The following is a 288,358-nucleotide window of genomic DNA, read 5'->3' as shown; positions in this document are numbered from 1 at the left end:
CAGCGCTCCACTGCTGGGAAAGGATATGAGACTAAGACAACGGCGACATAAAACTATTACGGTATTATTTTCTTGCAAAGTTGTGAAGTTTTTCACATAATTTAAAATATAACAAATCTGTCTACAAGTCTGCCATGACAGCAGTGATCTGGAGAACCGCGCGGCCGAAGCAAATCTCCCCCACAATACGAGGCTGAAGTTGGTTTCTCGTTCTTCAGTTTCTTATTCGGCTATTTTTTCTTTTCTGTTTCTTACAGGTTTAACAACAAAAAATAATAAACACACAATGCAGCGAGGAGCCCCGATGTGAATACACTTAAAAACAGCTACAAAAATTATAAGGCTATGTGCACACGTTGCAGATTTCCCGCAGAACTGCAGCGGATTTTTCTGCGCAGAAAAGGTGCAGTTCCGCACTGTGATTTACAGTACAATGTAAATCAATGGTAAAAAAAAAAAGCTGTGCAGATGGTGCAGAAAAATCAGTTCGGAATTGCTGCAGATTTAAAAGAACTTAGTGCATGTCACTTCTTTTGTTTCTGCACCCCTCCATGACAAAAATTCGCAAAAGTAAAATCTGCACAAAAACCGCAACAAAAACGCACAAAAACTGCACCTGCGGATTCAGCCAGGAGATGCAGATTTAGTGCAGAAAATTCTGCACCACATTTCCTACGTGTGCACATAGCCTAAAACGGGCACAAAAATGGGCATCAATGTGGGCACCGGACCTAGGTTTGATGTGGGGCGCCCTGTTCTATATGTCTGCAGTGTGAGATCAGTGGCCCAAAGTCATTTAACCCTTTCATTGACGCCCTTCGGTGCCCACTTTGATGCCCATTCCTGTGCAAGTTTTATCATTTTTGTAGCCGTTTTTAAGTGTATTCACATCGGGGCTCCTCGCTGCAGCGCATGTTATTATTGTGATGATTATTTTTTGTTGTTAAACCTGTAAGAAACAGAAAAAAAATAGCCGAATAGGAAATTGACCAATAAGAAACCAACTTCAGCCTCGTCCGAACAATGAAAGCCGTAAAAGCTGAATCCAATTAAAAGCAATCCCCCCCCCCCCCAAAAAAAAAAAAAAAAACTAAAAAAAAGCCCAAAACCTCAGACTTAGGGAAATAAATAAGAGTTATGGCTTTTTTAGTGAAGGCAAAAAAAAAGAAAAACCACCTTCATGAAGGGGTTAACGGCCCCGGTAATGGGGGGGGGGGGGCGACAAACAGTTTCCAGTTCTGATAATGCCGGTGTCCGGCTGCGGTCAGGGCATGCTGGGAGTTGTAGTTACACTGTATCGGTAAGCTGCGGCCCCCGTGTGTACAGTGCGGGCAGGGGGCAGCGTCACGTCGCACAACGCCCCGAGCCTTAGCTCTCCGTCCACTCTGTCGCCTGCCGGATGCACGCTGTGACGTCATGACGCGGGGGCTCGGGGCGGCGTGACGCGCGGCTTCAGCGTCAGAGGAGTCGGGGCCGCGGTGCTGCGCTGTTCAGGGTACGTGCCCGGTTTTCCGCTCTGTAGTGTCACTATGGCGGCGGGAGCGGCTGTGTACGGAGCACATGTACGTGTGCTCGGTGCTGCCCTGTGAGGGCTGCTCCCCGGGGGTCTCCATACAGTTGGGTGACCGCCCCCTAGTGGCAGCCTCCAGCTAATGGCAGCAGGTGAATAGCATTTTATAGCGGTTTTCCACTTTGCACCATCTGTGCCCACAGGTGCATCTCCCCCCGTGACCTTAGTGGGGTCTCCTGGGGGTCTCCGCTTCTGTTGCTGCTTTAAGGCTGTGTTCACACTACGTTTTACCCTACGTTCAGTGTCTCCATTATGGGGTGTATGTGTCGCCGGAGCCATAGACTACAGTGCTGCAGACGGAGTCACTGCGCGCTTCATTTTCAGCCTTATACAATGAAAATGTAGCTGACTGCATCAATTAGGCATATACAGCTGATAATGACGCACGAGCGGACACACCGACAACGTCTGCGTCGTTGGCCGACTGACCCCAGCCATATCACGTCACCGGAGCTGTGCTACTTAACTTTGTAGCTGAGCAGTTCCAGCCGACACCGGTCAGACATTGACGCCCTGTCCTAAGGATTGGCCATCAATATTAAAGTCCCGGACAACCCCTTTAATAAATGTATTCAAAGCTTTGTACCACTCAAATAGGCAATATATAAATCAAAAAAATGTTTCAATGTTTTTTTCATACCCCCCCTGGAGCTCATGCCTCCTGGTCTTGCTCCTTGAAACTTGACAAGTGAAAAGAAAAGTTGCCATTTTTCTTTTGCACACGGTTGTATCACGTCACACAGCGATTACGGCGGTGACTGTGTTATTATCTATTTGCTTTTACACCGGGTGCTCAGATCATTAGTAAAATTGCAAATATGACACCGTGAAATGTCACAAAAAACTGTGTGTGAGCATAGCCTAAGGCTACGTTCACACGATCCGGATTTTGATCCGGATCCGTAGCGGATTTTCAGCTGCGGATCCGGATCAGTTTTCCATGTTGGTTACAGTACAATGTAACCCAATGGAAAACCAAAACCGCTGTGCTAACGATCCGTTTTTCCGCTGGAAAATCCGCGCGGATTTTCCAGCGGAAAAAAGAAGTAGCATGTCAATTCTTTCAGCGGATTCCGCACTGGTTTTCCAGCAGCTCCAATAGGAAACTGCTATTGGAAACCCGCAGTGGAAAACGCTGAAGAAAAAGGATCAGAAAACGCAGCTCAAATTCACTGCGGAATTTAGCTGCCGTTTTCCAAAAACGGGCAGGAAAAAAAAAGGATGTAAATCCTGATCGTGTGAACGTAGCCTAAGTCAGCGGGTCCGCCTGTGCCTCCAGATAGCGGAGCAGAGCTGGACCTGCCGCAGTTGACATGCGCCAGCTTGGTGCGGGAGGTGGATTAGACGGATGCACGCTGCAATTCTTGTTCAGATGAGCCATTGGTCCTTATAAGAAAAAATCGCCCATGTTCACAGGCGCATACTGGTTGTTATTGGATCATGTGCACACACACAACACACTGACCAATTGGTATTCATCTAAATCAGCTCTTGGGTAGGACCTGGATCTGAACCTTGGCACATCTGCACATTAGTGATGAGTGAGCGCGCACAGGTACGGTATTATTATTAGCATGTGCGAATGCTAATGTAGCATCTTCGGCGTGGCTGTTCGACAACCACAACACATGCAGGGATTACCGTATTTTGCAGATTATAAAACGCACCCAAAATTTTGAGGAGAACAATAGGAAAAATAAATCTTTTTTTTTTAATAAAATGGTTTAGCTTGCAAAAAAGCCTGAGAGGAGACTTAATATCTGTCTACAAATATCTCAAGGGCTGTCACATTGTAGAAGGATCATCTTTATTCTCATTTGCACAAGGAAAGCCTAGAAGCAATGGGAAGAAACTGAATGGGAGGAGACACAGATTAGATATTAGAAAAAACTTTTTGACAGTGAGGGTGATCAATGAGTGGAACAGGCTGCCACGAGAGGTGGTGCGTTCTCTTTCAATGGAAGTCTTCAAACAGAGGCTGGACAGACATCTGTCTGAGATGGTTTAGAGAATCCTGCATTGGGCAGGGGGTCGGACGAGATGACCCAGGAAGTCCCTTCCAACTCTACCATGCTATAATTCTATTTTGGTGCTTCTTATAATCCCTGCACCTTATTGCTTACATGGGGTGGTGGCTGCGGTGAAGCAGGGTTGCTCCTGGAACAGCGCTGAGATCTCATCTCCCGAGATCTTGGTGCCGAGATCTCCTTCTGCGCATGCACTGCCCCCAGCAGCCATTTTCCCGGAGTCCACCACATAGGAAACCATGCAACTGCGGGGGCTCTGGGCTTTCACAAAATGTTGGCAGAGCCTCCGAACACCCGCAGCTGCACGCCGCGCATCTGAACACCCCCTCATCCCAGCCTGTGGCCGGCAGGAATGCTCCGCTCTTGCCTCCTCCAGCAGCGACTCTGGGACCCTGCTCCACCGCCGCCAGTAAGATATAGCCGTATTGTAAGACACCAATTTTCCCCAAAAATTTTTGGGAAAAAAGTGCATCTTATATACAGTACCTGTTGGACAATCCTTGCATGTGTTGCGGCTGTCGCATAGCCACATGACATGCAGCTGCGAGGACTCGGACATAGTATCCGAGCACACCGAGCATGCTCGCTCATCATTAACGCACACATCTCTAAGGCAAGGATTCTTGACCCCCATCCCTTTGGGGTTTTTTTTAGAACTTCAATTGAAATGAGTGGAGGAATTTGCGGAGTGAGTGATAGAAGTGAATATAGACACACACGCGCGCTCAGCCACCTCCAGCGATGCCCACAGTGGGAGAAGTGTACAAAGTGAGTGGAGCCGCACATTTCCTCCTTCTTTTGCTGCTGTTGATTTGCCCGGACATACTGTAACTCTGATCTTCCTCTTCTTGTCCTGGAGTTGCACTTTGCAGGGTCTTTCGCAATCTGCTTATGAACTGCCAGTCTGACAGAGAAGTGTGAAATCATAGCTGTGACCCCCACTCTTCCTGAGAACTTCTCCTGGTGACTAATGTCATTTGTTGATGAGAATAGTTTTTTTTCACACATACAGTAAAATACATTGTTTTTCGCTCTCACGTTATTACATGTGGATCGTCGTCTTCTGGCTGGAACTGCATTACTAGTGTAAATTGGGCCTTTGTGTGCCAGGGTTCGCTCCGGGAATATGACCATGAGCACAGGACACGGACAGAACATTGCATGTGTGCCAGCTGTGGGGTGACTGGTGCCAAATTTGTCATGCGATGGCGAGCATTGTGCTAAATTTGCTAATTTTGGTTACAATGATGCCCCCCCCCCAAAAAAATGACACAGGGTCCTCTTATATTTAATAACCAGCAGAGGCTGATGTGACTGTTTTCAAAGATAGCAGGCTCTGTTGTCACTGCAGCTCAGCGCACACTGCAGGAGTGATTACACGCTACTTTCGGTGTGTCAACAGCTGCGGGGTAGAGCAGTCACGTCAGCTGATGTGACTGCTGTAGAAGTCATCTGAACTTTCGCAGGATATTGTGGATTACGGTGGATAGATGTGGGATATGGTGGTTTATTTTTCTCTTTTCCAGGTGAAATGGGCATCGGGGATTAGGCGTTAAGATGTGTATATGATTTTTTTTTTTTTTGATATTTTTTAATAGGAGACAAAGGGCTTCAGAGGTTAGGAGTAAAGTGAGTATACTGTGTTTTTTATTTTTATGTCAATATTTATGTCTGCTTTTTTTTTTTTTTTTCTTACTTTTAGCACAGACACTGGCTGATGACTACGCCCATCAGCCTCCGCCTCATCCCACTGTAATCAGTGACAGCAGGCGTCGGCTGATGGGAGTAGTAGTCTTTCATCAGCTAACGCCTGCTGACCCAGTAAGCTTGATAAAGGATATCTAGTGATGGAGTAATAAAATTATTACATGTATATTTAAAAAGGTGTTACAAGTATTGATTTTTTTTTTTATTTGGTATTGAACATATATAATTAGGATGAGACTGTATTTAGAAAATCACGCAAAGAAATATGATCCTTCGAAGATCCCAACTTGAATCCCTGAACAAATGTAACCAAGAATATAAGTAACACATATACATTTTTTTTAAAAAAATTAATCGCCCATCAAAATTTAGAATCTTACTCCTCAAAAACAAAATATCAACAAACATGTACTTGTGACATATCAAATTAAGGCCTGTGCAATTCTGACCGTCTCTTTATTTTAATTCTAACCGGAGATATGATAAAAAATGTAAGGTCATACAAGCCCAAAATTCAGTCTTTTTCAAAACTTTAGAAATCTGTAAGAAATTACCTAACAAAGATACAAATTTTAAACTTATTATTTTTAATTCACTAAAGTATCACTTCAAAAAAACTCCACAGAAAATAAATATCCTAAGATGTCAGGTAAAATATAATATATATTCAGATTTGTATCACTTGAAATGGAATGACATGGAATAGAAACAGTGTGGGAAATGCCCCCTATTGTAATTTAAACGTCCATCAAGCTGTGTTCTCGCTATCTCCTGTATATAATCCCTCCCAAGTTATCGTTGAGTAAAATGTTTATTTTTGACTGGTGGTCTCCCTAATTGAACCAGGACCTGGCCATCGAAGACCATTGCGGTCTGAAAGGGCGTAGCGCCCCCACAGCACAAGTCCACACACCCAGCAAGGACCCCCACCTTCATGTAACGTGCCGGGGCGCAAGAGACGAGGATCTTGCCCTCGGCTATCGCTCTGCGCCACGTTACACATACGAGAACCAATAATGAGACGAGAGACTCAGTGTGACCTTCTGGTTGTTATCGATGTCCGGCTAATACCTGGTAGGGTAGGCTTACATTTGCCCTGGGGGTGCCCACTGTTCTCCGCACTAGATCTAGCCATGCTGGATACCCTTATAGGCTTTTCAATGTTAATAGGAAATAATTTTTTGTTTTTTTCCATGGTGTTTACCTCTAATGATGTTGACAGCCGCGTCTCCTACCCGTACATCCGGCTGTGTCACTGTGTGTTGGGTGAAAGATTTTTACGAAATGTCTATGGCCAGAAATGTTGTGTAGCTGCTTATAGTGTATTTAAAGTACAATTACCTAACTCTTTCGTGCCTCAGTTCCTATTGTAAGCTAAACTGTTAGTATGAAGCAATGGTCGTATTATTGTTGGAAACTCTGGCCAAGACTTGGGAAACATCATGTCTGCGGGATTCAGTAGGAGGGTGTTTGCTTTGTGGTATGACATGAAGAAGACCTGTTCTCTCCGGACATGTATTAGTACACAAGGCCGCGGACTCGAAAAGTTAAGGGTCAAGTTCAGACTCATCTAATATATGAAGCTGAATGTGTGTATGTGTGTATGTATGTATGTATGTGTGTGTGTATGTCCGGGATTGGCATCTGAACCGTCGCACCTACAGCCACAAAATTTTGCACAGTCACACGTCTGGACCCCGAGAGCGTCATAGGCTATGTTGTGAGGTGAAATTTTAACCCCGCGCTTTCCAATTCACCAAACAATTTTGCCCCTATCTACATAATGGGGAAAAAATGAAAGGAAAAGTGTTGGAGGCAAATTAACAGCTGCCAGATGTGAACAAGGGGGACTTAAAGAATGAGAGCGATGGCGCCAAAGAGTATATACTGTACAGTTGCTAAGGTGGGGCCCCGACATGGGAGAATCACCACACCACCACGGGGATATGAACACACACACAAAATGCGCCACACACTACCACATTCTCGAACACATATACCACCCTCAGCGCACATTTCACCACACATACACCAACCTCGCCACATAAAAGTCGAAACACAAAAGTCGCCGCTCAAAACTCGCAACGCGCAAAACTCTCCACATGCAAAACTCGCCACACGTGCAAAACTCACCTCATGGAAAACTCGCCACACGCAAAACTGGCACACGCAGAAAAATTGCCACATGCACAAAAGTTGCAACACATGCAAAAGTTGCCTCACACAAAACTTGCATATACTCAAAAGGCACCACACATAAAACTCGCCACGCGCAAAACTCGCCATGCGCAAAACTTGCTGCACACAACTTGCTACACTAACCTGTCACATGCAACTCGACACAAAAAGTTGCTACACGCATGTCGCCACACAAAACTCATCTCACAAAAGTCGCTACATGCATGTCGCCACACGCAACTCAACACACACAACTTGACACACGAAACTCGCCCTAAAACACACACAAGTCTGGTATTATCCTTCAAAAATAAAAATCTGATTAATAAGCTGACAAACTACAAGAGCAACAAATGTACCATATAGGAATCCGGCAGCTGTCAGTCACATGACCTGTCTATTATGTGTATGTGTGAGCTAATATATACTGCCAGGGGGTGGGCTTACTGTTGGCTGGGGATTTATCAGGCTGCCAATTTAGCTTACAAATACTGAGGTAAAAATACTGACCAAATAACGTGTGAACGAGGTCTAATACAGGAGGAGATGACATACAGATATATACTATATACAGGAGGAGATGACACACAGGTATATACTATTTACAGGGGAGATGACACACAGGTATATACTATATACAGGAGGAGATGACACACAGATATATACTATATACAGGAGAGATGACACACAGGTATATACTATATAGAGGAGGAGATGACATACAGGTACATACTACATACAGGAGGAGATGACATACAGGAATATACTATATACAGGAGGAGATGACACACAGGTATATACTATATACAGGAGCAGATTACCTACAGGTATATAGTATATACAGGAGGAGATGACATACAGGTATATGCTATGTATAGGAGGAGATGACATACAGGTATATACTATATACAGGAGGAGATGACACACAGATATATACTATATATAGGTGAGATGACACACAGGTATATACTATATACAGGAGATTACATACAGGTATATCTAATATATAAAGCTGAATGTGTGTGTGTGTGTATGTATGTATGTATGTATGTATGTCCGGGATTGGCATCTGAACCGTAGCAGCTACAGCCACAAAATTTTGCACAGTCACACGTCTGGACCCCGAGAGCGTCATAGGCTATGTTGTGAGGTGAAATTTTAACCCCGCGCTTTCCAATTCACCAAACAATTTTGCCCCTATCTACATAATGGGGAAAAAGTGAAAGGAAAAGTGTTGGAGGCGTCGCAGCTACAGGCACAAAATTTTGCACAGTCACACGTCTGGACCCTGAGAGCGTCAAAGCTATATTGTGAGGTGAAATTTTAACCCCGCGCTTTCCAAGTCACCAAACAATTTTGCCCCTATCTACATAATGGGGAAAAAATGAAAGGAAAAGTGTTGGAGGCAAATTAACAGCTGCCAGATGTGAACAAGGGGGACTTAAAGAATGACAGCGATGGCACCAAAGAGTATATACTGTACAGTTGCTAAGGTGGGGCCCCAACATGGGATAATCACACCACCACGGGGATATGAACACACACACAAAATGCGCCACACACTACCACGTGCTCGAACACATATACCACCCTCAGTGCACATTTCACCACACATACACCAACCTCGCCACATAAAAGTAGAAACACAAAAGTCGCCGCTCAAAACTCGCCACGCGCAAAACTCTCCACATGCAAAACTCGCCACACGTGCAAAACTCGCCACACGCAAAACTTGCACACGCAGAAAAATTGCCACACGCAGAAAAATTGCCACATGCACAAAAGTTGCAACACATGCAAAAGTTGCCTCACACAAAACTTGCACATACTCAAAAGGCACCACACATAAAACTCGCCACGCGCAAAACTCGCCATGCGCAAAACTTGCTGCACACAACTTGCTACACTAACCTGTCACATGCAACTCGACACACAAAAAGTTGCTACACGCATGTCGCCACACAAAACTCATCTCACAAAAGTCCCTACATGCATGTCGCCACACGCAACTCAACACACACAACTTGACACACGAAACTCGCCCTAAAACACACACAAGTCTGGTATCCTTCAAAAATAAAAATCTGATTAATAAGCAGACAAACTACAAGAGCAACAAATGTACCATATAGGAATCCGGCAGCTGTCAGTCACATGACCAGTCTATTATGTATATGTGTGAGCTAATATATACTGCCAGGGGGTGGGCTTACTGTTGGCTGGGGATTTATCAGGCTGCCATTTTAGCTTACAAATACTGAGGTAAAAATACTGACCAAATAACGTGTGAACGAGGGCTAATACAGGAGGAGATGGCATACAGCTATATACTATATACAGGAGATGACACACAGGTATATACTATTTACAGGGGAGATGACACACAGGTATATACTATATACAGGAGGAGATGACACACAGATATATACTATATACAGGAGAGATGACACACAGGTATATACTATATAGAGGAGGAGATGACATACAGGTACATACTACATACAGGAGGAGATGACATACAGGTATATACTATATACAGGAGGAGATGACACACAGGTATATACTATATACAGGAGCAGATTACCTACAGGTATATAGTATATACAGGAGGAGATGACACAGGTATATGCTATGTATAGGAGGAGATGACATACAGGTATATACTATATACAGGAGATGACACACAGATATATACTATATATAGGTGAGATGACACACAGGTATATACTATATACAGGAGATTACATACAGGTATATCTAATATATAAAGCTGAATGTGTGTATGTATGTATGTGTGTATGTCCGGGATTGGCATCTGTACCGTCGCAGCTACAGCCACAAAATTTTGCACAGTCACACGTCTGGACCCCGAGAGCGTCATAGGCTATGTTGTGAGGTGAAATTTTAACCCCGCGCGTTCCAATTCACCAAACAATTTTGCTCCTATCTACATAATGGGGAAAAAGTGAAGGGAAAAGTGTTGGAGGAAAATTGACAGCTGCCAGATGTGAACAATGAGGACTTAAAGAATGAGAGCGATGGCGACAAAGAGTATATACCGTACAGTTGCTAAGGTGGGGCCCCGACATGGGATACTCACCACACACGGGGATATGAACACAAACACAAAATGCGCCACACACTACCACGTGCTTGAACACATATACCACCCTCAGCACACATTTCACCACACACACACACCAACCTCGCCACATAAAAGTCGAAACACAAAAGTCACCACTCAAAACTCGCTACATGCAAAACTCGCCATATGCAAAACTAGGCTCACGCAAAACTCGCCACACGTGCAAAACTCACCTCATGGAAAACTCACCTCATGCAAAACTTGCACACACAGAAAAATTGCCACATGTACAAAAGTTGCACCACATGCAAAAGTTGCCTCACACAAAACTTGCACATACTCAAAATGCACCACACATAAAACTCGCCACGCGCAAAACTCGCCATGCACAAATCTTGCTGCACACAACTTGCTACACTAACCTGTCACATGCAACTCAACACACAAAATGTTGCTACACGCATGTCGCCACACAAAACTCATCTCACAAAAGTCGCTACATGCATGTCGCCACACGCAACTCAACACACACAACTTGACACATAAAACTCGCCCTAAAACACACACAAGTCTGGTATTGTCCTTCAAAAATAAAAATCTGATTAATAAGCAAACTACAAGAGCAACAAATGTACCATATAGGAAATACGGCAGCTGTCAGTCACATGACCTGTCTATTATGTGTATGTGTGAGCTAATATATACTGCCAGGGGGGAGGGCTTCCTGTTGGCTGGGGATTTATCAGGCTGCCAATAGCAACCAATCACAGCTCAGCTTCTATTTTGCTACAGTTAATTAACCTGAGCTCTGATTGGTTAATATAGGCAACAAAGACATTCTCAGTATAACAAAGCTAATATATGTTGTGAAATGCTTCTATTTGCTTAGTTTTTGCCTTTTAATAATTACATTTCTATCTATTTGTTTTGTGGTTTTTGTGTGCAGAATAAATTTTTGTTAACACATTCTATTTTGCTAACAGCAGTCATTAACCCGGGCGAAGCCGGGTAGTACAGCTAGTCTAATATATAAAGCTGAATGTGTGTATGTATGTATGTGTGTATGTCCGGGATTGGCATCTGCACCGTCGTAGCTACAGCCACAAAATTTTGCACAGTCACACGTCTGGACCCCGAGAGCGTCATAGGCTATGTTGTGAGGTGAAATTTTAACCCCGCGCGTTCCAATTCACCAAACAATTTTGCCCCTATCTACATAATGGGGAAAAAGTGAAGGGAAAAGTGTTGGAGGAAAATTGACAGCTGCCAGATGTGAACAATGGGGACTTAAAGAATGAGAGCGATGGCGCCAAAGAGTATATACCGTACAGTTGCTAAGGTGGGGCCCCGACATGGGATACTCACCACACACGGGGATATGAACACAAACACAAAATGCGCCACACACTACCACGTGCTTGAACACATATACGACCCTCAGCACACATTTCACCACACACACACCAACCTCGCCACATAAAAGTCGAAACACAAAAGTCACCACTCAAAACTCGCCACGCGCAAAACCCGCTACATGCAAAACTCGCCATATGCAAAACTAGGCTCACGCAAAACTCGCCACACGTGCAAAACTCACCTCATGGAAAACTCACCTCATGCAAAACTTGCACACACAGAAAAATTGCCACATGTACAAAAGTTGCAACACATGCTAAAGTTGCCTCACACAAAACTTGCACATACTCAAAACGCACCACACATAAAACTCGCCACGCGCAAAACTCGCCATGCACAAATCTTGCTGCACACAACTTGCTACACTAACCTGTCACATGCAACTCGACACACAAAATGTTGCTACACGCATGTCACCACACAAAACTCATCTCACAAAAGTCGCTACATGCATGTCGCCACACGCAACTCAACACACACAACTTGACACATGAAACTCGCCCTAAAACACACACAAGTCTGGTATTATCCTTCAAAAATAAAAATCTGATTAATAAGCAGACAAACTACAAGAGCAACAAATGTACCATATAGGAATCCGGCAGCTGTCAGTCACATGACCAGTCTATTATGTGTATGTGTGAGCTAATATATACTGCCAGGGGGTGGGCTTCCTGTTGGCTGGGGATTTATCAGGCTGCCAATAGCAACCAATCACAGCTCAGCTTCTATTTTGCTACAGTTAATTAATCTGAGCTCTGATTGGTTAATATAGGCAACAAAGACATTCTCAGTATAACAAAGCTAATATATGTTGTGAAATGCTTCTATTAGCTTAGTTTTTGCCTTTTAATAATTACATTTCTATCTATTTGTTTTGTGGTTTTTGCGTGCAGAATAAATTTTTGTTAACACATTCTATTTTGCTAACAGCAGTCATTAACCCGGGCGAAGCCGGGTAGTACAGCTAGTACTAAATAAATATCAGAGTAATAAAGTATACAATACTTCTGACAGATGATATTTCTTTTCAGAGGGAATCTGACAGCAGATACATGCTGCCTGTATCAGACGCTGGCCATATACGTTTAGCTCTGAAACGCTGGGTCTTCTCCCTCCCTTCCAGTATAGGGAACTATGTTTAAATCTAAAAATTTGCGATTTTTTCAGAGTTAAACACATATAACGGACATTATGTAGTCAGTGTCTGATACATGCGACCCATGGATCAGGCAGCATGTCTCCGCTGTCAGGTTCCCTGTCAAGCGTACCTCCACTTTCACAAGAAAATTATTATATTGCAGGCGTCGGGAGTATAATCATTTTTCTAAATTGCTCTATTAGCGATTTTTGTGAAACCCACATTTTTTACCGCTGGAAGTTTGTGCTGCTGGTTGCACTAAAATATAGAGAGAGGTCTGTTCACCATCGTAGCCAATTTCTCCTCGGAGCTCGGAGCAACGTCACTGCCAGGGATGGAAGCAGCCATAGTATTCTAAGAGAAAATCTAGAAAAATCTAGCTCAACAGTTACAAAATCTTCAACTTTATTGGTGAAGTTATAAAAATCTCTTTACATCCAAATACTGTTCATCTTTACTCATGGCAAAAATGCCGTGTGCACCGGAAAAACGTTTTCGCTGATGGACAGTGATTCATGATTAGCCGGGCTGGTGAGACGACAGCTGTATGCCGCACAGATCATGTAATGCCAAGCCGGCGAACCAGATACCATGCTGAGGAACTAAGAAGTACAGGAAATTTGTGCCGCTCCTGTACATGGCCAAAGAGCACTGACCTGGAGTAGGATTGTTCAAAGCGATCCACTCATCCGTAGTTGGTAAGCAATCCTGAGGGGGTCTTTATTTTTTCTTTTAAGCTCCCCATTGTTTTGTTACTCTGTTAGGGTATGTGTCCACGTTCAGGATTGCATCAGGATTTGGTCAGGATTTTTCATCAGTATTTGTAAGCCAAAACCAGGAGTGGAACAATTAGAGGAAAAGTATAATAGAAACATATGCTCCACTCCTGCATTTATCACCCACTCCTGGTTTTGGCTTACAAATACTGATGAAAAATCCTGACCAAATCCTGATGCAATCCTGAACGTGGACACATACCCTTAAGGGGAATCTATCACCACATTTGGCCTCATATCAGATACCTTATTGTTGATAAATCATCATTTATCACTTTATATAAATGACTTCATCCAGACTCTGGGGAGGAAGTGCCTGGAAGATAACTCTGCCTCCAGAGCTTATTTTACACGAAGGGGAGTTACCAGTGTGCTGTGTAATGGCCGCTCTCTGCTCTCACTGCAGAGCTGTGTGTGATTATACCTGACACATCTGCAGGTTCCTCTCAGCTTCCATCTCACAGGCAGACAGGGTTGTAATATTGTTGCATTACAGTAGAGCTCAGAGAGAAGAAAAAAATGTGTTTGCAAGAAGTCAAAATTAATTTCTCCTATTCTGTGTTAGTTACTTTACTTACAGCGGTAACTCCCCCTTCATGTAGAAGAAGCTCTGGAGGCAGAGTTATATTCTCCATGCAGCATCCGCCCCATAGCCTTGAAGAGGTCATTTATATAAGAAAAGTGTGGATTTCTCTGGAATAAGACATCTGGTCACAGATATCAAGATTTCACTTTGTTCAGCTTCCTATATAACCTACATGTCCATATAGACTTCTTAGGGTGCAAACATTTTTAACATTGGAATGAGTAGGAGAAGCTTTGTATTGATATTGCAATATATTTTTTTATATGAGAAACTGTCCCCTGGAACACTGACAGTAAAAACTGAAAGACTGAGCAAACGCTGAAAATCAGAACGTTTTCTTTACGGTCACTAACGTCTGAATGAGGCCTTGGTTTACACTGTTTATAAAACTAGACTGACCTATTGTGCGAGTGAGATTTTACGAAGCAGATTTATTTTGCTGCTACTGTAAAACTTTGCCATTTTTTTAGTATAAAAAAGGGATAAAATGCAGAAAAAACGTCTCTTAGGAATAAGCCCTTAAGCATCCTGAAAATGTGGGAATAAGTTGATGTCTGGAAGTTAAAGAAGTTGCCAACTACTTGGACCCCTCGCTTGGCTCCGATAAATAATAGAGCGTATACTCCCCTCCCGTACCGGCGCTGTTCCCACCGTGTCGGCAGTTTCTCTCCCCTGGTCTCTCGTGCTGGTGTTGTGACACGTGACCCCAGCACCCAATCAGCGCTGGCATCACTGTCTCCACCGTCGGACAAATGAAACATGAAGAGGAAGTCAGAGATCAGCTGCAGCCCGGACTTCCTCTTCATGATCAATTTGTCCGAAGGCGGAGACAGTGACGCCAGCGCTGATTGGGCGCCGGGGTCACGTGTCACAACACCGCACGAGAACCCCCGCGAGAGCGACTGCTGATACTGTGGGAACGGCTCTGGCACGGGAGGAGAGTCTACGCTTTATTATTTTTTTTTTATCGGCTCCAAACATTTTGATCAAGAAGTGGTTGTCCTAGTAGTGGACAACCCCTTTAAAGCGACTTTCGTGGTTTTTATGGTGACAATAAAATTGATTTATCTATCTAGAAACTGTCCCTGAGTTCATCTCTATCCAGTTATTGCATTTTCAATTTTTTATTCGTTTTTTCCCAGTTTTCCAAAAACCGCTAACATACCAATCAGTCGACCCAATGTGAATCATCAAAGCATGTCTATCTAATGCCACGCTTAAGTTATATAGTGCTGTAGTATTCCACAGGGCTGTACAAAGAAGCGAAGCCATAAACCACGTTCTAACATCCTCACTGTTCTCGTCAGCGTAGACCGTTGTGCTCCTGCACAGAAGCTATGATGGTGTCAGGACAAGTCTGGCAGAGGAGAGTAGGGAATAGACCCCCTGCCGGACAAGTCATGGCTGATTAACATATCTTAAGCATCGAAATAAAGGTATTTTTTCCAGAGTTTTCTTGGGCCAGACACTTGATTAAGACACCTGCAGGTCCGCACGCCCATTAACAATAAGTAATCAATTCGCACTTCATTCCATATAATTTTATTTGACAGCTCTCTGTTAGGATGCTGCCTAGTGATGAGCGGGTGTACTCGGATAAGGTGTTACACGCTCCTGTGCTAACCGAATGTCTTTGGCGTGCTCGAAAACTATGTTTGAGTCCCCGCGGCTGCAGGTCTCGCGGCTGTTCGCATCCACAACACATGTAGGGAAGGCCATGTGTGACCCTACCCTCTCACCTGCTGAACTGTGCAGCAATTATCGTTTATTATTAATGGATGCTGGCCAATTTGGGAAAGGCATTCAGTATTTGGCAATTATTTTTGTTTTGTTTGTTTATTTTTAGTGATGAGCGAATATACTCGGTACTCGAGATTTCTCGAGCACGCTCGGGGGTCCTCCGAGTATTTTTTATTGCTCGGAGATTTAGTTTTTCTTGCTGCAGCTGAATGATTTACATCTGTTAGCCAGCATAAGTACATGTGGGGGTTGCCTGGTAGCCAGGGAATCCCCACATGTAATCAAGCTTGCCTAGTAGCTGTAAATCATTCAGCTAAGCGAAGAAAACTAAATCTCCGAGCACTAAAAAATACTCGGAGTACCCATGAGCGTGCTCGAGAAATCTCGAGTATCGAGTATATTCGCTCATCACTATTTATTAAAAAAAAAAAATGTTTTTTTATTGGCATTATATAGCGCATGTAAAACAGTCTCAAAGAATGAGAGTCCAATGATAAATCCCAGATATGGAACCTACATGAATAATGAGATGAAAGTAACCTTTAGCTGTTGGTAGCCTATAGTGTATTCATCAGTCATCGTCATTATTGGGGTCTTACCAGTTACTGCAGGGAACAGGGGACGTGCTGGGGTGAGACAAAGCATGTGGCCCTACAGATGATTGATTACGGGGTTCGGATCTGTTTGCCCTCACAGAAAGGTTTTCGATCCCAATCGTCTTGAGTTGAGCGGATTTGCATTTATAACATCTTGAAAACCTGGGTGACAATTGTAAATGGGGGCTGTAATCTGAGCATATTTGCTTTGACCCAGCTTTCCCAAACACTTAGGGTATGTGCACACATTAAGTATTCGGTGCTGAAATTTCTGCATATATCAGCAGGAAAAATGCAGCATAAAATACGCATTTTTTTGTGTGCATTTTTTAGACCTTTTTTTACATGCCTTTCTGCTGCACTCTGCAGCAAAAACGGTGCAAGAATTGACTTACGGCAGATTTAAATCCGCTCCAAATCTGCAAAGATAAAATAAGCACCGTGCGCATGAGGATTCAGGATTCTCATTAACTTTGGAAATCCTTCAGGTTGTGTGACAAAACTGCACAGGAAAAATGCGAAAAAATAAGACAACATGTGCACAGACCCTTAATGTAGGAATTGGCCGAGTAAGGTTTTGAATGAGTTGAAGTCTTTGCTTTTTATATAATATTTCCTTATAAATATCTATGCACCATGCCAGGCGTACGACACGTATAGATCTAGAACACAACAGATTGAAGAAATGTAGTGCAGTGTGCCTGAAAGTGCCCATTTCTGCAGCATCTCTGCCAGATCCCATCAAACCCATGCAGCGCCTACTGCAATGCAGCCCTCGGCCATCGCTCCCCGCTGCCCACATTGCACCCAATATTTCTGCAAACTTTCCTGTTGTGAAATGAAGCGGCCGCTCCTAGCTCTGGCATTTCTGTAGAGGTATTCCTTTTTGCCTGGTAATTCCTGGGTCATCATCACATCCCCCCTGCAGTCCTGCTGTTTGGAGACACATCCTACTTACACTGTGGAGATAATGGAAGCCACCCATTGAGGAGGCAGCCTGGCAGTGACACATCCTATGCGCCTTGTGCCAGTGTCTCCTCACTAGTTTCCCTGTCTGGCGGATCCCCCTCCAGCTCCATGCCTCCTCTCTTTCTGCATAGTAACTCCCACCATCATCACTCCCCTCCTCACGTGTGTCACAGGGCTGTAGCTGGGATTTTGCCAGAGCTATGCATGCAGATAAGCGTCTGTTTCAGAACAACCTCTCCATTGTGATGGCGAAATAAAAGCACTGCACGTCCCAGATTTCATTCACACACCGTCCTGGTGCTGCCGGAGGAGCCATGCCTCTCGGAAGACAAGTCATGAATATTTTATTGATTTGCTTGTGACTGTACCTGGTTGGGAGCATGCTGGGGGTGGTTGTCATTCCGCAGCGATCCCTTCTTGCTGGGTTTTAATGTTTTATTTTATTTTTATTTTTTTTCCCCTACAGATGCAGTTCATGTTACTCTTCAGCCGTCAGGGGAAGCTGCGGCTCCAGAAGTGGTACGTGCCCCTATCTGACAAGGAGAAGAAGAAGATCACCAGGGAGTTGGTCCAGACTGTATTAGCCAGAAAACCGAAAATGTGCAGCTTCCTGGAATGGAGAGACCTGAAGATAGTCTACAAAAGGTGGATCCCACTCCCCTCCTCCTCCCTCCTCATCCCTGACATGAGCCCCATGGATGCAGACATCTGCGTTAGGCCCGTAGGACATGTTAATTAACTAGCAGCCCCCGTCTTACAGGCCACGGTGTCTCGTTATCCGTGGGATTTGGTGCAAACGCCTTTGAGCTCATTCATCCACGTACGTGTTTTCCGCCTGTGTTGTATTTAATCTGTAGCTTGCTGGGAAATGTCACTCAGCTGGAGTCCCCTGAGGCTCCCCATGAATACGAGATATTGATTGGTGAACTTTTTGATATTTATATATTGTTTGCCTTTAATTCAGTCTTAGGTTTATTTTTATTAATTCAGTGGAATAATTTGCTTTTGAAAAACCTTTTGTAGATATGGCAAGAATTTAGGCTAACACATCGCTAGTAGGAAAGTCCTCAGATGTCACCAGTGGAAATATGTCCTACTGGCCTGTGTGACATCTGGGGTGAGAAGCTGAGGACCACAGATGGTTTTACTGCATCAGCAGAGCTTTGTGATACTTAGTAATAATGTTTTTCACTTCACATTTTTTTTTTTTACTATGAAAGTATATATATCTAAAAAAAGATCCCTAAATTCGAATCTTGTGCTCCTATTAGTATGTGTGGTGGTATCGTAATTGCTCTCAGTTATACAACACTACCGGTTTAGATATTTCCTTCAATGTTTTATGGAAGCAGGTGTTTCAGTATCTCATGTTGACTATTACTGAGAGGCTGTGCGTGTTTGCCCCCCAGTTCTCCCCGGAGAATAGGGACCTCTTGTTCTTGGGCTTCAGATCCCTTCTATGTATACATTTAGTCAAAACCCCAAATGATCCCATTAATTATCCTCGTAGGTTGTAAGTGATTTGAAGGCAACTGTTCTAATACCTGATTATAGCTAAATCTGTCAATATTAGAAAAATATACCGCAAAATATTAATAATCAAATAACCACTTTGCTGTTCTGTTAGATCCCCCAGCGGAGAGGCTGCGATGCTCCTCACTGGGTTTTGATGATGACATGCGCGACTGCCCAGGTGAGCGCTGCTGCAGTCAGTGGCGATGGCGGTTTCCTGGGTACTCGGACATGTCAGTATGGCAGTGGAGTAAACAAAGACCGGCGGGGCACACCCACACTGACCTCCTTTTTCCTTCTCCTTGCTTCAGTTTTTTTTTATTTTTTTAATGTAAAATAATTTTTTAAAGGGGTTGGTTTGGCTGAATTTAGTCTAGTGTGAGTCCCCATATATTGCTATAATGCACATTATACAATGTCTTCTTTATGGAGCGGTTTTATCTTTACCTATGTTTGAGTCGGAAGTGTTGTGACGGCAGCACAATGGATATGAATCGGTGCCATAAAGATGTGGAGAGACTTGTGGCTTTGGTTTAAGTTTTACAGAATATGAATTACCCATGTAGGAATTACAGACATTTTTACACAGTCCCTCTATTTTCAGAGGCTCAAAATTAATTGGACAAACAAATATTAACACTTTTAGAGATGGTGTGAATTGATTCACATGATATGGGCCAATGACGGGACGGGAGCCCTGGGAATCGTTTCCTCCTTGCCAGCATCCCATGGCCCTTCTCTTACGTAGCCGGCCAAGCGTGACTTTACATGTGTGTCACGTCACTACACTGACATAACACCGGGCCGGCTAATAAAAAAATACGCCAGTGATGTGGTGCGGTAAGAGACTGTTTGCATAGGTCCCATCCGACGGCTATAGACTACTGACGTGGCCACAGGACCAGATCCTGCCAATCGATTGGCATCATCTCTACTTGGATACAAATACTTTGATTTTGATGTTTATCGATTCTATAAAACCCAGAATTTCCATCCTTGAGACACTCTGCTGGGCTTTCGCTGTTGGCTTCACCAGAGGCTTCTTGTTTGTGGGTTTATCTGCCTTCAGCTTGAGCTTTTCACTTGGTGAAGACTAATCAGTTTGATCACAGACTCACCCATTAAAGAATAGAAGCTGTTGGGTTGCTTTTGCAGTATGCTTTTGGTTATTTCTACTGTGAAGCGGTGCTGCATTTAGTTAAATGAATAGCTCTATAGATTCCAGCTATACATGCCCATGCCACTACACCGCCTCCACCATGTGCCTAATGCATCAGTTGTGCTCCTCAATGTTACCTGTGGTCGCATCTTGATATTCATAAAAGCAGTTCTTGATTGTAGACTTTGACATTGGTACGTCCACCTCTAGGTTAGTATTCTTGACTGTGCTAGATGTTGTAAAGAGGTTTTTCTTTTTAGACCATGCATGTAAAGAAACGGTTACTCTGTCCCAATTATGGGGAAAACGCATTCCTAAGAATGTTTGTTTCCTGATTATTGGCCTGTCTAAACAGCCTGCCAATCACCCGATGAACAAGCAGAGGACACTTTTTTGTCGGGTGAAAGGAATTTTAAGCTTGCTTAAAAATAATTGTGTTCTGCAGCACATTGTGCAGTGCAAGCAGGAGATGTGCTGCCGAGAACATGATGTTCTACCCACAGAGCAATTGTGTCAAAGAACCACACCAGCGTTTTTTTTCTATTTAAGGCCGGTGTCCCACTTGCAACTTCAATGCGAGAAACTCGCGCCTCAATACCCGGCACTGCCGCCCGTGGTTCAGCTGCATAGAAATACATGCAGCCGCTGACTCCGGTCCCGAGTGTCGGGTACTGAGGCGAGAGACTCGCATTGCAGTTGCAGTGGGACACCGGAATAAATGTAATTCCCTTGCCCCCTGTCTCATACTCACCTGCTGCCGCCTTCATCCTTTTCCAGCATTGCTCTCATCGGTCTCTGACGAAAAGTGACCTTCCGGCAGCCCCAGTTTTTCATGGAGTGTGCCGGATGTCTCTTTTCAATGCATCTCTATGAGAGTTTTGTTATGGCACCCTTAGAGTTGCATTGAGCGTTTGATGTAACTCCTGACTTTTGGCCAGTCAGGCGATGTCGGCACAAGATGGTGCCGCGGGACTGGAGCACCGTTGGTAAAAGATGAAGCCGCTCGAAGGTGAGTAAAAGAACGGGGCTTACATATAAAGCACCACTCCACCACTGGAAAAAAACAATCGCTGGAGTGGTGCTTTAACGATCGACTGAAAGTGAAGTCAGCCTTTCTTAAGAAGCTAATAACTTACTTCTGATCGGCTTCTATGCAATCAATCGGCCGTTGTTTAATGGCCGCAGGTCGGCCAGGGTGATTGTAATTTTGTTGCCTCCTATGATTTTTCAGGTCTTTGCTGAAGTCATCGTTGCTTTCATTCGTTTTAACATTCCCCAAATAGTTGATGTGGTCACTCCTAAAATTTTTCTGCTATCTTGCTGATAGCTCAGACATATACAATATATAATTTGCTAAATACTGGTCTGAATTCAAAACTCGTTAAAATGGCATGACTTACCTCTTAGGATACGTTCACATGAAGAATATTTAGTGAATGAGGTAGCAGATTTTGTGCAGCATTTCTGCACCTATTTTCTAAATAACACTCTTTTGTTGCATTTTTTCGTGCATTTTTTACAAGCAATTTTATCGCTTTTTGTCTCCTTTTGGTCTGTCATATTATAAATATAGCTGGTTTGTGTTTGATGCTTCCTGGTATTTGGCTGTGACAAAACTTTATTGATGCAGTCATTACATGACATGTGTTTTTAGTGTGCTTCTGTAACATACAGTATGTGCATTTTTTTCATGATGATTTTCTTGTATCCGCACATAAAACTCAGCATACTCGCAAGAGAAATTCACTTGGGGATTTCAAAATCTCACCCGTTTTGTGGGAATTTAAAGGGGCTTTCCCATGAACAAAGTTACATTTTAATTACCGGTAACATATTAATCAAGAGATCTTGGAATAAGGGCTCATACTCATCTGTTTTTAAATTGTCCGATAAAACATCTGATTGAGACCTCTATGGTTACTGATCCCAGCTAGCTGTGAGCGCCACCCTGTGGTCGGCGCTCATAGCAAGCCTGTTATTAATCTGATGATCGCTGCTATGTAGCAGTGCCAATCCAGTTGTGCCAGCTTCTAGCCTCCCATGGCTATTGAAGCATGCCAAAAGCAAAAAAAAAAGTTAAAAATAATGTGAAAAAAATATAAAAGTTTAAATCATCCCCCTTTCGCCCCATTCAAAATAAATCAATAAAAAAAAAAATCAAACCTGCACATATTTGGTATCGCCGCGTTCAGAATCGCCCGATCTATCAATAAGAAAAAAGGATTAACCTGATCGCTAAACGGCATAGCGAGAAAAAAAAGTAGAAACGCCAGAATTAAGTTTTTTTGGTCGCTGCGACATTGCATTAAAATGCAATAACAGGCGATCAAAAGAACGTATCTGACCAAAATGGTATCATTAAAAACATCAGCTTGGCACGCAAAAAATAAGCCCTCACCCGACCCCAGATCATGAAAAATGGAGACGCTACGGGTATTGGAAAATAGCGCAATTTTTTTTTTATTTTTTATTTATTTATTTTTTTAAAGCAAAGTTTGGAATTTTTTTTCACCACTTAGATAAAAGAGAAAAAATGTGCCTGCAGGATCCGTTTTTTTCCCATAGAGTTGCATTAGCAACGGATCGCGACGGATGGCCACACGTCGCATCCGTCGTGCGATGGATTCGTCGTGTTTTGGCGGACCGTCGTCTGGAAAAAACGTTCAATGTAACGTTTTTTGTCTGCGTTGGGAAAACATGTCGTGACACGTCGTATGACGGAATCCAGCGCTGGAATTTGTTTTTTTACACTGAGCATGCTCAGAATCAGGAATTTGTAGCCAATTGGCCAGACAGGCCCCAAATCTATATAAACCTGGCCTGGGGCGTCACCCCCAAATGTGCCAGCAAGACTCCTGCCAGCCTGAAGACAGCCAGCCAGTCAATATATTGGTTTCCCTATTTTCCAGTAGCCAATCACATTTGGGAGACTCCCATTTTTAGGCATGGAAAACGGATCCGTCAAAAAAACGGATGAAACGGATGGTAAAAATGGACAACGGATCCGTCGAAATACTGAATGCGTTGCATCCGTTTTCCACTATTTTTGACGCATCCGTCGATATGTCGCGCCGACGCATTGTGACGGATTAAAAAAAAACGGAAGCGTGAAATTAGCCTAAGTCAACTTGTACGTGGTGTAAACTTGGGCTAAACAATCAAAAAATACTCTAGATTTTTTAAAAATGCATGAACCACTGTATTTTAAGCATGCTTACTTTAAGGTCCTGATTTATCAAGACCCGACCGTTCCTGAATCTTCAAGAATCTGGAGCACCTGATAAGTGGCGCAAGCCTCCGTGCGCTAGTAACCCTGAAATTTTACTCTTACTCCATTCCCAGTCACGCCCCCGTCGTGCCGCTGTCCCGCCCCAGCTTCACCCATTTTGGTGGAGCTTTTAGAAACTGGAGTGAAAACACCAAAAATCGCAAACTTTTTGGAGAAACTCGTAGTTGGTTATCCTGAAATTTTGCAACTTTTAAGGAAAAAGTTTTCAAACCAGAAGTTTGGTAAAATTGCTTTGATGAATTGTGGTCTACGTTTTCACTAAAAATTAGACGGTATTGATAAATGTGCCCCAATACTGTTCTGATAGATTTTCACCATGGCCACAAATTAGAAGAAACCACAGGAGTCCAAAGCGTTATGTCGTAAGGCTGACATTACTTCAATGTGTATGCATTCCAACTAAAGCAGGTGACGTTTTGGTCTTTAAGACCCTCATCAGACAAAGCGGATTACACCTCATCCATGTCAGAAAATGGGAGAGGAGCAACTGAGCAGCACTGCACTTTAGAGCAGGCGACGTCCGTCCCTGAGGAGTGTTCGCAACGGGCCAAACATCACATGTTTTAGTTGGCCTCAGACACATTAAAGTAATCTCATCCTTACAACACAATTATTTTGAGTGCCGTGGTTTCTTCTAATTTGTGGTCTAAGGAGTGGTATCGTACCCGTGTACTCTTACACACCTATGTGGAGAGTTGTGTATCTGTGCAGGTGACCACAATGATCGCATTCGTAATGATCGCCTCCTTCACCTGAATTGACACCGCTTTGTATTACTTAAGAGTTCCCATGAATGGCTTCCAAATACAAGTGCAAAACATGGATCAATTTATCCAGCCTTTCATTCATATGGATATAACTGTACGCCCTGCGCTGAGGTAATCATTTGTTGAGGGGGCTCAGGAGCTGACTCCCTCCCATCGCTGCTGATGCTGGCTATATCAAATAATATCAGTACATAACAGCCTCGGCCAGAACAGCTCTCGGGTAACCATTTAGTTGCTGCTGCGATGGTGGAGTTACTGTGATAGCCGGAGTCCTGCTGAAGGCCTTCATTGCTTGGTCCTTCTCTGAAGCTCAGTGATTTGCTCGACTTCAAGGAGATTGCAATTTGTACTGACATATTGCAGTATATAGTATAAGCGATCAGATGATGATCACAGGTACAAGTCCCTTAAAAAATAAAGTAAAACAAAAAAAAGTTTTTAAAAATACTAGAAAGATTTGAATCGTCTCATACAGCCATGTCGACAGGGAAATACTAAAGTTATGGCTTTAGTACGACAAGGAGAATAAAAAAGACCACAGAAACAAAAAAATTACTTGGACATGACTGGGTTAATACCTTGAAGTATTCTTAATGGCTGCCCTTCAATCACTGGTTTGTTTCACATCCATTCTGCTGATGTACCGAGGCTGGTAATTGTAGCATGAGGAGGTGTATGTTGGGACAGGAGAGAATGGACCGCACAAATGGCATTATGGCCTGTTTCACACGTCCTGATATTTCCGGTACCGGGGATATCCGTGCCCTTGTGTCCATGTGTGTAATACGTGTGGCACATGTGTGGTAACCGTGTACCTCCCATGAGCCGCATCAGTACCACACGCTGGTTATCAAGAATAGAGGGGTCCCCAAGCTGTTTTTTTTTCTGAGCTGTGGATGGAGACTGGCTGCCATGATGTTTCCATTGCACAGTACACACAGACATGAAGGATTCCTGCTTTCCTATCTCTATGTAGCACATGTTCAGTAGACGCAGCAGCAGCACTAAACAATGTAGATTTAAACAGGGCTATGGAGTCTGTGTCCATTTTGGTGGAGTATAAAATGGACCGACCCCTAAAATATCTGATAAATTGGGTACATTAGTACAATGCAGGATATCCTGAATATTTTTCATGTCTGTTCTGTTCCTGATCTAAGGATCTCGGCTTTTCGTTGAGATGAATCTGTGCTGCATTTTATGTACAGTACAGACCAAAAGTTTGGACACACCTCAATTAAAGATTTTTCTGTATTTTCCTGACTCTGAAAATTGTACATTCACACTGAAGGCATCAAAACTATGAATTAACACATGTGGAATTATATACTTAACAAAAAAGTGTGAAACAACTGAAATTATTACTTATATTCTAGGTTCTTCAAAGTAGCCACCTTTTGCTTTGATGACTGCTTTGTTCACTCTTGGCATTCTCTTGATGAGCTTCAAGAGGTAGTCACCGGGAATGGTTTTCACTTCACAGGTGTGCCCTGTCAGGTTTAATAAGTGGGATTTCTTGCCTTATAAATGGGGTTGGGCCATCAGTTGTGTTGTGCAGAAGTCTGGTGGATACACAGCTGATAGTCCTACTAAACAGACTGTTAGAATTTTTATTATGGCAGCTAAGTAAAGAAAAACGAGTGGCCATCATTACTTTAAGAAATGAAGGTCAGTCAGTCCGAAAAATTGGGAAAACTTTGAAAGTGTCCCCAAGTGCAGTGGCAAAAACCATCAAGCGCTACAAAGAAACTGGCTCACATGAGGACCGCCCCAGGAAAGGAAGACCAAGAGTTACCTCTGCTTCTGAGGATAAGTTTATCCGAGTCACCAGCCTCAGAAATCGCAGGTTAACAGCAGCTCAGATTAGAGACCAGGTCAATGCCACACAGAGTTCTAGCAGCAGACACATCTCTACAACAACTGTTAAGAGGAGACTTTGTGCAGCAGGCCTTCATGGTAAAATAGCTGCTAGGAAACCACTGCTAAGGACAGGCAACAAGCAGAAGAGACTTGTTTGGGCTAAAGAACACAAGAAATGGACATTAGACCAGTAGAAATCTGTGCTTTGGTCTGATGAGTCCAAATTTGAGATCTTTGGTTCCAACCACCGTGTCTTTGTGCGACGCAGAAAAGATGAACGGATGGACTCTACATGCCTGGTTCCCACCGTGAATCATGGAAGAGGAGGTGTGATGGTGTGGGGGGTGCTTTGCTGGTGAAACTGTTGGGGATTAATTCAAAATTGAAATCATACTGAACCAGCATGGCTACCACAGCATCTTGCAGCGGCATGCTATTCCATCCGGTTTGCGTTTAGTTGGACCATCATTTATTTTTCAACAGGATAATGACCCCAAACACACCTCCAGGCTGTGTAAGGGCTATTTGACCAAGAAGGAGAGTGATGGGGTGCTACGCCACATGACCTGGCCTCCACATTCACCAGACCTGAACCCAATAGAGATGGTTTTGGGTGAGCTGGACCAAAGAGTGAAGGCAAAAGGGCCAACAAGTGCTAAGCATCTCTGGGAACTCCTTCAAGATTGTTGGAAGACCATTCCCGGTGACTACCTCTTGAAGCTCATCAAAAGAATGCCAAGAGTGTGCAAAGCAGTCATCAAAGCAAAAGGTGGCTACTTTGAAGAACCTAGAATATAAGACATATTTTCAGTTGTTTCACACTTTTTTGTTAAGTATATAATTCCACATGTGTTAATTCATAGTTTTGATGCCTTCAGTGTGAATGTACAATTTTCATAGTCATGAAAATACAGAAAAATCTTTAAATGAGAAGGTGTGTCCAAACTTTTGGTCTGTACTGTACATGCTCAGTAGTGAGGTATGTATGAGGGAGTCGGAGTTATAGGTTTGGCTTACCGACTCCACAGCCCTGGATGTAAATCTGGGACTAGGATGAGATACAACACTTACTAGAAAGCATTTGCACCATCTGTGTGTCTCTGCGCATCTCTCCTCTCACCATAATTGTTGATCATTAGCCTTAATCTGATCCCTCGGTTTGTTTTCAGTTTGTGTTCTTTTGAGCAAGATGGATTTTGGTGGCTTGCTTACCTCAGTGTGTGAGACTGGGAATGCGGAGACCTTCAAGTCAAAGCAATACATGAAGCATGTATACTGCCAGAACTGCTGACCTCCGCCATCGCAGTTCATGGGAAAAGTCTATAAACAATATGGGCTCGATTTCTGTAGAAAGATAAGGCCTTTTTTTAATCGTACTTTCCCCATCAGTAGGCAGGTGCTTTTTATACAGGTTCATCTACCCAATGCATAGTTCCTGGGTAAGGTGAGCCGTAGACTGGGCATTCACTCCCTTTTCATGGGCAGCGATGGCGCACTATGTGTGTTATGTTTGGCGGCAACAGCACTGACTTTATATCTTTCTCTCCAATCTACAGCTCTGGCAAAAATTGAGACTACTGCAAAATGTTCAGTTTGTCTGATTTTTTTTTTTTTTTCTTTATAGGTATATTTTTGAGTAAAATGTAAATTGTTCTTTTATTCTATAAACTACTTGTCTCCGAAGTTCCAAGCAATAAATTTTGTATTTATTTTCTGAAAATGAGAAATGGTCAAAATAACCAAAAAAATGCATTGCTTGCAGACCTCAAATAATGCAAAAAAAAAACAAACAAGTTTATAACCATTTAGAAACAACAATACTAATGTTTTAACTTAGGAAGAGTAAATAGATCAACTGACTGAACAATATATATATATATGTATATAAATAATTTGTAACCAAAAAAATTCAAATACAAAAATAGATCAATGGTTACATTAGTCTGTGCTAAAAACTAAGGAAAATGTGAAATATGTGAAATAGGAAATAGCATACTGGCTTATGAACTTTATGAACAAACACATGAGATTTTTAGCACAAGATTTGCAAATATTGTGAGCCCATTCACCAAAACGTCAAGGTAATCTCAGATCGAATGGGTAACTACACTGACTGGTGTGAACACTTACTTGTGGTATCTGAGCTGACTGCCTAATGTGAACACTTACCTATGGCTAATAACAGGATAAAGCCTACTTATATAGGAGGCTCAGAACCAACTGTGTTGAGATGTAATTAAAACCTGGAGAAGGGCATATTTTTGAGTAAAATGTAAATTGTTCTTTTATTCTATAAACTACTTGTCTCCGAAGTTCCAAGCGATAAATTTTGTATTTATTTTCTGAAAATGAGAAATGGTCAAAATAACCAAAAAAATGCATTGCTTGCAGACCTCAAATAATGCAAAAAAAAAACAAACAAGTTTATAACCATTTAGAAACAACAATACTAATGTTTTAACTTAGGAAGAGTTCAGAAATCAATATTTTGTGGAATAACCATGATTTTTAATCACAGCTTTCATGCGTCTTGGCATGCTTTCCACACTTGGAAGTGGAAAGCATGGCAGTCTTTCACACTGCTTCTGGCACAAGCATTTAAGCAGTTCTTCTTTGTTTGATGGCTTGTGACTATCCATCTTCCTCTTGATTACATTCCAGAGGTTTATAATGGGGTCCAGGTCTGGAGATTGGGCTGGCCATGACAGGGATTTGATGTGGTGGTCCTTCATCCACACCTTGAATGGCCTAGCTGTGTGGCATGGCTCATTGTCCTGCTAAAAAAACCAGTCCTCAGAGTTGGGGAACATTGCCAGAGCAGAAGGAATCAGCTGTTTTTCCAGGATAACCTTGTATGCGGCTTGATTCATACGTCCTTCGCAAAGAACAACCTGCCCAATTCCAGCCTTGCTGAAGCATCCCCAGATCATCACCGATCCTCCAGCCAAATCTCACAGTGGGTGCCAGACACTGTGGCTTGTATGTTTTTCCAGGTCTCCGACCAACCATTAGACGACCAGATGTTGATCTGGGGATGCTTCACCAAGCTGGAATTGGGCAGGGTAATCTTTGCAAAGGATGTACGAATCAAGCCGCATACAAGGTTATCCTGGAAAAACAGTTGATTCCTTCTGCTCAGGAAATGTTTTCCCAACTCTGAGGACTGGTTTTTCCAGCAGGACAATGCGCCATGCCACACAGCTAGGTCAATCAAGGTGTGGATTAAGGACCACCACATCAAATCCCTGCCATGGGCAGCCCAATCTCCAGACCTGAACCCCATTGAAAACCTCTGGAACGTAATCAAGAGGAAGATGGATAGTCACAAGCCATCAAACAAAGAAGAACTGCTTACATTTTTGTACCAGGAGTGGCAGAAGGCGTCACCCAAAAGCAGTGTGAAAGACTGGTGGAAAGCATGCCAAGACGCATGAAAGCTGTGATTAATAATCATGGTTATTAAACAAAATATTGATTTCTGAACTCTTCCTGAGTTAGAGTTAAAAATTAGTATTGTTGTATCTAAATGATTATGAACTTGATTGCTTTGCATTATTTGAGGTCTGAAAGCACTGGGTTTTTTTTAAAATTTTATCTCAAGTATGGTGGCGCCAAGTATCACCCAGCTATTAAGCCCCGCAGCGACACCAACAAACTCCCACACACTGTTTGTAAAAATATATAAAGTATTAAACTGGTATATATCTAAGTATATACCGGTACGCGCTGGGCAATAGCAGAAAATGAACAGTGGTGGAAAAATCCACTTCGGAAATATAAGGTAATAAGACTGAAAAAAGGGGGGATCATGAATCTAATGTCCTCGTGTTTCTGATGTCCACCGTAGGTAAGTGTCCCCTGCAATATGTACGGAAACCATAAATAGAGGAATAGACCAGTGTTCCTACCTTCAATAGGAGTCGTCCCGATTCTAAGAGCGGTGACGATAAAGCTGTTGTGCTGAATATATCCGGATGATCGAACGTTATCCAGACAGGTGGCTGCCCCGGCCGGTGGCAGCCCCCCCAAAAAAAACTGACCTCCGATAGAGAGCGGGATCCTATGAGACCGGTGCCGCGTGTAGTGTCAGCGGTGATTCCGGATGGTGCGCAGGACCTTCGTGACGTAAAGATCACGTGACCGCTGACGGAGGTATGTACGGTATGCAGTGAGGATCAAGAAAATCCAACGCGTTTCGGAGACGCTTGTCTCCTTCCTCAGGGATCCCTCTCTATCGGAGGTCAGTTTTTTTGGGGGGGCTGCCACCAGCCGGGGCAGCCACCTGTCTGGATAACGTTCTATCATCCGGATATATTCAGCACAACAGCTTTATCGTCACCGCTCTTAGAATCGGGACGACTCCTATTGAAGGTAGGAACACTGGTCTATTCCTCTATTTATGGTTTCCGTACATATTGCAGGGGACACTTACCTACGGTGGACATCAGAAACACGAGGACATTAGATTCATGATCCCCCCTTTTTTCAGTCTTATTACCTTATATTTCCGAAGTGGATTTTTCCACCACTGTTCATTTTCTGCTATTGCCCAGCGCGTACCGGTGTATATACTTAGATATATACCAGTTTAATACTTTTTTTATTTTGACAATTTTTCTTTGTCAGAAAATACATACAAAATTTATTGCTTGGAAATTCGGAGACATGTTGTCAGAAGTTTATAGAATAAATGAACAATTTACATTTTACTCAAAAATATACCTAAAAAGAGAAAAATCAAACAAACTGAACATTTTGCAGTGGTCTGTTAATTTTTGACAGAGCTGTAAGAGCAGATTCACTTTTTTAATCCCCCTCATTTGAGTTGTAAACCATCAGCCATCTGGGATTGTTTTCTTATTTTTAGATTTTTTTTTTTTAAATCAGTCTCGTCCATATTTTAAGTTTTTAATGCTCATCTCATTCCTGTCTCGGTGGCAGATGGGCTGTGACGTACCCGCGTCTTCTGCTGTCAGAAGCAATGAATATACCGTATTGATGTTGCTGCAGTAGGAGATGGATCTTGACAGATTGGCACATGTTGTTAGAGCAGAGAGGTCACATTTATGTGACTTGCATTTTTAACTATAGCGTATGCCGTTCTGCTCCAGTGCTCGGTGTGTCCTTGTCACCGAATCCAGCCAATATATTCTTGCAGGTCTCCAATATACATATTAGGTTTGTTATGTAATTGTGCTCGTCTGACCTTTAGAAACCCTTCAATTGGAGATTGGGAATACTTCTTGGGCCCAGTGGATAAGTTGCCATGAAGCTCACTCTGTGGTTTCTGTGTTTTCCATACACTTTGATGGAGATCTATGACACACAGTACCTCCCAGATCTGGGGGGCTACAACTGTGGGACACACAATGATTAAACATTTATGGCCTATCTAGTTGTAAATGCTTGTATCCCCTATTAAATTACAATTCTACAGCATCTCTTCATGATGCTTTCTGTGGTGCTTTCCATGTCTTTTTTTTTTCTTTGAAATCTATTTGAGTTGAGGGGGTGTCAGCCGACACTGACATTGTCCAATCATTGCCGAGTGTAGGGACACACCCCATTGACAAGTGAAATTACAACACCATATTGTCTATTTATTCATACATTCCTTGGAGGAATAAGTAAACCGCCATGAAACCTTACTGACGAGGTGTGCGTGTGCATGGATGAGGAGGCAATGGGGCAAAGCGACCACCTGTGGGATTATGACTGACGCCTCTAAGTCAGAATCCTCCCTAAAGGTGACGAAACAGCATGGCCAAGGAGCCCATACCGGTCAGGGATAGCCGGGGGGACCCAAAACCCTGGCGAGTAACACCGCACGCCCCTTGTCCGGAGAGTGGCCGGATGCCCCGCCGCCCCTCTCCCGGAGCGCACCACAAGTTTGCTGAGAACCCAGGGCTAAATAATTTGTAGAGGACCTGCTTCTGTCTTGGGGTTCTGTATGTAGCAGAGCAGCTGCCTTCGTTGTGCTCTATTGAAAGTCATCCCTCCAGACAAGCTTTTGTAAATTAAAAAAAAAAAAAAACAATAAAAGTTAACAAAAGCAAACAAAGACACCCTGCATCCACTCGCAGCGCCCTGAGTTTCCCGCTTGCTTTTTCTGATTCTCAAACATTGGAGGAATAAGAGGAATATCACAGTGTGCAAGGAGTGATGATCCAGAATCGCTATTGTACGGAGAATACAAGTAATACTGAAACACATATCTCCTTGGAAATGTAAAGCCTTGCTGTCCCTAGGATGAGCTTTCCCATTTACTCACACGGTTCTGTTGTAGATGTCCGGTAGATCAGTATGGTAAACTGATAGGCTTAATGATAGGATCTGATCACTACAGTTATTACAATACTTTACATGGAGCGGGAATTGCTACCATCATCATCTGTCACTAATGAAAGCGCCAATCCCGGCCTTGAAGGGGTTGTGCACTTTGCTTTATTTTAGTAAATGTTTTGGGGACTTGATTTGGTGGCACTTACAGCGGGTGAAATAAATATTGAACACGTCACCAATTTTTGCACCTTTCTTTCTTCCTGTGTTCAACACTTTTTCCCTGTGTCATTTCTCATTAAGTTATGTGTAATAATTTATGGACATCTATGGTCTGACTTCTTTCCCTGTGTGGATTGGCTGGGTTGTTACCGACATCTGATGAGAATTTCATGTGAATATCACCTTTAGAAATATGTTTTCTTAGACAATTGATGACATGTTCAGTACTTATTTCACCCATTGTATATAAGTATCACAGGTTCTCCTCCTGCACTTGTTATAGGAGCTTCTGACCGGACCTGCCCGCCAAGCCGCCTCCATTTAGAAAACATTACACATAGGAAAGCTGTTGTTTTTTTTTTCAGTTGGATGAGGCTGATGGACAGGTTTGGTCACGTGCTGCTTTACTTGAAGCCATTTTTTGGACAGGAGAGCTGTGTGAAGAAGGCAGCACTAACAAGTACCGGAGAAGACGCCACAACATCATGTCCCTAACATATTTGGGAAAATCAAGAAAAAGTGGGCAACCCATTGTGTCATGTTGTATTCAGCAGCGCACCACTCATCAGCTTCCTGCTTGCTGGGGGCGGGGCACTCCTGATTGATTGACAGTTCACCCCTGCAGCGTTGTTGTGCTGCTGGCCCTACTCTGTACAAGGCAGCGTTACCTCTGCAGTGTCAGTGGTGCACCGTGGCCCTGGAGCTGATTATTGGATATGTCTTATTTCTGCCTGTATCTTAATATGATTTATCAAGGTCTCATCTCAAGGACAAGTCAGCCATTTGTGCGATATCCTAAATTACAAGCGAGCCTTAATTGCACTAATGTGATCTAATAACACTTCTGCGGAACGAGGGCCGATCTGCCCTTTGTAGAGGAGACGATAGATGGCTTTTTGGATTAATGTTGGAGCACTCGACAAATGTTCCTAATTAGCATCTCCTCCAATCTGAACCTCTTCCCCGCAGGCCTGGCCGCGGCCACGTGTCTGACTGCTCGGTGACAGCGGCTCAGGAATTAATGTACTGCCAGGGTGAGTTTAATAGTGCCATGGTTAGCGAGCGGGGAGAGTCTGCTGAGCTGCTGCCGCATCGGTGCATGGATCGGCTCCAAGCATCTTCAATCAGGCTCAGCTCTTAGCAGATTTCTCCATAAGTGTCAGTAATTATATAGCAACCCTGAGGCTGACAGATTTGGAAGGTTACAGTGTAATGGGTGAGTGACGGCGTCTTTTAACCTGTTGTCTGCAGCTCCTACATCTTATTGTACCTGTTTACCAGAAACGGACACAAGTGTTTTGGGGGCTGCTTGTATTCTCAATGTATAATTGGGTTTAGTGAGAATGTTGAGGCACAGGGAACAAATCCCTCCGTAGTCTCATGGAATTTGTGATGTGATTTACCTACATGACTTCCTCTCCGCATCTGCGGCTGTGCAGGGCCTGAAAGCGATCTGCACCGTCACTGACTGCTTTCAGCACCCGCACAGTAGACGAGGCCGCCAGGGCTGGAAACGTACATGATAACTTACATGACAAGCAGAAGACTTAGATTAGGGACTGCAGGATGTTTAGCCCAAAAAAAAGCTTTTTGGGGGGAATTCTTGAAATTGTGGATTTGGGTATTTAATCTGTTTGTCTGGGGTAGTGAATTCTAGAGATGTGGTGCAGGGCGAGAAAAGATGGAAGTGTGAGGATCGTATCTTGGAAGATGTTAGTCTTGGATTACCCGAATAATGGAGAGCCCAGTGAAGGTGGTAGACAGATGACTGAGGAGATGTGGAGAGTGTTGTGAATGAGTATGTTAGGGCAATGTTCACATGTCGTGTTTTGCTGTTTTTTTTCTTAGTTTTTGCTGCGTTTTATTGCTGCATTTTTGTCTACATTTGTCTCTTGTGCATGCTAATAAAGTTTAGTGTATAGAAAATAATTTGACTCCACTTCATAAGGTTTTGGCACCTTACCCACCAGTTGCTTTCAGTGGGTGAAAAATGCAGAAAAAATGCTGAAAGAAGCGAGATGCTGTATCTTGCAAAAACCAAGCTCTTTGACAAAACAGTCAGGAAAAAAAAACAAGTAGTATGCATGAGATTTCTGAAATCGCATAGACTTCGCTGGTACTCTGAAACGCCGCAGAAAATTTGATTAAAATAAGCTGCAAAAATGCAACGTGTGAACCCAGCCTCAAGCAGTTTCCGGTTTTGGAAAACCCTTATCCCAAGGCTGAAGTTTGTTTTTTTTAAAAAACAAACAAACCCTGCCTTACTCTCCATCCCCTGGTCCAGTGCTAAGTCTTCACCGCCGCTCCCGGTGTCTGTTATCGCCCGCAGCACTGACGTCATGGTGACAACTGCGGGTCAAGAACTGAGACCAGTGGCTCGTGCCATCAATTCGGAGAACATGGATTGCACTACTTCACCTTTTAGTGGTATTCCCACAATTAGCCAAGCAATGCAGAGCCCTTCCAGCATGCTTGAGCCCTAATAGACACAAAGTCCCTTTTCTGTTTCTCTATAAGGCTATGTTCACTTGTTCCAAACAATTTTGTCCCAAATCAAAAAGACACTTCAAGTCAAGATACAACAACAAAACCCCCCACACATATGGTACATGTGGGGGATCAGAAGAGATCCCAAGCAGGTATAATTAAATACATTTTTATTCAATATATAATTCTAAAAACCAGAACATAAAAAAAGCAAAATGCCATAAAGGGACACCAAGCGTAAGTGAGGAAAGTCAAAACACACAAAATAGCACAGGGGGTAAACACATGTGTGATAACTCTCTCTATGAAGTAGGAAGATACATATGCTCTGAAGTGTACTGCTCAATAACAGTAGTACCTCACTAACATTGCACCACCTGAGACCAGGTAAGTGATCTGTCAATCAATGAAGTACAACCCCGTACAATTTACAAATGGTAGCTAGATCAATAGTATATTTGCTATAATAGCTGTGACAAAGCTATCCAATAAATACAAGACAAGGAGAAATAATTAAGGTATATTACCAGTTAAGAGGTGGCCACGAGAGTATGCTCAGCGTCCCCTCACCCCGACGCGCGTTTCACCACCAGCTTCTTCCTTGAATTAAAATTGATTGTAAGAATACCTACTTGGGATCTCTTCCTAATCCCCCGCATGTACTATATGTGTTTCTGCTGTGGTTTTTGTCAGGTAAAACCTACTTTCTTGGCAGTAAAAAAGCTGCTTATAAAAATCAGGTTGTGCTGTGTTTTGTGCTGCGTTTTTATCAGGTACTTTTGTCTCTTGTTCACGCTGATAAAGTTTAGTGCATAAAAAAAAAGCATGATGCAACTTCCTGAGGTTTTTGCATGAAAAAAAACACCGGTGATAGTTTTTGCTGCGTTTTTGCACTTACTCATCACTTTCTATGGGTAGAAAAATGCTGCAAAAACGCTGAAAGAAGTGACATGCTGCAGTTAAAAAAAAAAAAAAAAAAAACGCAAAAAAAAATGGGTGTGCATGAGATTTCTGAAATTTTGGTCTATGGTGCGTTCTGTACTAACTTTGAAGCCGATCACGTGAGGTCTCACGTGTTTGTGACGTCACGCGAGGTCCTGCAGCTTCACTGCACCTCGCCTTCAAGTTGCTATTGTAAGCGTGTGTCACTGTGAAGTGAGCGAGTGAATTATCCATAAGAGAACAGGGGTGTCTGTCACCGGCCGGGACAGGATAACACCCCATTCCCCATGTTCTGGAAGTTCTGTGGATCGGTTTAAGAGTTACAGTTTGGACATTTTAATACAGTCACTTGAAAGCTACAAGGACCTTCGACAACGCTCTATGAAAACTGCAATTACCACACTAAGAAAGGTAAAGGTGTGTGTGACGAATATTATACGGTACCTTTTGGTACAAATCTTTGTGCTATCCTGAATTATTGTTATTATTTGGAACTTTAGGGGGGATTTGTATGATACCCGCAGCGCAAATATACATATAGACTATATACTTCGGCTTTTTTGCCTGTTACTGGACTATTTGGTAGTTGGGTCCTGATATTTGCTGCAGCAGGTTTAGTCAGTATATTGGTTATGCAGCGCCCTTAATTTTTGTTTACTTCTTAGATTTCTGAAATCTCACAGCTTTTGCTGGTACTGTAAAACGTAGTTTAAAATTTGCTTAAAAAAGCAGCAAAAAATGCTACAAAAACGCAACATGTGCACATAGCCTAATGGTCCAGTATTTCTTCAGGCTTTGCTAATTTTACCCTGAAAAATATGACTTTCCCCCTGGCATAAGTAAAATGGTAATGAAAACACAATGTACAATTTTTTCCCTCTGGTTTGGAGTCCAGTAATCCATAGCGGGGGGATGAGCGTCCCCGCGTATTCCACGTAGGCCTGTTTTACCCCAGTATGGCGCCTTTGTCCTGTTGGATCTCTGCCATCAGCTTTGTGTCTGTGTCGCTCCTGCTGAAGACTATTATTCTTTCCAGGTACGCCAGCCTGTACTTCTGCTGCGCCATTGAGGACCAAGACAATGAACTTATCACCCTGGAAATAATTCACCGTTACGTGGAGCTTTTGGACAAGTATTTTGGCAGTGTAAGTTTAATTTCAGCATTTTAGATTATATACTAAATATGAGGCATAGCTTTCCCATTAAATCTTCAGGACAATGTACGGTAATTATGTTATGTAGATCTGGCTCCTTCCTGTTCCTGTGTTACTTATAGGGAACCTGTCACCCCGTTTTTTTAGTATGAGATAAAAATACCATTAAATAGGGCCTGAGCTGTGCTGGACAATAGTGTATTTTGTGTCCCCTGATTCCCCACCTATGCTGCCGAAATACCTTACCAAAGTCGCTGTTTTCGCCTGTCAATCAAGGTGGTCTGGTCAAATGGGCGTGGTGAAATCGCTTCTTCTCCCCCAGATCTTGCTTATCTTTCCGTTGGTGGCGTAGTGGTTTGCGCATGCCCAACAGCGGAATGCACTGCGCAGCTGAAGAAAAAGCGCGATCTGCGCTATTCACCGCTTTATCGCTGGCGGCGGCCATCTTCCTGAGGCCGCGCGTGCGCAGATGGAGCGCTCTGCTGCCCTGGGCTTCAGGAAAATGGCCGCGGGATGCCGCGCATGCGCAGATGGAGATCGCGGCGGCCATTTTCCTGAAGCCGAGATGCGAACACGCCCATTTGACGAGACCACCTTGATTGACAGGCGAAAACGGCGACTTTGGTAAGGTATTTCGACAGCATAGGTGGGGAATCAGGGTACACAAAATACACTATTGTCCAGCACAGCTCAGGCCCTATTTAATGGTATTTTTATCTCATACTGAAAAAACGGGGTGACAGGTTCCCTTTATAGGTAATTTCCTGCTACAGCGAGGAATGAGCTAAATATGATCACTTTCACCTTCTTTTATCCCCAGAGTCCTCAAGGTACCGTTACACTAAACGACTTACCAATGATCACGACCAGCGATACGACCTGGCCGTGATCGTTGGTAAGTCGTTGTGTGGTCGCTGGGGAGCTGTCACACAGACCGCTCTCCAGTGACCAACGATCAGGGGAACGACTTCGGCATCGTTGAAACTGTCTTCAACGATGCCGAAGTCCCCCTGCAGCACCCGGGTAACCAGGGTAAACATCGGGTTACTAAGTGCAGGGCCGCGCTTAGTAACCCGATATTTACCCTGGTTACCATTGTAAAAGTTAAAAAAAAAAAAAAAAAACAGTACATACTCACATTCTGATGTCTGTCACGTCCCCCGCCAGCGTCCACAGGGTTAAAACTGCTTTCGGCAGGAGCGCTGCTAATATGCACGCGCTCCGGCCGAGAGCTTCCCTGCACTGAATGTGTCAGCGCCGGCAGTAACAGCGGTGACGTCACCGCTGTGCTCTGCTTTACGGCCGGCGCTGACACAGTCAGTGCAGGGAAGCTCTCGGCCGGAGCGCGTGCATATTAGCAGCTCTCTTGCCGAAAGCAGTTTTAACCCTGTGGACGCCGGCGGGGGACGTGACAGACATCAGAATGTGAGTATGTACTGTTTTTTTTTTAACTTTTACAATGGTAACCAGGGTAAATATCGGGTTACTAAGCGCGGCCCTGCACTTAGTAACCAGATATTTACCCTGGTTACAAGTGAACACATCGCTGGATCGGCGTCACACACACCGATCGAGCGATGACAGCGGGTGATCAGCGACCAAAAAAAGGTCCTGATCATTCCCCAACGATCTCCAAGCAGGGGCCTGATCGTTGGTCGCTGTCACACATAACGAGATCTTTAGCGGGATCGTTGCTACGTCACCAAAAGCGTGACGTTGCAACGATATCGTTAACGATATCGTTATGTGTGACTCAGCCTTCAGACATAGGAGATCCTTATCATTACAGGACATGTTCTCTATGTTCTGCCCTGACATAGTGGGGTGACAGATCTGCTTTATTACACGTGATTAGGCTGGTTTAACCCGATGCTCTGAGTTTGTAGCTCCGGGTCAGCGAGGGTTTCCAGTAGGGAGGTAACAATACCCATTTTGGTTGTTAACTTATGACTTTATTCTCTCTTGATTTGCTTTTAGGTTTGTGAACTTGATATCATCTTTAATTTTGAGAAAGCATATTTTATTTTGGATGAATTTCTCTTGGGAGGAGAAGTCCAAGAGACGTCCAAGAAAAACGTTCTAAAAGCCATTGAGCAGGCTGACCTGCTGCAGGAGGTAAGGAAAATGGAGTTCTCGGCTGCATGCATATTTATAGGCTTCTTGTACGTGTCCTGCTACTAATCTCTGAATGATGGGGCATCCAAACCCCTGGCCGGTTTCCACACATCTCCTAAACATCTGTATTCTGTATGGTAAGCTTAGCAATGGCATTCTCAAATTGTGGAGAAAATCCGCAATATATTGGTGTAATAAAAAGGATGATTCCAGTAAAGCATTACATTTTTTATTTACCTGTATAGGAAAAACAAAATACTACAACATTTCCTATATCGGCGACCACTGCAAAAATAAGTATACTTTGTGGTATTCATTCTTCTTGCAATTGGTCCCTGTGTGAATGGATGCCAAGGGTTCTGCCCTGACTGTGACCACTGTCGTGGCTGTACCCCATGAAGGGAATCTGACCGCAAACTTAAAGGGAATCTGACATCAGGTTTTTGCTATGTAATCTGAGAGAGCAGGATGATGTAGTGACTGAGACCCTGATTCCAGCTATGTATCACTTGCTGGTCCCAATGCTGTCATTTTAATAAAATCCCTGTATTCTCTGCTACAGATGTAGCAGACCTCAGAATGCTGAGCCCTCTATGATCCCACCCCCACCACTTAGTGACCGCTTCCTGTGTACAATGTACATTAGGTGAAAGCTGCTAATCAGTGTTGGAGGGGGGTTAATTAGGAAGAACAAGACACCTAGTCCTGTAGTAATAATCTCCTGCTGATAAAATGATTGTACTGACTCAGCAACAGAGCCTAATAAGTGACACATCGCTGGAATCACTCTCTCAGCCCCTATAATATGTTACTCTCAGATTACATAGCAAGAACCTGCTGTCGGATTTCCTTTAAAGTAGCTTAAAGCACAGTGTGCGCTTAGCCTTAGACATCCGTCCTGTTGCTGGTACATACACGTTCTGCAGGCCTTGGTTTGGATTCCCTCATTAGTGCTGTGCATGTGTTGCATGCAACTCCATCTTCAGTGTCTGTCTCTGTATTGTGACTATGTAATCAAATCCGACTAAGGCTCTCGTTTCCCTCTTGTCTTGGAGACTCGGCAGGTTCCTTGTTTCCGCTTTGTCTTGTAGTTTGTTGTTATTGCGATGTGTTGTGTCTGGTGTCCACATCTGATACACGTGTGTGCTTCTCTACTCTCTCATTGCTGAATTCCAGAAGCTAGACTCTCTTCTTTGACACTTTTTCAGGTATAGTTTATCAACCCTAACACCTTCTAAAACTACCGATGCAACTTACCTACTAAACCTTACTAACACATAACCCCTCTGATCAAGGATTCATATATCACAAGAACCCTCTCTTTTCTAATGAGCTGAAATGTCCAGACGTATTTTAAGCTGAAATTGCAATATAAAAAATTGACATTTCAGTTTTATGTACTACCGGGAGGTAAAGTAACTACTCTACTTCTTTTAATGGGGTCTGCAGACATAATATAGTGCTGTTGGATTAGTTTGGATTATCTCTGCAGTACTAGCTCTGCCATATGTGTCCATTAGTCATGAGTGTACCTGCTCGGATAATGTCTTATCAGAGCACCTGGGAGTGCTTGTGTATTATGTTCGAGTCCCTGCGGCTGCATGATTTGGGGATTCCCTAACAGCTGCAAATCATGCAGCCGCAGGGACTGGAACATAATACACGAGCACTCTCAGATGCTCGGATAACCCCCGGAGCGTGCTCGGATAAGACGTAATCCGAGCACGTTCGCTCATCACTAGTGTCCATGCTTCTGTCTACTACTGCAGCTTAACAGTATATAGGCCATAGAGGTAAAATCCCAAAAAAACTGCTCAAGAGTTTTTGCAAACTAAAAATGGGTTATCTAGTTTCCAGTATCCATATCAAGAAACCAATTCTCATTTTTAGACTTGTTCGTCCGACAGCTATTTCTCCTGACTCCTCTATACACATGCATGCTCGGTTTGGCGGAGTGTGTATGTGTTCAGTGGACAGGGGAGAAAGCTGCTGCCAAATGCCAATCATTTTTCTCCCATTATCTATCGTGGAAGGACTAGAGGACCCCATACACAAAAATGTTATTGACAGCGTTTCTCTTACGTGGGCACCATTTAATAGTTAGCCATACTGTGAGATACTAGTTTCTGCAATTTTGTTTGTTATATTGACAATAATAGTTATAGCACTATGTACAGTGGTTTCCGTACACATGCTAAATAGACATGGGCTTTGCGCACTCCTTCTTGTTAGAAGGCTCACAGGGTGTCCCGCTGTTGGGATCACCAGTAATCATTCATAATATGCAGGGGAGCCTTGCAGCAAGTGTTCCTTTTCCCTGCAGCACCCCCACAGGAGAACTTCAGCATTGCATTGTGCCCACTGAAATCATTGCTCTGACCATGTGATACACAAATGGTCTGGGTCCTCCAGAGAGAAGAATTTCTTTGTAGTCTTTGGAGTCATCTTTTTATGGAGAAAACAAATGAAGGATTCCCCCTCTTATATCCCAGAAAAGCAGATGGCCCAATAAAATAAGCTAAGTGTCTACTGCACAAATAGTGTGATTATGTATACAGATGGGGCCCAATATACAGACCTTTATGTGAACCTGTCATTAGATTCATGCTGCTCATGGTTCAAAGCCTGACTGTGGGATAACAGCTAGGTATGTTGTACCCTGAAATGCGCCTGGTGTTTCAGAATAAATATACTTTGATAAGTAATTGGGGGACTGTACCGATGTGATCCCCAGTCTGCCTCATCCCACCTACTTTGTAGATGGGGAGAGACCTTACTAGTCTGATGTAATCCCCAGCTGGCCTCTCCCCAACCACTGTGTAAATAGGGAGAGACCTTACTAGTCCAATGCAGTCCCCGGCCAGCCTCTCCCCAACTACAATGTAGATGGGGAGAGACCTTATTAGACTGATGTGATCCCCAGCTGGCCTTTTCCCAGCCACAGTGTAAATAGGGAGAGACCTTATTAGTCCAATGCAATTCCCGGGCGTGCTCACCCCACTCACTTTGTACATATGGAGAGACCTTGCTAGTCCAATGCAATCCCGGGCTGACCTCTTCCCAACCACTGTGTAGATAGGAAGAGACCTTACTAGTCTGATGTGATCCCTGGCCAGCCTCTCCCCAAGCACAGTGTAGATAGTTACTAGTCCGTTGTGATTCCAGGCTGGCCTCTTCCCAACCACTTTTTAGATAAGGAGAGACCTTACTAGTCCAATGTTATCCCTGGCCAGCCTCTTCCCACCCACTTTCTACATGGGGGAGACCTTTCTAGTCCAATGCGATTCCTGGCCAATCTTTCCCCAACCACTGTGTAGATAGGAAAGATTTTTCTAGTCCGTGTGATCCCTGGCCGACTTCTCCCAGCTCACTATGCACATATAGAGAGACCTTACTAGTCCAATGAGATCCCAGGCCGGCTTCTTCCTGCCCACTGTGTACATAGGGAGAGACCTTACTAGTCCGATGCAATCCCGGGCCGGCCTCTTCCTGCCCACTATGTACATAGAGAGAGACCTTACTAGTCCGATGCAATCCCGGGCCGGCCTCTTCCTGCCCACTGTGTACATAGGGAGAGACCTTACTAGTCCGATGCAATCCCGGGCCGGCCTCTTCCTGCCCACTATGTACATAGAGAGAGACCTTAGTAGTCCGATGCAATCCCGGGCCGGCCTCTTCCTGCCCACTGTGTACATAGGGAGAGACCTTACTAGTCCGATGCAATCCCGGGCCGGCCTCTTCCTGCCCACTGTGTACATAGGGAGAGACCTTACTAGTCCGATGCAATCCCGGGCCGGCCTCTTCCTGCCCACTGTGTACATAAGGGGAGACCTTACTAGTCCGATGCAATCCCGGGCCGGCCTCTTCCTGCCCACTATATACATAGAGACAGACCTTACTAGTCCGATGCAATCCCGGGCCGGCCTCTTCCTGCCCACTATGTACATAGAGAGAGACCTTACTAGTCCGATGCAATCCCGGGCGGGCCTCTTCCTGCCCACTATATACATAGAGACAGACCTTAGTAGTCCGATGCAATCCCGGGCCGGCCTCTTCCTGCCCACTATGTACATAGAGAGAGACCTTAGTAGTCCGATGCAATCCCGGGCCGGCCTCTTCCTGCCCACTATATACATAGGGAGAGACCTTACTAGTCCGATGCAATCCCGGGCGGGCCTCTTCCTGCCCACTATGTACATAGGGAGAGACCTTACTAGTCCGATGCAATCCCGGGCCGGCCTCTTCCTGCCCACTATATACATAGGGAGAGACCTTACTAGTCCGATGCAATCCCTGGTCGGCCTCTTCCTGCCCACTATGTACATAGGGAGAGACCTTACTAGTGCGATGCAATCCCGGGCCGGCCTCTTCCTGCCCACTATATACATAGGGAGAGACCTTACTAGTCCGATGCAATTCCGGCCCGGCCTCTTCTTGCCCACTGTGTACATAGAGAGAGACCTTACTAGTCCGATGCAATCCTGGGCTGGCCTCTTCCTGCCCACTGTGTACATAGGGAGAGACCTTACTAGTCCGATGCAATCCTGGGCCGGCCTCTTCCTGCCCACTGTGTACATAGGGAGAGACCTTACTAGTCCAATGCAATCCTGGGCCGGCCTCTTCCTGCCCACTGTGTACATAGAGAGAGACCTTACTAGTCCGATGCAATACCGGGCCGGCCTCTTCTTGCCCACTGTGTACATAGAGAGAGACCTTACTAGTCCGATGCAATCCCGGGCTGGCCTCTTCCTGCCCTCTATGTGCATAGAGAGAGACCTTACTAGTCCGATGCAATCCTGGGCCGGCCTCTTCCTGCCCACTGTATACATAGAGAGAGACCTTACTAGTCCGATGCAATCCCGGGCCGGCCTCTTCCTGCCCACTGTGTACATAGGGAGATACCTTACTAGTCCAATGCAATCCCGGGCCGGCCTCTTCCTGCCCACCGTGTACATAGGGAGATACTTTACTAGTCCGATGCAATCCCGGGCCGGCCTCTTCCTGCACACTGTGTACATAGGGAGATACCTTACTAGTCCGATGCAATCCCGGGCCGGCCTCTTCCTGCCCACTGTGTACATAGGGGGAGACCTTACTAGTCCGATGCAATCCCAGGCCGGCCTCTTCCTGCACACTGTGTACATAGGGAGAGACCTTACTAGTCCGATGCAATCCCGGGCCGGCCTCTTCCTGCCCACTGTGTACATAGGGGGAGACCTTACTAGTCCGATGCAATCCCGGGCCGGCCTCTTCCTGCCCACTATGTACATAGAGAGAGACCTTACTAGTCCGATGCAATCCCGGGCCGGCCTCTTCCTGCACACTGTGTACATAGGGAGAGACCTTACTAGTCCGATGCAATCCCAGGCCGGCCTCTTCCTGCACACTGTGTACATAGGGAGAGACCTTACTAGTCCGATGCAATCCCGGGCCGGCCTCTTCCTGCCCACTGTGTACATAGGGAGAGACCTTACTAGTCCGATGCAATCCCGGGCCGGCCTCTTCCTGCCCACTGTGTACATAGGGAGAGACCTTACTAGTCCGATGCAATCCCGGGCCGGCCTCTTCCTGCCCACTGTGTACATAGGGAGAGACCTTACTAGTCCGATGCAATCCCGGGCCGGCCTCTTCCTGCCCACTGTGTACATAAGGGGAGACCTTACTAGTCCGATGCAATCCCGGGCTGGCCTCTTCCTGCCCTCTATGTGCATAGGGAGAGACCTTACTAGTCCGATGCAATCCCGGGCCGGCCTCTTCCTGCCCACTGTGTACATAGGGAGAGACCTTACTAGTCCGATGCAATCCCGGGCCGGCCTCTTCCTGCCCACTGTGTACATAGGGGGAGACCTTACTAGTCCGATGCAATCCCGGGCCGGCCTCTTCCTGCCCACTATGTACATAGAGAGAGACCTTACTAGTCCGATGCAATCCCGGGTCGGCCTCTTCCTGCCCACTATGTACATAGGGAGAGACCTTACTAGTGCGATGCAATCCCGGGCCGGCCTCTTCCTGCCCACTATGTACATAGGGAGAGACCTTACTAGTCCGATGCAATCCCGGGCCGGCCTCTTCCTGCCCACTATATACAGAGTCCTGTCAATACACTGGAACAAGAAGGCGGCTGCCGGGGACAGCATCAGACTAGTGAGGTCCCTCCTTATTGACCCTGGCCAACTTTTGAAAGTATGTTCACTCTGAAAAGCCGCAGCATAAAAAAATATACATTGCACAGCCAGGAACAAAACTACGGGGGCCATGAACGTAATGACTGTTTCCTTATAATTCCCCAAAGTGCAGATGGGAGATGCACTGATGATGTAGATGATGATGATTTCTTGCATTGGCCATTCACCCGAGAGTTTTCCTTGTATTATGTGACAACATTTGGGTGGATTCCATTCTCGTATTTGTCGTGTAGTTCCTAGCGGTGTTTGCCTTTACTCTGCAGCACTTTTGCTGGCGTCCCTTGGAGACATGCACAGTACACTGCTTTGCTGGCCAGACATCTGAGCGTTGCTTTTAGGTAGGAGCATGTCTCCTCTCTATATCTACAGACTAGTTATGTGTGCGGTGCTGAGGTTTGTGAAGATTTGGATAGATTTCTGTAGCGGGAGGTAAAGCTCCTGCTGAAATAATCGATAAAATGAGAGGAGAGACCTTAGTATTATGTGACCACATCCGGCATTGTGTCTGTTGCAGTGTACCAGTCTTTAACCATCCCGTGCTTTGTATTACATGTGGTATAACGATCCTTTGCTGTGATTTTTTTGCTTTTGCTGAATATTAGTCCACATTGCCGTATGCTTTGTTCTGCCGCGTTACATATTTATAGATACTTAGTTTGACAAGTTTGAGGTATTGCAGTTGGGTGGTAATTTATGTTTAATGCCCCAAAGGAAAATGGAGAAGAGAGGGACCTGAGACCCCCGCAGTCACATGTTCCTGGCTGGGTGGAAATTAGTTACCTCTCTGTCTTTCTTTTCATCATCCAGCAAATACCAGCAGCGTTTTCCAATGTAGTTAGTAAATTCTGAACATTGTATTTGCCAACTGTATTGGACGGGATTTAGCTTTTAATTTAGTTTTGTTACCCCATAGGCTTGCTCTATGTGACAATAAGAAAGTGAACCCTCTGCCGCTCCCGCGCCAACTCTCGTCTTTGCTGACTTGACTGCCGCGGTGGTATCATGACTATAACATGTGACCACTGCAGCTAGTCACATAGCAGAAAAGCATGCTCCGTGATTGGCTGCGATGGTCACGTACTGCAGGCGAAGACCTGGGGTGGCAGGGGTTAATAGGGTTCATTTTTTTTTTACATAGGGCAAGCCTTTGGTGTTAAAATAACCTTACCCTGGTTCTATGAAGGGGTATTTCTTTTAAAGGCGTTTGATGCCTGTCTTAGGGTATGTTTCCACGGTACGTAAACGCTGCTTGTTTGACGCTGCAGCGTCAAACAAGCAGCGTCCAGATGTTCCAGCATAGTGGAGGGGATTTTATGAAATCCCGTCTCCACTATGCGTGGAAACCCGCACGCGGCGGCCCTGCGACTCCGGACATGCTGCGCGTCTTTTCAGAACGCAGCATGTCCGTACACCTTGCGGGGACGCAGCGTCCCCGCAAGGCATATCACAGGGCCCTATGGCGAGGGGTGCGATGATCCCGGATGTGTACTGTACACATCCGGCATCATCGCGTCCCAGAAAGGGGGCGGGGCTTAGCGCCGAGCGGCTTCGCCGCTGCGGCGAACCCGCCGGCAAGCCGTACCGTGGAGCCATACCCTTAGGGTATGTTTCCACGGTACGTAAACGCTGCTTGTTTGACGCTGCAGCGTCAAACAAGCAGCGTCCAGATGTTCCAGCATAGTGGAGGGGATTTTATGAAATCCCGTCTCCACTATGCGTGGAAACCCGCACGCGGCGGCCCTGCGACTCCGGACATGCTGCGCGTCTTTTCAGATCGCAGCATGTCCGTACACCTTGCGGGGACGCAGCGTCCCCGCAAGGCATATCACAGGGCCCTATGGCGAGGGGTGCGATGATCCCGGATGTGTACTGTACACATCCGGCACCATCGCGTCCCATTAAGGGGGCGGGGCTTAGCGCCGAGCGGCTTCGCCGCTGCGGCGATCCCGCCGGCGAAACGGACCGTGGAGACGTACCCTAATGGTCCCATTTTGGTTAATCACCCTTCAAGGGATTATTTGATGCCTCTCACTTCCACACCCAGTAGTGATAGGTTCTGCTAGTGTTACTCCAGCGACCACTTGACGGATCAAGCGCAAGATCCTCAGATATCCTGCATTCATCCTATTCCAATTGGACAGGTGCACGATACCTTGCAGGCAGCCATTCACACAACCCAACAGCACCGCTTACTTCCTGATGCGAAATTTAGGGGCATCAGGTAACCCCTTTAAGTTGCTCTTTTTACATTTAACACATCAAAGGCAAGGTTCACATCTGCGTTTGGAGCCTCTGCTGCAGATTCCATCATTTGTGCTGAAAAAAATAGGGCAGAACGCAGTCACTACACTGTGTAACAAAATACATAGGTTCCTGCCCACCGTTGATATTGACCCCAATCTGTTCGGGGCTCCGACACTGACTCTGCCTGGATAACCAAGTAATAAGGAAGGAGATCCATCTCTACAGATTCTTCTTTATTCAAGCAAAATCCATACAAAGGACATTGGACGATATAAAGGCAAATAGATTTGCACTGAAAGTTGATGCTGACTATTTCAGAAGAATCTGTTGGTAGAGCTGGATCTCCTTCCTTACTACTTGACTACACTGTGCACAATTATTGGGCAGTTTGTATTTTTGATTAATTCTTTTACTTAACGACTACAGTGGTCAGTCAATACAAAAGGTCAATAAACCCGCAAATTTAAAAAAAAAAAATCCAATATATTTTGGCCTAGTGTTGACGTTTCCACTTCTGTGTTGCTCAGTGGTGGTCGGGTCTCGGCCTCCCTCACCTCGGCCATGACTCTGAGCACTGAACACCTTCTCTCCAGGGATGTTGTAGTTCTGGAATATGACAGCACTGGAGGATAAAGGCCTCCTGGTCGCTTCATGTAGATTCTTCTCATATCTTTGGCAGTTTGCATCTTTTTGTCTCAACACACTTTTTGCAACCCTGCTGACTATTTGCAAATATACTTTATGGTTCTGTGATCACGCCCCAATATCTTAGCAATTTCAAGAGTGCTGCATCCCTCTGTAAGACTTGTTAAAGGGAATCTGTCACCCCATTTTTCGCCTATAAGCTGCGGCCTCCGGCATCAGGGGCTTATCTACAGCATTCTGTAATGCTGTAGATAAGCCCCCCGATGTAACCTGAAAGATAAGAAAAACAAGTTAGATTATACTCACCTGGGGGGGCGGTCCGATCCGATGGGCGTCGCGGTCCGGGTCCAGTGCTTCCTATCTTCATATGATGGATGTCCTCTTCTTTGCTTACTGTCCGGCGCAGGCGTACTTTATCTGTCCTGTTGAGGGCAGAGCAATGTAGGCACTAGGCCTCTCTGACCTTTCCCGCCACCTGCGCACTGCAGTACTTTGCTCTGCCCTCAACAGGGCAGACAAAGTACGCCTGCACAGGAGCCGCAACAGGAAACAAGGAAGAGGACGTCATCATATGAAGATGGGAGGCGCCGGACCCGCACCGCAACGCCCATTGGACCAGACCGCCCCTGGGTGAGTGTAATATAACTTGTTTTTCTTATCTTTCAGGATACATCAGGGGCTTATCTACATCATTACAGAATGCTGTAGATAAGCCCCTGATGGCGGTGGCCGCAGCTTATAGGCGAAAAATGGGGTGACAGATTCCCTTTAACATTGTTTAATTTTATTAGTCAGTTAAATGTGAAATGGCCAAAATCCTGACTTATGTAATAATTGTGCACATAGCAGTTTTGTGCTGCCCTAACCATGGGCAGCATGAATCAGAGTCGGGAAGTGAGATTTCCTGATATGCTATGCATGTACACACATGGGAGAGACCTGTCAATCACCATGAGTGGGATGGGGAGGAGCCAGGTTGGGGGGCCGCATTGGACTAGTCAGTTCGATTCCAGTAGTCCCCTGCTGGCTTTTCAAACTATATTTTTAATAAAACGTCATTGCAAGATGTGTAGTCAGGCTCCGATTCATGCTGCCCTGTAATTGACATTCAGATTGCACTTGTAAGTTTCCGTATTCACTGTCGATCTCCGTAGATAAGTGTATATACATAGGTGATCATCTCCCCATTGTCATGAGTGCAGATATTTCTCCTTCTGGATCTCGGTGAGGGTCCCAGCCCCCATGACATTTCAGTGTTCAGCTCTCTTTGTACAAATGAAGACTAAAATTGATTATAAACCTATGATTTATCATTTGTGTGGAAGAACACTAGTATTCATCCCTACCAATAAGCTCTTAGTGTCTGCTCAATAACGTGTGGTGGGTGCATTATTCTCGATGAATCAGACTAGCAATGTGTGGTATTTTAATTGGTTGCCAAGATTAGCCACGCTCTGTTGTTTCACCCCCCTCAAATGTAATATTTTTGCTTTCGCAAAGCCCAAAGTAATTAACTTAGTCTCAGCTTAAGAAGAATTGTGAGCAAGTCAGAAAGCCAATATTAGACTCTGTGATATTGTGCAAATCCAACTGTTTGGTTATTGCAAACACCTCACTGGTGGAGGAAAAATACTTTGTGGCTTAAAGGAGATGAGGGTAGAAAACCAAGGCAGCTTTCTTCCAAAAAGGCCACTCTTGTCTCCTATTGTAGTCATTATTGAAGTGAATTAGTTGCAATATCAGACCCAACCAAAGAATGGGAGAGGCACTGTTTTTGAAAGAAAATGGAAGAAAATTACCTGTAGAGTCATAATATTTGGGGTATTAAGACTGATAATACAGTTGTGTGAAATAGTGTTTGCCCCCTTTCTGATTTCCTATTCTTTTGCATGTTTGTCACTCTTAAATGTTTCAGATCACCAAACAAATTTAAATATTAGACAAAGATAACACAAGTAAACACAAAATGCAGTTTTTAAATGAAGGTCTTTATAATTAAGGGAAAAAGAAATTCAAACCTACAGGGTTCTGTGTAAAAAAGTGATTGCCCCCTAAACCTAATAACTGGTTGTGCCACCCTTAGACGCAACAACTGCAATCAAGCATTTGCGATAACTGGCAATGAGTATTTTACAACGCTCTGGAGGAATCATCTCAGAATTGTTGTAACTCAGTCACATTGTAGGGTTTCCGTGCATGAGCCGCCTTTTTAAGGTCATGCCACAGCATCTCAATCGGATTAAAGTCAGGATTTTGTCAAGGCCACTCCAAAGTATTAATTTTGTTTTTCTAAAGCCATTCAGAGGTGTACTTGCTGGTGTGTTTTGGATCATTGTCCTTCTGCATAACTCAAGTGCTCTTCAGCTTGAGGTCACAAACAGATGGCCGACATTCTCCTTCAGGATTTTTTGGTAGCAGAATTCATGGTTCCATTTACCACAGCAAGTTTTCCAAGTCCTGAAGCAGCAAAACAGCCCCAGACCATCACACTACCACCACTATATTTTACTGTTGGTATGATGTTTTGTTCTGATCTGCTATGTTATTTGTATGTCAGATTGTATGGAACACACAACCTCCAAAAAGTTCAACTTTTGTCTTGTCAGTCCAAAGAGTATTTTCCCAAAAGTGTTGGGGATCATCAAGATGTTTTCTGGCAATACTGAGGCTAACCTTTATGTCCTTGTTGCTCAGCAGTGGTTTTTGTCTAGGAACTCTGCCATGAAGGCCATTTTTGCCAAGTCTACTTCTTATGGTGGAGTTATGAACACTGACCATAACTGAGGCAAATGAGGCTTACAGTTCTTTGTATGTTGTGGGTTTTTTGTGGTCTCTTGAATGAGTTGACACTGCGCTCTTGGGGTAATTTTGTTTGGCCAGCCACTCCGGGGAAGGTTCACCACTGCTCCATGTTTTCGCCATTTATGGATAATGGCTTTCACTGTGGTTCGCTGGAGTCCCAAAGCTTTAAAGGGAACCTGTCACCCCTAAAATCAAAGATGAGCTAAGCCTACCATCATTAGGGGCTTATCTATAGCATTCTGTAATGCTGTAGATAAGCCCCCGATGTATCCTGAAAGATGAGAATGAGAGGTTAGATTATACTCACCTGGGGGGCGGTCCGGTCCGGTCCGATGTGCGTCACGGTCCGGTCCTGGGCCTCCTATCTTCATAGGATGACGTCCTCTTCTTGTCTTCAAGCTCCGGCGCAGGCGTACTTTGTCATTTGGGGGTGACAGGTTCCCTTTAAAAATGTATAACTTTTTCCTGGCTGACAGATTTCAATTAATTTGTTTCTCATTTGTTCCAGAATTTATTTGTGGCATGATGTCTAGCTTTTGAGGTCCTTTGGTCTACTTCACTTTGTCAGGCAGGTCCTAATTAAGTGATTTCTTGATTGAGAACAGGTGTGGCCGTAATCAGGCTTGGGTTTGGATAGGTGTTGTGAAATTGGATTTTGGGCTCCCCCGGTGGCCACTGGTGGAATTGAACTGGTGTGCATCATCCCCTCTGTTCACCTGTTTCCATCAGGATGTGGGAGTCGCTATTTAACCTTGCTCCTCTGTCACTTCCATGCCGGTCAACATTGTAATCAGAAGCCTTTCTGTGCATGTTCCTGCTGCTAGACAACTCCCAGCTAAGTTGGACTTTAGTCCTCGTTTGTTTTTGCATTTTGTTCCAGTTCACAGCTGTAGTTTCGTTTCTGTGTCTGGAAAGCTCTTGTGATCTGAAATTGCCACTCTGATGTTATGAGTTAATACTAGAGTCTTAAAGTAATTTCAGGATGGTATTTTGATAGGGTTTTCAGCTGACCATGAAAGTGCCCTTTCTGTCTTCCTGCTATCTAGTAAGCGGACCTCAATTTTGCTAAACCTATTTTCATACTACGTTTGTCATTTCATCTAAAATCACCGCCAATATATGTGGGGGCCTCTGTCTGCCTATCGGGGAAATTTCTCTAGAGGTGAGCCAGGACTATATTTTCCTCTGCCAGGATTAGTTAGTCCTCCGGCCGGCGCTGGGCGTCTAGGGATAAAAAACGTAGGCAACGCTACCCGGCTACTGTTAGTTGTGCGGCAGGTTTAGTTCATGGTCAGTTTAGTTTCCATCCTTCCAAGAGCTAGTACTTATGTTTGCTGGGCTATGTTCTCTTGCCATTGAGAACCATAACAGTAGCCGGGTAGCGTTGCCTACGTTTTTTATCCCTAGACGCCCAGCGCCGGCCGGAGGACTAACTAATCCTGGCAGAGGAAAATATAGTCCTGGCTCACCTCTAGAGAAATTTCCCCGATAGGCAGACAGAGGCCCCCACATATATTGGCGGTGATTTTAGATGAAATGACAAACGTAGTATGAAAATAGGTTTAGCAAAATTGAGGTCCACTTACTAGATAGCAGGAAGACAGAAAGGGCACTTTCATGGTCAGCTGAAAACCCTATCAAAATACCATCCTGAAATTACTTTAAGACTCTAGTATTAACTCATAACATCAGAGTGGCAATTTCAGATCACAAGAGCTTTCCAGACACAGAAACGAAACTACAGCTGTGAACTGGAACAAAATGCAAAAACAAACGAGGACTAAAGTCCAACTTAGCTGGGAGTTGTCTAGCAGCAGGAACATGCACAGAAAGGCTTCTGATTACAATGTTGACCGGCATGGAAGTGACAGAGGAGCAAGGTTAAATAGCGACTCCCACATCCTGATGGAAACAGGTGAACAGAGGGGATGATGCACACCAGTTCAATTCCACCAGTGGCCACCGGGGGAGCCCAAAATCCAATTTCACAACAGATAGGGTTTTTTTACTCAGCTTCCCAAAGATGTGATAAACCACAGTTAATTTATGTTTTAAGGGTGGCAATCACTTTTTCACACAGGGCCCTGTAGGTTTGGATTTATGTTTCCATTAATAATAAAGACCTTCATTGAAAAAACTGCATTTTGTGGTTACTTGTGTTATCTTTGTCTAATATTTAAATTTGTTTGTTGATCTGAAACATTTAAGTGTGACAAACATTCAAAAGGCTACTAAATCAGGAAGGGGGCAAACACTTTTTCACACAACTGTATATGTAATATTTGGATGATGACTGTTTCATCTGAAAGCCTGTGTACTTTAAAATAAGTATAGGGTGTATTCAGATGTCCATACAAATCGGCCCCAAATCGGGCTGCAATGCATGGACTAGCCGTGAGTTTCCCAACCCGAGCCTGGCAGCTTTATGGAAATATATGAAGCGTCCACTCTCGGGTCAGGAGAACTCCGGCCAGTCTGTTCATTGCGGTCTGATCTCAGGCCGATTTGCCCGGACGTCTGAATGCCCCATACTTGCACTGAGGTCTGATTATTGTTTTATTTTTCTCACTATCATCTGCTGCTGGATTGTGAATATGATTTGCGTTACTGGGGTTATCATGGTGGCATCAATAAATTTACTCCGCACAGACTTCCGGTCACATTAAAGGAGTAAGCGCTGCACCAGATAAATAGTGACCCGATGGCTGGAAAGATATGTTAAGAAATTAATCCGCACTGAATAGTTAGATTATTGTAAAGCAATATGCTGTTAATTGGGGGGAGGAGGTGCCGTCTCTACAGGCCCGGCACGGCCAACAGATACATGTGGACGGATGCTGCCGACTTGGAAATATTGGTAATGCAGCGTTCATGGAATGATTTAATTGTTTTTGCTCTCAAACGTTATTTTTTAATGTGCGGTTTTGTATTTATAGAGCCAGAATGAAGACTGGGGAGGTTACTCAGATGATATGTTGTGACACTGCCTGTAGGTGTCTGGTAACTACACACTGTGCACGTGTAACCCTGGGTGTGTGCAGGGCCTGATGATGCATGACGGCTTACCTACCTCATGTGTGCTCAGGGCATTACTGACCAGCATGGCGCTGTGTATGGAGTGGGATCTGATAACATCAGTGATTCCTGTCCACACATTGATCTGTACCCAGGGATAGGCACATTATATAAAAAAAATAATAATACAAAATAAATAAAAAAAAAAAAAAAATATATATATATATATATATATATATATATATATATATATATATATATATATATATATATATATATATATATATACGGTATACATATTTTTATGTATTAATTTTACTGACTTCTATAACTCCACTCTATTAATTCCACAGCGCTTTATAGACATCAACATCACTGTCCCCATTGGGGCTCACAATCTAATTTCCCTATCAGTATGTTTTTGGCATGTGGGAGGAAACCGGAGAACCCGGAGGAAACCCACAGAAACACGGGGAGAACATACAAACTCCTTGCAGATATTGTCCATATATATATATGTAATGTAATTATGTAAAAATGTTTCCCCCGTTCCCAACTTCCACTGTACATCATGTATGACGCATGTCTAGTGCGGGTGTATGGCACAGAGTAAGGAGCTGATCCCGCACCATACACGGCAGATGCTAGCTGCATTACACAGTCGGCAACTTTATGAAATAGCAGCGATTGGAGCACCGATCGCTGCTGTTAAACCCTTAAATGCCAATGGGAATGTCTGATAGTAGCATTTAAAGGGAACCTGTCACCTCCCCCCAGGCGTTTGAAATTAAAAGAGCCACCTTGTGCAGCAGTAATGCTGCATTCTGACAAGGTGGCTCTTTTAGTTCTGGGTGCTGTAACTGCAGAAATAATCCGTTTTGTAATTTGTCCTAAATACCTTTCTTCAGTCCTGGAGGCAGGCCTTTCCCCCCCTGCTGCAGACGCCACACAGCCGTCACTTAAATCCTCTTGGCGCCGGGCGCCGCCTCCTCAGCGCTGTTTTGAAATGAGCCGGCGCCTGCGCTCTTTTCTCCTGCCTCCTGCGCGGCCGTCCTGCATGTGAATCCCAGCCCCGCAGTGTCTTCTGATTTATTCACACTGCGGGGCTGGGATTCACAGGCAGGGCGGCCGCACAGGCGCAGTCAGCTAGACTGCATATGAGGACAGACGGGCAGCGCTCACTGCGCCTGCCCAAGGCAGGAGAGAAGAGCGCAGGCGCCGGCTCATTTCAAAACAGCGCTGAGGAGGCGGCGCCCGGTGCCAAGAAAACTTGAGTGACGGCTGTGTGGCGTCTGCAGCAGGGGGGAAACGCCGGCCTCCAGGACTGAAGACAAGGTATTTCTGACAAATTACAAAACGGATTATTTCAGCAGTTACAGCACCCAGAACTAAAAGAGCCACCTTGTCAGAATGCAGCATTACTGCTGCACAAGGTGGCTCTTTTAGTTTCAAACGCCTGGGGGGGGGGGGTGACTGGTTCCCTTTAAGGCATGTGGTCCAGGGGCTTGACATTTCAGGGTCACCCATTAGCCTCCCTGCGATGCAAGGCAGCCGAGGACCTGCTGAAGGCCCCATGATGGTCTTCCTGTGAAGTCCAGCCATAGGAGGCCATTGTTTTAGCTTTATACTGTAATCCATCTGCAATGCAGTAAGTAGCACAAGCTGTACAGCAAAAAAAAATATCGAAATACCTATAGTGCAATTCTACTGTTTTTTGGTAGCGACACCTGTGCAAAAAATCAATAAAGTGCTCAAAGCGTTGTTAATTCATCAAAATGTGATCAATAAAAACATAAATTCACAATGTAGAAAAACAAACGCTCACTCAACTCAATCGACAGAAAAATATGGAAAAACATTAGTTCTAAGAAACCAATTCATTTTTTTATTTATTTTTTCACTGCTAAAATAAAAACAAAACTATGTTTGTATCGTTCCAATCATACTGACCTAGAGATTCAGGTCATTTTTACTACACATTGAACACCGTAAAAACAAAACCCAAAGACCAATTGCGAAATTTTTAAAGTTTTTTGCAATTTCACCCCACTTGGAATTTCCCCCCCCCCCCCCGTTTTACTGGACATTGTATTATAGATAAATATTGACATTTAATCTACAACTCTTCCTGCAAAAAAAACAAGCCCTGATGCTGCTGTGTTGATGGGAAAAATAAAAAAGTTCTGACTTTTGGAAGAAGTGGGGCAAAAAATTAAAGCAGAAAGCTTTATGTATAATGATAAAATCCAAAATTTAGCATCACATACATTTATAAATTTAGATAAATCGTAAATTTAGATTTACACAAGGAGCGCTTTACGTATGACAAGGTCCTGAGCTTTGATCAATGAGGGTTGCACCGATGTTTTGGTAGATACCGGTTAGGAGATCATATCCCATATCAATGTGTGTGCTGGATCATCTTTTCTCCTTTAATATGTGTTCTGGTATTGCAGAAAATCCTATAATTTTACATTTAGTATCTCTAGTATTTGCTTTGCTGAAAAATGCTGGTAAAATCAAAATTCTGTGCCTATTTGCTTTTACTTTACCTTCAAGTGATTGGAATTCATTGAAGTGATGCTCCTTTTTAAATGGGTTGTCCAGGGCTATTTTATTTTTTTACTACGGGCCTAAAACTAACAGGCAGGTAGTTGCTTTTTCTAACAGAGGCAGCTAACTGCCTGTTTCACCTGGCGCCAGATCAGAGCGGGCTCTGATTTCTCCTACTGGCTATTCATAAGCTCCATATCAACAGAGAAGCTCTTGCACTTCTGGGCTGCTCTGTTGACAGGGAGAGACTGCTGACGTCCTGCTGATTGACAGCCGGCTCACTGCTGTTAAGTTGTCAATCAGCATAACAGTGGCAGCCACGCTCCATCAACAAAGCAGACGAGAAGCCACTGCTCTGTCTACATGATGTCAGTAGAAGCCACTAAATTGCTGGCAGGAGCAGTCTGTGACCGCTTTGTCCTGGAAGAGTCAGTGCCAGGCAACACAGACAGGTACTTGGCAACTCCCTGCCTGTTATAAAGCTTGTCGGAAACACATTAAATAGTCCTGAATAACCCCTTTAAAATCAGTTAAAAGGGTATTCAAGCCTAGACAAGTTATCACGCATCCACTGGTGACCCCCACCGACTTGTGTCTTCTTCATGCCGTTTCTCCATTGAGTAGGTGATATCTTCTTTAGGCTTTAGTGCATTTTTACTGCCTGGAAAGGGCACCAAATGATCAGGAATGTTATAATTGTCCTTGTAAGAGCTTCCTATATTATTTCTATAGGACAAATCAATTGTACGCTGTCTCCATAAACATTAGAATATTGTTGCATGAGAGCTCTAACACATGTAACAGAAAAAAACAGAACATCTAATGATTATCTCTGATTATGCCATAAGCCAGCAACATATTGATCATTATCTCAAATAGGATTGCGGCAGCTCGTTTGTACAGCAGTTGCCATTTGGTCAGATCATACTGATAAGGCAAGATACAGAAGCCGCTGTTCTGCATATGTAGTTGGCAACCAAGGACAGAAAGTAAAAATGGACTTGTTTCTGTCCACCGTGGAAAAAAAGGGTTTTATTTTTTTTTTCTTCATTCTGCTCTGTAGAAGGATTTGTTATGTTTCAAATTGGTTTAGTAAAATCACTTTTTTACTAAATAAAATCCTCAGTCCTCCTAACTTGACTACTTATTCACCAGGAAATAAGAATGTCCTTAGACATCAATAGCTTACAACCCAAAACAGTTGAGTGACAGCAACAACTATTTTAGATGTAACTCCTTCTAACTGGCTCCTGTGATTGTCAGCTTGGCCTGCTGTATTAGGTAGAGGGTAGAGAAGAAACAACAAGGCTCTTGAGCAGGGCTGTGGAGTCGGTAAGCCAAACCTCCAACTCCTCAATTTCCATGAATCCGGCTCCACCAAAATGGGCTCCGACTCCACGACTTCGACTCCACAGCCCTGCTCTTGAAGGCTATGGACTCCTTTAGCTTGTTTTTTGTGCATTTGGTTTTGATTACACATTTTTAACCATTTTTCTTCTGCAGCTTGTAAGGACATACACTGCAGCCTCCTGGTTACCGCTTAATCTCAGTTCCAATAGTTGGGCTCCCTATCCACCCTGTTTCCAGTCACCCTTTACTCCGATAAAGCCTAAAGCCACATTCATACATTTGTGTGTCACGGACTGGCCACAGGTCACCTCACCCGAGCTTAACGGTGTCAAATATGCCTTTGGGTTAAGAGAACCATGTCAAAAGGTAACACGCGGGTGTGTGACTGCTGAGTAAATCTGACAAATTGACATCTGAATTGATGAAGACTTCTACAGTTCGAAACGTTGTATCCATGGTGGAATAAAGCATCTTTAATTTCATCACCTGGACTGGGCGCTGTTTTTAATTTTCTTGATTGCTGTTGCGTTTCCAAGTGAGTTCCGTGGATCGAAAGCGTGCGTCCATACTTAGTGAGTGCTGTCAGCTTTTCTTCATATGTTTTTGCTGAGTAAATCTGATCAATCAAGACATGAACTTAGATGAGTGTTCACAAGAACAGAGGCTTCTCTATAAGAATGTCTGTCAGTATTGAGATTGAACCGAATTGAGCAGCTTGTAATGTCCTATTTTACATGTAATCTGAAGAACCAAAATTACTAAAGGAGCCCTGTCAACAAAGTTGTGGGTATTATTGGACACAATATAATAGTGGCTGCAGAGCTTATTTTTTTTGTTCTAGTTTTCATCTCTCCATTTCAGAGATATTAGCAATCAAATTATTTGGTACCTAAAGAGAGCTTTTTTTCCCTAGTCCAACTGGATGCTATACCAATTTTCACTTGGGGTGTGTATGTCTTCTCCCTCTAAGATGCTGCCCACTCAAAAGCAGGCAGCAACAGGCAGATGAAAGAAGAACATGCCCCTGCCTTAGCGTAGAGTAGGTTTCTCAGTATGTGAGATGTATAACGACAGGCAGCCCTGATCTCCTCTTTTAACCTCCTGCTTGATTAGAAGGCACAGATGACTAACACCTTTCGGATAAGGTCTCTGTGGAGGGAGGTGCAGCACAGCTGAGCTCGGCCGAGTCACAAAATTGCAAACCCTTCTATCTGTTCTCTGCCGTTCATAGCATGGTTAGCACTGCTGTGCTGCCAACCCCAATCCCCCCCCACACACACACACACACACACACTGTGTGTCAGGAAATGTGTAAGTAATCACTCTTGTGCCTGTTGGGCTAAACTTTTACTCCCTCTGCAGTGAGAGCGGAGCAGGGTTTCATTACAGCACACACAGGCGTCGTTAGGAATAGACATACATAAGTGTGACTACTGAAACACCAAGAATAATGGGGAGCTGATAGGAGGGTTTGTAATGTGTCACAGCTATACTTAGCTGCACTGCGCCTTCCCTCACACTGACTCCTGCAGGAGGTTAGACCAGGAGATCAGGGTTGTATCATCACATCTCGTACACTGAGAAATTTGCTCCAAGCTATGGTGGGTGTTTTTTCTTTTCTGTTGGGTGCTGCTTGCTTATAATTGGTCAGCATCATTTAGGTTACTTTCACACTTGCGTCATTTGCTGTCCATCGCAATGCGTCGTTTTGGGAAAAAAACGCGTCCTGCAAATGTGCCCGCGTTTTTTCCCATAGACTTGTATTGCCGACGGATCGCCATACGTCGCGTCCGTCGTGCACTGGATGCGTCGTGTTTTGGTGGACTGTCGGCACGAAAAAACGTTCAAGGGAACGTTTTTTCATACGTCGGGTCCGCCATTTCCTACCACGCATGCGCAGCCGGAACTCCGCCCCCTCTTCCCCGGGACTTTACAATGAGCAGCGGATGCTTGGAAAAACTGCATCTGCTGCCCACGTCGTACCAAATTTTCACAACGTGCGTCGGTATGTCGCGCCGACGCTTAGCAACGGACCCGTACCGACGCAAGTGTGAAAGTAGCCTAAGGGAGAACTAGTACACACTCGTAGTGAAAACTATATTATAACAACCACTTGGAAATAAAAAACAGTAACTCATAAGATGCCTAAATACTTTACCATAACAGAAAAGCAAAATAAAAAATGATTTCATTTGGGAAGCCAATACATCCTGTGTCTAGTTCAACATGAAACGTTTGGTGAAAGGTCTTCTTCAAATCCCCACCAGGATCCTACAGGGCTCTTAAATATTTTTGTTCAGTCACCCTGTTCAAATGTAATTGTAATTATTTTGCGATATAACAAAGGTAAGAGCTTCTTATAGAGCATTGTGTGGCAAATCCCAAGTATATTACAAAGTAACCTTGGAAAAACCTCTGAAGATGGATTGGTGTTGCTCCTTGGCAGACTCCATAGCGAGAGCATTGTCTGTGAGCCTGCGCCTTTCTATTTAAATTAATGATGCCTCTTGTGTTACATTAGGCGGCGGGTACGCTGGCTATTATCACAGACTCGGATCATTTTCCAGAAGCTGCAGCTTTAGAAAAAACTATCATTATTATGGAAATGGACGGAGCAGCACTATCTTGAATCCACGAGTGGGAAGCAGATGTACACAATATCTTCTACACACAAATGATGGGATCTTTGTGATTTATTCTGTTTTGCTCTACGTTGCCGGCTGCTCGAGTTATTTTTCGGGATAGATTGCCAGTGCTGGGGAATTCAGAGTAAATATTATATATCAAGACGTTTTGAGAATCCTAATGAAGGGATACGATTATGCGCCCCTTCCCTTAATATTCTGCTCATAATCTCCCCAGAGAAAAGTGTAATTGCTATTGAATACTATGAGTGCATGCCTCTAAGAAGCACACTTGGGTAGTTGAATGTCACATTTTTTTTTTTGTAGTATTAGGCAAGTATGTCATTGTTCTTTTTATGTCTCTGAATACTGTATTTGATATCATGATTCTTTATAAAAGGACCTGGCTGTCCACACATGGGGCCCTCCTGACATGTAGAACAATTTAACATGGACTTTGTGCGTTGGGGAATGGGCAGAATTTTGGGGTGTAGTCGATGTGTTTGTTTTCCATGTGTTGTGTATTACATCATATCCATATATCCGAGCCGTTTCACGCCAGCCGTTGGTGGGGAAGGTAGTATTTATTAGTCCGCTGAGTCCTCAGGGGACAACCTCTTGTCTTCACATTGAACCAGCCGAGATACAGGTAAGTGGGAAGCGATGATTTAAAAAAAAAAAAAAACACCAATTACCAAACCAAGTAAAGGCGCTCGTTGCACCCTTGGTGCGGCCAGTTTCTCTGATCATGTCCCCAGTCTTTGTGTATGATCCTGCAGCATGTGACTGCTGCAGCCAATCCGTGGCCTCAGAGGCCACTTACTGTACTACTGGCAGCGAGGCTTTGTAAGCTGTGATGCCAGGAGTTTCACAGGGGAATTGGGGACTTTTTGTTTTGCTGTTTCATAACATTTGCTGCCGTTGTGACTTTCTTTCCCACGGTTAGGTGACATTCCTAATCGAGCTGAGTTCTTTTAACCCAAGCAAAAGTGTTAAATAAGAAATTCGGCTTTGGTATTTCCAAACAATATGCAGTTGTAATAGTAGAGCAGCCGCCATGCTTGTAGTGTTTCATTTATCATAGCATGGGTATAGCATTTTGCTATTAGGCATAAAGTATATACCATTCAATATATTGGATCCTTAGGCCGGGGATATACGTAACATACAGCTATAACTTGTTTGGGAAAGGGAGTGTTTCTGAAATCCTAGGGGTGCGGCCATACATTGCGGCCCCCATTATCTGTGGGCGGAGTGTCCGCCATGTGCCGCACCCCGATACTTCTTATTACACAAACGTATTAACATCAATCAAGGAAATTAGTTTAACCCTTTCTCCTCAATCATCGAGCGCTGCTGGCTCATTCAGTAGCCAATAGTGATTAATAGCATCCCATTGATTCTCTTCCTGCTCCGTCTTTAGTGTTTCTCACCCAATGGTTGATGTTGCATTTGAACCTGCCTTTCTTTTGTAGCCCCGGCATGAGTACTTTAATGTGCCAGTGTATTAATTGGCCGCGCACTTCATGCATGCAGAGCATCAGACGGCTTTCATTGGGATTCAACTTGCCCTTGAAGTAGTGAAAACATCCATCTTGCGGAGAATATTTTTTTATATATCGTTTCATCTGTTATTGACTGAATCTCTGTATTTCTTGTTATGTGACCTTGTGTGACCAGTTACTTGACGTTATAAACTTTATGACTCGTGTTGATTAAAAAAGGAAAAAAATATGTTAATTTATATATTCGTTTAGAGCACTCAGTTATTGTTGTCTTTACTTTTGTCTTGCAATATTTTTGTTTGAAAGCCCATGGTTGTCCTAAATAAAAACAAAACACAAACTTACCTACCCGACATCACTGCAGCTTCTTATAGGGAATCTGTCACCAGGTCTTGGCTACCCCATGAGTGCAGCATAAAGTAGAGTCAGAGACCCCGATTTCAGAGATGTGTCACTTACTGGGCTGCTTGCTGCAGTTTTGGTAAAATCATTGTTGTATCTGCTGATCTAGCAGTTCTCTGAATGCTGCGCTTTGTATGACCCAACCCACACCACTGATTGGCAGCTTTCTGTGTACACTGTGCATAGGCAGAAAGCTGCCAATCAGTGGTGGCGGTGGGGTTATACAGAGCTCATGAGTATGGAGGAATGCATGGCAGCAGGATTACTAGTCCTATAGTGATAATCTCCTGCTGTTAAAACAGGGATTTTCTAAAAACGACACCAAGCAGCCCAGTAAGTGACACATCACTGGAATCAGGGTCTGTGCCTTGATATTATGCTGCTCTCAGATTAGTTAGCAAAATCCTGCTTGCAGATTCCAGTTAATGCTAATAGTGCCCCTCTCACCAGTTTCTTGTTTTCATCTCCTGCTGTAGGGAAAGTCAGGTGACTGCTACAGCCAATCAGAAACCGCTTTAAGAAGCAGTAGCTTGGTCTTTTTTAATACAGCTAATTCACAGAAAAGAGTAAAGCTTATACACCAACCAGGGCTGTGGAGTCTGTTAGCCAATCCCCGACTCCTCAATTTCCCTGACTCTGACTCCCTCATACATGGCTCATGTAAAATGGTAACATCGGGCTTTTCATCACCATTATGATACAGTAAGTACTTGCTTCAATCCTGTTTTCCTCTTCACACCAGCAGTTTTGAGATGAGTGCAGGGCCGCAGACATTCCTTCCCAGTGCCTTTTTCCTCTGACCTGTGGAGGAGAAGCCTCACTACTGAGCATGTGCATAAAGTGCAGCACAGATTCATCTTATCTATGACTCCACAGCACTGGTCACTACTGAGCATGTGCCTAAGGGTACCGTTACACTAAACGATTTACCAACGATCACGACCAGCGATACGACCTGGCCGTGATCGTTGGTAAGTCGTTGTGTGGTCGCTGGGGAGCTGTCACACAGACAGCTCTCCAGCGACCAACGATGCCGAAGTCCCCGGGTAACCAGGGTAAACATTGGGTTACTAAGCGCATGGCCGCGCTTAGTAACCCGATGTTTACCCTGGTTACCATCGTAAATGTAAAAAAAACCAAACAGTACATACTCACATTCCGGTGTCACGTCCCCCGGCGTCAGCTTCCCGCACTGACTGTGAGCACCGGCCGTAAGGCACAGCACAGCGGTGACGTCACTGCTGTGCTCTGCTTTCACTTTACGGCCGGCGCTCACAGTCAGTGCGGGAAGCTGACGCCGGGGGACGTGACACCGGAATGTGAGTATGTAGTGTTTGGTTTTTTTTACGTTTACGATGGTAACCAGGGTAAACATCGGGTTACTAAGCGCGGCCCTGCGCTTAGTAACCCGATGTTTACCCTGGTTACAAGCGAACACATCGCTGGATCGGTGTCACACACACCGATCCAGCGATGAAAGCGGGAGATCCAGCGACGAAATAAAGTTCCAAACGATCTGCTACGACGTACGATTCTCAGCAGGGTCCCTGATCGCTGCTGCGTGTCAGACACTGCTATATCGTATGGATATCGCTGGAACGTCACGGATCGTGCCGTCATAGCGACCAAAGTGCCACTGTGAGACGGTACCCTAAAGTGCAGCACAGATTAATCTAATCTAAAAGCCCAGATCCTTAGATCAAGAACAGAACAGACATTTATAGGACATTTCAGAACTTTCCCAAATTCTTATGAAAAAACTTACAGCCCATCCTGCATTGTACTACTGTACCCAGTGTATTATATTTTTTCTGAGTTGCTCCATTTTATACCGACTTCACCAAAGTGGACACTGACTCCACAGCACTGACACAAGCGAGCAAGTGTAGAGCTACTAAGATACCTGTTTTATAAGGAAGTGACATTTTTCTGACCTGTATCAATAGAATGACATCATGAGTACATCTGATATAATGGATATTTCAGCTTCATTCATTTAATAATAGAGTATTCACATACTGTATGCCTGTTCAGTTTCATGAGCCATTTCTCCTATGTCCACATTAAACCCTGTGATCTCATTCTTGGTCATGATTATATACGTAGGGGTAAGACCCCTGGGGTGACTGGCCACACACAGGTGAAACTCTGCCCCCTCTGTGTCCAAAGTTCACATGACTTTTGTTTCCAAATCATACTGCCGATGACCACCCCTGTGGGGTCTCACCCTAACGATCAGATGATACCAATTATTCGGGTTCATTAAAGCGACGCACTGACATTGCTGTTGTGGGGTCATTATTGACCAAATTGGTTTTCTCAATAAATAATAGATGATTTATACAGTGTGTCCACTACCGCCTTCAGAAAAGGGGGTCTCTTGATCTTTGTAGGATAGCAGAAATATCTTAAGGCACAAATGAGTTTATCCAGCCGCACCAGCGCAGCATTGTAAGCAGAAGCCACAACGTTGGTGTGATCAGAGCCCTTGGGCACTTTCTCATGGCAGTGTATTGATCATTATTTTGAGTCAAGGTACCTTCACATGAAGCGACGCTGCAGCGATAGCGACAACGATGCTGATCGCTGCAGCGTCGCTGTTTGATCGCTGGAGAGCTGTCACACAGACCGCTCTCCAGCGACCAACGATGCCGAGGTCCCCGGGTAACCAGGGTAAACATCGGGTTGCTAAGCGCAGGGCCGCGCTAAGTAACCCGATGTTTACCCTGGTTACCAGCGTAAAATGTAAAAAAAACAAACAGTACATACTTACATGCGTCCCCCGGCGTCCGCTTCCTGCACTGATTGAGCGCCGGCAGTAGCAGGGCACAGTGGTGACGTCACCGCTGTGCTGTGCTTTCACTTTCACTTTGCGGCGCTCAGTCAGTGTGGGAAGCGGACGCCGGGGGACGCATGTAAGTATGTACTGTTTGTTTTTTTTACATTTTACGCTGGTAACCAGGGTAAACATCGGGTTACTAAGCGCGGCCCTGCGCTTAGTAACCCGATGTTTACCCTGGTTACCAGTGTAAAATATCGCTGGTATCGTTGCTTTTGCTGTCAAACACAACGATACACGGCGATCGGACGACCAAATAAAGGTACCGTCACACTAGGCGATATCGCCAGCGATCCGTGACGTTGCAGCGTCCTGCATAGCGATATCGCTATGTTTGGCACGCAGCAGCGATCTGGATCCTGCTGGGATATCGCTGGTTGCAGGGAGAGTGGACGAACTTTCTTTCGTCGCAACTCTCCCGCTGACACCGCTGGATCGCCGTGTGTGACGCCGATCCAGCGATGTCTTCACTGGTATCCATGGTAAACATCGGGTTACTAAGCGCAGGGCCGCGCTTAGTAACCCGATATTTACCATGGATACCATGGTAAAAGTAAAAAAAAAAACACTACATACTCACCGTCTGTTGTCCGTCATGTCCCCTGGAGCTTGCCGTACTGACTGTCTCAGCGCCGTCCGGCCGTAAAGCAGAGCCCAGCGGTGAACCTGCAGTAACAGCGGTTCACCGCTGGGCACCGCTGTTACGGCCGGCCGGCGCTGAGACACAGTCAGTGCGGCAAGCGCCGAGGGACATGAAGGACGACAGAAGGTGCGTATGTAGTGTTTTTTTTTTTTTTTTACATGGGGACTTCGGCATCGCTGAAGACAGTTTCAGCGATGCCGAAGTCGCTTGGTCGCTGGAGAGAGCTGTCTGTGTGACAGCTCCCCAGCGACCACACAGCAACTTACCAGCGATCACGTCGCTGGTCGCGATCGCTGGTAAGTTGCTTAGTGTAACGGCACCTTAAAGTTCTGAACTTTATTCAGCGACCAGCGACATCACAGCAGGATCCTGATCGCTGCTGCGTCAAACTAAACGATATCGCTAGCCAGGACGCTGCAACGTCACGGATCGCTAGCGATAACGTTACAAAGTCGTTTCGTGTGAAGGTACCTTCAGTAAATTTGTAAGCCACTAGGAGTGGACAATAAACACACACAGCATGAACAGTATTCCATTATGGTAGCCAAACACTGCAGTAGCCCTGAGCCTTTGCGGTCTTTTAAGGCTACGTTCACATTTGCGTTGTGCGCCGCAGCGTCGGCGCCGCAGCGCACAACGCAAACAAAAACGCATGCACAACGCTGCGTTTTGCGCCGCATGCGTCCTTTTTTTCATTGATTTTGGACGCAGCAAAAATGCAACTTGCTGCGTCCTCTGCGCCCGGACGCGGGCGCCGCAGGGACACATGCGGCGCAAAACGCAAGTGCGACGCATGTCCATGCGCCCCCATGTTAAATATAGGGGCGCATGACGCATGCGGCGACGCTGCGGCGCCGACCGCAAATGTGAACGTAGACTAACTGTTCTTTCACAGAATCAATTAAAGGGGTTGTCCGGTTAAAGAAGTTATCCCCAGCATGAGTAGTGTAATGTGCTAGCGCTGATCATAGGGGGCCGATGTTTGAGACTTTCCCCGATGGGCAGAATGTAGCACTTTTATCCCCGATAGAATAGACCCACAGTGCGATCCATTCATTCCTGTGGGGCTGATGAGCGATGCACTCGTCTTTTTCCGGAAACTCAATAGGGAATGAATGGAGCAACTTATGAGCGTCCGACCTGCTGCATCATCTTGTAACGGAGATAAAAGTTTGCCGCTCTGTTTGGTGCTGGTACCAGCAGTGGGACAGCCACCAATCACCTATCCTGCAGACAACCCCTTTTATTTGCAGTGAAAAAAAAATGTGGCTATTACTACTGTACATGTGAAAGCAGCTTTACGTTTCAATCTCGGATTGACTTACAAATACTAATGCGATATACTGCCTTGTAAAGGTGGCGCAAGTGGGTAACACATCCCCGGCGTTTTTCTTTAGCATGTACATAGATTTTTACAAAGACCATGCCAAGGTTTGGAATTAATTCCTGCAGGTATTTTTGCATGTGAATGTGCCTCTTCATTAGTGAGTTAAAGGTTTCACGGCAAATCCTCCAAGAAGAAGTGCAAGTCCTTCCTCTTATAATTTCCATTCTATTGAACGCATTATGGATGCTGCATTCTCGATTTTGGTTCTTCTAGGTAACTGAGATGTGAATTAATTACAATTGATTTATTGTTCCGAATGTTGTGTAATAATTCTTCATGCCGCTTCTGCTGCACCCGTGTAAAGGCTGATAAATCTCCAAATTTAATTACCGTCCATACCTGCGAGCATGTGGTCGTGTAAGAACTGTAAATGGAGCACAGCCGTTCAGTCTTTTTCGCTCGCGTTGGGTAACAGACCGTGATATTACTTTTCCCTTTACAATGTGAAGCTTGTGTACTCCTAATTTGAAACACCCAGGGGTCTTACATTTTACTGAAAAAGAAGTATCGCCCTGCGACATTAACACAATGTGACACACATTAACACAATGCATCATATTACAGTATGCAGATTATGTAAAGGAGCTACAGCTCACCCTTTTAGGATCTTGTCCTTTGTACATCAGGGTAAAATCGCTATTTTAGTCAGGTTGGCGACCATAGATTTAGGCATAAAATGTCTTATGGCCTCTTTACTGCAGGTTAATAATCAGGATACTAGCATTCCTCCAGTCATTCAGTTCGGATGATTAAATCCATTTCTGCAGGCCATTAAATCATTGTTATCAGCAGCACATCACTGTGTAAACAGGTTTTGTCTGCCCATATGACTAGGCCAATAACAAGTGTCGATCAACTTGTGATTTGGCAGAAAATGGACCATGTAATGGCCCAATTAGTTGTGCTAACACAAGATCCACATCTGGACACAACTTTAGCTAAGGGAAAGAAGTTATGTTACATGTATATTGTTCCAGGACGTTTCACAAGTGATTGTCCCTAAGTGGCCACTGCCTTTTATAAAGTAATTTCCTAAAATCACAAGAAACTAGACTGTAGTAAATGGGGTAAAATAACAAAAGAGCCATTATTTATCTGAAGAGTCCCGTAACTCCGGTGCTGCTGTTCTCCTGCTCCCAGCCGATCTCTGTCTACTCTCCTGCAATGATCACAGGCCATCAGTTCACATGAATCCACGGCCAGTCACTGGTCTCCATTTCATGCTGTCCACCTCACCCTCACTGCAGTATATATCTGGAGTATACGTCACTCTGTATCAAGATGTGGTGCCGGGATGGGATACTACTCCATGAATCGCATAAGAAAAGAATCCGGCACTGTGGTTATAATGAGAATCGCAATAAAAAGACAAAATGACAACAAGACATTCCTCGGACTTGGATCAATAAGATGAACAAAAAAATAGGGGAAGGAAAGGAAAATGACCAAATTTTATATGCATGTTTCAGTATAAGATCGGGAGAACAATTTCTGACTAAATATGATTTAAGAATTGACAATCGGGTGAAGGATCGTAAAACTTACACCAAATGATGTCACAACTAAACAGCAGGGAAGTATACTCACCACTTTCATGTCATCCGACTTTCATTATCAGAGATAAAATTAAAAAGATTCTGGATCCCTCCCCGGCGTCCAAAATAATTAATCTAAAACATACGAATTTCTCATTGAATCCGAACATCATAGTGTGCTGTGTTCTTCCAAAGGTCCACAAAAGATTGGATAGCCCCCAGGAAGACCCATTGTAATGTCCACAGACTCCATTCTTTCACACCTATCCTTTGTCGGAGAAGGTTCTCACCCCCTTGACAAAAAGTTCTACTTCATTTATTTTGGATGTGTATTTGTAAAGAAAAATTTCGTTCATCATATTGATCTAAATCTGGAGAAGGTCTTGTCGACCGAAATGTCATTTTGTTTTCTTTTTGGATTGCGATTCTCATTAAAACCACATTTCTTTTTTTTTTTGCAATTTCAAGAGTGCTGAATTCTTTTCTTAGTACATTCACTGCAGAGAGCAGAGATTAGCTGCAGTGGTCACACGAGCTCTGTAGCCAAGTAAAGATCTACAATCACTGTTTTGTTTGTTTTTGTCACCAATTGTAAACCAATTTGTCTCTTTTTCTTTGGGCGGGAACATGACATAGCAACCCATGGGGTCTGTTTCAGAAAGAAATGCTACTCTTAGTCACTATCTAATTACTGCTCCTCGGTATGGAATTGCAGTGCGCTATAGTGATGAGCGCAAGTGCTCATTACTCAGTTTGCATTGTTGCTCGGGTATGCGCCGAGTATCGCATTCGCCGGTGCTTGAGTGACATGTTCGAGTCCCCAGGGCTGTAAGCCACAAAACATACAAGCATTGCTGATAAACACGGACAATGCCGACATTTTTTGTGTCTTAACAGCCGTGAAACAGGCAGACGTGGGGGACTCGAACATGTCACTCGAGCACCCGCGATACTTGGTGCGTACCCGCGCACCCTCGACAAACTTGAGTAACACACACTTTGCGCTCATCACTAGTGCGCTAAAAGATTAATATTCATTGATGTACCACCTAACTTGGTCAATGCACCCTCAAAGGTATGATCACACCCTGCACTGCACATTGAAGGCACAGCGTAAAGGACAGTGCGAGTACCCCTAGGCTTCACATACCACAAGTGAGACCTGGCTTCCCAATGGCTGATCACTTCATGTGTAACTGTAGAGAAATTACCTGGGCCAGGTACACTGTCCACATGAAAGTAATGCAGCTTTCACCATCTGTGCAGGGCCGTATTTAGAGTGCTGCCTCCCCCTTTGGGGAGTATGACACTATCGGCAGTGACTTTGGCAAGAATCGCTGATGTGAAAGTCGCCTTTTGCAGCAGATCGGGCAGTTTTTCTGTATCTGCCGCGTAATGGATCACTTAACAGCAACACTGCATTCGGCCTCATTCATTCCCTTTGGGATTTGCGGCACTTGCCGTGATCTGGCAAATGTGGTACCATACCCCCCAACTTTTGAAGAAGGGAAGGAGGTATAAAGTTTGCACTACGCGCGCCGCAGCAAATTTTAGGCCCCGCCTCTGACCACACCCATTTCACAACTAGTCACACCCATATCCACATCCCAAGCACACCCATTTAGCACTGCTGATCACGCTGTTTCATATACAATAATTATAAACAAAAAAAATTTGGCCACACAGTGCTCCATACTGTATAATGGCCACACATGATGCTCAATACTGTATAATGGCCACCACACATGATGCTCTATACTGTATAATGGCCACACACAGTTCTCCATACTGTATAATGGCCACACAGTGCTCCATACTGTATAATGGCCACACATGATGCTCAATACTGCATAATGGCCACACATGATGCTCAATACTGTATAATGGCCACAAATGATGCTCCATACTGTATAATGGCCACACAGTCCTCCATACTGTATAATGGCCACACAGTGCTCCATACTGTATAATGGCCACACAATGCTCCATACTGTAGAACAACCACACATGATGCTCCATAATGTGTAATGGCCACACAACGTTCTCCATACTGTATAATGATCCCACATGATGCTCCATACTGTATAACGGCCACACATGATGCTCCATACTGTATAACGGCCACACATGATGCTCCATACTGTATAACGGCCACACATGACGCTCCATACTATATAACGGCCACACATGGTGCTCCATACTGTATAACGGCCACACACAGTTCTCCATACTGTATAATGATCCCACATGATGCTCAATACTGTATAATGGCCACACATGATGCTCCATACTGTATAATGACCCCCCCCCCTCCTGTATGCATGGCTCATCTTCCTCCCATCCCATATGCATGGCTCATATCCCCCATCCTGTATGCATGGCTCATATTCCCCCCCCCCCCGTATGCATGGCTCATATCCCCCCCCTGTATGCATGGCTCTTATTCCCTCCCTGTATGCATGGCTCATCTCTCAAACCCCCCCCCCCGCTCCCGCTCCCATCTTGCATGGCGCCGCTTACCGTCCTCCTTCATCCCCCCGTCCCTCATACTCACCTCTTCCACACCGCGCGGCCGCGTCGACATCCCTCTTGCTGTGTCCCGACTCCCGGCGGCGGCGCAGCACCTTCTTCCTGCTTGAGCGGTCATGTGATACCGCTCATTAAGGTCATAAATCTGCGCATATTCATGACCTTAATGAGCGGTACCACGTGACCGCTCACTCAGGACGAGCTGCAGACCCTGAGACCAGGCATCGCTGGAGCAGGGTGAGTATCGTCTTCAAGGAGGGTGGGAAGCGGGCGGGCGGCTGGGGGGCGGTCGGTCGGGAGGTGACCCACGACTTAAAAAAAAAAAAACAACCTTGCTCAGGTGTTGCCCCCCCCACATTGTCCCGCCCTAGGCACGTGCCCTCAAGTGCCTAGTGGCAAATACGGCCCTGCATCTGTGCCTGTTGAACTGTATGGCGGCTTAACTTAGGAATTTTTTTTTGCATGGAGTGTGACTATGAAGTGGCAAAAGATCTTTGGATTTAGTTTTTTAAGATGCATTTACAGCAGAAAACCAATGTAAATAGTTCCTAGGTCTCCCACATCATGATTCAGTTAGACAAGCGACAATAGCAGAGGACATTTTTTATGTTACACAATTATTAGTAAAAAGTAGAAAATCTAACAAAAGTAAAAAATAAAAACAGAACCAAGACAAGGATGTTATGTTAGGTGTTGTACTCCATAAGGAAATTCAGCCACAGGCTGCACACTCCCAAATAATAATAGCCAAGAGCAGAGAATTCTTTGTGTTTAGCTGCATCGCTCGGTTTTATTTTTCCTTGCTGTCATATCCCATGCTTAGTTTTTGTTGGCATGTGTTAAATAAAACTGTTTCTTTGCCTGTGTTTCTTTGCTTTTTCCTCTGAAGTGTGTAGTGAGGTGATAAAATGTTTGGCTCAGCTATTCACAATGTTCTGAATGCTGTTTTGATGTCGGAGCCTTATCACATCATGTATCCTTAAGTAGTGATGAGCGATCGTCCTCCGATAAGGTGTTATCTGAGCATGCTTACGTGCTTACCAAGTGTCCTTGACGTTTAAGAAAAATATGTTTGAGTCCCTACGCCTGCATGTCTCATGGCTGTTAGACAGCTGCAACATGTGGAGGGATTACCTGGTAATTAGACAATCCCTGCATGTATTGCGGCTGTCAAACAGCCATGAAATATGCAGGCGCGGGGACTCAAACATATTATTTGAGAATGCCGAGGACAGTTGGTTAGCACCTAAGCATGCTCGGTTAACACCTTTTCTGAGCACCGTCGCTCATCGCTACTACTTAGCAGTACGTATTCCTCAGATGTATGGCTGCCCCACAGTAGATGCTGGTGTCAGGCGCTATTTGGGATATCTCCTCCTTGGCTCGCTGCTCCTGCTTAGTAATGAACAGTGCCTTCTTCCTCCTGAAGCTGCCACTTCTGCATCGCCCAACCCAGGGGGCTACCTCTGCCGACATCTGGTTATTTATACCCAGACTCGTGTAAGACCTGCTGGATGCTCCCAGGTTCTCCAGGAAGCTTACGTGAGTGACGTAACGGAAAGTCACATCATTGGAGCTTTTGGGCAGAAATAAGCAGCTCGACTTCTAGTAATCCTATGACTCTGTCCAAGAACTCTTCAGTGATCACGAAGAAATCTGCCGCAGTGTTTGGCATTATCGGCCGTGGAAGGGGCCATTTATAAGCCTGACAGCTGGAACTTCCTTCCTTGCCTGCCTGGTGAGAAGTCCTAGGCAGCTGCAATTGGCAGATCATCTTACTTGTCCTTACTGTCTTCCTTCCCTACCATCACTACATGAGGTTCCCCATGTTTGCCAGACAGAAGCCAAAACTAAAAAATCTTCAACAAAGAACAAAAAGTACAAGTCTAAAAACTTTAGTGGCCGAAGTGAAAATTACAAGATTAGTATTTTATTTTGTAATATAGGTCATGATTTGAAGAAAATAAAAAAAACTATTTTTTTTTAATTCATGTAAAGCAAAAACCTGATTTAAAAAATAGGTAACTTTTTTTTAAAATGCAATCTAGCTCTACATAGAAATGGATCCTAATGGGATCTGCAGTTTTCTAATGTACATTGTATTTCAATTCTACGACATTTTCAAGAATTAGCTGACCAAAAAAAATCTAATTTAAGTAGTTCATTATGACTCCCAACTTTCATCATTATGGGACTAAAGTAGTTTACATTTCTGTAGGAAACCTAAGGGGACATCATAAATGGCGCTGCTGCTGAGATTAGTCAGACCATAACAGTAGAGGTCACTTGTCACTGGCAGCCATAGCTGTCACATCTCTAAAGTCAACGTAATATTTGTGTAGCTGTCATAGAAAAGGAATCACTGTCTCTTAATTTCCCACCAGTCATCTCATTTATTTATTTAATTTCTTATAAATCACTGATTCTTGAAAAAGGGGCCCTCTAGCCCTCTACTTTCAGATGATATTAGCATGTTCTCCTCGAAGTTCGTCTAGGTACTTACAGGTGTGAAATAATAGTGATGGGTGACGCATATTAGTTAAGAGATTACAACATTTTTTTTCTTCTGTGTTAGGTTTTCTAAAGCTTAATTAACCCATGTCCCTGCCTTTGATGTGGGCTCACACTCTGAGCCCGCATCTTTCCCTGCACTTGATGGATTTAATCAGCCATCAAGTGCCTCTAACAGCCGCGGGTGGATCCAAGATAAATGCTGCTTTCAATCACTGACCGCAGCATTTAACATGCGCAGACAGGAAGCGCGGCATTGATCCGAACCATTGACGCTTCCGTCACGTCACTGCTGAAGACCCCCACCCCTGTCACCACGGTCCTCCTGTGAATGCCAGCCATGGTATTAATTGCAATAATTTCTGGAAGCAGATGTCCGGCCATAGTCCTGAACAGCTCACTTACATATGAGAAAAATGATGGTTTCTCCGGAATAAGACATTGGATCGCAGATATCAAGGTATCATGTTATTCAGCTTCCTATGACCTACATGCCCATGTAGACGGCTTAGGAGGGATGATCCTACTGACAAATGCCCTTTAAATAAAGTAAACTGCTTGAGCTAATTGTATGAGAATAAAACTGACTTTATGGCTCCCAAATCTAGATCCAAAATGGCTTTCTAAAGGGGTAAACTACAGGTTAATGCTGCTCAGCTTCACAAAGCCTCTAAAACACCACCTTTCAGCCAATTTCACATATATTTGAAGCTGAGGCAAAGAAAAATAAAAAGCTTTTTGTTAGCGTAGTTGGCCGGATAAACATTTTTTGAAGGATCAAAGATTTTACCCTGTATGAGGTTCATCTAAGCCTTTTGTCTACTAATGCATTGTTCTATATTTAGGTTAGTAATGCGAATTCTTGGCGTGCGACACGGGAACATAGTTACACAAAGAACATGCACAGTTAGCTCTAAAATGCATATGCCCATTTAAGAAGAAAGGATTTTACTTCTGGATCATTATGCTGTAGATTTCGTGGATAGTGGTCATTGCAGACTGCAGACATGTAGGGTTGCGAAGGTGTTTGAGGTTTTCAAAAATGTGTTTATAGTTAAAAATAAGTAATATATAGATGTCCGAATAGCTGTACAGTTTAATACCTTATAAACTAAGAAGTTGCAGTTTTAGGTAACAGCCCAGTTTTTCTACTTATACTTTAGGTCATCCACAGTGATAAATATTAGGTTGCTTAGACTAATCTTTGGTCTGATGTAGAAAGAAGCTCCTTGTTATTGCTCAGGTTGAGGAGTTTGTCCTTAGTGTTTGTCTAGTATGTGTCTAGTATGTACCCTGCTGCTCTATACAACTGACATGAAAGGGATACTGCGGGAAAATAAAAAAAAACACCTTCTGCTGTCCCTGCCCTCTTACACTATAAAGATGAGATGGTCAGTGCGGTTTTATGATCTTTATAACCCTTGAAGTTCCATGTGACTAGAGCTGCTCCTCACTGCTCCCCCCTCCTGTCTAGGTCATTACATGATACACAAGTGCTCAACAGCTATCCTGAGAAGAGGGGGTGAGATCTGCTCTTGGCTGTTAGTAGCAGCAGCCAGCCACCTGATTATGTCTCCCTGTCTGCAGGGCTACTAGCAGGGAGCAGGCCATGCACCCTCACCTCGGACTGCAGAAAGGGAGCCATTGTCAGGGGGCTGGTGTGACAGGAGCTACTTTTCCATGCACTGCTCCCCCTCAGTCTGGGACATTACAACAGTGTGTAGCTCCCTGCTATCAGCAAGTTTCCTGATAATAGCTGTATCTCTACGCCCTTTCTTCTCAGGCTGGCTTTCCTTACAGGGGGAAGCAACACTTGGTATGTGATGTATTGACACATATGGGAGGAGGGAACAGTGAGGAGCAGCTCCTGTCTCATGGAATTACAAGGGTTATAAAAGATCATAAAACTCCACTGACCATCTCATCTTTATAGTGTATGAGGACAGGCGCAGTAGTATTTTATTTTAATCTCCCCGGCATACCCCTTTAATTTACAGAAACTGCGAAGTGACATGGCTTTTTTGGTAACTACCATATAGTTGAATGGAGTAACAGTCCACAAGCGGTCCTGACGCATCCTCCTGCCCACAGTGGTAGTATCAGCCACCCATGTGTATAATGTTAAGCAAAGTTGTATCCTAGTCGTTATGTCCATATCCATGAACCGGTAAGATTGAGGTGAACAGACCTAAAGGTTCTTCCAGATAGAGAACTATTGTGTTGAATTGTGGGAAGATACAGAAAAGAGAATCTTAATGGATAGAGTTTATCTGTATCCACAATGTGTGCCGTTCTTCTGGATTAGATTCTTTTGGTTAAATACTTTCAAAAATATCTTCAGAACATGACAATGGCTCAACTTTCGTTTTATGATGTGTGGAGGCTCTGAACCAAATGTGATGTCATTTGCCACAGTTATGACTTAAGTGAAGAGTTTTGTTCATGAGAGGTAGACATAGATTTTGGAATAATATAATACAAAGAAAACGATTTCAAGTGTCTTTGGATAAAAAAAAAAGTGTTTTGTCTTTTCATGGTGCCACACAAACATTGGATAGGGCTTTTTGGCTTTACCTACTCAAATGGTGACTCTATATCGGGATAACTTTTTGTGCCCAGTACAGTGACCTTGCTAGTTGATAGTAAAGGACAGTGGTCATGTCACAGGCACATTTACCACCAATAATAGTCCTTACAACTTTAATATGGTCATCATAATTTTGTTGATGAACTTTCTGAAATATGAGGTCAGCTTCCTGATAACATTGGAAACATAGCAATGGAAGTGGGCTGGATGTGAGAACAAGCTGGTTGGATTTATGCTACCAAGTGGTGAAAGGGCTACTAACCACCAGCTTTACCAACCAAGGTGGTAGTATGCATGTATCATATCCAATGTATGCTCAATCTTTTCTAGAAGCACGTCCTTCAATGCATTTACACCTGGTATTAAGAGTATGGTATTAAGAGGTTGTTTAAAGCCGTTTTACCCCACTTCAAAAGTGATCTATCAACCCAAATTGATGTAATAAAAAAAAATTCCTATATTCATTTCCTGGACATGTGCGGCTCTTCCGTTCAGGTTTCGAGTCCCTCACTGTTCTTGGGGCATCGACATCTTGAGGTGACGTCAACATCATCGTTGCAATGGAAGAAGGCCTCTGAGATGGAAAGGTGAAGGCTGCAGATGATTAGCGCCCCTCTGGATGTTAGTGCCCGGAGATCAGCAGGGGGGAAACAATAATGTATGGGAGGTAGTGGCACTAGTCCATGATGTGCATATTGAATTTATTGCATTTTTAATTATCCCACCCTAAACATATTGAGAATAGCTTTTAGAATGGGAGAAAATCCCTTTAAGGTTATAAAAATTGGATCTTTTTTATTTGGTTTAAGATCACATTGTTTAATTTTTATGTAAAATGTTATGAGGACACAATTTAAAATTGACTGCTTAAAATGATTTCCTATTTTAATATAATCTTTTCTCCCTTTCATTGCTGTATGCCCTTCCTTGTTTTAGGATGCTAAAGTAAGTCTTCTTTTTGATGTTAATTTGAAAATTCTAAATATATCTTTATTTTTTTACATGTTTTAATTATCGTAATAATCGTCTCATTACATATTACTTTCTGTAGTAGCTATTTATTTGGGATAATAAGTTATAACCGAGAAACCTTGTGTTTATTGTATTGTCTTATGCGGGGTGGTCCATGAAAAACAGGACCCTGTTTCCCTAGTTTGGTTTGTAGGTGTTAATTCTTAAGGGGGTTATTCGTCAAAGGTGTCTTACAGTAAAACCGTCTTTTTTGCTGTAAGCTACAAATTGGGGTTCCGCTTTCATTTTACCATCATTGTAAGAAATGAACGAAGCCATCACATCCTTCCATGACATTCTGGTGAAAGCTCATCCATAGAAGCAAAGGATTTCCAATGCAAGCATAATCAGTATACATGGGGACACACCAATTAAAGGGGCTTTCTGGGACAATTTTTTTTTTTTTACTGTGCCTAAAAACTAACAAGCAAGTTGTTGCTAACTACCTGCCTGTTGTGCCCAGCACCAATCTCTGCCAGTACAGCGCAGTCACAGACGGCTCTTGCCGGCAATTCTGCGGATTTCACCAACATCACATCAACAGAGCAGCAGCTTTTCTGCCGCTCTGACTGCCACAATCATGCTGATTGACAGCCAGGTCCCCACTGCCTAAATACGGAGAGCTGGCTGTCAATCAGCATGACGTGATCAGTCATGCTCTCTAGTTAGAGCAGCCCGGAAGAACTTCTCTGTTGACTAGGAGTGCGTGAATCACAGGCAGGAGCCGTCTGTTACCGCTCTGAGATGGCGCTGGGTAGAGCATGCAGGTGGTTAGCAACTACCTGCCTTTTTAGTTTTTAGACCCATATTAAAAAAAAAAAAAAAAAAGTAGTGAGCAACCTCTTTAAACATTGAATTCGGGTTTTCTATTCTACTACACATTCAATGTGTACAAAATGCAGCTGAATAGTCTGACTTTACAAACATTTCTGAAAGAATGGCTCATTCTAAAATCTCACTGAAATACAAAGTGATCGTATTTAACAACTACAGCGACTCGCAAAGTGGCAGACCATATAAAGTTACAGAGCGGGATCGCTGAGTGCTCAGGCTCATAGTGAATAAAATTTGCCAACACTCTGCTGACTCCATAATTGCAGAACTTCAAAATTCCTTTTTCATTAACATTGGCATAAAAAATGGGCAAATAGATCATTTTGGCAGGGGTTTCCATGGTCACGCATCTGCACCAAGCCTTAACTCTTCAAGCACAGCACCAAGCATCGGACAGAGTAGTGTAAAGTCGGCATCACTGGACTCTGGAGCACTGGAAACATGTTCTGTGGAGTCATAAGTCATACTTCTCTATCTTGCAGTCTGATGGACAAGTCTGGGTTTGGCGACTGCCAGAAAAACCTTTATTTGCCTTGATTGCATTATGCCAAGCATAGGTATGGGTGGGTAAGTTTGTTGAAAAACTTGACTACCCATACATACATACATACAGACATACACATCTCTGACCTCAACCCTATTGAACACCTTTGGGATGAAATAGAATGGATATTGTGAGCCTGGCCTTCTCATCCAATATCACTGTCTGACCTCACAAATGGTCCTCTAGATGAAAGGGCAAAGATTCCCAATGACACCTCCAATATCTTATAGAAAGCCTTCCCTGGAGAGTTGAAGCTGTTCTTGATGCAAAAATCCATATTTGGAGTGGGATGTCAGAAAAGCTCCCAACAATTTTCTACATAAACTGTATGTCATACTTCATGCCAAAAGGTTAACCATACCACCTTTTCTAGTCCTTTATACATTTTGGTGTAGGTATATTAGATGGCATGACCCATTGACAAATTTGGCTTAGAATTTACAACTTAAAGATGTCACAATTTGTGCAGAAATTTGGGCAAATGCAAAGGTTGTATTAAAAGGTTTGTATGGTCAGAATTTAATTTTTACCAGTTGAATGATATAATAAAAAACTAACAAATGAAGCTAGGCTCACCTACGAGCACAAGGCAGGCTGCTCCATGGTCAAGAAGGAAGTCACAACCATTTAATGCGGCAACAGGACCATTGGGACATGGAATTGGTTGCTATCAGCAGGTAACATCAGAACTGCATCATCAGAACTTCTGTATCAGATCTTAATCACTTGTTAAAAAGGAAAAAAGCATATCTAAAGAAAAATATATTGCTGTTTGCAGGGAATGCAGGGCAAGTGTTAGAAGAGCTAAAGCCAGTAATGAAGTGAGGCATGCGTGGGAAACCAAATATTGAGAAAGTCAAACTTTTGCATCCCAATTTTGCATCTGTGTTCTCTAAGAAAGTAATTGTAACATCAACTGATCTTCACAGTGCTATCAAAGGAATAAAAGAATCCACACTATCTATAAACAGAGATATGGTGAGAGAACACTTAGCTAATGTAAATTAATTTAAATCTCCTGGTCCAGATTAATTACATCCTAGGGTACTGAAAGAGTTAGCAGAGGCAATTGCAGAACCACTAGCCAGAATCTTTGAAAAATCCTGGAAAGAAAGAATATGGATCAAGGAAATTACACATCAATGAGCCTTACCTATACACCAGGAAAGATATTTGAACAAAGCATGTATGTAAGTACTTGGATAAGAATACAGTAATTAACCAGAGCCAGCATGGTTTTGTAGCAAACAAGTCTTACCAGACTAATCTAATTTCCTTCTATGATGGAATCACTCACTGAGTGGATCAAGGAAATGCCGTATATATAGTACATCTCTACTCCAGCAAAGCATGAAGGTATCTCATACTACCCTTATTGACAAAATAGCCAAGTATGGGATTGATAAGGCTACGGTTAGGTGGATTCATAACTGTCTCAGTGATCATACTCAAAGAGTGGTAATAAATGGTCGTACATCCAGGTTTTTCAAGTTGGATACCACAAGGCTCTCCCCAGCGTTGTTTCTACATTTTTAGAAATGATTTGGACAAGGGAAATGAAGGTAAACTAATCAAATTTGCAGACGCTGCAATGCTAATAGATACAGTAGATAACACTAGAGAAGATAAAGAAATGATTCAGAAAGATCTAGATAAGCTTGAACAATGGGCAGCGACTAATAGAATGGTATTTAACAGGGAGTAATGCAAGACTCCACATCTGGGCAAGAAAAATGAAAAATACTTCTACAGACTGGGAACAATAGAACTTCGCAACATCTCATGTGAAAAAGACTTTGGTATACTAATAGATCACATGACATGAGTCAACAGTGTGATGCAGCAGCAAAAAAGGCAAACACAGTTCTAGGATGTATTAAGAGAAGCATAGAGTCTAGATCACAAGCCTCATCTGGAATACTGTGTCCTTTTCTTGGCACCACATTTTAAGGCTGCTTTCACACTAGCGTCGGCACGGGGCCGTTGCTATGCGTCGGCCCGACGTGCCGACGCGCGTTGTGAAAATGCGTTGTGAAAATAATGCCCAACGTGAGCAGCGGAAGCAGTCTTACGACACTTCCGCTGCCCCATTGTAAGGTTCGGGGAGGAGGGGGCGGAGTTTCGGCCGCGCATGCGCTGTTGAAAATGGTGGACACAACGCGCAAAAAAAAGTTACATGTAACTTTTTTTGTGCCGACTGTCCACCAAAACACGACGCAACCATCGTGCGACGTGTGGCGATACGTCGCAATGCGTCGGTAATGTAAGTCTATGGGGAAAAAAACGCATCCTGCAGACAACTTTGCAGGATGCGTTTTTTCTCCTAAACAACGCATTGCGACGTATTGCAAACGACGCTAGTGTGAAAGTAGCCTAAAAAAGACATTGAAAAACTGAAACAAGTTCAGAGAAAAGCTATCAGAATGATGAGCGAACTGCAAACTATGTCCTACGAGAAACTAGTAAAGGATCTGGATATGTTTAGCTTGTTAAAAAGAAGGATAAGAGGAGACTTAGTAGCTGTCTACAAATATCTGAAGGCATGTCACAGTATAGAGGGATCATCCTTATTCTCATTTGCACATGGAAAAATGAGAAGCAATGGAATTAAACTGAAAGGGAGAAGATACAGATAGATATTAGAAAGTGAGGGTGATCAGTGAGTGGAATATGCTGCCACGAGAGGTGATGAGTAGTGATGAGCGAGTATACTCGTTGCTCGGGTTTTCCCGAGCACGCTCGGGTGGTCTCCTAGTATTTATGACTACTCTGAGATTTAGTTTTCATCCCGGCAGCTGAATGATTTACAGCTATTAGCCAGCTACTAACCCCCACATGTACTTAGGCTGGCTAGTAGCTGTAAATCATTCATCTGCTGCGATGAAAACTAAATATCTGAACACTAACAAATACTCGGAGATCACCCGAGCAACGAATAACACTCGCTCATCACTAGTGATGAGTTCTCCCTCAATGGAGGTCTTCAAACAGAGGCTAAACAGACGTGTCTGAGTGGGTAGAGTGAATCCTGGGGTTGGACACGATGACCCTTGAGGTCCCTTCCAACACGAACATTCTATCATCTTTGATGTCGGTGTTGTTTTGCTGCTGAAGACACCTGACCACAACGGCTAAGCATGGCTCTCATTGGTCCTGCTACCGTGATTGTAAAGATTGTAAATTTTTTTTATTTTGCTCGGTCGACTCCTTTGAAGAGGTAGGGAAAAAAGAAGCATAGGTACATAGGATGAGAAAAAGACACAGGTCCATTAAGTTCAACTTTTCTTGATCAATTATAATTTTTTTTAATCTTGCGATCATTTATATACCTCAGTGCCATTTGATGTAGATAAGCATCAATGTTGTAGATAAGCATCAATACCTTTTTTTTTTTTTTTTTAACTTTTTTTTGATATCGAGAATTACCAACACAAAAGAACTACAGAACCAAAAGGCTACGTTCCCACGATCAGGAAGTAGCAGTGCTTTGGATGCAGCATATCCTCGCTGCAGCCAAAGCGCGCTCTAATCACACAGGTAAATCCCAATGTGTTCACTGACCAATGCGGATTAACGCAATCAATACATAGGTATTGTAGAAATTTCTGTTTCAGAGACTATTGTCTCCGCAACAGAATTTGACATGCTGCGGCTCATAAACCTGCGCATCGGGTGAGTTTATGTAGCGTCAAATAGAAGCACAGTGGGCATGGGATTTCTATAAATCTCATCAACTGCTCTTGTATCATAGAATGCAGCGTTTTGAACGCAGTGTGAGTGCACTCCGTCCAAAATGATGCTATTTCTGACCGTGGGCATGTACCTCCACATGTCACAAGTATGCTTAAAGATTTTAAGATCACTTTATAAAAAAAAAGTACTGACACCCCAGCCAATATCAAGGCAGTAGTGCAGAAGTACAGGGATAGCTGAAGACTGGCATAAGGTTAAAGGGAACCTGTCACCCCTAAAATCGAAGATGAGCTAAGCCTACCAGTATCGGGCTTATCTACAGCAATCTGGAATGCTGTAGATAAGCCCCCGATGTTACCTGAAAGATGAGAAAAAGAGGTTATATTATACTCACCCAGGGGCGGTCCCGCTGCGGTCCGATGGGCATCGCGGTCTGGTCCGGGGCCTCCCATCTTCTTACGATGATGTCCTCTTGTATTCACGCTGCGGCTCCGGCGCATACAAAGTACGCCTGCGCCGGAGCCCCAGCGTGAAGACAAGAAGAGGACGTCATCCTATGAAGATAGGAGGCCCCGGACCGCGACCCCCATCGAATCAGACCGCCACCCAGGGGAGTATAAGCTAACCTCTTTTTCTCATCTTTCAGGATACATCGGGGCCTTAGCTACAGCATTACAGAATGCTGTAGATAAGCCCCTGATGTTGGTGGGCTTAGCTCATCTTCGATTTTTGGGGTGACAGGTTCCCTTTAAAGGGGTTGTTCCCTTTCAATTAAATCTCCCCTGGCTTCAATTTGCTACCAAGTAAAACAATCCATTCTGTACTCATCCCCGGGTCCATCGCGAGTCTCTAGTGCATTTCCCGATGCCTGGCATTGGCTGATATTGGCAGTGATGCTGACATCATATTGACATTGCATCAGACAATCAGTGAGTTCAGAGTCTATGAATGGAGGATTGGTCTACACAAGTACACCCCATAAGAGCTACTGAGCTCGCTGATCAGCTGCCACACTGTCAAGGTGGCATCGTCTCCGCAGTCAATGCAGACATCAGGAACAGCGACAGGGAGTTGTTGGTGGAACCTGTGAAGAGGAGTACATCAGTTTGTTTTTTTATGGCAACCTTCAACCAGAGGCCAAACCTACAGTAATTGAAAGGGAACAACACCTTTAAGCCTAAAGGTACCGTCACACTGAGCAACTTTCCAACAAGAACGACAGCGATCCGTGACGTTGCAGCGTCCTGGATAGCGATCTCGTTGTGTTTGACACGCAGCAGCGATCAGGATCCTGCTGTGACATCGCTGGTCGGAGCTAGAAGTCCAGAACTTTATTTTGTCGCTGGATCACCCGCTGTCATCGCTGGATCGGTGTGTGTGACACCGATCCAGCGATGTGTTCACTTGTAACCAGGGTAAACATCGGGTTACTAAGCGCAGGGCCGCGCTTAGTAACCCGATGTTTACCCTGATTACCATTGTAAATGTAAAAAAAAAACAGTACATACTCACATTCCGGTGTCTGTCACGTCCCTCGCCGTCAGCTTCCCGCACTGACTGTGAGTGCTGGCCGTAAAGTAAAAGCAGAGCACAGCGGTGACGTCACCGCTGTGCTGTGCTTTACGGCCGGCACTGACACAGTCAGTGCGGGAAGCTGACGGTGGGGGACGTGACAGACACCGGAATGTAAGTATGTACTGGTTTTTTTTTTACATTTACAATGGTAACCAGGGTAAACATCGGGTTACTAAGCATGGCCCTGCGCTTAGTAACCCGATGTTTACCCTGGTTACCCGGGGACTTCGGCATCGTTGGTCGCTGGAGAGCTGTCTGTGTGACAGCTCTCCAGCGACCACACAACGACTTACCAACGATCACGGCCAGGTCGTATCGCTGGTCGTGATCGTTGGTAAATCGCTTAGTGTAACGGTACCTTAAGGGTTTATCCACAATTAACCCTGTTTACACAAGAACAGCACTCAACTGAGTGCTTCTACCTCAAGAGTGGGGTCTTTGCACTCTTCCAGTCTTTTGACTGACATGTCAAAAGATTCTTGAAAGTCCATTAAGATGAAGTGGTCTCCCACCCCAAGATACAGCACCAGTCTTGTCTATTGGTTGTGTCTTGTATTGCAGTCCTGCCCCAATCACAAATAATTGCAGTCATTACATAATTATGCAGAAATTTAAGTCTTTACATGTTTCTCTTTGCCTGCTTCTGCAGTTTTGCATCAAGCCAAACTACCAAAAACTGTAATTAGGGACTGTTTCGGTTTTAAAATAGGGCCGTGATTGCACCAAATCTGACGTTAGCTCATGGGGTTATATTACTGCAGCTCTCGGCCATAACACCATGTGCCCAAATAAATTGAAGCCTGAGCCCTTAAAGTGAAACTCATTTCAGGAGAACTTGCAGCAGAATGTGTGTGTCTGCCCCTAGCTCCTCCTTCCTGCGCCTCCCCTCTCTATAGAATTTTACAAGCACAACTGTCATCTCCCATCTTAGTATTGGGAAAGTCTGTATTCACTGAAGACAGATTATACCTCTGAACTGGGAGTGGAAGATCCGTCCAGGAGGAGAACGAAACACATTTATCCGACAAGATATATAAAGTTTTTTCTTTTCATGTCTACGATTGATTTATGAAAAAAAAATAATGAAAATAACTCTTTAAATTCAGTATTTTTAGCTATTTTTTCACCACAATAGTCATCTTTTAGCAGGCATGTGCCCATTCTCACATCGAACATATTAAGTTATCATTTATACGTTGAATACAAATATCTGGCTACTATATGTTATGTGATTGTTATTATATAAAAAGTATGTGAACGCCTAAGTTAAATTTTCAACATTTAGTATCACAAAAGTGCTTGAATAAGGGTTTGGTCCTCTGCTCCTTTATTTCTGAAAGACTTGATACCTGGGACATGGCTTTGATTCAGTAATAAGGATGTGAATGATTTCTGCCACAGATATAGAGGGATTAGTGTTCACATTTTTGACAGAAGTGTTAAATGGCAGTAATGTCGGAGAATAGTAGCCGATGTTCTCCATTCAGTGCTTCTGTCCAGCCACCCCTGGAGCTGGAAACAGCTGATTGATTGGGGTGACAAAAGTCAGACTCCCTCAGATTTGATACTGAAGATCTATCCTAAGGATAGTACATCGGTACTGTATGCTTGGACAACGCCTTCAATGTAAGTCCATGCGGTGTGGGGTGTGGGTATTTCATGGCTGTATGCATGAGTTCTTTCATGTTTGTTAGCCATTGTAGTGGTACAATTCATAAAACCCTACTAATAAGAAAGGTGTTCATATACTGTTGATCCTTTAGAGTGTATTTTCCTCTTGCTAATTCTCTCGAGGTGATGTTGTGGCCTGATGTTATATCAATCAATCCTACTTGGTCTTTTGTTACGTCTGTTACCCGCTTTAGGGTTTTGAAACCCTCAAACGACTAAAAGGAGTCACTTGTCCATGGTGGAAGCCACCCACTCGCTATACTTAAAAGTATAGGGCAAAGATGCTGGCAGTGGAGCTGTTGCAAAAACAACACCAAAGCCACCAACCCTATCTCCCAGGAGCAGTTTTTAAACAAATGAAAAAAACTTGTTCATTACTCATCCTTCCCGGGTCCAGCGTTGAATCTCCGCTACTGCCCCGATGTCTATTCTTGTCTGTTGGCATCACATCGACGGCACTGTAGCCAATAAATGAGCTCAGCCGCATTGGGCAGCTCGTGCCCTCAAATTGGGCAGCAGCCAGTTATTAGTTGCAGCTCTGTCGACGTTACATCGGTGATGCATGAAATAACGGACATTGGGAGCAACAATGGAGACTCGGCACTGGACTCGACTCGGATGTGGACGCGGGGAGAGTGAGTGAATAATATGTTTGAGTTTTTTTGTGGTGGTGGTGAGGGGGGTAAACATACTGCAGCTGAAAGACAAGGTGTTTTGTTTGTTTTTTTCTAGATCAGTTGCCCAGAAGAAGAGAAATTTAGCATTGTGTAGTATAATGTTAATCCCCTTACGAAATGATTTATGTATGCGGTTTTGAGCAGTTTCTTGAAGATCATAAAAATCCTCTTGCCACTTTTTTCAAAAATGTCATAACTCAGTTGTTCAAAGAAAGCCTGTGTGAAATAAAGGCTGTCTATGTTCCAGAGCACATGACTCCGATCCTGGGTTAATAGAGACTCCATAATCCACCACAGAAGTTCACAGACGCTTTTATTCCTCAGTTAGGATTAGAAAGATAAGGGCCTGTCTCACCCTAAACTCACCCCGAGAAGCCGGATTTAAGGAGTTTGTCAAGTTAACACTTTGATTTCAGCTACACCTAAGCTCTGTCAGTTCTATGAGAAATTGGGTTATGCCTGCTGAATCGAATGTTTAGCTTTTTCTCGAGGCACATTCTCTAGATATCACGAGGCCCTACACAGTACCCTATCTTAATTACTCCCAACTTTTTCCCGTTTTGGCGCTATGTCAGGCGGTCTGCGAGAAATCAAATGTGACTTTAGATAATAATCATTCTGAACAGTGGGTGCCTTGTGAGAAATTATATTTAGAGCACTTATCAGGCAGTTATTAAACACTTTTAGGTCAAATTCAGACATCCGTGAAACACTGTGTACGGTCTCCAACCAGAACTCATGCCTATATGACTGAAGTTCGGGTCAGAAGACCTGCGGTTAGTCTGTTCTCTGACCATGTTTCATGGTATTCAGAATGGGAGAGGTGTGACAACTTGGACCCCCACTAATCCTAAGAATAGGGTTATGAGATGTCCACCTGAATCTAGCGGGAGTTGAACATGTGCATCCTTTCATTCTCTATGGGATTGCTGAAGATAGATGAACACACCTCTCCCATTCTCATGATTCCCACAGAAAATGAGCGGAGTGGTGGTGTGTATATCAGGCCGCTGGTACATGCTTGGAATTCTTACTCCGTTCTTAATGAAAACCCATCAGCACATTTTTGTAACATAAAGTAAAAACATGGCTGTAAACGGGTTACATTGATCCCTTTGGTGAAGAAATCTACGGTATTTTTCTGCAACCAGTATTTGAAGTTTTCTACTAATTAGGTCTTGTCTTCCTTGTGTGTGATTCCCCGGCCCCTCTGCTGTCTCCAGTCTGTCAATGACTGGTCACTACTGAGATTTCTAACAAAGAAGGCCGGTCATAGAAAGAGGCCAGGCCGGGGAAGTCACAGAGAGGAAGCAGAAGACCCAGGGCACAGTCCGGCCCTGTGCACCAAAATCTAATGGAAAACTTCAAAGGGTGATTAACCTTTACACGACTGGGTGATTTTCTTGCTCTTTTTTTAAATTAATTATTATTATTGCATCCAACAAGCCGAACCATATGAGCCCTTTTTTTGCATGGTGAGTTGTACTTTTGAATCATTCATTTTATCATGTGATGTACTGGAAAGCGGGGGGAAAATTCTAAGTACGTTAAAAAATGCAACAAAAAAATATAATTCCACAATTGTTTTTTTTTAAATTTGCCATGATCACTAGATGGTAAAACTGACCTGGCAATATGATTCTCCGGGTCAGTGCGAGTATGCAGACACCTAGCACATGTACAGGGTGGCACATGTTAAGGAGCTGAAACTCCTAAACCCTTCATCCAATTTTAATTTGGATACCCTCAAATGAAAGCTGAAAGTCTGAACTTCAACTGCATCTGAATTGTTTTGTTTAAAATTTATTGTGATAATGTCTATAACCAAAATTAGAAAAATGTTGTCTCTGTCCAAATATATATGGACCTAACTGTATTTTTTTTTTAATTTAAAGGAAACCTGTCACCAGAAAAAAAACTCTATTATCCTGCAGATATGGGGTTATTCTGCAGGTTAATAGCGTTATTTTGCTGGATGGCGCTTGCTCTTAGACTAACGCTTCGGGGAAAAATTAAATTTATTATCCACAGCAGCATTTGGGTTTCAATCACGGGGGTGGATCTGGCGCAGGTTTAGTCACCATACAGAGCGATGGCTGCAACCGCGCCCCCAGCACTGACAGCTACCCTAATGCAGAGCCAGCGTCAGTCAGGACCAGGGGTGCGGTTTCAATCACAAGGGTGGTGCCTGTGTGGGATCAGTCACCGCTCTTAGAATACAGAGCTGCGGCTGTAACTGCACTCCTAGCCATGACTGACACTGGCTCTGAATTGGGGCCGGCTGTCAGTCAAGGCCAGGGAAGCAGTTACAGCAGCCACTCTATATTTTCAGAGCGGTGACTGAATCAGGGCCGGCGCCGCCCCCCCTGGCGTTAGACTAAGTGCAGGAGCCGGCCAACATAATAACGCTATTATTAACCTACTCAGCTCAGTGGAGCATGCCCCTAGGCCATAACATATAACCAAAAGGGAAAATCTCTATCAAAGGGACTGTAAATAATGTGATCTAAAGTATATAAACCATATATTAAAAATAGAGATAATCAAACGAGGGGTAAGCTTTCAAAAAATATATTTTATGATATTAAACATTGAACATATAAATATCACCCAATAAGAGTAATGTGGGATGAAAGAAGAGATGCAGCTAAGAGATTGATGTGTTAGATGGAATAGAATGCCACATCAAAAGAAAAACAAAAATGTCTCACAAATTTTGCTCTCCTTGCACTGATAATGATGAACGATTAATCCTTAACGTCCAATGACGGATATATCCGACATTGGACGCCTCCCCGTTTGGTGCAGCCTCCGGCGATGAGCCCGCACCTTTTTCAGAACACGACATCTGATCTGATCAGCTGTCATGTGCCCCTAACAGCCACGGATGGAATCGTGATCCACCCTCAGCTGTTAACATGTTAAATGCTGCGGTCAAACTCTTGACAGCGGCATTTAACATGCTTGCGCAGAAAGCGTGTCATTAACACCGCCCATTGGCGCCCGTGTCACATGACCGCGGGTCACCGATGGGTAGGCATGACAGCCCTGGGTCTGCCAGAGACCCCTGTGGCTGTCCTAGCTGGATAGCTATGTGAGCATGTCTGCTATATAGAGCCGGGCTGCTGTCATTTCTGTTTTTTTCAGTCAAGATGGGGTGCCAAGTGTACATTAATGAGAAAAAAAATGAACTTTTTTGAATTTACCAAATGGTTTCAATGAAACAGTGAAAAATTTAAAGGGGTCTGAATACTTTCCGTACCCACTGTCTATAAATTTTTTGCCTAAAATACAAAGGAAGTGTGTTTTGTTTAACTTTAGGCCTTTTAGAGATCATTTAATCTTTAACTTGCTTAACCGTTCACAATAACAGTAATTTTGACCAGGGCTGCCCAAACTGTATATATGGATAACATGGGGTCTGTCATTCACAGTCGTTGATGGTCACAGCTCACCTTCCCCACTCCCTGCAGTCACCTCTGCACAGATCACAGAGGATGCCCACAACACTCTACTATAGAAATCAGTGGCCATCCCCAGTTTCCTGTGTACCTGGAACTGCAGTAAAGCTTTCCTATAAATGATGTCAGTGGCAGGATAGCAGCCCCATAATCTTGAACTAAAAGTAGGATAATAATTAAAAAATGGTTAAAATCAAAAAGAACATGTGTCAGCTTCTGGTTAAAATAAGACGCGTGTTCATTTTAATTGTTTTACTCAATAACTTTGTGATTAAATATCTGAATATACATGCACATGTGAAGTCACGGCAGAAAAGTAATAGACAGTATTTACAGTACAATAGCTACAATATATATAGTCACATGGTGCTTTGTTATAATGTAAAGTGCTATCAGGGGGCAGAGCAGCAGGGCATAAACCAGGGCTCTCTTTCCATTGTCATCGTCACATTTCGATATCTGTCCTCACTTTTCTGTGAATCAAGAAGTAATGTAACTTTAGGCAGCATGAAGAAGTAGTATGGAACTGACTCTTCCACATCTTGTGTTTCCTCAACAGGAGGCAGAGACACCACGAAGCGTCCTGGAAGAAATCGGTCTGACATAAACCTCGGCTGCTGTCACCTGCGTCCCTTTGTTGTCCCATCAATGTTCACTGCCTTCACCTCAGTGTTAGACCAATAGTGTGAGATGCCGTCTGTCAGTATTACTGTACTGCTAAGCTGCTTTAGTTATAAGTCTTCAACGGAAACTTCTCCATAGAAAATCTACCAACATAAAAGGGACTCGCACCTTGTAAATTGTAGCACATGTGACCCGTCGTAACAAAACACTTTTTTTCTGTTATTTAGAGCACATTGTTAGCTTTTCGTGCTTCTCAGAGGGAACATTTACACACATGACGTATCTGGCTCTGATCCTGCCTTTACACCAGAACCATGTGTGTGAATCAGAGCAGCACGATGGAGCCCAGTTTCTAGTTTTTGACAACCAAAGACACTGCCCTTACTCACGATAGGCCATTTTTTAACACATAAAGGGATTACGGAAACTGTTTACCGCTAGAATTTATTTTTTTGTAAACCAAAGAATTTGTATGAGTGTTAATGAGACCTGTCCCTCCGTTCTGATGATGTCCGATGTTCAGGAGTAGCTTCAAGCAGCCCGTCCTCATGGTGTGTGAACATTAAAGTTCCAGATAAGACGTGACTCACTCTATTGCTTTATTTCTGTCCTCTGGGAGATGTCTGATCAAACCCATGTTCATTCCACACATCGGCCTCCATGTCATGGTGCAAGCAGAAAAGAATCCCTAAAATGATAAAAACCTTCAGAGTGTTCTTATAGATGTGGTAAGAGCTGATGTATCGGCTGTATAATGTACAGATACCCCACACAGCTGTCTAGGTCCCGCTCTGTACCCCACACAGCTGTCTAGGTCCCGCTCTGTACCCCACACAGCTGTCTAGGTCCAACACTGTAACCCACACAGCCGTCTAGGTCCAACACTAACCCACACAGCCGTCTAGGTCCAACACTATACCCCACACAGCCGTCTAGGTCCCACACTGTAACCCACACTGCAGTCTATGTTCTGCTCTGTAACCCACACAGCCGTCTAGGTCCAACACTGTAACCCACACAGCCGTCTAGGTCCCACACTGTACTGGATAACAGCCGTCTAGGTCCCACACTTCCCCACACTGCTGTCTAGGTCCAACACTGTAACCCACCCAGCCGTCTAGGTCCCACACTGCTGTCTAGGTTCTGCTCTGTACCCCACACAGCCGTCTAGGTCCCACACTGTACCCCACACAGCCGTCTAGGTCCCTCTCTACCGCACATAGCAGTCTAGGTCCCGCCCTGTACCCTACACAGCCGTCTAGGTCCCACACTGCTGTCTAGGTCCCACACTGTACCCCACACAGCCGTCTAGGTCCCATACTGTACCCCACACAGCCGTCTAGGTCCCACACTGCTGTCTAGGTCCCATACTGTACCCCACACAGCCGTCTAGGTCCCGCTCTGTACTCCACACTACCATCTAGGTCCTGCACTGTACCCCACACAGCCATCTTTGTCCCTCACTGTGCCCAACACAGACGTCTAGGTCCCGCTCTGCACTCCACACTACCGTCTATGTCCCGCTCTGTACCCCGACAGCCGTCTAGGTCCCACACAAGTATCCCACACTTGTCCCCAGTTTCATACAGGAACATACAGAGTGTTTTCTCTTATGGATGATAAAAATTGGTATATGCCATTGAATGTTCTGTAGTAAATGTATTTCCCACTTGGTCATGTAGTAGAGCGCCATCCATCCTGACGGCAGGGTCAGTGTATGGCAGAGGTGTCAAACTGCATTCCTCGAGGGCCGCCAACAGGTCATGTTTTCAGGATTTCCTTAGCATTCCACAAGGTGCTGGAATCATTCTGTGCAGGTGATTAAATTATCACCTGTGCAATACAAGGAAATCCTGAAAACATGACCTGTTGGCGGCCCTCGAGGAATGCAGTTTGACACCTCTGGTGTATGGACCTATGGAGACTTTGCGTGACATTGTGCATACATGCAGCTTTGCCATGTGAATGAGTGCAGTATCACAATTGCTTGTCTGTAGCTACTGGAATCGGAACAGAAAGAATATACGGTAATTCTATTTCCTATAAGCAGAATCTTTGGTTTCTCAGAATTTTCTCCAAACTAAAAAGGGGTTAAAACATTAATTTGTATGTAAATGAGCTGTTCGCTGCACAAGTATCTGTACTTTTAGTAGAAATATGAGGTGGCATGCATATGATTTTGCAAGAGGCCCAATGTGTATAAATTAAATGTATCTATGGTACTTGGAAGAAATCAGCAATTGAGCTTGTATTATTAATGAGGCCATTTTTGGTGCTTTATCACTGTTCACCTAAGTGCAGTCCATTAAATAATGTATGGGGGAAGTAAGGGGGCCCATACACCTAGCTGTAGTGTGCTGTATAAATGGTCTCAGACAGGTTTACTGTGAATTTCAGTGGCTTTGCGTGCAGTTATTGCCGGTATTCACTTCCTCCTCAATCTTATTTAAGCTATTGATATGCACAGAATCACCAACTATTGGAAAGCTCCTCTTTTGCGGTGATGGTACCATGTTGTCATTTTTACAAAATTTGCATCAAAAACGTTACATGACCATCCTGATGTCTCACAGCAGACTGTCACTTAAAGAGTAGCTATACTTTTTATTTCTTTAATAAATAGTAGAAAATAAATTAAACTTTTGTAATATTTTATTATAGAATGATGCCTCTTTCCCTACTTATTAGTCACTTCTGTCCTTGAAATAATCTTTGCTCAAATTTGTCTACAAGTTTGTTTTCAGTGAGGGATCAAATTACACCTTCCACCTGTAATTCTATGAAGTGTGGAGAGGAGAGAGGCTGGAGAGAGACACAATGAGGAACTGGTATGGCAGTTTAAGTGTTACTAAGACTTGGGGAGGTGGGAACGGACCTGATTTTTTCATTAAAATTATTTTAATGTTTGCTGGCAGGATACTCTTGCCACATTATTATTTTAATTAATTTTGCAAATAAAGTATAAATTAAAAAAAAAAAAATCAGAGTGGAAGAGAAGAACTAGTGACAAATTAAGGATACGAAGTGACCAGAAATAGTGTTATTAATAATAATAATAATAATAATAATAATCTTTATTTATATAGCGCCAACATATTCCGCAGCGCTTTACAGTTTAACAGTTTCAACAGTTTTTAACAGTTATTCCACATGTAGACACACATGACCAGTCGCCTGAAAGCTACCATAAGAATTTCTATGCCCAGACTCGTCATAGCACGTGGCCTATGGTATAATTACCAATAAATGAAATAACAATTCATCTAGACACAACAGCAAGCACAACCCCAAACCAGAGATCTAGGGGAATGTTTACATGATGGGATTGAGCTACATTTTTTGCCCTCAATTTTCTGTAATAGCTGTAAAATAGACACGTTTTGCCTCTTTCTTTTGCAAATCGCTGCAGAAACTATGCATTTTTTGTAACTACGATTTCAGAAAATTGCGCACAAAAGCAGCACGGTCGCCTAGTTTGAACATAGCCTTATTCTACTATTTGACCCAGACCAGATTATCTCTGAGATTTATATATATATTTTTTAAGTAAGTGTTTTCCCCACACCCCTGTCAATGGGTCTTGTCTGATATTGCAGTATTTAAGTGATTTTGTGCTGCATTGCAGCATCAGACACAGGCAATGATCAATAGTGGTGCAGCTTATGTGAAAAAAAGCAGATTTTCTTTTCTGATACCTCCGGGAATCCCATTTAAAGATGTTGGAAATAGTTCTAGACTTAACTTTTGCATTAGGCCAGACTTAAAATCTCAAAATTTAACATTGTATAAGCTCTATTTTATGAGAGTTTTTTGACATTTCTGTATTATGTTGAAGAATGGGTGACTGACGGCCTCTTAATTAAATTCATCCTATTAGAATTTCAAAGTTTTTACCTTTTGCGTAAATGACGGGACAGCATCATAATCTGCTAATTTCCTTTGTATACTTTCTGCACACTAGACTATTATATACAGTGAGGGAAATAAGTATTTGATCCCTTGCTGATTTTGTAAGTTTGCTCACTGACAAAGACATGAACAGTCTATACTTTTAAGGGTAGGTTAATTTTAATATTGAGAGATAGAATATCAAAAATAAAATTCACAAAATCACATTGTATAAATTTATTTGCATTTTGCAGTGAGAAATAAGTATTTGATCCCTGTGGCAAACAAGACTTAATACTTGGATGCAAAACCTTTGTTGGCAAGCACAGCAGACGTTTTTTGTAGTTGATGATGAGGTTTGCGCACGTCAGGAGGAATTTTGGTCCACTCCTCTTTGCAGATAATTTCTGAATCATTAAGATTTTGAGGCTGTCGCTTCGCAACTTGGAGCTTCAACTCCTTCCATAAGTTTTCTACGGGATTAAGGTCTGGAGACTGGCTAGGCTACTCCATGACCCTAATGTGCTTCTTTTTGAGCCACTGCTTTGTTGCCTTGGCTGTATGTTTTGGGTCATTGTCTTGCCGGCAGACCCAGCCACGACCCATTTTTAATGTCCTGGCGGAGGGAAGGAGGTTGTCACTCAGGATTTTATGGTACATGGCTCCATCCATTCTCCCATTGATGCGGTGAAGTAGTCCTGTTCCCTTAGCAGAGAAACACCCCCAAAACATAATGTTTCCACCTCCATGCTTGACAAGTGTGGATGGTGTTCTTTGGGTCATAGGCAGCTTTTCTCTTCCTTCAAACACGGCGAGTTGAATTAATGCCAAAGATCTCAATTTTTGTCTCATCTGACCACAACACCTTCTCCCAATCACTCACAGAATTATCCAGGTGTTCATTTGCAAACTTCAGACGGGCCTGCACATGAGCCTTTTTGAGCAGGGGGACCTCGCGGGCACTGCAGGATTTTAAACCTTTACGGCGTAATCAATGGTTTTCTTGGTGACTGTGGTCCCAGCTGCCTTGAGATCATTACCAAGTTCCCCCCGTGTAGTTTTAGGCTGATCTCTCTCCTTCCTCATGATTAGGTATACCCCACGAGATGAGATTTTGCATCGTACCCCAGATTGATGCATTTTGTATTTCTTCCATTTTCTTACTATTGCACCAACAGTTGTCTCCTTCTCACCCAGTGTCTTACTTATGGTTTTGTAGCCCATTCCAGCTTTGTGCAGATCTATGATCTTGTCCCTGACATCCTTATAAAGCTTTTAGGTCTCGCCCATGTTGTAGAGGCAAGAGTCTGATTAATTGAGTCTGTGGACAGGAGTCTTTCATAAAGGTGACTATGTAAGACAGCTGTCTTTAATGACAGGTAACGAGTTGATTAGGAGCGTCTAACTGGCCTGTAGGAGCCAGAACTCTTAATGGTTGGTAGGGGATCAAATACTTATTTCTCACTGCAAAATGCAAATAAATTTATATAATTTATACAATGTGATTTTATGGATTTTATTTTTAATATTCTGTCTCTCAATGTTAAAATTAAGTTACCCTTAAAATTATAGACTGTTCATGTCTTTGTCAGTGGCCATACAAAATCAGCAAGGGATCAAATACTTATTTCCCCCACTGTAGCTCTGGTCCTATACTTTTACTAAAACTTCCGGCTTACGCTGCGATCATTCACTGGACTGTTCCTTGTTACTCTAAGAAGAGTTCTATGAAAAGCTGCTGCAGGGTGATTTATCAGGATTTCAGCCAACCAGTGATTATTTAAGGTGACGTAGTGCCCTCCCAAATTAGTATTGGCCTAAGTAGCCCTTCTATTTTCTACCATGACGATGGGAAAGTTGTTATAATCTGATTTTTTTTAAAAAGGGAAAAATATTATCCTACTTTTAATACTACTGATTTACTTTATGTATTAGGGTGTGGTCTGTAAAAAGGCACAAAAAAGCTGAATATTACAGGGTGTTTTTTTTTCCATTTTATGTCCTTTAAGCTAGAAAAGCAGAAGCTTCTCATCTGTTTGTGTAGTGTGTAGCCTGCGGCTTCTGCTCGTTCATTGTTACATACTAGACATTTTGTTTAATGGTGTGTTCTTAGTGTTAGCTGCATAATCATCTCTAAATGATGCCACACAGCAACGCCAAGGAAACACCAGTGGTGGCATCGCGAAAAGCCATAAGCTGTCAGCACACAAGGCAGCGACCTCCATGTGTATATTTGTATAGCGGACGCAGGTGGCAGTCGCCAGAACCCCATTGTTACTGGTACCAGTAATTTTCGTACAGTAGACATTAATAATCAGTGCATTACTGGTTTTCATTTTTTGCCTTTGAGACCGTGCATTGACACTTTTGGGGACAAACCCCTTTAAATGGACTTGTCACAATGTCAGGTGTGACCAGATTTTATCTTATTCTTGCTGCTTCCCTGACTATTCCTTTTTTAATTTTTGAAAAATCTAAAAGTCCGTCTGAGATATGGAACTTTTATTTAGAGTGCTTAATATGCCAATTGTTATAGTCTTTTCCAGGAGGCTGTGACTCACAGGATCCTCTGGATCCATATGGCAAATTTTTAAAAAGCAAAAACTGAATGCTTGGGGGCGCAGCTGGAAGAAAATAAGAGTACAAGTTGCCCACTTCTGACTTGGTGACAGGTCTTTGACATCCTTCATTACCACATTTATTACATATCCTTTCTAACTTGATGTAGTGGTCTAAGATTTGACATTAAGCATTTATAGCGTTTGACAGTAATGAAAGACACTATCCTGTCTATGATAACCATCTTAAAAGTCTAAAAAAAATAAAAATGTAATGTAGCGTTGGGTATAATGTTAGGACTATATTTGAAGGGAGTTTGTTGTTTCCCTTGCATACTAGGTGCAATGTGGTTTTATTGGCACCTGGTGCTTGAAATGCCCATCAGATATGGCTTTATGTTAGCTGTTTTTTTCCTTTGTTTTACCTTCTGTCACCTTTTGTGCTTTGCCGGATTGAGCCTTGTTGTAATCGTGACTAATAACCTGTGTCCCTGTTGTCTGTGTTACGTGTCATTTCGTTAGTAATAAACTAAAACATTTTTATTCCATGTTTTGTCTTTATTTACAGTTTACAATTAATAATTACAATTATTGTATAAGACTACGTACTGGGATAATTTCAGATGCATCTTAATGATATGTTCACAGATTGATGAAATATATACAGTGGGGAAAATAAGTATTTGATACACTGCCAGTTTTGCTAATTTTCCTACCTACAAAGAATGGAGAGGTCTGTAATTTTTATAATAGGTACACTTCAGCTGTGAGAGACAGAATCTTAAAAACAAAATCCAGAAAATCCCATTGTATGATTTTTACATAATGAATTTGCATTTTACTGCATGAAATAAGTATTTGATACAATAGAAAAACAGAACTTAATATTTGGTAGAGAAACCTTTATTTGCAGTTATAGAGATCAGACATTTCCTGTAGTTCTTGACCAACCTTGCACACACTGCAGCAGGGATTTTCGCCCCCTCCTCTATACAGATCTTCTCCAGATCTTTCATGTTTCCGGGCTGTCCCTTGCCAACATTGAGTTTCAGCTCCCGCCAAAGATTTTCTATTGGGTTTAGGTCTGGACACTGGCTAGGCCACTCCAGGACCTTGAAATGCTTCTTATGGAGCCACTCCTTAGTTGCACTGACTGTGTGTTTGGGGTCATTGTCATGCTGGAAGACCCAGCCACAATCAATCTTTAATGCTTTTACTGAGAGAAGGAGGTTATTGGCCAAAATCTCGCTATACATGATCCAATCCATCCGCCTTTCAATATGGTGCAGTCGTCCTGTCCCCTTGCAGAAAAACACCCCGAAAGTATGAAGTTTCCCCCACCATGCTTCACAGTTGGGATGGTGTTTTTTGTGTTGTACTCCTCCTTTCTCCAAACACGGCAAGTGGAGTTGATACCAAAACGTTTTGTTTTGGTCTCATCTGATCACATGACCATCTCACATGCCTCCTATAGATCATCCAGATGGTCATTTGCAAACTTTAAATGGTCCTGGACATGTGCTGGCGTGAGCAGGGGGACCTTGCGTGCCCTCCTGGATTTTAAATCATGAATGCGTAGTATGTTACTAACAGTAATGTTTGAGCCTGTGGTCCCAGCTCTCTTAAATTAATTGAGCAGGTGCTCCCGTATAGTTCTGAGCTGATTCCTGACCTTTCTAAGAATCATCCTTAACCCATGAGGCGAGATCTTGCATTGAGCCCCTGACCAAGGAAGATTGACAGTCATCTTGTGTTTCTTCCATTTTCTAATAATTGTTAATCCTAATAACAGTTTTTTTCTTCTCACCTAGCTGCTTGCCTATTGTCCTGTAGCCCACCCCAGAATTGTGCAGGTCTACAATTTTGTCCCTGGTGTCCTTAGACAGCTCTTTGGTCTTGGCTATGGTGGATAGATTGGAGTGTGATTGAGTGTGTGGAGCGGTGTCTTTTATACAGATAACGAGTTCAAACAGATGCAGTTAATGCAGGTAATGAGTGCAGATTAGGAGGGCTTCTTAAAGAAAAACTAACAGGTCTGTGAGAGCCAGAATCCTTGCTGGTTTCTAGGTGGTCAAATACTTATTTCATGCAATAAAATGCAATTTAATTATTTAAAAAATCATACAATGTGATTTTCTGGTTTTTAATTTTAGATTCTGCCTCTCACAGTTGAAGTGTACCTACGACAAAAATTACAGACCTCTCTATTCTTTGTAGGTGCCAAAACTTGAAAAATCAGCAGTATATCAAATACTTATTTTTCCTATTGCCACGACAGCACCCACTGAGAGAGGGGATCCACCCACCATCAGGACAGGAACCCACAGGTTAAAAAAGGGGGGCAGTCCCCCTCGTCTCCTTAGTTGGGTTCCTGTCCTGATGGGAATCTGTGGAAAGCAAGCTTACCTGGGTCCAATCAGCCTCTGTGCAGTATCTGCAAGAACGGCAGAGCCTGGGATGCCAAAAGCAGCGTCAGGGGTGTTCAGACCCCTCCCCGACTGATGCGGATGTCGCGATCCCAGGGTCCGGGTAGTGCCGCCGTGGGCGCAGTGCAGGTGGAGGTGAGGCTCCCTACGTTCATCCGGAGGACGGCATCGGCCGGCACCGCTTGTGGGCCAGTTCCAGTCGGTGGCACATGGAGGCAGTAAAGCGGCCGTAACACGGAAGTGCCTGTGCTGGACTTCCAGAGGGTCCGGGAAGGTACGTCAGAGGAAGGGGTGTGGCCGGACCTTCTTAAGCCAGCACCTGACAGCAGCGGTTTGCTGCGAAGATGTCTTCTGTGGGAGATACTGAGCACCTACCACCTGTTGGGGTGTTGCCCGAACAGCACAAAAGAGGCAAAGGCAGCGGTCGCTTCAGAGGGAGCGATACCACTGAGGTCAGAGGTGAACGTCGGCAGCAAGCATCTATGACCCCTACATCGCGTGCTGGATCCCCACCTCCTGAACCGGTACCCTGCTAAGACAGAGCTTCAGATGGTGAGTGCATGTATGATCGCCTGGTAAGCTGATTTCCCCCTTTGTATTCTCTATGTTCCCAGGTAAAAATGTCTGTTAAAACTAAGCACATGCAGTGTGCTCTGTGCACAGTACCCCTTCCTGATGCCTATGTTAAAAGGCTGTGTCAGTCTTGCACATGCCAGACCCTGGAGGAGGAAGCTCCTATGCGTACATCTGAGCTGAGGTCATTCATCAGGGAAGATATTAAAAGCTCCCTTAAAGTGCGGAAAACCCATAGGAGGAGGACTAGCTTGTAGGATCTGACTCAGAATCTAGTCCGTCTGTGGGGGCAGCAGTATGAGTCCCCCTCATCTTCAGACGAGGAGGGGAGGCCTTGTTTCCCCATTGAATATATGGACACATTGGTGAGGTCGGTACGGGCCACCATAGGAATCATGGACAATAGGGAACCCAGGTCTGCTCGGGACATGATGTTTGCAGGCTTATGTCAGAAGAATCGTAAGGCCTTCCCAGTAAATTGCACTATGAAAAACCTCATAAAAAGGGAGTGGGATAAGCAGGATAGCCAGGGGTTCCTGCCATCTTCCTTAAAACGTAAATACCCATTCAATGATGATCTGCTTACAGAATGGGTTAAAGTGCCCAAGGTTGATGTGGCAGTGGCCTCCTTGTCAAAACAGGCAGCACTACCCCTAGAGGATGGAGGTCTTCTAAAGGATCCTTCTGATAGAAAAGCAGAGATGTGTTATGATCTGGTGGCCTAGGAGCAGCATGGACGAGCTCTGTTGTGAGTTCCGTTCTCGAACTCCCTCCTGTGGTCATGAATGGTACTTCGGCGAGTTCTGTCTGTGAACTCCCTCTGGTGGCTGTGAGTGGAGCTACTAGCCATTGAGGTGCTTTCCTCACCTGCTCCTCATTTGTTGCTAGACTGGCTTCTCTATTTAACTCCACTCAGATCGTTAGTGTATGCCAGCTGTCGATGTCTTAGCATTGGTTCAGATCTCTTTGGGACCTTTCTGAGGACCTGTCTATTCCAGCAGAAGCTAAGTTCCTGCTTGTTTATTTTTTGCTCATTGATCTCTTGCTAAAATTCTAGTCCAGCTTGCAACCATGATATTTGTAACAACTCTGCTGGCATCACGGCATGGCCTCGCATTTCTCACACTATCTTACCCACTGCTCCAGGCCATGATGTGGTTTCTGTTTCTTGCCAGCTCCATGTTCTGTGTCTCTGCTCTCTGCATGCTTCATAGTTCTGTGTATAGAGGGGCGGCGCCTGAACTCTCTGGTTCTTATAGGAATCAGGTGCATCTGTCCAATCTGTTCCTGACCAATTGCCAGGAGACCTCCAGTATTTAGTTCAGCTCCACCCAGTGGTCTGGGCCTGTGCAATGTGTTAGCTCAGTTAGTGTCTTGCTTCTGAGTTTGCCTGGCCTTGCTCTGAGTTACTCCCTCTCCGGAGGATTCTCTGTGTTCTTTCCTTGGTCTTGTTGTCCGCCCACCAGGAGGCAGTATATCCTGGTCCCAGTGTCTTTGTCCTTGTGTCTTGTTCCATTGCCTTGTCTGTACTTAGTCTTATCTCTGTCTCCTAGTCTTTGGCTTCCTTCCCTGTTGTCTTTCCTTGTATTCTCAGTCTGCTTTCACTCCGCACTCTTGCAGCCCTGCCTGCTCTGAACCTTTGTTACTTTACCTCTGCTCCTCACTTCTGCGTTCCTGCTCCTTTCTACTCAGCTTATCTTCTGCTGTTGCAGTTATCCCTTGCTGCAGCTTCTCTCCACATTCTTTGTGGCTCTGCTCAGCTTTGCTGCAGAGACCCCTCCCGCAGCACCTCTCCGCTCCTTGCGGTTCTACCTGGCTCCGCTCCTTGTGGTTCTACCTGGCTCCGCTCCTTGCGGTTCTACCTGGCTCTGCTCCTTGCGGTTCTACCTGGCTCCGCTCCTTGCGGTTCTACCTGGCTCCGCTCCTTGCGGTTCTACCTGGCTCCGCTCCTTGCGGTTCTACCTGGCTCCGCTCCTTGCGGTTCTACCTCTCCTGCACTTGGCTCCGCCGCCAGCTCTTGGCTCCGCCTCCTGCCTGTCTGCACTTGGCTCTAGCTCCTGTGCTTTCGCTCTGCATCCGCTCTTGCGGTCTTTATCTACTTATTCCTAGGTCCTCGTGTCTGAACAGGTTCTTACCCGTTCTACATACCTGCCTGCAGACCGGTCTCTACCGGTTCTTCCAGTGTACCAGTCTTGTCCACCAGTCCTGCCAGAGAGCCAGCCGTGCCCGCCTGCCTACCAGAGAGCCAGCCGTGCCCGCCTGCCTGACAGTGTTCCTGTTGTACCCGTCTGCCTGCCTATGTGCCAGCCGTGCCCGCTTGCTTGTCTATGTTCCGTTCCCCGGTGGGATCAGCAGCCACAACCAGACTCCACCCTGGAGTGGTACCTGGTAGCTTCCTATTGCACAAGTCTGACCTCACCATCAGAGGCTCCAGCGAACACCTAGGAAGCTACTTAGTTACGCCCCTTCCAGGGAGGTTTGGTCTGTGGTCCAGTGGGGCCACTCCCCCGCACGCCCGCGCCAACCAGTCTGGGCGCAAGCATGACAATATTTCCTTGCTAGTTGGAAGCTCTGGGGGTGCAGAGTGGCACCACCGCACCGTGAGTCGGTGCGGGGGTCTTTTTGCACACTCTGTGTGGTTATTTGTAGTTTTTTGTGTTGACCGCAAAGATCTCTTTCCTATCCTCAATCTGTTTAGTTAGACTGGCCTCCTTTGCTGAAACCTATTTCATTCCTGTGTTTGTATTTTCCTCTTAACTCACAGTTAATACTTGTGGGGGGCTGCCTTTACCTTTGGGGAATTTCTCTGAGGCAAGTTGAGGCTTTGTTTCCTATCTTTAGGGGTAGTTAGCTCTTAGGCTGTGAAGAGGCGTCTAGGCAGAGTCAGGCACGCTCCACGGCTATATCTAGTGGTGTGATAGGAGTGGGGTTTGCGGTCAGCAGAGTTCCCACTTCCCCAGAGCTAGTCCCGATTCCATGTATACTATCAGGTCATTCCGGGTGCACCTAACCACCAGGTCCATAACAGTACAGCTGGCCTTCAAAGTGTTAATGCATCTCAATAGAGGGATAAGAAGTTCTGAGACCATTTTTTTTTTCCTCTGCAGTGTGTTTTGTTTCTCTTTTCCCCTTAACCTCTGGGTGGTTCAGAACTCAGGTGCAGATATGGACATTCAGGGTCTGTCCTCTAGTGTGGATCAACTCACTGCAAGGGTACAAAGCATTCAAAATTATGTGGTTCAGAATCCGATGTTAGAGCCTAAAATACCAATTCCTGATTTGTTTGCTGGGGATAGATCTAAGTTTCTGAGTTTCAAAAATAATTGTAAACTGTTTCTTGCTCTGAAACCCCGCTCTTCTGGTGACCCCATTCAGCAAGTAAAAATCATTATTTCTTTGTTACGTGGCGACCCTCAAGACTGGGCATTCTCCCTGACGCCAGGAGATCCTGCATTGTGTAATGTAGATGCGTTTTTCCTGGCGTTGGGATTACTTTATGATGAACCGAATTCTGTGGACCAGGCAAAGAAAATTTTGCTGGCTTTGTGTCAGGGTCAGGATGAAGCGGAGGTTTATTGCCAGAAGTTCAGAAAGTGGTCTGTGCTTACTCAATGGAATGAGTGTGCCCTGGCAGCAATTTTCAGAAAGGGTCTTTCTGAAACCCTTAGGCTATGTGCACACTTTGCGGTGTGCTCTGCGGGTTCTCCCGCAGCGGAATTGATAAATCTGCAGGGCAAACCCGCTGCGGTTATCCCTGCAGATTTATCGCGGCTTGTTCCGCGGTTTCCGCTGCGGGTTTCCGCCTATACTATTGATGCTGCATATGCAGCAATATGCAGCATCAATAGTATAATGTTAAAATAATAAAAATTGGTTATACTCACCCTCTCTGACGTCCCGATCTCCTCGGCGCTGCACTCGGCGGTCCGCTTCCAAAGATGATGTGCGAGAAGGACCCTTCGTGACGTCACGGTCATGTGACCGCGGCGTCATCACGGTCATGTGACCGCGACGTCACCGCAGGTCCTGTTCACACATCAACCCAGACCGGACGCCGCTGAGAGGTGAGTATAACATGATTTTTTATTTTAATTCTTTTTTTTACACCCAAATATGCTTCCCAGGGCCTGGAGGAGAGTCTCCTCTCCTCCAGCCCGGGTACCACCCGCACATTAACCACTTACTTCCCGCAACGTGGGCACAGCCCATGCGGGAAGTAAGCGGTTCAATGCATTCCTATGGGTGCAGAATCGCAGCGATTCTGCACAAAGAAGTGACATGCTGCGGGTTGTAAACCGCTGCGTTTCTGCGCGGTTTTTCCCGCAGCATGTGCACTGCGGTTTGCGGTTTCCATAGGGTTTACATGTTAATGTAAACGCTATGGAAACTGCTGCGGACCCGCAGCATCAAAATCGCGGCGGTTCCGCGGTAAAAACCGCAAAGTGTGAACATGGCCTTAAGGATGTTATGGTGGGGTTCCCCACGCCTGCTTGTCTGAATGAATCAATGTCCTTGGCCATACAGATCGATCGGCGTTTACGCGAGCGCAAAACTGTGCACCATTTGGCGGTATCCTCTGAGCAGAGGCCTGAGCCTATGCAATGTGATAGGACTTTGACCAGAGCTGAACGGCAAGAACACAGACGTCAGAATGGGCTGTGTTTTTTTTGTGGTGAGTCTACTCATGCTATCTCTGATTGTCCTAAGCGCACTAAGCGGTTCGCTAGGTCGGTCACCATTGGTACTGTACAGCCTAAATTTCTTTTGTCCGTTACTCTGATTTGCTCTTTGTCGTCCTATTCTGTTATGGCATTTGTGGATTCAGGCGCTGCCCTGAATTTGATGGACTTGGAGTTTGCCAGGCGCTGTGGTTTTTTCTTGGAGCCATTGCAGCATCCTATTCCTTTGAGGGGAATTGATGCTACGCCTTTGGCCTCAGTACTGGACCCAGTTGACCATGTGCATGGCTCCTGCACATCAGGAGGATATTCGCTTTTTGGTCTTGCATAATCTGCATGATGTGGTCGTGTTGGGTTTGCCATGGCTACAGGTCCATAATCCAGTATTGGATTGGAAATCAATGTCTGTGTCCAGTTGGGGTTGTCAAGGGGTACATGGGGATGTTCCATCGTTGTCAATTTCTTCCTCTACTCCTTCTGAAGTCCCTGAGTTTTTGTCGGATTACCGGGATGTATTTGATGAGCCCAAATCCAGTGCCCTTCCTCCTCATAGAGATTGTGATTGTGCTATTAATTTGATTCCTGGTAGCAAATTCCCCTAAGGGACGACTTTTTAATTTGTCTGTGCCAGAACACGCCGCTATGCGGAGTTATATAAAGGAGTCCTTGGAGAAAGGGCATATTCGCCCGTCGTCGTCACCATTGGGAGCAGGGTTCTTTTTTGTGGCCAAGAAGGATGGTTCTCTGAGACCTTGTATAGATTACCGCCTTCTCAATAAGATCACGGTCAAATTTCAGTACCCTTTGCCTCTACTGTCTGATTTGTTTGCTCAGATTAAGGGGGCTAGTTGGTTCACCAAGATAGATCTTCGAGGGGCGTATAATCTGGTGCGTATTAAACAGGGCGATGATTAGAAAACAGCATTTAATACGCCTGAGGGCCATTTTGAGTACTTGGTAATGCCATTTGGGCTTTCTAATGCCCCCTCTGTGTTTCAGTCCTTTATGCATGACATCTTCCGAAAGTATCTGGATAGATTCATGATTGTATATTTGGATGATATTTTGTTTTTTTCGGATGATTGGGAGTCTCATGTGAAGCAGGTCAGAATGGTGTTCCAGGTCCTTCATGCTAATGCCTTGTTCGTGAAGGGATCTAAATGTCTCTTTGGAGTTCAGAAGGTTTCCTTTTTGGGCTTCATTTTTTCCCCTTCTACTATCGAGATGGATCTTGTTAAAGTTCAGGCCATTTATGATTGGACTCAGCCTACATCTGTGAAGAGTCTTCAGAAATTCCTGGGATTTGCTAATTTCTACCGTCGCCTCATCGCTAATTTTTCTAGTGTTGTTAAGCCGTTGACTGATTTGACCAAGAAGGGTGCTGATGTGCTGAATTGGTCCTCGTCGGCCGTTGAAGCTTTTCAGGAGTTGAAACGTTGTTTCTCTTCGGCTCCTGTGTTGTGTCAGCCAGATGTTTTGCTCCCTTTTCAGGTCGAGGTTGATGCTTCTGAGATTGGAGCAGGGGCTGTTCTGTCTCAGAGAAGTTCTGATGGCTCTGTAATGAAGCCATGTGCTTTCTTTTCTAGAAAGTTTTCGCCTGCTGAGCGTAATTATGATGTTGGCAATCGGTAGTTGTTGGCTATGAAGTGGGCATTCGAGGAGTTGCAACATTGGCTGGAAGGAGCCAAGCATCACGTGGTGGTCTTGACAGATCACAAGAATCTGACTTATCTCGAGTCTGCCAAGCGGTTGAATCCTAGACAGGCTCGTTGGTCGCTGTTTTTCTCCCGTTTCGATTTTGTGGTTTCATACCTTCCGGGTTCTAAGAATGTGAAGGCTGATGCCCTTTCAAGGAGTTTTGTGCCTGATTCTCCTGGAGTTCCTGAGCCGGCTGGTATTCTTAGACAAGGGGTAGTTCTGTCTGCCATCTCCCCTGATTTGCGGCGTGTGCTGCAGGAGTTCCAGGCTGATAGACCTGACCGTTGTCCAGCGGAGAAACTGTTTGTCCCTGATAGATGGACTAGTAGAGTTATCTCTGAGGTTCATTGTTCGGTGTTGGCTGGTCATCCTGGGATTTTTGGTACCAGAGATTTGGTGGCTAGGTCCTTTTGGTGGCCTTCCTTGTCGCGGGATGTGCGTTCTTTTGTGCAGTCTTGTGGGACTTGTGCTCGGGCTAAGCCCTGCTGTTCTCGTGCCAGTGGGTTGCTTTTGCCCTTGCCGGTCCCGAAAAGGCCCTGGACGCATGTTTCCATGGATTTTATTTCAGATCTCCCTGTTTCTCAAAGGATGTCGGTCATTTGGGTGGTTTGTGATCGTTTCTCTAAAATGGTCCATTTGGTGCCCTTGCCTAAGTTGCCTTCCTCCTCTGATTTGGTTCCATTGTTTTTCCAGCATGTGGTTCGTTAGCATGGCATTCCGGAGAACATCATGTCTGACAGAGGTTCCCAGTTTGTTTCAAGGTTTTGGCGGTCCTTTTGTTCTAAGATGGGCATTGATTTGTCTTTTTCTTCGGCCTTCCATCCTCAGACAAATGGCCAAACCGAACGAACCAATCAGACTTTGGAAACATATCTGAGATGCTTTGTTTCTGCGGATCAGGATGATTGGGTGATCTTCTTGCCATTGGCTGAGTTCGCCCTTAATAATCGGGCCAGTTCGGCCACTTTGGTTTCACCTTTTTTTTTGTAATTCTGGTTTTCATCCTCGTTTTTCTTCAGGACAGGTTTAGCCTTCGGACTGTCCTGGTGTTGATTCTGTGGTGGACAGGTTGCAACAGATTTGGACTCATGTGGTGGACAATTTGACTTTGTCCCAGGAGAAGGCTCAACGTTTCGCTAACCGCCGTCGCCGTGTTGGTCCCCGACTTCGTGTTGGGGACTTGGTTTGGTTGTCGTCTCGTCATGTTCCTATGAAGGTTTCTTCTCCTAAGTTTAAGCCTCGTTTCATTGATCCTTATAAGATTTCTGAAATTCTCAATCCTGTGTCATTTCGTTTGGCCCTTCCTGCTTCTTTTGCCATCCATAATGTGTTCCATAGGTCGTTGCTGCGGAGATATATGGCGCCTATGGTTCCCTCCGTTGATCCTCCTGCTCCGGTGCTGGTCGAGGGAGAGTTGGAGTATGTGGTGGAAAAGATTTTGGATTCTCGTATGTCGAGACGGAAACTTCAGTACTTGGTCAAATGGAAAGGCTATGGCCAGGAAGATAATTCCTGGGTTGTTGCCTCTGATGTCCATGCTGCCGATTTAGTTCGTGCCTTTCATTTGGCACGTCCTGATCAGCCTGGGGGCTCTGGTGAGGGTTCGGTGACCCCTCCTCAAGGGGGGGGGGGGGGTACTGTTGTGAGTTCCGTTCTCGAACTCCCTCCTGTGGTCATGAATGGTACTTCGGCGAGTTCTGTCTGTGAACTCCCTCTGGTGGCTGTGAGTGGAGCTACTAGCCATTGAGGTGCTTTCCTCACCTGCTCCTCATTTGTTGCTAGACTGGCTTCTCTATTTAACTCCACTCAGATCGTTAGTGTATGCCAGCTGTCGATGTCTTAGCATTGGTTCAGATCTCTTTGGGACCTTTCTGAGGACCTGTCTATTCCAGCAGAAGCTAAGTTCCTGCTTGTTTATTTTTTGCTCATTGATCTCTTGCTAAAATTCTAGTCCAGCTTGCAACCATGATATTTCCTTGCTAGTTGGAAGCTCTGGGGGTGCAGAGTGGCACCACCGCACCGTGAGTCGGTGCAGGGGTCTTTTTGCACACTCTGTGTGGTTATTTGTAGTTTTTTTGTTGACCGCAAAGATCTCTTTCCTATCCTCAATCTGTTTAGTTAGACTGGCCTCCTTTGCTGAAACCTATTTAATTCCTGTGTTTGTATATTCCTCTTAACTCACAGTTAATACTTGTGGGGGGCTGCCTTTACCTTTGGGGAATTTCTCTGAGGCAAGGTGAGGCTTTGTTTCCTATCTTTAGGGGTAGTTAGCTCTTAGGCTGTGAAGAGGTGTCTAGGCAGAGTCAGGCACGCTCCACGGCTATATCTAGTTGTGTGATAGGAGTAGGGTTTGCGGTCAGCAGAGTTCCCACTTCCCCAGAGCTAGTCCCGATTCCGTGTATACTATCAGGTTATTCCGGGTGCACCTAACCACCAGGTCCATAACAGCTCTGGAGTAGGTGGCCTCTATACAGACCGCAGACCCTGAACTTAACACCGCAACTAGAAGTAGCCGTGGGATGTTCCTGTCACTCCCTAGACACCTCGTCACAGCCGGAGGACTAATTACCCCTAAAGAAAGAAACAGGAAAACTATCTTGCCTCTGAGAAAATTTCCAAAGGAAAGACAGCCCCCACAAATATTGACTGTGAGAGGAGAGGGAAATTACAAACGCAGACTGAAAACAGAATTTAGCAAAGGAGGCCATGCTACCTAGAAAGAAAAGACAGGGCAGAGTACTGTGCGGTCAGTATTAAAATACTACAAAAATCCACACAGAGAATACAAAAATCTCCACGCCTAACTAAAGGCATGGAGGGTAACTCTGCAACTCCAGAGCTTCCAGTTTGGCTGAATAAATCCTTACACAGACAAAGCTGGACAAGAAAAAACCTAGCAATTCACTGAACTATAAAGTCCACCGCATGTGGACTGCAAAAACAAAGCCAGGACTTATCTTTGATAATTTGGACAATCCAGCAGGAGAAACCAAGCAGAGATGTGAATTCTCCAGAATACAATGGGCAACTGGCACTCACCAAAGGGTGAGGCCAGACTAAATAGCTCCGTCCAAAGTGGTCGCACCTGATGACTGCTGTGAAGGACAAACAGCAGCACTACCACTTATAACCACAGGAGGGAGCCCAAGAGCAGAACCCACAACAGAATTCACAACAGAGATGTTCCTGAAGTGGATGTGGGAATCATTGGCCGGGGCATTCAAACCAGCTATTGCGAGTACCTGTACTGCCAGATCCAGATGGATACGATCTGAGATTCCTAGAGACAAGCTGCTGGATTCCTTCTGCATAGTGGGGGGGTCGGCCATTCAGTGTAGCACCCGGCTGAACCATATATCGTCCCTACAGGGTCTAGGTTGGTTGGTCAATCTGAAGAAATCAAGGCTAGTTCCCTTGAACTGTCAAAGATTCATGTGCATCCTCCTGGAGTCAGTAGTTCAACATTGTTTTCTTCCAGAGGACAAAAAATTAGGCATCATCTGCAAAGTCGGAAAAATAATGGACAATCCAGATCTGTCTGTGAAAGATGCAATGTCCATGCTGGGTTCTCTGACGTCTTTTATACCAGCTGTACAGTGGGCTGTTTCACACCAGGACACTACAGAACGAGGTGCTCGAGGCAGAAAGGAGGCTGCAAGGCCACCTAAGAAAGAGATTGCAGTTGTCAGTTGAGGCAGCAGTCTATCCTAGTGGCTAGACCCGCTACATCTGTCCAAAGGGATGCCATGGGGGATAAAACCGGACCATATAGTAACGACAGATGCCAGTCCCTGTGGGTGGTGAGCTCACATAGGAGACAAACTAGCCCAGGGGAAATGGATGACCAGGGAGGCACAGGGTTCCTCAAACCCAAAAGAGTTAAAGGCGGTGAAGTATGCGCTTCTCGAGTTTCTACCGACTATGCGGGACTCCCATGTACGGATACACACTGAAAACATTATATTGGTAGCCTGTTTGAATCGTCAACAGGGGACAAAGTCACAATCACTGATGTCCATCGCAGACGACATACTCACCTTGGCCGAAAATCACCTCCTCTCCCTGTCGGCCCTTCACATCAGAGGGGAGCAGAATGTTCAGGCAGACTCTCAGTCGACACTCCTTGCGCCAGGGGGAATGGTTCCTAGACCGACAGGTTTTCAGGCGGATCGTACACTTATGGGGCCTTCCGGTCATAGACCTTGACGCCACAAGAAGCAACAGGCAGGTCAGGAGGTTTGCGTCACTGCAGGCATCAGACCAGCCAGAGGTGGTGGACTCCCTTCAGGTCCAGTGGGATTATACTCTGGCCTACGCGTTTCCTCCGATGTATCAGATTCCACTTGTCCTCAGGAAGAAAGAAGCGAGAGTGATTCTAATTGCCCCCTTCTGGCCCGAGGCCTTGGTTTCCTGGCTAAGGGCGATGTCCGTGACCGACTCTTGGGTGCTACTAAGCCGGGGCTTCTCTCTCAAGGCCCATTCCGTCATCCACAGACTGAGGGTCTCCGCTTGACAGCGTGGAATTTGAGAGGGAGCTGCTGAGGCATAGATGATTTTCAGAAGCTCTAGTCTCCACCTTATTGAAGAGTAGGAAAGAAGTTCCCACAAAGATTTATCATAAGACCTGGAGGAAATTTTTGTCATTTCACTCAGTTCCTGTCAGACCAGGTTCCAATTCCAGCGATTCTGGAATTCTTGCAGAAGGGCAGAGAGTGTTGGGTTATCTGTCAATACACTTAAAGTACAGGTGTCGGCTCTGGGGCCACTGTATATAGGTTCATAAAAGCCTGTGAACGCAGTAACCCAGTACGTGTTACTAGATTGCCTCCATGGGTTTTAAACCTTGTGCTAGACGCATTGACAAGTCCCCCTTTTGAGCCCTTAGAGCCAGCCTCGGTTAAGGTTCTGATCCTTAAAAAAGTTTTGTTAGTAGCCTTAACTTCTGCAAGACGAGTCAGGGACATTCAGGAACTATCAATAGACGCTCCATTCTTGATGGTTTATCAGGATAAGTTAGTTTTGAAACCACACCCAGCCTATTTACCAAATGTCGCTTCTAAGTTTCATAGGAGCCAAGAGATCTATTTACCATCCTTTTATGATAGCTACAGTGGAGGAACAAAAGTTCCATACTCTAGATGTTAAAAGAGCTGTACTAGAGTACTTAGAAAGGAATCAAGCTTGGAGGCAGAGTAGGGAGCTGTTTGTCTCCTTTCAGGGTCAAATGTCACAAAGAACACTATCGTCCGGTGGATAAGAGATGCAATCTGCTTAGCTTATTCGGCCAAACGGGAATCTCCACCAGAGGAAGTGAGAGCTCACTCAGTGCGGGCCATGGCATTTGATTTGTAAGGCGGCAACGCGGTCTTCACCTTCCACCTTTTATAGACACTACCGTCTTGATCTGTCATCTACCTCCGGGCTAGACTTTGGGCGATCAGCACTTAGTGCTGTAGTTCGTCCCGGGTGACAGTCTCTGAAAGTTTCTCAGTGGGTGCTGTCGTGGACATAGGAAAACCGGATATTGCATACCGGTAATAGGATTTTACGGAGTCCACAACAGCCCCCACACATTCACCCCCACCCCATATTCACTTGGTTTCCTACACTCTAAGGGGAAGTGTGTTATTAAATTTTCACTCTATAGAGGTGATAGTATTTTGTAGTGTAAATAAGATAATTATTGTGTACTAATGCGATGGGCGGTTCCCCTCATACTCTGAAACACAACGGAGAAGACGAGGAGGACCGCCACCCTTTTTAACCTGTAGGTTCCTGTCCTGATGTTGGACGGATCCCCTCTCTCAGTGGGTGCTGTCGTGGACTCCGTAAATCCTATTACCGGTACGTAAGATCCTGTTTCCCCACTGTATGTAATTTTTTTAAATATAATTCTTAAATCCACAGCATGCTTTAGGTTACTCAGGTTTGCAAAGTAGATTTTGGGTTAGATTCGCTGCCCCCAGATCCAAAGTAAATGAGATTCTTTACTGTAATTGTATGTTTCCACGTGGTGTATTTAGAGCGCTTTGAACCCAGCGGACTCCCACACCGTCCAAAGCGCTGCTGGATTTTGTACGCGCGGTGATTCCGCATGTGTTCATTTAACACGTGCAGAGTCACTGCATCCTATACATTTTCATTGAACACGTGCGGAATCACCACATCCTTTTTTTTAGAATAGTGCTATTTATCTTGCGTAGACATGCTGCATGCTGAAAAAAATTACCTATTGAGGTGTGAAGTGACACATTAGTGAATGACAGTAAAAAAGATCTTTATTGACAAATAGTTTTAAAATTACAATTTTTAAAAAGACAGGATGATGTAAACAATTGGACCTCCAAAAAGTAAACAGGTGGTGACCCGCGATTCCCAGTGGCAAGGTTTTTTATATAAATATACATATAAGGTGTTACTATTTAGTAACTATTTATAGTAACACCTTATATGTATATCTATATAAAAAACCTTGCCACTGGGAATCGCGGGTCACCACCTGTTTACTTTTTGGAGGTCCAATTGTTTACATCATCCTGTCTTTTTAAAAATTGTAATTTTAAAACTATTTGTCAATAAAGATCTTTTTTACTGTCATTCACTAATGTGTCACTTCATACCTCAATAGGTAATTTTTTTCAGCATCTATTATCACACTCACCCGGCTCCCTCGTTGGCTGTCGCTGCTTCCTGTCCTGGCCGCACCTTCTACTGTATGCGGTCACGTGGGGCCGCCGATTACAGTCATGAATGTGGCTCCACCTCCCATAGGGGTGGAGCCGCCTATTCATGACTGTAAATGAGCGGCCCCACGTGACCGCATACAGGAGAAGGTGCGGCCAGGACAGGACACTACGAGGGAGGCGGGTATTTTCAGAACAGCGGGGGGGGGGGGGGGGGGCGCACAGGGGGTGGGAGGACGGGGGACAGATAGATCTTTCTTTTGAACACTATTATTCATATCTTCTATGCAGCAAACGCTGCTGCAGGGAAGATATGAATCGCGGATTCAGCACCAGATGCTTGTACGTGTGGTACCCAGCACGGTGCGTGTGGTACCCAGTGGGCACACAGGCGGCACACGTGTGCCACACTGATGTACACCAGAAACGTAGGGGCACACGGACACGGATAATTCCGGTACCGATTGTTTCCGGTACCGGAATTATCTGGACGTGTGAGACTGCCCTAAGGATGTCTGGCAGCATAAAACGATTTGTTAAAAAGCAGGCACTAGGCGCACTCATGATGTGGCCAAAATGTTCTGTGCACCTTCCCACCTACGTGTTTTCCATCTATCTCTAATTTTCTTTGGCTCCTGTAAAGCCTAAGCTGGAAAAGGAAGGCAGAGATAGATATAAAGTAAGTGAGTGGGAAGGGTGACCTGAAGTATTTGGCCATGCCAGGGGCGACCAGAGCACCTGTGCTTGGTTTGAACACTTTGTGCTGACAGACACTCAGCAATCACTTAGGGCCCAATTAGTCAAAGTTGTCATGCCAGAATTCTGGTGTAAAAGCTTTTAAAAGTTGCAAAAATTAGGCGCAACTGAGATATCCTATTTTTTAGCAAAAATGTTGGCAAAACTGCAACTTTTGGCATCCTCACCCCAGCTTCTTCCAGCTCTGCTGAAATGTGCTAAGTTGGGGTGTGACGCCACAGCCCATTCTCATTCATAACGAGCTGTGATGTGCCCTGCGTCACTCCAGTACCTGACGGAGGAGTATGCCACTCGTCAGAGGCGTGGCCCTATTCATGAATCAGGAGCATGTCCCCTCAAGACAGGTGTGAATCACGCTGGTCTTGATTGGTGTAAATAGTATATCTATGTAAAACTCAACTTTTCCGTAAGATGCAATTGGCTCGAATTTCAGTATTTTTCTTTTATTTAGCACATGTTGACAATCCCTTTAGGTTTATGCTCCACATTGTTATAGCTCTCTCTTATGACTATGGTTACATGACCTCGGATCTATGTCTTTTACTCCAGTGTTCATAATCAGGGATGTGGTTTTGACTCTAGACTCTAAATTATGACAATTTTGGTACCACTAAGGTGTAATGGTACTTGAAATAAAATCTCAAATGTGATGAGTTTTCATAGACGAGATCTTCCCACATGTCCTTAAATATAGTCAAGTGTCCATAGGAACAAGTATTTATTACCAAGAACTGTATTGAGAGTACAGGACAACTGTGCAACCGGCCAAGCTCATGAACAAGAAAAAGTGAGCAAGTTTGTCAATAACACATGAGCTTAGGGATGTAGCGGACTCATGGAAGTTTGGGTTCTTGTACCAGACAAACTTTATTCCAAAATTCCAGTCCAAGTTACCGGACCTATACCCAAACTTCAACCAGAACCCGGATCCCATTGAAAACAATAGGTGATCCGGACTTTTGAGCTGGAAAAATGTATCTCTTCTGTCTCTCTCTTGTCCTGGATCTCCAAATGTTGCAACAGACTTCTGGGAGAAGACAGTGTTCGGCGTTTGTGATAAAAGTTGCTGGGATTCCAGGCATAACCGCAAATATGGCACATGCAATACAAGTGAATTGACTGAGGCTGTGCACGTTTAGTCAGATTGTGGCCAGAATTATACAGCTCACATATCTGAGGTCGCGTGACCACCTGCTATTGATGCCAATACCAGAGAATCCTGGCAGTATGCGGTGCGCACACTATAAGGAGATCAGAAGATCAGACAACCCCTTTAAATGTTTCAAGTCCAGTGCACGGTTCATGACGTCCTAAACTGGAGTAGTTCTCTGTATAATTATTGCTTGATAATATTCTTTCCCACAACAATGACAATACATTTCTTCAACAAATTTTAAATTTTTATTAAAAAATATTTATACTTTCACATTAGAAAACAAAGAATGGCTTTTCCATGCACAGTGGGGAAACAAGTATTTAGTCAGTCACCAATTGTGCAAGTTCTCCCACTTAAGATGAGAGAGGCCTGTAATTGACATCATAGGTAGATCACAACTATGAGAGTCAAAATGAGAAAACAAATCCAGAAAATCACATTGTCTGATTTTGCAAGATTTATTTTGCAAATTATGGTGGAAAATAAGTATTTGGTCACCTAAAAACTTGCAAGATTTCTGGCTCTCACAGACCAGCAACTTCTTCTTTACGAGGCTCCTCTGTCCTCCACTCATTACCTGTAGTAACTGCACCTGTTTGAACTTGTTATCAGTATAAAAGACACCTGTCCACAACCTCAAACAGTCTGACTCCAAATTCCACTATGGTGAAGACCAAAGAGCTATTGAAGGACACCAGAAACAAAACGGTAGCCCTGTACCAGGCTGGGAAGACTGAATCTGCAATAGGCAAGCAGCTTGGTGTGATGAAATCAACTGTGGGAGCAATAATAAGAAAATGGAAGACATACAAGACCACTGATAATTAATCTCCCTCGATTTGGGGTTCCACGCAAGATCTCACCGTGAGGGGTCAAAATGATTAGAAGAATGGTGAGCAAAAATCCCAGAACCACACGAGGGGACCTAGTTAATGACCTGCATAGAGCTGGGACCACCGTAACAAAGGCTACCATCAATAACACACTACGCTGCCAGGGACTCAGATCCTGCAGTGCCAGACGTGTCACCCTGCTTAAGCCAATACATGTCCAGGCCTGTCTGAAGTTTGCTAGAGAGCATTTGGATTATCCAGATGAGTATTGGGAGAATGTCATATGGTCTGATGAAACCAAAGTATAACTGATTGGTAGAAACAAAACTCGTCATGTTTGGAGGAGACAGAATGCTGCGTTGCATCCGAAGAACACCATACCTACTGTCAAGCATGGAGGTGGCAACATCATGCTTTGTGGCTGGGATCAGGACAACAGATCCATGTACATGAAAGAAAGAATGGGGCCATGTATCATGAGATTTTGAGTGCAAACCTCCTTCCATCAACAAGGGCATTGAAGATGAAACGTAGATGGGTCTTTCAGCATGATTCCCAAGCACACCGCCAGGGCAACGAAGGAGTGGCTTTGTAAGAAGCATATGAAGGTCCTGGAGTGGCCTAGCCAGTCTCCAGATCTCCACCCCATAGAAAACCTTTGTAGTGAGTCGAAAGTCCCTGTTGCCCAGCGACAGGCCCAAATCATCACTGCTCTAGAGATCTGCATGGAGGAATGGAGCAACATACCACCAACCGTGTGTGCTAACCTTGTGAAGACTTACTGAAAACGTTTGACCACTGTCATTGCCAACAAAGGATATATAATAAAATATTGAGATGAACTTTTGCTAATGACCAAATACCTATTTCCACCATAATTTGCTAAATAAATCTTGCCAGATCAGACAAGGTGATTTTCTCGATTTGTTTTCTCCTTTTGACTCCCATCGTTGTGGTCTACCTATGATGTCAATTACAGGCCTCTCTCATCTTTTTAAGTGGGAGAACTTGCACAATTGTTAGCTGACTACATACTCTCTCCCCCCCCCCCCCCCCCCCACTGTATTTCTCACAAACGCACAGTTTATAAATAATAGTCTCCTTTACACTGCATTGGAAGAACTGAAGCGAAGCCCTGAAGATGCTGCCAGTCTGTCATCACGGCCGAGTAGTGTCACAATCGTTCTAATGCGGATACACTGTATCCATAGATTGATGCCAGAACAGAATCTGCCAGCTTTAAATGTGATCACATCGAACCTGTAAAACACACATGAAATAGTCAGATCATTAAAGGCAACAAACACACAAAGTCTCAACTCTAAGAATTGAGAAAAAAGTTATGTGGAAATACAGCATTGCCAGGATTTCATGCAGTGATGACCACGGCTCGAGACAATGGTCACTATCCTTCCCCCACACAGGGCTATTAGCCTATATGTAAGAATGTGGCACCACCTTTATATTAATAGTTGTAGCTACATTGTAAAAGGTGGAAAATATGGAAGAAGAAAAACAAAATGGGGTATAAACAAACATCTATAGCTGGGCTGAAGCAGTCATCATCCAGAATCAGTATAAGTACAGACACCAAGTGCTACTGAGTGCATGGAGGATGTGGAAACATGAATAAGAAGGTCCAGATTCTGAGGAAAATTTACAAAGGGAGAAGAGTGGAGAGCAAGATTAGTGAAGTGAGGCGATAGGCCTGTCTAAAGAGAAAAGAGGTTTTTACAGCACACTTACAAATGTGGGGGAAAGGTATTAATCAGATTGTCTGGGGTAGTGCATTCCAGAAAACTGGCGCAGCACGAGATAAGTCTTGGAAATGGAAGTATTATTTATAGAAAAAAAAATAAAGAACAAGGTTTGTTCTTTTCCCATTGCTTGCTTGTTCGGAGCCTCAAAAATACAGTGTCAAAATGTGGAAGCAAAGGATATGTCATATTGTGAGCTGGATTAATTTTATGTATTTATACTAATGGGTTCTAAACTATGGCTCTCCAGCTATAACAATGAGCATTGCCCGTGGGTGTCAATGTGTTCTGGGAGGTGTAATTCTGCAACATCTCGAAGATCACTAATCTATGGAAATTTCAGAGACAAAGTAAAAAGTAGATAAACGTGTTTTTTTTATTATTACCAGGTTCATCATCGACTTTTTAACACAAAAGCATACACCCCTACCCACTCGCCCGCTACTGTTCCAAAGCTTTGCCGGGGTCCCCTGTGGGCTCCTTGCTTCCTCTACCAGTGAGTACAAAGCAGAGAGGAAGTAACGAAACCCGCCAGGCCAGGAGGAGCCTGGTTTAACTGTTCAAAAAAAATAAATAAATAAATGGAGCTGGACAAGCCGTTATTACTCCATCCTTCTTCCATTTCAGAAGAACTGAAGACCTTAGTACATAAAATACAAAATCCATGAGACCAAAACAATTTATTTAGGGTACTTTCATACATTTTTTTTTTCCTTTAAATATTTACTATTGTGTTTTTCTTCAATAAATACTTCTCTACAAACTGGATCCATTTTTTTTGCTTTAACTTAAAAGAAACTGAAGATTTTTTGTCTTTTTTTTTAACTCTGTGAAACATGCCTTTTCCAGTTTCTATAGTTGAGCAGCCGCAGAGCCTTCAATAATGGATCTTACTTGTGTCTTAGTTCAAAGAGAAGTTCATGTGCTGTGAGAGTTCTGCCATTATTAGCTGCAGCGCTGAAATCCACCAACTCTTATAAAGACGGATGTACGTATGTATCTATTATTTCTTTGTACTGGAAAAGGCAGAAAACAAAGAGGACGAGGATTTTAATGAGTGACTATAATGGCGAAGGCTGGAGACTGTGTGCGTGATGTGGAGCCGCAGTCCTGTGTAATCCTTTATAACTAATCTCTTCCAACACCAAAAGAAGAGCCGATGATTTGGCGTTGGTCAGGATTTCCTCCCAGGGGTTTGATGCGCAGTATTAAAGCCAGGACGCGGCTTATAAGCCATGAAATGACCAGTCAAACACAACATTTCTTTTTCCTTATCTATAGTGAGCGGATTGTGACCTCTGTTGCTTCCCCACTGCCGTCCTACGTATGTAGCCAAGATGAGCGCCAGACAGGGTTTACAGATATAAAGCTGAAGAGAAATATTTCCTTTAACAGGAACTATAAGAAAAATTTCTTAGCCGAAACACTTAACCCCTTCCCTCCAGCTAGTGATGAGCGAACGTGCTAGGATAAGGTGTTATCTGAGCATGCTTGAGTGTTAAATGAGCATTTCGGCATGTTTGTATACTATGCTCAAGTCGCTGAAGCTGCATGTCTCATGGCTGTGCGATATGCAGGGATTGCCTAACGAACAGGAAAGCCCTGCATGTGTTGCGGCTGTCTAACAGCCACGAGACATGCAGACGCGACGACTAGACCAAATTTGTCGAGCACGCCGAAACTACTCGAAGACACGAGCATGCTCAGATAACACCTTATAAGGTAATATCAACTTATCCGAGCACGCTCGCTCATCACTACCTCCAGCCAGTGACCATGCCCAATTTTTTTCAATCTGACATGTCACTTTCTGTTGCAATAATTTGGGAACACTTCTAACTATCCAGTGATTCTTAAGATTGTTTTACGAAGAAAAAAAAACAAAAACATTGTACTTTAGCCTAGAAATAAACATAGGGCAATACGTTTTGCCTATTCATGAAAACATCTCAAATTTGCTGGGAATTCTGGAAAATCAGCAATTTTCAAACTTTGAAATTTTATGCCCTCAACTCAGATTCCGCACAAAAATAGTGAATAAATAACATTTCCCACATATCTACTTTGTCACCATCATTTTATTAACATTTTTATAGTTTAGTTTTGTTTTTTTTCCAGGATATTTAAATAGAAAAGCAATTGTTCATAGTTTCATTGAAATTCCCATTTATTTTTCTTTTAAAGAAACATATTGACTTTTGTAGGGACTTTGGGGGACTCCCCATAGCACCCCTGAAAGTAATAAATATATATATATATAACGAAAAATAGATCCCATGATTTTGTTGCACAATTTCTCGTAACGTGGTAATATCCCATATGTGGTCAGAAGCTACTCTTTGGACATACAGGAGGGCTTGGAAGGGAAGGAGTAATTTTTGAAGAGTGAATTTGGCTAAATAAGATTGTGGATGCTATGCTATGCTGCATTTGCAGAGTCCCTGAACAACCAACTACAAGTGGCCCCATTTTTGAAACAAGGGGTTCTTCTAGGGGCGTGATGAGCATTTTGTCCCCTCAAGCATTTAAAAGAATTTTATCACGTTGGTTCTTGAAAAAAAATAAATAAATTATATTTTCTCCACCAAAACGTTACATAGGTTGATAAAAGACCTAGGTCCATCAAGTTCAACCTTTCTCCACCAATTGTACATTTTGTCACTAATTTAACTATGACCCACAATGTTATGCGTGTCAAGGAAATCCTCCAGCCCTTTTTAAAAGTTGTTACAGTGTCCGCCATTACTACCTCCTGTGGTCGGCATCCCACATTCTCACTGCTCTAACTGTAAAGAATCCTTCCCTGTTTAGCTGCCGGAATCTCCTTTCTTCCACACGTAATAAGTGCCCCCTAGTCCTCAGTATGGCCTTTGGAAGGATTAATTCATATGCCAGTGCTTTGTACTGGCCACACATATTTATGTAATGATGCCCTCTGAGGCACCTTTTTTTTCTAAGCTAAACAAGCCCAACTTTTCCAACCTCTCCTTAGAGGCCTTAAATCCCTTGTAATAATCTAGTTCCCAGTCTTTGTAACTTCTGAATATCCTTTTTAATATATGGATCCAAAAACTGGACCCATATTCTAGATGTGGCCTCACCAGTGATTTATAAAGGGGTAATAATACATTGGGATCGCGGGATATTAACGCTCTTTTTATACATCCTAAGATCTTGTTTGCTTTTGCGGCTGCTGCTTGACACTGAGTACTGCTGCTCAGCTTACTTGTAACCAGAATACACAAGTCCTTCTTCTATTCTGTAGTCCCGCGTATACTCGCGTTTAATGTATATGAAGCAATAGGATTACTTCGTCCTAGGTGAATTTATCTACATTAAATCTCATTTGCTAAGTGTTTGCCCATGTTGTTCTGGCCCCATTAGTTTCCATTTTCAAAAGGGAGCAAAAGGAGAAAATGGATCCCACAATTTGTAAAACAATTTAACCAAAACGTGGCAATATATGAGGGCCAAAACTACAGTTTGGACACACCTCAGGACTTGGAATTGAAGAAGTGTTATTTGGCTTATAAAGCAGATTTAGCAGAAATAGTTTGTGGGCGCCATGTCAACGGAACTTTGCACATGCCCAACGTTTACACTTTCAGAGCACAGTGATACGTTCATTTTTTTCAGCCACGCAACAGCATGGGATCAGAGCGGTAACCCTGTGAGGTAATGTGAGAGCATGGGATCAGAGCGGTAACCCTGTGAGGTAATGTGAGAGCATGGGATCAGAGCGGTAACCCTGTGAGGTAATGTGAGCGCATGGGATCAGAGCGGTAACCCTGTGAGGTAATGTGAGAGCATGGGATCAGAGCGGTAACCCTGTGAGGTAATGTGAGAGCATGGGATCAGAGCGGTAACCCTGTGAGGTAATGTGACAGCATGGGATCAGAGCGGTAACCCTGTGAGGTAATGTGACAGCATGGGATCAGAGCGGCAATCCTGTGAGGTAATGTGAGAGCATGGGATCAGAGCGGTAACCCTGTGAGGTAATGTGACAGCATGGGATCAGAGCGGTAACCCTGTGAGGTAATGTGAGAGCATGGGATCAGAGCGGTAACCCTGTGAGGTAATGTGAGAGCATGGGATCAGAGCGGCAATCCTGTGAGGTAATGTGACAGCATGGGATCAGAGCGGTAACCCTGTGAGGTAATGTGACAGCATGGGATCAGAGCGGCAATCCTGTGAGGTAATGTGAGAGCATGGGATCAGAGCGGTAACCCTGTGAGGTAATGTGACAGCATGGGATCAGAGCGGTAACCCTGTGAGGTAATGTGACAGCATGGGATCAGAGCGGTAACCCTGTGAGGTAATGTGACAGCATGGGATCAGAGCGGTAACCCTGTGAGGTAATGTGACAGCATGGGATCAGAGCGGTAACCCTGTGAGGTAATGTGAGAGCATGGGATCAGAGCGGTAACCCTGTGAGGTAATGTGACAGCATGGGATCAGAGCGGTAACCCTGTGAGGTAATGTGAGAGCATGGGATCAGAGCGGTAACCCTGTGAGGTAATGTGAGAGCATGGGATCAGAGCGGTAACCCTGTGAGGTAATGTGACAGCATGGGATCAGAGCGGTAACCCTGTGAGGTAATGTGACAGCATGGGATCAGAGCAGTAACCCTGTGAGGTAATGTGAGAGCATGAGATCAGAGCGGTAACCCTGTGAGGTACTGTGACAGCATAGGATCAGAGCGGTAACCCTGTGAGGTAATGTGAGAGCATGGGATCAGAGCAGCGATCCGATGAGGCAATGTGAGAGCAATGGGATCAGAGCGGCAATCCTGTGAAGTAATGTGAGAGCATGGGATCAGAGCAGCAATCCTATGAGGCAATGTGAGAGCATGGGATCAGAGCAGTAACCCTGTGAGGTAATGTGAGAGCATGGGATCAGAGCAGTAACCCTGTGAGGTAATGTGAGAGCATGGGATCAGAGCAGTAACCCTGTGAGGTAATGTGACAGCATGGGATCAGAGCGGTAACCCTGTGAGGTAATGTGAGAGCATGGGATCAGAGCAGCGATCCGATGAGGCAATGTGAGAGCAATGGGATCAGAGCGGCAATCCTGTGAGGTAATGTGACAGCATGGGATCAGAGCAGCAATCCTGTGAGGTAATGTGACAGCATGGGATCAGAGCAGCGATCCGATGAGGCAATGTGAGAGCATGGGATCAGAGCGGCAATCCTGTGAGGTAATGTGAGAGCATGGGATCAGAGCGGTAACCCTGTGAGGTAATGTGACAGCATGAGATCAGAGCGGTAACCCTGTGAGGTAATGTGACAGCATAGGATCAGCGTGACAATGCAGTGAGGTAATGTGACAGCATGGGATCAGAGCGACAATCCATACTATATACATGAGATGACATAAAGGTATATACTATATACAGGAGCAGATGACACAGAGGAGATGACTTACAGGTATTATTTATTGTTATAGCGCCATTTATTCCATGGCGCTTTACATGTGAGGAGGGGTATACATAATAAAAACAAGTACAATAATCTTAAACAATACAAGTCATAACTGGTACAGGAGGAGAGAGGACCCTGCCCGCGAAGGCTCACAATCTACAAGGGATGGGTGAGAATACAGTAGGTGAGGATAGAGCTGGTCATGCAGCAGTTTGGTTTGGTACAGGTATATACTAAATACAGGAGGAGATGACATACAGGTATATACTATATACAGGAGGAGATGACAAAGATATATACTATATACAGGAGGAGAGGACTTACAGGTATATACTATATACAGGAGCAGATGACATAGGTATATACTATATACAGGGGGAGATGACAAAGATATATACTATATACAGGAGGAGAGGACTTACAGGTATATACTATATACAGGAGGAGATGACTTACAGGTATATACTATATAAAAGAGGAGATGACACAGGTATATAGAGGAGGAGATGACATACAGCAGGTATATACTATATACAGGGGAGATGACATACAGGTATATACTATATAAAAGAGGAGATGACACATAGGTATATAGAGGAGATGACATACAGCAGGTAAACTCACCATGCACAAAACTTGCTGCACACAACTTGCTACACTAACCTGTCACATGCAACTCGACACACAAAAAGTTGCTACACGCATGTCGCCACACAAAACTCATCTCACAAAAGTCGCTACATGCATGTCGCCACACGCAACTCAACACAACTTGACACATGAAACTCGCCCTAAAACACACACAAGTCTGGTATTATCCTTCAAAAATAAAAATCTGATTAATAAGCAGACAAACTACAAGAGCAACAAATGTACCATATAGGAATCCGGCAGCTGTCAGTCACATGACCAGTATATTATGTGTATGTGTGAGCTAATATATACTGCCAGGGGGTGGGCTTCCTGTAGGCTGGGGATTTATCAGGCTGCCAATTTAGCTTACAAATACTGAGGTAAAAATACTGACCAAATAACGTGTGAACGAGGTCTAATACAGGAGGAGATGACATACAGATATATACTATATACAGGAGGAGATGACACACAGGTATATACTATTTACAGGGGAGATGACACAGGTATATACTATATACAGGAGGAGATGACACACAGGTACGGTGGGGCAAAAAAGTATTTAGTCAGTCAGCAATAGTGCAAGTTCCACCACTTAAAAAGATGAGAGGCGTCTGTAATTTACATCATAGGTAGACCTCAACTATGGGAGACAAACTGAGAAAAAAAAATCCAGAAAATCACATTGTCTGTTTTTTTTATCATTTTATTTGCATATTATGGTGGAAAATAAGTATTTGGTCAGAAACAAAATTTCATCTCAACACTTTGTAATCTATCCTTTGTTGGCAATGACAGAGGTCAAACGTTTTCTGTAAGTCTTCACAAGGTTGCCACACACTGTTGTTGGTATGTTGGCCCATTCCTCCATGCAGATCTCCTCTAGAGCAGTGATGTTTTTGGCTTTTCGCTTGGCAACACGGACTTTCAACTCCCTCCAAAGGTTTTCTATAGGGTTGAGATCTGGAGACTGGCTAGGCCACTCCAGGACCTTGAAATGCTTCTTACGAAGCCACTCCTTCGTTGCCCTGGCAGTGTGCTTTGGATCATTGTCATGTTGAAAGACCCAGCCACGTTTCATCTTCAATGCCCTTGCTGATGGAAGGAGGTTTGCACTCAAAATCTCACGATACATGGCCCCATTCATTCTTTCATGTACAGATCAGTCGTCCTGGCCCCTTTGCAGAGAAACAGCCCCAAAGCATGATGTTTCCACCACCATGCTTTACAGTAGGTATGGTGTTTGATGGATGCAACTGAGTATTCTTTTTCCTCCAAACACGACAAGTTGTGTTTCTACCAAACAGTTCCAGTTTGGTTTCATCAGACCATAGGACATTCTCCCAAAACTCCTCTGGATCATCCAAATGCTCTCTAGCAAACTTCAGACGGGCCCGGACATGTACTGGCTTAAGCAGTGGGACACGTCTGGCACTGCAGGATCTGAGTCCATGGTGGCGTAGTGTGTTACTTATGGTAGGCCTTGTTACATTGGTCCCAGCTCTCTGCAGTTCATTCACTAGGTCCCCCCGCGTGGTTCTGGGATTTTTGCTCACCATTCTTGTGATCATTCTGACCCCACGGGGTGGGATTTTGCGTGGAGCCCCAGATCGAGGGAGATTATCAGTGGTCTTGAATGTCTTCCATTTTCTAATTATTGCTCCCACTGTTGATTTCTTCACTCCAAGCTGGTTGGCTATTGCAGATTCAGTCTTCCCAGCCTGGTGCAGGGCTACAATTTTGTTTCTGGTGTCCTTTGACAGCTCTTTGGTCTTCACCATAGTGGAGTTTGGAGTCAGACTGTTTGAGGGTGTGCACAGGTGTCTTTTTATACTGATAAGTTTAAACAGGTGCCATTACTACAGGTAATGAGTGGAGGAAAGAGGAGACTCTTAAAGAAGAAGTTACAGGTCTGTGAGAGCCAGAAATCTTGATTGTTTGTTTCTGACCAAATACTTATTTTCCACCATAAAATGCAAATAAAATGATAAAAAAACAGACAATGTGATTTTCTGGATTTTTTTTTCTCAGTTTGTCTCCCATAGTTGAGGTCCAACTATGATGTAAATTACAGACGCCTCTCATCTTTTTAAGTGATGGAACTTGCACTATTGCTGACTGACTAAATACTTTTTTGCCCCACTGTATATACTATATACAGGAGGAGATGACACAGGTATATACTATATACAGGAGGAGATGACATACAGGTATATGCTATATACAGGAGCAGATGACACAGGTGTATATACTATATATAGGAGGAGATGACATATAATATATACAGGAGCAGATGACAGGTATATACTATATACAGGGGGAGATGACCTACAGGTATATACTATATACAGGAGGAGATGACCTACAGGTATATACTATATAAAAGAGGAGATGACACGTATATAGAGGCGATGACATACAGCAGGTATATACTATATACAGGAGATGACATACAGGTATATACTATATATATATATATATATATATATATATATATATATATATATATATATATATATATATATATATATATATGAGATGACATACAGGTATATACTATATAAAAGAGATGACACATATATACTATATACAGGAGGAGATGACATACAGGTATCTGCTATATAATTGTCTAAGGGTCACTTCCGTCTGTCTGTCCTTCTGTCTGTCACGGATATTCATTGGTCGCGGCCTGTCTGTCATGGAATCCAAGTCGCTTTTTGCCACGACCAATCAGCGACGGGCACAGTCCGGCAGCAAAATGGCCGCTCTTTCCTCCCCGCAGTTAGTGCCCGGCGCCCGCTCTATACTCCCCTCCAGTCAGCCCTCACACAGGGTTAATGCCAGGGTTACCGGAGCGCGGTGTAATGCACTCCTGTTACACAGCTATTAACCCTGCGTGACCAAATTTTTACTATTGATGCTGCGTATGCAGCATCAATAGTAAAAAGATCTAATGTTACAAATAAGAATAATAATAAAAAAAAAAGGTTATTCTCACCTTCCGTCGCGGCTGTACTCGGCAGTGCAAGCAGCAGGTTCCGATGCCAAGGATGCTATGCAAGAAGGACCTTTCATGACGACACGGTCATGTGACCGCGACGTCATCACAGGTTCTGCGCTCACACCAACCCTGGGACCGGAAGCTGCCGTGTGCACCGCACACAGGCGCCAGGACTTCAAGGGGCCTTCGGAAGGTGAGTATATGTTTACTAGATGGTAGCCCGATTCTAACGCATCGGGTATTCGAGAATATGTATGACGATTTTAGAATAATACATTGAATACACAGGATTCGGACTTCGCCTGTCGCTGATTGTTCGCGGCCGGCCATGTAGTATATAACACAGCCCACGCACGCAGTACATGGCACAGCCCACGCACGCAGTACATGGCACAGCCCACGCACGCAGTACATGGCACAGCCCACGCACGCAGTACATGGCACAGCCCACGCACGCAGTACATGGCACAGCCCACGCACGCAGTACATGGCACAGCCCACGCACGCAGTACATGGCACAGCCCACGCACGCAGTACATGGCACAGCCCACGCACGCAGTACATGGCACAGCCCACGCACGCAGTACATGGCACAGCCCACGCACGCAGTACATGGCACAGCCCACGCACGCAGTACATGGCACAGCCCACGCACGCAGTACATGGCACAGCCCACGCACGCAGTACATGGCACAGCCCACGCACGCAGTACATGGCACAGCCCACGCACGCAGTACATGGCACAGCCCACGCACGCAGTACATGGCACAGCCCACGCACGCAGTACATGGCACAGCCCACGCACGCAGTACATGGCACAGCCCACGCACGCAGTACATGGCACAGCCCACGCACGCAGTACATGGCACAGCCCACGCACGCAGTACATGGCACAGCCCACGCACGCAGTACATGGCACAGCCCACGCACGCACGCAGTACATGGCACAGCCCACGCACGCACGCAGTACATTGCACAGCCCACGCACGCAGTACATTGCACAGCCCACGCACGCAGTACATTGCACAGCCCACGCACGCAGTACATTGCACAGCCCACGCAGTACATTGCACAGCCCACGCAGTACATAGCAATGTGGGCATCATATCCCTGTTATAAAAAAAAGAATTAAAATAAAAAATAGTTATATACTCACCTTCCGTTGGCCCCGTATCCAGGCGAAGCGTTTACCGACGCTCCTGGCGCGCTCCGGTCCCAAGAGTGCATTGTGGTCTCGCGAGAGGATGACGTAGCGGTCTCGCGAGACCGCTACGTCATCATCTCACGAGACCGCAATGCATGGAGTGGTCACCGGAGCGTCGTGAGGAGCAGGAAAGGCTGGTTCTGGATCCGAGGGGCCGACGGACGGTGAGTATATAACTATTTTTTATTTTTTTTATATTTTTAACATTAGATCTTTTAACTATTGATGCCGCATAGGCAGCATCAATAGTCAAAAGTTGGTCACACAGGGTTAATAGCAGCGGTAACGGAGTGCGTTACACCGCGGCCCATTACCGCTGCCATTAACCCTGTGTGAGCGCTGCCTGGAGGGGATTATGGAGCGGGAACTGACTGCGGGGAGGAAGGACTGTGCCAGTCGGATTGGTCGTGGCCATATCCGTGACAGACAGACAGACGGAAGTGACCCTTAGACAATTATATAGTAGATTTTTTATTTTAAGTCTTTTTTAACCACGCATATAGTGCCCACATTGCTATATACTACGTGGGCTGTGTTACATGCTGCGTGGGCTCTGTTATATACATCTCTGTGCTATATACTAAGGTGGCTATGTTATATACTGCGTGGGCTGTGTTATATATTACGTGGCCAGTGTTACATACTGTGGGGGGCTGTGCTATATACTGCGTGGCTGCTATGTACTGCGTAGGCTGTGCTATATACTGCGTGGCTGCTATGTACTGCGTGGGCAGTGCGTGGGCTGTGTTATATATTACGTGGCCAGTGTTATATACTGCGGGGGCTGCGCTATATACTGCGTGGCTGCTATATATTACGTGGCCAGTGTTATATACTGTGGGGGCTGTATTAACGCAGTGGGTATTATACAATATTTATGTATGTATGTATATAGCAGCCACATAGTATATAGCACAGGCCACGTAGTATATAGGAGCCATGTAGTATATAGCTATATACTACATGGCTCCTATATACTACGTGGCCTGTGCTATATACTATGTGGCTGCTATATACATACATACATACTCTAGAATACCCGATGCGTTAGAATCGGGCCACCATCTAGTATACTATATAAAAGAGGAGATGACACATAGGTATATAGAGGAGGAGATGACATACAGCAGGTATATACTATATACAGGAGATGACATACAGGTATATACAGGAAAATGAGAGGTGTGAGGTGAAAATGAAAAGGTGTGAGTGCAAAATGAGAGGAGTGAGGGAAAATAGTGGAGTGATCGGAAAATGACAAATATGAGGTCGAAATGACAAGTCTTAGGGGGGGAATGAGAGGAGTGAGGGGGAAAATGAGAGGCGTGATGGGAAAATAAAAGAAGTGAGGTGTTATAACTAGCCACAGATATTTACCTTGCCCAGGCAACGCCGGGCTCTTCAGCTAGTTGTAAATAAAGATTAAACAACAACCACAAGACAGATTTCATCACCAGGTATCATTGTAATCAGTATAACGGCGCCGACCTTACACAGGCTTCTCTCAGAGCTTGTACAAGGCCATACCTGTACTGTGCAAGAGTTTTAGAGGATGAGCTTTGACAATGGATATTCTGGTTCATACATTTTTTCGGTGAAATGCGTATATGTCACATACCTGGTTAGGACTTCACTTCTGCATACTGGGGCTTTGTGGGCTCCGCTCTCTGCTCTTTGACCGTCTCCTGCCACGGCTTCTGGATCTAGACCGGTTTCTGGACCTGTTTCTAGACCTAGATCTGGATTGGTTTCTGGACCTGGACCGATTTCTGGACCTGTTTCTAGACCTGGACCGGTTTCTGGACCTAGATCTGGATTGGTTTCTGGACCTGGACCGGTTTCTGGACCTAGTTCTGGATCGGTTTCTGGATCTGGATCGGCTTCTGGACGTAGAACGGCTTCTTGACCTAGAATGGCTTTTTGACCTAGATCGGCTTCGGCTCTTTCTGCTACGACTTTTTGACCTGGATGAACTTTTGCTTCTGGTTCTGGACCTAGAAGAACTACGACTGCGACTCTTACGCTTGCGTTTCTTTTTACTCTTGCTGTGTGATCTTTTACGGTTTCTCGACCGGTGAGAGTGATTTTTCTTCTTGCTTTTGTGCTGGCTCTTTTTTTTCCTCCTAGAATCTCCGTTCCTCCTGGAGTCGGGGCTGCGGTACCTCTTAGACACCCCGTAGTCTTCATACCGACTGGACCGATCCCTCCTCTCACTTGGGTTTCTCCAATCTGGTGACACGTTTATGTCCCTTGTGGCCTGCCAGAATTCATTATTTGGATTCTGGAAGACATGCAGGAAATTGCAATGTTTGCCACGGGGACATTTTTGCCTTTCAAATAATCCTATGAAAAAAAAAAAAATTATTAATAACTCCTTGGTATGACATGTCTGAAAATGGATCAAAATATATTATCTGGTCTGGCATCCAGCAGCAAAGCACTTGCTTGGGGATGTTCCCAAGTAGCCCATGTGCAGCATGTGTTACAGAAACAGTGCTGTAATATATTAAAAAAAAAAAAAAAAAAAAAAAAAAATCAATGTACATAACTAGCCAAGTATCTGAATACTGCATGTCACTCCGGCTCCGTCACCCCCCACACTGCCGGGTCACTGCCCTGTGTAGCCATTCCTGTGGACCATTATGCAGATACCTGTTTGCAGAGAGGAGGGGGGAATGAGCCTGTGTGCTGATACATTGCCATACACTGAACACCAGGTGGCGCCATACTAAAATAAATGGTTTAACCCCTTAGTGACCACCAATAAATCTTTTTACAGACCTGCGATATAAGAGACCAGCATCTCCTGACAGCTGACAATCCAGCAGCTGTTGGCTGTACTCTATAGCTGACAACTTGCCTCAGCAGCCATTATCAGTGTTGGCAGCGACTATTGTTATTCAACCCCTTAAATGCTCCTGTCAATAGTGACTACAGCATCTAGATGGTCAGAGTGTGGGGGCTCCCTCTTTAATCCCATTGGCACCCTGAGGATAAGATTCTGGAGATGGCAATACCCCTTTAAACCTTCAATCCTATTTTAGTATTGCAGACTTCATAAGAGCACCGAGATGGTGGCGAGTGGGTGTGGGGGTGGTTTTCTTGTGTAGGTCCGAAGCTGTTACGGTAATCCTTCTGCATTGCAGGAGGGGAATGAAGGGACGTTAATTGATTCCATTCTCCAAGTCAGAAATGCTGCTTACCACATATAGCCAATTTCCATTTGGTGACTGGTGAAAATTCACACTGGAGCTGACGACCTGCGTACCAGCGACCATTAAACTGCGAAAACGCCTGCAGGCACTCTTCTTCCCTTGAAAAGACAAAGATGAATAGTAATATACAGAGATCCGTACAAACACATCAGCAACAGAGCATTTCTATCAATTCTGCTCAGTGACATAGCACAAGGGCCTGATCCCCAGCAGAAGAGCGATTGGACTAGTGAAAGGTTTGTCATTTCTGCACAGTTTTCCATTAATGGCAGCGCTACTCTACAGGTCTATGTCTGCCGGCTGCTTCTACATTCTTCATATGAAATCCGAGCGACCGAAAGCGATAAAATTGTAAAATGCACAAAATGAAATACGTACGTTCGATACTGGACGTAGACATTTCCTCTTAAGTGTGGTTCAAAATTACAGCTAACCTGATGAAAGAGGAAAGGAAAAAAAGTGTGAAAATGAACATCACAATACACAGGGGCCACAGAATCAGGAAAATGAAATTTCCCACAATTGCCGCTATGGAAAACCTCATCTTGGTACCGTGTGTAAGACTGCGCTCCTTAGAATTGTACTGTTCAAAACTATTACTTTTTTTATATAGTGCATGTAACCTTTCATATAAGCCTTTTAATAAGGCATTATAAAAAGGTCTTTAATAAACCCTTTAATAAAGAGTTAAAACTCCCGTTGGTGCACAAACCAGTCTTCGATGTCTGGGAATTGTCCAGATTCTCATTTTCTGCAACTCGCCATACACATTTAATGAGTGGGTTGGTTTCTCTTCACAAGCATTCTGACAGAACTATAGGTGCTGCAACACCCTTTCGATCACTTCCCTATATCCATTGCCCCTGCCATTCTGCCCTGAACTGAAAGCCCTCCTCTTGGTTTTATTAGGGCAACAACTGTCCAGTCTAGAGTCAATGTGTCCAACCCTTGTTTTCCATATGGGATCTCCATGCACGGGCACATGTGGCACAAGGACACGTCTGCAGTTCTTCATATGCCGCAGTGCCGCACTGTGTCAGTGCATCCAAGCTGTCAGTGTGAGAGGCCTGCATCACCTAATGCGCGGCACGGACCCACGTCTCTGTAGGATTTGGCAGTGTTTAGTGCAGTGGCAAAAAAAAATGGCATCTGGTACAAGGCAACAGAAACCTTTCAGTAGGCAATTTCTTCACTTCTGTGTGTAAGAGGTAAGAGTGCTGTCACACTGCGTTCTGCTTCACTTTCAGGGGTCCAGTCATCGGGCTTATGTCTGAACCCCCTTCAAAATGGGTGTCTGGCGTATGCACCAATGGGGCCATTGATTATAATGGTGCAGACGCCATCACCCTGTGCTCTGTCGTGCATCATCTTAGGGCGGATACACCTACGGGGGGCACACACCCAGAAGCAGTCCACCACATTTTCCGGGGAAGGTGGGGGATTGTTCGGACGCATGCCCAGACGGGATTACTGAACGCGGCGAAGAAAGCAGTGGGAAAGGGGCCAAAAACAGCAAGTGACCCAACAACCAGGTGACGCCTCATCAACACTGACTGGTTTCCGAGCAGACGCGATGTACTTGGCTAATGCTGGGTTACAGAATATATTAATCTAAAAGACGTACCTATATTTGCCATCTGTCTTATTGGGGGCCATGCACACTGCCATACTGAGACACTCTGATATACAGAATCCGCACCAAAAATAAACTTGACGCAAACTCCACGAGATGCTGTATGTTGCTATGTGATCAGGTGGATCACCTACGTAAGAAGGCCTCTTGGAGATTGTTTCTCTGCTCCCAACATGAGTGTGTGTGTGAATACACCCTAAACCTTCTCAGAAGACAATGATTACATATGTTTTACCTTGAATTGGATGACTTTGCCCACATTCTTAAACTCGGGTACGACATCAGCATAAAACTCTAAAAACTGCTGGTAGATTTCCTCTTCTCCATATTCTAGACTGGCGTCTGTGTCGTAATCGTCACGTCTGCACTGCTCCATCCCAAACGTGACGAACATCCCACGAACAAGCAGAGTCTGGCTGGAAGAAGGGAAGCAGTGCTTGCGGGAACACCTGAGACAGAGGAGAAGGATTGGATATGACTTGTGTGGCACAATACTTATCTACAGTTATCACTAACGGGAGGTGCCAACAGATAACTATCATCCTCAACAGCAACAAACCCCAACATGACTCCCTTACCGTTCGCCAAACCTACACGCTCCAGTTTTTAGATAGAACGAGCAGTTAGCACGATCCTTTTCTGTGCCATAGCCTTCGGGCGCCTCCGGATTGTGCCAAACACTACCATTTTCTAGCTGTAATAAAGCAGAAGACCACCAGTGTCAAAACCAGACATATTTATTACAATAGGTCTGCAACGTCTACACACATTGAATGCTTGAGGTTTTGGGAATGGCAGAAGTGGAAGCCTGTCTGTCAAACAAATGTGCTGGCCAGTGGTCTCTGCTCCCACCCGCCTCCACCTCATCAGGAACAGATACAGGCCACAGACGATGATGCTTATTAGTGAGCGCCATCTGATCAGAAGCTAGGAATATATTGGTTGGCTAGCTATACTGAAGCTGAAACCGACTGAGGCCAAAAGGTCGGACCCTTCTGTCCAGTAATCAATGCTGGTGATGGGGGGGGACAATGTATTGAGTCTCAACAATGAGAAGAAGACAGACGTCAACTGATGTGTGCAGTAGAGATGGTGCCCCCCCCCCAGATCCGGACATGTCAGGCTCCTTTTTTGATTAGCCGGCATGGTGTGACTTCATTGTTGTGGCATGAGACGTGATGCCGCACCAGGTCGACAGGGCTCTTGTCCGGGGATCAGAGTTTGCTGACGTGGCCGCAGCCTCAGGTCCTCCAACTAGATCCACATTGTCTTTAGTAAGCAGAACATTCAGTCTCTGTGTTTTTTTTGTTTTTTTTTAAGTTTACATAAGTGCAACCAGTGTTATATCACCAAGTCCAAACCTCACATGTAATACTTGTCAGGTCTTACCTGACTCTCCGCTTCATCCAGCAATTTCTGCACGGCTTCCTAGAAATGGTGCAAACACAGCACTAGTAAAAACCTCCATGAAGCACAGCATCTGAATTTAGGGTTAAGAACCTCGAACATTAAAATTGACATGATTATAAGTCTGAAACAAACTACAGTCTATTGTGTGTAACCATACGTGACCACACGGTCAGTATTTCATCAGTAGTTTTCACATCAGTATTTGTAAGCAAAAAACAGGAGTGACGTGTTTCTATTATACTTATATACCTCTGATTGTTCCTCTCCTGCCTTTGTCATAAATACTGATGTGAAATACTGAAGGGGTGTTAAGCCATATGTAATAAATCAGACATGTGCACGCTTCTTTGCCCAGCATACATTCATAGTAATGAAGACAAAACTGCTGCTATTGTGGTCAGTGAAACAACTCTGCTCTCTCCATTCATTTCTATGGGAGTTTACGGCAGCTGAGCACACTTCTATCGAATGTATTGGATATCACATCAAAGATTTACACGTGCAGTGAGGTTATAGAGAAATCTATTTCTAAAGATGAATTAATAAATACTAATATAAAGGGTGATTCACTCTCTACTTTACTCTGAAAAATTGCTGTAACTTCTAAAAGAGATGATCTATCGGACTGAAATTTGGACTGTACATACTTTAGTTCATGAGAAGTAAGAGTGCAAGAAACCTCAACAACGAGAAACATTCTCAGACCGAATAGTTTTGCCGACTTGTCGCCCCACTGGCCGTGTCCACTATGAGATCGGTTTGCTGCACGCCTTTCTGTGCGTTGGTAGTTTACGGTTGGTGCCTGCATTTCACTCCTGCTTAATTCCTTATTCATTTCTTCACCATTTCCAGATACGGTTTGGAGGAGCGTGTTTTCATTCCGAAAACTTATTGTAAAACTGAGACTTTAAAGAGGTGTCAAAGTGAGTTTCTAAAGAAGTTTGAAGGTTGAATTCCACTGTCCAAATCGTGTATTCTGTCATTGGAGAATAAGCTGGAACGTACAGGAACATTACTGGATAGGCATAATGGAGGACATGAGAAAACGTCTGAGGAAACAATTTAAGACGTGAAACAGGGATTTCTGGCATCTCCACATAAGTCATTGCACAGGCTTTACCAGGAGACAAGCATGTCATTCCACGGGTCAACAAGCTGTGAAGAAACGTCGGGTTCGACCATACAGAGTCACTGACCGGAATGAAAAACCCTGATCAAGGGAAAATAATTCGTTATTGCCAATTTTTTTTCCTTTGGGACCATATGAAGGGTCGGGTGTACAGTAACAAGCCACAAACTCTACAGGTGCTCTGGGAGAACATAGTGAGAAATTCAGGCTTTGACCCCAGACGTCCTGCGGAATACATTCAATATGTAGAGGCGCGTGGTGGCTGGCGTACTTGGGTTTCGAAGAGTGGACATTTTCAACACCTGCATTAAAACATCAGTTTCTCATGATCCAAGGTATGGAGTCCAAATTTCAGTATGATAGATCTTTTAGAAGTTGAGCAATTTTTCGGGGTAAAGTAGCAAGTGAACGCTCTGTATTATAAAAATCTGATATTGTTTATTCCAGCTATGGCTGCATTTGCTGAAATAACCCTTCATAGGTTTATTTATATCACAGATATCTGACAGATGCTGTTCCCCCTCTTGCACATGAGGATCTCCTGATCCCTGTATCACAGCTGCCGTAAATGAAGATATGTGAATATACCAGAAAGAACGCCATCAGTTTTCAGTAAGATCGAGAGTTACACATGTATGGTCTGTCTGGTCCATTTACAGCGATTATAAGGCAGGGGTTGGGGGAGTAAATGTAAATCCAAGAGGTGGGGTCTGCACATATCAGAAATTACCGGCATATCCCGAATATACCTTAGGTGGGAACACCCCATACCGATCAGAGCATGAAGTGGGATTCTAATGAACGGAGACTGGATGCCAAGTCTACGTGGCAGGTGGTGGCTCAGCGAGCAAAAACTGTGCACGATAATGTAATGATTAAAACCTGCTGCATTGGTAACATTGTTCTCTAGAAGGAACAGTTAAATATTAATGCAAGTATAAAATGCTAGTGGTAACCAAAAAGATACATCTCGATGTAGGGAGCCTGGAAGGGCTTAGCTGGCAGCTTTCAATGTGGAAACAGAAGTTAAGGAGATAAGTGGTCACAAAACCAACAGCCTCATCACCCTGACTGAATGGCAGGTTAGGTTCAATAAGGTACTCCCATTAATCGGGGTCCATCCTCTGGGGTCATTGCTGATCGTGAGAATGAAGCTGATTTAGTACTGCCACAGTGGGCACCCGGCCGAGCAGGAGCCGCAGGAGGCCCCATTCACTGTAATAGGGTTGTGATGCAGCTAGTTCACCGGGCTACCACTGTGTACAGAGACGCACCGCTAAATCAACACTGCGTGGTCCACCATTCTCAGGATCAGGTTAGACAATATTAATACGCTTAACCAATAGATAAACCTTAAATATTGTACTCTGCGCTATTGGGCAAATTCAGTATAGTGAAAAGCAAAATAAAATCAGAAGTGCTCATAAGTTTACTTACACAGTGAGAATATTTATTTTTCAGATGTTTACAACTTTTTTTTTTTATTATTATTATTATTGATTGACAGCTGACACTGCAGCATATCAGTGCAGAGTTAGCTGTCAATCAATGTGCCGTTGCGCGTGCCGGCTGTCGCTTTCAGTGCTGTGAGCGATGGCTGTAGCTGCTCCGGACACCTCTGTGCCTGAAAGCCATCAGCTGCTGGGAGGTGTACACTTTATTTTGCCCCGGGAGCCGCACTTTCAGTAAGACGACTGGGCAGCATTGTAATGCAGAGCAAACTCCATATCTGCAGATTAATGGCAAAACAAAACACATTTTCCATTCTTAACCAGACTATTTCCTGCACGCCCACACTCCCCAATTTCTTACAAGGCACATACAAGTACCTTAGGTGGAGAGAGTGGAGGGATTTCTACATTTAATTTTTTTATATATTTTATTAACCTTGTAACTGCAGCTGGCAAATTAACTCGTTAGAGGGCAAATTGAGCCTGTTGACTATACAGCCGACCTGATCTGGGTCTGTTAGGACCCAGCAGCTCCTGCTCTCTCCTGGCAATTACATGGTTGCTGGGTCCAGAGGTGAAAGCACTGTCAGCGCTTACTAATCTGTGTACACAGCATGCCTTCAGCTTTGAGTATATAATGATCAGGAAGGCAAGGTCGTAATAAACCATCTCTGCCTTTTCTGAGGGGAGTCTGGCTGTATCTGACATCCAGCTCCTCAACCCCACAGCGGTAAGAAAGTGAAGGCGTGAAGGAGCCATCACAGTCCTCCTGACCTCCACAGCGCTGTGCAGCGTTGGAAAAAAGTTAAAACATGAAGGTCATGCTAAACACTTAAAGAATTTACAGGATCTGGAAAATTTACCAAATCAGAAAATAAAGGGTCTCATTTATGACGATCACAAAAAGCTGCAATTAATGTAAATAGGGGCAATACATGATTGTAAGACCAAAGGGTATGAAAAACTATGGATTACTAAATGGTTATGCTACTCAGTGATGTAAATAACGTTTAATGCTAATATTCTGTCCCATTATTAATATTTTCTGTAAAACAATGATCCACATCTTATGTAGTGCGCTTGGGATATGTAAACTTCTGAGCACAGCTGACTGTATAGCAGATCTCCTATATACGGATACAACCTGCATTGTCCCATACAGAACCTGTCACCTCTCCTGACATGGCCGTTAGAATATACACAGATCTACACCCCATCAAGTAACAATTCTGGCTTCTGTACAGGAACACCCTGCCAATCAGTAGCAAAAAATGGTCAATACAGTCGTAAATTCACAAAAGGAACGGCATAATGCACAAAATGATCATTTTATAGAGAATGTAATTATGTACTAAACCAGACATGTCAGGAGAGCTTGAAATCATTGCACCTCCAAGAAACACAGAACATTGACCAGGTTTTTCTCATCAAGTTGGCCCATTGCGACAACCCGCTGTCAGAAGATTGCCCATCTACTTGAACCCCCCTGGCAATCACCCATTATTGTCCGAGGGTGGGTGTTACCTCCACATGGATTACTGCATGGTGCCTACTGAAAAGAAAGTGACTACATAATGCAGTCCCATGGTGGGGGATCCCTGGCTGATGATGGCTATATATTTCTAAGTAGGATATAACTAAAATGACTACAGCAGATTCAGGATATGAGCGGTCCTATCCTCCCAGAGCCGGAATCACCTCTCTTTCTCTCTTCTTCACTTGCTCGGGCTCTTCCGCCTTCTCCCTTATTTCCTGTTGTCTCCATTCCTCTATCAGCTTTCTCTGTGTGAAACATAGGAAATACAAAAGTCACTCACACAGTACATGAAGGTTGAAACATACCAAGATCTTTAGTAAATATGGACATCGCATTTTATTCAGCGAGAAACATGACAATATCACCATAAAGGGAATGTAACTCATCATTTTTCATCAATACCTCCTCCTCTTCACGTCTTCGAGCCGCTTCCTGTTTTTCAAGTTTCAGCTGAAATTCTTCCTGAGCTTTCTGTTCTCGAGCAAGCCATTCTTCATGTAGTCTCTGTCTGTAGATACCATGAAAAAAAGTATTACTCAATTCAACAAATGGAACACCAAAGACACCCAGCATAAGACTCACAAATGCCCTTTAGTGGACTTTACAGAGTGAAACCTTCAAGATCACTTCTTGTCACAGGTCCAGAGCCTAGAAGGTGCCAGATTCATATCAAATTCAACTATTCCCCTGTATAAAAATTGGAGGCACACAAGGGTAGAGTAAAAATAAGATAATATGTTACACAGTGGTGCTTGTGAACCATATAGAATTTTCCATGTTTCTGCATAAATTTGACCTACGACGACATCAGATTTTCACACAAGTCCTAAATGTAGATAGATAATTAAGTCAAACAAAATTTGTCAAAAATATTAGACTGACAATTTTTTTTATGAGGAAAATCATATAATATACTATGTCTTAGTGGCAAAGTATGTGAACCTTTAGAATTAGCAGATAATTTGAAGGCAAAATTACCACCTGTTTTATTTAAAGGGGACCTTCCACCCCCAAAATCGAAGGCGAGCTAAGCCCACCAGCATCAGGGGCTTATCTACAGCATTCTGTAGATTATACTTACCCAGGGGCGGTCCCGGTCCGGTCCAATGGGTGTCGGGGGCTGGTCCGGGGCCTCCCATCTTCTTATGACGACGTCCTCTTCTGGTCTTCACGCTGCGGCTCCGGCGCAGGCATACTTTGTCTGTCCTGTTGAGGGCAGAGCAAAGTACTGCAGTGTGCAGACGCCGGGCCTCTATGACCTTTCCCGGCACCTGCGCACTGCAGTACTTTGCTCTGCACTCAACAGGGAAGAAAAAGTACGCCTGCGCCGGAGCCGCAGTGTGAAGACAAGAAGAGGACGTCATCGTAAGAAGATGGGAGGCCCCGGACCAGACCGGACCGCGATGCTCATCGGACCGGACCGCAGCGGGACCGCCCCTGGGTGAGTATAATCTAACCTCTTTTCTCATCTTTCAGGATACATCGGGGGCTTATCTACAGCATTACAGAATGCTGTAGATAAGCCCCCTGATGCTGGTGGGCTTAGCTCACCTTCGATTTTGGGGATGACAGGTTCCCTTTAAAGAACATGGATCTATCAAAGTTGATCTTCACAAAATGTTTGTTGATGTGTATCATGGCATGTACAAAAGAGATTTCTGAAGATCTTCGAAAGAGTGTTGTAGAGGCCCACGAGACTGGGAAAAGATTACAAATCCATCCATAAAGAGTTTTGAAGCCATCAATCCACAGTCTCAAATTTAAATATGTGGTGTCATATCTTATTATATTCTTATCTATATAAATCATGTGTTATTATTTGTGTGGGCACCTCTTGTGCTTGTAGTGCTATGCACCGCTACTAAATAAAGGTATTTTAACCGTAATATCTTTTATTGTCCCATTTTCTTCGACTCTTTTGTTCTGGTTTCTCTCTTTGGGTTTGCACTAATCTCCGATTGGTCTGCCATTCTTTCCTACACAGCAGATGATTGTCACTTAGGCTACGCTCACATTTGCGTTGCGTCGGGCGCAGCCACGGCGACGCATGCGTCATGCGCCCCTATATTTAACATGGGAGGCGCATGGACATGCGTTGTGTTGCGTTTTGTGACGCATGCGTTTTTTTGGCGCAAGAGTCAGGGCGCAGAGGAAACAGCATGTTGCATTTTTTTTGTGCTAAAAAAAATGAACGCATGCGTCACAAAACGCTGCGTTTTGCTGCGTTTGGCATGCGTTTTGCGTTGCGTCGCCGACGCAGCACACAACAACGCAAATGTGAACGTAGCCTTAATATATAATAATTTGCCACATGCTTTTTTATCACTAGTGGTAAACATCCATTGCTGAGTTCAGTATGTATTTTAAAATCAATCCACAATCAGACAGATTTTGTACAAATGAAGGAAATTCATGACCATTATCACCCTCCCCAGGAGTAGTCATGTAACAGAGATCACTAATTCCAGCCATATTTGTTCTGAAAGCAGGGATAGGCAATAACTTAGGATATTGAGAATAACCCTTTTAGGGTTACTCAGGCAATAAAGAAAAAAAAAAAAAACTAAAAATGTTCAATTTGTTATTTAATGGTCACTTATGGTTAAGCTATACATTTTATATGCTTTATCTGGAGAGGTTTCGTGCAACATAGAAATACACAAACACATCTGTACCGATACCTGAAGACTATTTGGTTTGATACCTTTCAATCTCATGCTGTAAATCATCTTCTTCTTCATCCTCAGCACTGACACGTTCCTGATTTCCTTCTGCCAAATCATCAGATAAATAGATTAATTTCTCTTGTATTCAAATGATAGAAATGTGCAGATCTGTCGTTTTTGCCATTCTTTACACTCCTATGTTCCTTTCAGACATTATATTTGAACACAATGATGAGAGGATATTTCTTGTCTCCATTTGACAATATATAGATAGATCTGAAGCCCCCTGTGCACAGTAACACTGCCTGCTCCTCGGACCGAACAGGATGTCACCTACAGCACGTGTGCTGACGATTACTTTGCACTGCTCCCTTTCAACTACACGAGTGCACAAGATTCGATTTAGAATTTGTGGATGACATAAGAGAGGTCGCCGTCATGGAAGGAAGAGGGCGACGTGAGCAGGCACAGAGCAAGGCACCCATCAGAACACTTGGGGCTCATTATTATACAGTGTGGGGCCATTTTAAAATGTTTTTTTTAAAGAGAAAAAGGCATCAAAGTGGCTCTATCGAGAGGCTCCAGAGAAGTGAATAAAAAAATGTGATAAGGTGGTGGGGACGGATTACACAGGGAAACCGGATGAGGGGTATATGGACTTCATCCACTCACCTGTGTCTCGAAGTTTTGCTATCTCTTGTCGCTTCTTTTTCCGTCGTTCCTTCTTTAACAAAGATCTGGCTTTCTTGTGACTGTAACAGTTGCAATGACAGGGTAGTTAAGAGGTTAAGTTTAAAGGCTGAGTTCATAGGTTGCAATTTTTTGCTACAATTTACTATTAAAAAAAAAAAAAAAAAATACAGCAGTTTTCTCATGATATTTCAATGTATCAATTGACAGCAAAACCAAAGGTATGAGCAGGACTATAAGCTGGACTATGTGCAAAGTGTAAGAGCACGTTCACATTGTGGCCACTGCAGATAGAACCCAAGGGGGAAAAAAAAAAGTGTATACCCTGTAGTAAGTAAGCAAACTGTAACTGAACATGTAAATAACATAGGAAAATGGAGCCCACCTCACAACCCTATCGGGAGTCATGGAGTTGGTGTCAATTTTTGTGGAGTCGGTATAAAAATGGACCGACTCCTAAAATATTCAATAAATTGGGTGGCCTTAATGCAAAAGTTCTGCAAGATTATGAACTCAAAAAAGAACAGGTTCTTGCTATTTGAACTGGCAATAATGAAGGTGGAGAGCAGATAAAAGAAAACTTTAGATTCAGTAAGTTTGAGAAGGAATAAGATAGTCGTGTAACAGAGGAACAAACAGATGTTACTACTAGTGATGAGCGAGCACTAAAATGCTTGGATGCCCGTTTCTCAAATCAAGTAATTCCTAATACTCACATGCTCAAGCATTTTTCTGGCAGTTCCTACAAGTAGGTATGGGGGGTGGGGGGGCAGCGAAAATGTTGAAATGGATGGAAAAAGTGCTGTATGGAAGGAGAACACAACAACAATATCCTCTCGCTGCAGCAAGTCATTCTCCCCTGCTCTTCAGCATGAGCGGTTGTCTCAAGACACCGCTCATACTGATGAGCAAATGTCGCACAGATGGATTACGTGGGACACTTGGATTCTTTCAACTTCAGACAGGTGAGGGATATTGTGTTTTTTTTGTTTTGTTTTTTTTTTTAATCAGGGGACAATGGCTTCAGAGGATTAGGTGGTAAGGTGAATATGGGTTTTTTTAATTTTATTCTTCATTTTACACTCAGTGTAGATAGTGGGGGCTGTATACAACTCTCAACATTGTCCTCTGTTCTCGATCGCAGGGAGAGCAGGTGACAATGATGTGAGCTGTCTTCAGCATCTAGCGCCTGAGAACAGTGTGAACTGTGTGGGCATTTCTCAGGTGACACTGATGAGGCACACGGATGCCACACATATGAAACACACGGACATCTCCGGTACAGGTTTTTCCAGTACCAGAAATATCAGAACGTGTGAAGGAGACCTGAGACATAAAGGAGGGCCTCATACGCATTCTGTTCAAATGGTCATATGGTGGTACTCCTAGACTCCTACGGGCTATGAACTGAGTGCTAAGTCTGCCAAAAATTACAACCAGGGTCATCCATACACCCTTGAAGGCACCAACTGTAGTGTCTCATTCAAATATTCTGAACAAAAGTGTAGTTGTGACACTTCTACACTCAAAGGCTTTGCAGCAAGTGCAAAGCCAGGAAAAAAATATAAGCAGGGTAATCCATAGACCCTTGAAGGCAACAACTGGAGGGCCTCATTCAAATATTGAAGATGAAAAACACTATGTGCTGCGGTCATCTGGTGATGTGGAAAAGTTGAAACTAATCCATGCTTTGTTCACTTTTATCAGAGTAAGAGTGTCAGCTCTTTCTGTTGACAAGTCCACAGACGTGTCAGCCCATCCCGGGCTTTCACAAATACATCACTGCTGATGGGCTGCCACGTCCGGCCCGCTGGAGGGGAGTAACCACTGGTTCTGTGTAATATGGGGTCCTGCATGGATTGAGGTGGGATTGTCCAGTAGGGCATTCCAGGAGGAATAGCAGAGGAACAGCAATAAGGAAGAACAATGAGATTAGATGGTGACTGACAGCAGCTCTCAGGCCATAGAGACGACTGGAGGCTACAGAGGACGTGCAGCAGCGCCACTAGAGCAAGTCACGTGCCCCTATTACCAGCTATTCCCCGGCAGAAGCGCCACAATGTCTATGGAGAAGGAGCTACGAGCTGAGAATAATCGGGAACTGTAACCACGTGTACAAGCGACACACCCGCAGCACTTATAGAAATCCTTACTTTATTCGCTCTGCAGCGGAACCTTCTTCCACGGAGGCCGCCATCTTTGTTTCGGTTTCCAGCCTACAGCTCTAGAACGGAAGCCGAAATAGGATGATCCATTCCTGGTTGCTCCTGCGCACGCGCAGAGGCCGGTAGGAGAGCCCTCGTCATGAGTGAGGAACTGACGCGGGTCAAAAGTCAGATCGCCGATAGAGTCGATGAGTGACGGGTTATCGGCGTTACGTCCTGGCTTCTTCTGCAGTGACAGGCTGGTGTGTCACGTGATTTGGATGGACGGAACTAGTGAAGTGCGCAGGCTCCATCCTAGTTTACTTCTATAGATGGAGCAAAGATTATTATGAATCACAAAGCGCCATGTTGGCAATTTGTCACAGAGCATTGTCCCTTAACCCCTTCATGACCAGAGGTGTTTTCGTGTTTCTTCTTCCTAGAGCCATTATTTTTACAAAAATTTCCGGTCACTATGGCCATGTGGGGGCTTGTTTTTTTGCTCAGCAAGTTGTACTTTTGAATGACTCCATTGGTTTTAATATAACGTGTACTGGAAAACAGGAAAAAAATTGCAAGTGCAGTGAAAGTGCAAAAAAAGTGCAATCCTACAGTTACATAGTTACATAGTAACATAGTTATTAAGGTTGAAGGAAGACTTTAAGTCCATCTAGTTCAATCCATAGCCTAACCTAACATGCCCTAACATGTTGATCCAGAGGAAGGCAAAAAAAAACCCCATGTGGTAAGAGTAAGCTCCATCATGGGGAAAAAAATTCCTTCCCGACTCCACATACGGCAATCAGACTAGTTCCCTGGATCAACGCCTTATCAAGGAATCTAGTGTATATACCCTGTAATATTATACTTTTCCAGAAAGGCATCCAGTCCCCTCTTAAATTGAAGCAATGAATCACTCATTACAGCATCATACGGCAGAGAGTTCCATAGTCTCACTGCTCTTACAGTAAAGAATCCGCGTCTGTTATTATGCTTAAACCTTCTTTCCTCCAGACGTAGAGGATGCCCCCTTGTCCCTGTCTCAGGTCTATGATTAAAAAGATCAGCAGAAAGGTCTTTGTACCGTCCCCTCATATATTTATAGATTAAAGGGCCACTGTCACCCCCTCCAGCCGTTATAAACTAAAAGAGCCACCTTGTGCAGCAGTAATGCTGCAGTCTAACAAGGTGGCTCTTTTAGTTTTTGATTAAGTTATTACCTCAATAAAGCGTTTTAAAAATTGGCCACAAAGACCAGATATTGTATCGGGAGGCGGTCCGAATCGTCCTCTATCAATCTTCCAACTGCCGTCACTCTTCTCTTCAGGGGCGATGGTCGCCGCCCCCTTCGCGTTGTTGCTTCTTAAATCCGGCGCCTGCGCTGTGCGTGCCTGCCTGGGGCAGGCGCAAATAACAATGCCGGAAGGCGGGGGAGCAGGGGGAGCGTCAGAGATGGGAGAGCGTCCGAGATGGGGGAGCGCCTGAACAGCGCAGTGCGCATGCCCAGGAATGCCAGCCCCGCACTGTGCATAATGAATAACACAGTGCGGGGCGGGGATTCAGTAACAGGGCGGCCGCACTGCCCGCACAGGCGCAGTCAGGCACCCTGCGTCTGAGCTGTGACTGACAATGAAGACTGCGCCTGCCCCAGGCAGGCACGTACAGCGCAGGTGCCGGATTTAAGAAGCAACAACGCGAAGGGGGCGGCGACCATCGCCCCTGAAGAGAAGAGTGACGGCAGTTGGGAGATTGATAGAGGACGCTTCGGACCGCCTCCCGGTACAATATCTGGTCTTTGTGGCAAATTTTTAAAACGCTTTATTGAGGTAATAACTTAATCAAAAACTAAAAGAGCCACCTTGTTAGACTGCAGCATTACTGCTGCACAAGGTGGCTCTTTTAGTTTATAACGGCTGGAGGGGGTGACAGTGGCCCTTTAACATAAGATCACCCCTTAGTCTTCGTTTTTCCAAACTAAACAGCCCCAAGTGTAATAACCTGTCTTGGTATTGCAGACCCCCCAGTCCTCTAATAACCTTGGTCGCTCTTCTCTACACCCGCTCCAGTTCAGCTATGTCTTTCTTATACACCGGAGACCAGAACTGTGCACAGTATTCTAAGTGTGGTCGCACTAGTGACTTGTATAGAGGTAAAATTATGTTCTCCTCATGAGCATCTATGCCTCTTTTAATGCATCCCATTATTTTATTTGCCTTTGTAGCAGCTGCCTGACACTGGCCACTGAATATGAGTTTGTCATCCACCCATACACCCAGGTCTTTTTCATTGACGGTTTTGCCCAGAGTTTTAGAATTAAGCACATAGTTATACATCTTATTACTTCTACCCAAGTGCATGACCTTACATTTATCCCCATTAAAGCTCATTTGCCATTTATCAGCCCAAGCTTCTAGTTTACATAAATCATCCTGTAATATAAAATTGTCCTCCCCTGTATTGATTACCCTGCAGAGTTTAGTGTCATCTGCAAATATTGAAATTCTACTCTGAATGCCCCCTACAAGGTCATTAATAAATATGTTAAAAAGAAGAGGGCCCAATACTGACCCCTGTGGTACCCCACTACTAACCGTGACCCAGTCCGAGAGTGCTCCATTAATAACCACCCTTTGTTTCCTATCCTTGAGCCAACTCTCAACCCACTTGCACATATTTTCCCCTATCCCCATTATTCTCATTTTATGTATCAACCTTTTGTGTGGCACCGTATCAAAAGCTTTTGAAAAGTCCATATACACTACATCTACTGGGTTCCCTTGGTCCAGACCGGAACTTACCTCTTCATAGAAGCTGATCAAATTAGTCTGACATGAGCGGTCCCTAGTAAACCCGTGCTGATACTGGGTCATGAGGTTATTCCCCTTCAGATACTCCAGTATAGTATCCCTTAGAATGCCCTCCAGGATTTTACCCACAGTAGAGGTTAAGCTTACTGGCCTATAATTTCCGAGTTCAGTTTTTGTCCCCGTTTTGAATATTGGCACCACATTTGCTATACGCCAGTCCTGTGGTACAGACCCTGTTATTATGGACTCTTTAAAGATTAAAAATAATGGTCTATCAATGACTGTACTTAATTCCTGCAGTACTCGGGGGTGTATCCCATCCGGGCCCGGAGATTTGTCAATTTCAGTGATTTTTAGACGCCGCCGTACTTCCTGCTGGGTTAAGCAGGTGACATTTAATGGGGAATTTTTATCACTAGTCATATTGGCTGCCATGGGATTTTCTTTTGTAAATACTGATGAAAAAAAGTCATTTAGCGTATTGGCTTTTTCCTCATCCTCATCCACCATTTCACCCAGACTATTTTTAAGGGGGCCAACACTGTCATTTTTTAGTTTCTTACTATTTATGTAGTTAAAGAATATTTTGGGGTTATTTTTGCTCTCTCTAGCAATGAGTCTCTCTGTCTCAATCTTTGCTGCCTTGATTTGCTTTTTACATAATTTATTTAATTTTTTGTATTTATTACGAGTTCATAGACACCAAACAGGTCTAGGTTCTTTTTTACCTAAGTGGTAAAAAAATATTCCAAACTTTGGAAAAAAAAAGAATGATCGCAATGTGACCTGGTACCGGTTTGAGATTGGTAATTTAAAAAGTTTGTCCAATGAAAACAAGTTCTCTTCTATCTGCAGGCTATGAGGGCTCATTCACGTGTTCCTGCCATCCATATTTTTCATGTATAGCACTCGTACCTAGTAATAGTGAATGGGTCATTCACATGTCCGTGAATTTTTGCGGAATGACCACGTCTGATATCGATCTAGTTGTTGGATCAAAATCAACAATGCAAATCTTTGATTAGGGGAAAAAAATCAGACAGCAGTCAGAAACCATCCAAGTGCAGTCCAATTTTTGACGAACTGACAGAAGAAGATTGAGAAATGTTTTTTTTTCACGTATAGTTTGAGAAACACTGATTAAAAATAGGTCCAAACTCTGATAAAACTGACACTCTGATGAAAAATTACCTACAAAACACTGTCTGTTTTTCTCGTAATTGAAAAAACGAACGTTTGAATGACCCAGACCGGTGTACAGGCTCAATAGAAAGCCTTATGAGTCTGTTCACACTTGCTTTATTCTGTTTGGAGGTGTTGGTCTTTTTTTTCCTTTCTGTAGTATCCTATTGGAGGTGGAGACTGATAGTGGGGGTTCAGGTCCTGAAACCCCCAACTGATTTCAGCTCTGAAGTGCATTGCTCAAGAGGCTGAAGCTCTCAGTTCCTGCGTGCAGTGTGTAGGCTCAATAAAAAGTTTATGGGTCGGTACGCTACTGTGCGTGGGCTCGTGAGGCTTTCTATTGAGCTTGAACATCTCTGTGTGTGTTTTACTCCTCATTCACATGTCAGTTTTTTACACGTACGAGAAAAACAGACCAAGTTTCATCAGTGATTTTCACTGGAGTGTCAGCCAAGTTTCTGCAAGGCCCGCTTTTATCCTGTTGACCAGAGTATGGTGCTCGTGTGCAATCTGTGAAGTGGAGTTGATCTGTGTTTTGGCGTGCTCTGCTCTTCACTGTTTTGCATGTCATTATTTGCAAGTGCATAAGGCTGTGTCTGTATGTTGTAATTATATTTTGGTTATAGCAACATGTTGGCGCAATTTTCAAAAATCACTCTGGTAGCAAAATAATGCACATCAGCTGCAACGTATTAATTAGAGACGTCTAACTGTAGACTTTTCTAAAAATCTCCTAAGTCTGAAGCCACAAGCATGATCTTCGGAGGAGTGCGACAGAATCTTCATCAGTTGAGTGTGGCAGGGCTCAGAACTGAAGCCATGACATCTACTTGCAATGTGAAGAGGTGCAAAACCTGCACTCATGAAGAGTCCAAAGACAAGATGCAGATTCCCAACACACAGCAAGACTAAGATTCTCGGGACATTGGGGGTCTCTGTGGGAGAAACACAACAGAAATTGAGTGCAAGGATGAGGTCTAGTGATGAGCGAATATACTCGTTGCTCGAGATTTCCCGAGCACGCTCAGGTGTCCTCCAAGTATTTTTTAGTGCTCGGAGATTTAGTTTTCATTGCCGCAGCTGAATGATTTACATCTGTTAGCCAGCTTGATTACATGTGGTGATTCCCTAGCAACCAGGCAACACCCACATGTACTTATGCTGGCTAACAGATGTAAATCATTCAGCTGCGGCAATGAAAACTAAATCTCCGAGCACTAAAAAATACTCGGAGGACCCCCGAGCGTGCTCAGGAAATCTCGAGTAACGAGTATATTCGCTCATCACTAATGAGGTCTCATCGTCACATGATTAGAGATAAAAAAAATAAAAAACATTTACCAGTGGACGAACATTTCTTTGGACCAGGACACAACATAAATAATATGAAGGGGATTAAAAGGCAACTTTAAATCACAAAAACAATGAAAGGTTTGGGATACAAATTTATTACAGTCTTTGATTCCCCCCACACAGGACTAAATCTGTTTGGAGGATTTATGACTCCCTACAAAATCTGAGGAATCTGGTCCAGAGACAGTGAGGGTACCGGACCTCTGATCTGACATGGATATTGGGACTATAAAACTTTCACGTCACAAATCTAATCTATTTAAGAATTCACTCTCTAAGGCCTCTTTCACACGTTAGTGTCTCCGGTACGTGTAGTGATTGTTTTCTCACGTACCGGAGACACTGACACACGTAGACCCATTTAAATGAATGGGTCTATGCACATGTGCGTGTTTTCACACAGACCGTATGTCCGTGCTGAAAACACGTCGACATGTCCGTTTTCTACCGGCAGCACGGACCACAATACGGACAGCACACGTGCACACGGAGAACAGTGTGCACTCTCCTCCGTGTGCACGTACCGCCCGCAGGAGAGACAGCGCTACAGTAAGCGCTGTCCCCCCTGTGTGGTGCTGAAGGCGGAATTCATCTCTTCTCCCCCGCCGGAGAGAAGAGATGAAAGATCAAGTTTTTTGGGTTTTTTTGTGAACAATAAAGTTTTCATGTGCGTCCGCCTCCCCCCCCCCAGTGCGCCGCCTGCCCCCTTGCCGCAGAAATACTCACCTAGCTCCCGCGATGTCTCCTCTGTCCTCTCCGTGCTGGCCCCTTCTCCTGTGTGAGCGGTCACGTGGGACCGCTCATTACAGTCAGGGAATATTCACTGACTGTAATAAGCGGCACCACGTGACCGCTCACACAGGAGAAGCTGCCAGCGCGGAGAGGACAGAGGAGACGTCACGGGAGCTAGGTGAGTATTTCTGCGGCAAGGGGGCAGGCGGCGCACTGGGGGGGGACGCGGACGCACATGCAAACTTTATTTTTCACCCCCCCCCAAAAAAAAAAAAAAGATCTTTCATTTCTTCTCTCCAACGAACGCTGGGGGAGAAGAGATGAATTCTGCCTTCAGCACCACATGCGGGGGGGACAGCGCTTAGTGTAGCGCTGTCTCTCCTGCACGGTCCGTGTGGTCCTCAGGCGGCACACGGGCGGCAAACGGATGCCGCACGTATGTGCCACTTGAGCACACGGACATACGGACACGGATATCTCCGGTACCGGTTTTTCCGGTACCGGAAATATCAGGACTTGTGAAAGAGCCCTAAGCTCAGTTTGTTTGTTTGTTTATTTATTTAAATGTCCATTTATTATGAAATGCCTCTGCTCTATTTATCTATATATATTTGTGTTTCTTCAGATACTTTGTTGTACCATGTCTGAGGAAGAGATCTAAATAGTCTGGAAAGCTTGCTTTGTAACATAATTTATTTTACTTTTATTATGTATTTAAAGGTATCCTAACTACAAGATTACTATCTTGTTTTTCCCACTGAGAGTAATCTTTTTTTCAACTGATTAACACAATACCAAACCCTTTTTTTCTAATGACATCTACTGACATGTCCAAAAATATGTAACGTGAACCTTCCCTTTATGAAAATGTAGAAGTGCTACTCCACATTATAACTTCGAACTGTACTAGTAACAAGTTTAGTTCTGCACAGTTGTTATCCATTGGTGGATTCTGCAGGCTTTTTTTTGTCCACTCTTCTTTCCAGTCCTCCATTCTTGAATACTTATATATTAAAAATGTAGAACAACCAAAAAGTAGCATGTAGAAGCTTGTGAAAGCCCCAGCAGTGTTCTGTGAATACCACGTCATAAACACTTATCCTATTATTTTAATGCTGCACTTTGCATTTGGTTAATTTGTACAGTATTCACAGGGTGTTATGTAACCACAGGTCTCGCTGCTGTTAATTTATCACCTATGAATAATAATATACTCAGCATATTGCTTGGCTGCTAATTAACTGATGTGTGAATAGAAATTTGAAAGGGGTCTGACACTCTCACAGTTATACATGCATGGCCAGTTTGTTCGTATATGTGTGTGTATATATTTTATACATATGTATATATTTCCACTAAGTACGACAGCATTTACATTTCGTGTTTACAAGAAATCGTTATGTTTTATCAAGGGAATAATGTCATGGAGGACTACATGGACATCTGTATGTCTCACCCTATACTTCTGTACATTAGAACTCCTTTTACGATGTCCATGTGAGACAGCCTGTCACAACTTTGTTTTCGGGAAACCCAGGGCCAGGGACTCCTTCCCTGTCCCTAACGCTAGGGGTGCCCTAGCTATCCTTGCTCACCAGATTACTTCTGATGTTGAAGATGTGGCCCACGTATCTTGCTGAACTCCTGAATCAGTCCCATACCTGTCCCATCCACGGAAGTGGGGAGTAATAGTATATGTACTGTGATGCAGTGACCCCTGTTACAGCTAGGGGGCGCTGTGTGTGCTCTTCAGGATGCGCATGGAGGCGTATCTGTGGTTGTAATGGTGATAATGAGATAGTGACCGTCAGGATTGTAAATGGCCGGTATGTGTCGCAGAGGGAGTCTGCGTTGTAAGCCTGAAGTAATGTTATTGTTCTGGGACCGGTAGTACTACAAGTGTTTGTATAGTTGTGAAGGGAGGCTTACTGGGCTAGTTTGAGAGCTGGGTAGGTCGAACTAGCCACACACACCTCCCATCTACGGGAGTGGTTACAACTACATAATGTGACCATGGTGTGGTCACATGGACGGTAGTGGTCTGTGTTGTGAATTCTGCTTTTGGGTTCCCTCCGGTGGTAGTAGGTGGTAATGCAGGTGTCCCTGGGTTGCAGTCTTGGTCAGGTGTGTCTGCTGATTGCAGTTCTGACTGGGGTATTTAGGTGTGCAGGATTCATTAGTCTTTGCCAGTTGGCAATTGTTGTTGGGAGGTGTTGGACCTCTGCCTGGTTCCTCCTGCCTTTCTGCCAAATCAGCAAAGATAAGTGTCTGGTTTTTTTTTCCTGTGGCACACATGCTGTGTGCTTCACAATTCAGTGCTCTCCTTTTTGTTTTCTTGTCCAGCTTAGATTGTGTCAGTATTTTCTCAGTCTTGTTGGATTCTCTGGAGTGGCAGATATACATTCCATGTCTTTAGTTAGATTGTGGAACTTTTTGTATTATCTGCTGTGGATATTTTTGGAAGGGTTTTAATACTGACCGCCTAGTAATCTGTCCTATCCTTTCCTATTTAGCTAGAGTGGCCTCTTTTGCTAAATCCTGTTTTCTACCTGCGTGTTTCTATTCCTCTCCTACTCACAGTCATTATTCGTGGGGGGCTGCCTATCCTTTGGGGGTCTGCTCTGAGGCAAGATAGCATTCCTATTTCCATCTATAGGGGTATTTAGTCCTCTGGCTGTGTCGAGGTGTCTAGGGTTGGATAGGCACACCCCACGGCTACTTCTAGTTGCGGTGTTAGTTCAGGGTTTGCGGTCAGTACAGGTTCCACCGATTCCAGAGAAAGTTTTCATGCGGCTCCAAGGTCACCAGATCATAACAGTACAACTGGCCATTAATGAGTTAAATGCATCTCAGAAGAAGGGAAGAAAGGTGTTGAGCCATTTTTTTTCTGCAGTCTGTATTGTCTTTTCCCTCTTTATTTATGGGTGGCTGAGGAGTCTTGTGCCAGCATGGATGTTCAGGAATTAGCTTCTCGTGTAGACCAGCTTGCTGCTAGGGTACAGGGTATTTCTGATTATATTTTTCAGACTCCTGCTTTAGAGCCGAAGATTCCTACTCCTGATTTGTTTTTTGGTGATAGGTCCAAATTTTGGGGTTTTAAAAACAATTGTAAACTGTTTTTTGCTCTGAGACCGCGATCCTCCGGTGATTCCATTCAGCAGGTTAAAATTGTCATCTCCCTGCTGCGTGGCGATCCACAGGATTGGGCATTTTCCCTGGAATCTGGGAATCCGGCCTTGCTTAATGTAGATTCCTTTTTTCAGGCTTTAGGATTATTATATGATGAACCGAATTCTGTGGATCAAGCGGAGAAAACCTTGTTGGCCCTGTCTCAGGGTCAAGAGGCGGCAGAATTGTATTGTCAGAAATTCAGAAAATGGTCTGTGTTGACTAAATAGAATGATGATGCTTTGGGGGCAATTTTCAGAAAGGGTCTTTCTGAATCCGTTAAAGATGTTATGGTGGGGTTTCCCACGCCTTCCAGTCTGAGTGATTCTATGTCTCTGGCCATTCAGATTGATCGGCGCTTGCGGGAGCGTCAAACTGTGCGCGCTGTGGCGACGTCCTTAGAGCAAAGTTCTGAGCCAATGCAGTGTGATAGGATTTTGTCTAGAACAGAACGACAAGGATTCAGACGTCAGAATAGGTTGTGTTACTATTGTGGCGACGCTTCTCATGTCATTTCAGTCTGCCCTAAGCGGACAAAAAGGATCGCTAGTTCATTTACTATCAGTACTGTACAACCTAAATTTCTGTTATCGGTGTCCTTGATCTGCTCATTGTCATCATTTCCTGTCATGGCGTTTGTGGATTCAGGCGCCACCTTGAACTTAATGGATTTTGAGTTTGCCAGGCGTTGTGGTTTTCCCTTGCAGCCTTTGCAGAACCCTATTCCTTTAAGGGGGATTGATGCTACACCTTTGGCTAAAAATAAGCCCCAGTTTTGGACACAGGTGACCATGCACATGGCGCCAGCCCATCAGGAAGATTGTCGATTTCTGGTGTTGCATAATTTGCATGATGTTATCGTGCTGGGTTTTCCGTGGTTGCAGGTACGTAATCCTGTGTTGGATTGGAAATGTATGTCTGTGACTAGTTGGGGTTGTCAGGGGGTTCATAATGATGTTCCTTTGATGTCAATCTCCTCTTCTTCCTCTTCTGAAATTCCAGCGTTTTTGTCTGATTTTCAGGATGTATTCGATGAGCCCAAGTCCAGTTCTCTTCCACCGCACAGGGACTGTGATTGTGCAATTGATTTGATTCCAGGCTGTAAGTTTCCTAAGGGCCGACTTTTCAACCTGTCTGTGCCTGAACATACCGCCATGCGGAGTTATGTTAAGGAGTCTTTGGAGAAAGGGCATATTCGGCCATCTTCTTCACCATTGGGAGCAGGTTTTTTTTTTGTTGCTAAGAAGGATGGCTCCTTGAGACCTTGTATTGATTATCGCCTCTTGAATAAGATCACGGTCAAGTTTCAATACCCTTTACCTTTGCTTTCCGATTTGTTTGCTAGGATTAAGGGGGCTAGTTGGTTTACGAAGATTGACCTTCGGGGGCATATAATTTGGTTCGTATTAAGCAGGGTGATGAATGGAAAACTGCGTTTAATACGCCCGAAGGCCATTTTGAATACCTTCTGATGCCATTCGGGCTCACTAACGCTCCATCTGTTTTTCAATCCTTCACGCATGATGTCTTCCGGACTTATATTAATAAATTCTTGATTGTATATTTGGACGATATTTAGATTTTTTCCGATGATTGGAAGTCTCATGTGGAACAGGTCAGGATGGTATTTCAGATCCTTCGTGACAATGCTTTGTTTGTGAAGGGGTCTAAGTGTCTCTTTGGGGTGCAGAAGGTTTCTTTTTTGGGCTTTATTTTTTCTCCCTCATCTATAGAGATGGATCCGGTTAAGGTTCAGGCCATTCATGATTGGATTCAACCCACATCCGTGAAGAGCCTTCAGAAATTTGGGGGTTTTGCAAATCTTTATCGCCGGTTCATTGCTAACTTCTCCAGCGTGGTTAAACCCTTGACTGATTTGACGAAAAAAGGCGCTGATGTGGCGAATTGGTCCTCTGCGGCTGTCTCTGCCTTTCAGGAGCTTAAATGCCGATTTACTTCTGCTCCGGTGTTGCGCCAACCAGATGTTTCTCTTCCGTTTCAGGTTGAGATTGATGCTTCTGAGATTGGGGCAGGGGCCGTTTTGTCTCAGAGGGATTCTGTTGGTTCTTTGATGAAACCGCGTGCCTTCTTCTCCCGCAAGTTTTCGCCTGCTGAACGCAATTATGATGTCGGCAATCGGGAGTTGTTGGCTATGAAGTGGGCGTTTGAGGAGTGGCGACATTGGCTTGAGGGAGCTAAGCACCGTATTGTGGTCCTGACCGATCATAAGAATTTGATTTACCTCGAGTCTGCCATACGGCTGAGTCCTAGACAGGCTCGATGGTCCTTGTTTTTTTCCCGTTTTGATTTCGTGGTTTCGTATCTTCCGGGTTCTAAGAATATTAAGGCTGATGCCCTTTCTAGGAGTTTTTTGCCTGATTCTCCTGAGGTCCTTGAACCGGTCGGCATTCTGAAAGAAGGGGTGGTACTTTCTGCCATTTCCCCTGATTTACGGCGGGTTCTTCAGGAATTTCAGGCTGATAGACCTGACCGCTGTCCTGTGGGGAAATTGTTTGTTCCTGACAGATGGACTAGTAGAGTGATTTCTGAGGTTCACTGTTCAGTGTTGGCTGGTCATCTTGGTATTTTTGGTACCAGAAATTTGGTTGGTAGGTCCTTTTGATGGCCTTCGTTGTCACGTGATGTGCGTTCTTTTGTGCAGTCCTGTGGGACTTGTGCGCGGGCCAAGCCTTGTTGCTCCCGTGCTAGTGGGTTACTTTTGCCATTGCCGGTCCCTGAGAGGCCCTGGACGCATATTTCTATGGATTTTATTTCTGATCTTCCAGTTTCCCAGAGGATGTCGGTTATCTGGGTTGTTTGTGACCGGTTTTCTAAGATGGTTCATTTGGTGCCTTTGCCTAAATTGCCTTCTTCTTCTGATTTGGTTCCGTTGTTTTTTCAGCATGTGGTTCGTTTGCATGGTATTCCGGAGAATATTGTGTCCGACAGAGGTTCCCAGTTCGTTTCCAGGTTTTGACGGGCCTTTTGTGCTAGGCTGGGCATTGATTTGTCTTTTTCTTCTGCATTTCATCCTCAGACAAATGGCCAGACCGAGCGAACTAATCAGACTTTGGAGACTTATTTTTGATGCTTTGTGTCTGCCGATCAGGATGATTGGGTGGCCTTTTTGCCATTGGCCGAGTTTGCCCTTAATAATCGGGCTAGTTCGGCTACTTTGGTTTCGCCTTTTTTTGTAATTTTGGTTTTCATCCTCGTTTTTCTTCTGGGCAGGTTGAGCCTTCTGACTGTCCTGGTGTGGATTCTGTGGTTGACAGGTTGCAGCAGATTTGGGCTCATGTGGTGGACAATTTGGTGTTGTCTCAGGAGGAGGCTCAACGTTTTGCTAACCGTCGTCGGTGTGTTGGTTCCCGGCTTCGGGTTGGGGATTTGGTTTGGTTGTCTTCCCGTCATGTTCCTATGAAGGTCTCTTCCCCTAAGTTTAAGCCTCGGTTTATTGGTTCTTATAGGATTTCTGAGATTATTAATCCGGTGTCTTTTCGATTGGCGCTTCCGGCCTCTTTTGCTATCCATAATGTCTTCCATAGATCTTTATTGCGGAAATATGTGGTGCCCGTTGTTCCCTCTGTTGATCCTCCGGCCCCTGTTTTGGTTGACGGGGAGTTGGAGTATGTGGTTGAGAAGATTTTGGATTCTCGTTTTTCGAGGCGGAGGCTTCAGTACCTTGTCAAATGGAAGGGTTATGGCCAGGAGGATAATTCTTGGGTTTTTGCTTCTGATGTCCATGCTGCTGATCTGGTCCATACCTTTCATCTGGCTCGTCCTGATAGGCCTGGGGGCGCTGGTGAGGGTTCGGTGACCCCTCCTCAAGGGGAGGGTACTGTTGTGAATTCTGCTTTTGGGTTCCCTCCCGTGGTAGTAGGTGGTAATGCAGTTGTCCCTGGGTTGCAGTCTTGGTCAGGTGTGTCTGCTGATTGCAGTTCTGACTGGGGTATTTAGGTGTGCAGGATTCATTAGTCCTTGCCAGTTGGCAATTGTTGTTGGGAGGTGTTGGACCTCTGCCTGGTTCCTCCTGCCTTTCTGCCAAATCAGCAAAGATAAGTGTCTGGTTTTTTTTCCTGTGGCACACATGCTGTGTGCTTCACAATTCAGTGCTCTCCTTTGTGTTTTCTTGTCCAGCTTAGACTGTGTCAGTATTTTCTCAGTCTTGTTGGATTCTCTGGAGTGGCAGATATACATTCCATGTCTTTAGTTAGATTGTGGAACTTTTTGTATTATCTGCTGTGGATATTTTTGGAAGGGTTTTAATACTGACCACCTAGTAATCTGTCCTATCCTTTCCTATTTAGCTAGAGTGGCCTCTTTTGCTAAATCCTGTTTTCTACCTGTGTGTGTCTATTCCTCTCCTACTAACAGTCATTATTCGTGGGGGGCTGCCTATCCTTTGGGGGTCTGCTCTGAGGCAAAATAGCATTCCTATTTCCATCTATAGGGGTATTTAGTCCTCCGGCTGTGTCGAGGTGTCTAGGGTTGGTTAGGCACACCCCACGACTACTTCTAGTTGTGGTGTTAGTTCAGGGTTTGCGGTCAGTACAGGTTCCACCGATTCCAGAGAAAGTTTTCATGCGGCTCCAAGGTCACCAGATCATAACAGGTCTGCAATAGTCTCTGTAATGGAGATTGTGTAGATCCTGGACCGCTTGTGTGTTGGGTGGTCCTGAGTGTGGACTGGATCCCCGAACAGCGCACTGAGAGGCCGTGGATCTGGAAGACTGGTGTGTTGGGAGATCCTGGGAGTAGGATCGGATCCCTGAACAGCGAACTGAGAGACTTATGTGTTGGACGATCCTAGGTGGGGATGGACGTCCTGAACAGCACACGCAGTGGCCTGTGTTGGAAGTCCTGGAAGTAGGACTTCCTGAATAGCACAACCTGTGTTGGAAGCCCTGGGAGTAGGACTTCCTGAAGAGCACATGGAGAGGCGTGGATGCAGAGTCTGCAACGGTACTGCACTGGTGGAGCTACAGCTGTCTGAGGATCTGGACTGTCAGGTGGCATAGTGAGCAAGGCATTGTCCGGGATGGTAATCCCAGGTTGGCAGCTTCCCTGAGAGAGAGAGAGGGCTGACAGGAGTCAGCGTGTGGAGCAGGAGCTCCCAGAAGGTAACCCAGAGTATGGGGAACTGTGTGCACTGACGGGGTCAGTAATGAACTGTGTGGTCTCCCACGATAATTGGACGAAATGAGGTCCAGCGTGTTTAGAGACTGCGAACCAATGTCGTGTGCGCTATATGAGTAGAGAGATTGATACGGCGTACGGAGACCCCGGGAACCAGTCAAGGAGGGCTGGTGGGTGTAGTGTCTGAACTGTGAGTTAAAGACATATATGAAGTATCTAAGATAAAGCTGCAACTTAATGTCATCTGTTGGTACCTATTGTGTTCCATGAAGTGTAATGGACTGTGCGTGACCCAGTTTATGATGCCATAATAAACCGTATGGACTGTTTTTGTGAGAAAAGTGTGCCTGTGTGACTGAATCCCGTTGATAAGCGAGTGTCCTCCAACACATGCACAAAAATACCAAACGTACCGTGGGTACAGAAAATATTCAGACCCTTTTACATTTTTCAGTCTTTGTTTCAATGCAGCCATTTGGTAAATTCAAAAAAGTTCATTTTTTTCATTAATGTACACTCTGCACCACATCTTGACTGGAAAAAAAACAGAAATGTAGAATCTTTTGCAAATTTAATAAAAAAAGAAAAACTGAAATATCACATGGTCAGAAGTATTCAGTCCCTTTGCTCAGTATTGAGTAGAAGCACCCTTTTGAGCTAGTACAGCCATGAGTCTTATTGGGAATGATACAAGTTTTCACACCTGGACATGGGGATCCTCTGCCATTCTTCCTTGCACATCCTCTCCAGTTCGATCAGGTTGGATGGTGAATGTTGGTGGACAGCCAATTTCAGGTCTCTCCAGAGATGCGGGGTTTAAGTCAGGGCTCTGGCTGGGCCAGTCAAGAATGGCCACAGAGTTGTTCTGAAGCCACTCCTTTGTTATTCTAGCTGTGTGCAATGAAACGAAGAGTGAAAATTTAAAGGGGTATGAATACTTTCTGTGCCCACTGTAGAAATAACTTAAAGGGGTATGAATACTTTGTACCCACTGTACAAATGTGCACTCGCAGACAACAGAAAAGAACACTGTGGGAAAAAGTAGGAAAACAAAATAGGAGTGGATGAGGATTTTGCACATAACCGAAAACACCAAGCAACAGTCACAGTTCAACACTCTAAACACATTTACTAACAACAGATACCTCCACCCCAGTCATTATAAGACTAACACTGGCAATCCAGATTGCCAGATGCAAGTATATATAGGAGAGTGGAGTGGCCAATACTGAACAGCTGAGATCATCCAAGAAAGGAAAACTTCAGAGACTCTATAATAATAATAATTTTTATTTATATAGCGCCAACATATTCCGCAGCGCTTTACAAATTATAGAGGGGACTTGTACAGACAATAGACATTACAGCATAGACAATAGACTCTTAGACTATGCACGCGGAGCATTTTTTTATGCCTTTTTGCAGTGTTTTTACCACGTGGAAATGGGCCAAAAACCCTATGGAATTCTTATACAAGATAATTCACTGACAATCCTGAAGTGTTGTGCACATGATCAGGAAATTTCCTTTGAGTATTTGCAGTGCGTTTTTTTTTTTTTTTTTTCTGCAGAATGTTAATTCTTTGTGCGGATTTTTAGCGTTTTCCACACATTGACTTCAATTGAGTCAGTCAAATCTGCAGCAAAAACAAAGGTATAAATATGCTTGCAGATTTGCTGAGTTTTTGTTTGCATTGTTACCAGCTTCCTAAGGTGTTTCCCACACTGTCATCTGTGTGACAGTGTGGGAAACACCGGTTCGCCGGTACTGATCGGCGATAATGTTCCCAACGGTAAGATTATCACTGCCGCCAGAGCGCTGTGGGGTCATGCTGTCAGATGTCAGCGTGACTGCAGCTGTAACTGCGGTAAAAAGCTTACCGCATGTCAGTAGACGTAGGCTGATGAGACTACTCCCATCAGCCTATGTCTGCTGTCACTGATAACAGTGATGGCAGCAGTCGCTGATGGGAGTAGTCTCTCTTCATCCAGTGCCTGTGCTCACACTTAAAAAACAAACAAACATGTAACATAATTACATACATATTCAAATAACAAACACTCACCTAACACTAAATCCCTGATGTCCTGATAACAACATATACTCACCTTAATATCCAATCCCCGATGCCCATGGCTCCAATAAAAAATCAAAATCCATGGGAGACTAGAAGCTACCACAACCCGATCGGCTTTGCTACATAGAGGCGATGATCAGATCCTCTATATAGAATTACTTGATATGAACGCCGACCACCAGGCGGTGGTCACAGCAAGCCATAGAGGTCTCCAGGTGACCTCTGGTTGTCATGCTAACCAACCGGTGACCCGTGATCACATGACAGGGGTCACCGGTGGGTGGATTTCCAGCCTGATGGCCGGAAGCGTGAGATAAATGATGCTGTCATCATTTGACAGTGGCATTTAACGGGTTAATACTGCGGGTGGATTGCGATTCCACCCCCGGCTGTTCCAGGCACATGTCAGCTGTTCAAAACATTGTCTATGCGTAGGTAGGCCAAAAAGAGGGGAATGTTTTGTACAGGTCTAATGTTAGGGTAAGGACCAGTCTTGTCGGATACGTAATTTAATCTATCTGAATGAGATTACCTTGTTGGGTCGGTCGGTTAGCACAATTTGATAAGGCATAGGGTCAGAATTTATCCACTTTGAACAACTTTTTGTAAGTTTTGGCCATAGTTCTGTAGCTCAGCCATACAGTGTTTTATATGAACAGATAAACCAAGATGAAATGGACTGGCTTGGCTAAATCAAAAAAGGTATTGTCTCTTACACACCCCAGAAACAAGAGAATGCAGTGTACAATAATTGTACACTGTGTTCCAAATTATTATGCACAAAGAGTTTAGGAGTGATAAGGTTAGAATTTTTTGTTTGTCATTTAAACTCATTGATGGTGATGTGTGTCAGGGCTCTTTATATCACTGAAAACACTTGCAGATACCTGTGCAAATAAGTTTGGCAGGTTTGTCCAAATAAAGGCAAGACTACTTAAGAAGGCTGTTCCACATTATTAAGCAGCCTACATTTTTTGCCAAAATGGGAAAGAAAAAGGATGTGTCGGCTGCTGAGAAGCAACAAATTGTGGAGTATTTAGGTCAAGGCATGACTACAATCAACATTGCCAAGACACTTCATCGTGATCATCGCACAATCAAGAAGTATGTAGCGGATTCCCAGCACACACGTGTGCGTGCTGATAAGGAAAAATTGAGGACTCTTTCCAACAGGCAATTGCGTAAGGTTAAAAGAGCAGCTGCAAAAGTGCCTTGTCATAGCAGCAGACAAGTTTTTGAAGCTGCTGGTGCCTCCAACATCCCCAGAACAACAAGATGCAGGGTCCTTCAGAGGCTTGCAGCTGTGCGTAAGCCATCCTGTCGACCACCTCTATCCACTGCACACAAGTAGAAACGGCTCCAGTAGGCCAAACGATACATGAAGACTGACTTCCAAACTGTTTTGTTCACCGATGAGTGCCGTGCAACGCTCGATGGTCCAGATGGATGGAGTGGAGGATGGCTGGTTGATGGATACCCCATGAAAACATGGCTAAGGCGCCAACAAGGGGGAGGTGGAGTAATGTTTTGGGCTGGAATCATGGGGAGAGAGATTGTCGGCCCCTTTATGTTCCCTGAAGGGGTAAAGATGAACTCCATAATCTATGTGGAGTTTCTAAAACAACACTTCCTGCCATGGTTCAAGAGGAAGAACCGTGCTTTCCGCAGCAAGATCATTTTCATGCATGATAATACACCGTCTCATGCTGCAAAAAACACATCTGCATCTCTGGCTGCTATGGACGTAAAAGAGGACAAACTTATGGTGTGGCCACCATCTTCCCCTGACCTCAACCCCAATGAGAACCTCTGGAGCATCATCAAAAGTAGTGTCTATGATGGCGGGAGGCAGTTCACATCAAAGCAACAGGTCTGGGAGGGTATTCTGTCCACATGCAAAACAATTGAAGCAGAAACCATCCAAAAACTGACAAATTCAATGGACGAGAGAGTTCAGAAGCTTCTTTCGAACAAGGGGTCCTATGTGCAAATGTAACATCACCTAGAATAAAGTTTTCACTTGAAAACTGTTTGATTTCATTTTGTAATAAGCTGATGATGCTTATAACTTCACAATTGACCATTTTTTTGTTCAAAATAAAAAAAAAAGGTTGAAAACTCTGCCGTGCATAATAATTTGGAACATGCATTTTGAGTGTTTATTTTTTTTTTAAAAGATACTGTTTTCATAGGCAGTTTGTTCCAAAACATTGCAATTATACTAGAATCGTAGATGACTGGAAAATAACAATGACTGCAATTCAGATAGTTAATTGAGAGAAAATATGAGGAAATATTATTTGCATAATAATTTAGAACACAGTGTAAGAGCGATCGTACATATAATACGCACAAAACAGTCATTATTGTTTATTATAACAATTGAATGCAGAGAGATGATTAAAAACCTCAAAGCAAGATTGGGAATATAGACATAAAAGTACATGGGTGTCACGTGTGTGTGTATATACTTATATAAACGTGTATATTATTTATATATATATATATATATATATATATACACACACATACAGCGAGTGAAATAAGTATTGAACGCATCACCAATTTCCTAAGTAAATATATTTCTAAAGGTCCTTGTGACAAGGACAGTGGGACAGTGTATGAGGGGAGATATGTGTCACTGCGAATTATGGCGTCAGTGATGGGAAACCAGGAGTTGCTTCATCCAGCATCCTACATGTTGAGAGGGTTAAAGTAAAGTTGCTTACATTGGCTGGTTTTTGGTGGGACTCACCATATCTCCTGCTTGTCAAGACCTGCTTGTGTACTGACAGGACCTGCAATGCTGTCACAGTCTAGTGATCATCACATGGTTAGGTTAAATAGCTGGACATGAGAGTCAGTTGGGGTTGTGTCTTGGGAGAGGAGGAACTCCCATGTGACCCAAGGAGGAGCTGTGGACTTTATGTGATACCTGTGGGTAATTCCATCAGGGAAAGGACCTTTTGAACTTTATATTTATTTTGTCATTAGGCCGGAAAGGCCATATTTTCTTTATTTATGTTGTCTTTTAATAAACCAGCAGGCGATTTACCTCAAAAGGCGTTCCTGAATCTACCTGTGCAAGCAGCCAAGTAAAGCAACCCCTCACAGGCCTATTGACAAAATTCTTACCAGATGTGTAATAATGGGAAATGGCACAGGGAATAAAGTATTGAACACGCTTGCTGAAATTTATTTAATAGTTCGTACAGAACCCTTTGTTGATGGTCACAGCTTCAAGACACCTATATGGAGAAACTAGTCGCATGCATTGCTCAGGAGCAATTTTGTCCTATTCTTCCACACAAACACTTGACATCCTGAAGGTTCTGTGGGCTCCTTCTGTGAACTCTGAGCTTTAGCTCCTTCCATAAATTTTCTGTTGGCTTCAGGTCAGGTGATTTGCTTGGCCATTCTAGCAGCTTTATTTTATTTTTCTGAAACAAACAGAGTTTCTTTGGCTGTGTTTGGGATTATTGTCTTGCTAAAGTGTCCACCCTCTTTTCATCTTAATCATCCTGGTAGATAGCATCAGGTTTTTATCAAGAATGTTTCAGTACATTTGTCCATTCATCCTTCCTTCTATTATGTGAAGTTTGCCAATGCCGTTTGCTGAAAAACATCCCCACACCATGATGTTCCCACCTCTGAACTTTACTGTTGGTATGGTGTTTTTGGGTGATATGCAGTGTCTTATGGTCTCCCAACATGGTGTGTATCATACCATCCAAAGAGTAAAATTTTGGTCTCATCTGACCAGACTATATTCTCTCAGTATTTCACAGGCTTGTCTAAATATTGTAGAGCAAACTGTAAAGGCACTTGAACATGCTTTTTGTTCAGCAGTGGAGTCTTGCATGCTGAGCATAAATACAGGCTATTGAGGTTAACTGCATTACTTGTGGTTTTCTTCGACACAATCGTACCTGCCGATTCCAGGTCTTTCTGTACCTCTCCACAGGTGGTCTTTGGCTCTTGGACAATTCTTCTGATAATTCTTTTCACGCCTGTGTCTGAAATCTTGCGAGGAGCACCTGATCATGGCTGGTTTATGGTGAAATGATGCTCTTTTCACTTCCGGATTATGGCTCCAGCAGTAGTGGAATCTTCAATAGTTTAGAAATTCTTCTGTATCCAATGTCATCAGTATGTTTTGCAATAATAAGGTTGTGAAGGTCTTGAGACAGCTCACTGGTTTTATCCATAATGAGATGTTTCTTGTGTGGCACCTTTTGTAATGAGACACCTCTTTATAAGCCATCAGTTGAACCAGCTGTAATTTTTTACTAAGTGGCAGGATTGCTTTTTAGTTACTGATAGATTTCAGCTAGTGTTATGACTTTCCATGGCTTTTTGCACCTCTCTTCATGTGAGCAATATATTTTTCCCTGTGTTATTTTTCATTATTACACATAATTTAATTTATGGACACTATGGTTTGATTTCTTTGCCTGTGTGGAATGGATGGGTTGTTACCAATATCTGGTTAGAATTTCACGTCAATAGCACCTTTAGAAATCTATATAATTGTCTAAGGGTCACTTCGGTCTTTCTGTCTGTCTGTCACGGATATTCATTGGTCGCGGCCTCTGTCATGGAATCCAAGTCACTGATTGGTCGTGGCAAAACACGACAGTCAGTGCCCGCTCCGTACTCCCCTCCAGTCTGCCCTCACACAGGGTTAATGGCAGCGGTAACGGACCGCGTTATGCCGCGGTGTAATGCACTCTGTTACCGCTGCTATTAACCCTGTGTAACCAACTTTTTACTATTCATGCTGCCTATGCAGCATGAATAGTAAAACGATCTAATGTTAAAAATAATAATAAAAAAAAAATCTTTATATACTCACCGTCCGTCGGCCCCCGGATCGACAACAGGCCTTTCCCGCTTGCGACGCTCCGGTAACCGGTCCATGCTGCGATCTCGCGAGATGATGACGTAGCGGTCTCGCGGGACTGCTACGTCATCATCTCGCGAGACCCCAATGCACTCTTGAGACCGGAGCGCATGAGCAGCGTCGGTAACCGCTTCGCTTGGATCCGGGGGCTCCGGAAGGTGAGTATATAACTATTTTTTATTTTATTTCTTTTTTTAAACAGGGATATGATGCCCACATTGCTATATACTACATGGGCTGGGCAATATACTACATGGGCTGGGCAATATACTACATGGGCTGTGCTATATACTATGTGGCTGGGCAATATACAACATGGGCTGTGCTATATACTACGTGGCTGGGCAATATACTACGTGGCTGGGCAATATACTACATGGGCTGTGCTATATACTACGTGGCTGGGCAATATACAACATGGGCTGTGCTATATACTACGTGGCTGGGCAATATACTACATGGGCTGGGCAATATACAACATGGGCTGTGCTATATACTACCTGGCTGGGCAATATACTACGTGACTACAACGTGTGCTGCGCAATACACTACATCGACTGCGCAATATACAATGTGGGCTGCGCAATATACAACGTGGGCTGCGCAATATACAACGTGGGCTGCGCAATATACAACGTGGGCTGCGCAATATACTACGTGGGCTGCGCAATGTACAACGTGGGCTGCGCAATATACAACGTGGGCTGCGCAATGTACTACGTGGGCTGCGCAATGTACTACGTGGGCTGCGCAATGTACTTCGTGGGCTGCGCAATGTACTGCGTGGGCTGCGCAATGTACTGCGTGGGCTGCGCAATTCTACTGCGTGGGCTGTGCAATGTACTGCGTGGGCTGCGCAATGTACTACGTGGGCTGTGCAATGTACTACGTGGGCTGCGCAATGTACTACGTGGGCTGCGCAATGTACTGCGTTGGCTGCGCAATGTACTGCGTGGGCTGCGCAATGTACTGCGTGGGCTGCGCAATGTACTACGTGGGATGCGCAATGTACTGCGTGGGCTGCGCAATGTACTACGTGGGCTGCGCAATGTACTGTGTGGGCTGCGCAATGTACTGCGTGGGCTGCGCAATGTACTGCGTTGGCTGCGCAATGTACTGCGTGGGCTGCGCAATGTACTGCGTGGGCTGCGCAATGTACTGCATTGGCTGCGCAATGTACTGCGTGGGCTGCGCAATGTACTGCGTGGGCTGTGCTATACGCTACGCATACATATTCTAGAATACCCGATGCGTTAGAATCGGGCCACCATCTAGTATATTATAAACACCAAAAAGGAAAAGGATGATCAAAACTCCAGAATTGCATTTTTCAAGTCATCTAGGATCACCTCAAAAATATAGAATGAAAATATAGAATGAAAAACAATAAACAATCAAGCCATTTTCCACCTTATTCATATTTGAAATCTTGACCATACATATGTACAAGGCCACAGATGCCATGAATAATTCTTTATTATTTACAGTTGGGAGGAAACTATTTCTTTACATAGACATCTGCATTCTCATGATGAAACCTGGACCATGGTGGGATCGCAATATTCAGCAAGTCTCCTGACCTAACTGCCTAACATATGCGTATGAGTCAGTTCAGAAGACTGGTTATTACAATTCGATCATGGTTTATGTGTTACATGTACATGTAAAAAAGGAGATTTGTATCCACAATTGATTAAGATGAAACACCATCATCCTTTTTGGAAAAGAAGGTCTGCAACATCTGGGTTTAGTTACCTGACAAGTGAGTAAATATCTGTTTTAATGTCTGAACATGTGGTGCCCCCTCTTTGTCGTCCATTTACAGCGCTATCACTACTGATGGTGTAATATTTTTAATTTATTAATGATTGTTGGCTAATCTTGGTGTATCGAGCAATGGTAAGCAACGCAAATAATTTGTATAATTAGTGTCTAATTTCAAATGACAAATGGCAAGAAAAACCACGAGCTTTACAGATCATTTGGCTGCAGGAGAAGAGATTAATAATTAAGCCTTTTTTCCAGGCAAAGTTTTTAAGACAGATTTTCAGTGGCCAGCGAGTCTTTTTCCGGAGGGATTTACATTCTTCTAGGATGCTGGGAAAATCTCTAGTTCTGATTTTCCCTTTGTTCGGCATTGCAATTTCAGAACTTTGCAAACCAGGTAAATTATGTTATTATTTTATCTCATAGAAGGAGGCTTTATCTGCAGTCTTTTTTGGTTAATGTTTTATTTGATATTTATTGCATAGTCCTAGGGGACATGAAAGGGTTAGTTCTGATTTATATTAATATCTGCTTGTGTACATCTTTCACAAATATCTGTTTGTTCCAACTGAATTGCTTATATTGAGCCCATAATCTGAGCCTCGGGAGTTACAACTGTTTCTGAATAGAAGACTCCTGCTCTATTTTATACATAATCCATCTGTCCAAGATGAGGATTAGAGATTGCCCTGCTGATGCATATGCTTTGGAAATGGTAGGTGGTAGGAGACCATTGGAAAGAGTTCTTCACTCTGTTAGGAAATTGCTCAGTGTGAGCTGAACCAATTTGTGTTTTGTCTCTTGAGCCCTCAGTGTGATAAAGGTCCTATGAAAATTGGAACAAGTCGGAGGCTGTAACCGACGGTTAAGCTCATTGCTGCCTTCTGAATGCTGAGTTATTTGCCTACGTTACAGGAATATGTTGTAAAAGTGAATAATATGATCAGACTTGAAAAATAGGGCATATATGGGGTGCTAAGGAACCAACATTTACTAAAATGAAGAAATAGAAATTCTGATCTTTCAAAATTGAAGATAGGCTCAATGGAAAGTCTGTGGCTCAGATTCCATCTTGGAGGAGAGCAGTGCTCAGCTGAGTGTTTCTTCCCCTTCTTTGTAGAGATTGGTGTGGATTTCAGCACCTTCACTCATTGGATAAAAGTTTTCAAAAGGTTCAATTATACTTTCTCTGTTTTGAGACTATGGCTAATAACTAGTGTTGAGCATTCCGATACTGAAATATTCGTGGTATCGGAGTTCCGATAATGAGTTCCGATACTTTTAGAATATCGAATACCGGAATCGGAAGTTCCCATAATGCAATGAGCCAGTTTGATTTTATTCAGCCAATGAGGATCCTAAGAAGTGTGGGCACATCCTGTTATGCATGCTAGGCATGTTAACTAATGGCATGGCTGTGATTGGCTGCTGAAATGATGTCATGATGCACTATGAAAGCCGCCGCCGTCATTTTGGGTTCACTCTGCTGTGAATTCAGTTAGGGACAGGACGCTGCTGTTTTGAGTTACAGTTTGAGCTAGCGATTTGCTTTACTGTGCTTTACCCAGGCTACTTTATCAACCGCTGTAGCTTTCTTTTGCCTTACAGCACTGTTCACGGCTGTCTGTGAGGTCTCTGTGTGTGAGTGTAGCTGACGCTGTAGTGTGCTCTGCAGCCACCTCCAGTTGTAGTCCGCTCAGCGTGCGTCACTGCCTCATACATTGTCCTTTTTTGCATTAGTGCTGCTCATTTTTCCTGATTTCTCCTATTACTGTGGTTCCATCCGTATCCAGCTAGATTGCTTGCAAAAAACTATATAGGAGTAGATAGAGGAGCCTTTCTGCAGCCTCCTGCCCTGCAGCCCCAGCCAGATTAGTATTAGCCTATTTTTTGGAGCCTCATCTATTGCATTGTAGGTTACCTTCCTGCATTGTAATAGCTACAAAAAGTTTGTGATACTATCGGTTTTACATCTTTGGGCACATCCAGTGTCTTTGTGTGAAAAAAAAAAGTTAATAAAGTTCACCAAACACTCCACTTTACAGTTGTGTAGGCCACATTAGCTCGTATTAAAGTCTAGTCCACACTTTATAAATTTAGTGTTTCTTATACCTGTTAGCAGCTGTTCAGGAATAAGCACACTAAGCCCTTAGTACTTTTCTGCCTATCTTTATCAGTCTACCAAGATGAAGAAGGCTCCCTAAGGCACGTGGTCGTGGGCATGGAGTTTCTGCAGGGAGAGGACGTGGGGATTCTGTGCCTGCTGCGGGCACCAGTGACTCGGCATCCCCCAGTTTTACCAGGGAACAGTCCTTTATGCGCAGCTTTGTAGGAGCTCGCCGTACCCCACTGCTGCGGGAGGAACAAAGTGAAGCCGTTGTCGGATGGATGGCAGCTAACGCATCGACTTCAATTAGTTCCAGATCCTCTCAGGTCCAGAGCACTGAAGAGCAGCCATCTGTCTCTTCACCACCTGCCAAATTGCCCAGGCAGTCAGAGAGCCCTGGACAGGAGCCATCTCTACTTCTGTTCTCTGAATCTCTTGGCTTGGAAAGAGGGGGCCAGCCAAGCAGCATTCTAGAATTTGAAGAAGAGGTAGTATGCAGTGATGCGCAACAGCTTTGTCTCTCTGAATCTGAAGAGATGGGTGGGCTAGTGGGTCAGCACACCTCAGTATGCATCTGATGAGGAGACTCAGGTGCCACTTTCTGGTGAGTACTGTGCTGTCGAGACTACCCAGGAGAAGCAGTTGTTTGAAGAGGGTAGTGTAGATGATGAGGTCCTTGACCCATCATGGCGTGAGGTACAGGAAGATGGTGGGAGCTGATCTGAGGAAGAGATTCCCCGAACAGCCCAAAAAGGAGGAAGAGGGAGGGGGCTGACTTGGTTGCCTGTAGCCTCCACTTCGGCACCCATTAGGAGCATGCATCTTCCAAAACCCAAAACGGGCGCTCCCAAGACTTGCAGTGCGTGGTTCTTTTTTTACACAGTTGCAGATGACCTTTGCTTTGCAAATGCAAGCTATGTAATCAGAAAGTGAAAAGAGGGAAACGTGTCAGCAACCTCAATACGACAAATATGTGGAAACGTGCGGACCAAGCACGTGGTGGAGTTACAAAGACACACTGAAGACCTAGGCCAACCTACAGCGCCACCTACCACCTCTTCAGCTCGTGTTGTAGCCTCTTTCTCCAGCTCACACACAGCTGGTTCGGCTTCCTCACAGGATCGCCATGGAAGAACCTCTGGCACTGTTGTACAGAGACACAGTGTCATTCCACCCACAGCACCACGTTCCCTGTCATCCTCACACTCCCAGGCCAGTCTACAGCCATCGGTAGCACAGGCATGGGAGAAAAGGCACCCATACTCGGCAAACCACCCCCGAGCACAGGCTCTGAATGCTGGCATTGCAAAACTACTGTCCCTTGAAATGCTCTCATTCAGGCTGGTGGAGACTGACACCTTCCATAACTTGATGGCACTGGCAGTCCCACCATACAGCGTGCCCAGCTGCTTTTATTTCAGCAGGCAAGCCGTCCCTGCCCTGCAAAAGCATGTGGAGGGAAAAATTAAACATGCGCTACTAAACGCCGTCAGTAGCAAGGTCCACCTGACCACTGATGCGTGGACCAGTAACCATGGACAGGGACGATACCTTTCCCTCACTGCCCATTGGGTAAATGTTGTGGAGCCGGGTACAGATCTTGAGAGTGGCGCTGTACGTGTTCTGCCAACTCCAAGGATTGCAGGAATCCAGTCTCTACACATTGACTCCTCCTCATACTCCAGTTCCTCTGAATCAGCGCTGCAGGAGCCGTCACAGTCTACCTCCACATGGACCCATGAACGCTTACCTGTTACGACCGATATGAGCACAGCCGTGGCCAAACTTCAACAGGCCGTATTGAAATTAATTTCTTTGGGGAATCGAAGCCACACATCGCAGGAGCTCTGGAATGCCATCAAGCAGCAGAGCGACGTGTGGTTTGTGCCAGCGAATCTCCAGCCAGGCATGGTAGTGTGTGACAATGGCCGAAATCTGGTGGCAGCTCTGGGCCTAGGCAACCTCACTCACATCCCATGTCTGGCACATGTGCTCAACTTGGTCGTGCAGAGTTTTTTGAGGGACTATCCGGATCTTGATGCACTGCTGCACAAGGTCCGCATAGAGTGCGCTCACTTGTGCCATTCCAGCATGGCAAGATCGCGCATTGCAGCGCTGATTCTGGAACATCGCATCATATGTGACCTACCCACCAGGTGGAATTCAACATTACATATGTTGGAGAGGTTGTGTGAGCAGCAGCCAGCAGTAATGGAGTACCAGCTGCATCAGGCGCAAACAAGTCGCACTGCGCGCCGTTCACACTTCACCCCCACTGAGTGGGCCTCTATGAAGGACATCTGCCACGTTTTGCGTGCCTTCGATGATTCCACGCGGATGGGGAGTGCAGATGATGCACTAGTCAGCATGACTATCCCCCTTATCTGCCTGCTTGAAAAAACACTGCAAGCACTAAGGGAGGAGGTTTTGGAAGAGGTGGAGGATGAGGAGTCACAAATGCCATCTGCTTCTGGACAGTCTGCGCAACGTGGTTCCTCACAAAGGCCTAGGCAGGGGACACTTTGTGAGGAGGATGAGGAGGAGGAAGACATCTGTCCAAAGGAGAGATACACAATGCTCTAGTAGTATGTAGAGCAAGGGTGGGGTGATGCAGAGCAGGCAGAGATTACGCCTCAAGCAGGAGACAGCGTTTCTTGGCCAGTTGGCAGTCTGCAGCACATGGTTGATTTCATGCTGCAGTGCCTGAGAAACGACCGCCGCATCGCCCACATTCTCAACAAGGCTGATTATTGGGTGTACACCCGCCTAGATCCTCGCTACCGGGACAACTTCCAAAGCCTCATAACACCATTGAACCGGGAGTGTAAAATGCGGGAGTACCAAGACACACTGGTGCATTCCATCATATTCTCCATTCCACCCGAGAGCAGTGCTGCTAGTGCTTTACAAAGCAGCTCAGTGCATCGAGGCAGTGGAGGAAGCTCTGCACAAAGAGGGAGCAGAAGCAGCGCCTCAGCGCAAGGCAAGACCGGTATGGCCCAAATGTGGCAAAGTTTTGTGCCCCTGCCACAAATATCTACACCATCACAGACGGCTCGAGTCAGCAGGAGGCAACGTTTCCGTCAGATGGTGACAGACTACATGTCTTGCCCTCTCAGTGTTCTAAAACAGCTAACATAGAAAAAAACTCAGAAAAAACACATACCAAGTGATAAAGCCTTCCTAATACCCTGTCTGATGACAAATGCACACTTAGCAGGATGCAGCAGGCCTCCACTGATAAAGGCTAGGTGCGGCACGAGTGCAACCTACTTGATAAAAACAACCACCCCTATCCTCCAAACATTGCAGGGGTTGGCTGCCTAGTAGAAAAAATGCACATTGATATGACTCACATAGGACGCCAGTCACACTGATAGGTGTGGTGCACAGTGTCTGGTATGCAACCTATTAATGACGCCCCTTGTATTAACAGGCGGGCTGCCCAGCACTATAATATGCAGCACACGGTGACAGACGCCCCCCCAAAAAAAAACCTAACCAACATAAAAAGGCCTGGCCACATCCTGCAAAAAAGGATATGATATAGTGCAAAAAAATGTATGCATATGATAAACACATACACTATATGAGGTATTGGTTTATTATTTTGGCCAAAACAACGTAAGCCCGCAACCCAACGTCAAGGGTCCCCATAATAATGCGGGTCCTACCACTAATATCATAAAACAGCTAACATAGAAAAAAACTCAGAAAAAACACATACCAAGTGATAAAGCCTTCCTAATACCCTGTCTGATGACAAATGCACACTTAGCAGGATGCAGCAGGCCTCCACTGATAAAGGCTAGGTGCGGCACGAGTGCAACCTACTTGATAAAAACAACCACCCCTATCCTCCAAACATTGCAGGGGTTGGCTGCCTAGTAGAAAAAATGCACATTTGTCATCAGACAGGGTATTAGGAAGGCTTTATCACTTGGTATGTGTTTTTTCTGAGTTTTTTTGCACTATATCATATCCTTTTTTGCAGGATGTGGCCAGGCCTTTTTATGTTGGTTAGGTTTTTTTTTTTTGGGGGGGCGTCTGTCACCGTGTGCTGCATATTATAGTGCTGGGCAGCCCGCCTGTTAATACAAGGGGCGTCATTAATAGGTTGCATACCAGACACTGTGCACCACACCTATCAGTGTGACTGGCGTCCTATGTGAGTCATATCAATGTGCATTTTTTCTACTAGGCAGCCAACCCCTGCAATGTTTGGAGGATAGGGGTGGTTGTTTTTATCAAGTAGGTTGCACTCGTGCCGCACCTAGCCTTTATCAGTGGAGGCCTGCTGCATCCTGCTAAGTGTGCATTTGTCATCAGACAGGGTATTAGGAAGGCTTTATCACTTGGTATGTGTTGTTTCCTCTCAGTGTTCTCCCAGATGGCTCTTCCCCCTTCAAGTTTTGGGTCTCTAAGCTGGATACATGGCCAGAGCTTAGCCAGTATGCATTGAAGGTGTTGGCTTCCCTGCTGCTAGTGTATTATCGGAACGCGTCTTTAGTGCCGCAGGTGGTCTACTAACAGACCGTCGCATGCGACTATCCTCCGATAACGTTGACCGGCTTACTTTTCTGAAAATGAACAAGGCCTGGATCTCGCAGGAATTTACCAGTCCTCTTCCAGATTAAATAATTGGTTGGCAACAGTATACAGGTCTCCTGCTGTGTTCATGTTTCTACCACCTGAGCTGTAATCCCTGGGCTCCAACACCGCCAGTTGCTGCTCAGAAGTGCCGTCTGCACAGTCAACACATGCTCCAGTGTTATTGGGGTTCAGTAACGTCAGCTGATCCCCTGCTGTGTGTCCAGCAATCTCTCCTGCTCTGTCCAAATTCACACTACTACAGATTTTAAACTTGCTCCAATTAGGCCTCTGGCTACACTCTGTTTCTAGTACTTACCCTGGGCTCCAACACCGCCAGTTGCTGCTCAAAAGTGTCTTTGGCACTCCCTCCTGCCCAGCCTGGTTCCAGCATGCCAGCTGTTTCCGGGTAGTGTCAACGTCACTCTGCCTCCAATACGTTGTCCTGTCGGGTTGCAGACGGGGTAGCCGACTCTATGGTGCCTGCAGTTTAGGTGCTTCCTATGTGGGCTGCGGGATCTGGCAATGAAGGCTGGTTCCATAGTGCCAATAGGACAAGCACCCCCTGTAGGACTGTGGGTTTCGGTAACTCCGGCCGGCTCGCGGCCTTGCAACTTTTTTTTCATGTGTACCTTCTGCTGCCTATCTGAGTTCCAGTACCATTAGCTGGTTCTTTGGAAGTCAATCTTGAATATGTCCCCCTGAGTTCCAGTAACATCAGCTGGTTCCAGGCAGAGCCTTTGGCTTAGGTGCCTCCCTCTCGGTATCCGAGTTCCACCAACGTCTGTTGGTCCTTGGTAGTGCTTTCTGGCACAGGTACCTCTTGCTTAGTAACCGGGTTCCAGTACCATCAGCTGGTCCTCGGTAGTTCCATTGGCTCTTGTACCTTCTGCTACCCATCCGGGTTCCAGTACAGTCAGCTGGTTCTCGGCAGTTCCTCAGCCTTCCTGTACCTTCTGCTACATTTCCAAGTTCAAGGTTTTTGAAATGGTTTTTGGTTTTCACTCTGTATCTCCCTGACGACGACCCTGAAGACAACCTCCCTGAAGACCTCCCCGAAGAAGACAACGTCCCCGAAGACGACAACCCTGTAGATGACCCTGAAGACCACCCCGAAGAAGACGACGACCCTGAAGACCACCCCAAAGAAGACCAAGAAGATGACCCTGAAGAAGATGACAAAGAACAAGAAGACAACCACCAAGATACACAAGAACAAGAGACAGAAGACCAAGAAGCAGAAGAACAAAAAAACAAAAGAACATTAAGCATAAGACTAAAAATCAGAGCAAAAGATATTATCTAAATTATAAGCAGAAGAAGACTAAGCAGTGTACGGGGGTGAGTCCGTTCCTCCTCATGGTGCCCCTGGAAAATACGTACTGCTGCAGGCCAAACTGAACGCGACAAATCCTGTTGTAAATCTTTTGTGACAGGCAGAACGGAAGGTGTAATCTTCAAACTTTTATAGATAACAACTACAGGAATGCCTGTCACAACTACAGGAATGCCTGTCACAAATAAGAATATGAAGAAGAAGTAGAATATGAAGAATAATAGTTGAATAAGAAGAATATGAAGAATGTACAAAAAAAGAATAGGAAGAAGGTGAAGAAGAAGATGAATAAGGTGAAGAAGAAGTTGATGAAAAAGATGCTGCTGCTGAGGATGATGAAGGAGAAAGTGTGGGAGAAGTAAAAAAGAAGGTGAAGAGCATGGAAGTAGTGAAACATAAATATCTGACAAAATATAAAAAAGCTTAACATAGTCAATATCTTTGTAACTCCGAACGTCTTAAAAAAAATTCCTGCTATTCCATTTGATTTTGCTAAACCTCTATGCCTTTAATGTCTCCTCCACCTTCCCCAATACATTCTACATTATTCTTTGTGTAAATCAGGTTTATTAAATGAAGTTGCATATAAAGATACATTTCAAATTAGAATAATAACAAACAGGTACAAATCAAAGTAACGTTTGGCACTTCCAAGCACCGTAATTCAGGGAAAAATATAATAAAGTTTTCAATATAAGCCTGTGTAGTGGCTTCTTTGTCTCCTTTAGTATAAAGAAGCTATTCTAATAACTTTTCAAAAGAGAATCGGAGATCAGTAAGTAAGTTCTAGAACACGAACTCATGAACGTTCTACCCGTTAACTATGAAATGATCTATTACTATTGGCAATAGGATTCATGGTTATTAACCCCTTTACCCCCAAGGGTGGTTTGCACGTTAAAGGGCCACTGTCACCCCCTCCAGCCGTTATAAACTAAAAGAGCCACCTTGTGCAGCAGTAATGCTGCAGTCTAACAAGGTGGCTCTTTTAGTTTTTGATTCAGTTATTCCCTCAATAAAGCGTTTTAAAATTTGTACAAAATAACCTGTCCTTAGACCTGGAGGCGGTCCGAAGCTTCCTCGGTGAGTCTCCCAACAGCCGTCACTCTTCTCTTCTGGGGATGTGGTCGCCGCCCCCTTCGCGCTGTTTCTTCTTAAATCCGGCGCCTGCGCTGTGCGTGCCTGCCTGTGACAGGCGCAGTCTTCATTGTCCGTCATAGGTCAGATGCAGGGTGCCTGACTGCGCCTGTGCGGGCAGTGCGGCCACCCTGTTGCTGAATCCCCGCCCTGCACTGTGTTATTCATTATGCACAGTGCGGGGCTGGGGTTCCTGGGCATGCGCACTGCGCTGTTCAGACGCTCCCCCAGCTCAGACGCTCCCCCAGCTCCCCCGCCTTCCAGCGTTGTTATTTGCGGCTGCTTCATTCCAAACGCTGGCAAGGAAACCTGTATATTACGGCAACGCTGGAAGGCAGGGGACCGGGGGAGCGTCTGAACAGCGCAGTGCGCATGCCCAGGAACCCCAGCCCTGCACTGTGCATAATGAATAACACAGTGCGGGGCGGGGATTCAGCAACAGGGTGGCCGCACTGCCCGCACAGGCGCAGTCAGGCACCCTGCATCTGACCTATGACGGACAATGAAGACTGCGCCTGTCACAGGCAGGCACGCACAGCGCAGGCGCCGGATTTAAGAAGAAACAGCGCGAAGGGGGCGGCGACCACATCCCCAGAAGAGAAGAGTGACGGCCGTTGGGAGATTCACCGAGGAAGCTTCGGACCGCCTCCAGGTCTAAGGACAGGTTATTTTGTACAAATTTTAAAACGCTTTATTGAGGAAATAACTGAATCAAAAACTAAAAGAGCCACCTTGTTAGACTGCAGCATTACTGCTGCACAAGGTGGCTCTTTTAGTTTATAACGGCTGGAGGGGGGTGACAGTGGCCCTTTAATGACCAGGCCAATTTTTACAATTCTGACCACTGTCCCTTTATGAGGTTATAACTCTGGAACGATTCAACGGATCCCGGTGATTCTGACATTGTTTTCTCGTGACATATTGTAATTCATGATAGTGGTAAAATTTCTTTGATATTACCTGCGTTTATTTGTGAAAAAAACGGAAATTTGGCGAAAATTTTGAAAATTTCGCAATTTTCCAACTTTGAATTTTTATGCAATTAAATCACAGAGATATGTCACACAAAATACTTAATAAGTAACATTTCCCACATGTCTACTTTACATCAGCACAATTTTGGAACCAACATTTTTTTTGTTAGGGAGTTATAAGGGTTACAATTTGACCAGCAATTTCTCATTTTTACAACACCATTTTTTTTTAGGGACCACATCTCATTTGACGTAATTTTGAGGGGTCTAGATGATAGAAAATAACCAAGTGTGACACCATTCTAAAAACTGCACCCCTCAAGGTGCTCAAAACCACATTCAAGAAGTTTATTAACCCTTAAGGTGTTTCACAGGAATTTTTGGAATGTTTAAATAAAAATGAACATTTAACTTTTTTTCACAAAAAATTTACTTCAGCTCCAATTTGTTTTATTTTACCAAGGGTAACAGGAGAAAATGGACCCCAAAAGTTGTTGTACAATTTGTCCTGAGTACGCTGATATCCCATATGTGGGGGTAAACCACTGTTTGGGCGCATGGCAGAGCTCGGAAGGGAAGGAGCGCCATTTGACTTTTCAATGCAAAATTGACAGGAATTGAGATGGCACGCCATGTTGCGTTTGGAGAGCCACTGATGTGCCTAAACATTGAAACCCCCCACAAGTGACACCATTTTGGAAAGTACCGTATATACTCGAGTATAAGCCGACCCGAGTATAAGCCGACCCCCCTAATTTTGCCACAAAAAACTGGGAAAACTTATTGACTCGAGTATAAGCCTAGGGTGGGAAATGCAGCAGCTACCGGTAAATGTCCAAAATAAAAATAGATACCAATAAAAGTAAAATTAATTGAGACATCAGTAGTTTAAGTGTTTTTGAATATCCATATTGAATCAGGAGCCCCATATAATGCTCCATACAGTTCATAATGGGCCCCATAAGATGCTCGATATTAAAATATACCCCATATAATGCTGCACAAAGGTTAATAATGGCCCCATAAGATGCTCCATAGAAACATTTGCCCCATACAATGCTGCATAAAGGTTGATGGCCCCATAAGATGCTCCACACATTATGGACCCATGAGATGCTCCATACATTGTGGCCCCATGAGATGCTCCACACATTAGGGGCCCCATGAGATACTCCACACATTATGCCCCATAAGATGCTCCTCATATATGCCCCATAAGATGCTCCTCATATATGCCCCATAAGATGCTCCTCATATATGCCCCATAAGATGCTCCTCATATATGCCCCATAAGATGCTCCTCATGCCCCATAAGATGCTCCTCATATATGCCCCATAAGATGCTCCTCATATATGCCCCATAAGATGCTCCACACATTTGCCCCATTTGCTGGTGCTGCGATAAAAAAAAAAATGACATACTCACCTCTCTTCGCTCAGGCCCCCGGCACTTGCGATAGTCACCTTCCACGTTCCATCACTGCGCACTGCTCTGTCTTCCATCCTCTGCACTGACTGTTCAGGCAGAGGGCGGCGCACACACTAATTGCGTCATCGCGCCCTCTGACCTGAACAGTCACAGCCAGAGGATGGAAGACAGAGCAGCGTGCAGCGGTGGAACGGGGGACAGGTGACTATCGCGCACTGCTCACCTCCCCTGATATACTCACCTGCTCCCGGCGCAGTCCCTGGCATTGTCTCACTGTCAGATGGTCTCCCAGAGCCGGCAGCGTCTTCCTATGTTCAGCGGTCACGTATCGCTCATTACAGTAATGAATATGCATGCCTATTCATTACTGTAATGAGCGGTGCCACGTGACCGCTGAACACAGCAAGAGGTGCCCGGAGACCATTGGACATGCAGGGACTGCGCCAGGAGCAGGTGAGTATGTGACAGCCGCCGCTCCCCCTCACCCGCCGACCCCACCGCCGACACTGACTCGAGTATAAGCCGAGAGGGTCACTTTCAGCCCAAAAAAGTGGGCTGAAAATCTCGGCTTATACTCAAGTATATACGGTACACCCCCTAAGGAACTTATCTAGATGTGTGGTGAGCAGTTTGACCCATTAAGTGATTCACTGAAGTTTATAATGCAGAGCCGTAAAAATAAAAAATCATATTTTTTCACAAAAATGATCTTTTCGCCCCCAATTTTTTATTTTCCCAAGGGTAAGAGAAGTAATTGGACCTCAAAAGTTGTTGTAAAATTTGTCCTGAGTACGCTGATACCCCATATGTGGGGGTAAACCACTGTTTGGGCGCATGGGAGAACTCGGAAGGGAAGGAGCGCCATTTGACTTTTCAATGCAAAATTGACAGGAATTGAGATGGGACGCCATGTTGCGTTTGGAGAGCCCCTGATGTGCTTAAACATTGAAACCCCCCACAAGTGACACCATTCTGGAACGTAGACCCCCTAAGGAACTCATCTAGATGTGTTGTGAGAGCTTTGAACCCCCAAGTGTTTCACTACAGTTTATAATGCTGAGCCGTAAAAATAAAAAATCATATTTTTTCATAAAAATGATCTTTTCGCCCCCAATTTTTTATTTTCGCAAGGGTAAGAGAAGAAATTGGACCTCAAAAGTTGTTGTCCAATTTGTCCTGAGTACGCTGATAGCCCATATGTGGGGGGAACCACCGTTTGAGTGCATGGCAGAGCTCGGAAGGGAAGGAGCGTCATTTGGAATGCAGACTTAGATGGATTGGTCTGCAGGCGTCACATTGCGTTTGCAGAGCCCCTAATGTACCTAAACAGTATAAACCCCCACAAGTGACCCCATATTGGAAACTAGACCCCCAAGGAACTTATCTAGATGTGTTGTGAGAACTTTGAACCCCCAAGTGTTTCACTACAGTTTATAATGCAGAGCAGTGAAAATAAAAAAACTTTTTTTTCCACAATTATTTTTTAGCCCCCAGTTTTGTATTTTTTCAAGGGTAACAGTTGAAATTAGACCCCAAAAGTTGTTGTCCAGTTTGTCCAGAGTACGCTGATACCTCATATGTGGGGGGAACCACCGTTTGAGCGCATGGCAGAGCTCGGAAGGGAAGGAGCGTCATTTGGAATGCAGACTTAGATGAATTGGTCTGCAGGCGTCACATTGCATTTGAAGAGCCCCTAATGTACCGAAACAGTAGAAACCCCTCACAAGTGACCCCATATTGGAAACTAGACCCCCCCCAAGGAACTTATCTAGATGTGTTGTGAGAACTTTGAACCCCCAAGTGTTTCACTACAGTTTATAGCGCAGAGCCGTGAAAATAAAAAAACTTTTTTTTTACACAAAAATTATTTTTTAGTCCCCAGTTTTGTATTTTCCCAAGGGTAACAGGAGAAATTGGACCCCCAGAAGTTGTTGTCCAATGTGTCCTGAGTATGCTGATATCCCATATGTTGGGGTAAACCCCTGTTTGGGCGCACGGGAGAGCTCGGAAGGGAAGGAGCACTGTTTTACTTTTTCAACGCAGAATTGGCTGGAATTGAGATCGACGCCATGTCGCGTTTGGAGAGCCCCTGATGTGCCTAAACAGTGGAAACCCCCCAATTATAACTGAAACCCTAATCCAAACACATCCCTAACTCTAATCCCAACGGTAACCCTAACCACACCCCTAACCCTGATACACCCTAACCCTAATCCCAACCATATTCCCAACCGTAAATGTTATCCTAACCCTAACTTTAGCCCCAACCCTAACCCTAACTTTAGCCCCATCCCTAACTGTAGCCTTAACCCTAGCCCCAACCCTAACCCTTGCCGTAACCCTAACCCTTGCCCTAGCCCTAACCCTAGCCCTAATGGGAAAATGGAAATAAATACATTTTTTTAATTTTTCGCTAACTAAGGGGGTGATGAAGGGGGGGTTTGATTTACTTTTATAGCGGGTTTTTTAGCGGATTTTTATGATTGGCAGCCGTCACACACTGAAAGACGCTTTTTATTGCAAAAAATATTTTTTACCATATTTTGAGAGCTATAATTTTTCCATATTTTGGTCCACAGAGTCATGTGAGGTCTTGTTTTTTGCGGGACGAGTTGACGTTTTTATTGGTAACATTTTCAGGCACGTGACATTTTTTGATCACTTTTTATTCTGATTTTTGTGAATGACCAAAAACCAGCTATTCATGAATTTCTTTTGGAGTGGAGGCATTTATACCGTTCCGCATTTGGTAAAATGGATAAAGCAGTTTTATTCTTCGGGTCAGTACGATTACAGCGATACCTCATTTATATAAAAAAATTTTATGTTTTGGCGCTTTTATACGATAAAAACTATTTTATAGAAAAAATAATTATTTTTGCATCGCTTTATTCTGAGGACTATAACTTTTTTATTTTTTCTTTGATGACACTGTATGGTGGCTCGTTTTTTGCGGGACAAGATGATGTTTTCAGCGGTACCATGTTTATTTATATCTGTCTTTTTGATCGCGTGTTATTCCACTTTTTGTTTGGCGGTATGATAATGAAGCGTTGTTTTTTGCCTCGTTTTTTTTTACGGTGTTCACTGAAGGGGTTAACTAGTGGGACAGTTTTACAGGTCGGGTTGTTACGGACGCGGCGATACTAAATATGTGTACTTTTATTGTTTTGTTTTTAATTTAGATAAAGAAATGTATTTATAGGAACAATATTTTTTTTTTGGGGGGGGGGGATTTTTTTTAATTTTTTTTTACACATGTGAATATTTATTTTTACACTATAACATTGCCCCAGGGGGGGCATCATGTTATAGTGTAAGATCGCTGATCTGACACTTTGCTGTGTACTGTGTCAGATCGGTGATCTGACGTGCACAGCTCCTGGAGGCTTCCCGGCGCCTGCTCTGAGCAGGCGCAGTGAAGCCACCTCCCTGCAGGACCCGGATGCCGCGGCCATTTTGGATCCAGGCCTTCTGCAGCGAGGAGGAGGTAGGAGACCCTCGGAGCAACGCGATCACATCACGTTACTCTGGGGGTCTCAGGGAAGCACGCCGGGAGCCCCCTCCCTGCGCGATGCTTCCCTATACTGCCAGAACACTACGATCGTGTTTGATCGTAGTGTGCCGGGGGTTAATGTGCCGGGGGCGGTTCGTGACCGCTCCTGGCACATAGTGCCGGATGTCAGCTGCGATAGTCAGCTGACACTCGGCCGCGCTCCCCCCGTGAGCGCGGCCGATCACATATGACGTACTATCCCGTCGGTGGTCATACGGGCCCACCCCATGTCGACGGGATAGTACGTCTAATGTCAGAAAGGGGTTAAGAGTCCGATTCTCCGAGTCCCGTTCTGTGAACTAGAGTTGAATATAATGCTGAAGTAAGGGTATCCAAATTGTTTCATTATACAAAACCTTAATGTAGTTTAAACCAACTTTATGATTAGTAGAAGAGAAATAGAAAGTGAACAGAAAGAGAAGAGAAAGAGAAGAAGAGATAGGATGGGGAAGGAGGGTATGGTTTCCGATATCTCGTCTGTTATGGTTCTCAATGGCAAGAGAACATAGCCCAGCAAACATAAGAACTAGCTCTTGGAAGGATGGAAACTAAACTGACCATGAACTAAACCTGCCGCACAACTAACAGTAGCCGGGTAGCGTAGCCTGCGTTTTATCCCTAGACGCCCAGCGCCGGCCGGAGGACTAACTAATCCTGGCAGAGGAAAATATAGTCCTGGCTCACCTCTAGAGAAATTTCCCCGAAAGACAGACAGAGGCCCCCACAAATATTGGCGGTGATTTTAGATGAAATGACAAACGTAGTATGAAAATAGGTTTAGCAAAATTGAGGTCCGCTTACTAGATAGCAGGAAGACAGAAAGGACACTTTCATGGTCAGCTGAAAACCCTATCAAAACACCATCCTGAAATTACTTTAAGACTCTAGTATTAACTCATAACATCAGAGTGGCAATTTCAGATCACAAGAGCTTTCCAGACACAGAAACGAAACTACAGCTGTGAACTGGAACAAAATGCAAAAACAAACAAGGACTAAAGTCCAACTTAGCTGGGAGTTGTCTAGCAGCAGGAACATGCACAGAAAGGCTTCTGATTACAATGTTGACCGGCATGGAAGTGACAGAGGAGCAAGGTTAAATAGCGACTCCCACATCCTGATGGAAACAGGTGAACAGAGAGGATGATGCACACCAGTTCAATTCCACCAGTGGCCACAGGGGGAGCCCAAAATCCAATTTCACAACAGTACCCCCCCCCCTCAAGGAGGGGGCACCGAACCCTCACCAGAACCACCAGGGCGATCAGGATGAGCCCTATGAAAGGCACGGACCAGATCGGAGGCATGAACATCAGAGGCAGTCACCCAAGAATTATCCTCCTGACCGTATCCCTTCCATTTGACCAGATACTGGAGTTTCCGTCTGGAAACACGGGAGTCCAAGATTTTTTCCACAACGTACTCCAACTCGCCCTCAACCAACACCGGAGCAGGAGGCTCAACGGAAGGCACAACCGGTACCTCATACCTGCGCAATAATGACCGATGAAAAACATTATGAATAGAAAAAGATGCAGGGAGGTCCAAACGGAAGGACACAGGGTTAAGAATCTCCAATATCTTGTACGGGCCGATGAACCGAGGCTTAAACTTGGGAGAAGAAACCCTCATAGGGACAAAACGAGAAGACAACCACACCAAGTCCCCAACACAAAGCCGAGGACCAACCCGACGCCGGCGGTTGGCAAAAAGCTGAGTCTTCTCCTGGGACAACTTCAAATTGTCCACTACCTGCCCCCAAATCTGATGCAACCTCTCCACCACAGCATCCACTCCAGGACAATCCGAAGATTCCACCTGACCAGAAGAAAATCGAGGATGAAACCCCGAATTACAGAAAAAGGGAGACACCAAGGTGGCAGAGCTGGCCCGATTATTGAGGGCAAACTCCGCTAAAGGCAAAAAAGCAACCCAATCATCCTGATCTGCAGACACAAAACACCTCAAATATGTCTCCAAGGTCTGATTCGTCCGCTCGGTCTGGCCATTAGTCTGAGGATGGAAAGCAGACGAGAAAGACAAATCTATGCCCATCCTAGCACAGAATGCTCGCCAAAATCTAGACACGAATTGGGTACCTCTGTCAGAAACGATATTCTCCGGAATACCATGCAAACGGACCACATTTTGAAAAAACAGAGGAACCAACTCGGAAGAAGAAGGCAACTTAGGCAGGGGAACCAAATGGACCATCTTAGAGAAACGATCACACACCACCCAGATGACAGACATCTTCTGAGAAACAGGAAGATCCGAAATAAAATCCATCGAGATGTGCGTCCAGGGCCTCTTCGGGATAGGCAAGGGCAACAACAATCCACTAGCCCGAGAACAACAAGGATTGGCCCGAGCGCAAACGTCACAAGACTGCACGAAGCCTCGCACATCTCGAGACAGGGAAGGCCACCAGAAGGACCTTGCCACCAAATCCCTGGTACCAAAGATTCCAGGATGACCTGCCAACGCAGAAGAATGAACCTCAGAAATGACTTTACTGGTCCAATCATCAGGAACAAACAGTCTACCAGGTGGGCAACGATCAGGTCTATCCGCCTGAAACTCCTGCAAGGCCCGCCGCAGGTCTGGAGAAACGGCAGACAATATCACTCCATCCTTAAGGATACCTGTAGGTTCGGAATTACCAGGGGAGTCAGGCTCAAAACTCCTAGAAAGGGCATCCGCCTTAACATTCTTAGAACCCGGCAGGTAGGACACCACAAAATTAAACCGAGAGAAAAACAACGACCAGCGCGCCTGTCTAGGATTCAGGCGTCTGGCGGACTCAAGATAAATTAGATTTTTGTGGTCAGTCAATACCACCACCTGATGTCTAGCCCCCTCAAGCCAATGACGCCACTCCTCAAAAGCCCACTTCATGGCCAAAAGCTCCCGATTCCCAACATCATAATTCCGCTCGGCGGGCGAAAATTTACGCGAGAAAAAAGCGCAAGGTCTCATCACGGAGCAATCGGAACTTCTCTGCGACAAAACCGCCCCAGCTCCGATTTCAGAAGCGTCGACCTCAACCTGAAAAGGAAGAGCAACATCAGGCTGACGCAACACAGGGGCGGAAGAAAAGCGGCGCTTAAGCTCCCGAAAGGCCTCCACAGCAGCAGGGGACCAATCAGCAACATCAGCACCCTTCTTAGTCAAATCAGTCAATGGCTTAACAACATCAGAAAAACCAGCAATAAATCGACGATAAAAGTTAGCAAAGCCCAAAAATTTCTGAAGACTCTTAAGAGAAGAGGGTTGCGTCCAATCACAAATAGCCTGAACCTTGACAGGATCCATCTCGATGGAAGAGGGGGAAAAAATATATCCCAAAAAGGAAATCTTTTGAACCCCAAAAACGCACTTAGAACCCTTCACACACAAGGAATTAGACCGCAAAACCTGAAAAACCCTCCTGACCTGCTGGACATGAGAGTCCCAGTCATCCGAAAAAATCAAAATATCATCCAGATACACAATCATAAATTTATCCAAATAATCACGGAAAATGTCATGCATAAAGGACTGAAAGACTGAAGGGGCATTTGAAAGACCAAAAGGCATCACCAAATACTCAAAGTGGCCCTCGGGCGTATTAAATGCGGTTTTCCACTCATCCCCCTGCTTAATTCGCACCAAATTATACGCCCCACGGAGATCTATCTTAGAGAACCACTTGGCCCCCTTTATGCGAGCAAACAAATCAGTCAGCAGTGGCAACGGATATTGATATTTAACCGTGATTTTATTCAAAAGCCGATAATCAATGCACGGCCTCAAAGAGCCATCTTTCTTAGCCACAAAGAAAAAACCGGCTCCTAAGGGAGATGACGAAGGACGAATATGTCCCTTTTCCAAGGACTCCTTTATATATTCTCGCATAGCAGCATGCTCAGGCACAGACAGATTAAACAAACGACCCTTAGGGTATTTACTACCCGGAATCAAATCTATGGCACAATCGCACTCCCGGTGCGGAGGTAATGAACCAAGCTTAGGTTCTTCAAAAACGTCACGATATTCAGTCAAGAATTCAGGAATCTCAGAGGGAATAGATGATGAAATGGAAACCACAGGTACGTCCCCATGCGTCCCCTTACATCCCCAGCTTAACACAGACATAGCTTTCCAGTCAAGGACTGGGTTATGAGATTGCAGCCATGGCAATCCAAGCACCAACACATCATGTAGGTTATACAGCACAAGAAAGCGAATAATCTCCTGGTGATCCGGATTAATCCGCATAGTTACTTGTGTCCAGTATTGTGGTTTATTGCTAGCCAATGGGGTGGAGTCAATCCCCTTCAGGGGTATAGGAGTCTCAAGAGGCTCCAAATCATACCCACAGCATTTGGCAAAGGACCAATCCATAAGACTCAAAGCGGCGCCAGAGTCGACATAGGCATCCGCGGTAATAGATGATAAAGAACAAATCAGGGTCACAGAAAGAATAAACTTAGACTGTAAAGTGCCAATTGAAACAGACTTATCAAGCTTCTTAGTACGCTTAGAGCATGCTGATATAACATGAGTTGAATCACCGCAATAGAAGCACAACCCATTTTTTCGTCTAAAATTCTGCCGTTCACTTCTGGACAGAATTCTATCACATTGCATATTCTCTGGCGTCTTCTCAGTAGACACCGCCAAATGGTGCACAGGTTTGCGCTCCCGCAGACGCCTATCGATCTGGATAGCCATTGTCATGGACTCATTCAGACCCGCAGGCACAGGGAACCCCACCATAACATCCTTAATGGCATCAGAGAGACCCTCTCTAAAATTCGCCGCCAGGGCGCACTCATTCCACTGAGTAAGCACAGCCCATTTACGGAATTTCTGGCAGTATATTTCAGCTTCGTCTTGCCCCTGAGATAGGGACATCAAGGCCTTTTCTGCCTGAAGTTCTAACTGAGGTTCCTCATAAAGCAACCCCAAGGCCAGAAAAAACGCATCCACATTGAGCAACGCAGGATCCCCTGGAGCCAATGCAAAAGCCCAATCCTGAGGGTCGCCCCGGAGCAAGGAAATCACAATCCTGACCTGCTGAGCAGGATCTCCAGCAGAGCGAGATTTCAGGGACAAAAACAACTTGCAATTATTTTTGAAATTTTGAAAGCAAGATCTATTCCCCGAGAAAAATTCAGGCAAAGGAATTCTAGGTTCAGATATAGGAACATGAACAACAAAATCTTGTAAATTTTGAACTTTCGTGATGAGATTATTCAAACCTGCAGCTAAACTCTGAATATCCATTTTAAACAGGTGAACACAAAGCCATTCCAGGATTAGAAGGAGAGAGAGAGAAAGGCTGCAATATAGGCAGACTTGCAAGAGATTCAATTACAAGCACACTCAGAACTGAGGAAAAAAAAAAAAAAAAAATCTTCAGCAGACTTCTCTTTTCTCTCCTTTCTCTGTCAATTAATTTAACCCTTTTTGGGCCGGTCAAACTGTTATGGTTCTCAATGGCAAGAGAACATAGCCCAGCAAACATAAGAACTAGCTCTTGGAAGGATGGAAACTAAACTGACCATGAACTAAACCTGCCGCACAACTAACAGTAGCCGGGTAGCGTAGCCTGCGTTTTATCCCTAGACGCCCAGCGCCGGCCGGAGGACTAACTAATCCTGGCAGAGGAAAATATAGTCCTGGCTCACCTCTAGAGAAATTTCCCCGAAAGACAGACAGAGGCCCCCACAAATATTGGCGGTGATTTTAGATGAAATGACAAACGTAGTATGAAAATAGGTTTAGCAAAATTGAGGTCCGCTTACTAGATAGCAGGAAGACAGAAAGGACACTTTCATGGTCAGCTGAAAACCCTATCAAAACACCATCCTGAAATTACTTTAAGACTCTAGTATTAACTCATAACATCAGAGTGGCAATTTCAGATCACAAGAGCTTTCCAGACACAGAAACGAAACTACAGCTGTGAACTGGAACAAAATGCAAAAACAAACAAGGACTAAAGTCCAACTTAGCTGGGAGTTGTCTAGCAGCAGGAACATGCACAGAAAGGCTTCTGATTACAATGTTGACCGGCATGGAAGTGACAGAGGAGCAAGGTTAAATAGCGACTCCCACATCCTGATGGAAACAGGTGAACAGAGAGGATGATGCACACCAGTTCAATTCCACCAGTGGCCACAGGGGGAGCCCAAAATCCAATTTCACAACACTCGTCCAACTCAGCTGTTAGTTAATATTAATGCACATACACTCACCGGCCACTTTATTAGGTACACCATGCTAGTAACGGGTTGGACCCCCTTTTGCCTTCAGAACTGCCTCAATTCTTCGTGGCATAGATTCAACAAGGTGCTGGAAGCATTCCTCAGAGATTTTGGTCCATATTGACATGATGGCATCACACAGTTGCCGCAGATTTGTCGGCTGCACATCCCAAAGATGCTCCATACAAGGCAGGATGGATCCATGCTTTCATGTTGTTTACGCCAAATTCTGACCCTACCATCCGAATGTCGCAGCAGAAATCGAGACTCATCAGACCAAGCAACGTTTTTCCAATCTTCTACTGTCCAATTTCGATGAGCTTGTACAAATTGTAGCCTCAGTTTCCTGTTCTTAGCTGAAAGGAGTGGTACCCGGTGTGGTCTTCTGCTGCTGTAGCCCATCTGCCTCAAAGTTCGACGCACTGTGCGTTCAGAGATGCTCTTAGGCCTACCTTGGTTGTAACGGGTGGCGATTTGAGTCACTGTTGCCTTTCTATCAGCTCGAACCAGTCTGCCCATTCTCCTCTGACCTCTGGCATCAACAAGGCATTTCCGCCCACAGAACTGCCGCTCACTGGATTTTTTTTCTTTTTCGGACCATTCTCTGTAAACCCTAGAGATGGTTGTGCGTGAAAATCCCAGTAGATCAGCAGTTTCTGAAATACTCAGACCAGCCCTTCTGGCACCAACAACCATGCCACGTTCAAAGGCACTCAAATCACCTTTCTTCCCCATACTGATGCTCGGTTTGAACTGCAGGAGATTGTCTTGACCATGTCTACATGCCTAAATGCACTGAGTTGCCGCCATGTGATTGGCTGATTAGAAATTAAGTGTTAACAAGAAGTTGGACAGGTGTACCTAATAAAGTGGCCGGTGAGTGTATGTTCCACCACCTAAAATATAGATGCATGAGGGTACCAATAGTATATTCAGTAAGTTAGCCAAGCCAAATAATTAGCTCTTCGGTCTCTCTAAACACTATCCAAGGAGTCCATATGTTTAGTACTTTATCTGAAGTTCCCGTGTCCTGACCAACCAATTGTTCCATTCTAAAGAGATGGTTTAATTCTGCTACAAGTTCAGATCTTGAAGGGGAATTTGATTGCTTCCAGTAGCGGGGTATTAGATTGCGTGCAGCTGTCAAAAAGTGTCTAAGGCTGGTTTCACACTTGCGTTTTGATCTGCAGCGTTTTAAACGCATCTGCAAGTGCATGAAAAAACGCATGTAAACGTGTACAAACGTAGCGTTTTTAGACGCATGCGTTTTCTCATGCAGTGTCATTGAGACATATACATATATATATATTATATATATATATCATTGAGACACATATATATATATATATAAATATATCATTGAGACACATATATATATATATATATATATATATATATATATATATATTCATATTTACTTCAGCGCGATGTAGCAGAAAAGCCGATTGCCGGCTTTTCATTTCTCCTGCCTAAACCCGACATGATATGACACATGGTTTACATACAGTAAACCATGTCATATCCCACTTTTTTTTGCATATTTCACACTACTAATGTTAGTGCAAAATTTCAGCGCTGTAGCTATTAAATTTAAGGGTTAAATCGCGGAAAAAATTGGCGTGGGCTCCCGCACAATTTTCTCCGCCAGAGTGGTAAAGCCAGTGACTGAGGGCAGATATTAATAGCCTGGAGAGGGTCCACGGTTATTGGCCCCCCCCCTGGCTAAAAACATCTGCCCCCAGCCACCCCAGAAAAGGCACATCTGTAAGATGCGCCTATTCTGGCACTTGGCCACTCTCTTCCCATTCCCGTGTAGCGGTGGGATATGGGGTAATGAAGGGTTAATGTCACCTTGATATTGTAAGGTGGCATTAAGCCAGATTAATAATGGAGAGGCGTCAATTATGACACCTATCCATTATTAATCCAATTGTATGAAATGGTTAAAAAAAACACAAACACAATATTGCAAAGTATTTTAATGAAATAAACACACAGTTTGTTGTAATATTTTATTGCTCTCTCAATCCACCTGAAGACCATCGTTCTGCAACAAAGGAAAAATAATAAAACAACAATATACATACCTTCCGTCGATGATCTGTCACGTCCCACGATGTAAATTCATCTGAAGGGGTTAAAATATTTTACAGGCAGGAGCTCTGCTATAATGCAGCTGTGCTCCTGCCTGTAAACCCCAGGGAATGAAGGTAATGTAGGTCAATGACCTATAGTTACCTTCAGTCGCGGTGATGCGCCCCCTGCTGGATGTCCTCATATGACGTCGAGCGTGGGAAAAAGTTCCCAGGCTCGACTTTATATGAGGACATCCAGCAGGGGGCGCATCACCGCGACTGAAGGTAACTATAGGTCATTGACCTACATTACCTTCATTCCCCGGGGTTTACAGGCAGGAGCACAGCTGCATTATAGCAGAGCTCCTGCCTGTAAAATATTTTAACCCCTTCAGATGGATTTACATCGTGGGACGTGACAGATCTACGGAAGGTATGTATATTGTTGGTTTATTATTTTTAATTTGTTACAAAACGATGGTCTTCAGGTGGATTGAGAGAGCAATAAAATATTACAACAAACTGTGTGTTTATTTCATTAAAATACTTTACAATATTGTGTGTGGTTTTTTTTAACCATTTCATACAATTGGATTAATAATGGATAGGTGTCATAATTGACACCTCTCCATTATTAATCTGGCTTAATGCCACTTTACAATAGCAAGGTGACATTAACCCTTCATTACCCCATATCCCACCGCTACACGGGAGTGGGAAGAGAGTGGCCAAGTGCCAGAATAGGCGCATCTTCCAGATGTGCCTTTTCTGGGGTGGCTGGGGGCAGATGTTTGTAGCCAGGGGGGGGCCAATAACCGTGGACCCTCTCTAGGCTATTAATATCTACACTCAGTCACTGGCTTTACCACTCTGGCGGAGAAAATTGAGCAGGAGCCCACGCCATTTTTTCCCGCGATTTAACCCTTAAATTTAACAGCTACAGCGCTGAAATTTTGCACATGCACACTACTAACATTAGTAGTGTGGAATATGCAAAAAAAAAGGGGATATGACATGGTTTACTGTATGTAAACCATGTCTCATATCATGTCGGGTTTAGGGAGGAGAAATGAAAAGTCGGCAATTGAATTACCGGCTTTAGGGTTAGGGGTAGGGTTAGGGGTAGGGTTAGGGTTAGGATCCCTTTATCACCTTGATGGTGGGGGGTGGCTTATCAGGGTGTATTCTTGTTTTTTTCTATAAAAACGCATGCGTTTTTAACGCAAGCAAACGCATGTGCTTAAAAACGCATGTGTTTACATAGACATCAATGCATTTTTTTGCCGCAAAAAACGCATGCTTTTTTTGCGGCAAAAAAACGCCTCTAGAAATTACTACATGTTGCATTTCCGCAAAAAAACGCATGCATAAAAAAACGCATACGACGTAAAACGCGGCAAAACGCATGCAAAAAAACGCGTGCGTTTTTAATGTTAAACATAGGGAAAAAAAGCATGCTTTTTTTTGTAAAAACGCTGCAGATCAAAACGCAAGTGTTTTTATCTGCATGCGTTTTTTTAAAAACGCATGTGTGAAAAAACGCATGTAAACGCGGTAAAACGCATGCGGTTTTTAGACGCATGCGTTTTTATAGAAAACTACAAGAAAACAAGAAAAAACAAAAAACCCTAACCCTAACCCTACCCCTAACCCTACCCCTAACCCTACCCCTACCCCTAACCTGAAATGCGTGGCACTGAAATACGTTTATATACGTATATACGTATATAAGTGCCACGTATTTAAGTGCCACGTAAGTGCCACGTATTTAAGTGCCATGTATATAAGTGCCACGTATTTAAGTGCCACGTATATAAGTGCCACGTATTTAAGTGCCACGTATATAAGTGCCACGTATTTAAGTGCCACGTATATAAGTGCCACGTATTTAAGTGCCATGTATAGAAGTGCCACGTATTTAAATGCCACGTATTTCACGTAAATGCCACGATATTTCAGTGCCACGCATTTAACCCTACACTTAACCCTACCCTAAATACGTGGCACTGAAATACGTGGCACTGAAATATCGTGGCACTTAAATACGTGGCACTGAAATACGTGGCACTGAAATACATGGCACTGAAATACGTGGCACTGAAATGTCATGGCACTGAAATATGTGGCACTGAAATGTCGTGGCACTGAAATACGTGGCACTGAAATACGTGGCACTGAAATACGTGGCACTGAAATATCGTGGCACTGAAATACGTGGCACTGAAATACGTGGCACTATGACTGTCAGAAAATGTTCATTAAACGGTTAGGGGTGAGGTTAGGGGTAGGGTTAGGGTTTGGATCCCTTTATCACCTTGATGGTGGTGGGTGACTTTTCAGTGTTTTCTGTTTTTTTCCAATAAAACGCATGCGTTTTTAACGCAAACAAATGCATGTGCTTAAAAACGCATGCGTTTACATAGACAGCAATGCATTTTTTTGCCGCGAAAAAACATGCGTTTTTTTCGCGGCAAAAAAAACGCGCAAGAAAATACTGCAGGTAGCATTTCTGAAAATGAACGCATGCAGGAAAAAACGCATGCGTTTGAAAACGCGACCAAACGCGTACAAAAAAACGCATGCATTTTCAATGTTAAATATAGGGGGGAAAACGCATGCGTTTTTTGTGCAAAAAACGCTGCAGACAAAAACGCAAGTGTGAAACCACCCTAAGGCTTTTCTTAAATTTGGCTATGGAGAGATCACAAATAGACAACAGAGCCACCTCCTTCCCTTCTTTCCCTGGGGCAGTTCATGCGCAGATTGATAGTTCAACTTTCCAATGTAATCAGGACCTTACTGCACATGCGCCAATGAAGGGAATGACGGCGCATGTGCGGGTTCTTCGGCGGGGGGAGGTCACTTAGTCAAGAGTAAACTGTGAGTCAATGACTGCAAGGCGGCAAGACTGGTATTGAACTTATAGTTCTGCTGCCTCTCTTTCTCCACCCACCGCCAGCCTCAAGTCGCTGAGTGACCTGCCTACCCCAACCAAGATCTCATGCGTATGCCGTCATTCCTTGGGAATCACGGCACATGCGCAAGATCTCGGGCAGGGGAAGCAGATCACTCAAAAATTACCTGTCACTCAATGACAGGAGACAGGTGTCAGCCGAGAAATAAGAGAGAGGTAGTAGAGAGGTTGCAGAGATGTAAGAGTGGTGGCAGCTCCTCTGCTCTTGGGGCTCAGGAGCATAGACATTGTGCAAGGGATTTCTAAAAAATTGGAAATCACTTTTCTACAACAAGGGTATGAATTTAATGTCATTTGCATTAGCTTTTTTTTTTTTTTTAGAAAAACCTGTAGTGGAACAATTAGAGGAAAAGTATAATAGAAACACGTCACCACGTCTGCATTTTTGACCCTCTTCTCTGAATGCTGAGTTTTGTATAACCCGCCCACACCCCTGATTGGCAGATTTCTGCCCATGTACATTGTACACAGAAAGCTGCCAATCAGTGGTGTGGGCAGGGCTGGAATACATGAAAAATTCGAAATAACTAGAGTCATGAAGTCTGTCATAAAGTATATACAAAAAAATCATTTTATTAGTACAAAAATATGATGTAAATCACAAAATAGTCTATAAAATCAGTAATTAGAAAAATATTATAGATAAATTAAAGCGAATGACACAGGACAAAATGAAAAGTCAGGAGAACATCACTCGTTCCCAGTAAATGACCAGTAGGATCAAGTTCATAAGGCAACCAGGCCTTGCTGTACAATGTAATGTGCCTATAAGTAGTGGACATTATAGTATAAGGTCACCGTGATGTCTCCTGACTGCCAGCCCCTACGCACGTTTCGCGTAGGCTTCTTCGGGGGGCCTATTTTGTGATTTACATCATGTTTTTGTACTAATAATATGATTTTTTGTATATACTTTATGATAGACTTCATGACTCTAGTTTTTCTAATTTTTCATATATGTATGGGAGTTTTTCTGTCTTTTTAGTGATTTAGAGATTGCCATCTCTTAATGCATAGTATATAATTGCTCTGAATTTGAACTAATTTTTTTCAGGGTTGGAATACATGGCAGCAAGATTTTTAGTCCTCCAGTGATTATGTCCTGCTGATTAAAACAGTGATTTTATCAAAACTACAACAAGCAGCCCAGTATGTGACACATCACTGGTATGAGGGCTCAGATTTGGAGCGAAAACTTTGTGACAGATTCCCCTTAATATTGCTTTGACTTGAGAGTAACAATATATACTGTAACTACGGTACATTATAATATTATTACAGTGCTTAGTATTTATATGTTTAACTTCCAGATGCTCCAGGGGCCTTCAAAGTCCGTTTTAATATAAAAAAAGCACTGGGCGATAAGGCGGTAAGTGGAATTTAACTTTTTGTTTGATATGTGCATCACTTCATTGGTCTGCAATCAACTCTTGCAAAACTACAACTCTCAGCATATCATGATTTTTGCATCAACTGAAGAACCACAGGTTAAAAACTACAGTATCGATTTATTTAAACTAGAATTTCACGGTTTATAAAATGTATATTTATATAACAACTAGAGATGAGCAAATCAATTAAATGCGTATTGAATTTGTGAAAAAATTTTGGAAGTTTCCTGGATTTGGCAAATTTGAACAATTTGCAATTTTCTTTGAGTCAATCACCAAAAATGCTCATTGCCATTTTACAGTTTACATAAAATTGTATCAGCCAGAGAAGGTTCACCTTCTCAGGCAGGACTAAGTAGGCTTTGTTATAATGCCTTGCTGCTATCACATCACAGGGTGTAGCACAGCCAATCAGGACTATCGTAGTCTGCATAAAAGCAGAAGCAGGGAATGCAGCAGACATAGAGAGAAAGTTCTAAAACAGTAAATAGATTCTACAGACAGTGTTTGCTGTACAACAGCAGTAGTGAAGATCAGTGTGGTAGTCTTTGTAGTAAAGAGAATAATTAAGCAATTCAATTGATAAGAAGTGTGATGCAGTGACCGCTGTTACAGGTAGGGGCGCTGCATGGTCTTCCCAGGATACGCAAGAAGACATATTGAGGCTGTAAGAGTGCATGGCAGTTGCACACATAAATATGATGGTGAGACAAAGTCTGGCATTATTGTGAATGGCCGGTATGTGTGTCACAGAGGAAGATACTCTGCGCTGTCAGCTTAAAGCAATGTTGTTGTTCTGCGACCTGTAGTCCTACAAGTATAGTTGTTGGTATAATTATGAAGGGAGGCTGGCAGGGCTAGTTATGAGAGATGAGCGGGTCGAACTAGCCACACACACACTCCCATCTAGGGGAGTGGTTACAGCTTGATAATGAGACCAGGGTGTGGGTCACATGTTCTCTGAGTGTGGACCTCAGTGGTCTGTGTGCTGTAGGTCCTGGAAGAGCCTATGTGTTGGGAGTGCTATCTCCCTGAATAGCACGTGGTGAGGCTTTGAACCTGGTGGCCTGGGTGTTGGACGAACGTCCTTAATAGCACCCGGACAGGCCTGTGTGTTGGATGGTCCCAGAGGTGGGATGGACGTCCTGAATAGCACACAGTGAGACCGTGGTCCTGGATCGTCTGTGTTGGAAGCTCCAGTGAGTGGAGTCTTCCTGGAAGCACCTGCGAGACCGTGGACCTGGACGGTCTGTGTTGGGGAATCTACCATCCTTTGGTTGTCTCTGGACTGACTGACTGAGGTGTGCCTGCCAGGCAAGTTGGTGATCCCGTAAGGTAGCTTTCCCAGGAGAGAGGACTGACAAGGAGTCAGCAGGTGGAGTAGGTGCTCCCGTAAGGTACCATAGACTGTTGGTGCTTATGATACTCTATGAACTGTGCGGTCACCCACGGCAACTGGTCAGATAAGGATCAGCGTGTTTAGTGTCGCAAGCTAATGATGTGAAGCCTGATGTAAAGACTGTCCATCTGTTGTTGGTTTTGGTGGTTTATGCTGTAAGAAATAAACCCACATAGACTGTTTAAGTGAAAAATTGTGCCCGTGTGCATTTATCCCATTGCCAAGCGAGTGTCCCCCTAATACGTGCAGTGAGCGCAATCTCACAGAAGAGAGAGAGATAGGAGGAGATCTGACAGCAGCAGTGATTGATCACAACAGTGATCATATTTATAGTGCATATGGCACCTGCTGCATTTCAATTACACATTTTTTTCTTTCTTCATGCAGAAGCATGCAAATCAACAATATGGCTATAAGAAAAAATAATCTAAGCTCAGTGTCTGCCAGAGAAGGCATGCATGTCATAAGCTACTTGTACTGACTATTTGCACACCTCATATACACTCACCGGCCACTTTATTAGGTACACCATGCTAGTAACGGGTTGGACCCCCTTTTGCCTTCAGAACTGCCTCAATTCTTCGTGGCATAGATTCAACAAGGTGCTGGAAGCATTCCTCAGAGATTTTGGTCCATATTGACATGATTGTAAGAAAAAAACGTGTGCACTACTGTATGTATGGTGCTAAGGTAGGCTCCCACACCTTAATACAATAAAGAAAAAAACCTAGCACTCAACTTGATGCGTATGTGAAATTTTATTTGTAGTACCCAGCAAACGTTTCGGTCCCTCATACGGACCTTCATCAGTTACTACAGGTGAAAACAACCAAAATAATAATATAATAAAATAATGTGAACAACAGAAGTATATACAAGAATGCAGATCAGACATAGTACAGCATCTATGTGGTCACAGGTCACATGAATAAGCGTATAGACATGCTGAAGAGGATCCTACGATATATAGAGGCATTGTCAGTCCACTAAATGAAATAATAAAGAGTAGAGATGTGAGGCACGTACCGTACTTAACTGTGGCTTGGGCATAAAGAGACAGAGATGTCTCTGGGCACATATACATACAGCGCCTATAGGTCACATAAGAGGTGAATTAGAAACGTGACTGAAGGTGCTAAGATGTGAGGAGTTACCGACATATAAGTACCTTACCAGAGCGCTGGGTTGGTGTAAATACTATGGACAAAAGAGAGCAAGCATAGGGTGAGCGCTATATAAAGGAGCTGTATGGGGGTAGTGTGAAACCGCACAAGAGCATATTACCTGATAGAGACCTGGCGTATTGTGCAGTTGTCAGACGCGGTGTCCACCGCTGGTCTGATGTGGGGATATACAAACCGCTATTTAATAGGCCCGGGGAGTGTCCATATTGTGCTCTGCTCCAATACAAAATTAGCGCTCGTAATACCGGAAGTGACTTCATATCACTAGAAAGTGTCCATCAAGCCAGTGTGCGGCTGTGCAGCCTGGTATGCCCGCATGTTAAAGGCCGGCGGAAGTGACGTATCGCAGTGTTCTTGTGCAAGGGAACATGCTGCGGTCAGATGGGTTCCACTTGGTTAGATATGGCCGCAAGTACCGACGTGACTAGAGAGAGGGGGGCGGTGCCTAAACGGAGATCCTGTAAGTGGTGAAGGAACTCCGCTGTATATGCCAGTATTCAGTGCTGGTTTCAGCCGTGCGTGTTCTAGGAATGGTGAGAGAGGAAGAAGAACTTGATCCAGTGCGGTCATACAATGGCAGTAGTAACTTCAGTATAAGCGACTCTAGTAATAAAGAGAAGTATTGATTAAAGATATGGCACATGTAACATGTAAATACAAGCACACAATAGTAGAACTCTGCCTGTGAAAGAACCGCAAGTTGACATGTAGTAATGGTACACATGATAAATACTGGCATACATGTATTTTGAAAAAGGTAAGGCCATGTAAAACAATCACATGGAGCAAAGTACAATATCAGATGTATATGGTTACAGAACTATATCATAGAGACCACTTGATGCCCGCTTGGTTGTGGATGAAGAGTATACACAATGATGTTATACAACACAATGAAGGAACAGATGAATGACCTCGGGGAGACCAAAACATCCAACACTGCGGAGACACCATCACGTGTTTCTCAACGCAGTGATCCAGTACACTGCCCCCATCCCTTATGGGAAATATGCAAACGCATGTAAAGTAAGCTGCGGAGACACCATCACGTGTTTCTCAACGCAAGCAATGAACAGCCAGGCCTTTCTCCGGGAAGGAACAACCACGGGAAGGGCAGCATCCAATAAAGGAGAATATCCAATAAAGGAAGACCACCTATGCCAAGCATGGTATCCATCCACAAACAGCTGTTTCGGGGTTTTTGCCCCTCATCAGTGTGGAGTAGGAAACTGGCTATTAGGAGCAGTGCCTGGTGAAAGGCTATGAAGGAACAGATGAATGACCTCGGGGAGACCAAAACATCCAACACTGCGGAGACACCATCACGTGTTTCTCAACGCAGTGATCCAGTACACTGCCCCCATCCCTTATGGGAAATATGCAAACGCATGTAAAGTAAGCTGCGGAGACACCATCACGTGTTTCTCAACGCAAGCAATGAACAGCCAGGCCTTTCTCCGGGAAGGAACAACCACGGGAAGGGCAGCATCCAATAAAGGAGAATATCCAATAAAGGAAGACCACCTATGCCAAGCATGGTATCCATCCACAAACAGCTGTTTCGGGGTTTTTGCCCCTCATCAGTGTGGAGTAGGAAACTGGCTATTAGGAGCAGTGCCTGGTGAAAGGCTATGAAGGAACAGATGAATGACCTCGGGGAGACCGAAACATCCAACACTGCGGAGACACCATCACGTGTTTCTCAACGCAGTGATCCAGTACACTGCCCCCATCCCTTATGGGAAATATGCAAACGCATGTAAAGTAAGCTGCGGAGACACCATCACGTGTTTCTCAACGCAAGCAATGAACAGCCAGGCCTTTCTCCGGGAAGGAACAACCACGGGAAGGGCAGCATCCAATAAAGGAGAATATCCAATAAAGGAAGACCACCTATGCCAAGCATGGTATCCATCCACAAACAGCTGTTTCGGGGTTTTTTGCCCCTCATCAGTGTGGAGTAGGAAACTGGCTATTAGGAGCAGTGCCTGGTGAAAGGCTATGAAGGAACAGATGAATGACCTCGGGGAGACCAAAACATCCAACACTGCGGAGACACCATCACGTGTTTCTCAACGCAGTGATCCAGTACACTGCCCCCATCCCTTATGGGAAATATGCAAACGCATGTAAAGTAAGCTGCGGAGACACCATCACGTGTTTCTCAACGCAAGCAATGAACAGCCAGGCCTTTCTCCGGGAAGGAACAACCACGGGAAGGGCAGCATCCAATAAAGGAGAATATCCAATAAAGGAAGACCACCTATGCCAAGCATGGTATCCATCCACAAACAGCTGTTTCGGGGTTTTTGCCCCTCATCAGTGTGGAGTAGGAAACTGGCTATTAGGAGCAGTGCCTGGTGAAAGGCTATGAAGGAACAGATGAATGACCTCGGGGAGACCAAAACATCCAACACTGCGGAGACACCATCACGTGTTTCTCAACGCAGTGATCCAGTACACTGCCCCCATCCCTTATGGGAAATATGCAAACGCATGTAAAGTAAGCTGCGGAGACACCATCACGTGTTTCTCAACGCAAGCAATGAACAGCCAGGCCTTTCTCCGGGAAGGAACAACCACGGGAAGGGCAGCATCCAATAAAGGAGAATATCCAATAAAGGAAGACCACCTATGCCAAGCATGGTATCCATCCACAAACAGCTGTTTCGGGGTTTTTGCCCCTCATCAGTGTGGAGTAGGAAACTGGCTATTAGGAGCAGTGCCTGGTGAAAGGCTATGAAGGAACAGATGAATGACCTCGGGGAGACCAAAACATCCAACACTGCGGAGACACCATCACGTGTTTCTCAACGCAGTGATCCAGTACACTGCCCCCATCCCTTATGGGAAATATGCAAACGCATGTAAAGTAAGCTGCGGAGACACCATCACGTGTTTCTCAACGCAAGCAATGAACAGCCAGGCCTTTCTCCGGGAAGGAACAACCACGGGAAGGGCAGCACCCAATAAAGGAGAATATCCAATAAAGGAAGACCACCTATGCCAAGCATGGTATCCATCCACAAACAGCTGTTTCGGGGTTTTTGCCCCTCATCAGTGTGGAGTAGGAAACTGGCTATTAGGAGCAGTGCCTGGTGAAAGGCTATGAAGGAACAGATGAATGACCTCGGGGAGACCAAAACATCCAACACTGCGGAGACACCATCACGTGTTTCTCAACGCAGTGATCCAGTACACTGCCCCCATCCCTTATGGGAAATATGCAAACGCATGTAAAGTAAGCTGCGGAGACACCATCACGTGTTTCTCAACGCAAGCAATGAACAGCCAGGCCTTTCTCCGGGAAGGAACAACCACGGGAAGGGCAGCATCCAATAAAGGAGAATATCCAATAAAGGAAGACCACCTATGCCAAGCATGGTATCCATCCACAAACAGCTGTTTCGGGGTTTTTTGCCCCTCATCAGTGTGGAGTAGGAAACTGGCTATTAGGAGCAGTGCCTGGTGAAAGGCTATGAAGGAACAGATGAATGACCTCGGGGAGACCAAAACATCCAACACTGCGGAGACACCATCACGTGTTTCTCAACGCAGTGATCCAGTACACTGCCCCCATCCCTTATGGGAAATATGCAAACGCATGTAAAGTAAGCTGTTTCGGGGTTTATTGGATATTCTCCTTTATTGGATGCTGCCCTTCCCGTGGTTGTTCCTTCCCGGAGAAAGGCCTGGCTGTTCATTGCTTGCGTTGAGAAACACGTGATGGTGTCTCCGCAGCTTACTTTACATGCGTTTGCATATTTCCCATAAGGGATGGGGGCAGTGTACTGGATCACTGCGTTGAGAAACACGTGATGGTGTCTCCGCAGTGTTGGATGTTTTGGTCTCCCCGAGGTCATTCATCTGTTCCTTCATAGCCTTTCACCAGGCACTGCTCCTAATAGCCAGTTTCCTACTCCACACTGATGAGGGGCAAACACCCCGAATCAGCTGTCTGTGGGTAGGAGTGCCTCTCGGCCTTTTGGCTGCGATCTTGTGTCGCAGTCAGAGGGTGCGAGTGTTTCTTTGCAGCGTGCTGCTAATTTTCGTCTGCGATATTCGTATCGGCAGTGAAGACTGAAGATGTTTGTCAAGAATACGATTCGTTTGGTCGTGGAGGATGGTGCCAAAAACAACGTGGTATATGTGGTTCGTGACCTGCTGGAGGGAAAGGCTGGAGCTCATCGGACTGACATTTTCAGTGTGAATGAATTTCACAACCAAGGTATATATGACGTAACCTTTGTGAGTGAGCCTTGCTGTCTAACTGTCTTCGAGTGGTTAAGAAGCCATGATGGTGACCCCTGCCTGGGGGGAGTGCGGGTGGAGCCTTTGTTTGGGCTCATGGAGAAAGTAGTGACTGTAACCGTGTACAATCCTTACACAGAAGTAAGGCTGCTGGAGCAGTTCCTGGCTCGGTACTGCGAATATGTAAAAAGTGGAGAGAAACAGAGAAATTGTTTGGGCATTTTTAATTGTAAATATGTGTTTCGTGTGAAACTGAGGAAAGACCCAAGCTGTTTGGGAGGCTTTACCCATCCCCCGGCGAACTTTTCAGTGGCGGGTCATAGGGGCTTTCTGTCGTATGCAGGGCAGCCTCTATACTGCAGGAAGTGTTTTCAATTTGGGCACTTACAGAACACATGTGAGAAGAGCATGGTTTGTCGTAACTGCAAGCAAGAAGGCCATACAGCGGCTCAGTGTCCGATGCCACGTGAATGTGACCAGTGTGGTAATACAGGGCACCTGTATAAGGACTGTCCATATGGTGTGCCAAGGAGGCCAACTAGAGAGGAGGAGAGGCGGGAGGAGGAAGAAAAGAAACGTAGGGAGGAGCGGAGGCAGGAGGAGGTTAAGAAACGGGAGGAGGAGAGGAAGCGGGAGGAAAGCGAGGCATCTGCGCAGCAAAGCGCTGAGGTAATTCCGCCCTCCATGGTTGAGAGACGGCGGGATAGACGGCAGGAGGACAAGGAGGCTGAAAGGAGGAAGGAGGAGCTAGAGGACAAGTTATTCTGGAGAGCTGCAAAGCAAGAAGAGCGTGCTATGGTTAAAAATAAAAAGAAAAAAAAGGAGGCCCCAGTTACCAAAAATGAGGAGTTGGGTGGTTTGATGGATTTTGACACTTCTGGGGCGGAGGAGATGGCTGCGTCATTGATTGTTGATTCTGATCCAGAAAGCATTGGCGTTTTTTCCTCAGAAGAGGAGCCTGGAGGTCGAAAGTGTCCCAGGGAGGGTGGTGGGGAAATCTGTGATGAAGGTGGAGGGCCCCAGAGGAAGGCTGGGCAGAAGAAGGCGCGTGTGGAGGAGTGTATGGAGGTCAGCGGCTCTGAAAGCTGCTCAGCGCAGATGGTGGAGGAGGACAGTGGCGGTGCTGTGTAGATATGTGCTATTATTTCAGTAGCTAGGTGATTTTGTATATAGCATTTGCCTTTAAATTTTTTTTTTATTTTTTTTTTTTGGTTTGTTTTTCATGTAAGTTGAGTAATGTCATGTTCGTAGGTTGTTTTTTTTAGTATTTTTTTGTGTATGTGATGGGTTTTGTACTCATATCACAAAATGTGAGGGTCTTTAAAAGCAGGTGGCGGCGGGCAGCCATTTTGGATTTTTTTGCAACCCAGAATGCAGGAATTTTTTGTCTGCAGGAGTGTGGGATTGTGGATTGTGTGAAGGGGAGTGAATGGCCTCATGGTGCGTCTGTGTGGTCAGGGAGTGCCTGTAATAAAAATGATGGTGTGGGTTTTTTGGTGAAGGGAAATGATGTGAGTTTGTGTGACTATATGGTGATTGAGGTTGGAAGGTGTGTGTTGGCTAATTTTGAGTTTAGAAATGTTCGTTTTTGCGTTATTAATGTATATGCGCCTGTGGATAAACAGGAGCGTAGAGTTTTATTTGAAAAAATTAAGTTTTTTATTCCAGGAAGAGTGCCTGTTGTGATAGTGGGTGATATGAACTGTGATGTGGGAAGTGTGAATGTCGATGCATCAGGGAAAGTGTTAATGGATATGGTGAGTGATTTTGGTTTAAAAGATATGCAGCGGGCATGCAAGATAACTCCGTTGTTAAATACGTTTTTTTCTGATAGTGGGAGGGTGGAGTCTAGATTGGACTATTGTTTTGTTTCAAAAAATCTGATTCCTGTTAGTTATGCACAGGAGAGGGTGTTTTTTTCGGATCATGTGTGTATGAAGTGTGAATTGGATTTGCATGTTAATGAGGTGGCTGGGAAAGGTGTGTGGAAGTTGAATGTGAGTTTGCTGGAAGGAGGGGGGGTGAGAGAGGAGTATGGAAGACATTATGCAGAGTGGTGTGGGTGCAGGAGTGATTTCAGAAATGTGTGTGAATGGTGGGATTGGGTTAAATGGAGAAACAAGAGTTTTTTTTTAAAAACTCGGGTACAAGTGTGCGGCTGCAAAGAGAGAAAGGTTTGTTTTTTTAAATGCAAGATTGAGTTTGTTGTATAAGTTGAGGGCGGGAGGGATGGATGTGAGTGAAGATTTAGTGAAAGTGAAAAAAGAAGTGAATGATTTTTTGTTAGAAAGAGGGAGGAGTATTGTGTATAGGGCCAAATTAGAGAATTTGGAGAAGAATGAGAAGTGTTCGCGGTTTTTCTTTAAGAAAGTGTTTGGGAAGAGACAGAGTATGAGTGTTTTGGATGGGATGGATGGAAATGAGGTTAGTGGCGCGGACTTGTGTGAGGAAGTGGCAAAGTTTTATGATGATTTGTATGCTGTGAAATGGAGGGATGAAGGTTTGGAGGGTGAGGTGTTGAGTGTTTTGGAAAATAGTTTGAATAGGATAGAAAGGGAAAGTTTGATGGGTGATGTGACGGGTGAAGAAGTATGGAAGGTGGTGTGCAGTATGGCACTGAATAAAACACCGGGGGAGGATGGTCTACCGGTGGAATTTTATCGTGTGATGTGGGATGTGATTGGGAAGGATTTTGTGGATGTATGTAAGTATATGTGGGCGAATGCAGAGGTGGCAAATGGTATGCGTGCAGGGGTGGTTGTGTTATTGCCAAAAAAAGGTGATTTGAAAAATCTAAAAAATTGGAGGCCGATCACATTGCTGAATTGTGATTATAAGATTTATGCGAAACTTTTGGCTAACAGGATGCGTGTTGTGGTTGGGAGTGTGGTGGGTGAGGAGCAATGTTGTGCGGTACCTGGAAGACGAATACATGGAAGTTTGTGTATGTTGAGAGATTGTTTGTGGGACTGCATGAATCGTAAGAAAGGGGTGTATGTGTTGAGTTTGGATTTTGAGAAGGCGTATGATAGATTGGCGCATGGTTTTTTGTTTAGTGTGTTGGTGAAGATGGGTTTTCCTTCTGAGTTTGTTGAGAGAGTGAGAAGTTTGTATAAAAATATTTACAGTTGTGTGTTGTTGAATGGAAATGTGGGGAGGAGAGTAAATGTATTTTCGGGTGTTCGGCAGGGGTGTCCTTTGTCCCCTATCGTTTTTATTTGCGCAATTGAGCCTCTGTTATGTTTGTTAAGAAAAGATAAGGTGATTCGGGGTGTGCAAGTACCCGGGGGTGGGGGGAGAGAATGGAAGATGAGTGGCTATATGGATGATGTGTGTGTGCTGTGTGATTCAGAGTGTTCGGTACGGCGTGTGAAGTTGTTGGTTTCTATTTTTTGTGGAGCATCTGCTTTTAAAGTGAATTGGGAGAAGAGTGAGTGTAAGAATTTTGGGGGAAGGAGTCTGAGCGATGATGTTGGAGTGAATGTGGTGAGTGGATCGATAAAGGTTTTGGGTGTGAAATTTTCAGAGAAATTGGATGGAGAGGAAAGCTGGGTGGATGTGAGAGAGAGAGTGGAGCGTAAGTTAAATTTTTGGAGTTTGAGGGATCTTACGTTTTTTGGTAAAATTTTAGTTATTAAGAGTGTTGTGTTACCTATTTTTTTGTATGTTGCGATGGTGTTTCCACCAAGCCACATGTGTATTAGAAGATTAAATAGGGTTTTGTTTGTCTTTTTTTGGGGTTCATGTATGGAGCGTGCAAGGAGAGAGATTGTTATGAAGAGTTTGGATAAGGGGGGACTGGGTTTCCCAAATTTGAATGTTTTTTTCGGCGTGAATATTATGGTGTTTGTACTAGGTGTGATTAGGATGGATGGGAAGTATGCATGTATGTGCAGGTTTTTGTTTGGAAATTTCTTGTTTCGTTTGAAATGGCGTGAAAGAGATCTTAGGAGCCCAGTGGCTTTTGAGGTTCCTGTGTGGTATGTGTGGGTTTACAAATTTCTAGTGAAGTATGAACTTTGTGATGTGGATGTGAGATTGTTAGAAAAGAAGAAAGCTGTATATAAGATGATTGAGTGTAGAGAGATGGAATGTGACATTATTGTAGGACGAGCCCATAGGCTGTTCTTGCCAGATTTTAAAATGGTAAGAGGGGATGATGTGCAGAAAGTATGGAAGAAGGTACGTGTGAATGGTATGACAAATAGGCAGAGTGAGATTGTATGGCAGTCATTGCATGGGGTGTTGCCAGTGAGGGAGTTTCTGAAAAATCGGGGTTTAGTGAGGAGTGAGAGGTGTCCGAGGAGTGGATGTGGTGGGAGTGAGAGTGTGGTGCATTTGTTTTGGAATTGTCAGTATGCTAGAAGTGTGATTGCAGGTCTGGGTCGTTTGTGTAAGGAGCTGTGTGAGGTAAATCTGTTGTCTTTTGAGCTCTTTATGTTTGGATTGGGTATGTGTGGGGAGAAGGAGAGAGTATTGTGGTTGATGATGGCATGTATAAAAGAGGTTTTGTGGGATGTGAGGAATGTGTATGTGTTTAAAAGGAAGGATATTGAGGTTAAAAACTGTATAAAAATTATTTTGGGAAAATTGTATTTTTGCTTTGTGTGTGATCAGAGGAGGAGAGGGGAGGTGGATGCAGAGGGAATTTGGAAGACTAAAAAGTGGAAACATTTTGTTAATGTATCTTGAAGTGGTTTTTGGTTGTTAATTAAAACATTTTTTGTGTGTTTTCCAATGATGATGGGAATGGCGGTGGCACTAAGTGTGTGGCACGCTGTTTTGGGAGATGAGTTCCTTATAGTTTTGGTTACCTGACTGTGGAACTTCCCATCTGAGGGGAAAAAAAAAAAAAAAAAAAAAAAAGCTGTTTGTGGATGGATACCATGCTTGGCATAGGTGGTCTTCCTTTATTGGATATTCTCCTTTATTGGATGCTGCCCTTCCCGTGGTTGTTCCTTCCCGGAGAAAGGCCTGGCTGTTCATTGCTTGCGTTGAGAAACACGTGATGGTGTCTCCGCAGCTTACTTTACATGCGTTATACAACACAATGTCACAGAGCTAATGGGGATTCAGATGAATGAGGCCAGATCGTATTCCCTATTAAGGCCCAACGGGTGGAGGGTCTCTAAAGTATGGATCCAGAAGGCCTCCCTACGCTTTAAGCGAGCCACCCGATCCCCACCTCGTCTCATAGGGGGGATGTGTTCAATCACCTGAAACCGTAATTGTGAGACGTTGTGACCCTGAGTGTTGAAATGTGACGGGATGGGTAGTAGAAGATGTTTACAGCGAACTGTGGATTTATGTTTGGAAATCCGATCGCGTATAGGTTGCGTGGTCTCTCCTATGTATAGGAGGCCACATGGACATTTAATCAGGTAGACCACCCATGAGGAGGAACAAGTGAAGTAATCAGAGATGTGAAATATTTTCCCAGAACGAGGGTGATGGAAAGTGGAACCCTTGAGGACATTATGGCACTGTGAGCAGTTAAGGCACGGAAATGTTCCCGTATGGGAATTTTGTAGGAAACGTTGTCTAGAGGATAGTTTGTTTGATCCCACATCTGCCCTGACTAGTGTATCCTTTAGATTTGGAGGGCGCTTAAAACAAGGAAGGAATGGATTACGGAATTCCTGAACATTAGGGTAGGCCTCCGCTAGTAGATACCAGTGTCTACGTATAGACCTATGTAAAATGTATGCAAATGGGTGGTACGAATGGATGAATGGGATACGATTCGTGGCTCTATTAGGACGTGGAGGTGAAGGTGAGATGGCTTCTTGAAGGATAGATAACGGATACCCACGTTGGGTAAATTTAGTGGCCATTTCTTGCAAACGGACGGGTCGCTGATTTGTATCAGACACAATTTTTGAGACCCGACGGAATTGGGATTTGGGTACCGATTTTTTTGTGGCTGTGGGGTGGAAGCTCGTAAAGTGTAGCAAACTGTTACGGTCGGTACTTTTTGTATAGAGGTCAGTTGAAATGGAGCCATCAGAATGAAGGATAACCATTGTGTCCAGGAAGTTGATTTTACTAGAATCGTGTGACATAGTGAAAGAGATGCCAGGCCAGGCTGTGTTGAGCCAATCGAAAAAGGACGCGAGGGTTTCCAACGTGCCCCCCCATATGCAGAAGACGTCATCTATGTAACGTCTCCAGAGCAGTACATTGCCGCAGTACATGGGGTGGGGGTATATCTTGCTCTCTTCAAAATCTGCCATGTAGCAATTTGCATAGGGGGGCGCTACGTTGGAGCCCATCGCGGTGCCACGGACCTGTAGGTAGAACTCATCCTGGAACATGAAATGATTGCGAGTTAAGATAATGGTGAGCAGCTCAATGCACAGACTGACCTCATTAGATTGCAGACCGGACTGAGTAAGGAGTTTGTGTACCGAGTTGATACCTTCAATATGTGGGATTGACGTATATAAATCTTTGACGTCCATAGTTACAAGTATAGATTGTGGAGGAATGTGTCCTAGTTCTTTTAAAACATTTAAAAAGGAACCTGTGTCCAGAATGTAAGATTTAGATGTTCGTATCAATGGAGTTAAGATTTTTTCAAGATAAACTGCCAGTGGAGAGAGGATGGAGTCAGTGGAGACTACTATCGGCCTCCCTGGTGGGTTCTCCAGGCTTTTGTGAATCTTGGGAATGGTGTAGAAGACGGGGATCACCGGGTGTGGGTTTGTAAGGAACTCGCATGTTTTGCTATCGAGGATTCCTAGCTCTGTGTACTTTAGAAGGGTTTTGGAAATAGCTTGTTGAATAGTGGCTGTGGGGTCACGTTGTAATTTCACGTAGACAGTAGTGTTATCCAACTGGCATCTAATTTCATTTAGATAGTCCGTCTTGTTCATAATAACCAGGGCGCCCCCTTTGTCTGCCGGTTTAATAACCAGGCCCTTGTCGTTTTGTAGGCCATTCAGGGCCTGACGTTCTGTAGTAGAAAGGTTAGGGGGGTAAGACAGTTTACCCCTACTAATGTCCTCACGTAATGCTCTGAAAGAGTTTTGTATGAAACCTATAAAGGTCTCCATGGCATGTGAGCCATGAGGGGGCCTAAAGTGGCTTTTGGTATGAAGCCCCAGACTTTGTGAGGAAAGGGTATGGCATGGGTTTTCTGTTTGGGATTGTGTCGGGGCTGAGTCCGGTGAATTAGCAAAGAAAGCCTTCAATCTAAGGGAGCGGAAAAAACGTTGGAGATCCATTTCAAGATCGAATGTGTGGCATTGGTATGAGGGGCAAAATGATAGACCCTTTTGTAATACCCTATATTCAGCCACCCCCAAAGATCTATCAGAAATGTTTATTACCAACGGGTTGGTACCTGTGATCTCGTTATTCTCGCATGATCCGAGTCCCTTCCTGTGTCCGTGGCCGCGCCTCGTAGTTTTCTTCGCGGATAACGCTGTCGTTGTCCTAAAAAACGAGGAGGGATGGCCGAAGAAGTACCTCGTTCTTGTTCCGAGCCTGATGTCGAGTAGTCGAGGGAGGGTCGAGGAGCCTGGCGTGATGAACTTTGTCGAGTGAAGAAGGTGTCCTGCCATCTGTACACCTGTTGCCGTTCGTAGTCCTCCGTATCCCTGTTAAATTTGATGCGTTTCCTTTCCTCCGTCTCTCGTCGATGTTTCTCAATGTTCTTGGAAATCTGATCCCTGAGGGCTGAAAGTTCTTCCGGCGGACCAGATGCAGATAGCTGTGCCTCGATGGATTTGATGGACTCGGTGCTTGTTGTAATCGCCTTCTGCAGGTGCTCAATTGTCAGGGTGATAATATCAAAAGAACATTTGTTAAGTATCTGTTCATACTTAATACAATACTCGGAAGAGTCCCGAAAGAGTGTGGGACGTAGTGGTACGCGCAGGCCCCTAGGTATCCGCTGTGCTCGGAGGTATTCAGTGAGTGTGGCACAGTGGAGTTCGATATTCATGAAGTGGCGAAGCTCTCGTTCCAGGTCCCTTCCCCTAATCTCTCTCGGTGGGATCTTTAAGAAATCACTATTAAAAGTGGAGCGTGCCAGAATACTCGAGGTCTCTTCTGCATTGTAAGAGAAAGTCGTCATGACCCGACAGTGTGCACCACGTAAGGGAAAAACGGTTGTAAGAAAAAACCGTGTGCACTACTGTATGTATGGTGCTAAGGTAGGCTCCCACACCTTAATACAATAAAGAAAAAAACCTAGCACTCAACTTGATGCGTATGTGAAATTTTATTTGTAGTACCCAGCAAACGTTTCGGTCCCTCATACGGACCTTCATCAGTTACTACAGGTGAAAACAACCAAAATAATAATATAATAAAATAATGTGAACAACAGAAGTATATACAAGAATGCAGATCAGACATAGTACAGCATCTATGTGGTCACAGGTCACATGAATAAGCGTATAGACATGCTGAAGAGGATCCTACGATATATAGAGGCATTGTCAGTCCACTAAATGAAATAATAAAGAGTAGAGATGTGAGGCACGTACCGTACTTAACTGTGGCTTGGGCATAAAGAGACAGAGATGTCTCTGGGCACATATACATACAGCGCCTATAGGTCACATAAGAGGTGAATTAGAAACGTGACTGAAGGTGCTAAGATGTGAGGAGTTACCGACATATAAGTACCTTACCAGAGCGCTGGGTTGGTGTAAATACTATGGACAAAAGAGAGCAAGCATGGGGTGAGCGCTATATAAAGGAGCTGTATGGGGGTAGTGTGAAACTGCACAAGAGCATATTACCTGATAGAGACCTGGCGTATTGTGCAGTTGTCAGACGCGGTGTCCACCGCTGGTCTGATGTGGGGATATCGGGTTGGACCCCCTTTTGCCTTCAGAACTGCCTCAATTCTTCTTGGCATAGATTCAACAAGGTGCTGGAAGCATTCCTCAGAGATTTTGGTCCATATTGACATGATGGCATCACACAGTTGCCGCAGATTTGTCAGCTGCACATCCCAAAGATGCTCCATACAAGGCAGGATGGATCCATGCTTTCATGTTGTTTACGCCAAATTCTGACCCTACCATCTGAATGTCGCAGCAGAAATCGAGACTCATCAGACCAAGCAACGTTTTTCCAATCTTCTACTGTCCAATTTCGATGAGCTTGTACAAATTGTAGCCTCAGTTTCCTGTTCTTAGCTGAAAGGAGTGGTACCCGGTGTGGTCTTCTGCTGCTGTAGCCCATCTGCCTCAAAGTTCGACGCACTGTGCGTTCAGAGATGCTCTTAGGCCTACCTTGGTTGTAACGGGTGGCGATTTGAGTCACTGTTGCCTTTCTATCAGCTCGAACCAGTCTGCCCATTCTCCTCTGACCTCTGGCATCAACAAGGCATTTCCGCCCACAGAACTGCCGCTCACTGGATTTTTTTTCTTTTTCGGACCATTCTCTGTAAACCCTAGAGATGGTTGTGCGTGAAAATCCCAGTAGATCAGCAGTTTCTGAAATACTCAGACCAGCCCTTCTGGCACCAACAACCATGCCACGTTCAAAGGCACTCAAATCACCTTTCTTCCCCATACTGATGCTCGGTTTGAACTGCAGGAGATTGTCTTGACCATGTCTACATGCCTAAATGCACTGAGTTGCCGCCATGTGATTGGCTGATTAGAAATTAAGTGTTAACAAGAAGTTGGACAAGTGTACCTAATAAAGTGGCCAGTGAGTGTACAGTCTAATTTGATATCTATACAAACCGTGCCCCACCAATACTGGAGCCTTCTGTTTTTTTTACTTTTTGGGAAGTGTAGGCAGTAGTGCTACTAAATGCAGGTCACAACTGACCTCCTTTGCTACACGTATTAGTGAAGAGGAAACAGAGGACATTATGGAATATATGGCACATCACTCATCGCAGTCACAACAGGGTGATGTTACTTCTGACAGTGACACCATCAGTTTGAGCATTAGGCACAGATCTTTTTCTTTCACCATAACTGTTAATCCTTTATATTGCAATGATCAATTCTGTCAATGACTCCTCTATCCACAGCACTGGGGGTTCAGTAAAATATTTCACATCAACTTCTTCCAGTATTTGGATAAAATTAACAGTCAGCATTTGTATTTGGTTGAAACAGGGAATACGGTTTAAACATTTAGCTGTGTTGGTGGTTCTGTCAGCTGTGAAGGTAAGGGAAGTTGCAGCCGAGGTGGTAGTGGCACTCTGAATCAAAGACAGAGGTGGTACCCAGGAGGGGAACAATGAAATCGGGACATCTCCCACAGTGAGACAACTGTCAGCCAAGTCAGGGATGATAATTATAATTGTATGAGATGACCTTGGAACCAGATATTGTTGACAAGGACGTGCTGCTATTGGTCAAGAGAGTGGTGGTGTTTGCAATAAAGAGAATACCCGATGTTTGGCCGAAAGATCTTCCAGGGGAAGTCTAATTCTTCTGTGTACATCTTGGGAGCAGCAGCTGTTGGTGAAGGAGGCTCAACAGTACCTAAAAGCTCAGTCATGGTGGTGGCGAGTCCTACGTGCAGGCATCTCTGATGTGGGAGTTCTTTTACATAATGCAGGCTCTGCAGGAGAAAAATAAGACCTAGACATCTTAGCTCAATTAGACTAGGAACTATGTCCCTCCATCAGTACACAAAGTGGTATAATCTGCTCATGTGGGAAAAGTAAGCTGGTCAGCCTTATGAGCAAATCTCAAGCCGTCCTCCTACCAATTATCCTGGTGCTCATCTGTCTGGTACCCCGGGTGCATCTGGAGCGCCCCCAAGGGCGGCGGCGTACTCGGTACCGGGTCCTTCGGTATGCTGCGGGGATGTCACGGTGGCTAACCCGGTCCGTGACCTTAGGGGAAAAAGGGACAATGTTCTTGACGCCACCTGTGGTATTCGGTCAGGGTGACCAACGCTGCTTAGGGGTCCGCTGGGGTGATGTTATGGCAGCTTGATGGTATACCTTCCCACAGGTGAAGTGTATCTGCAGGGCTTCCCAGAGTGTAGATGATGAATGGTGTGAGGCGCAGTGAATAACGAGGACACAAGGTTGCAGTCTCTTTACCTTTACTGAAGGCTTCAGTGTCCACAGTCCAGGGTACGGACCATAGGGTAGGCAGAGTCTGGCCAGTCTGAAGGCAAATCCAGAGTCCCCTTATCCAGGTGGAATTCAATAGCCTTCCTCTAGCGCCTGGGTGTTGTAGTAACTCCATGCTGACCTTCTTGGTAAGGTCCTCACAACTATTGGAGATGTTAAGTCTCTTTCTCTCTGTCCCCCTGATGGATAGGATAGGACAAAACCCGTATGACTGGTGGCCTGAGGCTTTTTACAGGGACCCTACGATGCCCCGGCCCCCACAAGTTGCCACCGTGCCTCCTGGGTATAAGGTCGGGCAGCTAACGTGGAATTAACTGTCCTGCCAGTCTCTGAGGTAAAGCGTAGAGATCCTTACTCCCTAGGTATTCTGGCTACCGGTATTCCTGCGCCTCAGAAGGAGGCAGCCTTTCAAAGGCAGAACTCCTTCTGGTTTTCTCTCCTTTTGCTATGACTTCGTTTCTCACTCACTGCAATACACTTCTCTTCTAATGTCTCTTTCTTAGGATGCTGCCGCACGTGGGGCAGGAGCAGCTCCGTGGACCCTCGTCCTCCTCAGAACGCAGTCTGGATCTGGCTGGAGCTCACTCCAGCCAGCCTCTGCCAAACTCTGTCGGGTTCTGACTGGGTGAAGCCCAGTCAACTTCTGACTAACTTTCTAACCAACCCACCAGTTTTGCCTATAGTCCCACCCCGAAGCACGGGCATATTAACTGATTACACAAGAACCACAAGATGGATTTCTTCACCCCAGGTATCATTTTAATCTGTATAAAGATGCCAACCTGACAATGCCTGTAGTTTACATAGCAAAGTCATTCTACTGACACTTTAAGCAATAATCAAATAAACCATGATTATAGGCAGCCATGTGCATGAATGACCTCTTCTTCCTTAGGACCTAGTCACACAGCTTTTTTTTAATGAGGATATAAAAGCGGATTTTACTGCAAATCCACATTAAAAAAAATGCTTCAAATAATCTTTAAATAAGCTTCAAGTTAATGTTACTGCAAAATGTTCAAAATAACGTGAACAAAAGCTTCACTGTGCGCACTACAGGAGCTTTTGCCATTAAAATCAGTCGGTAACTTATTCAAAGAGTATGTAACGAAGTTTGTGATGTGGATTTAAGAATCTATTTGTAAATCCTCATAAAAAAAAAATCAGTGTGAATTTACCATCAGAGTGCTGATTTTTGGAGGTATGAATTTGTGCCTCTCAAACCTATATGGTATACACTTTCGATATGTCCCAAATGTCATAGAAGGTAATACCTCTAAATGTTTGTGCGGTCCCCGGATTGGTTCAGTAAGTCAATGTGACACCTTCGGCCAAAAAAGTTTGTGCAACCCTGTTTTACACAACGGAAACTGAACTTTGTAGAAGTAGAGTGTCTGTGTGCCTTATTGGTTTCTGTACTCATGCTATCTATTATATAAGCTGTGAATATCAGAATGTGTACTGTGAGAAAGCTGCTTGCCCTACTTTACTAATTCATAGCAGCTGACTTGGAATAGTGCATTACATAATGTCAATAATTTGTCACATTTTTTGCATGGTTGCACAGTTATTCAGACTGAAAACTAAAGTGGAGAAAGAAACCTCTTAAAAATAACTTTCATTCATATTGCGAAAAATACCAAAAAACCCTCTTATCTAATATATAAAGCTGAATGTGTGTATGTGTGTGTGTATGTATGTGTGTGTGTATGTCCGGGATTGGCATCTGAACCGTCGCAGCTACAGCCAAAAAATTTTGCACAGTCACACGTCTGGACCCCGAGAGCATCATAGGCTATGTTGTGAGGCGAAATTTTAACCCCGCGCGTTCCAATTCACCAAACAATTTTGCCCCTATCTACATAATGGGGAAAAAATGAAAGGAAAAGTGTTGGAGGCAAATTAACAGCTGCCAGATGTGAACAAGGGGGACTTAAAGAATGAGAGCGATGGCGCCAAAGAGTATATACTGTACAGTTGCTAAGGTGGGGCCCCGACATGGGATAATCACCACACCACCATGGGGATATGAACACACACACAAAATGCGCCACACACTACCACGTGCTCGAACACATATATCACCCTCAGCACACATTTCACCACACATACACCAACCTCGCCACATAAAAGTCGAAACACAAAAGTCGCCGCTCAAAACTCGCCGCGCGCAAAACTCTCCACATGCAAAACTCGCCACACGTGCAAAACTCACCTCATGGAAAACTCGCCACACGCAAAACTTGCACACGCAGAAAAATTGCCACATGCACAAAAGTTGCAACACATGCAAAAGTTGCCTCACACAAAACTTGCACATACTCAAAAGGCACCACACATAAAACTCGCCATGTGCAAAACTCGCCATGCGCAAAACTTGCTGCACACAACTTGCTACACTAACCTGTCACATGCAACTCGACACACAAAAAGTTGCTACACGCATGTCGCCACACAAAACTCATCTCACAAAAGTCGCTACATGCATGTCGCCACACGCAACTCAACACACACAACTTGACACACGAAACTCGCCCTAAAACACACACAAGTCTGGTATTATCCTTCAAAAATAAAAATCTGATTAATAAGCAGACAAACTACAAGAGCAACAAATGTACCATATAGGAATCCGGCAGCTGTCAGTCACATGACCAGTCTATTATGTGTATGTGTGAGCTAATATATACTGCCAGGGGGTGGGCTTACTGTTGGCTGGGGATTTATCAGGCTGCCAATTTAGCTTACAAATACTGTGGTAAAAATACTGACCAAATAACGTGTGAACGAGGGCTAATACAGGAGGAGATGACATACAGATATATACTATATACAGGAGGAGATGACACACAGGTATATACTATTTACAGGGGAGATGACACACAGGTATATACTATATAGAGGAGGAGATGACATACAGGTACATACTACATACAGGAGGAGATGACATACAGGTATATACTATATACAGGAGGAGATGACACACAGGTATATACTATATACAGGAGCAGATTACCTACAGGTATATAGTATATACAGGAGGAGATGACATACAGGTATATGCTATGTATAGGAGGAGATGACATACAGGTATATACTATATACAGGAGGAGATGACACACAGTTATATACTATATATAGGTGAGGTGACACACAGGTATATACTATATACAGGAGATTACATACAGTTATATCTAATATATAAAGCTGAATGTGTGTATGTATGTATGTGGGTATGTCCGGGATTGGCATCTGCACCGTCGCAGCTACAGCCACAAAATTTTGCACAGTCACACGTCTGGACCCCGAGAGCATCATAGGCTATGTTGTGAGGTGAAATTTTAACCCCGCGCATTCCAATTCACCAAACAATTTTGCCCCTATCTACATAATGGGGAAAAAGTGAAGGGAAAAGTGTTGGAGGAAAATTGACAGCTGCCAGATGTGAACAATGGGGACTTAAAGAATGAGAGCGATGGCGCCAAAGAGTATATACCGTACAGTTGCTAAGGTGGGGCCCCGACATGGGATACTCACCACACACGGGGATATGAACACAAGCACAAAATGCGCCACACACTACCACGTGCTTGAACACATATACCACCCTCAGCGCACATTTCACCACACACACACCAACCTCGCCACATAAAAGTCAAAACACAAAAGTCACCACTCAAAACTCGCCACGCGCAAAACTCGCTACATGCAAAACTTGCCACATGCAAAACTAGGCTCACGCAAAACTCGCCACACGTGCAAAACTCACCTCATGGAAAACTCACCTCATGCAAAACTTGCACACACAGAAAAATTGCCACATGTACAAAAGTTGCAACACATGCAGAAGTTGCCTCACACAAAACTTGCACATACTCAAAACGCACCACACATAAAACTCTCCACGCGCAAAACTCGCCATGCACAAATCTTGCTGCACACAACTTGCTACACTAACCTGTCACATGCAACTCGACACACAAAATGTTGCTACACGCATGTCACCACACAAAACTCATCTCACAAAAGTCGCTACATGCATGTCGCCACACGCAACTCAACACACACAACTTGACACATGAAACTCGCCCTAAAACACACAGTCTGGTATTGTCCTTCAAAAATAAAAATCTGATTAATAAGCAGACAAACTACAAGAGCAACAAATGTACCATATAGGAATCCGGCAGCTGTCAGTCACATGACCAGTCTATTATGTGTATGTGTGAGCTAATATATACTGCCAGGGGGTGGGCTTACTGTTGGCTGGGGATTTATCAGGCTGCCAATAGCAACCAATCACAGCTCAGCTTCTATTTTGCTACAGTTAATTAACCTGAGCTCTGATTGGTTAATATAGGCAACAAAGACATTCTCAGTATAACAAAGCTAATATATGTTGTGAAATTCTTCTATTAGCTTAGTTTTTGCCTTTTAACAATTACATTTCTATCTATTTGTTTTGTGGTTTTTGCGTGCAGAATAAATTTTTGTTAACACATTCTATTTTGCTAGCAGCAGTCATTAACCCGGGCGAAGCCGGGTAGTACAGCTAGTATATAATAAAAAAGGAGTTTGTAGAGGGTCTGATAAAGGTAATCCCAGAGAAATTGTCCACTAGGATACAAAAAAATAGCACGTGGATTTTGGTTCTAATAAATGACACACATGGAAGAGTCTATGGAAGATAGATAGTGCATCACCCTATATTTATCCCTTCCTCACAGCGGAAGTTGGCACCCTGGGTAGCGAAATGGCACCCTCAGTCCACGTAGACTGACCCTCAGAAGGGACTCCTGAAAGTGAACCTGTCAGCAGGGTTGTACACAGTAACCTACAGACAGTGTCAGGTCAGCGCTGTTATACTGACTAAAATAATACCTTGGTTGATGAAATCCGTCTTATGGTTGTTGTTTAAACTTGATTTTCAGTTTTAGTGTGTCATCCAAAAATTGTCCTTAGACCCTTTCAGTGGTGCCCCAAACATATGTTAATCTATTACCACTCCTCTTGTTCTGGCATGAAGAGAAGTAATCGTATTTGGTGCCTTGGGCATCACTGGGCTATAAATACAGCCCTGTCACATACCTAGAAAACTCTCCCATATAGGTGAATTCAGGCATCTGTGTATCGTAGTCCATGTGCGGACCACGATGCACCGACAGGACATCAATAAAACTCGGACGATGTTCATTCATGTTTTCATCCATATTCCCTCCCTGCGTCCATATCTTATGTTCAGGTGACAATCATTTTTAATCATCAACATTTTAAAATGTACATGATCAAATTCATTTTCCTAGGATAAATGTCACGATACCCAGGTATTAATGCTGCAGGGGAAACTGCACCCAGCAGCAACGGAGCTGGACCAGAAACCGGGTAACTATCATGAACACCAACTGGACCTTTCACATGAGATAGAGTGACCATGTGACAGAGTGGGAGGCGGTCAGGGGTGGAGAGAGACGCCGGGGACACAGAGAAGGGACAAGCATAAAAGAATAGTGAAACAAACTGAGGTCTTAACCAAGAGATTACAAGATACCAACAGGGAGAGTCAGGGAATAGTCAGAAGCCAAGCCAGAAGTCAGTAATCCAGGAAAACGAATAAAGCAGGTGACAGCAAGACAAAAGCAAGCCAGCACACACTACAGAGGTCAAGCATACAGACTGCAGAAAAACCTATAGCTGACAAGGATACCAGGTTAGGAGCGAGTATAAATAGCCCTCCCATCTTGAAAGAGAGGCTAAGAACATTAACCCTGAGAGTACAGGACATAACCCTGTCCTAACCATGACAATAATAATGTCAATGTATCTGTAAAAATCAGATGTCACAGAGATAATCTATATGGGATCTGATTTTTTTGTTCCACCATAGACTTTTATGGGTGATTCTCATCCTATGCTCATAAGAGACTAGGGCATGCTGCAACTTTTTCACACAGACACATGTTGCAAAAATTTCTACATTTCTGTTTTTTTTTTGTTCAGTCAATATGGGGTGCAGAGTGTACATTAATGTGAAAAAAATGAACTTTTTTGAATTTACCAAATGGCTGCAATGAAACAAAGAGTGGAAAAATTTAAAGGGGTGCAAATAATTTCCATACCCACTGTGTGTGTGTGTGTGTATATATATATATATATATATATATATATATATATATATATATATATATATATATATATATATATATATATATATATATATATATATATATATAATTTTGCTGTGACAAAAAAAGATTTTTAGCAGTGTCATCTTCAAGTCTGGACTGTGATCTGAAGACGTATATATTATAGAAATTGCTGTATCTCGTTAATTCCTACAGGGGCTGCTGTAACATTAGATAAGATACAAGGTTCTCCGAACAGAATAATATACACCTGTACGTGCCATAATAAGAGGGCTTGGGCAAGGTACTTTGGTGCCCTAGGTAGATGAGGCCAATGGCGCTCCCCCCTCCAAGTAAAGGAATTGGTCAGGGAGTAGGGTAACAGGACCCCTAACACATCCCCTCCTCAGATGGGTCAGGTAATTGACGATTACTTTTACCTTTTTCCACCACCCAAAGTTAAAAAAAAGTGGTGTACTTTATATATACTGTGCTTATGTGCAGTGTCGGACTGGGATGCCAAGGGCCCACCAGTAACATTGACTCTGGTGGTCCATTGTTCAGCTACATGCAAATAATAATAATAATCTTTATTTTTATATAGCGCTAACATATTCCGCAGCGCTTTACAGATTGCACACATTATCATCGCTGTCCCCATTGGGGCTCACAATCTAAATTCCCTATCAGTATGTCTTTGGAATGTGAGAGAAACCAGAGAACCTGGAGGAAACCCACACAAACACGGGGAGAACATACAAACTCTTTGCAGATGTTATCCTTGGTGGATATCACATTACCCTCATTCCTCTATTTTAGGGTATGTTTCCACTATCCGGATTTCCGGCGCTTTGGACGGAGCTGAAAACTTGCTCCGCCCAAAGCGCCGCCCCTTCTATACGCGCAGTGATCTCCGCACCCCATTCATAGGGCCCTATAGACATGCTGCGATCTAAAAAGACGCGCCGCATGTCAGTAAAAGCAGTGCCGCCAAATGCGTGTTCGCACGCATAGTGAAGACGGGATTTCATAAAATCCCCTCCACTATGCTGTAACATCTGGACGCTGCGGGTTGAACGCTGCGGCTGTACGCAGCATCCAATCCGCAGCTATTCCGGATCTAATCCGGTCCGTGGAAACATTCCCTAAGCCTATGTTTCTACATAATAATAAACAGGACAGTTTGGTAAATGAATGTTGAGATGATGTCCTTTTCTGTACATAGTGAAACAAATGTATTGTGCACACTACTCCTATAGTTGGAGGTGAGAGCCCATTCCTACATGGGGCCCGCCGGAGGATTCTCCTGTTCACCTGTTCACCAGTCCAAGCCTTCTTCTGAGTCACTGTGGAATGAGAATAGAAAAGGATGGAAATTTAAGTGTCAAAGTTTCGCATAGGAACACAGTGGATGAAGGATTTTTAGCTTCGGGTTAGCTGATTCCTACTGTCATCACCCAGATAGATTGCCGTGCTTTTCTCAGTCCTTGCTTGGTTATAACTTCCTTTGGCTGTTGTTTTTTTTTAATTATTATTTGGAGGGTGTCAGCTTTGACACTGGTTAATGAAACTCCACTGGGCAGCTGAGTCAGCACATATTTCACTTCTAGTAATACTTTTGTAGTAATACATTAATTTATTAAACAATGCTGACATTAGTATTCCCATTATGGTTTGCTATTAATATACATGCGGCATTAAGAAAATAATATGGTTGTTTGTAATTCCTAAAAAGCTAAGTATAAATTGTGGGAAGCGATGTCAGATTAGTCCTTTAGGCTTCATTCGCACACAGGTTTTTTTTACATGAATTTCATTTGTTCTTTCAAAGGCTATTTTTTTTTTTTTTTTTTTATGCATGCTTGTTTTTTTATGCACTTTTCTATTCTTATGGAGACATCATGCCTACAGCTTTGGAAGGTTTGAAAAAAAAAAAACAACAGAAAAAGTGCAAAAAAAAAATAAAAAATTAAGCTAACATCTGGCTGCAACATGTTTTGGTGTAAAAAAAAATAAACACAAAAAACCTAACAGTTTTCTCCTAAAATTTCATTGTTTGTAACTGTTATAGCTTTTATATGAAAGTTCTTTGGAGTTTGTAATGCATTTTCGCTGGAAATTTCTAAAGGTAAAACCTAATGACAGACATTAAGGCCATGTTCACACAGTGCGTTTTTTTACCGCGGAACCGCAGCGGTTTTGCCGCTTTTTTCCATGCAGGGTACAGTACAATGTACCCTATGGAAAACAAGAACCACTGTGCACATGATCCTGAATTTAAAAAAAAAAGCCGCGCTGAATAGCTGCGGGAAAAAAGAAGGAGCATGTCACTTCTTTGTCCGAAACAGCAGCGGTTCTGCACCCATAGACCTCCATTGTGAGGTCAAACCCGCAGTAAAACCCGCAGATCAAAAATATATCTGCGGGTTTTATTGCGGTTTGTGGTGCAGAACCGCTGCAGCAGGAAGTGCGGGGAAGCGGCCGGAAGTGCGTGGGCGGAAGTGCTTGGGCGGAGAGACATGGAGGCATACCGTCGCATGGGGATCGTGTCGGCCGTTTGATTGATTTGGTATGTGTGTGTGTGTGTGTATGTATGTGTGTGTGTCTGTGTGTGTGTGTGTGTGTGTGTGTGCGTGTGTGTGTGTGTGTGTCCCCATGCGACGCTAGTGCCTCCATTGTGCTAAGTCGCCGTATGGGACTACTACTCCCATCCGGTATTAGGATGGGAGAGTTGTCCCTGTGTCCGGCGACTTAGCACAGTTGTAAAGTTACACAAAACACACACAATACACATACATGACACACAGTACAGTACATACAACATATAACACAGAGTATATACTCACCAACAGCACACTGGTAGGCGAAGCCCTCGATCCTCCAGGAAAAAAATCACAAAATAAAAAATCAAATTCATACTCCCTGTCCGCAGAATCCATAAAACGAGTGTCCCACGCCGATCGGCTGCTCTCCGGCGATACACTGCCAGGAGCAAAGCTCCTAGCAGTGTATCGCGTACTGTTCCGGAGTTCAATGACTCCGGCGTCTCGGTTAACGGCAGTACAGCTGCGTTGAACTTTCCCACGCAGCACTGCCGTTAAGCGAGAGTGCCGGGGTCAATGACCGCCGGTAAACTCGCTCGCGCATGCGCAGTGACACACCGACAGGAACTATGGCTCCTGTCAGTGTGTTGCTGCAGCCGTGGAGAGCAGACATATCTCTGGATGTGTCTGTTCTCCATGGAAGATCTTCGTGGGACCCTCGATGGATTTCTGCAGACAGGGCCAGGGAGTATGAATTTGTTTTTTTATTTTGCCTCTTTTTCAGGTCGAGGGTCTTCTTGACAGATTGAGCGTTTAATAAAATTTGGTCAAAAAGTGTGTGTCTTTATTTCATTAAAATATTTTTTTCTAGTCTTTGTGGGGTTTTTTTTTAACTCTTTCATTGGCTTAATAATGGATAGGCGTCTTATTGACGCCTCTCCATTATTGACCGGGATTAATGCCACCTTACAATAGCAAAAATACGTGATACGTGGCACTTAAATACGTGGCACTTAAATACGTGATACGTGGCACTTAAATACGTGATACGTGGCACTGAAATACGTGGCACTTAAATACGTGATACGTGGCACTGAAATACGTGGCACTTAAATACGTGGCACTGAAATACGTGGCAATTAAATACGTGGCACTGAAATATGTGGCACTGAAATACGTGGCACTGAAATACGTGATATGTGGCACTTAACTACGTGGCACTTAAATACGTGATACGTGGCACTTAAATACGTGATACGTGGCACTTAAATATGTGGCACTTAAATACGTGGCACTGAAATACGTGGCACTGAAATACGTGACACTTAAATACGTGGCACTTAAATACGTGGCAGTGAAATACGTGGCACTGAAATACGTGGCACTGAAATACGTTTCACTGAAATACGTGGCACTTAAATAAGTGGCACTTAGGCTATGTTCACATTTGCGTTGTGCGCCGCAGCGTCGGCGCCGCAACACACAACGCAAACAAAAACGCAGCAAAACGCATGCACAACACTGCGTTTTGCGCCGCATGCGTCCTTTTTTTGATTGATTTTGGACGCAGCAAAAATGCAACTTGCTGCGTCCTCTGCGCCCGGATGCGTGCGCTGCAGTGACGCATGCGGCGCAAAACGCAAGTGTGAATGTAGACTTAAATAGCTGAATAGAGCTGGATCCGCGGGCTGTGATCTGGCCTACGCTCAGCACTCTGCGGAGCGCTGTCATTCAAAACACGTCCACTCATTTTGGTGTTTAGTCCCAAAATGGAGGATGGAAGAAGAAAAGGGTTGGACAAGGAAATGACATCATTTCTTTTTTTTTTTTCCCCCACTGCAGTTAAAGCTTTATTTGTGTCAAACACAGACAATCTGCAGAGAAAACTGCATAAAAAAACGCACTAAAAACCGCATCAAAAAACGCACCAAAAACGCACCAAAAACCGCACCTGCGTTTTCTGCCAAGAGCTGCGGTTTTTAGTCCTGAAAAAAAAGGAGGGAAATCAGGAACGTGTGAACATACCCTAAAGGGTTTGTGTCAGCAGGTTTGTGTTATATAATCTGACAGCACCATGATGTAGGGACAGAGACCCTGATTCCAGTGATGTAGCACTTATTATTATTATTAATAATAATTATTATTGGGTGAAGCAGTTATGATAGTTTTCTCTGCTGTAGATATAGCAGAGCTCAGTTGTTGATCTGTGTATAACCCCACACACCACAGCTTTCTGTTTATATTGTATAGTGACAGAGAGCTGCTAGACCGTGGTGGTGGAGTGGCTGGAGTACTCTGCACATGCTACGTTGTCCTGTAATGATAATCTTGTGCTGATAAAACACTGATTGTATTGAAACAGAAGCACACAGACCAGTAAGTGACACATTACTGGAATCAGGGTCTCTGCTCCTACATTATGTGCTCTCACATTACATAGCAAAAACCTGCCAACAGATTCCATTTAACCCCTTCACGACTTTTGACATAATTTTACGTCATGGTCAGGAAGGAGTTCACGACGTATGACATAAAGTTACACCACAACGATTGTGCAGGCACAGGAGCAATTCTTGTGCGAATCTGAGACCTGGATGTCAAAAATATGAGCTTTTCCCGCCACTATTCTGGGCCACTCAATCCCCTAAATGCTGCGATCGATATCGACCGAAACATTTAGGAGACTGGGAGAGGCCTTCTGATCGTTGCCATGGCAACCAGGGGTTGTGATGATGACCTTGGGGTCTGACAGCTATGGTTGCTTTGTTAAACAATGCTAGGAGTATGGTATAAGAGGCGTTTCTCAGTGTAGCCCGAGCTGGTATGCATTGCAATGCATTATACCAGCTATCAGAGTAATGAAAGAAAGTTAAAATCCCATAGAGTGACTAAGGAACAGAAGTAAAAAAAAAAAATTTAACACCTTTTCGACATTGGGAGTAATAGTACGCCGATGCCGGACCCCCCTGTTTGGTGCAGACTCCAGTGCTTAGCCCGCACCTTTCCGGGCACATGGCTGCTGATCTGTACAGCTGACATGTGCCCACAACAACCGCGGAGGGAATTGCGATCCACCCATTGCTGTTAACTAGGTAAATGCCGCTATCAGCGGCATTTAACTTGCGCTTACCGGAAACGCGCCGGAAATCCTGCCCATCAGTGACCCTGTACAAGTACAAGTACAAGTGTCACAGGGATACCTGTTGTGAATTCTGCTCTTGGGCTCCCTCTGGTGGTTGTTAGTGGTAGAGCAGTGGTCTCTGGATTATAAGCTGGGCAGGTGTTTCTGCTTATTGCAGCTCTATTAGGTATTTAGGTTTGTAGGATCCATCAATCCCTGCCAGTTGTCCATTGTATCTTGGAGGGATTGCATCTCTTTCTGGCTCCACTTGCCCTGCTGTCATTTCAGCTAAGATAAGTGTCTGTTTTTTGTTCTCTGAAGCACGCATGCAGTGTGCTTTTATGTGCAGTGCAATCTATTGTGTTTTTGTCCAGCTTAGACTTTGTTTGGATTTTTCTGTCATGCTGGTTTCTCTGGAGATGCAGATATACATCCTATGTCTTTAGTTAGATGTAGTATATTGTTTATTCTGCTGTGGATTTTTCTAGTGTTTTAATGCTGACCGCTTAGAACTCTGTCCTATCCTTTTCTATTTAGCTAGTAGTGCCTCTTTTGCTAAACTCTGTCTTTTCTGCCTGTGTACGTATTTCCTCTTAAACTCACAGTCAATATTTGTGGGGGGCGGCCTATCCTTTGGGGCTCTGCTCTGAGGCAAGATAGGATTTCCCATTTCCATCTTTAGGGGTATTTAGTCCTCCGGCTGTGTCGAGGTGTCTAGGCCTAGTTAGGTACATCCCACGGCTACTTCTAGTTGCGGTGTCAGTATTAGGATTGCGGTCAGTACAGGTACCACCTACTCCAGAGATAGTCTCATGCGGCTCCAGGGTCACCGGATCATAACAGTACAACTGGCCTACAATGAGTTAAATGCATCTCAGAAGAAGGGAAGAAAAGTGCTGAGCCATTTTTTTTTCTGCAGTCTGTTTTGTCTTTCCTTCCCTCTTTTTCTCTGGGTGACTGAAGAGCTGTGTGCTAGCATGGATGTTCAGGGATTAGCTTCTCGTGTAGACCAACTAGCTGCTAGGATACAGGGTATTACCGATGATATTGTTCAGACTCCGGTTTTAGAGCCTAGGATTCCTACTCCTGATTTATTTTTGGGGGACAGGTCTAAATTTTTGAGTTTTAAAAATAACTGTAAACTGTTTTTTGCTCTGAAACCTCATTCTTCTGGTGATCCCATTCAGCAGGTTAAAATTGTCATCTCTCTGCTGCGTGGCGATCCTGAGGATTGGGCATTTTCCCTGGAATCTGGGAATCCTGCCTTGCTTAATGTAGAAGCCTTATTTCAGACTCTAGGGTTATTATATGATGAACCAAATTCTGTGGATCATGCTGAGAAGACCTTGTTGACCCTGTCTCAGGGTCAAGAAGTGGCAGAATTGTATTGTCAGAAATTTAGAAAATGGTCTGTGCTGACTAAATGGAATGAGGATGCTTTGGCGGCAATTTTCAGAAAGGGTCTTTCTGAATCTGTTAAAGATGTTATGGTGGGATTTCCCACGCCTATTGGTCTGAGCGATTCTATGTCTCTGGCCATTCAGATTGATCGGCGCCTGCGTGAGCGCAGAGCTGTGCGCGCTGTGGCGTTGTCCTCAGAGCAGATACCTGAGCCTATGCAGTGCGATAGGATTCTGTCTGGAGCTGAACGACGGGGATTCAGACGTCAGAATGGGTTGTGTTTTTACTGTGGCGATGCTTCTCATGTCATTTCGGTCTGCCCTAAGCGGACTAAGAGAATCGCTAGTTCAGTTACCATTGGTACCGTACAACCTAAATTTCTGTTATCTGTGACATTGATCTGCTCATTGTCATTATTTTCTGTCATGGCGTTTGTAGATTCTGGCGCCGCTTTGAATTTAATGGACTTTGAATTCGCTAGACGTTGTGGTTTCCCCTTGAAGTCTTTGGATAACCCTATTCCTTTAAGGGGCATTGATGCTACACCTTTGGCTAAAAATAAACCCCAGTTTTGGACACAGGTGACCATGTGTATGGCGCCAGCACATCGGGAGGATTGTCGCTTTTTGGTGTTGCATAATTTGCATGATGCTATTGTACTGGGTTTTCCATGGTTGCAGGTACATAATCCGGTGTTGGATTGGAAATCTATGTCTGTGACTAGTTGGGGTTGTCAGGGAGTTCATGGTGACGTTCCTTTGATGTCAATCTCCTCTTCCCCCCCTTCTGAAATTCCAGAGTTCTTGTCTGATTTTCAGGATGTGTTCAATGAGCCCAAGTCCAGTTCCCTTCCACCGCATAGGGACTGTGATTGTGCTATTGACTTGATTCCAGGTTGTAAGTTTCCTAAGGGCCGACTTTTCAACCTGTCTGTGCCTGAACATACCGCCATGCGGAGTTATATTAAGGAGTCTTTGGAGAAAGGGCATATTCGGCCATCTTCTTCACCATTGGGAGCGGGATTTTTTTTTGTTGCCAAGAAGGATGGCTCCTTGAGACCTTGTATTGATTATCGCCTCTTGAATAAGATTACGGTCAAATTTCAATACCCTTTGCCTTTGCTTTCCGATTTGTTTGCTAGGATTAAGGGGGCTAGTTGGTTTACTAAGATTGATCTTCGAGGGGCATATAATCTTATTCGTATTAAGCAGGGTGACGAATGAAAAACTGCGTTTAATACGCCCGAGGGCCATTTTGAATACCTTGTGATGCCCTTCGGGCTCTCTAATGCTCCATCTGTTTTTCAGTCCTTCATGCATGATATCTTTCGGAATTATCTTGATAAATTCACCATTGTATATTTGGATGACATTTTGATTTTTTCCGATGATTGGGAGTCTCATGTGAAACAGGTCAGGATAGTTTTCCAGATCCTTCGTGACAATGCTTTATTTGTGAAGGGGTCTAAGTGTCTTTTTGGAGTGCAGAAGGTTTCTTTTTTGGGCTTTATTTTTTCTCCCTCATCTATAGAGATGGATCCGGTTAAGGTTCAGGCCATTCATGATTGGATTCAGCCCACGTCCGTGAAGAGTCTTCAGAAATTTTTGGGCTTTGCTAATTTTTATCGCCGTTTCATTGCTAACTTCTCCAGTGTGGTTAAACCTCTGACCGATTTGACGAAAAAGGGCACTGATGTGACGAATTGGTCCTCTGCGGCTGTCTCTGCCTTTCAGGAGCTTAAACGCCGATTTACTTCTGCCCCGGTGTTGCGTCAGCCAGATGTTTCTCCTCCATTTCAGCTTGAGGTTGACGCTTCTGAGATTGGGGCAGGGGCCGTTTTATCTCAGAGGAATTCTGATGGTTTCCTGATGAAACCATGTGCCTTCTTTTCCCGAAAGTTTTCGCCTGCTGAACGTAATTATGATGTCGGCAATCGGGAATTGTTGGCTATGAAGTGGGCGTTCGAGGAATGGCGACATTGGCTTGGGGGAGCCAAGCATCGTATTGTGGTCTTGACCGATCATAAAAATCTGATTTACCTCGAGTCTGCCAAACGGCTGAATCCTAGACAGGCTCGATGGTCTTTGTTTTTCTCCCGTTTTGATTTCGTGGTCTCGTATCTTCCGGGTTCTAAGAATATTAAGGCTGATGCCCTCTCTAGGAGCTTTTTGCCTGATTCTCCGGAGGTCCTTGAACCGGTCGGCATTCTAAAGGAAGGGGTGGTCCTTTCTGCCATCTCCCCTGATCTGCGACGGGTTCTTCAGGAATTTCAGGCTGACAAACCTGACCCTGTCCAGTGGGGAAACTGTTCGTTCCTGATAAATGGACTAGTAGGGTGATTTCGGAGGTTCATTGTTCTGTGTTGGCTGGTCATCCTGGTATTTTTGGTACCAGAGATTTGGTTGGTAGGTCTTTTTGGTGGCCTTCTTTGTCGCGGGATGTGCGTTCTTTTGTGCAGTCCTGTGGGACTTGTGCGTGGGCTAAGCCTTGTTGTTCCCGCGCTAGTGGGTTGCTTTTGCCTTTGCCGGTCCCTGAGAGGCCTTGGACGCATATTTCTATGGATTTTATTTCAGACCTTCCGGTTTCCCAGAGGATGTCGGTTATCTGGGTGGTTTGTGACCGGTTTTCTAAGATGGTTCATTTGGTGCCTTTGCCTAAGTTGCCTTCCTCTTCTGATTTGGTTCCATTGTTTTTTCAGCATGTGGTTCGTTTGCATGGTATTCCGGAGAATATTGTGTCCGACAGAAGTTCCCAGTTTGTTTCTAGGTTTTGGCGAGCCTTTTGTGCTAGGCTGGGCATTGATTTGTCTTTTTCTTCCGCATTTCATCCTCAGACAAATGGCCAAACTGAGCGAACTAATCAGACCTTGGAAACTTATTTGAGATGCTTTGTGTCTGCTGATCAGGATGATTGGGTGGCTTTCTTGCCATTGGCCGAGTTTGCCCTTAATAATCGGGCTAGTTCGGCTACCTTGGTTTCGCCCTTCTTTTGTAATTTTGGTTTTCATCCTCGTTTTTCTTCAGGGCAGGTTGAGCCTTCTGATTGTCCTGGTGTGGATTCTGTGGTTGACAGGTTGCAGCAAATTTGGGCTCATGTGGTGGACAATTTGGGGTTGTCTCAGGAGGAGGCGCAACGTTTTGCTAATCGTCGTCGGTGTGTTGGTTCCCGGCTTCGGGTTGGGGATTTGGTCTGGTTGTCTTCCCGTCATGTTCCTATGAAGGTTTCTTCCCCTAAGTTTAAGCCTCGGTTTATTGGTCCTTATAGGATTTCTGAGATTATCAATCCGGTGTCTTTTCGTTTGGTCCTTCCGGCATCTTTTGCTATCCATAATGTTTTCCATAGATCTTTATTGCGGAAATATGTGGTGCCCGTTCTTCCCTCTGTTGATCCTCCGGCTCCTGTGTTGGTTGATGGGGAGTTGGAGTATGTGGTTGAGAAGATTTTGGATTCTCGTTTTTCGAGACAGAAACTTCAGTACCTTGTCAAATGGAAGGGTTACGGCCAGGAGGATAATTCTTGGGTTTTTGCCTCTGATGTCCATGCTGCTGATTTGGTTCGGGCCTTTCATCTGGCTCGTCCTGATCGGCCTGGGGGCTCTAGTGAGGGTTCGGTGACGTCTCTTCAAGGGAGGGGTACTGTTGTGAATTCTGCTCTTGGGCTCCCTCCGGTGGTTGTTAGTGGTAGTGCAGTGGTCTCTGGATTATAAGCTGGGCAGGTGTTTCTGCTTATTGCAGCTCTATTAGGTATTTAGGTTTGTAAGATCCATCAATCCCTGCCAGTTGTCCATTGTATCTTGGAGGGATTGCATCTCTTTCTGGCTCCACTTGCCCTGCTGTCATTTCAGCTAAGATAAGTGTCTGTTTTTTGTTCTCTGAAGCACGCATGCAGTGTGCTTTTATGTGCAGTGCAGTCTATTGTGTTTTTGTCCAGCTTAGACTTTGTTTGGATTTTTCTGTCATGCTGGTTTCTCTGGAGATGCAGATATACATCCTATGTCTTTAGTTAGATGTAGTATATTGTTTATTCTGCTCTGGATTTTTCTAGTGTTTTAATACTGACCGCTTAGAACTCTGTCCTATCCTTTTCTATTTAGCTAGTAGTGCCTCTTTTGCTAAACTCTGTCTTTTCTGCCTGTGTACGTATTTCCTCTTAAACTCACAGTCAATATTTGTGGGGGGCGGCCTATCCTTTGGGGCTCTGCTCTGAGGCAAGATAGGATTTCCCATTTCCATCTTTAGGGGTATTTAGTCCTCCGGCTGTGTTGAGGTGTCTAGGCCTGGTTAGGTACATCCCACGGCTACTTCTAGTTGTGGTGTCAGTATTAGGATTGCGGTCAGTACAGGTACCACCTACTCCAGAGATAATCTCATGCGGCTCCAGGGTCACCGGATCATAACAGATACCGTAACAGAGAGCGACCAGAAGATTGCGGCATCTGGTTACACGAACTTCTGCTCCTGTTAGAACTGCTTGCCATCCTATTAAACAGTTCAGGTTTTCCCTTGCTCTTTCATGGTAAGGGTTAATCAGTTCAGTTGATCTCCTGGAGCTTCCCATCCTGAATTGTGTCAGCTGTTCTATGTTGGCCACTCCCCTCTGCTATATATGCTCACCACTGGGAGTTTCCAGTAATAGTTCTATGTTGTGAATTTGGTTTTTGGGCTCCCCCGGTGGTCACTGGTGGTACTGGACTTGTGTGCTTCACTTTCTCTGTTCACCTGTTTCCATCAGGATATGGGTGTATCCTATTTAGCCTTGCTGCTCAGTTATTCTAGTGCCGGCCATCAATGTAACCAGAGCCTTTCTGTTGCATGTTCCTGCTTCTAGACTAATATCAGCTAAGTTGGACTCTTAGTCCTAAGTTTGTTTTGCATTTTTGTTCCAGTTCACAGTTATGTTATTTTTCTGTAGCTGGAAGCTCTTGTGGGCCGAAATTGCCACTCCGGTGTCATGAGTTGACACATGAGTCTTAAAGTAATTTCGGGATGGTATTTTAATAGGGTTTTCAGCTGACCGTGAAGTTCCCTATTGTATCTTCTTGCTATCTAGTAAGCGGACCTCGCTTTGCTGAACCTACCTTCATACTGCGTATGTCTTTTCCTGTGAACTCACCGTCAATATATGTGGGGGGCTTCTGTCTCCTTTTTGGGGGAATTTCCCTAGAGGTAAGCCAGGTCTGTCTTTTCCTCTATTAGGGTTAGTTAGTCCTCCGGCTGGCGCTAGGCGTCTAGGGATAAAACGTAGGTACGCCACCCGGCCACTGTTAGTTGTGTGATAGGTTTAGCTCACGGTCAGCTCGAGATTCCATCACCCAGGAGCTAGTCTGTAGTTTAAGTTCTCTGACGTTTCCTTGCCATTGGGAACCATGACAGTATGGCCGGCCAAGGGTTAAAACCGTTGGCAGAAGAAAGGAGAGAAAAAGAAGTCTGCAGATTTTTTTTTTTTTTTTTCTTCTGAGCTTGCTTTTTAGTTGACTCAGTTGCATTTCTGCTCTAATTGCAGCCTTTGTCTCTCTCCTTCTAATCCTTGAATGGCTCTGATCTCACCTGATTAAAATGGATCCTCAGAGTTTGGCTACAGGTTTGAATAATCTTGCTATGAAGGTTCAAAATTTACAGGATTTTGTTATTCATGCTCCTATATCTGAACCTAGAATTCCTATACCAGAATTTTTCTCCGGGGATAGATCTCGTTTCCTGAATTTCAAAAATAATTGTAAATTATTTCTTTCCCTGAGATCTCGCTCCGCTGGAGATCCCGCACAGCAGGTTAAGATAGTAATTTCCTTGCTGCGGGGTGACCCTCAAAACTGGGCATTTGCATTGGCACCCGGGGATCCTGCGTTGCTCAATGTGGATGCGTTTTTTCTGGCTTTGGGGTTGCTTTATGAGGAACCTAACTTAGAGATTCAGGCTGAAAAAGCCTTGATGGCCCTATCTCAAGGGCAAGATGAAGCTGAAATATACTGCCAAAAATTTTGTAAATGGTCTGTGCTTACTCAGTGGAATGAGTGCGCCCTGGCGGCGAATTTCAGAGAGGGTCTCTCTGATGCCATTAAAGATGTTATGGTGGGGTTCCCTGCACCTACAGGTCTGAATGAGTCCATGACAATGGCTATTCGGATTGATCGGCGTTTGCGGGAGCGCAAACCTGTGCACCATTTGGTGGTGTCTTCTGAGAAGGCTCCAGAAAATATGCAATGTGATAGAATTCTGTCCAGAAGCGAACGGCAGAATTTTAGGCGAAAGAATGGGTTGTGCTTCTATTGTGGTGATTCAACTCATGTTATATCAGCATGCTCTAAACGTACAAAAAAGGTTGATAAGTCTATTTCAATTTGCACTTTACAGTCTAAGTTTATTCTGTCTGTGACCTTGATTTGTTCATTATCGTCAATTACCGCGGATGCCTATGTCGACTCTGGCGCCGCTTTGAGTCTAATGGATTGGTCCTTTGCCAGGCGCTGTGGGTTTGATCTAGAGCCTCTGGAAATTCCTATACCTCTGAAGGGTATTGACTCTACATCATTGGCTAGTAATAAACCACAATACTGGACACAAGTGACTATGCGTATGAATCCAGACCATCAGGAGATGATTCGCTTCCTTGTGTTGTACAATCTACATGACGTTTTGGTGCTCGGATTACCATGGTTACAATCTCATAACCCAGTCCTTGACTGGAAAGCTATGTCTGTGTTAAGCTGGGGATGTCAGGGGCTCATGGGGACGTACCTTTGGTTTCCATTTCGTCATCTATTCCCTCTGAGATTCCGGAATTTTTGTCTGATTATCATGATGTTTTTGAGGAGCCTAAGCTTGGTTCACTACCTCCTCACAGAGATTGCGATTATACCATAGATATGATTCCGGGCAGTAAATTTCCAAAGGGTCGTTTATTTAATCTATCTGTACCTGAACATGCTGCTATGCAAGAATATATTAAGGAGTCCCTGGAAAAGGGACATATTCGTCCTTCTTCATCTCCCTTAGGAGCCGGTTTTTTCTTTGTATCTAAAAAAGATGGCTCTTTGAGGCCGTGTATTGATTATCGACTCTTGAATAAAATTACAGTCAAATATCAGTATCCTCTGCCACTGCTGACTGATTTGTTTGCTCGAATAAAGGGGGCTAAGTGGTTCTCTAAGATTGATCTCCGTGGGGCGTATAATTTGGTGCGAATTAAGCAGGGGGATGAGTGGAAAACCGCATTTAATACGCCCGAGGGCCATTTTGAGTATTTAGTAATGCCTTTTGGTCTTTCAAATGCCCCTTCAGTCTTTCAGTCCTTTATGCATGACATTTTCCGTGAATATTTGGATAAATTTATGATCGTGTATCTGGATGATATTTTGATTTTTTCGGATGACTGGGATTCTCATGTCCAACAGGTCAGGAGGGTTTTTCAGGTTTTGCGGGCTAATTCCTTGTGTGTGAAGGGTTCTAAGTGTATTTTTGGGGTTCAAAAGATTTCTTTTTTGGGGTACATTTTTTCCCCCTCTTCCATTGAGATGGATCCTGTCAAGGTTCGGGCTATTTGTGATTGGACGCAACCTTCTTCTCTTAAGAGCCTTCAGAAATTTTTGGGCTTTGCTAATTTTTATCGTCGATTTATAACTGGTTTTTCTGATGTTGCTAAACCTTTGACTGATTTGACCAAAAAGGGTGCTGATGTTGCTGATTGGTCCCCTGCTGCTGTGGAGGCCTTTCGGGAGCTTAAGCGCCGCTTTTCTTCCGCCCCTGTGTTGCGTCAGCCTGATGTTACTCTTCCTTTTCAGGTTGAGGTCGATGCTTCCGAGATCGGAGCTGGGGCGGTCTTGTCGCAGAAAAGTTCCGACTGCTCCGTGATGAGACCTTGTGCGTTCTTTTCTCGAAAATTTTCGCCCGCCGAGCGAAATTATGATATTAGTAATCGGGAGCTTTTGGCTATGAAGTGGGCTTTTGAGGAGTGGCGTCATTGGCTTGAGGGGGCTAGACATCAAGTGATGGTATTGACCGATCACAAGAATTTGATTTATCTTGAGTCTGCCAGGCGCCTGAATCCTAGACAGGCGCGCTGGTCGTTGTTTTTCTCTCGGTTTAATTTTGTGGTCTCATACTTACCAGGTTCTAAAAATGTGAAGGCGGATGCCCTTTCTAGGAGTTTTGAGCCTGATTCCCCTGGTGATTCTGAACCTACAGGTATCCTTAAGGATGGGGTGATATTATCTGCTGTTTCCCCAGACCTGCGACGGGCTTTGCAGGAGTTTCAGGCGGATAGACCTGATCGTTGCCCGCCTGGTAGACTGTTCCTGATGATTGGACCAGTAGAGTCATCTCGGAGGTTCATTCTTCTGTGTTGGCAGGTCATCCCGGGATCTTTGGTACCAGGGATTTGGTGGCTAGGTCCTTCTGGTGGCCTTCCCTGTCTCGAGATGTACGAGTTTTTGTGCAGTCTTGTGATGTTTGTGCTCGGGCCAAACCTTGTTGTTCTCGGGCCAGCGGATTGTTGTTATCTTTGCCTATTCCGAAGAGGCCTTGGACTCACATCTCTATGGATTTTATTTCTGATCTCCCTGTTTCTCAGAAAATGTCTGTCATCTGGGTGGTGTGTGACCGTTTTTCAAAGATGGTCACAAAGAGTCATCCTACAGCACTCAGGAGAGGAAAAACCCCCTGTGGAGGAAACCTCCAGGGAACCATGGCTGAAGGATTGCCCTTCCCTTGGGCTTAGAAGGTTACCGCAAATAATAACTCTTTATAGCCAATATACAATTGAACATGGTACAAGATATACAATGACAAATTCAAAATACAATAAAACATTTATCATTATACAAGCAATAATTAAAAAGTTTAAGGACAAAGATTATAAACAGGGCAGGAGGATGGGTAATGTTTCCTCCTGTCCATCCTGTGAGAGAAAGAGGGAGAACCAGAGTTGCCTCCCCTATATAAGCCCCATCCTCCTCACAGTAATACACCAGGCACAAACATCTAAACTTCCTCTTAAAGCAACAACACTCTTGTTTAAAATCTATACCGCAATACAAACAAAAGCTGCAGGAGTTCTCGGTCCACCCATCCCCAAGTAATGTCCACCTCCGTCTAGTCACCGGTGGTTTCTTTATCCTCTCATGTAGGGTTTCCCTTTTCTATACCTCCTTCTTTTCTCACTGTTGCTTTGTGAGTGTATTTGTATGATTTTAGTTTTCTTTTATACCTGTCTGTTTACCCTTGTCTGTATGGTTAGTGTTTTCCTATATACTCCGACACGTCACCTCCCCGAATGGGGAAGGGAACAGATAACGGTTAAATTAGAAGCATAGATAGGTACAAGACCCCGGTGTCTCCACCATGCGGGGCAAGCCGGGGGACAGGGATAGACTATGGTGTTCAAGGGATCAGGAAGGTGCTCACAGTCCCTAGTCACTGCGCGACAACAAGACTAATGCTCAGAATGATCTTGCAGTATGAGTCTAGTGCACACAGTGATCTAAAAAAATATGGATAATGATCACAGTAATGTCAGACAAGTAAATGGATTGATGTGCAAACAGATGGGCAGGTGGATAAAAATAGGAACGCACGAGATAGAAGTAGATTTACAACAGGACTACTGAAATACTGAAACCCAATGATGCTCGGCTGTTGTGGATTCTGAGCTCCCCAGTCATGAAGCAGAGCGGGGTTTTAGGGAAAGTTTGTGTGTATGTTTGCTTCTACATAAACAAATATGCAACATGTGAGTCTGTACAAAACAATAAGCCTCTACATGTGTAGTTAAATATCTCTGTCCTATGTGCTTGTTGTAACCCGCATCTCAGAATGTCAGCAATCACGGCTCAGTCACCTGTAATGTCATTCATGTGCAGTGCATTATGCCCTTCTGTCTCATCAAATATTACCTAGAGCACAACCACATGTTTGTGTTACTGAGCAGACGGGAAAGAAGGTCATTCAGTCTCTTTACAATTGCGCTTTATGTATTCTACCATTTGTTTCCCTTGTTATAGTGATAAAACAGAATAATAACCTATAGTACTTTCGATTGGCTGTCAATGGAGAAACATTTCTGTATCTGGATAATAAGTTCATACGGAGAGACAGAGGCAGACAAAAATAGAAAGGAAATATTTCTTCAAAACGGGAACAATATAAACTGGAACATAAGAGGTCAGAGAGGAATCCTGTTTTAGGCTAAGTTCACGCTAGGCATTTTTGCTGCTTTTTTATTCTAATTTTCAGCTGCGTTTTACAGTAGCACGCACACACATTGGTTTTTTTTTCATCAATATTTTGTACTTTGCATGTTTTTTTGGAGAAAGAGCATGTCCCTTCTTTCAGCGTTTTTTCATCCATTGAAAACAGTGGGTATTGAAAAAACATATACAGCAAGCAGTATATGAAATCCATTCATTTTTGTGATTTTTTTTCCAAGTTTACCAACTTGTCTTGGTCACCTGAGATGGCATTTTGGATTAGCACAGTTCAATTAAATTAGTGATGCATACAAAGTAAACATTGGTCCACCAAGGTGTGAGATTGAACAATGCCTGTGGCTGACCAAGATGTGAGACTGAACAATGCCTGTGGCTGACCAAGGTGTGAGATTGAACAATGCCTGTGGCTGACCAAGGTGTGAGATTGAACAATGCCTGTGGCTGACCAAGATGTGAGACTGAACAATGCCTGTGGCTGACCAATGTGTGAGATTGAACAAAGCCTGTGGCTGACCAAGGTGTGAGATTGAACAATGCCTGTGGCTGACCAAGGTGTGAGATTGAACAATGCCTGTGGCTGATCAAGGTGAAAGATGTGCAATGCCTGAGCAACTCAATGGCAGGCCAAAGTGGGACAGTTAGACAGTGTCTTACAAACTCAATAAACTACCAGTGTCTTAGGTAAATTATTCCAGTCCAATTCACTTCCCACTACTGTTACAGTTGTATGTGTGTTTTTTCATGAACATATGTCTTGCATTGGTGACCTATGTTCATGCTTCTGTGGTGGAAGCAAAGCTGAACTTTGGGATCCTGAAAAACATAGCAAAATACGCAACAAAGACCGCACTTAAACATACATTTTTGATGCTGCTTCTTTTCTGCAGCAAAAATGCCTAGTGTGAACTTAACCTTAAAGAGTAACTGTCCTATCATAAATCAATAATACACGTAAAAATTGGAACCTTTGTAATGTGTCTTATTAGAGAAATCTGCTTCTTTTTTTTCTCTTGGCCTGATTATTCATTTTCAAAATTCTCAATTCCTGGTTAGAATCTGTATTCAGTGAAGACAGATTTTTGCATTACTGAGTTAAAAGATGAGAGCTGCTACTGATAAGATTGCATGTAGAGGGGAGAGAGAGAAGAAGAGAGGAGCTGGGTATATTACAAAGTGTCTTATTTTCATGTGTACTATTGATTTCTAAAACTAAAATTGAAATGACCATTACGCTTTAATTTCTGGAATGGGGCACATTATACTTTCTTTAAATATGTAATAACTAATTAGGTTTAGTGGTTGCTGTTTATTTTCTGGGGACTCTGGGGATGGTGTAGGGAGACTTAAGGTCTGTTTACACAAACCTACCGGCGGCACCGAATGACCACCGATCAGCTAGCTGTCTTCTGATTGGCAGTCGAAATAGCCTGTTTTCAAAGATCGACCTCACGTCAGATGAGCAGAGAATCATCAGCAATGGATCGTTCCATATTAATAGGCTGCCATTGTTCTCGGCAGGGCGAGTCTTGTTTTAGGCAGGATGATGCGCTGCTTAGAACAATGTTCCTTTGTGCAGCACAATGCACCTGAAGATCGAGCGTTTTGCTCCTTCAGGTTTCTGACTGTAAGATAATTGTGAAACTAATGTTCCTAGGAGCGCTTATTCATAATAGTTTTACAGTGTTAATAGACCTTTACAGCCCAGGCATTGCTCACTTAGGTATGTAAATTGTCTCTCCTTCAAGAAGAAGAAAGCTGTCTGTTACATGCCAACTATCTACTATATAATTGTCTAAGGGTCACTTCCGTCTATCTGTCTGTCTGCCACGGAAATCCTAAGTCGCTGATTGGTCGCGGTCAAATGGCCACGACCAATCAGCGACGCGCACAGTGCGGACTCGAAATGGCCGCTCCCTACTCCCCTGCTGTCAGTGCCCGCTCCATACTCCCCTCCAGTCAGCGCTCACACAGGGTTAATGCCAGCGTTATCGGACCGCATTATGCCGTGGTGTAACACACTCCATTAACGCTGCTATTAACCCTGTGTGACCAACTTTTTACTATTGATTCTGCCTATGCAGCATCAATATTAAAAAGATCTAATGTTAAAAATAATAAAAAAAATAAAAAATCATTATATACTCACCTTCTGTCGGCCCCCGGATCCAGCCCAGGCCTTTCCCGCTCCTCGCGACGGTCCGGTCTATGCATTGCAGTCTCGCGAGATGATGACGTAGCGGTCTCGAGACCGCAATGCACTCTTGGGACCGGAGCGTGGGTTGGATCTAGGGGCCGACGGAAGGTGAGTATATAACTATTTTTTATTTTAATTCTTTTTTTAACAGAGATATGGTGCCCACATTGCTATATACTACGTGGCTGTGATATAACGTGGGCTGTGCTATATACTACGTGGCTGTGCTCTATACTACATGGCTGTGGTATATATTACGTGGGCTGTGCTATATACTACGTGGCTGTGCTCTATACTACGTGGCTGTGGTATATATTATGTGGCTGGGCAATATACTACATTGCTGTGCTCTATACTATGTGGCCTGGGTTATATACTGCATGGGCAGTGTTATATAGTACGTCTCTATGCTATATACTACGTGACTGTGCAATATGTTACGTGGCTGTGCAATATACTACGTGTCTGTGCAATATATTACGTGGCTGGGCAATATACTACATGTCTGTGCTATATACTACGTGTCTGTGCTATATACTACGTGTCTGTGCTATATACTACGTGTCTGTGCTATATACTATGGTGGCTGGGCAATATACTACGTGGCTGGGCAATATACTACATGGCTGGGCAATATACTACGTGTCTGTGCTATATACTATGTGTCTCTGCTATATACTACGTGGCTGGGCAATATACTACGTGTCTGTTCTATTTACTATGTGGCTGGCAATATACTACGTGGCTGGGCAATATACTATGTGGCTGGGCAATATACTACGTGGGCTGTGCTATATACTATGTGGGCTGTGCTATATACTACGTGGCTGGGCAATATACTGCGTGGCTGTGCTGTATACTATGTGGCTGTGTTATATACTACGTGGGCTGTGTTATATACTACATGGCTGTGCTATATACTACGTGGGCTGTGTTATATACTGCGTGGGCTGTGTTATACGCTACTTGGCTGTGGTATATTTCTCTGCTGTATCTGTGCATCATGAATCGTGGTCTGTGTTAAAGACGGGTGCCCACTGAGACTCTTTCACCCAGGGCCCTCAAAAACCTGGAGCCAGCCCTGGCTTCACTGATTGGTCACGCCTGGCCGCGAACAATCAGCGACAGTCGCAGTCTGCCCGCTAACTGGCGCGGACTTTGAACCATGCTTCGCTAATTGGTCGCGCCCGGCCAGCCGAATCTTTTGTATAATTTGCATGATTCTGAAAACTTCATAACTAAACTACATACATATTCTAGAATACCCAATGCGTTAGAATCGGGCCACCATCTAGTTGAAGATAACTATCCTGTAAGTCAATTCCCAACCCTTTTTACGAACCTTGCCATATAACTATAATTGACTCATCATCATTACTTTTTGGATTTACTCCAGCCAACATGTGATTTGATAACTAAGAAATAATAAAAAAAAACATAACTGCCCCAAAAAACATTATTATGCATCCCATTTAAAGTTTTTTTTTTTAACTTTTAGTCTAAACTCTGATGCTGGCATTTTATACAAGGGTAATATCAATAAACTTACATTCATACCAGCATCAGGGACCATTCAGGGTTTTATTGCTCCTTTGCATGATAATATAATCCGATGCACAACTCTCTACTATAAAAAAAGGGAACAGTGATAATTTGTGAAATGATCTATAAAAACATTGAACCATGAACCATGGATTAGACAGCTAATGGGTTTTTGCTTACGAAAAAAGGTGGGTTTATAAAATGATCGGACAAGGGCGTAAGGTCATATATTATCTACAACTTGCCCCCAAAAGAGATATGGCTACTGGGCAGGCAAGAGTTTACACAAGGGTTATTATGTTAAATGGGCTTTTTATTTAAAATTGTGGTATAAAGCAGAATGACATGACAAAATCACAAAATAATTTTCCAATAGAAAAAAAATAAAAAAAATCCTTATGTCAAACAGTATGGCGGTATTGCAACTTAAAGGGGTTGTCTGGTCCAAATCGATAAATCTGCAGTGACTCTGTGTGACTACAGACTTATGAATCCCCCAGCACGTAATTCCTCGGTTTCTGAGCCAGGACCGGATGGTATGTGTTACGCCGCCTTTTCATACTTACCTGTCCGGCCGGCGCGCTCCCGATGCTCCCTTCTCTTCTCTGTCTTCCTGCTTTTCCGGCGCTCGTCCCTCCTGTGCTTCGCGCATGCGCAAACGCGCTCCTTTCGTTGCTGGGGCTGCTGGGAGGTCGTGACCCGGCGGCTCCGCCTCCAATATGGCGGCGCCCGTCGGGTACTTCTTCCCAGCACCTGCCCTGCTTAGACGCCTTTGCGTCTATTGCGTTTGCTGGTTTACCGCCAGTAACCCCTTAGGTTCCTTGGCTCTGATCCGTTGTTATCTCCGCAGTGTTCCTTACGTACTCTGTTTGCTGTCCCCTGCCTGTTCTGTGTTCCTGCCGTATCCTGCCAAGTCCTGTGTTCCTGCCGTATCCTGCCAAGTCCTGTGTTCCTGCCGTATCCTGCCAAGTCCTGTGTTCCTGCCGTATCCTGCCAAGTCCTGTGTTCCTGCCGTATCCTGCCAAGTCCTGTGTTCCTGCCGTATCCTGCCAAGTGTCCCGTGCTCCTGCCTTGTTCTGCCAGTCCTGTGTTCCTGCCGTTCCCAGCCAGTCCGAAGGCTCCGTTGTCCTCCATCTCTCGAGTACCTGCATCTTATCGGTTAGTATCCTGTCTTTGCTGCTTCCACCATTTTAGTCACTTCTCTAGTCCCGTCTCCCCACTGCCTGTCGTTCTCTCTGTGCTCTAACTACAGTCGTCCCTTTGGCTCCGGCAGTTGCGGCTTCACCCTCCTTGGGCCTGTCCCTAACTCTCCCTGTACAGGGGGTGGCTTCATCTGGTCCACTCGTCCTCGGGGGCTCTGAAGCCGTGACCCAGAGGGTTCACTTCCTTAGACCTTATAGTACGCAAAGGCCATGGATCCCGCTGGAGCTGCAGCCGCGCAGAAAGAGCTTTTTCTGCGGGAGAACCAATCCCGCATGATGTCTTTCATGAAGTCTATGGACTCCTGTCTCTCTGCCCTCCAGATCTCCGACCCGGGGAATGCCTCCCAGCTGGCCGGTTTACAACAAGAACTGGCTCAGCAGCGCGACGCTCAGTCCCAAATTCTGGGGTATATGGCTTCTCTAGATAGGCGTCTGCTTTCTCTCCAAACTGCTACGTCCGTTCCTTCCCCAGCTCTTGCTCCTCATCCCACACCCCGTTTGGCCAAACCTCCTCGCTTTATCGGTGATCCCAAACAATGTCGGGGATTTCTCAATCAATGCCATCTTCATTTTGAGCTCCTTCCCATGCAGTATCCTACAGATCGGGCCAAGGTGGCTTTCATTGTTTCCCATTTAGAGGGAGATGCTTTAGCGTGGGTAAATCCTCTTTGGGAGCAGGATGATCCAGTGGTTCTTCAGCTCACACCATTCTTGGAGACCTTCCGTCAGGTTTTTGATGAGCCGGGCCGCTTGGCCTCAACTACTGAGGCTTTGTTTAATTTACTGCAGGGTTCCTTGACGGTGGGGCAATACGCTATTCAGTTTTGGACTTTATCTTCAGACTTGGGTTGGAATAATGAGGCATTAGTAGGGGCATTTTGGCGGGGGCTTTCTAGTCGTATTAAAGATGAATTGGCAGGTCGTGATACTCCAACTAATTTGGAGGATTTAATTGCCTTGGCCACTCGCATTGACCTTCGCTTTCAGGAGCGGGCCCGGGAGAGAAGATTCCCTCGCTCTTCTATGCCCTCTCGTAGACCTCCCAGTCCACGGCCCAGAGCCTCTGCTTCGGTCCCTGCTCCTGAACCAATGCAAGTGGATCACATTAAACTCTCTGAAGAACGTCGGAAGGAGAGACGCGCCCAGGGTCTCTGTTTTTACTGTGGGAGCTCCTCTCATCTTCTTTGAGCCTGCCCAGAACGTCCGGAAAACTCCTCCGCCTAGGTCAGGTAAGGGAGGCCTCCCTAGGTGCATGTGAAACCTCTCTACCCCTCACTCTGCCAGTTTTGTTGCACGCTCATGATAAGCGCATTTCTCTTGAGGCCTATGTGGACTCCGGTGCTGCGGGAAATTTTATTAGATTAGAGGAGGTTATTAAGTTCTCTGTCCCTGTTAAGTTTTTAGAGAATCCTCTTTTTCTAGCTTCCGTAGACGGAAGACCTCTGCAAGAGACTGTCACTCAAGTCACTCAGGTAGTTGAGCTTCAAGTAGGGGCTCTTCATAGGGAGCGAATCTCGTTTTTTGTTTTAGCCAACATTTCTCATCCCATTCTTCTCGGTCTTCCGTGGCTACGGGTCCACGAACCCTTTTTAGACTGGCATAGGGGCAACATACTTCGCTGGGGGGATTCTTGTCAGGCTCGTTGTCTGCTGCCGGTGCGTCCTGTTGGTATCCCCTCTCCTCCTCCCATTCCCATCGGGTTGCCCTCTGTTTATGCCTCCTTTGCGGATGTTTTTGACAAAAAGGAGGCAGATACTCTTCCACCACATCGTCCCTACGATTGTCCCATAGACCTTGTACCTGGTACCACTCCTCCTAAAGGAAGAATTTATCCTCTCTCGCCGGCAGAGACTCAAGCTATGTCGGAGTATATTCAAGAGTATCTTTCCAAAGGTTTCATTCGAAAATCTTCTTCTCCAGCTGGGGCTGGTTTATTTTTTGTGAAAAAGAAGGATGGTACCCTTCGTCCGTGTATTGACTACAGAGGGTTAAATAACATCACTGTGAAGAATAAATACCCTTTGCCTCTTATTTCTGAACTCTTCAACCGCCTGAGGGGAGCACAAATTTTTACCAAGCTGGACCTCAGAGGAGCTTACAATTTGATCCGTATCCGTGCGGGGGACGAGTGGAAGACCGCATTCAACACTCGGGACGGTCACTACGAGTATTTGGTAATGCCTTTTGGACTTTGCAATGCTCCTGCGGTATTCCAAGAGTTCATCAACGATATCTTTCGTGATTGCCTCTTCACCAGAGTCGTGGTCTATTTGGATGACATCCTCATCTTCTCTCCAGTTTTGTCCAATCATCGGCGTGACGTTCGCCAAGTTTTACTATGGTTAAGACAGAATTATCTTTTCGCAAAGCTAGAGAAATGTGTCTTCGAACAGTCCTCGGTACCTTTCCTGGGTTATATTGTTTCTGAAGATGGTCTGAAGATGGATCCTGAGAAAGTGTCGGCCATTCTAAATTGGCCACGTCCTTCAGGAGAGAAGGCTATTCAGCGATTCCTAGGCTTCGCCAACTACTATAGACAGTTTATCCCTCATTTTTCTTCTCTGACCAAACCAATTTCTGCTCTGATCAGGAAAGGGGCAAACTCAAATCTCTGGTCTGCCGAGGCCGAAGCTGCTTTCCAAACTCTAAAGCAAGAGTTTGCTTCTGCACCAGTACTCCATCGACCTGATTCCAACAAACCGTTTGTCCTTGAAGTTGATGCATCCTCTATTGGAGCAGGAGCGGTCTTACTTCAGAGGTCTAACTCGGGTCGTTTGGTCACCTGTGGGTTTTTCTCCAAAGCTTTTTCTCCTCCGGAGCGAAACTATTCCATAGATGACAAGGAATTACTGGCCATAAAATTTGCTCTAGAAGAGTGGCAGTACCTCTTGGAGGGGGCTGTACATCCTTTTGTTATTTTTACAGATCACAAGAATCTGTCTTATGTCCAGTCTGCCCAGAGGCTTAACCCCCGACAAGCCAGATGGTCTTTGTTTTTTGGACGTTTTGATTTTGAGTTGCATTTCCGACCCGGGGATAAGAACATTAAAGCTGACGCTCTGTCAAGGTCTTTTCAATCTCAGGATGAGGAGGAGAGACCAGCACATATTCTTGATCCAGCTAAGATTGTCTCATTGGCGCCTCTGAAGGTGATCACTACACCCCCGGGAAAGACCTTCGTATCCAATCGTGACAAACTGAAAGTTTTACGTTGGGGTCATTCTTCCCTTTTCGCTGGTCATGTTGGGGGCAAGAAGACTCTCACCCTGATTTCTCGCCATTACTGGTGGCCTTCACTTCGGCAAGATGTCCTGGATTTCGTTGCCTCTTGTTCTTCATGTGCTAGAAACAAAGTTCCTCGACAGCTTCCTTCTGGACCTCTCCTTCCACTTCCTGTGCCCTCGGTTCCCTGGAGTCACATCGCTATGGATTTAATCACCGATTTGCCGAAATCTTCGAATTGTAGTGTCATTTTGGTGGTGGTAGATAGATTTTCCAAAATGGCTCACTTCATCTCTCTGCCTGGTTTACCTTCAGCTCCTGAGCTTGCTAAGGTCTTTCTTCATCAGATATTTCGGCTTCATGGATTCCCTCAGCATATCGTTTCCGACCGTGGAGTTCAATTTACCTCCCGTTTCTGGAGGGCTCTGTGTGGACTTATGAAGGTATCACTAAATTTTTCTTCTGCATACCATCCCCAGTCTAACGGTCAAGTGGAGCGGGTGAATCAAATTCTTACATCTTATCTTCGCCATTTTACTAATGCTCATCATGATGACTGGGTATCTCTTCTTCCTTGGGCGGAATTCGCTTATAATAACCATACTAGCGAATCTTCGTCTAAATCTCCTTTTTTCATTGTTTTTGGGCAACATCCCGGCATTCCTCTCCCTGTTTCCCCCACCTCAGGTGTACCGGCGGCAGATTCCTTGTCTGTGGAATTCTCCAAAATTTGGCAGGAGGCTAAGGAGGCGCTTCAGACAGCAGGTTTCAGAATGAAAAAGTATGCTGATAAAAGGCGTTTAGATGTTCCTCCGTATCGTCCTGGTGACAAGGTCTGGTTATCCTCTCGTTACATCAGACTCAAGATTCCCTCTCAAAAATTTGGCCCTCGTTACATCGGTCCCTTTGAGATTTCTAGCCAAATTAACAATGTAGCCTATAAGTTGAAGTTGCCCTCCTCGTTACGAATTCCTAACTCTTTTCATGTTTCACTTCTCAAACCCGCAATTTTTAATCATTTTCATTCTGCTCCGTCGCATTCGCATTTTCCTATTTCTTCCGATGCTGCTTTTGAGGTTAAGGATATTCTTGCTAGGAAATTTGTTAAGGGTAAGGCTTACTACTTGATCGATTGGAAGGGCTTTGGTCCCGAGGAGAGATCCTGGGAACCCCTGGAGAACATCAACGCACCTGTGATCTTAAAAAGATTCCTTTCCAGTTTTAAAGAGAGGGGGGGGGGTAAGAGAGGGGGTACTGTTACGCCGCCTTTTCATACTTACCTGTCCGACCGGCGCGCTCCCGATGCTCCCTTCTCTTCTCTGTCTTCCTGCTTTTCCGGCGCTCGTCCCTCCTGTGCTTCGCGCATGCGCAAACGCGCTCCTTTCGTTGCTGGGGCTGCTGGGAGGTCGTGTCCCTGCGGCTCCGCCTCCAATATGGCGGCGCCCGTCGGGTACTTCTTCCCAGCGCCTGCCCTGCTTAGACACCTTTGCGTCTATTGCGTTTGCTGGTTTACCGCCAGTAACCCCTTAGGTTCCTTGGCTCTGATCCGTGTTATCTCCGCAGTGTTCCTTACGTACTCTGCTTGCTGTCCCCTGCCTGTTCTGTGTTCCTGCTGTATCCTGCCTAGTCCTGTGTTCCTGCCGTATCCTGCCAAGTCCTGTGTTCCTGCCGTATCCTGCCAAGTGTCCCGTGCTCCTGCCTTGTTCTGCCAGTCCTGTGTTCCTGCCGTTCCCAGCCAGTCCGAAGGCTCCGTTGCCCTCCATCTCTCGAGTAACTGCATCTTATCGGTTAGTACCCTGTCTTTGCTGCTTCCACCATTTTAGTCACTTCTCTAGTCCCGTCTCCCCACTGCCTGTCGTTCTCTCTGTGCTCTAACTACAGTCGTCCCTTTGGCTCCGGCAGTTGCGGCTTCACCCTCCTTGGGCCTGTCCCTAACTCTCCCTGTACAGGGGGTGGCTTCATCTGGTCCACTCGTCCTCGGGGGCTCTGAAGCCGTGACCCAGAGGGTCCACTTCCTTAGACCTTATAGTATGTATGAGTTAGACCGGAGTCACATTAGCGTATAACATCATGCAAAGGAAGAGGGAGAGCTAGGGAGCACTACCAATGGGCGAGGAGCCAATTGCGACCTATAAGGTAAGTATAATAAGGGGTGCAGCTCAATGTATAGCAGCAGCATATACCAAACAAACAAGAAAAGAGACTATGCATATAGGGCGCACACCCAGAATACAACTAAGTTGAAAAAATACAAAAAATTATTTATTAATGAGGAAGACAGAAAACACCAATAAAAACATATTAAAATACAACCAACACACCAATGGTCCTATACAGAGTAAATATATGGAGACAGCTAAAGATACAATAATATATGGTGAGTCACGCCACCAACACACTGCTGGTACTTTCGTAAATGTAAGATACAAAGATGTAGCATAAATAGCACAACACATATGCACAAACGGTGACTTATGTGCACAATGGCTTATGTGCACAGAGCAAGGTAGCAGGTAAACTCTGGGCGTCCCCAGAGTACCATATAGTGCAGGAGTGCCCCTATATAAATGAAAAGGCTAATGCTAGCAAGGGGGCCTCGATAAGCCTACTAAATTGCAGCAAGAGGAGATAAGTGTAAATCCACTCAAAATAAAAAAAAAAAAGATTTGGGAGTTTAAATACCAAAAATAGTCCCTATAAAAGGCAACGCTACCAGTATCACAGAGGGTCGAGCCTGTTAAAGTGATATAGGGAGCGTATAAGATAAACTCGCCAACTCAAACCATCACAGTGGAAGGAAAAAGGGCAGACCAATGTCAGAGAAATAAGCCAAAAGACTAAATATGAGGGAACATCACCGTATCAGGCAGTCCAGAGTGTGGCGTCAGCCGTCATACAGTCAGAAGAGAATGGTCCCAGGACCCAAGTAGTGTGGGGAAAGCCCCACACGTATCGCTGCAGGATGCAGCTTCATCTGATGCCCTTTTTCCTTCCACTGTGATGGTTTGAGTTGGCGAGTTTATCTTATACGCTCCCTATATCACTTTAACAGGCTCGACCCTCTGTGATACTGGTAGCGTTGCCTTTTATAGGGACTATTTTTGGTATTTAAACTCCCAAATCTTTTTTTTTTTTTTGAGTGGATTTACACTTATCTCCTCTTGCTGCAATTTAGTAGGCTTATCGAGGCCCCCTTGCTAGCATTAGCCTTTTCATTTATATAGGGGCACTCCTGCACTATATGGTACTCTGGGGACGCCCAGAGTTTACCTGCTACCTTGCTCTGTTCACATAAGCCATTGTGCACATAAGTCACCGTTTGTGCATATGTGTTGTGCTATTTATGCTACGAAAGTACCAGCAGTGTGTTGGTGGCGTGACTCACCATATATTATTGTATCTTTAGCTGTCTCCATATATTACTCTGTATAGGACCATTGGTGTGTTGGTTGTATTTTAATATGTTTTTATTGGTGTTTTCTGTCTTCCTCATTAATAAATAATTTTTTGTATTTTTTCAACTTAATTGTATTCTGGGTGTGCGCCCTATATGCATAGTCTCTTTTCTTGTTTGTTTGGTATTAGCGTATAACATGGCCAAGTGCTACCCGTTGTTTTATCGGAGCTCAGTGCACTGACACTCGGATCACGCTCGCAGCAGGAGAGAATGTCATTACCATCTCGCATCAGATGCCATACGCTAATGTGATTCCAGCCTTATACATACTCCTAAATGCTTTTTCGTTTTCGCTCCCCTTCTTCCCAGAGCCATAATAACTTTGTGAGGGCTTGTTTTTTGCGGAACAAGTTGTACTTTTGAACAATACCCTTGGTTTTACCATAGAGTGTACGGGAAAAAAATTCCAAGTGTGGTGAAATTGCAAAAAAAGTGCAATTCTACAGTTGTTGTTTTTTTTTTACCATGTTCCTAAATGCCAAAACTGACCAGCCATTATGATTCTCCAGTTCGTTAAGAGTTCATAGACACCAAACATGTCTAGGTTCTTTTTTATCTAAGTGGTGAAAAAAAAAAAATGGTTTAAAAAAAATAAATAAATTAAAAAAGTGGCGCCTTTTTCTGAGACCTGTAGTGTCCCCATTTTTCGTGGTCTTGGGCTGGGTAAGGGCTTATTTTTTCCGCGCCAAGCTGACATTTTTATTGATACCATTTTGATGTAGACATGATCTTTTGATCCCCCATTATTGCATTTTATTGAAATGTAGCGGCTATCAAAAAAACGTAATTTTGACAGGGGGTTCATAGCAGTGACGTAATGCATTTATTTTTTATGTATGCAGCGTGATGAGGGCTATATACACCATGATGGGGGGCCATGTATACCCTGATGGGGATGGGGGGGCATGTATACCAGGATGGGGATGGGGGCAGGTATACCAAGATGGGGTGCCATGTACTATGTTATACTATGGGGCAGCTCATATCTGCAATTATTTTCTCATGCCGATTCGGAATGATGAAACAATCTTAGCATGTTGCGATTGCATCCGAGAATTAGATCGCACGCACCCATACAAGTCTATGAGTGCTTGTGAAACATAGGACTGCACTCGGATGTCATCATAGTGCAGTGCGATTCCCGCTGATGCCGGCAAAGGTGAAGTTGGAGAAACTACTTTCTCTGACTCCTCTGTACCTCTGCTGCGATTCTCTCATACGAGAAAATCGGAGCACAGAGCACTGACACTCGGCTAACGCTGACAACAGAGTTTGAGCCGAGTTTCATTAGCATATTACATCCGATGCTCTTGTATCAGATGCTATATGCTAATGTGACCCTGGCTTTAGACACAGATGCGTCCAGTGGAGCAAGTACAGCTGCTGCTGAAACCGTTCCATACACTCTCAATGACGGGTATATCGGTTATGGAACATTAAGTTATTAAATCATGAGGTAGGTTGTTTCATAGATTAATAGTTCTCATGATAGTGAAGTTTTGACATCTCTGGAGATGCACACGTGGTCAATATTGTTGGTACCCCTCGTTTAATGACAGAAAAACCCACAATGGTCACAGAAATAACTTGAATCTGACAAAAGTCATAAATAAAAGATCTATGAAAGTGAACAAATGAAAGTCAGACATTGCTTTTCAACCATGCTTCCACAGAATTTTTTAACAATAAAACTCATGAAATAGGCCTGGACAGAAATGATGGTACCCCCTGAAAATAATGTGACAAAAGGGAATCAGTGAGTTGACCTGTGTATAGGGCTACAGATACTCACTGTGCTGTTTGGTGACATGGTGTGTATCACATTCAACATGGACCAGAGGAAGCGAAGGAAAGAGTTGTCTCAGGAGATAAGAAAGAAAATTATAGACAAACATGTTAAAGGTAAAAGTTATAAGACCATCTCCAGCAGCTTGATGTTCCTGTGACTACTGTTGCACATATTATTCAGAAATTTAAGGTCCATGGGACTGTAACCAACCTCTCTGGATGTGGCCTGTTGTGAATTCCGCTCTTGGGCTCCCTCCGGTGGTTGTAAGTGGCACTTTTGTGAGTTCTGCTCTTGGGCTCCCTCCGGTGTATTTAAGTGGAACTGCTGCTCCTTGGATTTAGCAGTCAGCAGCTGCTTCCACTGATCGTTTATTCTGGCTCGGCTATTTATCCTGGCTCTATCCTTCAGCCTGTGCCAGTTGTCAATAGTTTCTGCATGGATTCACATCTCTCTTGGATTTCCCTGATATTCTGACCAGTTCAGCAAAGATAAGTCCTTGCTTTGTTCTTTTGCTTTCCACTTGTTGTGGACTTAATCGGTCAGCACATTCTATGTTTTTTCTAGTCCAGCTTGTCAGTATGGATTTATTCAGTTAAGCTGGAAGCTCTGGGAAGCAGATTTACCCTCCGCACCTTTAGTCAGGTGTGGAGATTTTTGTAAACTCTGTGGTGGATTTTTCTAGTTTTTAATACTGACCGCACAGTATTCTGTCCTGTTCTATCTATCTAGCTAGATTGGCCTCCTTTGCTACATCCTAGTTTCATTCTGTGTATGTCATTTCCCTCTCCACTCACAGTCAATATTTGTGGGGAGCTGTCTGTCCTTTGGGAATTTTCTCTGAGGCAAGATAGCTTTCCTGTTTCTATCTTTAGGGGTAGTTAGTCCTCCGGCTGTGACGAGGTGTCTAGGGAGTGACAGGAACATCCCACGGCTACTTCTAGTGTTGTGTTAAGCTCAGGAACTGCGGTCAGTACAGGTACCACCTCCTCCAGAGCACGTCCCATGTTGCTCCTAAACCACCAGTTCATAACAGTACAACTGGCCAAAAATGAATTAAATGCATCTCAAAAGAAGGAAAAAATAAAAATTCTGAGCCATTTTTTTTTCTGCAGTCTGTTTTGTCTCTTTTTTCCTCTTAATCTCTGGGTGGTTCAGGATTTTGGCGCTGGCATGGATGTTCAGGGTTTGTTTTCTCGTGTGGATCAACTTGCTGCAAGAGTACAGAGTATCCAAAATTATGTTGTCCAGACTCCAGCTTTAGAGCCTAAAATTCCTACTCCTGATTTGTTTTTTGGGGACAGATAGAAGTTTTTGAACTTTAAAAATAACTGCAAATTGTTTTTTGCTTTGAAACCCCGTTCCTCTGGTGATCCCATTCAGCAGGTTAAAATCGTCATCTCTCTGCTGCGTGGTCACCGTCAGGACTGGGCATTCTCCCTTGAATCAGGGGATCCGGCATTGCTTAATGTAGACGCATTTTTTCAAGCGCTCGGATTATTGTATGACGAACCTAATTCTGTGGATCATGCAGAAAAAACCTTGTTGGCCCTATGTCAGGGTCAGGAAGCGGCAGAATTATACTGCCAGAAATTTAGAAAATGGTCTGTGCTCACTAAATGGAATGAGGATGCTCTGGCAGCAATTTTCAGAAAGGGTCTTTCTGAAGCCCTTAAAGATGTTATGGTGGGGTTGCCCACGCCTGCTGGTTTGAGCGAATCTATGTCTCTAGCCATTCAGATTGATCGGCGCCTGCGCGAGCGCAAAGTTGTGCACCATATGGCAGTGTCCTCTGAGCGGAGTTCTGAGCCTATGCAATGTGATAGGATTTTGACTAGAGCAGAACGGCAGGGATTCAGACGTCAGAATGGGCTGTGTTTTTACTGTGGTGATTCTGCTCATGTTATTTCTGATTGCCCTAAGCGTACTAAGAGGGTCGCTAGGTCTGTTACCATCAGTACTGTACAGCCTAAATTTCTCTTATCTGTGACCCTGATTTGCTCATTATCGTCCTTTTCTGTCATGGCATTTGTGGATTCAGGCGCTACCCTGAACTTAATGGACTTGGAATTCGCCAGGCGCTGTGGTTTTTCCTTGCAGCCTTTGCAGAGCCCTATTCCTTTGAGGGGGTTTGATGCTACACCGTTGGCCAAGAATAAACCTCAGTATTTTACACAGCTGACCATGTGCATGGCTCCAGCACATCAGGAAGATTGCCGTTTTCTGGTGTTGCATAACTTGCATGATGTTGTTGTACTGGGTTTTCCATAGTTACAGGAACATAATCCGGTGCTGGATTAGAAATCTATGTCTGTGACTAGTTGGGGTTGTCAAGGGGTACATTGTGACGTTCCTTTGATGTCAATTTCCTCTTCCCCCTCTTCTGAAGTCCCTGAGTTTTTGTCGGATTTCCAGGATGTATTTGATGAGCCCAAGTCCAGTTCCCTTCCTCCACATAGGGACTGTGATTGTGCTATTAACTTGATTCCTGGCTGTAAGTTCCCTAAGGACCGACTTTTCAATCTGTCTGTGCCAGAGCATGCCGCCATGCGGAGTTAGGTCAAGGAGTCTTTGGAGAAGGGGCATATTCGGCCGTCTTCGTCACCATTGGAAGCGGGATTCTTTTTTTGTTGCCAAGAAGGATGGCTCCTTGAGACCCTGTATTGATTATCACCTTCTTAATAAGATCACGGTCAAATTCCAATACCCTTTACCTTTGCTTTCTGATTTGTTTGCTCGGATTAAGGGGGCTAGTTGGTTTACTAAGATTGACCTTCGAGGGGCATATAATCTTGTTCGTATTAAACAGGGTGACGAATGGAAAACTGCATTTAATACGCCCGAAGGCCATTTTGAATACCTTGTGATGCCTTTCGGGCTTTCTAATGCTCCTTCTGTATTTCAGTCCTTCATGCATGATATTTTCCGCAATTATCTTGATAAATTCATGATTGTGTATTTGGATGATATTTTTATTTTTTCCGATGATTGGGAGTCTCATGTGAAGCAGGTCAGGATGGTATTCCAGATCCTTCGTGATAATGCTTTATTTTTGAAGGGGTCTAAGTGCCTATTTGGAGTTCAGAAGGTCTCTTTTTTGGGTTTTATTTTTTCTCCCTCGTCTATAAAAATGGATCCTGTTAAGGTCCAAGCCATTCATGACTGGATTCAACCCACATCGGTGAAGAGCCTTCAGAAATTTTTGGGCTTTGCTAATTTTTATCGCCGTTTCATTGCCAACTTTTCCAGTGTAGTTAAGCCCCTGACCGATTTGATGAAGAAAGGCGCTGATGTGACGAATTGGTCTTCTGCGGCTGTTGAGGCCTTTCAGGAGCTTAAACGCCGATTTACTTCTGCCCCTGTGTTGCGTCAGCCGGATGTTTCTCTTCCTTATCAGGTTGAGGTTGACGCTTCTGAGGTTGGGGCAGGGGCCGTTTTGTCTCAGAGGAATTCTGATGGTTCTTTGATGAAACCGTGTGCTTTTTTTTCCAGAAAGTTTTCGCCTGCGGAGCGCAATTATGACGTTGGCAATCGGGAGTTGTTGGCTATGAAGTGGGCATTTGAGGAGTGGCGACATTGGCTTGAGGGAGCCAAGCACCGCGTTGTGGTCTTGACCGATCATAAGAATCTGATTTACCTCGAGTTGGCCAAGCGGCTGAACCCTAGACAGGCTCGATGGTTCCTGTTTTTCTCCCGTTTTGATTTTGTGTTCTCGTATCTTCCGGGATCTAAGAATGTTAAGGCTGATGCCCTCTCTAGGAGTTTTTTGCCTGATTCTCCTGGAGTCCTTGAGCCGGTTGGCATTCTTAAAGAAGGGGTGATTCTTTCTGCCATCTCCCCTGATTTGCGGCGGGTGCTTCAGGAATTTCAGGCTGATAAACCTGACCGCTGTCCAGTGGGGAAGCTGTTTGTTCCTGATAGATGGACTAGTAAGGTAATTTCTGAGGTTCATTGTTCAGTGTTGGCTGGTCATCCTGGGATTTTTGGTACCAGAGATTTGGTTGCTAGGTCCTTTTGGTGGCCTTCCTTGTCGCGGGATGTGCGTTCTTTTGTGCAGTCCTGTGGGACTTGTGCCCGGGCCAAGCCTTGCTGTTCCCGCGCTAGTGGGTTGCTTTTGCCTTTGCCGGTCCCTGAGAGGCCCTGGACGCATATTTCCATGGATTTTATTTCGGATCTTCCTGTTTCCCAGAAGATGTCTGTTATCTGGGTGGTTTGTGACCGGTTCTCTAAAATGGTCCATTTGGTACCTTTGCCTAAATTGCCTTCCTCCTCTGATTTGGTTCCATTGTTTTTTCAGCATGTGGTTCGTTTGCATGGCATTCCGGAGAATATTGTGTCTGACAGAGGTTCCCAGTTTGTTTCTAGGTTTTGGCGGGCCTTTTGTGCTAGGATGGGCATTGATTTGTCTTTCTCTTCGGCGTCCATCCTCAGACAAATGGCCAAACTGAGCAAACTAATCAGACCTTGGAAACCTATTTGAGATGCTTTGTGTCTGCTGATCAGGATGATTGGGTGGCTTTCTTGCCATTGGCCGAGTTTGCCCTTAATAATCGGGCTAGTTCGGCTACTTTGGTTTCGCCTTTCTTTTGTAATTTTGGTTTTCATTCTCGTTTTTCTTCAGGGCAGGTTGAGCCTTCTGATTGTCCTGGTGTGGATTCTGTGGTGGACAGGTTACAGCAGATTTGGACTCATGTTGTAGACAATTTGACGTTGTCTCAGGAAAAGGCTCAACGTTTTGCTAACCACCGTCGGTGTGTTGGTCCCCGGCTTCGGGTGGGGGATTTAGTCTGGTTATCTTCTCGTCATGTTCCTATGAAGGTTTCTTCCCCTAAGTTCAAACCTCGGTTTATTGGTCCTTATAAGATTTCTGAGATTATCAATCCGGTATCTTTTCGTTTGGCCCTTCCAGCCTCTTTTGCCATCCATAATGTTTTCCATAGATCTTTGTTGCGGAGATATGTGGTGCCCGTTGTTCCCTCGGTTGATCCTCCTGCCCCGGTGTTGGTTGAGGGGGAGTTGGAATATGTGGTGGAGAAAATTTTGGATTCTCGTTTTTCGAGGCGGAGGCTTCAGTATCTTGTCAAGTGGAAGGGTTATGGCCAGGAGGATTATTCTTGGGTTGTTGCCTCCGATGTCCATGCTGCCGATTTGGTTCGTGCCTTTCAATTGGCTCGTCCTGATCGGCCTGGGGGCTCTGGTGAGGGTTCGGTGACCCCTCCTCAAGGGGGGGGGTACTGTTGTGAATTCCGCTCTTGGGCTCCCTCCGGTGGTTGTAAGTGGCACTTTTGTGAGTTCTGCTCTTGGGCTCCCTCCGGTGGGTTTAATTGGAACTGCTGCTCCTTGGATTTAGCAGTCAGCTGCTGCTTCCACTGATCGTCTATTCTGGCTCGGCTATTTATCCTGGCTCTATCCTTCAGCCTGTGCCAGTTGTCAATGGTTCCTGCTTGGATTCACATCTCTCTTGGATTTCCCTGATATTCTGACCAGTTCAGCAAAGATAAGTCCTTGCTTTGTTCTTTTGCTTTCCACTTGTTGTGGACTTAATCGTTCAGCACATTCTATGTTGTTTCTAGTCCAGCTTGTCAGTATGGATTTATTCAGTTAAGCTGGAAGCTTTGGGAAGCAGATTTACCCTTCGCACCTTTAGTCAGGTGTGGAGATTTTTGTAAACTCTGTGGTGGATTTTTCTAGTTTTTAATACTGACCGCACAGTATTCTGTCCTGTTCTATCTATCTAGCTAGATTGGCCTCCTTTGCTACATCCTAGTTTCATTCTGTGTATGTCATTTCCCTCTCCACTCACAGTCAATATTTGTGGGGGGCTGTCTGTCCTTTGGGAATTTTCTCTGAGGCAAGATAGCTTTCCTGTTTCTATCTTTAGGGGTAGTTAGTCCTCCGGCTGTGACGAGGTGTCTAGGGAGTGACAGGAACTACGTAGTGACGGCTACTTCTAGTGTTGTGTTAAGCTCAGGAACTGCGGTCAGTACAGGTACCACCTCCTCCAGAGCACGTCCCATGCCCATGTTGCTCCTAAACCACCAGTTCATAACAGTGGCCGCAGGAGGAAAATTGATGATAAATCATAGAGACAGATAATGCGAATGGCAACAAAAGAGCCCAGAAAAACTTCTAAACAAATTAAAGGTGAACTTCAAGCTCAAGGAACATCCATGTCAGATCACACCATCCATCGTTGTATGAGCCAAAGTGGACTTCATGGGAGACGACCAAGGAGGACACCATTGTTGAAAAAAAAAAATCATAAAAAAGCCAGACTGGAATTTGCCAAGCTACATGTTGACAAGCCACAAAGCTTCTGGGAGAATGTCCTATGGACAGAAGAGACAAAAATGTAACTTTTTGGCAAAGCACATCAGCTCTATGTTCACAGACGGAAAAATGAAGCATATCAAGAAAAGATCACTATCCCTACTGTGAAACATGGAGGAGGCTCTGTTATGTTCTGGGGCTGCTTTGCTGCATCTGGCACAGGGTGTCTAGAATCTTTGCAGGGTACAATGAAATCTCAAGACCATCAAGGGATTCTAGAGAGAAATGTGCTGCCCAGTGTCAGAAAGCTTGGACTCAGTCCAGGTCATGGGTCGTGCAACAGGATAATGACCCAAAATACACAGCTAAAAACACCCAAGAATGGCTAAGAGGAAAACATTGGACTATTCTGAAGTGGCCTTCTGTGAGCCCTGACCTAAATCCTATTGAGCATCTTTGGAAAGAGCTGAAACATGCCATCTGGAAAAGGCAACCTTCAAACATGAGACAACTGGAGCAGTTTGCTCTTGATGAGTGGGCCAAAATACCTGTTGAGAGGTGCAGAAGTCATTGACAGTTACAGGAATCGTTTGATTGCAGTGATTGCGTCAAAAGGTTGTGCAACAAAATATTAAGTTAAGGGTACCATAATTTTTGTCCAGGCCTATTTCAGGGAGTTTTACTTTTTTTTTTTTTAAATTCTGTGGAAGCATGGTTAAAAAGCAATGTCTGACTTTCATTTTTCATTTTCATAGATCTTTTATTTATTATTACTTTTGTCAGATTCAAATTATTTCTGTGACCATTTCAGGTTTTTCTTTGATTAAAAGAGGGGTACCAACAATTTTTACCACGTGTGTATTATCTTTTTAGTGTGTTTTACATGAAACCACTTTTGACCATACTTTATGGAAGGGCCATTTTTGTACTGGAACAATGTAGTAATGTTCACACTTACGGTTGTGCTCAAAAGTTTACATACCCCGGCAGAATTTTTGCTTTCTTGGCCATTTTTCAGAGAATATGAATGATAACACCAAAACCTTTTCTCCACTCCTGGTTAGTGGTTGGGTGAATCCATTTATTGTCAAACTACTGTGTTTTCTCTTTTTAAATCATAATAACAACCCAAAACATCCAAACAATCCTGATCTAAAGTTCACATACCCCATTTCTTAATACTGTGGCTTTCTTCTGGTGACTCGACCATGCAGCCCATTTTTCTTCAAGTGCCTCCTTATTGTGCATCTTGAAACAGCCACACCGCTAGTTTTCAGAGAGTCCTGTATTTCAGCTGATGTTATTTGTGGGTTTTTCTTTGCATCCTGAACAATTTTCTTGGCAGTTGTGGAACGACATCTTTGTTGGTCTACCTGACCGTGGTTTTGTTTTTACAGAACCCCTGATTTTCCATTTGTTAATCACAGTTTGAGCGCTGCTGACTGGCATTATCAATTCCTTGGATATCTTTTTGTATCCCTTTCCTGTTTTATACTGTTCAACTACCTTTTCCTGTAGATCCGGTGACGAGTCTTTTGCTTTCCCCATGACTCACAATCCAGAAATGTCAGTGGCTGGATGAAAGATGCAAGAGTCTGTCTGGATCAAAGAAACTCGTTCAGCTTTTATGCACACACACTGATTACAAGCAAACAGGTCATAGGTGAGGATGTTACCTTTAGTAGCCATTCAAACCCATTTGTGTCAACTTCTGTGCATGTTATCCACATTTTAACCTCATCTGCCAAGTACATGCCCAAACACTAAGTTTATCCAAGTCAGCTTGTAACTAGACTGCATAGACTGCTTAGGGTACGTCACACAGTGCAATTTTGATCGCTACGACGGCACGATTCGTGACGTTCTAGCGATATCGTTACGATATCGTTGTGTCTGACACGCTACTGCGATCCGGATCCCCGCTGAGAATCGTACGTCGTAGCAGATTGTTTGAAACTTTCTTTCGTCGTCTAGTGTCCCGCTGTGGCGGCATGATTGCATCGTGTGACACAGGTCGTATACGATGTGCGCACAGTAACCAATGGCTTCTACATCGCAAATACGTCATGAAATTATCGCTCCAGCGCCGTGTATTGCAACGTGTGACCGCATTATACGACGCTGCAACGTCACGAATCGTGCCGTCGTAGCGATGAAAATGGCACTGTGTGACGGTACCCTAAGTTTGGTGTCATTTGCAAAAATAGAAACCTATTAATCGCATCTTCTGTATCATTAATAAATAGGTTGAATAACAGCAGACCCAGCACTAAACCTTGGGGTACACCACTTATAACTATGGATCATTTAGATTAGCAATTATTGACCATATTTTCAGGGAAGGGAACCGCGAAAAAACAAACTTTGCAGTCTGTTTCAAATTTGCCTGGGACAACATGGTGTCCCAATGCTCCTGGAAATAATGTTCTATGGACAGATATAGACATTTTTAGCACAAAAACATAAAGCTATGCCTAGAGGGAACAAAACAGGTGTGTAATTACTGTGTGTGAGCGGTTTGTCTTTGTATCTGAACTCTGAAGCCCAATGGGACCAAAAATGTCCCTCTAATATGTATGAGAAGACCAATACTATTAATGAATTGTGATAGAAGCCCTGTTTGGAGATTTTATGTTAGTTTTAATTTATGCCGTTGCAAAAGAATATAGCACACCAACACCAAAAAATCAACCCAATTGTGAATTATGGGGTAGGGAACATTATGCTTTGGGGCTTCTTTACTTTGAGGGAGGGGAATGTCGGGCCAGCCGTCCATACGTCAAGCAGAAGTGACATTGGGTGACCCAACAATGCAATGAACCAAAGCACACACCGCGTAAGTGCACTAAAGAATGGTTGAAAGAGAAGATTTTTGTTTCGGAACGACCTGATCTCAAGCCTATATAGATGCCGTGGCATTACATGAAGATTTCCCAGAAATATTTTCTGCAGAAGCAAAGAGTGAACGAATACAGCAGTCACCAGTCCCATCTTTGAACAATAAAATTTGTTTTATTTAATGCAAATAAAGGCACAGGACAGAAGAATCATGGATCAAAGAACCCAGAAACATTGCTATATGGTAATAGTGAGACATCGTACAAAATTCATGTTCAACATTGTGCTAATTACAAGAAATGTCCGGTGCTGGTGATTGATGTTAAAGGGGATCTACAGGTTTTTAAAGTTAAAGGTTCACTTACTTTTTCTCCTGCACTGTGGATGTTTGCACAAGGTGCTCAATAAAACATATAAACCTGTGTTATTTACTTATATTGATTTTCTTTTTCATTCGAACTCAGATAACATTCAGACCACAATTATTAGTAATCAATACAGTAATATAGACTATTCCAAAGTATTCACTTATTTGTTATGCAACTGTACAAGCAATGATAATATTGTCTAATAATTCTGTTCCAATATTTTTTTCATTTGAAATCTCCCTAAAAAAGTACTGTACACCATCATCCACATTGTATCCCTAAAAAATCAGACATAATTCAAGTGTTCTTAAGTCTTTCCGAATGAAAGCTGACAAATATGGCAAGTTGTCTCGATAGCTGTAGATATTTGTTTTGACCTCATGGCAAATGGTTAAAATGCAGACTTCAGTTCAGCTGCTCAGATTGATAAAGCTTGTATTCATTTGGAAAATCACAGGGACAAAGATATGTTTGTGACTCAGGATATTCACACCGGTTCATTCAAGGAAAACCAAATAGCATGGATGGTTTACAGCTCCCATTAAACATCTTGCAAAAAAAGTTTTAAGTATACAGATTTATTCCAAAAAAAGCAACTTCAATTAATTCAATGCAAATTTAATTTGTGTTAAATTTTTAGGAATTTGCTGATCCTGACAAATGTGATCAATACGTAATTCGCTTTTCTTGACTTGCCTAAACTGTCGCTGTCATTTTACACATTGCAGAATAAGGATATCATGACCTCACAAATGAGGCTTTCATAATGCTTGTATAAAAGCAGAGGCAGGGAATGCAGCAGCCATTTTGTGGTGAATCTGGAATGTGAGAGGGTATCACAGCTTATTCATACAGACAGAAACAGAAAGCTGTAAAATACTGAAGAGACTATATCAATAACGTGTGACAGCAGAGTGGTCCAGAACGGATACCATCTCTTTACCCCAAGCCATATATGTTTAGGTCACCGACATTGCTAATGCTGCATTTGCACTGAGTAGCTTTAAAGGGGTTGGATACAGTCATAGGAGACCTCAGAGTGTTATACATGTCTTTTAGGTCAATTGTCGGCTTTCCAGTATCTTCATGACAAATGATTCACAGCAAAACGAATATTTGTGAAAAATTTGATGAATCAGGCATAAAAATTATGTATTATGTATTACCATATATGCATAGAAGTTATACTGAGGATCCATGTGCAGAGATGAGCCAGATATGGTTGGTCATGTATTACAGTCCATACAATCTGTGACACCATTGCCTTTTCCTCTTTTACAGTATGCATGGAACGCTGATGAAGAGTTTCTCTTTAAAGCTATGATGGTATTTACCATGCGATCTCATGTGGACAATGCAATTCAGTAAGTTCCATGAATAGTTAATACAATAATGACTGTAATCTTTAAGGCCCCCATATACAGTCATGGCCAAAAGTTTTGGCACCATTGCAATTGTTCCAGAAAATGAAGTATTTCTCCCAGAAAATTATTGCAATTACACATGTTTTGTTATACACGCTTATTTCCTTTTGTGTGTATAGGGACAACACAAAAAAACAGGAAAAAAGGCAAATTGGGCATAATTTAACACAAAACCCCAAAAATAGGCCAGGCAAAATTGTTGACACCCTCAATATAAATTATACGCTCTCATACACTTGTATGGGTGCATGCCATCTGATTAGCGAATCCACTCGCAGCATGCTGTGATTGTTTTTCTCATTCCGAACTGGCATGAGAAAAAAGGTACATATCTTCAGTGCCCCATAAAATAACATTGGTCCGAGTGCTATCCAATAAAACATCAGATAGCACTCTTCTGATGTATAAGCTTGTGTGAGCGAGCCCTTAGGAGCATGACTTATTGCTAAATGTAAACCCGCAAACCTCAAATAGATTTCCCCACCACACAGATGAGCTTCTAATGTACCATATAGTGAAGATCATCACCACTTGTTATTTTTTCTTTTTTAGTTTTGATTAATCTTTAATTTAAAGGGACTCTGTCATCCCCTGGATGAATTTAAGCTATTACTATGGGCATACAGGTAATAGAATGGTAAACCAGTCTTACCTGTATGCCTCATAGCTGCGGTCTAAATGTTGATAAAAGCAGTTTTATGGTAATGATGTCTTCCAGGCTCCGGGGCGTATGGTGCCTGGAAGGAATCCCTGCTTTCTCTGTTCAGTTGCTGCACGGTAATTCCATTCTGTTACCTGTATGCCCATAGTAATAGCTTAAATTCATCCAGGGGGTGACAGATTCCCTTTAAGGCTTTACATTATTCCCCTCAACTTCATTGTATATCCATCCTAAATTTAAACAGAATGAAAACACATCAATAAATAACATGTAAAAGACCTCGCTACAATAAGATGAATTTGAGATACCACTGACTGAGTTCACTAAGCTATCTTTTTATACACAGGATTTCAAATGTTTTGATCTGCAACGTGACTCCAAGAGTGTCCTTCTGGTTTGTGGTTACAACCCCATCAAACATCTCAGAACCTCTACAAAACGCAGAAGTGAAGAATGCTATAAGGTAGATGCTGAATAAATCACCGGTGAATGCATCTTGTTGCATCGCAACCTTTACCTATCTACCTATCACATAAAAATCTATTTTTCTTTTATTTGTTCTGTAATGTACAGTTTATCAAAAGACATGAATATTGCTATCTTGGACACTAGGGCCCCAAGTCATTAAGACCGTCAGTTCTCTCGACTGTCTTGATTAGGGAAATGTTACAGAATAGCACACCTAGTTATGAATTAGACAAACCGTGGCATCACGCCCCAACCCCCCAACCCAGCTCTGCCAATGTTGACCGAGCTGGGAGAAAGTAGCATAAGTGGCGCCAAAACTCCAGAATTTTGGCACTAAAACTTTGATGAATCAGGCCCTAGATGTTACACGTCGGCCATTGTTATTTATTTCCGATTCTCTTTCTGCACTGGAACTCATGTGGCAAAACATGCTCATAATGCAAGAGGAGGAATGTTGATATTATGTGCTAGGAGACTGCGTATGTCAGAACTATACCCAGATGAAGGTAATAGTGGTGGATATATCTTGGTCTGAGTGAAGAAATATTGTAATCATCAGATGGCTCTCGTCTCGTCTAAATGAAGCAGGTTTTCCATTGTTGTTTTTAGGTACTGAATACTTTTTAGAATACACACAGATCAGCTGACTTGCTATTCTCTGGATTTAGGCTGAACATTCTCACTTGATTAATATTAATTTTGGGTAGGACTGACCATCTATTGTAAGCAGGGATTCCCAAAGGCAGATTCAGGGGAGAAATGAGGAGTGAACAAGCAGATTGTTGTATTTTACCTTGACTGATTTTTTTATTCTCTGGCAAGATAAACGGTTTTCAGAGGGGACAGCAGCTTCTTCCCATGCATGATCGGTCAAAACGATCATGCATACGTATGGTTGCATTAAGGAGAAATACATGTTGTCATCCAGCAACAATCTAAAGTGCGTGGTTATGAATCTATTTTAAAGGATGATAAGAAAATAATGAAGACATTGTAATCCAGCACCAATATACAGGTGCTTCTCACTGAATTAGAATATCAACAAAAAGTGAATTTATTTCAGTTCTTCAATACAAAAAGTGAAACTCATATATTATATAGAGTCATTGCAAACAGAGTGATCTATTTCAAGTGTTTATTTCTGTTAATGTCGATGATTATGGCTTACAGCCAAAGAAAACCCAAAAGTCATTATCTCAGTAAATTAGAATACTTTATAACACCAGCTTGAAAGATTATTTTAAAATTCAAAATGCTGGCCTACTGAAATGTATGTTCAGTAGTGATGAGCGAGTGTACTCGTTGCTCGGTTTTCCCAAGCACACTCGGGTGACCTCCGAGTATTTGTTAGTGTTCGGAGATTTAGTTTTCATCACGGCAGCTGAGTGATTTACAGCTATTAGCCAGGCTGAGTACATGTGGGGGTTGCCTGGTTGCTAGGTAATCCCCACATGTAATCAAGCTGGCTAATAGCTGTAAATCATGCTGCTGAGGCGATGAAAACGTAATCTCCGAGCAGTGATAAATACTCAGAGACCACCCGAGCGTGCTGGGGAAAACCTGAGCTACGAGTACGCTCGCTCATCACTAATGTTCAGTAAATGCACTCAATACTTGGTTGGGGCTCTTTTTGCATCAATTACTGCATCAATGCAGCGTGGCATGGAGGGGATCAGCCTGTGGCACTGCTGAGGTGTTATGGAAGCCCAGGTTGCTTTGGTAGCAGCCTTCAGCTCGTCTGTATTGTTCGGTCTGGTGTCTCTCATCTTCCTGTTGACAATACTACATTCTCTATGGGGTTAAGGTCAGGCGAGTTTGCTGGCCAATCAAGCACAGTGATATTGTTGTTTTTAAACCAGGTATTGGTACTTTTGGCAGTGTGGACAGGTGCCAAGTCCTGCTGGAGAATGACATTTCCATCTCCAAAATGATTGTCGGCAGAGGGAAGCATGAAGTGTTCAAAAATTTCCTGGTAGATGGCTGCACTGACTTTGGTCTTGATAAACACAGTGGACCTACACTAGCAGATGACATGGCTCCCCAAACCATCACTGATTGTGGAAACTTCACACTAGACCTCCAGCAGCTTGGATTGTGGCCTCCACTCTTCCTCCAGACTCTGGGACTTTGATTTCCAAATTAAATGTAAAATGTTCTTTTATCTGAAAACCACACCTTAGACCATTGAGCAACCATCCAGTTCTTTTTCTCCTTGGCCCAGGTAAGACGCTTCTGGAGTTGTCTTTTGGTCATGAGTGGCTTGACACAAGGAATGCGACACTTGTAGCCCATGTCCTGGATACGTCTGTGTGTGGTGGCTCTTGAAGGAATGACTCCAGCTGCAGTCCACTCCTTGTGAATCTCCCCAAAATTCTTGAATGGCCTTTTCTTAACAATCCTTTCAAGGCTGCGGTTATCCCAGTTGCTTGTGCACCTTTTTCTACGATACTTCTTCCTTCCACTCAATTTTCCATTAATATGCTTGGATACAGCACTCTGTGAACAGCCAGCTTCTGTAGCAATGACCTTTTGTGGCTTACCCTCCTTGTGGAGTGTGTCAGTGACTGCCTTCTGGACATCTGACAAGTCAGTAGTTTTCCCCATGATTGCGGAGCCTACTGAAACAGACTAAGGGACCTTTTTAAATGCTTAAGAAGCCTTTGCAGGTGTTTTTTGTTAATTACTATAATTTACTGAGATAATGATTTTTGGGTTTTCAATGGCTGTAAGCCATAACCATCTACATTAACAGAAATAAACACTTTAAATAGATCACTCTGTTTGAAATGACTCTATATAATATACGAGTTTCACTTTTTGTGTTGAAGAACTGAAATAAATTAACTTTTTGATGATATTCTATTTTTGTGGGCAGCACCTGTAGGAGTAAAAATTAAGTTTATTTCTTGCCCATTAAAAAAGACAAACAAATAAAAATATGTGTTATTTTGCACCTTCAATAAAGGTCTTTTTGCAACTGTAGACCAGTGTAGTGGATTAAGCGCCCACCAACTCCCAATTTTCCAGTGTTACAACTTCTACTCATCTGTTTACCCTACCCTTCCCCGGGATATCGGTGGGAAGAGGTCTGGCAGCCCACTGTTCCCTTCCATGTATTTTGGATATTATGCTCCTAGCATATCTTCATCAGATGAGAGTTTTTGACTCTGTTTCCATCCTTTTCCAATCTTGGTGGCTCACTAGGAAGCGCTTTCTTTTTTCCTTTTCATTAGTTGATCACTAATCATAGCAGTACAGAAGTGAAAATACTTTCTTATATACAGATGTGCACAACGAAACAAAAAGATGTCACACATATACTATAGGTGGGATATAATCAAATAATATATACAACTAATACAGAAATGTTTATACAGTCATGGGCGAAAGTGTTGTCACCCTTGAAAAGTTTCCAGAAAATGAAGTATTTCTCCCAGAAAACTGTTGCAGTCGCACATGTTTTATTATACTTGTTTATTTCCTTTGTGTGTATTGGAACAACACAAAAAAACAGAGGAAAAAAATTCAAATTGAATATCATTTCAGACAAAACCAAAAATGAGCCGGACAAAATTGGCACCTTCCAAAATTGTGGGTAATAACCTTTGTTTCAAGCACGTGATGCTCGTTCACGCTCACGTATAGAAAGTAGCAGGTGTGGACAATGTGAAAATCATATCTGTAACCAGATAAAAAGGGACAAAGTTGACTCAATCTTTGCATTGTGTGTCTGTGTATGCCACACTAAGTATGGAGAACAGAAAGAGAAGAGAACTGTCTGAGGAGATGAGAACCAAAGATGAGAACTCATTACTAAGCCGTGGGCTTGATATCACCAGACAATACAAAAGTGACAAAACCCCACAAATATGAACCCCACTTGCCACCGCTACAGAGCAAGTGGGAATAGCCGGGCAAAGCGCCAGAATTGGCGCATCTAATAGATATGCTGTTTCTGGGAAGCTGCGGGCTGCTATTTTTAGGCTGGGGGGACTATATCAATGGCCCTTTACCAGCCTGAGAATAGCAGCCCCTAGCCCCTAGCCTTAGCAAGGCTGGTTGTCAAAATTGGGGGGGACCCCATGCCGTTTTTTTTAAATTATTTATTTAAATAAAAAAACAGCGTGGGGACCCTTCTATTCTTGATAATATAAACCTAAAAGAAGTCACCATGACCAGAAGGGACCCACCCCTTAGGTCTAAACCATCATACTATTCTATTCTTGATAACCAGCCTTGTTGAAGCTGACAGCTGAGGGTTGCAGCCTCCAGCTGTGAATTTTGCCTGACTGGTTATAGAAAATAGAGGGGAACCCACTCTGTTTTTTTTTTAAATTATTTATTTATTTACAGCGCAGGAGACGGCTGATGAATACTCCCATCAGCCGCTCCTGCTGTCACTGTGGAAATTGACAGACTGCACTAGGATGACCTCCGATTTCCACAGACTGACAAAATGGAGGAGATGAAGGATTATTTTCTCCATCATCTCCTCTTCTGAGAGAATTGGATCACGCTCTGGTCAAACTCAGATTTAGCTGATAAGATATATTACAAAGTTGCTTATTTTCATGTGTACTACTGTTTTTTTAAATGAAAATTAAAACGACGGTTACGCTTTAAGTGAATGACTGTCCATATAATGCATGGATGGGTTGAGGCTATCAGAACGGGAGAATCTTTTAGACCACCCTCTGGCTTGTATGGCATCTGTACTGGAGATGTCTTAATGGGACAACCTCTGTAAGGCTTCATTCAGACATCAGTGTTGCACTTACATGTTCGTTTTTCATGGATACAAAATGTGCCCATTATAGTCTATAGAGCTGTTCACATGTCCGTGATTTTTCACAGACCATGTGTCCATGTAAAACTCACGTAGACCTGTCGGGTTTTTGTATCAAGGATGGAAAGTGCCTGTACAAGTCTATGGGTCAGTGGAAAAAAACATAGAGAACATGGATGACATCAGTGTACAATCCGTGTGCTGTCCGTATTTAACATTGTTAAAGTATAGGAGAAGCTTTATAATTGATTTATTTATCCATACATGGAAAATACTAATGACACACTGACCAAACACATGGATCCAAAACACTGATGACACTGGTACCATTTTTGTGTACGTGAAAAAAAGAGACATCTGAATGAGGCTCAAGACATAGTGAGGCGAGTTCTTATCAGTGCATTGAGCTTTATACATTACAAGATCACTTGAGTCATTAGATTGTCTCCTTTCGTAAATGCAATAGGCACAATTGTTAATAATTATCTATATTAGTATCTTTATTACTTTCCCTCGAGGAAGCGGCCCCACGCTTCCGTGAAACGTGCGTCGGGATCTTATACCCGACCTCTCTTGTCCCTCATCCTGTCACTGGTAAGCATGGCATAATTGTATTGTTTACTGCTACATTTTCAATTATGGGTACGCTTAGCGCATTCACATGTATGCACTATTTGCTTTGCTTGCCATGGTTTTGGCCTCCTTTTAATCTTTTTCCATAATTATGGGATTAATTTGCATGTGACGGGCCAGCACCTGTTATTGTTACTGTGGTTGGGGGGGCTTGTGAAGGTGGGGATCTGGCTGTCTGCATTGCATTGGTATGTTAAGTGTTATAGCGTTATTTATTTGTAATACTTTTCTACAATTTTAATTATGTAATCAAATTGATGTTTTGACTTTCATGAAGAATTCTTGCTCCTTTTTTCTCCTATTGTTTCTTCATATTGTATTGGAGCTAACTTTGTTTGGCCCAGGGTAGGGGATAATTGGTGTTTCCCTCCCCTCTGGCCTCCAATAATGTATATGGGTTTTCTGTTATTAGTATCTTTATTACTGTATCATCCTCTGAACTTTTTCCTCCGCTTATCCCTTTGTCATGTTTTCACGATTTTTTGTTCTAGAAATCAGAATTAGGCCACGTTCACACTTTGCGGCCTGCTCTGCGGGTTAATCCCGCAGCGGAATTGATAAATCTGCAGGGCAAAACCGCTGCGGTTATCCCTGCAGATTTATCGCGGTTTGTTCCGCGGTTTCCGCTGCAGGTTTCCGCCTATACTATTGATGCTGCATATGCAGCAATATGCAGCATCAATAGTAATGTAAAAAATAATAAAAATTGGTTATACTCACCCTCCGATGTCCGGATCACCTTGGTGCTGCAGGCGGCTGTGCCGACAAGGACCTTCGTGACGTCACGGTCATGTGACCGCGGCGTCATCACGGTCATGTGACCGTGACGTCACCGCAGGTCCTGCTCGCACAGCAACTGAGACCGGACGCCGCGGGCAGCGCTGAGAGGTGAGTATAGCATCATTTTTTATTTTAATTCTTTTTTTTTACACCAAAATATGGTTCCCAGGGCCTGGAGGAGAATCTCCTCTCCTCCACCCCGGGTACCATCTGCACATTATCCGCTTAACTTCCCGCAACGTGGGCACAGCCCCATGCGGAAAGTGAGCGGATCAATGCATTTCTATGGGTGCAGAATCGCTGCGATTCTGCACCAAGAAGTGACATGCTACTTCTTTTTTTTCCACAGAAAAGCCGCGCGGCTTTTTCCGTGGAAATCCGCAGCGTGGGCACAGCGGGTTTTGTTTTCCATAGGGTAACACTGTACTGTACCCTGCATGGAAAACTGCTGCGGATCCGCAGTGTCAAATCCGCTGCGGATCCGCGGCAAAACCCGCAAAGTGTGAACGTAGCCATAGTGTTCCAAGGCATCTGAAAGTTTCAAGATTCCTAGTTAAAGGGGTTGTACATTTTGGATAATCCCATTATGTTACAAGCATCTACTGATGATACGCTGATCACAGGATGTCTTTCAGAAACTCTAATTAGTATGGAGACCAGGATTTCAGATGCTGCCAAAGAAAAGTGGGGACTATGATATGATTTTGAGGATCAGTTGGTTTGATGGAATAACCTGTTATGATCTGGTGACCTTGGAGCCGCATGGACTTTCTCTGGAGTAGGTGGAACCTGTACTGACCGCAATTCCTAAACTGACACCGCAACTAGAAATAGCCGTGGGGTGTACCTAACACATCCTAGACACCTCGACACAGCCGGAGGACTAAATACCCCTATAGATGGAAATGGGAATTCTGTCTTGACTGCAGAACCCCAAAAGGTAAGGCAGCCCCCCACAAATATTGACTGTGAGTATAAGAGGAAAGACACACACAGGCAGAAAACAGGATTTAGCAAAAGAGGCCACTCTAGCTAAATAGAAAAGGATAGGACAGAATACTAAGCGGTCAGTATTAAAACCCTAAAAATATCCACAGCAGATAATACAAAAATTCCACCATCTAACTAAAGACATGGAATGTATATCTGCATCTCCTGAGAATCCAACTTGACTGAATAAATCCAAACACAGTCAAAGCTGGACTAAGAAAAACAATGAATAGCACTGAATTGTAAAGAACACTGCATGTGTGCTAAAGAAACAAAAACCAGACACTTATCTTTGCTGATTATGGCAGCAGAGCAGGAGGAACCAGACAGAGATGCAAAACCTCCAAGAACAATGGACAACTGGCAATGACTAATGAATCCTGCACACCTAAATAGCCCAGTCAGAGCTGCAATCAGCAGAGACACCTGCCCAGGATTGCAACCCAGGGATAACTGCATTACCACCACCAACCACCGGAGGGAACCCAAGAGCAGAATTCACAACAGTACCCCCCCCCCTTGAGGAGGGGGCACCGAACCCTCACCAGAGCCCCCAGGTCGATCAGACCGAGCCAGATGAAAGGCACGGACCAAATCAGCAGCATGGACATCAGAGGCAAAAACCCAAGAATTATCCTCCTGGCCATAACCCTTCCATTTGACAAGGTACTGAAGCCTCCTCCTCAAAAAGCGAGAATCCAAAATCTTCTCAACCACATACTCCAACTCCCCATCAACTAACACAGGGGCCGGAGGATCAACAGAGGGAACAACGGGCACCACATATTTCTGCAATAAAGATCTATGGAAGACATTATGGATAGCAAACGAGGCCGGAAGGGCCAATTGAAAAGACACCGGATTAATAATCTCAGAAATCCTATAAGGACCAATAAACCGAGGCTTAAACTTAGGGGAAGAAACCTTCATAGGAACATGACGGGAAGACAGCCAGACCAGATCCCCAACCCGAAGCCGGGAACCAACACACCGACGACGGTTAGCAAAACATTGAGCCTCCTCCTGAGACAACACCAAATTGTCCACCACATGAGCCCAAATCTGCTGCAACCTGTCCACCACAGAATCCACACCGGGACAGTCAGAAGGCTCAACCTGCCCCGAAGAAAAACGAGGATGAAAACCAAAATTACAAAAGAAGGGCGAAACCAAAGTAGCCGAACTAGCCCAATTATTAAGGGCAAACTCGGCCAATGGCAAGAAAGCCACCCAATCATCCTGATCAGCAGACACAAAGCATCTCAAATAAGTTTCCAAAGTCTGATTAGTTCGCTCGGTCTGGCCATTTGTCTGAGGATGGAATGCGGAAGAAAAAGACAAATCAATGCCCAGCCTAGCACAAAAGGCCTGCCAAAACCTAGAAACAAACTGGGAACCTCTGTCGGACACAATATTCTCCAGAATACCATGCAAATGAACCACATGCTGAAAAAATAATGGAACCAAATCAGAAGAGGAAGGCAATTTAGGCAAAGGCACCAAATGAACCATCTTAGAGAACCGGTCACAAACAACCCAGATAACCGACATTCTCTGGGAAACCGGAAGATCAGAAATAAAATCCATAGAAATATGCGTCCAGGGCCTCTCAGGGACCGGCAAAGGCAAAAGCAACCCACTAGCACGGGAACAACAAGGCTTGGCCCGCGCACAAGTCCCACAGGACTGCACAAAAGAACGCACATCACGTGACAAGGAAGGCCACCAAAAGGACCTACCAACCAAATCTCTGGTACCAAAAATACCAGGATGGCCAGCCAACACAGAACAATGAACCTCAGAAATCACTCTACTAGTCCATCTATCAGGAACAAACAGTTTCCCCACTGGACAGCGGTCGGGTTTGTCAGCCTGAAATTCCTGAAGAACCCGTCGTAAATCAGGAGAAATGGCAGAAAGGACCACCCCTTCTTTCAGAATGCCGACCGGTTCAAGGACCTCAGGAGAATCAGGCAAAAAACTCCTAGAGAGGGCATCAGCCTTGATATTCTTAGAACCCGGAAGATATGAGACCACGAAATCAAAACGGGGAAAAAAACAAGGACCATTGAGCCTGTCTAGGATTCAGCCGTCTGGCAGAATCGAGGTAAATCAGATTTTTATGATCGGTCAAGACCACAATACGGTGCTTAGCTCCCTCAAGCCAATGTCGCCACTCCTCAAACGCCCACTTTATAGCCAACAACTCCCGATTGCCAACATCACAATTGCGTTCAGCAGGCGAAAATTTACGGGAAAAGAAGGCACACGGTTTCATCAAGGAACCAACAGGATCCCTCTGAGACAAAACGGCCCCTGCCCCAATCTCAGAAGCGTCAACCTCAACCTGAAATGGAAGAGAAACATCCAGTTGACGCAACACCGGGGCAGAAGTAAATCGGCGTTTAAGCTCCTGAAAGGCAGAGACAGCTGCAGAGGACCAATTCGTTACATCAGCGCCTTTCTTCGTCAAATCGGTCAAGGGTTTAACCACACTGGAGAAGTTAGCAATGAAACGGCGATAAAAATTAGCAAAGCCCCAAAATTTCTGAAGGCTCTTCACGGATGTGGGTTGAATCCAATCATGAATGGCCTGAACCTTAACTGGATCCATCTCTATAGACGAGGGAGAAAAAATGAAGCCCAAAAAAGAAACCTTCTGCACTCCAAAGAGACACTTAGACCCCTTCACGGACAAAGCATTATCACGAAGGATCTGAAATACCATCCTGACCTGTTCCACATGAGACTCCCAATCATCGGAAAAAATTAAAATGTCATCCAAATATACAATCATGAGTTTATCAAGATAAGTCCGGAAGATATCGTGCATGAAGGACTGAAAAACAGATGGAGCATTAGAGAGCCCGAATTGCATCACAAGGTATTCAAAATGGCACTCGGGCGTATTAAATGCAGTTTTCCATTCATCACCCTGCTTAATACGAACAAGATTATATGCCCCCTGAAGGTCAATCTTCGTAAACCAACTAGCCCCCTTAATCCTAGCAAACAAATCGGAAAGCAGAGGTAAAGGGTATTGAAACTTGACCGTGATCTTATTCAAGAGGCGATAATCAATACAGGGTCTCAAGGAGCCATCCTTCTTAGCAACAAAAAAAAATCCCGCTCCCAACGGTGAAGAAGATGGCCGAATATGCCCTTTCTCCAAAGACTCCTTAACATAACTCCGCATGGCGGTATGTTCAGGCACAGACAGGTTGAAAAGTCGGCCCTTAGGAAACTTACAGCCTGGAATCAAGTCAATTGCATAATCACAGTCCCTATGCGGTGGAAGGGAACTGGACTTGGGCTCATCGAATACATCCTGAAAATCAGACAAAAATTCTGGAATTTCAGAAGAGGAAGAAGAGGACATTGACATCAAAGGAACATCATTATGAACCCCCTGGCAACCCCAACTAGTCACAGACATAGACTTCCAATCCAACACAGGATTATGTACCTGCAACCATGGAAAACCCAGCACGATAGCATCATGCAAATTATGCAACACCAGAAAACGACAATCTTCCTGATGGGCTGGCGCCATGCACATGGTCACCTGTGTCCAAAACTGGGGCTTATTTTTAGCCAAAGGTGTAGCATTAATGCCCCTTAAAGGAATAGAGTTCTGCAAAGACTGCAAGGGGAAACCACAACGCCTGGCAAACTCAAAGTCCATTAAGTTCAAGGCGGCACCTGAATCCACAAACGCCATGACAGAAAATGATGACAATGAGCAGATCAAGGACACAAATAACAGAAATTTAGGTTGTACAGTACTGATGGTAAATGACCTAGCGATCCTCTTTGTACGCTTAGGGCAGACTGAAATGACATGAGAAGCATCGCCACAATAAAAACACAACCTATTCTGACGTCTGAATCCTTGTCGTTCTGTTCTAGACAGAATCCTATCACACTGCATTGGCTCAGGACTCTGCTCTGAGGACAACGCCACAGCGTGCACAGTTCTGCGCTCCTGCAAGCGCCGATCAATCTGAATGGCCAGAGTCATAGAATCACTCAGACCGTCAGGCGTGGGATACCCCACCATAACATCTTTAACGGATTCAGAAAGACCCTTTCTGAAAATTGCCGCCAAAGCATCATCATTCCATTTAGTCAACACAGACCATTTTCTAAATTTCTGACAATACAATTCTGCCACTTCTTGACCCTGAGACAGGGCCAACAAGGTCTTCTCAGCTTGATACACAGAATTTGGTTCATCATATAATAATTAGTGTTGAGCGATACCGTCCGATACTTGAAAGTATCGGTATCGGAAAGTATCGGCCGATACCGGCAAAGTATCGGATCCAATCCGATACCGATACCCGATACCAATACAAGTCAATGGGACTCAAGTATCGGACGGTATTCCTGATGGTTCCCAGGGTCTGAAGGAGAGGAAACTCTCCTTCAGGCCCTGGGATCCATATAAATGTGTAAAAGAAAGAATTAAAATAAAAAATATCGCTATACTCACCTCTCCGACGCAGCCTGGACCTCAGCGAGGGAACCGGCAGCGTTGTTTGTTTAAAATTCGCGCTTTTACTTGGTTACGTGAAGTCCCGGCTTGTGATTGGTCAGGGCGGCCATGTTGCCGGGACGCGGACCAATCACAGCAAGCCGTGACGAAATTACGTCACGGCTTGCTGTGATTGGTCCGCGTCCCGGCAACATGGCCGCCATTAACCAATCACAAGCCGGGACGTCACGGGAGGCTGGACACGCGCCCATTTTAAAAAGCGCGCGTGTCCAGCCTCCCGTGACGTCACGGCTTGTGATTGGTTGCGTCTCCCATGTGACTGCGACACAACGAATCACAAAGCCGGGACGTAATTTTAAAATCCTTAAGGACCTGAAATTACGTCACGGCTTGCTGTGATTGGTTGCGTCTCCCATGTGACTGCGACGCAACCAATCACAACGCCGGAACGTAATTTTAAAATCCTGAAGGACCTGAAATTACGTCACGGCTTGCTGTGATTGGTTGCGTCCCGGTCACATGGGCGGCACGCAACCAATCACAAGCCGGGACTCACGTAAAGGAAAGAAAAGCGCGAATTTTAAACAAAGAACGCTGCCGCTTCCCTCGGTAAGGTGCAGGCTGCGTCGGAGAGGTGAGTATAGCAATATTTTTTATTTTAATTCTCTCTTTTACACATTTTTACATTAATGTTGTTTCGATACCGATACCCGATATCACAAAAATATCGGATCTCGGTATCGGAATTCCGATACAGCAAGTATCGGCCGATACCCGATACTTGCAGTATCGGAATGCTCAACACTAATAATAATCCTAAAGCTTGAAAAAAGGCGTCTACATTAAGCAAGGCCGGATTACCAGATTCAAAATGCCCAATCCTGAGGATCGCCACGCAGCAGGGAGATGACAATTTTAACCTGCTGAATGGAATCACCAGAGGATCGAGGTCTCAGAGCAAAAAAACAGTTTACAGTTGTTTTTAAAACTCAAAAATTTGGACCTGTCCCCAAAAAACAAATCAGGAGTAGGAATCTTAGGCTCTAAAACCGGAGTCTGAACAATATAATCAGAAATACCCTGTACCCTAGCAGCAAGCTGGTCTACACGAGAAGCCAATCCCTGAACATCCATGCTAGCACAAGACTCCTTAGCCACCAAGAGAAAAAGAGGGAAGGAAAGACAAAGCAGGCTGCAGAAAAAAAATGGCTCAACACCTTTCTTCCCTTCTTCTGAGATGCATTTAACTCATTGCTGGCCAGTTGTACTGTTATGATCTGGTGACCATGGACTTTCTCTGGAGTAGGTGGAACCTGTACTGACCGCAATCCCTAAACTGACACCGCAACTAGAAGTAGCCGTGGGGTGTACCTAACACATCCTAGACACCTCGACACAGCCGGAGGACTAAATACCCCTATAGATGGAAATGGGAATTCTATCTTGACTCAGAGCAGAACCCCAAAGGATAGGCAGCCCCCCACAAATATTGACTGTGAGTATAAGAGGAAAGACACACAGGCAGAAAACAGGATTTAGCAAAAGAGGCCACTAAAATAAATAAAGCTAAATAGAAAAGGATAGGACAAAATACTAAGCGGTCAGTATTAAAACCCTAAATATATCCACAGCAGATAATACAAAAATTCCACCATCTAACTAAAGACATGGAATGTATATCTGCATCTCCTGAGAATCCAACTTGACTGAATAAATCCAAACACAGTCAAAGCTGGACTAAGAAAAACAATGAATAGCACTGAATTGTAAAGCACACTGCATGTGTGCTGAAGAAACAAAAACCAGACACTTATCTTTGCTGATTATGGCAGCAGGGCAGGAGGAACCAGACAGAGATGCAAAACCTCCAAGAACAATGGACAACTGGCAATGACCAATGAATCCTGCACACCTAAATAGCCCAGTCAGAGCTGCAATCAGCAGAGACACCTGCCCAGGATTGCAACCCAGGGATAACTGCATTACCACCAACAACCACCGGAGGGAACCCAAGAGCAGAATTCACAACAATAACCCCTTTAATAACATGGCTGCATCATACTACAGTATTTGTAATGATAAATTTATGCAACATATTACTATATAGATAGGATACAACTGATGGAACTTTCAATTTTTTTTTTTACCTTTATTACTGATGAATAGTGATGGTTATAGACTCCTCTCCATCACTAACCTGCGGGCTTGATGTCAGCTGACATTACAAAGCTGACATCAACCCCACAAATATTACCTTACTTGCCGCTGCACTAGGGCAAGTGGAAGAGTTGGGCAGAATCCGCGAGAGCAGGTGTAAGATGATGGAGTAGTACTCTTATCAACCAATGCCCGTAACCGGCGGTAACCTTTTTACCACTGATCACAGCTGCTGGTTCACATGCTGTCATCTGCACCACTGATCAGAGCCGTTGGTGTTTCTTGCTCTGTCATACAGATGACAGCGTGGGAAACAGCCAATGTTCAGGGTACAAAATCCAAACAATAACACGGACTTCCTGGAGACGTCCGTGTTTGAGGTACGTGCACGGACCCCGAACTTTACTGTTTGGGTTCATCTATCACTACTGATGAATCAATACAATCATATCATTAGTAGGATACTGTATGGCATAATTAATTAAACCCTTAAACAGATTGTCCAGGACTTTGACATTGATGACCTATCGTTTGAATAGGTTATCAGTGTCTGATCGGTCACCCTTGCCAATGAGCTATTCATGGTGTCGGCACCCGGAACTGCTCAGTTTCGGATGCACAGCTCTGTCGGTTGTATAGTGGCTATGGCCAGGTACTGCACATCTGCCTCTATTCAAATCAATAAATGGTGCAGTACCCAGCTGCAGTCATTATTCCGTCGATGGAGCTGTGCTCTGCAGTTCCCTAACTGAGCAGTTCCCGTCGGACACCAGGAACAGCTGATCGGCGGGGGTGCCAGGTGTCGCACTCTCACCAATCAGACATTAATGACCTGTCCTAAGGATGATAGGTCTTCAGTGTTAAGAGTCCCAGATAACCTCTTTAAGGATTGGTCTATGTTGGGCCTTCAAGACCAAATGTTTTTTTCCTTATTTTTTTACCTTATTGCTAATCTTTTTGCCATTACCATTCAGTTCCAAAAGCCATAAGTCTATCTTCCAGGTGACGTAACTGTATTAGGATTTGTTTATAAATTGTTGTTTTAATTTTCATTAAATTTTGGGGATTCGAAAATGGAGAAAAGCAATTTCCTTTGCAATTTTTGTTATGCTGTTTATCATGCAATGTAACTAAGTCATAATTTCATAATATGGTTAACGACAATACTAAATATTTAAAGTTTTTTTTTTATATGTATTTTCAAACTGTAAAATGTAGATATATTACAGGCAAAAAAAAACCTGTTGCATCCTGACTAATGATGAGCGAGTGTGATCGTTAATCGAAATTTCTGAGCATGCTTGGGTGGTCTCCGAGTATCTTGGGCATTCTCATAGATTGTTTGTGTCACCACAGCTGTATGATTTGTGGCTGCTAGACAGCCTGAATTTTTGCAGGGATTGCCTGTTTGTTAGGGAATCCCCCATGTATTCAGGCTGTCTAGCAGCCGCAAATCATGCATCTACATAATCTTTGAGCACGCCAAAAATACTCGGAGAACACCCGAGCATGCTCTGATATCTCGAGTAACCAGCACACTCGCTCATCACTAATCCCGACCAATGGAATGGTTAATGGTTTGTGGGCTTGGTTTTTGCGGGGAAAAGCTCTAAGTTTTTATTGGTATCATTTTTTATTACCATATACAATATTACATAATTTAATTAGTAAATAATATTAAATAATTATGGAGATGAAAAAAATGGTCTAACATTTTATTCTGAGGACTTTAACCTGTGTCTTCTTGACTGTTTTGAAATACAATGACATGGCCATTTTTACTCTCATATACATTTTTTTTTTTCTAGACTTGAAAGGAACCGGATAAATAATGCCTTTCTATTAGATGATAACACCCTGGAATTCCTTTCCATACCCCCGACATTGGCTCCCGAGGATATATCGTCCAGTAAATCCTGGCTGATTGTATTTGGAGTGGTGGTTGGCCTTCTCGGAGTGGTGTGCATTTCATTTGTGGTATCAGGAATCAAGAGCATGAAGTAAGTCTGTTCATCCATCGCTTCTTGAAACGACAATGTAGAAAATATCTGTAAATAAAAGTGTTTTTTTAACAATGAATAAAGATCCACAAAATGATTAAAGCAAAAACTAAGATGTATACCGGACATGAGCGGTTTATGGAATTTTCCCCATAAATTACATTTCACCTAACCACAGGATTGAACGGTGAGGGTCCCTAAAATGGAGGTACAATGTCCCAGCTCCTTTTCACTGCAATCTGATTAAAAAAATTATTAATGCAAAAAGGAAATTCCGGCTATACGAGGGGATAGAAGAGTGTTCCCAGAAATCACATCAACCACCTGTCCTAGATATATGGGGTAAATATATGATCACTAGGGGCAGCATTGCTGGGACTCCCACCAAAACGTAAAGCTAAAATCCTGAGCTCACATTCCTCTTCACTCCAGTCATAGATTAGAGGGGTTTTCCCACAAGCAAAGTACATTTTAATTAACAGATCTTGGAATAATAATAAGTTTCACAACTGGATGTGTATAAAAAAAATGTTCCTGTGCTGAAATAATCTTATAAATGTGTCCCTGCTGTGTACTGTGTAATGGCCGCGTCTGACCATACAGGGACATGGTCTGGTCATACCACAGCTCCTGGGCAAGGGAGAAAGCAAAAGAGAGAATACAGACAGGACAGTAGGGGATCACAAATAACTCTTTTTGTGAGGCAAAATAGTTAACTGCCTGTTTTTAAGCAATGTTTTACCTGAAAGAATCATGTGTAATCCCATGCTTTCCTGTCTGTGTCCTCTCTTTTGCTTCCTCCCCTTTCCAGTAGATATGATATGATCAAGACAAAATAATTCCACCCCCACGGCAAATTAGGTTTATTAGCAAAATTTACAATGCAATATGCAGGTGCTTCTCACAAAATTAGAATATCATCTAGTGTCCAGAAGGCAGTCATTGACACACTCAACAAAAGAGAGTAAGCCACAAAAGGTCATTGCTAAAGAAGCTAGCTGTTCACAGAGTGCTGTATGCAAGCATATTAATGGAAAGTTGAGTGGAAGGAAAAAGCGTGGTAGAAAAAGGTGCACAAGCAACCGGGATAACCGCAGCATTGAAAGGATTGGTACGATAAGGCCATTCCAAATTTTGGGGGAGATTCACAAGGAGAGGACTTCTGCTGGAGTCATTGCTTCAAGAGCCACCACACACAGAGATATCCAGGACATGGGCTACAAGTGTTGCATTCTTTGTGTCAAGCCACTCATGACCAATAGACAATGCCAGAAGTGTCTTACCTGGGCCAAGGAGAAAAAGGACTGGACTGTTGCTCAGTGGTCAAAGGTGTTGTTTTCAGATTAAAGTAAATTTGACATTTAATTTGGAAATCAAGGTCCCAGAGTCTGGAGGAAGAGTGGAGAGGCCACAATCCAAGCTGCTTGAGATCTAGTGTGAAGTTTCCACAATCAGTGAGGTTTGGGGAGCCATATCATCTGCTGGTGTAGGTCCACTGTGTTTTATCAAGACCAAAGTCAGCGCAGCCGTCTACCAGGAAATTTTAGAGCACTTCATGCTTCCCTCTGCCAACAAACTTTTTGGAGGTGGAAATTTCATTCTCCTGCTGGTCTTGGCACCTGTCCACACTGACAAAACTACCAATACCTGGTTTAAAAACAACAATATCACTGTGCTTGATTGGCCAGCAAACTCGCCTGACCTTAACCCCATACAGAATGTGGTATTGTCAACAGGAAGATGAGAGACACCAGACCCAACAATACAGACGAGCTGAAGACTGCTATCAAAGCAACCTGGGCTTCCATAACACCTCAGCAGTGCCACAGGCTGATCGCCTCCATGCCACGCTGCATTGATGCAGTAATTGATGCAAAAAGAGCCCCGACCAAGTATTGAGTGCATTTACTGAACATTAGTGATGAGCGTAGCTCATGTTTTCCCCAGCATGCTCGGGTGGTCTCTGAGTATTTATCACTGCTCGGAGATTACTTTTTCATCGCCTCAGCAGCATGATTTACAGCTATTAGCCAGCTTGATTACATGTGGGGATTACCTTTTTGGAGGTGGAAATTTCATTCTCCTGCTGGACTTGGCACCTGTCCACACTGACAAAACTACCAATACCTGGTTTAAAAACAGCAGTATCACTGTGCTTGATTGGCAGCAAACTCGCCTGACCTTAACCACATAGAGAATCTATGGGGTATTGTCGAGATGAAGATGAGCGACACCAGACCCAACTATGCAGACGAGCTGAAGGCTTCTATCAAAGCAACCTGGGCTTCCATAACACCTCAGCAGTGGCACAGGCTGATCGCCTCCATGGCACGCCACATTGATGTAGTAAATGATGCAAAAGGAGCCCCGACCAAGTACTGAGTGCATTTACTGAACATACAGTACATTTCAGTAGGCCAACATTTTGGATTTTAAAATCAGTTTTCAAGCTGATGTTATAAAGTATTCTAGTTTACTGATATAATGACTTTTGGGTTTTCATTGGTTGTAACCCATAATCATCAACACTAACAGAAATAAACACTTGAAATAGATCACTTTGTTTGTAATGACTCTATATAATATGAGTTTCACTTTTTGTACTAAAAAACTAAAATAAATTAACTTTTTGATGATATTCTAATTTTGTGAGAAGCACCTGTATATCTTGCTCTATATATAATAAGATCAACCTTCTTGCAGTTTGTTCTTCCATCAAGTCGCCATTTCTCAAAATTATGCCTAAGGCCATTTAAATAGAAAAACATTTCCATTTTATAGCAATTAGCTGTATCCCATCACCTATATACATTGTACGTTTCAGTTTTTAATACTTTTGCATCTTCATTTCACAATATTTTACAATTGTAATCATGTTTTAATAAAGATCATGTCATAGTTTCTATTTCTGGGCAGTTCCTTGGTAAATTATATTGCACACTCCAAGAGGTTTGATTCATTAGACATAATATAATTTTCTATTTGTTGTCGATGATCTCATTTTGAGTAGAGTTTTAATTGGCCTCAATTAGAAATATTGATGCTTGATGTGTGATCACCAGCAAATAGATATGGATCATCTTAATTGCTTTCCTATCCTGGTAACATGAACTGATTCCATGTTCACAAAATATAAAGAAAATGCTATTAGAGTTAATGATTTCTGAGTGTAGAAATTTCCTCTTACTGAGTCATAAAGACTTGAGATAGGCATAATTCATGACCTGTGAGTTTCTTATCTAGTTATTTCAAAACAAATGTTCCCTGCAAGGCATGTAAAATAATGTGCCTTTGTACATTTCGATCAAGGGTCAAGGAAATCCTAGGGAATATTTTTTTGTTTCTGAGTTTAGTGTCTCTTCGCATGGAAAGTGAGCAATCATAAAACGAACAAACGAGTGAATGATCTTTTCACCAAAACTGGTAGCAATGTGGGGTGTCCTAAACATCATGTATAGTTGGCTATACTTATATCGGAGCAAAAGTTTACATGGTCTAGTTTACAGGAGATGTCACCGCCTATGAATACTTCCATCTTATGTGATGGTATACATTTGGCTTTCAGGAAATAGTTTCTTATTAACTGATGACTCGTGTTCCTTTTGTCAAACTCCGAATAAAGGGGTTTTCCATTAAACCCCCCCCCCCCCACGATACCCTGTGTTAGGCCACGTTCACATGTTGAGTGTATGGTGAGTTTTTTACATCAGTATTTGTAAGCCAAAACCAGGAGTGGGTGATATATACAGGAGTAGTGACTTGTTTCTATTATACTTTTCCTCTGATTGTTCTACTCCTGGTTTTAGCTTATAGATACTCATGAAAAATACTGACCAAATACTCAACGTGTGAACGTGGCCTTAAAGAAACAAACTATTGTTTTCTAATCCTCCCCGGGTCCTATACTGAGTCTCAGCCACTGCTCCAATCAGTGAGCTCTGCCCGAGTAGATAGCATGAGCCGCTGAGATCAGTAATTGCCTGCCACGCTGTCGAAGTGACATAAGCCCAGCAGACTACGACAGACACCTGGAGCCATGGTGGAGACTCAGTGTTGGACCTGGAAAGGGTGAGTAAAGTAGAGTTTGCTTGGCATAGTACATTTGATGCACACAACATGTAGGCGGTATAAACATAAAAACTGTCATAAGTGAGGATCCAAGAGGTGAAATTTATCAGGCGGATGGGGAAACAACAATTCCACCCGCTGAATTCTGCGTATATTTCAGCAAAGATGTGTCTGCATAAACAATATGGCCATCTTTCCTTTGAAATACATGGAGAATGTGTTAGCTGGATATTTGTGAACAAGGTCAAGTAATGTTTGAATTTAGCTGGAAATTGGGCCCCCAGAATCAATAGTAGTTGATAAAGGCTGGGGTAATACTTCAGGAATAGAGAGGCTGTAACTATTTGTTAACGCTGGTGTTTTTCGGGGTGTGGGGGTCCTGGGTCCAGATTTTCCCAAGGACAACATCTGCAAGGAGTTTGTATGTTCTCCCTGTGTTTCCGTGGGTTTCCTCTGGGTTCTCAGCTTTTCTTCCATACATCAAAGACATACAGATAGGGAATTTAGATTGTGAGCCCCAATGGGGACAGTGATGATGTCTGTAAAGCGTTCCGGAATATGATGGCGATTTATAAATGAGTAAAATATATAAATAAAAATGATCTCCATATACAATTTTTATGACTGCTGTTATCTTTATAATAGAAAGCGAAAAAGTGCAAAAACGGAAGACGACGAAGAATGTGAAGACAGGATGAAATCCACAGAAGCAGTAGAAACTGGACCTGGTATCGACAGCTTACAGTTTTGTGAAGGAGCGGACAATGAGGCCTTTGAGCATATAACACCTTTATAGAAGGACATTTTTCCTGAATCATATTGCTGGAGGAGATCTCCATACATATTTATCCACAGACCCTTATGTGATTCAGCAAATAGTAAGATTAAAGCATAGCTTTTAATAGATAATACTAATAAAATAAAACGTGCTGCAGGTTCCAACCTAGGAAAGAAAAACCTCTGGCAGATGTGGAAGCCAATCCTTTTCTAAAGCAATACAATCAGAAACACCCTAATAAATGTTCAGAACATAACAATAATATATCCTAGATCCAATAGACGCCCACAAAGATAGTGGAGAGCTGATCTCAGAGCGTCTACATGGATCCCACATATAGCAAATAGCCAATTCTGCGGTAATTCAGTGACCGGACAATAAACATCTAGCTAACAATATCCGCAATACATAATCATACAACACGCCCAAATATATATAGGTGACTGACCGTGGTCAGACAGAGTAATATAACCTTGTACCAATTAGTGACAGGCTACAATGCTTGATAATATTGAACGTATAGTAGAAAGAAGCAGAAAAACATAACTAAATAGGTGAATATTAGTGTTGAGCGATACCGTCCGATACTTGAAAGTATCGGTATCGGAAAGTATCGGCCGATACCGGCAAAGTATCGGATCCAATCCGATACCGATACCCGATACCAATACAAGTCAATGGGACTCATGTATCGGACGGTATTCCTGATGGTTCCCAGGGTCTGAAGGAGAGGAAACTCTCCTTCAGGCCCTGGGAACCATATTAATGTGTAAAAGAAAGAATTAAAATAAAAAATATTGCTATACTCACCTCTCCGACGCAGCCTGCACCTTACCGAGGGAAGCGGCAGCGTTCTTTGTTTAAAATTCGCGCTTTTCTTTCCTTTACAAGAAGTCCAGGCTTGTGATTGGTTGCGTGCCGCCCATGTGGCCGGGACGCAACCAATCACAGCAAGCCGTGACGTAATTTCAGGTCCTTAAGGATTTTAAAATTACGTCCCGGCTTTGTGATTGGTTGCGTCGCAGTCACATGGGAGACGCAACCAATCACAAGCCGTGACGTCACGGGAGGCTGGACACGCACGCATTTTAAAATGGGCGCGTGTCCAGCCTCCCGTGACGTCACGGCTTGTGATTGGTTGCGCTGCGGTCAACCAATCACAAGCCGGGAGGCTGGACACGCGCGCATTTTAAAATGGGCGCGTGTCCAGCCTCCCGTGACGTCCCGGCTTGTGATTGGTTGCGTCTCCCATGTGACTGCGACGCAACCAATCACAACGCCGGAACGTAATTTTAAAATCCTGAAGGACCTGAAATTACGTCACGGCTTGCTGTGATTGGTTGCGTCCCGGCCACATGGGCGGCACGCAACCAATCACAAGCCTGGACTTCTTGTAAAGGAAAGAAAAGCGCAAATTTTAAACAAAGAACGCTGCCGCTTCCCTCGGTAAGGTGCAGGCTGCGTCGGAGAGGTGAGTATAGCAATATTTTTTATTTTAATTTTTTCTTTTACACATTTTTACATTAATGTTGTTTCGATACCGATACCCGATACCACAAAAATATCGGATCTCGGTATCGGAATTCCGATACAGCAAGTATCGGCCGATACCCGATACTTGCAGTATCGGAATGCTCAACACTAGTGAATATTAGTAATGAGCGAGTATGCTCGTTACTCGAGTTTCTCCGAGCATGCTCGGTTGGTCTCCAACTATTTTGGCGTGCTCGGAGATTTAGTTTATGTCGACGCAGCTGCATGATTTGCGTCTGCTAGACAGCTTGAATACATGTGGGGATTGCCTGTTTGTTAAGCAACCCCCGCTTGTATTCAAGCTGTCTAGCAGCCGCATATCATGCAGCTGCATCGACATGAACTAAATCTCCAAAATACTCATAGACCACCTGAGCATGCTCGGAGAAACTCGAGTAACGAGCATACTCGCTCATCACTAGTGAATATTCAATCTATACACCCTTACAAGTTACGCAAAAGATATGGATTAGCATGAAACATTCTCGCCAATTAGTACTCAAGCATCAGGCATGGGAGTATATCAATCCCAATGATTCCATCCAGGAAGGAGAAGAAGGCAGCCTAGTTCTATAGATCCCTATTTGGGCTGTAATAAACTAATAAACTAATAATACTTACTAGTAATACTAGTAATAAACTAATTACCATCGAAACCTTCAAAAAGAACCTGAAGACCCACCTCTTCCGACAAGCCTACAACCTGCAGTAACCACCGATCAACCAAACCGCTGCATGACCAGCTCTACCCTCACCTACTGTATCCTTACCCATCCCTTGTAGATTGTGAGCCCTCACGGGCAGGGTCCTCTCTCCTCCTGTACCAGTTGTGACTTGTATTGTTTAAGATTATTGTACTTGTTTTTATTATGTATACCCCTCCTCACATGTAAAGTGCCATGGAATAAATGGCGCTATAACAATAAATAATAATAATAATTCCCCAAACTCCTGCCCTGACAAGGACAGTCCACATCTGGCCCTAATGCGGAGGCCCTGCACTATCCCTGTGTGCGTCCCTACGTGTTTCCTCAAACTAGATTCCTCAGGGGACCTAAGGCACCTATGGGGTCTCCCATATTACGGTCAACTCCTAAGCTTTGTCTGTTTCTGATTGTATTGTTTTAGAAAAGGATTGGCTTCCATATCTACCAGAGGTGTTTCTTTCCTAGGCTACAGCTTTTTTAATTTTTATATTTATAGGCAGCACATTTTATTTTCTTATTTTTTAATAGATAATACTATGTATTAATCTCACTATTTGCTGAATCACATTTGACTTTGTGAGATTATCCGCTAAGTGAGTTCTTACTCCCACTATCTTGCTGTATAAGGCCTGTATAATATGTGTTAAAGAGAACCTGTCATGTGAAAAAACATTAACCTGCAGACATGGGGCTAATCTGCAGGTTAATAACATTCTGACGCCATGTGGTTCCCGCACTGAAAGCCCCGCTGCCATAAGGCAATGAACTTTATTCAGTCATAGAGGCACAGCCGGTACGGCTTCAGTCCCCGCTCAGTACATAGTGAGCAGCAGCTGTAACCTCACTCAGGCACTGACTGACAGCCGGCTCAGAAGTGCATCAGTACAGAGCCAGCTGTCAGTCAGTGCCGGGGTGTGCTTAAGCTGCTGATCACTATGTACTGAGCGGTGACTGAAGCCGCACCTCTGTGACTGAAAGGCCTCATTCACATGTTCATTATTTGGTCAGTATTTTACCTCTATTTGTAAGCCACAACCAGAAGTGGTTAAAAAATGCAGAAGTGATGACATGTTTATATCATACTTTTCCTCCGATTGTTCCTCTACTGATTATGGCGTGGTCAAAGCCTGAGGCCACCTGGAGGAATAACGTTAATTTCCTTCCATTAACCCTCATAGCTGTAATTTAATAGTGTTTTTTCACATGACAGCTTCCCTTTAGAGGTAAATTAGAGATAAGCTTACTAATGTAAAAAAAATATTAATTTATAATTTAAAATATCTATATTATATATATATAACTTTTTTTTAATTGCAACCATATATTATTTTTCTTAAAATGCTCCTTTAAGTTTAATACCAACCATGCAAGCAGCAGTAGCCGAATTAATAAATAAATTCTACCATTTTGGGCCTTTTCTTTTAGAATGTTGTTTTCCAGTAACTAGTATTTGTAGTCATTGGAGTATATGAGTGATTGTTAGGGTTTGAGCAGATAAGTGTATTTTCGGTCCAAGTGTGAGCTGACAAAACGTCAGAAACCATAATGCATAATCAACCCGATTCTCTCAGATGAGCCAATCTACGGCCGTCTGCATCTGCCCTAGTAAAGATATCCTGGTTAAAACTGAATTTGTATTTACGAAATCCTTACATCAGAGTTCTTCCTTCCTGTGTATTTTAGGGGTATGTTCAGACTACATCTTTTTCTATTTAAAACACCTTGTTGTTTAGATGTTCAGGCTCTTGAACATCTTTAATCATACCTCCCAACTTTTAAATGACAGAAAAAGGGACAAATAATGTGGCAAACTTTGACCACACCTCAGTCCACACCCATTTACTAGGGATTTCTACCCTGGCAGGAAGAGATGTCAGAGGCGGTGACACTGAGGGGCATTCAGGAGACGCCTGAGACAGCAAGGCATAGTTCAAATCTGGGACTGTCACACTGTAATGATCAGGCCGGGCGTTCCCTGCTATCCACAACCACACGGTGTCCGCAGCCGAAGGAATTATTACACACACCGGTCTCGGGGATAACAGTTGCTTTTACTTCAGCAGGAATGGGAAATATAACTTGGAACAAATAAGGAACAGCCTCTCGTGAGTAGTCCACGGCAAATACAGTTCACACTTAGATGCTGACACAGATTTTAGGTTCCGGAGCTCTAACAACCTGCATTAGTTAGAAGCAGTACTTGCAGGTAACTAAAAGAGGGTTGAAAGTCTTCTGGGGTATATAAGTAGAAAAGGAGATATATAGTCAGGGTATTTACAGACCAGGTGTCCTGTATCCATTTCACAGCTTGTCATGGTCCGTGCAGAAATATACTTGAAGTAAATAACAGATAATTTGTGGTGAGGCAGGAGACCCTCAATTTCCTCAACACACAGGCAATAGGTTCTTCGGTGCACTTAAGTGCGACCTAATGCTAGAGAAGCACGGGTAGATCCGGACAGCGCAAGACCCAGGGTTAAAAGAAAAATGTAAAAGTCTTTAGCCATCTTGGTTGTAGAAGCCAAGGAAATAATCCTAGGCAATAGGCCTGGCTGTAAGTCTTTAGATGAATAACAAGAAAAGAAGGATGAACCTCCAGGCATGGAGCCTGGAAGGGGTGAGGAAACCCCTCAACTGAGGTCTGCTCTGGGTCACATATTTTACCAGACTCCCTGAGGACTTTTCAGATCTCCATCTTGTCTAGACAGAGACTGGAGGTAGCTCCCCCTTTTGAATCTTGGTGACAGGGTCACTGACCAATAGGATCTATACCCAGTTCTGTGTGACATTGTACATTGTAAGAATAATATAAATCATGCATTTCACCAGCAGATGGTGCAAGAACACAGCAAATGAGAAATACTACTAAGGAACACCTTGAAATAAAATACACATAAGAGATGCATTGAGTCTAAAATGGAGGTGACTAGAAATGGAAAATTACAGCTCATAAATGCAGGGAATAAATGTAAAGGGACAGCTAGAGAGTGAGCTGTAGTATACAGAAGCTACTCACCGTCCAGGGTTACTTAAAGGGACGGACACACTCTGGACCGGGTCACTACACCACTGTATTTGGGAAGGTTGAGACTGGGATGAACGAACCGATTCATGGGACTCCATAAATCACGCCGGGGACACCAGAACGTATGAGAGTCAAAGGTTTCCCATCCATCTGCTCGGTACCACTGACCTGGACGTTAGATGGGAAACTCGTGACTCTCATACCTTCTGGTGTCCCCCAGCGCTGCTTATGATTATCCAGTGCTGGTGCAATGTCATCTTTTTGTTTTCTGCAGGTGTTCACACCAAACAGTGCAATAACAATCTTTTCTGGCTATTGCGATTTTTCTGTATTTTTTATGTTTGTCCCCTTATTTGATGCATTTTTAGTGCAGATATGATGCTGTGTTTTTTAACGTATTTTTAAAGTACAGAAAGGCTTTCATTCTGCACTTTAAAAAGCAATTGCAGTTTTTATATGCATTTTTTTCAGTCTTCACATTTAAACCTATAGAGAAAGCACCAAAACCCAACATAGTTCAGCAGGGTCTTTAGACGCACAATGTGTTCATTTTTCATGAAATTCCATACA

At 44.1% G+C, this 288,358-nt stretch overlaps 3 protein-coding genes across 18 annotated transcripts; 2 read left to right on the top strand and 1 right to left on the bottom strand.

The window, feature by feature from the left end:
* The first annotated feature begins 1,371 nt into the window (after nucleotides 1-1,371).
* AP1S2 (adaptor related protein complex 1 subunit sigma 2) lies at nucleotides 1,372-91,608 on the top strand. Of its 13 annotated transcripts, none has more exons than XM_077294201.1 (6): nucleotides 1,373-1,495; nucleotides 18,258-18,436; nucleotides 37,345-37,453; nucleotides 39,440-39,577; nucleotides 54,390-54,442; nucleotides 90,959-91,608. In XM_077294201.1, the coding sequence occupies exons 2-5, from the start codon at nucleotides 18,258-18,260 to the stop codon at nucleotides 54,432-54,434; spliced, it is 471 nt and encodes a 156-aa protein (XP_077150316.1). In that variant the 5' UTR covers nucleotides 1,373-1,495; the 3' UTR covers nucleotides 54,435-54,442; nucleotides 90,959-91,608. The 13 variants fall into 13 exon arrangements, with proteins under 13 accessions (XP_077150306.1, XP_077150316.1, XP_077150317.1 ...); XM_077294194.1 differs by lacking the exon at nucleotides 1,373-1,495 and adding an exon at nucleotides 4,342-4,365; XM_077294191.1 differs by lacking the exons at nucleotides 54,390-54,442; nucleotides 90,959-91,608 and adding an exon at nucleotides 58,525-62,464 and having other exon boundaries at nucleotides 1,372-1,495.
* Nucleotides 91,609-115,671: 24,063 nt separating this feature from the next.
* Nucleotides 115,672-144,366, bottom strand: ZRSR2 (zinc finger CCCH-type, RNA binding motif and serine/arginine rich 2). 4 transcript variants are annotated; one of them, XM_077294187.1, is made up of 13 exons: nucleotides 144,173-144,331; nucleotides 142,002-142,081; nucleotides 141,368-141,434; nucleotides 139,066-139,171; nucleotides 138,825-138,908; nucleotides 134,526-134,564; nucleotides 133,715-133,830; nucleotides 133,372-133,585; nucleotides 131,882-131,937; nucleotides 131,492-131,601; nucleotides 130,076-130,631; nucleotides 129,907-130,009; nucleotides 115,672-117,533 (listed from the first exon to the last, which is right to left on the bottom strand). In XM_077294187.1, exons 1-12 carry the CDS (start codon nucleotides 144,214-144,216, stop codon nucleotides 129,919-129,921), a joined length of 1,563 nt encoding a protein of 520 aa, XP_077150302.1. In that variant the 5' UTR covers nucleotides 144,217-144,331; the 3' UTR covers nucleotides 115,672-117,533; nucleotides 129,907-129,918. The 4 variants fall into 4 exon arrangements, with proteins under 4 accessions (XP_077150302.1, XP_077150299.1, XP_077150300.1 ...); XM_077294185.1 differs by having other exon boundaries at nucleotides 117,325-117,533; nucleotides 130,046-130,631; XM_077294188.1 differs by having other exon boundaries at nucleotides 117,325-117,533; nucleotides 129,907-130,045; nucleotides 130,118-130,631.
* Nucleotides 144,367-167,597: 23,231 nt separating this feature from the next.
* CLTRN (collectrin, amino acid transport regulator) lies at nucleotides 167,598-283,092 on the top strand. Its single transcript, XM_077299414.1, has 6 exons — nucleotides 167,598-167,685; nucleotides 195,031-195,089; nucleotides 260,562-260,644; nucleotides 261,712-261,828; nucleotides 277,486-277,677; nucleotides 282,391-283,092. Exons 1-6 carry the CDS (start codon nucleotides 167,616-167,618, stop codon nucleotides 282,539-282,541), a joined length of 672 nt encoding a protein of 223 aa, XP_077155529.1. The 5' UTR covers nucleotides 167,598-167,615; the 3' UTR covers nucleotides 282,542-283,092.
* The last annotated feature ends 5,266 nt before the right edge of the window (nucleotides 283,093-288,358 follow it).

Source organism: Ranitomeya variabilis, chromosome 3 (assembly GCF_051348905.1).
Source record: "Ranitomeya variabilis isolate aRanVar5 chromosome 3, aRanVar5.hap1, whole genome shotgun sequence".
Classification (NCBI taxonomy): Eukaryota; Metazoa; Chordata; class Amphibia; order Anura; family Dendrobatidae; genus Ranitomeya; species Ranitomeya variabilis.
The sequence above is the reverse complement of the archived record's forward strand: the minus strand, read 5'-3'. Positions and strand labels throughout refer to the sequence as shown.

What these genes read in the sequence shown, in the direction of transcription:
- AP1S2 (XM_077294189.1), top strand. Translation starts at nt 4,339, where the DNA reads ATGCCCACAGTGGGAGAAGTGTACAAA. An exon ending in CTGAAGATAGTCTACAAAAG is followed by an intron (nt 18,437 to 37,344) that starts GTGGATCCCACT and finishes TATTCTTTCCAG; the next exon opens with GTACGCCAGCCTGTACTTCT. An exon ending in TGGACAAGTATTTTGGCAGT is followed by an intron (nt 37,454 to 39,439) that starts GTAAGTTTAATT and finishes ATTTGCTTTTAG; the next exon opens with GTTTGTGAACTTGATATCAT.
- ZRSR2 (XM_077294184.1), bottom strand. Translation starts at nt 144,216, where the DNA reads ATGGCGGCCTCCGTGGAAGAAGGTTCCGCTGCAGAGCGAATAAA. An exon ending in TCCGCTGCAGAGCGAATAAA is followed by an intron (nt 142,082 to 144,172) that starts GTAAGGATTTCT and finishes CAACTGTTACAG; the next exon opens with TCACAAGAAAGCCAGATCTT. An exon ending in GAAGACGTGAAGAGGAGGAG is followed by an intron (nt 138,909 to 139,065) that starts GTATTGATGAAA and finishes TGTTTCACACAG; the next exon opens with AGAAAGCTGATAGAGGAATG.
- CLTRN (XM_077299414.1), top strand. Translation starts at nt 167,616, where the DNA reads ATGCTGGGAAAATCTCTAGTTCTGATTTTCCCTTTGTTCGGCATTGCA. An exon ending in CATGTGGACAATGCAATTCA is followed by an intron (nt 260,645 to 261,711) that starts GTAAGTTCCATG and finishes TTTTATACACAG; the next exon opens with GATTTCAAATGTTTTGATCT. An exon ending in GAAGTGAAGAATGCTATAAG is followed by an intron (nt 261,829 to 277,485) that starts GTAGATGCTGAA and finishes TTTTTTTTCTAG; the next exon opens with ACTTGAAAGGAACCGGATAA.